Source organism: Calypte anna, chromosome 18 (genome assembly GCF_003957555.1).
Source record: "Calypte anna isolate BGI_N300 chromosome 18, bCalAnn1_v1.p, whole genome shotgun sequence".
NCBI lineage: Eukaryota > Metazoa > Chordata > Aves > Apodiformes > Trochilidae > Calypte > Calypte anna.
The window spans coordinates 6,085,231-6,350,458 of record NC_044263.1 but is presented as its reverse complement, the minus strand read 5'-3'; the positions used below and the strand labels follow the sequence as shown (position 1 = coordinate 6,350,458).

Sequence of the window (265,228 nt, the reverse complement as noted above, 5' to 3'; positions counted from 1 at the left end):
GGATATCTTCAGGTGGCTCCTGAAAGGTAATCTCCCTGTTTGTGGAGTCATCTGGTTGAGGAAGAGAGGCCAAGAGGTAGAAATTGTTCTGCAAGTTAGGTTTGGTCACTTTTCAGGGGGTCTGTCTAGAGCTGAAGGTTCCTGTAACAGAGCTGGGATGTTAAAAGCCAGGTCTTGAAGATTTGTTTCTTAACCTGTATTACAGAGGAGCCAGAAAGGTGGAAACCTCAAGTGGGATGGGAATGAAGAGAAGGAAAAAGAAAGATTTATCCTGCCACCTCTCCTGCAGGTCACATGTGCTCCTGCCCTTAGTCTTATTTTTCACTGACCCAAAGTATCCAGTTCCTCAGGGCTGCTCCTTGTTTTCACACCCCTGCATCTCTGTGTTTGTGTCTTGTTTCAGCAGGGATGAGGAGCAGCTCAGCTGAAGAATGCAATTGCAACAGCCAAATCTGCCAGATCTTCAAGAACGGCTACTTCTGGCTGTACCCCTTTAACATTGAGTACAGCCTCTTTGCCTCTGCCATGGTCTATGTCATGTGGAAGAACGTTGGGCGCTTCATAGACCACCACTCCCACCACATCCACCGCCTCAAGTTCAGGCTCTTCCGCAGGACCTTCTTTGTAGGCATCATGTTGGGCCTCATCATCCTGGTGAGTGGCCTGGGAGTCCTCGTTCTTTATGAGGTGCAGGTAAATTCCAGCACCGAATCCAGCAAGAAGAGCCAAGCACTCACCATGTACTACATCTTCAACATCGTGTGCTTGGGCCTCATGTCCCTTGTCTGCATTGGGGGCTCCGTCATCTACCGGTTCGACAAGAGAGACATGGACCGGCACAAGAACCCAACCAGGACCCTGGACGTGGCCCTGCTGATGGGTGCAGCCTTGGGGCAATATGCTATTTCTTACTACTCCATCGTGGCCATCGTAGCCAGCACGCCAAGGGACGCTATCAGTGCTCTCAACCTCACCTATGCCCTCCTCATGATTGCCCAGCACACCTTCCAGAACATCTTCATCATCGAGGGTCTTCACCGCCAGCCCCCCAAGGAAGACCACAAGCATGATTCCCACCAGAAGGATCTCTATGGCCTCACCTTTGTCAACATCAATGCCGTGTCCCTCCGTGTGCCCGACAGTGCCAGTACCTTGGCCCCCAGCACTGCCCCTGGAGCTGAAGGCATCTGTCCTGCTGAGCTGGGCAGGTCCCTCACAGCTCCCAGGAAGATGAACTGGAGGAGGAAGTTCTTGAGGGAGATCTCCATGTTCCTCCTGCTGAGCAACATCATAGTGAGTAAATGCAGAGAGGAGAGTTTGGCAGGGTGGGAGGGTAGGGGAGCAAGGACATGGGTGAAGAGTCTGGGGTGGAAAGGACTGGGGTGTCTGGGGACTAGTCCAGGGCCAGGGCAAAACCAGCCCTTTCTGTGCCTGCTCTGAGCAGAGAGCACACTGACTGACTGACACGTGTACATGCAGAGAGCTGCAAGTCCCTGTCACTTAAAAACAAGAGAAACTGCCCTAGAGTTGAGACATTTTAAGCTAGGTCAATAGACTCATCACCTCTCACCAGAATATCAGGCAACAAAATCAGTGGGCACAAGAATCAGTTCAGTACTTTTGATGGGTACTAGCAGACAGAATAGCTTGTTGAAAGCAATAAACTGCATTAAACCCTTCTCTTACACCCCCAAAGAAAGGATGAAATGTGACAAACACCTGGGGTGAAGTCTGGGTTTTCTTGTAAAATGCCAGCATGGCTTCTCACAACCCATAGCCCAGGAGCCCAAACCCTGACCCCAGTGGCTGTGAGGAGAAACTGGTCACTGCCAGCTTCACTTTCATGAGCAGCCAGGGGACTGCAGCTCCCTGTAAAAAAATAAAATAAAATGTAGGATTACAGCTGTACCTCCAAAGCAGCCACCTTGAGAGCCTTCAAGTCTCCAGATAGTCAGTCACACCACATCCAGAAACTCACTCCATATATAAGCTCACGAATCATGGGCTGATAACCTCCATGCAACCCAATACACATTCTGGCTGAGCTTTGGAGCTCAATACACACAACCAAGCTGGGGCAGACCAAGCTGCTGCCAGCTCAGCCCTACCAAGTTTGCTCAACCCAGGGAGTTTGACCAGAGCAGGTTCATGCTAACTGGCAAGGTACTCAAGTTCTTCCCCACGTGGAGTGCTTCAGCCCTTGGTTCAAGCCTCTCTTCAACCCGAAATCCAAACTGCGCTTAAGGTCCAGCACCACATCACACCTGATCCTCATGCAGACACAGGGCCATGCTCAGAAGGTTGCTCGTGTCCCACCTCTCAGCAGCTGGGTTTGCAGGTGCTTGCTGTGCCATGCACCTTTCTCACTGCAGTGTTGTTTTCCTGTTTTCCCAAACAGCTCTGGATCATGCCAGCGTTTGGGGCCCGGCCTCAGTTTGACAATGACACAGAACTGAACTTTTATGGTGACTCCATGTGGCCAGCCATCGTGGACATCTGCCTGCCCTTTGGGATCTTCTACCGAATGCACGCAGTGGCCAGTTTGCTGGAGGTCTACATCATGTCCTAAAGAACTCCTTTCCAAGGAAGAGGAGATTCTCCTCAACCTGCTTCCTACTCCAGGGCTAGGAGACTGCCCAGATGTCCCCAGGGGTCCCCAGCACTGCCTGAATCACATTGCCTTGCAGTGTTGGGGCATTTATGAACTGTCAGTGAAGATCACTCAAACATAGTCCAGATTTTATTTTTGCTACTTGTGTGTGGATGTGCATGTGTGTTTCTGAAGTTCTTAGAACTTAAAGGAAAAAAGGGGAAAAAAAAAAAAAAGAAAAGAGAGATACAAAAAAGGAAGGTGCCCAGAGTAGGATGATGGTACTTACCCTTGCTTCATGCAGAGACTCACCCTTCCTTCTGAAAGGTCTGTTCACTCCATGCCACTGATGTGCTCTCCAGTGGTTGCTCAGCACCCTTGAACAGGCAGAGCCCTGCTGGGTACCAGGGCCTGACACAGGCGTGGAAGGAAAAGAAAGAGAAACCTCTTCAAACCTCTGGTATGGCCAGTTGGAAAACCACTCCCCTGCAGAGATGTGAAAAACAAACCAGTGACCACCAAAGGCTTTGGGAAGCATTTTACTCTTTCTTCTCTGTACTGCTGATTTATATTGGCCTTCTTGGACCTTTCCCTTCCTCTCCAGGGGGGCATCACTGCAGCCTCCTCTTCCCAAGGGTCAGGTTGTGTCTCCAGGACAGCTCTGCACGTGGTCCTGAGCTGGCTCTGACATAGGATTGCTCTAAGCATACTTTTTTCCCCAATCTTCCTGAATCAGGGCTCAAAACCCATAAAGACCATATGTGCAATGCAGTCTGGGGAATGATAAAGAGTTGTGGGTTTTGTTGTGGTTTTTTGTTTTTTTTTTAAATAGATAATGGATTTTTTAATATATAAACATTTTTGTACAGTTATTTATTGATTTTCACTGTAATGCTGAGCGCCCAAAGGGACCTTCTGCACCCTAGGACACAGAAATCAACCCAGTGCCCTGGCCAATTTGACCTCCAGTGCCCTGAAAGGATGCTGGCACAGCACCCCATGCCTGTGCAGGAGCACCCAGGCAGCCCCAGGGCACAGAGCATTGGGGTCCTGACACAGCTTTCTGGGTGCCTGCAGCTCTCCATGAACCACAATATGATTGAGGGGGCTTTTAGAGCAGGACTTCTGGGCTGCAGGAGGTAGAAAATGAGCCCCTGTGCTGTGCCCAGCATCCCAGCAGAATCTTGGTCTGCACCCTGAGGGATCAGGGTTTGTGGTTCCAATAAAGGACACAGCAAGGGTGGCAGAAAGCATCAAGCCTTCCTCTAGGGATGAGTGTGCCCCCAGCAGAGGAATAAATAAATAAATACATGGAAATTGTGATACTTGAACTGGAGTGATGCCATTTCCCACCTCATGGCCCATCCTGGGCTCATGGGTTTTAAACAACCCCTCTCCCACCAAGCCTAAAGCACCAAAGCAGAGGGGGGCAGTGCCTCTGGATGCCCTGACACTGGCCTGGCTGCCAGCAGCTGGTTTCCAAGGTGGGTAGGAGATGGGGCAAACCTCAGTTTCACAGAATCATAGAACTGTCATGGTTGGAAAAGACCTCTAAGATCACTGAGTCCCACCCCAAAACCCCCACCATGCCCACTAGAGCAGGGCTGGTATGGGGTGGATGGAGGTGGATGAGCCCCCCTCCCTGGGCAGCCAGTGCCTGGCTACTGTTTCATTAAAGAAACTCTTCCCTTAGGAACACCAAATCTAAACCTCCCCTGGCACAACTTCCCTTGGCCCAGAGGACTGTCCTGATCCAGCACCTCTGGGATGGGTCAATCCTTCCCTCCCCAAGCCTCCCCCAGCCCCACCACCTTGGCAAAGGCCTGGCTTTTTTTTCCCATTGACTCAGTACTTTTTTCCCATTGATCTGGCAAAGATACAATCTCTGTATAAGCTTTACCTTTCATAAAACAAAAGCCTTATTAATTTGAACTGCAGAAGCCACAGATTAAGTCAGAAAAGGGACGTGACGGCTGCACAGACGTCAGCCTTGTGTACACCCTTGGACTTTGTTTTAGTCAAAGCTGCTGAGCTCAGATGGGAGCAGAAAACACTTGGAATCACCTGCTCTGTTCCTGGGGACACACTGGTTTTTCCTCCTATGCACTCTTGCTGCTGCTTGGTCCCAGGTTCCCAGGGCTGGGCACACCAAGTCAGGCAGGGAAGAGTTTGAACTGCTCTGTCCTAGACAGAGACCCTAAGGAGAACCCCACAAAAGCCCACGCAGCCCTGATAGAGGCAATAACATCATATCAACTCTTCCAGGATGTTGGGCCAGCAGGAATCACAGCATCCAACCACAAGCCATCACGTTGGGATGCACCAAAATGGTCTGGGGACAACAGATGATCAGGGAGGGCACTGGGGACAGCAGCTGATCAGGGAGGGCACTTTGCTGACCTGAGGCATCTCCAGGCTGCAGGTGCAGGACTGCAGGGGCTTCCAGCTGACTGCATTCTTCTTTTGCCCTCCAGCCACATACATCCCTCTTAGAAGGGGCAGCAGATAAGGAACAGCCATCAGTGTACCCTGTCTATATACCTGAGAAAGGGGACAGAAGGAAAGAGAGCACCCTGAAGTCCAGAAAGAAAAAAAAAACCAACACAAAAACCCACCCCAAAACCAAGCCACTAAGAACCCTGTAAACACAGGTCCTGCTGGGTGCTCAGGGACTGTTTGCTGGAAGGTGCCAGCTCATGGTCAGTTAATGTGCAAAGGGATGATCTCCCAGGCAGATGGAAGTCGGCCAAATGTCCCTGTGTAATTCCTCAGTGCACCCAGTGTCCCAGCTGTGCCACCCAAACCCAGGAGCACCCCTGGAGCAGCTGCTTCCTTGTCCTTATCACATGGATCCCTGTCCTTCCCTGGGAAACCCCCCCCCCCCAGCCTGGTGATGCAGCCAACTGCTGCTGGCTGCTCCATCCATCACCATCCCTTCCCACCAGACCCAGGACCCTCCTCCTCACAGCCCCATTAACAAGGGGGACATCTCTCCCTGGTGAAGTTTTATGGGAGGAGAGAACACCCCAAACACAGAGTACCTGGGTTATATGAAGGGGTCCTGCCAGTCAGAATACCCTTGGTGTTTTGTAGACAGATCCTTGTAACAGATCCCTGCAGTTAGCTCCTTCTTCCATGCCTGGAAGGAGGGAAACTGAGTCACGGGAGCTGGGTGAACAGAAAGCCTGTGTCAGAGTAGAGAATGAGGCTGGGCCCCGAGGCCACCAGCAGCATCCATCCAGCTGACTGCTCCTGCCATTGCATCAATCATGGAGCAGAGATCAGATCTGTGTTAGGGGATAGGGAACAGGGACAACCACATGCCTCAGGGTGACTGTTTAAATGGCAGCTGTTGCAGATGAAGAGTTAGAGGAAAGCAAAGGGCTGTCCTGAGGCTCCTACATCTGTCAAGGGCTCCCAGACTTGCTGGTTTTGGTATAAAAGGCAAAACCAAAACTTGGTTGGCCAGGGAGCTGAGGAAGTCCATTGAATCCCACCTATAAAATTCACTCACCAAGGGATGCAGGGTTAAGAACCCAGCTCTGGCTGAGCTCAAGGATCCCAAGATCCAGCCCCAGAACTTGAGCCAACTGCACAAGTTCCAAAAAGGTCCTGATCCAGACCCTGGCCTGAGGCAAACCATGGCAGAGCCAGCAATGGAGAGCAGCAAAAAGGGGAAGAGGCAAAGAGCAAGAGCCCAGAAATCACTGCTCAGAAAGTAGGGAAGGCCAAGGCCAGGACTGAGTCATCATCCCACCACTACCTGGGTTTTGTATCCCCTCCTCTGCTTCTTAATCATCTGTTATTTGAGGGCGAGTTTTGTTTTATTAGGAAAAAAAAACAAACCATCAAAAAACAAAGCCTTTTATCTGGGTGACTTGCTCTGAGGTGTGTCAGGGACAGGGGAGGAATCCAAGTTAATTATTACCTTCCAAAGCAGCAGCTGGAAAGAGGATGGATTGAGGAGGAGGTCACAGGCTGGAGATGAGGGATGGGTTTGCAGCAAGGAGCAGGATGGGCTCTGGGGTGCTGAGGCCAGGGCTGGAGCTGATGGTGGAGCTGTCACCTTCCAGCAACCAAAGCAGTGGTGGTGTCCAGCAGGGAGCAACCCAACACCAGCTGGAGGTCCAACCAACCTGCGGGGAAAAGGCAAAGCCACCTGGGGGACAGAGGGGGACAGGCACAGCCTCCCTCCTTTGTGTTGATGGGGCTGCTGTCTGTGGTCATCCCCCCAAAAAGTACCCACTCCCCAAAGAGCATCCACTCCCCAGCCCCACTGGAGAGGTCCCCGTGGTGGTTATCAGGAGAGGAGAAGGAAGGGTGTGGGCTGGCAGGGAGTCACAGAGCCCACAGAGTTCCTCAGGTGGCCTTTGGGCAAACACAGCACAAAGCTCCTTCCTCCCCGGGTTCTGTTTACAGATCCGTTTGGCCCAGCCCGGGTGTTATTGCTGCTGGGTGCACAGTTGACAATCTGGCTGCTGATAGCAGAGGAGCAAACATCATTCCCAGCTCCCAGTGAAGGCAGCTGCTCCGGGGCACTGTTCCCTGATGGATCCACTCAGCTCAACTCATCCTCTCCTGCTCACTTAATGACTTGGGTTAAATTTGTGTCAATATGCTCACATTAAACAGATGTTGCCCTTCAACAGAAAGGCCAGATTAGGAGGGTTAACCACTCTCCCAAGGTTTTATAGTTCCTCTGGGTTCAATTTCAGCTCCAAAGCCAGAAGAGAGCTGGTCAGGCTGGAAAGAATGGCTCAGCTCTGCAGCCCAGATGCATGGTCCCATTGACAAAACCACTGGGGCACAGCAGACCCCAGGAGTTTGTTTCAGGCCCATCTTGAAAGGCAAAACCTCCACTTTCACGCAAATTTATCCACCCTGGGATATATTCAGACTCCCATCTCTGCAGTCACCCCAACTTAGGACCACGTGCACTAAAGCCCAATCAGGTTTGTTAATGTCTTATATGTAAATCATGGACTTTGTTCAGCAAAAGGCCACCAAATAGCTTTTGGGAGATCCCAGTTCCCTGCTAAGCTCTAGAAGGGGTCTGGAGAAGCAGCAGGCCTCCAAGGTGACTGCACTCAGGGTTCCCAGAGGAGCAAGGACGTGGCCTCTAAGCAGGCTGGAGATGCTGATGCTTTGAGGGAAGGCAGAACAAACCTAGCCATGGGTATTCATAAAAACCTGCCCAGATCAAGGTGTTGGGGCTCCCCCCAGCAGTGCAGGGGTTTGGTCAGACATCAGACACGACCACTTTGCCATTGACCATTTGGGTGCTCCTGTCCAGAAGCAAGGGGCCCCTTTCACGCTTGCTTTCCATCCCTTCCATCACATCCCCATGCATGATAACTTGTGCCCCCCCACCCACTCCCACCCCTAATCAACTTCTTAGGAAGTGTTTTATGTGACTCTGAGCTCTCAGTTCACCTGTTTGACAGCTGGAAGAACCCCAGGTCTTGGCAGTTCACCCCAGGACATACAAAGAGCTCCTATCCTTCCAGGGAGAGGTCCATCCTTCACTGACAGACCCTCTGGGCTCACCAGTTCAAGCAGAAATGGCCTCTTTTCCTGCCACAAAACTAGGGGGATCAGCTCCTCACAAAGCCCCAAGACAGACCCCAGTTTGCTCTGCAACAGGAGAGGGAATTGGGACACCACAGCTTGGACCTAAAGCATCCCTGACCCCAAGGGGCTGAGCAGTGGTGTTTGCACCTGAGAGGCTGGCTCTGAACCCAGAGTTAACAGGTCAAAGCCACCTCCCCTAAAAGCCTTTTCTGCCAGAGGAGCATCAGATTGGACTGGTACCTGCAGCTAGGATGGGCTGAGAGTTTTTCCTTTTGGGCCAGCTTGGGTATCTGTAACAGCACAAAGCAATGGCACAATTGAGAAAAAAAATAATCATCATCTTAGGATCTACCTAAAAGTGAGGGGGTGGGGAACTCAAATGGGTTTTAGGGAAAGTAGTGTGGCTGAGCACTCCCAGCACAAGCCTGTGCCAGGAGATTAGCTCCACATTCTCCTGAGCCATGGCACAAATTAGTCACCCAGCCTGTGGTTGGACCAGTTGGCACATCCTGTGGAGAGCCCGCTGGCACGGGGCAACCAGGCAGGTGCATAAAGGCGCTGATCCCCATTGGCTGCCCCGGGCAAAGCCCAGAGCTTCTCACTGAGTAATTAATGTAATGACCATAACAGACCCAAAGTAAACAAGGTGGGAGAAAAAAAAAAAAAATATTAATCAAATCAATGCGCTGGGAGCAGAGGCCACATTCAGCGGAGAGCAGCTCTGACAGCTTCTGCCTGCACTTCATTGGAAAGGACTCACCTGCATCCTGGTGGCATTCCAGAGGGGGGGTTGGACACCAACTGCAAACCAGGCAGCAGCACAGGAGGCTGCAGGAGGTAAGGGTTGGGCTGGGCTGCTCCCAGCAGCACCCGGCTACGGGGGGTCAAGGGGTTGGGTCCCCAGCAGCAGATGCCATGTGCAGGCACTTGGGTACCTCCTGACACAGCACAGATGCATTTCCATTGGGTCCTTCTGGTTTTAGGGCTTCTCTTCTCCCTCTCCTCACCCTGAAGCAGAATAGTGATGGTCCTAGGAGAATGGAGAGCATTTGGTTCTGCATTACTAAGCTGGGAGAGTTTTGGAGCCAAATAGGGAAGAGCTGAGGATGAATCTCCACTGACTGAAGTGCACTGGAGCCCCAGAGAGCAAAGGGAGACCCAGGACCTCTATGTATGTGCAAGGGAAGAGAGAAGCACTGAGATTTCAATCCTTTCTCAGACAACTTCTCTCCTAAAGCCCCAAGACCTCTATAAGTGACTCCCCCCACCCTCAAACACATCTCAGGGAGTGCTTTCATCCAGCCCCCACACCATGCAGCCAGAGCCACTCCCTGGAGAGAGAGCACCTCTCCATCCACAGAAACTATGGAGACACTGACCTTGCCCAATTGCTGTACATCAGTGAGGAGATTTCCCTTTCATGGACAATATGGTCTTACCAAGATTTTTCCAAAAGCTAGACAGGCTCTGGAAGTCCCATTCTCAGTCCTCTTCTCGGTGATGGATCTTTTTCCCACAGCTTGGATCAAAGCTTGCAGACCTTCTCTGATTCTCTGCCACAACTGGTGTGTCTGTAAGAGGAGTGCAGTGTAATTCCCACAGCCCAAAACACAAGGAGAAGGTTGGACTTGTCAACCAAAATCAAACAGCTCTGAATTTCAGAGCAGGTGTTGCTCTGTATTTTCACTTAATCCTTACATGAAAAAAGGGAAAGGAGGAAACCTGAATCCAGGGCTGTGCAGAGAGGAGGTGTGAAAGGTGAGGACAGGAAAGATTTAGTCACCTTTGGTCCCCACAGCTCCAAGTATTGGTGGGGCAGGGCAGAGACATCAAACAACCAGTTTAATGAAGGTGTCTCTGGGCAGCTTTTGGCAGAAAGGATTTTTCCCAGCACCCCAGAACAACTCTCTCCAGCAGGGAAATTTAATGCCTAACCTGGACTAAACACCCATCTCTTTTTCCCTTTCACCCAGCTTCTGGAGAGGGAAGCAAGCAAGGAAGGTCAGCACACGAGCGGGTGTTACAACAGAGCAGATCTCTGCGTGCTCCTCACCATCCTTTTTACTTTTAACCTTTGTTCAGCACTGGCAGGTGACCCCCAGGCAGATGAGCCATGTCGGGTGACAAAGCCTCAAGGCAGAAGCCCTGCCATCGCTGCAAGAGCAGCTCAGCCTCAGCCACCTCTGACACCTCCACCATCCACTACGAGAAGTTCTGGCTGTACCGTCACTGCTCCTCCCTGCAGCAGAGGGACAGGCAAGCTCAGAAAGCTGGGCAGCTCTTCTCAGGCCTGCTGGCCATGAACGTGGTGTTCCTGGGCAGTGCCTTCATCAGCAGCATGATTTTCAACCACGTGGCCATCACGCTGGCAGATGTCTGGATCCTGCTCTCCATCCTCAAGGTGCTGAGCCTCTGCTGGATCACCTACTACCTGCTGGGCACCAGTCGGCAGCCCCACGCGGTGCTGTACAGGGACCCCCACGCTGGGCCCATCTGGATTAGGGGTGAGTTCTGCTTTTATTTATCATCCTGTGCCTTCCCCCTGCTTGGAAAGTGAAGGAATTTTTCTCCTGCTACCAAAAGAAGGCACAGGAGGTATATTTAGCTTGTGGTGAGAATCTGGGGGGTGACGAGGGCATAGTGGGTGCCATAAAGAACCAGAGCACCAGGAAAGTCTTGAACTTGGCTTCCCTGCAGCCTCCAGCCTGACCTTGCCCTGTGGTCCCTTCTCCAAGCACAAACCAGGCATCTCCCACCCAACTGAGCACAGCTGGAGAGACACAGGAAAGGCTTTAGGCATGGCCACAGTGCCAAGTGAGAGGAAAAGCACCACTTTTATCTTCCAAGCGCATCAGCAGCCCCATGCCACCCTAGTCCTTGTTTAACATCACTGCAGACATGTTTCCACTGGAAGATTCCTGGCCAGTGAGTCACATCCCAGTGACACCCAGGTTTCCTAGGAGATTTCCCATAAATAATTGCTCCACTTTGTGAAATGACACTTCCCCAGCCAGCCCTGCCCCTGGTTTATTATCGAGTTTCTAGTTAGCACGTGGTCTGGTTAACTAAGCATGAGAATTAAAGTACCTAAAGCTGCAGAGAGGTGTCCAAGGCAAAAAGGGGGAAACAAAGGGCCCCAACTTCTGCAGACTGGTGCTGGAAAGGCCTCAGCAGACCTGCAGTCATCCTAGGTTTTCTCCACAAAGCAGAAATCCATCACCTGCCATCAGCTTACCTCCCTCACCCCAGATTGTATGGAAAAGGCCAAAATCTGTTTCCACTTTGTATCCGAGCACAGGAAAATACCTTGCATTGCCTCAACACCTTCAGCCAGCTGAGGCACACAGCCAAGATCAGAATCAGGCTCCTCTTTGTCCCCATCCCCTAAATTAGCAAACTTCCAACCAGGATGAGCTCCAGCTCCAACCAAATCCAAGAAGCATGAGGTCTGCATCCCCAGCCAGGCTCAGGTGCTCCACATATGTTTATTTATCTTTGCTTTTGCTGTTTGCCCAGGTTCAGTGCTGCTGTTTGGCAGCTTCAGCATCCTCCTGAACGTGTTTCAGATTGGCTACAGTGCAATTCTCATCCACTGCAAATCTAGGGTGGAAATTGTGTTCCCCAGCATTGAAATCATTTTTATCTGCACCCAGGTACTGCACATGATCCCTCTGGAAGCTCACTTGTTCTCTATGTCCCATTTCTGGGAGCCCAAGGGGTGGGGGGAAGTGGGGAGATGGGGGAAAGGGGCTGAACATGAGGCATTTTCAGGACCACTGCAGGCATTAAAGTATCACAAAGCATTTCAAATACCACTCATCCACATCTGACAAGTCGGACCAAGAAACAAAGCAGTGAGATTTAGAAAGAAACCCCTCCAGCAACACCTGACACACTGAAAGATCCACAAGAGTTTGTTCTGAAGAGTGAAATTAGGGAGAGAGAAGACAAAAATTTCAGATTTTGCCAGCAGGGTGTCCCAGACCCAGCCTCTCTCTCTGCCAACACATCCCTCCAACAAAACCCTTGGCACGCAGCAGTCTCTCTCACCATTTGCAACCTCTTACTCTGACACCAACCCTCTTTTTCCCAGACCCAAACCCACATGTGAAAAGCAAACTAGTTCCCATCTCAGCAGCAAATACCCACACAGGAGGCAGGGGAAAGCAGCCCTGCCAGAGCTCCTTTGGCACTAAGGGCAGGCACACAGACACTGCTGTCACCCAGGGATGCCACCTGCACTGAGCTGCAGGTACACACATGTCCCTGAGCCACCCCAGGGGCAGCTTTGCTCCCACGTGGACATGTCCCTTCCTGCCTGCCTGTCCCTTTCCACCACGCATGTGTCAGGCTGCCAGCTTCACGCCACTCATGTCAGTTTTGTTATTGATTTGCAGGCTTTTTTTCTGTGCCACCACTCTAAGGATTGCATTCAAGTCCAGCACAACTTCACCAGGTACAAAAAAGGAGGGAAAAAACTCCCACCTTGAACTCCTCCAAAGAAACTTTTGCCTTCTGTCTGCTCACAATCTCCCTTATTCCTGCTTTAGCTGATCATAGACAGAGTCCCTGTATTCTGCACCAAGCTATGACTTGCCCAGGTCCATCGTCTTTCCACTGACCCTTCAGTTTGCATTTCTGCCTTCAACCACTGCAAAAGTAATTGCTTCCATCTACCAGGCTATAAACAGTCTTCAGAGGCCTTTGTCTTCTCCCAGGTGTGGGCTGATGCTGAACATAGCCACCAACCTCCTCCTCTGGCTCTTGGCTGTGACCAATGACACCATCCACATGGAGATTGAGTCTCAGCTGCGTGAGGTGGAGCAGAGATTTGCAGGCAAGGCTCCTTTTCCACATCCCTACTTGTGTTAGGTTGATGTAGACAACCTCCAGGGAGACAACAGTTCTTGATCTCAGGGATTCAGATCAGATCTTCCAAGTACTGCAAATTCCCTATTATTTGAGGTTGCCGAAAGATGGGATGCAAGGGAAGGACCTCTTCATGGGGAGGAGACAGGAACCGATCTGAAACCCTAGAGCTGAGAACTAGGAAAAGCAAAAATTAGTGGTTTTTTTCTCACATCCAGCTGTCAACTGCAAGCAAAGGATTGCCAGGCTAGAACAGACTCACATGGTTGCTCTACTTTTCTTTCTGATAACATGGGGGGAAAAAATGGAAATTAATATTCCAAGGTTAGAGACAAAATAAAGGAGGGAGAGGAGGGAGAGGAGGGAGAGGAGGGAGAGGAGGGAGAGGAGGGAGAGGAGGGAGAGGAGGGAGAGGAGGGAGAGGAGGGAGAGGAGGGAGAGGAGGGAGAGGAGGGAGAGGAGGGAGAGGAGGGAGAGGAGGGAGAGGAGGGAGAGGAGGGAGAGGGAGGGACCTTGAAGACCAAGTGGTAACTACTTAAATTCCTACTGATCAGTCTCCAAGATACAGAGAGAGATGTTGTGCCTGCACCTGAGAAACTCCCAGAGGCAGCCATGAAATCCAGGCCATCTCCCTCTTAATTGTTGCCTTTCTCTTCTCACGCTCCAGGCAACGAGACTACCTCATGCACATGCCCAAACACAACCATCTGCAAAGTCTTCCAGAAGGGCTACATCCTGCTCTACCCCTTCAACACTGAGTACTGCCTCATCTGCTGCTCCATGCTCTATGTCATGTGGAAGAACGTGGGGCGACGCATCAGCCACCACCATGTCCCTCGTGTCAAGCCCAGGTTCAAGCTCCACGGGGTGGTCTTTGGGCCACTGCTGGGAGCCATTGCTGTAATCATTGGGATCTGTGTCTTCATGTTGTACCAGATCCAGGCCACTGGCTCAGCCCCCAGCCGTGAGGTCTTTGTGATGTTCTATTCCTACTACATTGTGCTCCTGCCCCTGATGAGCGTGGCTGCAGTGGTTGGGACAATCATCCACGCCTTGGAAAAGAGGGAGCTGGACACACTGAAGAACCCAACCCGCAGTCTGGATGCAATCCTGTTGATGGGGGCAGCCCTGGGCCAAATGGCCATGTGCTACTTCTCCATTGTTGCCATCGTGGCCACTGATCCCAGGGACCTACTGAACAGTCTCATCCTGTCCTATGCTGTCCTCCTCATCTTTCAGAACATCACCCAAAACGTCTTCATCATCGATGGGCTCCACCGACAGCCCTTTGTAGCAGTAGCTGAGGTTGGTCCCACAGACCAGGCTGGGCAGCATGCAGTGACTTCAGAGCTACCTGGTGAAAAGGAAAGCACGCCAAACATCAAACAGGAGCACACACAGATCCCTCCTGACAAAGAGGAAGAAAGAAAAGAAGAGCAGAACCATGAAGCCTACGACCAGAGACGAATGAGCGTGCTGGAGCTGGGACTGGAGATCCGCAAAGTTTCCCGGTCCTACATGCACAGCTACTCCCACTTGAACTGGAAGAGAAGAGCATTAAAAGAGATCTCATTCTTCTTGGTTTTGTGCAACATCATAGTAAGTATTGCTCTCTCTGCCACATCACAGCTTAACTGAGCTAAGATAATCTGGGATACAGTCATGCTCTTTATCTTGGGCCTCTAATCCAGCTGGGAAAACTTTGCCCACCCAGTTCCATCTGACTGGTAAAGCAAGTCAAGACTGTTCTTCCTTTTAATACCCCACTGCCATAATTATTATGTCTGTCTTTTAACCTGAGAGGCAAAAATGGCCAGGTTTCCTGGCTGCAGGAAGGAGACAGCTGATAAATCCTTCTGTGTCAAATTTTTAGCCTCTGAAAAAGTTATCAAATTCATCCAGGGTGTTTCATGAGACAGGTGGAGAAACACAAGGCACCAGCAGTGAGACTTTGTAAACACGAGTGGCCAGGACTGAAACTCACTCAAAGCACACTGTGCTCTGGGTGTGAACACAGCTCTTCACTACAGCCTTAACCCAGTGAAAATAAATTGGTGAAGGAAACAACAAACTTCTGTAGAAAGATGAAGCTGGCTGGGGCAAAATGAGGCCCATTAATTGTTTTCCAAGAATTCAACAGGATTTGAATTATAGCAAGAAGTCAGCAGTGTAACTGGGAGGGTTTTCCTTCTCTTCCCTGGCAGGGAAACTCCTCTTAATACTCTTGAAATATTCCTACAATCCCTTGAGTCAGAGCTGAAGATTAAAGTACAGGTAGGAGACAGTTTGTCATCCTCTGACTTCTACTCTTCTTTCTTTACACCTCTCTAGCTGTGGATCATGCCCACCTTTGGGGCTCACCCCGTCTTTGAGAATGGACTGGAAAAGTCATTTTATGGCTACTCCACCTGGTTTGCAATCGTGAATTTTGGCCTCCCACTGAGTGTGTTCTACAGAATGCACTCTGTGGGGGGGCTCCTGGAGGTCTACATCACAGCCTGACCCGAGGTGACTGCCCCCCCCCCAGAGGCTGCCACTGGACAATGACACTGAACAAAGATGCAGCAGGCAGCAGAGACACACGTGGAAGCTTTGAACCTTTTTCCCCTCCAGCTTCTTGCACGTCTCCATCAGTTTCAGAAGACAGAGACGTTGGCTTATGATTTTGTTTTCTCCATAAAGAACAGTTTCAAAGCCCATAAACTGATCTATGGAAGGATGCATGCTGGTGCTTTTCAGCCAGTGGATGTCGTATGGCAGCAAGTGAGACTTTACCAGCACCTACTGAAACATTCTAGATAAAAGAATGCAAGAGGAGACAGTCACAAAGATTAACCTACAATCCACAGAACTTCAAAAACCCACAAAGACCACAAGCCTGATGGCTGCTCACCAATCCCCCATCCTGCAGCACAGAAGAGACCTCTCAGAAGCAGCCACACTGGAAGCACAAACACTCACAGTCATTCAGGACCAAGCCAAGCACACACTTTTTACTTGTGATTTCCAGGAAGATGCTGGTAGTTGTCCCAACCATCATCACAGTTTGTTCCTGGTTATGACACCTGGCACATCAACTTGGGAGGCCTGTAGGACCCATCCCCACCACAAGCTCACTGCTGAAGAGCAGCACAGACATCAGCCTTGCAGCAGTGCAGTGCACCTTTCCCTTTATCCAAAGGAGCCAAGGTTTGCCTCACCTCACTGAGAATAAACTCTATTTCTCTTTGCAGGAACCCCCAGAGCCTCAAGTACTGTGGCTGATTTCCACTTGGTGCCTCTCATGCACAATGTTCCCCCAGTTTGTATGAGCAAAGATCCTCCCCTTGCAGGCAGAAGTAGCTCAAGGAAGAGCAAGTGCCACATCCATTGCGAACCCCTCCCTACCCCAACACACCTGGAGCCTCACTGCTGCTCTGCACATCCACAAACATCTCTCAGGGTGCTCTGTGCCCAGGGCAGCCCAGGTGCACAGAGACTGCCAAGTGCTTGTTCCAGAGGAGGTGCTTGCTTAGAAAGCAGCTGGGAGAGCAAGGGGACTTGCAACTCTGGGTCCCAAATCCAGAGCCTGATGAATGGAAATAAAGAGACTGAATTTCTGTGTCTTGTGAAGTCTCTGGCTTTGCTCTGTACTCAAAGATCAGACTCAAACCCAACTGACACTGACTTACTCCACTCTTACGATCAGAGGTTACATGAGATTTAGGGGCAGGCCTTGTTATGCAGTCAGTCCATTTCTTTGCTATCAAAATCTCTCATGACTTTTAACCAAGGCCAAAGCAGCATGGTACAAAAGGCATCTGCTCTTCTTTTATCAATCAATCCCAGAAGCAGTGTGCAAAACCAATTTATGGGTTTTTTTGTGGTCCCCAGGAAAATTAATCTCCCCCAAGACAGTAACAGTGATGAGAGAGAGAAACTCCTGGCACACACATCCCACTCTCCTCAGGATTCAGCATTAGGGCGATGATTCCTGTGGAATTAAAAGTGAGAATAACTGTACCAGCACGAACTTTGCCCACTGGTGTTTTTGCTTTGGCCTGTGTCAACAGAAATGTCATGAGAAATAATGGTGGGATAAATGAGGCTCCAGTAAAGTTAATTATTATTCTCATTTCATTGTTTGTACCGAGGGATCTACAGGAGATGCATGCCAAGATCTGGCCCTTCCAAATGATGAACAGGACCTCAAACCTCAGAGTTACTGTCAGCCAAGGGACAAGCAATGCTTGTGCTTCCTGGGCAAACCCAAAACCTGGATTTTATCTGTGGTGTAACAGACAAAACACTGGTTAAGTTACTGAGATTCCACAGAGCAGGTGACTTAGGAGGTCTTCCACTTAGCTAAAAATATGAAGTCACATGCATGTTAAACACAAGTAGGGACTGAGAGAAGCCTGCTTATGATTTCCTGCTGGGAAACAGGACTGGCTGCCTGAATACATGATGAGCATGAGAAGGAATGAAGCCCACCAGCTCCAACTCTGACACAGCCACTGTAGATAAGGTAAATGGTGAAGGCCCTCAGTGTTCTTTCCTAACAACACCCTGTTCCAACACTGCAGATGAGGGTAAGAAATCCCACAACAGACACACACTTTCAGGCCAAAGAAAAGTGTGGGCTCCAAAGTTTCAGCCCTTTCACTTCAGAGGATTCTAGTCCCACATGCCTTGAGCTCTGGACTGATTTCCATTTATCTCTGGGAGTGGTAAAATCATCAGTGAAGTCTGGATAACATTAAAACTGCTTTCAGCTCCTTAATGAGACAGACAGCAGGGCTGGGCATGGTAATCTGTCATAAGCAGAGAAAGGACCAAAAATGTGCATGGTTCAGGCTCATTTTCCAGAGTTCAGTCTTCATTTCTGGTTACAAATAGAGAAAAAAAATCCACACACTGAAGAGGAAGCCAGCACATGGTATTCTAGTAGCACAAATCACTCAAGCACAAGACAAACAAGATTATAAACCTCTCCACAGAAAAAAATAAGCAACCAACTGCATGTTTCAGATAATCTTTATCTTTCTCTCTGTAAATAAGCAAATAGTTTACAGTGCAAGTTGATTTCCACAGAACAAGGATCAGACTCCAAACACCAAGAAACAAACAAAAAAAAGCTTCCAGAGAAACTCACAAAGAAACAAAGCAGAAAAGAGAGGATGGAAGAGATCATGAGAACCAGCAGATCCATTGGAGGGAAGAGGCAAGCGTGTGGGGCACAAGATGCCCCATTCCAGCTGTGAGGTGCAAGAGCCATACAATCAGAGGCTGCCCCCACCAAATCACATTCTTATACAGGAGAGAGATCCCAAGTGCAACAGAAACCTCCCCCTGCTGACATCTGAACAGACAGGGTCAGGATTGGAGCAGGGCTGGATAGCAAAGTGGGCTGGAGGTGGGGCTGGAATGGGGATTAACCTCTCTACTTCACACCTTTCTTATCCTTCAGAAAACCACTCAGGTTTTATTTCAGCTTTCAACTGGCCTGGGGTGCCAGTCCCCTTTCAGTCCTCAGTGGAGGAAACCACCTGATTAGAAGGCAGAAGAGCCAGCAGGGGACTAGAGCAGCACTGTCTCTAGAAGAGGATGGTCCTGTCCTGTTTCTTTCTGTCTGAAGTGATCTCCCCCAAGCTTCAAAACCTAGAGAAGTGTTACAAGACACAATAGTGTTTGCCACATGTTCCCTTTACTTGAACATGAGACCAGTTTCCATAGAGTGACCTCACTGGTTCTGAACTACAACAAGCAGCTCACAATCCTCTCAAGAGCCTGAATACCAGAGCACCAAGGACTAAACTTTGGTGGAGAGGTAAAAGGTCTCAGTTAATGACAGGAACCCCTCACCTTTCATTGTCTAAAGACCATGCAGGTGTAAGACAGCAGTCCTTCCCAGCAGAACAAAAAAAACCTGATTCAAACCCCAGGGTGTCTTCACCTATTGATGTGCAACCCCATTCATCTAAACCAAGCCTGCAACAGCAGCTCTGCCACCAATTCTGACTCTGGCTTCCCAGATGTCACATGCTTGGGACCCGATACATTCAAGATCTGGTAACTTGGTCACTCACAAAATGCCCTGAAGAACTGAACTTTGCCTCAGTACTCTCCACGCCAGTGACATGGAGAAGCTTTTCTTCCAACAATTTCCAAATTCCTCCCACAACTTCCCTGAGTGCCTCCCTCAATCCCTTGCCTTAGACAGTAATGTGCAAAGACCCTTCCACTCCCCTCACTGCATCAGCCTGCCAGGCAAAGATGGAAGGAGATGGTTCCTTTCAAACCCAGGTGACATTGTCCTTTCAGTCAACAGAAGGCTAAGAGACTTTAACAGTCACATCTCTTCTTGCTCTCAGTGAGCCAGTCCCTTCCTGTCTGCTCCCAGGGATCAAACAGGACTTTTTGAAGGGAAACACTCTCCACTGCCACAACCCACCACAAAGGACAGGCCTGGGAGCCAAGGAAAGACTCCTCATGCCACACTGAAGCACTGGCTACTCCAAACCTTCTTAAGCAGCTTTCTAGGAAAGGAGTAGAGAGATTCAGAACTGAGACACAAAGTTTTCCTTCAACAACTTTCTCCTTTCATTTGGATGGGAAAGACTTCCCTACCAAGACTTCCCCTGAGACACCCAGGAGACACCTGCAGCCAGAAGGGATGGCCCAGAAACTTTATGAAGCCACATGAAAGTAACTGCAGTTTCCAAACCCCATCTCCTGCAGGAATAGCAGCTTCTCCCTTGCACCCCATTTACAGCTAATCCTTTTCAATAAATGCTGATTCTGACCAGGGCAAGAACAGGGTCAGATTGGTTTCCAAACCACATCCAGGAGCAAAAGAGTAATAGAAGAGCTAAGAACAGTCTGATTTCTAGTGCAACCACAACAATGGACAATCCCTTAAGACATTTTTCACTCAAGGTTCATGGTGAAGGGTGAGGGAAGAAAAGTGAGCTTGGGGGAGGGATGTCCAAGCAGGTCCCAATTAAAGCTTTAAATGACAGGGAGGTAAATGAAGTGATTGTCCTTTTGGTCTCTCAGCTGGATGTGAAACGCAGGAATAGCTGTGATGAAGCAGCACACAGCAGTCCTTAGGTCCAGTGTATTTCTCTTAGTGGAGGTAAGTGCTCTCTTAGACCCGTTGAATTTCAAACAGCTTCACATCTGTGTCATACCAGATGGGGGGATCCACATTCCTGGGAGAGAAAGACAAGGGCCACTTTACTCTCTGCAGCCAGGTACATGGAATTCAAATCTCACAGCCAATGTTACAGGAGCTGGCTGCACATAACACCTTCAGCTTTGCAGAAAAGGAAATCACTGGTTGAGAGACAATGGGCCTTAAAGGGATGACAGGATCTCCAGCATCTCACAAAGCCAGAGCTTTGCATGAAATCTGCACCATCCCCTCCAAGCTGCAGTGGGGAACAGAAAGGCTGCCAGCTCCCAAACAAGCAGTACTCCCAGAACAACTCCTTCCATGTCACCTGCTCAAAGTTCTGGAGCAGCTGATTCACTCTTGTCTCTTCCAAGGGAACAACACCTTTCTGTCCTATAAATACCAGACAGTCTAGAGCTGACCAAGTGCATGCAGTTCTCTCTAAAAGTCCCCAAAATGTTTGCAAAAGACCAAGTTACTCTGCACCCAGGTGGTTTACCTCAAATAAATAACTCCCCACATGTAGGTCCGGAACCACATGGCAGTGCCCGAGTTGGCCTGGTACTTGCGGATGAGGATGGGGTGAGGGACAGGCAGCAGCCCCACCAGAGTGCCATGCTGCAAGAACTTGAGGATCTCTGATTCATCAGTGAGACCCCTGCAAGGAGACAGATCAGGAACATTCTTAGCATGTCCCACAGACACCCCCCAAAGCTGCTGCAGCACAAAGTATCAGGCTAAACAAACACAGAGCGGGGCAACCACGGCCACCAGTAGCACACGTTCTCTTCAGTTTAAAAAGTTGAGAGGAGATCAGACAAACAAGAAGTCTGGCAAGCAAAATAACATCAGCTCTGCTGACATCAGGATACCTTCAAGTGTATTTTACAAGGTTTCCCCTAGAGGCCCTCCAAATTCACAGAATCATAGAATCATCCAGGTTGGAAAGGACCTCTGAGATCATCAAGTCCAATTCTTAATCCAAGGAGCAAAATTCATTCATTCAAACTCTGCCAACCTCTCTACACACTGCAGAGCCCTTTCTCTCCCAAAAATCCTTACTTGTCAATGCAGATCTTCTCCACCTGAGGGACCAGCACCTGTAAGAGCCGCATGATTGTCTGCAGGGGAAGCTTTGACTTCCAAGACATCACCTGGAAGTAGGAAAGCCCACAGGGCAATCAGTGCATTGCATTTGTAGTTTCTCTGCAGTTATCTCCACTATCTCTGACATTGATGAGTTTTACAAAGGTGGTGGCTGACCTGAGTGCACAACAACACTGTAAATCCTGGAGCACTAGAATTATGAGCCCCTCAGTGAAGCCAGCAGGGCTTGGGTTCACAACATAAACCAAAATATTTCTTTGCAGGTGTCAAGAAACTTTGGCAGCTTTGACCACAAATCAAAGACATTGCCTTGGGGAGACGCTGCTCTGGAGATGTCTCTGCTTTGGGGTGGGGGTGAAGGAAGGCATTTTTGCCACAATTATTTTGCTCGGTATTTATTTCCTCTGTTCAGATTCCCTTACCCAGTCAGGAGTTGGAGTCCACTGCCCACTGGAGGATGCACTCGAGAGACGCCTCCGATCTCGTCGGGGATGTGCTGCCTCCTACCAATAAATAGTATTTAAAAACCAACAGAACCAAACCAAAATGAAAAGCAAGACACACAAGAGCAATAAACACATTTTCTGTTGACTCAAACAGATGCAATGTTCTCACTGCAATGAAAGGGTCCAGCCAACAGCAAAGGCTCAGGCAGAGCAGAGGGAGCAGGAGGTGTGTAACTGTGCTGAAGGAAGAGCAGACAGGACAGCACCTGAGTACAGTGGCTGAAGGCAGCCTGGGGGTCTTTGATACTGGGCAGGAAATGACATGGACTGAGGAGATTAATAAGAAGCTGCTGCTCCACTAAATTTGAAATATAAATCTTTTATAGCTCTCAATGGGGAAAACTAGCAAATGGCAGAAGGCTGGCATTGCCACCAGAGCCTAGGAGGCCAGTGCAGCTTTGATTCACAGACTGCAATGCCTCTGTCTCCTCTACATGGCCAAGCAACAGATACTCTGAGCACAGCACCTCATCCAAGCCCTCCTGGGAACACATTTTTTACAAGTTCAGCTAACCAGAAGGTTCTGGTAGAGCTCTTCATCCCAGAGAGGAAGGAGAGGAAAAAGAAGCAGCAGTCAGAATCAGTCAGTAGCCTTCAAGGGGGAGAAAACTTACTCCTCTAGTGTCCCAGCTCTTGTGTCACTAATACAAACATGAAACTCCCAAGACAATGCAACAGTACTTCTGAACCATGGTATTTTCCAGCATGGTTTGTGTGTACATATTGCCTTTTGTATGACATTTTTCTTCAGTGGGCCAACCAGACCTCTCCTTCCAAGTCCCCCATTTTAGGTCATTTCACATCCTAGGCCTCCCCTGCACCCCAGTGTCCATCCTTACCCCACTCCAGGCCTCCCCATCGCTGACAGCTGAGGGGAAGTTACCCTCTGGTGGAGGCTGTGAAGACTCAGGTTCCAGGGAACGCATGGTCCCATCCTCTGACACCTGTGACTTCTCTGTGAGCTTGTCAATTCCTGTGTTCAAAAGAGAAAAAGCCCAGACACAAGTGAATACCTTCAAGAGCAGAGGGTTGTTCTCTGCCCTACCACGCACCCTATGCATCTGCTGACATCTGGAACCTTCTCCTTTCAACAGGAGATCTAGCCTTGATTTCACCACTCTAAAGGAGTTCATTTGTTTCTAGGAAAATGCTCCCTGATGCAAGAGGAAGAGAGGGTCACAGGGATGCTGTTAACCTAAGGCAAAAGGTCAAGATTAGGGCAAATGGCCACCAAGTCTGAGAGGAGAGAACCTCAAGGCAAGTTTACTCAACTCAAGTTTACTTTGACTTGTCTGCTATCAGCTTGAGCAAACTGATCTGAAACTGAGACTGAGAGGCAGCACCTTATTCACAGATGTAAACTCTTAATCTCTCCCACACCCAGGGAAAGGGTGAGTCCACCCCATATCTCACCGAGAAAACAAACCTCTCTCCTGTTACAAAGATAAACCAAAGCTGACCTGGAGTAGCTACCAAGCTTGTCTTCAACGTCCCTGGTTCTGCAGGGGCTGCAGGACGTGAGCCTTCCATGGAGACCCCATCCTGGGAGTTGGTCCGGGAAATAGGCTCAGGAGTTTTCTTCTTGCGCTGCAGCCCCTTCTGGATGGCCTGGGAGTCAGTGGGGAGGTTGGCCAGCTGGTGAAACACGTTCCGCTTCCGGATAACGGCATAGACCAAGTTGGAATTCCCTGGGAATCACAGCAACAAAATGAGGAGAGAAAGAAGACTCCAAGAGTTTTGCTGTGCAGCTCAGTGGGTGCAGGATGTGTGACTGGGGAGACCTCGGGAGCTCAGAGAACGGCGACTCCACACCCCAAGGGCCAAGGCACAGGGAAGAGCAAACAGAGTTCAGCAGCCTCTTAGCCCTCACAAAACAGTGCAGGAAATCCAGTTTAATCCTTCCTAGGCCAGAAGGCCGAGAAGAAATGGTTTGGAGACTGACATTCAAACAACTGAGAAAAAAAAAAAGGGCAGTTTAAACCACATCCGAGCACCTGTTTTGGAGGAAAAGGTTGTTAAGTCAAGACTCAACATTCCTCCATCTTCAAAGACATCACAAAACAATCGTGGGCATTCCACTGGAGGAGAAAAAGGCTTGAAATAGGGAAGCCGAAAGGTCAGAATTCTTACTGTCTGCAAGGTGGCAGAGAATAGAATGAAACCATCCCCTAAAATAAGACAAAAATGACAGCTACAAGAGCTGTTCTAGGATTTGGCAACCACCACTGGCTAGATTTCCTCTAGGGAAGCAGAATGACCACTCTGGATTTGCAGTTTTAAAGCATTACATTAAATTTTGAGTAGGGAGAAATAAGAGCTCCAAACAGGTTAAGGGACCTCACTCTATTGTTTTCTTGAGGTAAAAGACTGTCATGTTTCTAAGAAGGAAAGGATAAGGTACTTTGTGGAAAGGCAGAATGTGTTAGAACTTTGCTTGGATGGGGCTGTGTGGTCTCCAGCTCCAGAGACCTGCCAGAGCAGAACTGAGAAGCACTTTAAACATTTAAGAAGATGGAAGTTGCTCTGCCCCCTCAATTGCATTGCTGAGCAACATGAGCAGTTTCCCAGCAGCATCCAACCAGTCACAGCTTAAGTGTTACACATGCTTTCTCTTCTTGCCCTCTACCCATCTCACCTTCTGGTCTGCAGGAGCCAGAGGTTATGCTGATAATTAGTTGCCATCTCATTTTGCTCCAAACCAGCCTGTCTGGGTCAGGGCCTACTGGGTCATTACCTAGTAACCTAACTTCTCACTCCTGTGTGGGCAAGTCTCCACACAACTGGTTTCTACACTTCTCCCCTTCTCACATTTGTTTACACTTTATCTGAACTTCCATCTCCTGTTCTCTTGGACTAAACTGGTACAACCCCACTAAAAAAAAAAAGAAGCAGCAGTTTCTTACCATCAAATTGGTACTGAATTATGTTGTTGAAAACTTCCAGGAGGAAGAAAACAAGATGATGGTTCTGGACAGCTGAGAATAGGAACCAGGTTGTGGAAAAAGCCTCCAGGAGATGCAGCAGCTTATTAGCAGCCACCATGGAGAGAGACTTCAGGTATGGAGACACTGTGCAAGGCAAACAAATGAAAACTGGAGAAAGAACTCAGATGTATTTATTCCATAAACACGCCACTGAAAAATGTTCTTACCACCTTCACACCCTACACTTCTGGGAAAGCCTCATGGAATAGCTGAGCCCAACAGGGTTTCAGAGAGACATTTCCAAATGGAAAAGAAGTTAAACAGAGATTTTGCCAAGTAAAAGCAGACATTTCTGCTTTTAGAGGGTTTTGTGTAGCTTCACACTAGTAACATCTCTGGTGTGCCTTCAGGAAAGCTTACACAGCTGGAGCCACCTGGATATTCACTGCACCAAGGGCATCCACTGCCACCGTGGGGAGGTGGCACTCCCTGCTGGAGAAGGACAGCACTGACAGGAGCACTGACACCTCACTGATAAACGCCCTTCTGTCACGCCAGAGGGAGCTCCAGGGACCCTGCTGTCCCTCCCTCTGCCCCCCCTACCTGAGCCCAGGCAATAACCCCACAGACAGGGCTGACCCGCAGCTGGCACCTCCCACATGGACCAGAATGGTTCCCTTCCCAGCAGGAGCTGCTGACACTGGTCAGTGTTAGGGGGCACAAGTAAAATGTCAGGGAGAGGGGAGCTGGAGCTGTCCCAGCTGGGGGCTGTGGTTTCACACCAGGCACAGTGCTTACCGTTCACAACGATGGTGAGCAGGCAGTCAAAGAGAGGCTGCAGCCGCTGGTGCCCGCTGGTTATGATCTTGTGAAAGACCTGTGGCAGGGAAGGAGCTCTTGAGCAAGGCAGGGCCCTCCTGAGAGCACCCTCCCAACCAAAACCAGTACCACCCCCACACTAATCTTTTCCTGACACCATTCCTTCCTAGGCAGGGCCCTGCACCCTCCACAATTACACAGGTGGGGAAGCTGCTCTCACTCCAGGCTTGTGCTCCATGAGTAGAAGCTTTCATTTACCAGGAATCTTTTGGGGACACAATTAGGGCTCTACAAGACTGCAAACAGAAACTGACTGCGAGCTGTTCCACAGTGCACAGGCAGCCTGAGACAAAAATAAATGACCAGGAAGGAAGAAGGAACATCTTCACCTCCATGGATTTTGACCCAGAATCCCAATGATACCTCCTTGAAAAGCCAAAGAATCAATCATTTCATGTTTGATTTTAGTGCAAACTTGTAACTCAAATGTTCATCCTGTTTTTCTTAGCTATTCCCCTCAGACAGGGAAAGATTCAACTGCCTTGCAACCAGTTCAAACATTCCAGTCTTGGCCTGCCCACTTCTAGCTGGCATGCCTGTAGAGAAGACCTGAAGAGTAATGAGAATAGAGATAATCTAGAGACAATCTAAAATGAATGGAACATAACAGCCAAAACACATAGCATCAAGAACAGTTCTGATGGGTACATTTCTTCCTACTCCTTCTAATGAGAATCTTCTTCTGAAGGTTCATCAGAAGCTGCTGAGAGATTCTGTCAAACAAGCACAAACATGCCAGCAGGTTGGCACTGCAAAACACACAGCTGCTCATAGGCAGTTCTCTGGCCTTCAGCACTACAGACTGAATGATGAATGAAACCTTGCAGCAACCCAAAGCTGTAGGCTTGAACCTAGTGTTCTCTTTATGATAAACATGCTCCACACAACTCAGGTTACTTGGGTTGCAATTGGCCAGCAATGCAGTCAGATCTCCTGCCTTCCCCACCTGCAGACAAGTCTGTTACAGACCATGCACCCATTCCACTCCTGCCAGTCCCAGAGTCCTTTAGACACCAGTGCAGTGCCATCAGGATCCTGTTCTCTGGGGTCATCTCATGCAGATGACATTGCATCTCATGCATATGCACCCTGCCAGGCACATCACCTCAAGGTAACAGCATGCAGAGATCCCACCAGTGCCTGGATGCATCCATGCAAAGATCCCACCAGTGCCTGGATGCATCCCTCATACTCTCTAGCTACTCAATGGGCTGGCAATCTAGGAAAGATGAATATACTGAAGAAGAAATGAGGAAAATTATTTGTGGAGGCACAAAACAGGAGTTAGGAGGGACAGAAAAGAACTGCTGGAGGTGTACTCACTATGATGAGCAGGTCTGCATGTGTCCCTGTGAAGACAGGGATGTCCATAGGCACTCGTACAGAGTAGGGCTTGTTCAGGCGAACCCCAAAGTTCCGCTCCCCGCTGAGCAGCAGGAGGATAAAGACCCCAATGTGCATCAAGCCCACTCGTGCTGCAAGGAAAACAAAAATACACCAAAAAACCCCACACATCACAGTGAGGCCAGGGGAATTCTGAAAACAAAAGGGCAGTGAGGAGGGAGGAGAAACACTATGGGATTGAAAGCAAAACTGCACGGAACAGACCACCCTAACAAGGGACACCCCCCACAGAACTCCTCCTGTTGCCATTACTAAGAGGACTCAAAAGCTGAAACGTGCTAAAGATCTTCTTTCCCTGTGTTGTGGTATAAACTATGTCCTGCTTCTAGTCCATTGCAAACATTAACACCCAGGTCACTGAATCACTCCACTCCATTCCTGCAGAAGGCCAGAAGCATGCACTCAAGATACTATTGCAGCTCAACAGTGGGGAGGAAGCATCTCAAAAACATTCCAGCTCAACTGTCAAGCACAGATTATCCCAAATGCCAAAAATAACCAACTTACACTGGTCTGCTCTGGCATCATTGAGAAAATACAAGATTGGGACAAGAATATCCAGAACATCGCTGCTCTTCAGCACAAAGAAGAGGAATTTCTGGAAGAAAGGGGAGAATTTCAGACAATCACAAGCATAATTGGTTTTCTGCACCACTCACAGGACTCAGGCCACAATCTCAAGCTAAGAGATTCATCAGAAAGGCTGGTGTATGCACCAGCTCCTCAGCTCCAGTGTTGTTTGTAGAGTTATTATAACACCAGCTCCTGGGTTTACTCCAGGCACTGACCTTCAGGAGCTGCACCCCCTCTCACAAGCTCTCCCTGGAGCCAGACTCCCCCAACCCACCCAGCAGGGAGTAACATTGCAGAGCAGAGTACCCCAGAGTCACTGAAGAAGGAAGGAGGAGGCTCCTGCCCACAGCTCTTCACCAGGCTCTGGGCAACAGTCAAGGTGTGGCAAAACTCATCAAGAAACAGATCCACACCTTGTTGAAGTCACAGAGTTTCCAGAAGAGGACAAGGAGTTCCTGATGGAATTGGATCTTCTTGGCAGAGTTTGGCAGGTAGGTCTGGACCAGTGGGTTTGATAACAAGCGTGCCACTCCTTTCAGGATGAACTGGAAGTCCTGCCAACAGAGCAGGAAAGAGACTGTGGTGGGCCCAGGGCTCATGAAACCAGGATGAAGTCAGCCAGGAAATAGTTCAGGATCAGAGCACATTACCTCCTCTCGGTGTATTCTTGAGAGATAATTCACAAACAAATTGTCTGGGCCAGGAGGCTGCATTCAAAGACAAGGAGTGAAAATGGTTACTGGCAGCAAGGTTTACTCAGGAGGTCAAAGTGCAACTACTGGCTCTGGGGGCTGATGTCTCTCCTGTCAGCTTTCCCCTCTGAATGACCTGGCTTTAAAGGCCAGGAGACAGAGCACCTCAGGGAACAGCCAATTCAGAGGTTTTTCACTTACATGTTCCTGATTCAAGTCAGTGACCAAAACCTAGTGGTCTGGTCATCCACCAGAGGTTCAATGACATACAGGAAAGAAGTAGGACTGGGCCAGAGACAGTAGACTGCAAGGAGCAGTTCTGGGCCCTACAGGTCAGCATTCAGGGCAAGCTGGTGTTAAGGGAACACAGAGAAGTCAGGAAAGCAGCAGATACAGCTCCCAGTGTCACTCACATCCACATCATCCATGGCTGTGCCAGTGGTCGTGCCATCCACAGTGGGACTTGAACTAGTGGAGCTGTCATAGTCCAAAGTGACAATCAGCACCTGGGCTGCCTCCTCCACCAGGGGCTCACGGTAATCAGAGAACAGGAGATGATTGTAAGGAATCCCATAACCCACGGGGTCGTAGGCACAGACAACGTTCAGGAGTGAGGTGAAGAGTGGGAGAGCATGTCTGGGGAGGAGAAAACAAACAGCCTCAGAAAGCAGAAGCAGGCAGCAAAATATCCTGCTATGGACAAGCAACTCTCTCCCCAAAAGTCTGGTGTCATGACAAACAACAGCATCTTCTCGAGCCTAAAACAGGGGCCTGTGACTGAGACAAGAGCTGACACTTCACCTCCCAGCTGGTCTCCCAGCCTAGAGCTGAGAGGGAAGGGGAGGTGGAAAAGGCCATGTGGCCTCCCCGGGGAATCCTGCCCAGCATTGTGAGAAAAGGGACATGGCCTCCATGCTTTCTAGATTCTGAAAAGGGCAGAACCATTCAGCCAGGACTGTGCTCCCTCAGATGCACAACTGTCACCCGAGGAGCTGAGAGTGCCAGTGACACAATGTCACCAGAGGGCACCATTCACCCACTACCAATACCACAAACCCCACTGCAGTGCCACACCACCATCCACCAGGGAACAGGGTCTACAGCAGGGAACAAGACCTGCCCTTTCCCAAGGACAGGAATCAGTCCTGCATCAGACTCCTGGGAGCACCATCCTTGGTCTCTCCTTTTGCTACTGAGGAACAGTTCTCACTAGGCAGAGATGCTAATGGAGCATATGTGAGACAGTGACAAACTAAAAGGACAACAGTCTCTAGATGTTGGAGGAAGCAAGCCCTATGGTCTCCCATTAGGAATACACTCCATGGAAGAGATCTGAAGGTATTTCCCCCCACCCAGTTCCCCACCCTTCACCCTCACCTGTTCTCTGTGGAGCAGAAGAACTGCACCCAGGGGTTGGCATTGCTGCTGTCTGAGGAGGGAGGCAGATACATGGCCTCAGAGAAACAGGTCAGCAGCAGCTTCAGCAGCTCTGTCCTGAAAGAAGGGAAGAAGAAACCAAGGCCTGGAGCCATCCAGGAGCAGGGACTGGTCATAAGAGGCACAATCACACACCACACCACCATGTAAGTCCCATCTAAGAAGTCCTCCCCACAGACAGCTAAGTCCACATCATTTCATAAGCAACATTGCTGTCACTGGCACAGAGCTCAGCACAACTGCTGCCTTATGAGAAAGAAATTCAGTACAGAGCTCCTGGGCATTTTCAAAACAGCCATGTTTTGCCAGGCACTCCATCTTCCATATAGTACTACAAAAAGCTGTTCAAAAGGACAGCTGGGGGGTTATTTCCTGTGCTGCCAATCCTGTTAGCTCAGAAAGAAGCAAGGAGAGAACCCCTTGGGAATCACAGACACCCAAGGAGAGCCCCTCTCCCTCAGACCCTGTGGTGCCAATTTCTTTCCATTCTGCCTCTTACCTATTCAAGTCATGGATGTAGTTAGGCTGTGGAGAATGAGCAAAGCCCACTCCTGCCTCCCAGATGTACTCACAGCTGTCAATGGAGTGGATATCTTCTGCTGTGTCCTATGGAAGAAAGAAGAGGCTGGAGCACAGAAGGCAAGAGGCAGAGCTGACAGAGCTAGAGGGGCAGACAGTCCCCCTCTCCCAAAGAAAGCAGCAGAGAAACATCCAGACACTCAGGCTCTGCACACCAGCCCACCGAGGGAGCACCCCTCACAGAGGACCTCTCAGCTTCAACAGCCACTTAGTGCCATGCAGATCAAAAGCCCTTCCTCTAGCATCCTTAAGTGCCATGCTGGACACCTCCACTGGGAAGGGTCACCCAGTGCCCAAGGATCCAAAACATTCTGCTCTCATTACTGTGTACTTCATCTCCTCCCTGTTCCTTCTTCCCCATGAATCAGCCCAGGTCAGGGCTGCTGCTTTGCAGATCAAGAGCACCACACAGGGGTTCAGTCCTGCTCAACTCCATCTCAAAGCCTCTCCTGGGGAGTTCACCCCCAAAATGATTTGTGGTGGCTGTGCCCCAAAGGCAGGAGGAGCAGCAAACTGACCCTCAGTGACAATGAAAGCTGATCTGTGACTTGCTTTTGAGAGGGTAAAGCAAGAGGGTGACTGCAAAAGAACGTTCCCAGTCCCTTGACAGCTGCTGGCACAATTCCTAAACTCTTGCTTTGCAGCCTGAGGACTTGACCCACAGCAGTTTGCCCCTCTTCTTTGCCATGGTCAGTCAGGTCAGGGTTGAAGCAGCTTTGTGGAGACAAGGAGCTATTGAAAACCACCTGCAGAGCCTCCAGGAATGACCAGGAGCAAGGGGCCTTTTACACCAACTGCACTTGGCTGCCTCTTTACTGGGGTTGTTTAATCAAATTCTACCATCTGCCTTTTTTCCTCCCTGCACGTGGGGAAAGCAGATCAGAGGACTGCTTGATTGCTCTGGGTTCCTATTGCAGAACCTCCCTCCCAGAAAGGCACTGATCTCAGGACAGCAGGGCTTGAAGATGCAGTTACCACCCTAGCCACAACTCCCAAAAAAACAACAGGCTGACAGCAGCTACTGCATCTCCCACAGCCTGGGCCTCACCTGCCTTGCTGCTCACTTCCTTCAGAGCTCACCTGCTGTCAGGTTTCTCAGCAAGCTCCTCAGATCAACTCTTGATGAAACTGGGGAACCCAGGACCTCCCTCTACAACCAAATCTTAAATATCTCCTGCCAGGCACAGGATTCAATGAAAGAAACTCAAACCCACAAACCTGCCTCTACTGTGTGTGACTAAGGAGGAACACTGGGCAGAGACAGCACATTACCAACCATTATTATAACAGTTCCTCAGGCCTAAAAAAGCAGGCGCTGATGTTAAAGGGCTCAGATTTTGCAAGTAAGCTGCCTCAGAACATGTGTTTTAGCAGGCAGAAACACCACACAGTAGACCCAAAATGTTGATCATTGGTCACTATGGGTTGAAGCTCAATGACTCAATATTCTCCTGCCTGCTGGGGTCTGCCAGGGTGCTCGCCACCATGCAACCAATCCACCTCTCTGCAGATAACCTCATGATGCAGCTCACCACTGTACTCCTCCTGTGGCTCTGCACAGTGAAATCGGGGCAGAAGAGGAGATCTGCAACAGCAAGGAGCAAGGACTCAGCCAGTGGGCGGGCATTCTCATCATCTTCATCTCCCTGAAAGTGAGAAATGTGGCAGAGCACTGTCAGCCCAGGGTTAGCACACAGTATAGCACATCAAGAGAAGATAAACTCCTCAAGAATACACAAGGGGTCAAGAAATTATAAAGGAACAAGGGAGAGAAACACACAAAACCCAACCAGTAAAGAAATTACCCCCCTGGAAGGTGATGACTAAATAGCAACAAGCTTTTTAATGTCACCAAACCAAGTAGACAAAGGCCTAGAGATATCAGGGAAACAGAAGAGAAGCACTGGAGCTTGCCATGAAGAGATGCCTGATTTGCTGAAGACAAAAGAAAAGGGAACCATTTACAGAGAAGAGGGTGATTTGGGTGATGCACAGACACAGCAATAGGAAGAAGCCAGCCAGCATCAATAAGGTGTAAAACCTCTCAAAGTCCTGCATGGGCCTCTCAGAACTGGAGGTGACAGAACCAGGAGAGGCCACATACACCATTCTCAGAAGGGGCTTCCTCAGCCTGCCATTGCAGAGCAAGCATGACAGCAGAGGGGATTTTGGTCTCCAGATTCAAAGCAATCACTCAAATCATGCATGGCTGCTCCTCTGCAGCCGTTGTCATGGAAAACCTCACCAGATCCTGTCTGTCAAAGAGCATCCTGGATGGGAGGCCTTCCCCACCACACACTGCTGCTGGAGGGAAAGGCAGGGAGCAGGAATTGCAGGAGCTTATCTCCCTCAGCCAGGCCTCTGTCAGCCTGGGCAGGACACAGACTCCTCAGTCACAACAGGCAACTAAGGGAGATAATTGTCTGTGTGGCTCTGAGGGCTGTCTCAGTGAAAGCAGAAAGGCTGTGACAGAGCCTGGATGTGAGGAGAGGCCCAGAGAGGATGGATGGAGCCAGCACAGCGAAGATGCTTTTACTTGGGCTCACAGTCAAAAAAGAAATGACAAGCAGTAGTGTCCAAGGAGATTTCCTTTCCAAGGATGAGCTTTTCTAACACCACCTGGGCTGCCAGAAGGTTCCTGCAGGCTCTGGGTACTGAAATGGGTGACACACAACACACCACAAACAAACAAATCTGTACACTCCCTTTGAGAAGGAAACCACCCAGGGGCTCTGCCATCCTTCACTGCATCATGAAGCAGGCAAAAGATAACTGCAGAAATATTTACTAATGATCCAAGCATAACATCACCTTCCCCTTCAGTTTCCAGGGAGAAATCAGCCTTCAGACAGCAAAGCTGTTGCCCCTAGATTAAACGTGACCCCAATTTCCCTAACATCTCAGTGCTCTATTTATTATTCCCCACCAGGCAGCTCAGCCAGCCCTACAGCTGCTTCTGCACATGGTTAAATGGTGGAGCTCCCTGGACCAAACAGCTCCAGTGGCATTCAGCAGGACAGCCCAGCACATGTGCACTGATTTGTATCACCTTCAGGTGACCTCACCACTGAAAAGGGCTGAGAAACTCTCTGAACAAGATAGTAAAACAGTAGTAACAGCATCCTGGCTGGATCAGAGCACCAGCCACCCCACATGTTCCTTCCCAAAACAAGCTTCTCCATTATTAAGCCCTCTTCAGCACTCCCTAGTCCCTGCAGGGATGAAAACATGGACAACCACCACCCTCCCAATGACCCAGAGCACTAACAAAGCAGGGCTAGCAAAGACTTTCCCTTTCCACCACCCAGAACTTCCCCTTGAGGTGGCCTCAGGCAAAACAGATTAGAGGTGACAGGCAGAGACAGCACAAGGTTTGCACTGTATCAACCACTGCTGATCCTTTATCATCTTCCCCAAAAGCACTGCAGCACACTTAATGTTCAGGGGAAAACACACTCTTGAGCACAGCCACACTGACCTGCAGACTCAAAGACCTCCCTGAAGTTACACACATGGCTGACAGAGCTAGAAACAGAACTTAATTCTTAAACCACTCTTGCTCAGTTGTGAGCTTCACCTGTCAAGTTGGGCTCCTGGTTAAAACTCTGCCCCTCAGCTCACAAGCAGGGAGGTTACTGGGTCATAATGCTGAGAGCTTCTCTGGCACTGTGTGACCTTGTAAAACCAGTGGAAATGACACCTTATTTCAGTTTAATTTGGATCTTTAATCAACTTTAGTTAATACAATAGTTTCAGTTTAAGAGAGTCACACAGCCTTTAGGACTGCTCTCACGTTCAAGTCACACCTTCCCTCTCATACCAGCAACCTCCTACAGCTACACACCCATGGGAAATATTCAGATGATGCTGCAACCTGTGCTAAACAAAGCAGCTGAGAGTGAGAGGAGGAGCAGCAAGGATCACAGGAAGGAAAAGAACTTAGAAAGTATCATCCAACTTCTGACCAAATAGAAATAACCAAATAAAGTTGTCCCCCAAAGTACACAGGGTCTCCTCACTGCAGTTCCACCCTCCAGAAAGAAGAAAAAGTGCCAAGAGACAGACCCCTCCTCTGCCAGCCCCAGGAACAGTTGACCAGAAGAAACCTCTCCAGTCTGGGTCCTCAAAGATGTAAGGCAGGATACGGGTGAGGAGCCGGCAGCAGTTCAAGACAATTTGCCTTTCCTTCTCTGTGTGGCAGCCACTCTCTGCTCCCTGCACCAGCTTCTCCACAGCCTGAAGGAACCAAAAACAAGGCACAGAGGGTTAGCCTGGATGCAAGTTAACAAGAGCTGGGCAGGTCTGTCCTGCTGGTGATGCCCCCATGTAGAGTTATAAAGCAGTTCTCGAATCCCCTTTTCTCCAGGTTCAGGTAGAGGCATCGGTGCTGCTTGAAACATAGAAAAAAAAAATAGGGTTAATGATCTTAAAGAGACAGCTTGAAATTCTACTGTCCCACTGAAGAAGACCTCACATGCCAGAGCTAATCCATGCAGCACACGTGTCACTCCATGTGAGACAGAAGCACAGCACCAGAAGGATCCTTCCAGCACTGCTCTGTGACACCACACTCTGGAGAGAACAGATCAGGTTCATCAGCTGCATCAGGCAGGGGAGAAGCAGCAGCACTGTGCTGCACAGAGTGAGGCAGAGGGAGGTGGCACAGAAACACAACGTCTGACAGATCCATGTGTGCTCTTATGATTACAGCAAGGATCTCTCCTGACTCAGGAGGTGGGAGCTTAGAGGCTGCCTGTGACTGTTCAGTGTGTGGATCCTGTCTCCAGCAGAGTCTGTTGAGGTACTGCCACAGAGCAGGGTGGGAGCCCAGGGTTCCCCAGCTGTGAACACAACTGGAAAGAGTTTCTGGGCTGAGTCTCTGCAGTCCAGCAAATCCCTACTGAAACAGCAGTGGGTTTTCAGAAAGGGATGAGGGTCCTTCCAGGCAGCAACCACAACCCTGGGAGGCAGCAGCAGGAAGACTGGCCCACAGACAGAAAGGGGCAGCTCCTTCCCCCAGCAGCTGAACCCACTTGCTCTTCCTCCTTGATCCCAAGAAGAAACAGAGGAGGAATGAAAGCCATAACATTTATGGAGGATTCACCTTGCTGCTATTTAATTCATGAGGTCATGTGCCCCTGATTATTTTCATAGCAGACTGTCTGGGTCACAACTCTGCCAACCTGCATCACTGCCTTAATGGTATTTAAATGCTGTTTGTGTACTCTGAGTCTGTCCACACACTACTCTGTGACTGAGCTTAACTATTTTTTCAGGCACATTTATGACTCTGTACAGCCTGAGCCTCCAGCCATGACTGCACATGACATTTCAGCCATGTTGTTGTGCTCTCCATGAACATGCAGCAGTGCTCAGTGCAATGGCAGCTCAGGGTCCTCAGCCTGGCAAAAGCACTGCAGGAGTCTGCAGGCTCCTCTGACCCTGCCATCCCAAGATCTAGGGCTCCTGGATAGGCAGTCCTGCAATCAACAGGTCTCCCAAAACATCTGTTTACAGCAGGGAGAACAGCCCATATTTTAGCAGGAATGAAAAGCAGGAGAGCAACAACCATTTACAACTGTGAAAATGCCATTCCTAATGTTTCCAATACTACAAATTCAAGGGCACTCTTTGCAAGGCTCAAATCAGGAGCATTTTTAACACCTACACGTTCACAGGCAGAATAAATTTCAGGCTGTTGGTCACCAGCTTGATGATTTGCCAAACCTGGCTGGGTAGGAAATGTTAATTAACATTCCCTGTGCTCCACACAAGGACACAGCAACACCAGAACCAGCATCAGGGATGTTCTGATGTCAAAGCAGAAGAAAAAAAAGTCTTAAGATCTCTCTCAAACTCCACCCAGACACTTGTACAGTGACAATCTCCACATTCCTCTGGGATCTATCAGCTTGAAGCCAGACTGATGGATGGATGGGGAGGAGAAATTAGATGCAGACAAGTAACCAGATGTACCAGCCTCACCACAGATATGCAGCTGTGGTACAAAGTCCCCTAAGCAGGGAAGAGTTTATACAACAGGCAAGACCCAAGAGGGCAGAGTGAAACACAGGAAGGGAACAAGAGGAAAAAGGCTCCAAAGTGAGCAAATGCCAACTGTGGCCTGAGCTACACCAAGAGAGGTAAAGCTGACAGCTACCAGCAGGAGATAGGACAAGCAAACACATCCTGTGGTACAAGGAAATAACGTGGTACAAGGGAACAACCTGGTACCTGTCTCCCCTGGGGAGCCTTAGGGCTATTGATCCAGGGACACCCTCTACTAGCACAGCACCAAGGAGTAAGACAGAACCATCCTTACCTTATAACACAAAGTTGCCAAGTTTGAAGGTGATTCCTCTCTCACTGCTCGAATCTCTGCAGCGGGCACGAGGGCAAAGACATCCTGCACTGAAGTGGCTGTGTCTGCCCAAAACTGGTCCCAAAAGGCATCATCTGTTGCCTCCACGGGCTGCAGAGAGACAAACATGGTTACAGATAGAGATGTCTGTGTGGTCCAGACATCAGAGAACAAGCCTGGCTTGAGGATGGGACCAGGTATTAGCTCTGTACCTCAGCCTCTTTTTCACCACTGCTTGAGCTGATTTGATCTCCCAGAGCATTCCATAAGCAGGGGGGTGAGCAGCAGTGTGATATTTATGTGACAGCCTGCAGCAGACTGGGACTCCTCAAGTCTTTCATGGAGTCACAACATACAGAGAGCTCTGCTCTTCTGCAGCCTAGGAAGTGTATTACAAAATCTTTACCAACTCACACCAGCCAGGCTGCTCTCACACTCCATCACCTTCAGAGCAAGCCAAGGGTGCTCTGAGCATGCATGGAATTACCTTGTAACCAAAGTCTTGAGGAAGCAATCAAGAACATCTGGAATTAAGGCACAAACAGACCCACAGAAGACCCACCTCAAAGCACTTAAGAATGCAACAGAATTGATCTTTCTGAATCAAATATTCATAGGAAAGTGGACTTTGTGCAGCTGGTTGCTGCCAAGGCTTCGTTCTTAAAAAGCACTCAGTATGGAATTCAAAGAGGAAGATGGAAGGAGGAAACTGATACACCAAAAAAGCAATCCACTTCAGACCTGTGTTCTGAGCAGACAACACCCCTCTGACACCCCTGGGAATTTCCCATTACCTTTTCTGACTCTTCCAGAGAAAAAAACAAAAAAAAAAGAAAAACAAACCCACCCAACTCTTTTCCCAGCACTATTGTCCCCTTTCCACAGTGAGAAAACAAATGGTCTCCTGAAGCCCACCCTGAGACCCCACTGCTCAGGACACTGCTCACCAGCACTGCCTGCTCAGCAGACAGCTCAGCACTGCTGGCTGCAGACTCCTTGTGCTGTTTCTCTCAGCTTCCTCCTGACAGCGCGGCACCTACCTAGAAATCACAACAATGCTGATGACAACCTTGGTGTCAGGTTATACCTGGCTGAACAAAGCAAACTAGACCCTACTTTGCCCTTGATGGCTTTGCAGAGCCAGAAAGCAGTGCTGGCCATTCCAGGGGATGGACATAGGGCCAGTGGTGCCTCCCATCCTGACCTGGCACTACCCCCCAGGGGTGAAAATGCCAGCACTGGTTATTGAACAAGAAGTCATCACTTTACCCCATATCTCAGGCAAACAAAACCCAGGACCTCTGGGGAACCAGGAGACTCTTACCCTTTTCAGCACACCCCATCCCATCTAAATGCAAGCACTTGGGTGTGCATCACCCAAACAAGGCTGGGAGGGCTCATCCAGCCCAAGGGTCCATCTCTGGGATGTAGTGGGACAAATGGTTTGTTTATGCCAAGCAGTGAGAAAGATGGAGCCACAGTTTCACTCAGAAGAGGAGAAAAGATTTTTCCAGAGAAGTTTCCCCAGCCAAGCCAAGGCATGGGGGCACACTCAGCAGGTCAGAGCAGCAGTCTGCAGCCCCAGCCCTCAGCTTAGGGTGACGGGCAGCCCCCTGCATCCTGCTCTAAAGCAAACAGCAGCTCTCACTGGGATAACCAGAGCCATGGGCGAGTCTACCATGTCAGATGGGAAAGGAGCAAAAATATGATGTGTGTTCAACAGTTCCTGCTCACTCCCAGCTCTGCTGTAGTAGGCAGAAAACTTGTCCAGGTCTGTGCTGTTACTAAATGTAGGGAAGATGTGACTCTGGGGAGGACAGCTCATTCACAGCTCCCAGGGAGAAGTGCTGCCTTTCCCCTCTGCTATCACCTCCTGAATGAACAGCCACAGTCTGTGAGCAGGTGACGTGTCACCACTTCCCAAAGGCCATACAGGGACAGAGTTTGCCTCCCCCAAACTGGTACAGCAGGTTAGTGCCCTGCAGCCTCTGCCTTAATGCTCCAGTGCCTTAGAGGCCACTTACTGCTTGTCCTGGTCCTTCCAGCCATGCAATGAATCAGCACAAGCAACCCTCCAGCCTTTAAAAACAAAACCATAAAATTAGGGATCTTTTTATGGTCTGCTCTAGTGCTCAAACACCCTTCATTTTATCAACTGGCCACCAAAGCAAGCTCCTACCAAAGCTCTTCCCAAACTTCCAGCTTCCTGAGCATGTGAAGGAGCTGTGCTCTTTGTCAGCTGGGTGTGAAATGGAAGCAAAGCTATTTTGCAAATCTCATCTCTAATTACACTCCTCAAAAAGAGCCGAGTACTTGGAAACCCAATCTAGGTACGGCACGAACTACCCTACACTTCCTACCATCCCCTTTCAAGCCCTGTACCACAATTCCACCACTAATTGCCACAGGTACCTGCTGGCTGGCAGCCACAGCCACTCCCACCGGCAACCTCGGGCAGCAATTGCTGCTAATTGGGGATCATGCATAAGTAATGGCTTCACTCTCATCTAAAGAAGGAAAAAAAAAACCAAACCATTTCCCTCCAGTAGCTACAGATCCCTGTTCCTCCTGTTAGCCGGAGGCCTCCTCAGAGGTTGGACACAGCCTGTGTGTGCAGATGGGAACCCAGCAGCTCAGGGGGGCTGAAGAACACTTAAAATGTCATGGAGCTGGAGAGCAGCAAACAGCCAAGCCGCAACCTCAGATGCTGCAGCCACGTAAATGTCACAGCTGCCATCTTAGCAAGCAGATTACACTAAAACACCATTTCTTTCATTTTTAATACCTGCAGCAAGTCAGCTCCTCATCCAACAGATGGTATCCCATGGACAACCCTGGGACACAGATTCAGGCCTGAGTCACTCCCATCCCTGCAGCCCCCTGGTTTAATTAGCAGTCTGGTAGCATGAAGCTACTCTATCCACATAATATTCATCTCCTTGATTGAATGCTACTGGCTGGTTTTAAGCTGTCTGTATCCTGAACACAGCATCTCTGGGGATCTAAATATCCATTTCCTCATTATGAGCTCACCCATTAACCTGTACCCAGCTCACAGAGACCCAGAACAGCCTCGTTGGACTGATATCATTATTTGGAAATGTCAAGGTTTAGTTACAAGCACTGGTACTGCCCATGCTGCAGTAACAAACCCCACAGCTTGCCCTGACAGTGCTTTAACCAGAAAAGCTCATGAGGAGCTGAGTCCTCACCAGCAGTGCTGTGAGCTGGGACCAGTTCAGACCTTCCAGATAGCACAGATGTGACCTCTCTTGGCCAGGGAGCTGCAGCACAGATCAGAGCCTGATGGATCAACACGGCACAGCCAGCTCTGCACCACTGGAACAATGAGAACTTCACCACTGCTGCCAAAACCAAGGGATTGGTAGCTCAAGTCTACTCTGGAAACATGATGAGCACATCTGGAGAGCAAAGGAAGCTCCTGACCTGCCACACACACCCTGACAGAGGCTGCTGAAGTTACAGAGCTAACTGGCAGAGAAATGCTGCTGCCTGGACTAAGCTCTCCACACCAAAGGGAAGAGCTGATTGTAGCTCAGGGTGGTGCTGAGAACACAGTGGGCAGAGCTGAGGTGATGTGACATCTCAGAGTGGGCAAGGAGGGAGACTTTTGCCTCCAGTTCACCCTGGCAAGGTGCAAAGCCCCCACACACACCTGCATGCTGGCCACACAAAGGCAGAACTCGTCCTACCAGACACCTTCAGTCTTTGTTTCCCAAAGGTTACAAATGTTGAGTTTCAGGTTCCTCAAAGCACACCAAGGACACACATGCTGCAGGAGCCAGGAGACACTCAGTTTGCAAGCATCTTGCCAGTTACTGAACAGAGGATCAGAGGCACTCCCCAGGCAAACAGGATACGTCAGAGGAAACAGGAAAATGGAGTGGAGCTGCCCATGCCCTGCAAACAGGAAAGGTCCCAAGGCACAGCTTCTCCCTGTGCATTACTGTCCTCAGCCTGACACTGGTACCACCTGCACTTTCTCTTTCAGGTACAAACCCTCACAAACTCAGGCAGGGTGAGTGTTCACACCTTCCTCCCAACCAAGAGCTCTCTGCACTCACACCCTTACATCAAATGCCTGTTTCCAACAACTCCTCCAATTCCTACCAGAGAACTGTCCTTAAACCAATGAATCTTGCTACAACTCCTCAGCAGAGAACCCAGGGGACAAGCAGCCACAAGTCTTGCTCCATGTATTCTCCTTTTGCTTCTTGCCAACACACCAGCTGAGCATCCCATCCGTGAGGCATCTGGGCTGCTCCTTTCTCTGGGACTCCACAGCAGAGCAGGCCCCTGGCCCCTCACCAGGGCATCCAGGCAGTGTAGAAGCTCAGGGAGAGGTAACATTCTCCTTTCCACCCCAAATGAGGCAGAACTGTGAAGTTAATGACTACAATGCCATTCATGTAGCACTTGGTTGAGCTCAGCAGATAAGTCTGAGGCCATTCAGACACCTCTGTACCCCCTTTGGAGAGACAATCTGAAAGAGGAAAAGCTGAGGACAGATTTTTCAAAACATTAATAACTAACAAGATTTTATCCCTGCTGCCAAGGACAGCAGCTCCACACAGATTTCAGAGCAGAAGTAAATTTTTCTACAGGATCTTTGCAGTTAGAAATGCAGAATCAAGGAGAGGATCCACATGAGTCTGTTGCCAGTTCTCTGCTCCCACAGCAGTGATGCAAAGGGAACTGGAAAATGGGATTTGTGGAAGTCTGGCAGGGAAAGCTGAAGACAAAAGTCAGCTGGGTGAAGTGTTACAGCTTTGCTTTTAAAACATTGCTTTGGATCAACCTGAAAGACTTGGACACTTGACTCATGCTTGAATACTACCAGAAATAGACTACCAGAAACCAACCTCTCTCTAAGCACAAGATGTACTTTTATCAGGCTCAAATTAACAGCCTGTTGTACTGCTGCATTTCCACTTCAAGGAAAAAGAAAAGACTGGAGTTTATCCCTTGTGTTTGATCCTTCCTGTTTCTTTAAAAGCAGAGACACAGCTAACATGGAAATCTAACAAGCTGGTTCACAAGATCAAAATTCCTTATCTTTGGTTGCTTGCAGAAACTGTTTAGCTGCCAGCTGGCTGAGAAAAGAAAAAGATTGTTTCCCCAGCAGTTAAGACTCCCAGTTTTCTGCTCTGCCACTGCCCAGCCACCATACAGGCAAATCTGTGTTTCCCTCCACCTGTTAAGTAAATGGCATTTTTATGGTCAGTTTGGGAGAGTTCTCACATTCTCTATGATAAAGCACACCTGGTTTATTATAAAAAGGGTGGGTTCTATTAATTTAAAGGTGTACAGTGTGATGTAGTATGTATATATTATATAAAAATCCTAAAGCCTGTTTTTCCATGCAAAATTATAAACACACATCTGTAGCATAAGTCAGTTCCTTCTCTCTGGTAATACTGCTCTTTTTTAATCACTCAAATCATTCTGAAGTGATTCTTCTTTTTTAATACTCTTACACCTTTTGAGTTTCTCTTTGGCAACTAATAAAAAAAACTAAGTCAACATCATTATCTCCAGACTTGGTTTGACTTCCCAGTTCTGGACTCCAAGTGTGCTGAAAGCACACAAAGTGTTAGGTTCCTCACTACTGTATTTAATTTTTTTGTTTTAACCCTCAGATGAGAATCTCTTAATTTATTAAAGCCTGAAGATGACACAAAGTTATTTTAAACAAAATAATTAACTTCAGTGCCAACTCTGAACCTCCACTAGTGAGTGAACAGTGCTTTCTGCTCAACCACTTCCATCAGAGCCTTAGGAAACACTGCACAAGGCATTACTAAGTTCATGGTTTCATGTTCCTGATGGTTTGATAAAAATCTATTCATGCAGCTAACTAATGTCAGAGGAGAAGTATAAAAAAAAATAAAAAGAGACACATTGGTTAGAAAGCAAAGCATATTTTCAGCCAATAGCTTTGAAGGAAGTGACTCTACCCACTACTGCAGTTTGGTTTGGAGTCCAGGGCCTCATGGACTAGGATGTTACATGAAGGTTGCTGCTGGTACAAGCTCAGAAGGCTCCAGGAGAGTCCAGTCACACATCCTGCACAAGCAAACACCAGTGCCCTTCTATGATATGTAAATATGGGAGTGCCAACACCCCACCCTCCTTCCACATGGCAGTTAGTCTCACCTAGAGCACAAAGAAGGGACATGGAGCCAGCCTAGAATGAAGCCTTTTCTCCTTCCTTCATTTGGTACACCAGAGAACCTTCTTTCTTTTCATAAACCCATAAACTGAGGGAAGGGAGCACTCTCTGCTTGGCTGGCAGTCTGAAGGATTGCCTCATACAGGATTTTCTTTGTGAAGAGCAGCCTAAGATCCCTCCAGGCTTGATTTCCCTCACTTCACTCTCACTTTACAAACATGTTTCCCAGTGGAGGAAGGGCAATCCAAAGCTGAAGGCATTCTGAACTGTTTTCCACCCAGAAGAGACACAATTGCAGGTTCTAATGCAGATAGGAAGTGATACTGAAAGTACAAACATGATTTCTCAAAGGGTTTTCCAGCCTTACTTTTCAGGATTCATTTCTCATTCTTTGTCTCTGGAGTTTTCACAGATTTTCTCCTACTGCACCTTCACATCCAAACACTTTCCTTATGATTTCCCTATCCCAGTTAAATATCCTCCTGCTATCACGCTCAGCTTTTCTCAGCAGCTGTTTTTCCCTCATCCCCACAGCCAGCTCAGAGCAGCAATTCTCCATTGTAGCTCAGAACCCAAGATGCAGTTTCTCAGCAGAGCAGAACCCCTCCACCCCTCAGGCACAAACACAGCACCCATTTTCTGCCTGGGTGCTGCTGCTTGAGCTCCCAACGTGACAAGAACCCAACCAGCTCCTAGGACCTGAGCAACATCTGTGAGACCTCCAGGCAAGCACCTCCCTATGCACAGCCCTGACTTCAATACCTCCTCCTCTTCACCCCGCAGAAACCGAGCATTATTTCACAGGTCACAGATGGAAGCTGCTTCTCCCTGCAGCAGCCATGCTTGGCCATCAGCCCTTTCAATCTGCTACGGGCCCAGAACACGGCAAAATTTCCCACGAATGATTTGGAAGAGGGGGAGGGCATTGCCAAACCTTACGGTGATGTCAGCCCCAGCTGAACACATCGTGGTCCCGGCACATCCCTGCCCGGTAACGCCGGATGCTGCTCGGCAAAGCTGAGGATGTCAGAGGAGGCAAAGGCCCCGGTACGGGCACAGCTCCAGCCCGAAGCTGCCCCGGAGAAGAACCCGGAGCCCCGAGGCTGAGCACGGCCTCACCTCCCCGAACTCCGGCTGCCCCTCCACAGCCGCACGACAGCTCTGCAGACCGGCGGCACGGCAAATGGGCCCAGATGGGACCGGCTGGCTCGGATCCGGCCCGGATCCCCCCTTCATCAGCTCCTCAGCCTCAGGGCAAGGCCTCACCGCAAGCGCCTGGCGCGGCGCCAGCCATGGCCGAAGCCCCCCCGGCAGCGCTGTCACCTCCACCCCGAGCCCGGCGGGTCCCCAGCAGCCCTGTCCTGTGCCCGCACGGCTCCCGCTCACCGGGGTCGGGATGCGGAATTAGCGGGTCCGCTACCCGCTTCCCTCGACGCCGGGGGTGTCTCGGGGCCAGACCAGGGGAGAGTGACCCGGCCGCCTCCGAGCATCCCCGGTCACCTCACAGCGAGGGGAAGACGCGTCTGGGGGCCAGCGACATGGCGCCCCCTCCCCGCACCTCGCCCACCCCCGACATGGCGGCCCTCACCTGTGTCTTGGTGGTGAGCTGGATCACCGCCTTCCTGAAGTTGAGCTTGGAGTCGGCGCTGCCCATGGTGCGGCCCGGTTCGGCGGGGCTGCGGCCTTCCAGCCGCCGCGGGCAGGGCCGGGCCGGTCCGGGCAGGGCCGTCCCCTCACGCCGCCGCCGCCGATCCCGCCTCCCCCCCTCGGGCCGCCGCTGCCGCCATCCCCTTCCCCGCGCCGGCAGCTTTCCCTCTCTGCCTCCTGTCAAACCCGGCCTCGCAGCTCCCGGCCCTCCCTCCTCTCCTCCCGCATCTCTTCCTCCGCCCACAGCCGCGGCTCCTCCTCCTCCTCCTCCCTATGGCCGCGGATCCCTCCCGCACCCTCCCTTCCCTCCGCTCCCCGGGAGCGCATGGCTGCCCTCGTTTCACCATCGTCCTCCAGCTCTTCCTCGCTCTCTCCTGAACATGGTTCTTCTGTCTGCCCTTCACCTTCCCCAGCCCTTTCTCATCCTCTTCCCCAAAAGCCCTTTTTTCATCTTCTTCCCCTACCTTCGCCTTCAGCTCCCTCTCCCCCACCTCCTTCCCTCCTGCCCCACCTTGCCCCCTTCTCTCCCCACCTTGCCCCCTTTATCTCCTTCTCTACCCGCAGCCTTTCCCCCGTGAAGCTCCCGTTTTTCGGCTGCTCTCAGGCCCAAACCCCAACAAACAGCTCTGTCCAACCACCATCAGAGAACGCGGTCACTTTCCTGATCCTGGACCCCGATGGTTCAGAGATCCAGCAGGATGCCAGAGAAACGCCCTTCTCCAGCCTCTCCCCAGCCCTGGGTTAAAACAGGAGCAAGCAGGCTTCTAATAACACCCCTGTGCCAACACTCCTTGCATGTGCTGGCCCGTTAACCCTGATTAAATATTCTACCCACCTGTAAGGAGAGGATGTTTTACAACCCTGGGGACTGGGAATTCAGGATTTGGCCCTCATCGAGCACCTGAAAGCAGCTGTTAGAGGCAATTCAGTGTTACCTTTGAAGAGATTGTCACCTTTCCCTGTGCTGAGTGGCTCTGTGAACTCTCAAGCAGGTCTTTTTTGTGTCACTGAGTTACATTTCATATGCTCAGCTCAGCAAACCTCCTTTCTTTAGAGAAAATGAGGTAAATCTAATCATTTTGCAAAAGAAAGCAGAATGTGCTGACTCCCTGGCTTGGGCAGGCTGTGGGAAATCTCATTTATTGGCATACAACCTGTGCAGAAATCACTAATGTTTAATTTTTTTAGAGTGACAGGCCAGACCTGAGATATTCTTGTAAAACCTACAGGAAAAAAAAAAATATTTTCAACAAAAACATGTCACCTGGCTTTTGCTGCCAGACAGCCCAGGGCTTTGCATCTAATTGCTCGTTCACTCAGTGCAGCTATGCTATATAGATACATTACAGTAATTTATTGTTAGGAACAGAATTAACAGACAATTATTTTTCACAATTAATAGAATAGTTCAGTTGGAAGAAATATACAACAATTACCTGCTCCAACTGCCTGACCACTTCAGGGCTGACCAAAAGTTAAAGCATTTCATTAAGGGCATTGCCCAAACGCCTCTTCAGCAGTGACAGGCAGGAGAAAATTAAAAGTTTCCCATTTCTATATTTAAATTGCTTAGAAAAAGAGACAGAGGTGGCTTTCTCCCAGACACACCACAAGTGCTTGATTCTCTTTGCTGAGTTACAAATGCCAGGATGAAAGGGACTCAGCAGTTCTGGTTTCCTATTGCATCAAGGCAGAAGAGTTTCCAGCCAGTCACTGAATTTTGGGAGTATGTAGAGAGGTCTGTGAGTGGAGAGGGGGTGAGGAATAGTCTACAGTTTCTCTCTTATTCCCTGATTTATTTCCCCCTTTTCTGCTGTACATGAGAGCCTGTGTACTTGCCATCATTTGAATCACCCAGGGCCTCTCAGCTGTCACTGCTGGGCTGGACAGAGTTTCCTGACACAGATCCCATCTTTTCTGGATGCACAGTCTGCTGCTCTTGTGTAAATATCTTATATTGCCTTTTCTGTAGGCATCACTGAAAGGTAATGCAATCAAATATAAATCCAGGGAGTTCCATTACACAGAAGAGGAAAAAAAAAAATCATTTAAACCCTCTGCACATGAGTTAATTTGGACCTTAAAGTCTCTGGTGGATTCCAGCACAAAAAAATCCTTGGACCTAACTCCACCCTAGCAAGCAGGAGAAACACTGTCTGCTCCAACCTTTATTCCCTTAGACTGAAAAGCAAGTACCAAAATCCCAAGTCTTTCCTAAGCTTACTTGTATGAAACAGACACGATTCCTCCTCAGAACTCCACAAATCATAATTTCCCTCAATATTAAGCTCCTTTCACCCATCAGAAAGACACAAAGAGTTTTGTCCTCAAAAATAAGAGAGGAGCCTGTGTCAGAAGCACTGGCTTCTCGAGGTGCAAACCAGGGAGAACGCAGAGGACCAGTTGGGAAGACACAGCACTGAGGTGATGCTGTGAAACCTCCCGGAGGCAGAGAAGAGGCTGACACCCACACTGAAGAGTCCCAACACCGAGAAGCCCTCGGACACCCCCCCGCATCCCAACCAACCCTGCTCCCCAGGGGTGAGCTGACCTCCCCGGGGGTTCAGGGACACCCCCCACCCCCCCCACCCCCCATAGCAGGGGGGCCGGGGGGCATCTCCCTCCTCCCTGCGGCTCGGGTCACCCCCACCCCGAACCCCGCTCCCTGCAGCCCCACGGCCGGGCTGGGCGGAGAGAAGGAGGAGGAAAAGGAGGAGGAAAAGGAGGAGGAGGAGGCCGGTCTCGCCTCGCCCCCCCTTCCCTCTCGCCGGGTTTCCTTGCAGCATTTCCATCCTAGAGGTCCCCACCGAGCTGCGGAGCGAGGATCTGCCGGGCTGCGCCGGGCCCTCTTCCTTCCTTTGTGCATCCCCCAGCCCCGGGCAAGCCGTGTCCCCCGCCCGGCCGCCACCTCTCTGCTTCCTCCCCTTCCCGGAGCCTCCCCCGGCTCGGGAGGCAGGAGGAAGCCGTTCCCCCGGGGCAGGACGAGCCGAAGCAGCGGCGAGACGCCGGGTGCCACGTCGTGCCACCCCCTCCCTTCCCGGCTGGGGCACCGAGGCCGCATCCCCGCCTTCATCCCGGGCCGCATCCCTCTACCCAGCCCCACATCCCTCCATCCGGCCCCGCTTCGCATTTTCCGCGGCGGCGGGATCCCCTTTGGCGGATGCTGCGCGTCTCCCCGGGCCGCTGGTGCTAAATGCTGAGCGCCGACAGGATGGAGGAGTTTCAGAGCGAGGAAGAGGAGCCCTGGTACGACCAGCAGGACCTGGAGCAGGGTAAGGATGGAGACCCCCCGCCAGCTGCCAGGGATGGAGGCCCGGGGGGATGCAAGGGCAGAAAAAAAGAGGGCAAATCTCAGTTACAAATAGGGGGGGTACCTTCTGTCGAGACTCGTATTTGCTGGGCAAAGCCAGCGCCTCATCCTGCAGCAGCATCTCTGTGGAAATCTGGGCTCCACTGCTCCACGCCAGTGTCCTGGGCATGGAAAGTTTAAACGAGGTGGAGAGGGGCAGGGAGCCCAAATCCATCCTGAGCACCAGCAGGGTAAAATTCAGCTGTGTTACAGCCACAAGGAAGGTGGTTCCCCAGAAAACTTGCTGCGGGCAGCATCAAACATGGGTAGTGATGACATTGCTTTCATCTCAGGGCAGCTGCAGGTAGAGTTAGCAGGCAGGAGTTAGAAATTCATACATCAGAAATCATGAGTTAAGCTGAGAATTCTGAAAGTCTTTCTCAAAAGCTCTTGCTGTCCAAGCCTAAATCCTAAAGGATCTTCAGCTTCTAAGTCCCCTAATTGCTTCTGGAGATTTTTCCAATCAGTCATAAATGCAGGAGAAATTGGGAAGGAGGGGAAAAAAAAATCAAGGCCAAGCTTCAGACAGCAGAAACAGCCTTGTTAGAGGATAAGCCTTCACTCGTGTAGTTTGTTTTGAAGTAACTGTTCCTACATTTGTGTTAGTCCTATATAATGTTTATCCTATGGCGGGACAGTTGGTGACTGTGGGTATCTGGGGCTTCCTTGTGGTTTGGTTGGTTTTTTTCTTATCTTAATATTTTGAGTCAACACGCAGTAAGTAAATAACTGGAAGAAATTCCACTTCAGGCCAGTGGCTCAGGAATGACTGAACTGATTGTCAAATCATTCCTCCCTAACTCCAGCCCCTCTCTGACCCGCTGCACTATAGGTACAGTAGTTATATATGTTTTATCCAGCTGACTGTCAGCAGGAATGTATGGTCCAGCTGCAGTGCCTCTGCCCACCATCATTCCAGGACATTATGTCATGATTTAAAGTTTACACAACTTCAGCTGCAGGGCAGAGGCCCAGCAAAGAATAATAACCAGACCCCCAGGGATTTTTCCAGCTGGTTTTTAAACCCCGTTTCTCAGATAACAGGAAGTGTCATTAGCTGGATACTGGGCCCTGGGCTTTGCAACACAACACTCAAATGAAGCCAGGGCAGAGCATGGAGATGGAGCTATCAGCTGAACAAACAGTGCAGCCTTTGAATGCTCAGAAATTCACATTTCTGGGTGACGTCTTCATGTGGCTCACAAGGGAGCTGGGCACTGGTCCAGGGGCCAGATGCAGGCTGAGGAACAGCAGAACTACAGATGAATACAGGGAGTGTTGAACAACACAGGACCAATTGGCTTTTTTAGCCTGACACTGGTCCTGGTGTCAGGTTCATGAGTCAGCACTGACACCCTACCACTAACTCATAACAGTAAAATAAACACCTGCCTGCTGCAGGCAGGTGCCCTGTTCTGTCCCAGCACTCCAAATGCAGAACAACGGCCTCCAGGTGGTGGATAGGCTGGGGACAGGCTCCACTTTTGAGCACACACAGGACTGGAGGACAACACAGACCCAAACCAAAGCCCAGCTGAGGGGTTTGCAGCCTCCTGTACAAATGGGCGCTGCACAGGCATGCACAAACTCAGAGGGAGAGATGGGGAAGGCTTTAACTGAAATCAGCCAACTGGAAAGGTCCTACGGGGTAATTACATCCGTAATTAATTTGCATGGCACACAAAGCATCACGAAGGACAGTGCTAGACTCTGTCTGCACACATTGTGCCTCTGCATTACAGCCAGAGCAGCATCCAGAGGTCTTTGGTGACAGGACAGCTGTGAAGCTGAAAAGGGAGGGGTGGAAGTAGGGTGGAAGACATCCAGTGTAGCACGATGAGGAGGAGGTGGAGGGCCAGCCTTACAAAAAGGATCTGCATGCCAACAGCCCAGGGTCACACAGAAACCCACACCTGGCAGCAGCACCAGGAAGGCAGAGGACAAAAGCAAAGGTGGGAGAAATGAGGAGCAACCTAAGCTAGGACAGCAGAAAAGGTTCTCCTGTGCACCAGTTGGTTCTGGGCCTTAAACGTCATTTCACAGGATCATAAAATATTTATTACACTTACATCCAAATCTGTTTGCTAAGCACTGGCTGGCTTAACTGGGAGCTCTATGAGGACTGTGTTAATTAACCAGTTTAGCACCACAGAGGAAATCATGCCTCCAGCTACACCTTGTGCACCTCTTACTTTCCTCCCCATCCTCCACAGAGCTTTGGCTTGCTGAAGTAACTCTTTTTCAAGAAAACAAACCCCAAATGCTCTTTTTTTTTCCCCCCTCAAGTGCCCACAGCAACTGCCTACATCCACCACGTGCCTTGGAGGCAGTAAGGTCTGGTTGCCAGCCCCAAGGTCCTTCCAGGATTGCCAAAATGAAGCTGGTGCCTTTCGGATTCCTTTGCCTGATATGCTGAAACCTGTGTGTCCAAAACCTGGTACCCAGACACCTTAGCACATAGAAGCAGAGGCTCAAATCCCATCCAGAAGACTTAATGACAAGGAAACAGTAGCGTTGTCCTCTGAGGTGTTTCATTCTCAGGATATTCCCTCTGGGGAGGTTTTCTGATTTGAAGGAATTGGTAAAAATGGAGTTTCGATTACTTGGTAGCAGAGCTTTGCTTACTGAGAGGACAAGAACAGATAGCAGGGCTGCTTTGGTTCAGCCACAGCCTCACTTCCCATGGGCAGGGGAATCTGTGCCTCTAAGTGTTAACCCCAGAATCCAGTGGTGGGGAACCTTTTCCAAGCCATTGGGAAGTGATGATGTGGCTCCGGTTGCATCATCCCCTGTGCAGCACAGGGTGTACGTGCAGCCAGACCCCAAGAGAATGAATGAGCTAAAATTAGAGTGTCTGAGCTGGGGATAAGTGGGGGCAACTTTTCAGCTCATCAGAAGCATTTGTGTTTGGAACAGCTGAGTGCCAACTCAATCTGGATTCAACCCCAACAGAGACCAAACCCAGCAGCTCTTTGCCAGCCACTTCCAGCCACTTTCACCTCCCCTGCAGCAATCTCCTAAGATGAGTCCTCCTCACAGACATCCCCTTGCCTTCCCTGCTCTTCCAGACTCCCTGTCCCCCAGCCAGCACTCAGGTCTAAGCCAAAGGGAAGAGTGCAGCCCAAGAGGAGGGCTCTCCAAGCCACCCTTGTGGTCCTTGGAGCTGGAATACAGCCCAAATGCTGGGGCAATTCCTTCTGTGTACATAAAGGGGTCTCACACAGCTCTGGGCCAGCCAGCAGGGCCAGAAGTAGCACAAGGACCAGCATATCACCTCATTGCCACCATGAGACCAACAGTCCTCTCCTCCTGGGCAGCCACAGAAACTTTTGGGGCAAACCATCCGCAGTGCAGGCTTAGGACTTCACAGCTGTAACCTCTAAAGGTCTCCAGATTTAAGTATCTTATTTTAATTCCTCCTCCTGCTGCCAAGCATTCGATTTCTTGCATGCTAAGAAGGAAAATGACACAAGGTGCTGAGCTTGCACCACTCCCAACTCATCCCCATAAAGACACAGGGTCACCAGCACTCCAGTGACACCTTGGCATGGGGATGAACCCAGGGATCAGTGCTAAGCACCCACTGCCTGATTCCTGCATCACCCATGGGGTGCTGGTCCACAGGGCCACAACCCAGCACCAGCTTGTCCAAGGGATTCACTGCACTGAGCAGCAGGTACCACTCCAGATTCTCTTCCTCCTGATGCACTTTCCCAACAATCCAGCTCAGGGGACAAGGCATGCAGCTTGCCTGTCCTCCAGGAGTTCAGTGGTGAACTCGCTGTCCTTCCTCCCCAGCAGGAAGCCAGAAGGATGGAGTTTTGCCCGCAGTAGCTGAGCCACTGATTTATTCAGCAGTGCAGTACAGCAGGTAGCTGGTGGAAGTGGAAAGTTTTCAGTGACTAATTGCTGAGCTGCTCAGGAATGACAAGAGGGACTAGAGAAGTCACAGGAGACAAGGAAATAAGAGGACAGCCAGGCTAATCTGAGGAAGGGATGAGAGCCTCCAAATCAGGGGAGGAAAAAAAAAAAGAATATATATATATATAGATGTATTTTCCTAGAATAAAAATTCCCCTGTTACTGTGTAGGTAGCAAGAAAATGGGGCATAAGAGACCCACACCACAGCTTCCAGAATCTCCTCCCCTCCTGATTCTCACAGAAATTCCTTTCTGCATCTGCTGAGCCCCAGGCACATGGGACCAGCTGTGGAAACTGGTAGTAGAAGAGCTGCTGGAAAGGAAAGAAGGAGGCAAAGGGGAAAAAAAAAATCAGTTTTCCATATCTCCCATCCTAAACCAGTCAGCTCCCAGTGGCACTTCTCTTTGGCAAGGCTGTCTGTGAAGGATTTATGGTCCAAGTCTAGAAGAACATTTCCCCCAGCAGCCCTGAGCCCCAGGGACTGGGAGCCACCAGCACCCTGCACAGGGAGCTTGTCCCCAACCCAATGCTGCTCCTTCCCTCCTGTGCCAGGCAGTGCTGGCTGGTGACAGGGCACTTGCACTGACTCAGTGTGACAGTCAGGGGCCACTTAGAGTTGTGACAGCACCCGGGACTGATCCTGTTCCTGCTGAGAGCAGTGCCAGTGCTCAGGACAGAGCACTCACTCCAGCTCCTCTGCTAAAAAGTCTTTCCCTGAGCAGCAGAGTGCCACGTCCCCACCTCACATCACACACAGCATTAGGGCTTCCACAGCTTCTGCTTAATGCATTTGAAAACATGGATGTAGGCCAAGAATTTAGGAAGATATCTCCAATTAAAAAAAAAACAAAACCAAAAACAACAAGGCAGAACTGGAGGAATGAGACCAGATGTTACACAACTGCCAGGCTGTGCACAGCTGGGAATTCTAAACTGATCTTATGTTAAGGCTTGTTGGGTTGTTTTGGGTTTTTTTGTCTATGCATATCTACAAAACAGTTATAAACCTTCTCTCCAAAAGGTGACAGCTCTTTTAATGGTTTAAACATCCTGTTTCTCTGATGTCTTCTGGGAAGTCATTATCCTGAGTTTAGTTTATCCTGAGTGCAGTGCAGCTGCCCTGGCACTGCCTCCTCCCTGAAACTTTCAGTCCTTTGGGTGAGCAGTATCCAGGTCCATGCTGACCCCATCCAATTCTGCAGCTGCAGTGATGGCAATTGGAGCCAGAATGTTATCATGTCACCTTCCAGCTTTTCTTGTTCTGCAAGCAATCCCTGAGTCCCTGGAAGGCTGGGAGGCAATGGCCGAGCTCTGGTCCCTGCAGGAGGAGGCAGAGCAAGGAACAGCACAAGATCATCCCCTTGAGCATCAAGCCTCACAGCAGAGCTGCTCTGGGGACACTGAATTTGGTGCTGAGCTCCTGAAAGAGGCATTGTCCTGCATCCTGCTCAGGACCAGTGATGGGCATGGGTAACATCATCTGGTGTTGGTGATGCAGCCTGCAAGTACCCATGGCCAAGCAGGAGGCAGCTGAGCTGTGTGTGAGCTCAGCACCTGGGGGAACAGAGCTTCAGGGCATCCCCCAGAGATGGGAAGGGAGCAGTGATGGGACACAGCAGGATGCATTGTGACACACTGCAGCCAAAGAGAGAGAGAAAAGGTGGACAGGTTCCTGCTGCTGCTGCTGCAGAGGGTCAGGATGTTTTCTGCATTTAGCTGTCACTCATGGCTGTGGAAGAAGGATCTTCTCTCCACTGGCACATGAGAAGTAGCAGGCAGGAGTCAGCAGGAGCTGGCAGGGATCTTAGGGACTGCTGCAGCTCCAAGGGGCTCTTGTGCTGGAACTTGGTTGCTCCCCAAGACACCAAACCGTGCAGGTCAGTGGCCCCTCCTGTCTCCCAAGCAGATGGGAACTGGCTGGCAATGGCTCAGAGCAGGGGAATACCTTGTGTGAGCATGAGCAGGGCTGGAGAGCTGAGGTGGCTGTGGGACACTGACCTGTCCCTTGTGGGCTGCCTCGGCTTGGGGCTCTGCACCTGCACAGCACATCACCTGAAGTCTCCCTGGAGTTAATCCTCCTTGTCCTTCCTGGGTCAATTACAATCTCCTGCCCCTAAAACACACTGGGAGATGAGATTCCCACATGGCACCAATCCACGTGTCTGTGTCTTTAGCTGCAGAAGAGTAAAAGCTTCTATTCGTGGCTCTCTGCATCCCAACATAATTAGTTGGAGCTTTGCTGCCCAGAGGAGAGCTGCAAGCAGGAGAACACAGCCTTTCTCCCTTCTCATTCCTTGCTTTTTCTCCCCAACAGCTCCACTTCCAAGTATTTATTTAGGACACTTTCTGATCCAGGTGCTCTATCAGAGCCTCTGAGTCCCTCATCACTGAGCTCTTTGAAACCATTTTAGCCTACAAGGCAAACACAGGCACCGAGGCTGTTGAGATAAGAGAACAGCAGGGAAAGACACAGATGGGGCCCCAACCATGGTCCAATAACATGCTCCGTGTTATCATGCTCTAACAACTTGGCAAAACACACCCTGATTGCTGCAGGCACAGGGATGGGACTGCCCTGTGCCTGTTTGTACAGACACATACAGTTTATAAGCAGAGGGAACCATCCTCAGTCTCAAACTTACTGTTTAGGAGAGGCTTTGGGGCACAGAATGATAGAGGGCAGGAAAAAAAAAAAAAAAGATGAGTATCAATTCAACCATCAAAAATGCTGATAATCATTAATCATAAAAGATGCTGAGGAGCATCTGGGAAGAATAAAAAAAGGAAGAGCTGACAGAAAGGAAACACTGAATGTAGGACTGAAAAATCCAGCAGGCAAGGAAAGGAGCAGCAGGGGCTGAGAAGGCTGGGGGGCTTCCCTGCAGCACAGTGCAGGGCACACAGTTCACCCTGAGCCCTTTGTTGCGTTTTTCCAGATCTTAGTGGTGCCACTTTTGCTCAGGGGACTGCACAGAGGGACCTGTTCCTATTGTGCTGTGCTTGCCTCTAACCCCCTACAAACCACATCCCTCTGCCACCACCCAAGCTCCCCCCTACCTGGGAAGCCAAAGGCAGCCCAAGGGTATGTCACACAAAAGAAAGAAAAGGGAAAGGAAAAAAGCAAGCAAGCAGGAAATCCAACAAATCTCATGAGGCCAACAGAAACACCCGTGTGCCCAACATCAGCTCAACCCAGCCAGGGTCTGCAACAAGGAAGAGAAGAGGGAAGAGATGGCTGTGCCCTTGCCTGCTCCCAGCCAGCCCTGCCAGAGTCCTCTCTCCCCTTTGCTGCATTGGGCTGCTCTGCAAAGCAAACCCTGCCTTTGCAGTACACCCAGTTACACCAATATGCAAGTTCCCACAAAAAGCACACAGAACATCAAGTGATTTGGGTAGGAATTTCCAAGTTATGCCCGTGTAAAAGGGATGGAGAATCCACATACCCCCTCCAGCAGTAACGGGGTAGGGGGCTCTCTAAAAGCTCTGCTTGACCATTGCAAACACTTCCAGCTGTGGAATGGATGTGTTAAAAAGGCTTTCTGCTCACCCAGACATGCCTCAGGATGTTTTCATGATGCTGTCACTTGCTCCTCTGCACCTCAACATGTTCCATTGCAAATAAAATACTTATAAAGGCCAAACACCCAGATTGCCTCCATCATCCCTGTCATGGAGCAGCAGTACGAGATACACAAAAGCAGCTGATCTTTATTGTAATAGACTCAGACAGCACAATCCCTCGCAACAAAAAAGAAAAATAAATGAGTAGCAAGTACACCCTACCCTGGGGTAAACCAACACAGCATCATTTATTTAGATTTTGAAAGGAATGATTGCACTTACCCTTGACTCTAAGTACCCATGTGTAATGGAGCAGATAGCAAATGCAATTAAACTAAACGTCAACAGCATTAAACATCAGTTCTTAACTCCCAACCTACCCCATCCATCAACTAACAAGCACCCCTCAACTTTCTTCAGAGACCTCCATGCCAGAGCTCTGCTCCCTGCTCTGTACCAGGTGAATCCAACACCTGCAGCAGGAGGGAAGCAGCCCTGCCCACAGCCCCAGCTCTTTAGGAAAGGACAAGAAAGGGACATAGAGGCTTAGCTGAAAAGAGCCTGCAAAAACATGCTCCATAAACCCCTGCTTTTTAGCTTTATGAGCCAAAGGATTTCTAACAGCCCTTTGGCAAGGCTGCCTCACCAGGATGGGGAGAGGGATGGGATACTGAGGGGTGAGGAACAAAGCAGCCCCTGCGGGCACGTTCTCTCACAGCCTAAACACATGAATCCCTTGATGTGAGACAGATGATGGGGGAGAGCCCAAAGCAGCTGCTCCAGATGGTGGCTTCCTCCAGAAAGCTGTATTTACTGGGACCATCTGAACCTGACTGGATCATCCTCCCGCCCAGAGCCAGACTTATACTCCCCCAAAGCCAAAACCAAGAGATGCTGGAGGAGGGAGGAGGCTGTAGCAAAGACTGCTCTGCTCCAGCAGCTGCAGGGCAGCACTGGGAGGGCAGACCCCAATTTTGGTGCCTGATTGCAGGCTGAGGCTGGAGAGATGCTCGGCTGGGCAGTGCACATCCCAGCATTGCCACGGGATGCTGCAGTGAGGAGAACACCCTGCAGTTTGTTCCTCGGCCTCTTTCAGTCAAAGAAAACCTGCTGCAGGTCTTGGGTCAGCATTTTGTCAAGTTTTTAGCAGAATTGTTCCTGGGCTGGTGATAATCTCTCCAGCTGCCTCCTGGCTGCACCGCCCGCCCGTGCTCCCCTGTACCGCCCTCCGCTTGGCTGCAGCTCCCGCTCCTTTCCCACCATATGGTCCCTTCTCTTCCCCCCCCCTCCTTGCTCAGGCTCCTTTCCCATGGAAGCTCGTCGGGAAATGCAGCTTCCCTCCCTCTGCTTTGCTCTGTAGGCGCAGCTCTTTGTTTGGGGACACCGGGTGTCTCCTTGCCTGGTGTTAATTAGCCGGGTCACAGGGCTAATGAGAGCCCCCGGGCCCCGAGCTGGGGCTGCCTGGGGCTGTTTGCGTTCCGGGTTCTCTCCCAAATAGGATTTGGGCAACGCTGGGTTTGCGTGTTGGGTGTTTCCCTGTGGTGCTGTCAGGCACACGGAGCTGACACCCGGCACACCCCCTGCCCATCACTTCTGCATCGGGAGGGAAAGGGGGGGAAAGGGGGAAGGGAAAGGGAAAGGGAAGAGGAAAGGGGAAGGGGAAAGGAGGGAAGGGGGAAAAGGGGGAAAGGAGGCATCAGCAGATCTGATAAATGAGAACAACCTGCACAGCACTGGCTGGCAGTGGAGGAGCAAAGGGGAATAGAAAAGTTGTGTAGAAACCACAGCATGTGGTAGAGAGAATCCCCAAACTCCTAAAGGGATCTTTCCACCCACCCCAAACAACCTGCTGAGAAATTCACAATCTGGTTTCCAAGGTCTTGATGGAGAGGAGCAGTGTGCTCTGCCAGCCCATGCAGAACCACAATTAGTGCAGAGACCAAAAGAGTCTGCACAGTTTAAAGATGACAGGAAAGCACCTTAAAGATGACAGGAAAGCACCTCCCTGCAGCATCCCCTCCTACCCCATGGTCCCACAGCCCGGGGAGACCCAGTGTGAGGAGACAGATGAGACAGGATTACAGGGGATGCTTTGGCTGACAGGCAGAGGGTGAGCGTGAGTGTATATGACAAGGACTGAGGCAGTTATAAGACTGGAAAAAAAACCCAAGTATTCCCCTATGTCCTTCAAGCCTGGAGTCTCACAGGCCCTGAAGCTCAAAATGGAAATGAAGAATCAATTTCCTCCGCAGAGCTCAGCCCTGTTCATTCCTCTTTCCCACTTGTCCCCAAACACTGCCCGTTTCCCCCATTAAATTATTGCTGACAGAGCCCTTTAAATTACAAAGCAGGATCTTACACTGCCTAATCCACTTAACTCAACCCCAGCTGATTAAATTGAATGCCATATGGTGGGAGAGCACTGGTGTAATCCACAGGGACAGGGACACACTTGACTCATTACCTGGAGCACAGCATGGACCCTTCTAGCTACTCACCTCTGGGCTGGGGTCCTGCATGGTGCAGAGGGATGGGATCTGCAAGGTGCCCATCTGCAGCCATGGCACCAGCTCTGGCAAGGTGGCTGGGCCATTAAAAACAGCCCCAAGCAGCTTAGAGGTACAAATTGCCCTCCATCTCTGCTGGCATCTGGCTGTTCCCTCGTCCCCAGCTGGTGTAGCAAACACTCAGTCTCCCAAGGGCACTTTGGAAAGTAGAAAAATTGGTGCTTGGGGAGTGAAAAAAAAAAATTAAGTGGAGGAAGGTCTGTCCGTGGGAAAAATTGGAAATATCTTGATTGGGCTGATAGGTGGGAATGCAGCCCTCAAACCAGGTCACTGTGCAACAATGGGGATTTTAATTAAAAAGGTCAGAGTCCAGAATCTGGAATAACACCCTGCAAGGGAGGCTATGGCTGGAGAGCACATTCCAAAGGTAAAGGGGAGGTTGGAGGAGACATGGAGCAGCTGCTGGCTGGGCCACACCTGTGCAGGCAGCCCTCCAGCACCACTCAAGCTGCTTGGAAAGAAACATCCACACCAATAACACACCAGCACTTCCCACAGGGCAGTGCTACCCACCAGGAATAGCCCATCCCAAGCCCTGGCAGCACTCCTCCCAGCCAGCCCCGTGTCCCAGAGTTTGGTGTCAGTCTCATTTTGTGATGTGCCATTGCAAATGCCAGAGATCAGTAATTTTCCCAGGCTCAAAATACATCCTAAGTATCCTGGTTCTCCCTCCTCTTGTCCTGGGTGACCAAGTATCCCCCTTTCCCCATCAACTGCACAGCTGAAATAAATCCTGGAGGAAATTACAGATGCTCTCAGCCCTGGCAGAGCCTTTGGCAAATGCATCATTAGCTGCAGACCAGAGGAGCCTTGTGATGAGCTGAGAAAATGCCAGGGCAGGAGTCCCAGGTCCCCTCACACACTCCAGAACTGCCTGTCCTTAATTATCTGAAACTGCAGGATAACCACATGGGAAAGAGCACTAAGACACATCAGGACCTGTTTCCTTACTTTTTTGAAGATGTGAGGTCATATTTTCAGTCTAACACTGTAAGAGACAGAATCTGCCCTCTAAAAGCCCCAGCAAAGCCAGGAACTCCCATGATCACAAGTCAGGCTTCAAGGGGACAACCAATTTCTGTGAAAGCAAAGGGACATTACCAGAGCCAGCTGGGCCATCCCAGGATCCCAAACAGAATCACCTGAGGTTCTCAAGCCTTGGCCAATGCAGGACTCGCAGGATTCTGGAGTTTTTTCTTTACCCAGGAGGCACCAAACCCCTTATTTTAAGCTGACCACATTATCAACATCTATTTTTCCTGCACTTCTCCCCAAATCCAACTATTTCAGTAGCTTCCTAGGGGCATTTAGAGGTGGCAGAGAGTGAACACAAAGCAGTTTGTCCTCATCCTGGAGCTGCCCCAAGGAAAGAGCCACAGACCTGGGCAGCAGATGCAGGAGGTGTTTCAGTGACCCCAGGGCCAGGCGTGGGTTTATTACTCCTGTCAGTCTGTTAGGAGGTGATGGATGGGGGCTGACAGGGAAGACAAGGCACTCCCTTCATTAGGGATAATAATATAATTTACAGCACATCCTCAAGGCCCCCAGGGCTTTACCAGCTCTCATTCTGTGGGATGCTGAGCCTGAGAAGCTGCAGACATCCTGAGTTGACCCTCCCCTTGCTCCTGCAGCCCAGTAAGACAAAAAGAGGTCGGATCCTGGATGTCCCATAAGCACACATCAAACCCTGCCAACAGAACCAGCGCCGTGTAAAATGTCACTGTGTTTGGTGGGGTGGCACTTGGGGACCCCCACATCCCCCCCACCCCATGGAGTCATCAGAACCACAGCAGCTTTGTCCCCTCTGCTTTTCAGACTTGCATTTGGCTGCAGAGCTGGGGAAGACCCTGCTGGAACGCAACAAGGAGCTGGAGGACTCCCTGCAGCAGATGTATGCAACCAACGAGGAGCAAGTGCAGGAGATTGAGGTAGGGACAACAGCAGGGACAGGAGGTGCTGGGCCACCACTGCCACCCAAGGGTGGTGGTGGGAAGGGGCACTCCCACCAAAGCCAAGAGCTCAGACAGCAGGAGAAAGAAAGGGATGCACCACGGGGATGGGAGTTAGAGGCCATCCCACCTCTGGAGAGGATTTCCTTTCCCTCTCTTTTCCTTTCCCTTTCTTTTCCTTTCCCTTTCCCCATGAACTGGGATTTTCCCCCTTTCTCACATCCCCACCCACTGCCCAGATGTGCACACCAGATTTTAGCATCTCGAGCATATTTAGCCTTTCCCTGCCCATCCTCCAGCCTTCACAGTCACTTCTCTTTGCTCTGCTGCTGCTTTCCCTTGATTCCAGTTATTCATAATCACATTTGTTCCTAGCTGGCCCCTTGGCACCCCATAACACAGCTCCCTTTGTTAGAGGCATAAAATAGCTCTTTCTCCAAGAGCTGCAATCTAAACCACCATTTCAACCATCCTTTGGGGTCAGGGCAGTATTTCCAAGTGCCAGCAGAACTGAGATTAGAGGCTTAAACCTGCTGTGCTGGGAAGTTTTTCATCCACTGGAAAACTTCTAGGAATCTGTGAATTAAAAAAGACTGGAACCCCCCTGATTAAAAAGACACAGGGCAGAGGAGGGCTGCGAGGTCGCAAGAGCAGCACATGATGGCTGCAGGGATCTGACAGGCTGACATCCAAGGAAACTGGTGGATAAATTTAGCCATCCCTCTCAGCAGCCCTTCAGGAGAGCATCCACCATGGATTTGGGATCTGGTCCCAGGTCAGGGTGAGAGCTGGGATAGATGCCCCTCTCCAAGGCTTTGCAGGGTAAAGTCTTGTACTTCTCACAGGGCTGGGTCTGGGAACACACAGAAGCCATGAGACTCCTCATATTTCACTGTCTCAGAGTTTTAGCTGAATTCCCAAGGAAATGCAGCTTCTGCAATTGATCTTCCTGGCAATCCAGTAACCAACACACCAATTTCAGTCAACGTTGGTGAAGGGGTCACAGTCCCAGGGATATCAGCTTTCCCTGGGTATTGGGAATAAAAATAGCAATTGAATGGAGAGAGAATGATGTTGGTGTCCTTCACAGAGGGCAGGGGCAGCTCAACCTTAGTTTGGACACAAAAGTATTTACAGTGGGCAGGGATGCAAATATTTCACCTGTGCAAGAGGCTTCAGCCAGCTAAAGGATAAATCAGCCACAAAACATTATCAGAGGAAGAAAAGGCTGTAGGAATTTCTGCCAGTGAAGCAACTTGGATTTTGGATGTGGGGTGTTCCTGTTTTGCTTTTTTTTTTCCTGCAGTACCTGACCAAGCAACTGGAGATGCTGCGGCAGATGAACGAGCAGCACGCCAAAGTCTATGAGCAGCTGGACCTGACAGCACGGGACCTGGAGCTGGCTAACCAGAAGCTTGTGCTGGAAAGCAAGACATCCCAGCAGAAGATACAGTGGTATGGCCTCCCCTCCTCCCACCACAGTGATGCTGGGACCCAGAGACCTTCATCCCACCTTGCCCCTGCCCCAGAGCACAGCCTGTCCTTGCTGTTTTACCCACGACCAGGCAGGTTTTACAGCTGTTTGCAGCACATGCTCGTGGCACTGCTGCCTCTTGGCAGAGATCAGCCACAGCACAGACACCCCTGGGACAGGGGCTGGATAAAGGAGAGTCTGTAGCTGCCAGGAGAGGGGCACAGCAGCCTCTCCTCCTCCTCCTCTTTGCTTGTGTTTCCTTGAGGAAGAGGCACATAACAAGACCAGGGAGGTCCCCAGCACCCAGCCCAGCAGAAACACAGATCCAGCATTTAGCAAACCCCTGGCTAGTCCGTGTTTAAAAAACCAGTTTGTCAATAACTTTTTCTTTCCTAAACAGGCCTGTGATCAAGGTCATTTCTGGGAGCAACAGACTGAGCCGTGTCCTTGCAGCTCAGCATCTTCTGCAAATGCCTCTGCAGGGAGGGAGTTTCAGAGCAGAGTTTTACAAACTGCCTTCACAGCCAGAGCAAAACTAAATCTCTGCCTGGTATTGCTGTTTTTATCTACAATGAGAAACAAATGGAGGAGTAAATTGCTCACCTCCTTGCTTGAGCCTTTTAGTGCAGAGATACTCCAGGATAGCACTTGTGTCCCAGGGGTGACTGCCTGAGCCAAGTGATTTGAGAATGAGAGCCTCAAATCATTGGGATCCCTGCTTCAATCCCCTGCCCTTTTCTGCAAACATCTCTTCAAAAGTGACCACACAGAGAAAGAACAACCACAGCCATGACAAGCCCTGTCACACTCTCAGGGCACACACTAGAAACTGGAAGCACCTCCCGTAGCCTGGCTGTCTCTGTAGGGAAAAACCACCTTTTGAGGACTGGCAGTGCCTGACTCCTCACCTCTGCTCCATCCTCTCTCCACAGCTTGACAGAAACAATCGAGGGGCTGCAGAACCAAGTGGAGGAGCTGCAGAAACAGGTGGAGGAAATGAGGAGCTTGGAGCAGCTCCGAATTCGTCGGGAGAAGAGAGAGCGGCGCCGAACCATCCACACCTTCCCCTGCCTTAAGGAGCTGTGCTCCAGCCCCAGGTACTGAGCTCTAGCAACCCCTCCAGCCTTCTCCCCCAACTCCTCTGCCCATGAAGAGGGGATGCAGTGGGTTAGCCCAAAACCCCACCTACATCCCCACAGAGATCTCAACTTCACATCAGAGCCCACACCTCAGTGCTGGAGGTGAAGCTCCCCTCCTCCTACCTCAGCAGGTAGTGTTGGTAAAGCAAAGCCTGCATGATCCCAGCATCAGCAGTGCCTCAAATGGGGAGACACAAGTTCTTTTCAGAGGGTGAGAACGTGAGAACAGCCACCCAGGAGCATCTGGATGCCTCATGCAGCTGCACTGGGCTAGGCTGCTGGGGACAGGAACTGTCTGGGCATCTGGGACCCTCTTGGAACACGGGCAGGAGCTGGGAAGGAACACTCACTGGGCAAGACACATTGCTCAAGCCCTAGACAGCTCAAACCACCCAGTAGCACATTGTGTTCCAGCCAGTTCCAACCCTGCTGACAGGGACTAGGACCTGAATTACACTAGACCAGGTTGCTCAAAGTGTCCCCAGGGAGGTTTTGAGCAAACTGACCTAGTGGGAGGTGTCCCAGGGAAGTTGGAACTAGATGATCTTTAATGTCCCTGCTGACCCAAACCATTCTAGAATTCTATATGAAGAAGACCCTTACCTCAAGCTGCCCATGAAGCTTCCCTGCCCACACAGCCCATTTTCCTTTTGCAGTTGTCTTTCAGCACAGGACCAGCACCTCCAGCTCACAGAAAGCAGCTGAGATGGTGCCTTTTGTCCTCCAGCACCCCTCGGGAGCACCAATCACACATCAAGGTGCTCCAGGTGCTGCCAAACACCTGCAGCACTATTGCACACTTAATCCTCCTTAAAACCCATCCATTGTGTTAATTTGCTGACCTTGTCAGGGCATTTCTTGCTCAGCTTTGTCCATAACTGAGGTTTCTTTAAAAAGAGAAGCAATCAATAAACTTTGTTAGAGAAAGCATCTCCTGCCAGAGGGTATCAGCAGAAGACACTGCAGTGGCAATGGGGATGTTATGAGGCCATGACCTGACCCCCAGCCAAATCCACTTAATGTCTCCATGGTTCCATTCCCCCAGTCCCACTCTCACCCCCCAGTGCCTCGGGATCTCAGTTCAGCATCAGCCCCATGGCTGGCTCTGAAGGTCACACTGCCCTTCAGCAACTTGGGAATCTGCTCAATCCCCCTGCCACCAGCCATGCCTCCCAGGGGAGGCCACACTGCTCACTCTGTTCCAATCTGTTCTAACCAGGCAGGAGGCCATGGGCACTTCACTGAGGAGGAAAATCCAATATTCCAACAGCAAAGCAGGGGAAGGGGGGAGTGTGTGTCATCATTTCCCAGGCAGTCAAGAAAGGGCAAAGCTGTCAGAAGCCCCTGTCTGCCTCCCTTGCTGTATAAACCCTCTCCCATTCTCTGGAGCATGTCCCAGACATGGGACAGCAGAGCCTCTGCTTCTGGTTTTTAGCTGGGTGGGGTTTGGGGTTGTTGGCAGATGCAGTGAGCAGTTGGTGAACACCATGATGTAGTGAACAGCTGATGAACTCCAGCAGGAAAAGCTCAAAGCCTCCCATTTTCAGCTCTTTACCATTCATCCTCACTTCATGGCACCGTAGTGACTTGTTCATCAACCACACGAGTCCTTTACCTTTAGGGCTTCATCTCCCTCTTGTCTTTCATCACTGCCATCAAACGAGACTGCAGGATCTCTGAGACAGATTTGGCTGTGTCCAGAAGAGGCCCAGACACACCTTGTGGTCTCCTGGCACATCTGAGGAGGAATATCCAACTCCATGAGCCCAGATACTGACTTGGTCACCCCCTGTCTGGGCACCAGCACACTTACTTATGTGACTGTCACTTGGTCAGACTCTCCCAAGGGTTTTTCTTCTCTTTCAGGTATGAGGACGCATTCCAAGTCCACAGCCCTTCCACAGAGTTCAACCAGAAGCCACTGGAGAGGGAGAACGAGCGTCTCCAAGCCATGGTGAACTCCCTGAGGTCCCAGGTCAACCAGGAGAAGCAGCGGAAGGAGAGGGTTGAGCGTGAGTACAGCTCAGTTATCCAGGAGTACTCGGACCTGGAGCAACGGGTGTGCGAGATGGAGAACTGCAAACTGCGCATCAAGGAGCTGGAAGCAGAGCTCCTGGAGCTGCAGCAGATGAAACAAGTCAAGAAATATCTGCTGAGCAGAGAGGACAACCTGTCTGAGGCCCTCCTCGAGCCTCTCAACAACGCCCCAGAAGCAGATTACATTGACCTCTCCGAGGAGGAGGGAGGGAAAAGCCAGGGGCCATCAATGACTCCTTCCCCCAACCACCCCGTTCGGAAAAGCTGCAGCGACACCGCCCTCAACGCCATCGTCACCAAGGATGCCGTCAGCAGGCACGAGGGCAACTACACCCTGCATGCCAACAACGTGAGGAAGAGGGGGATGTCCATCCTGAGGGAGGTGGATGAGCAGTACCATGCCCTGCTGGAGAAGTACGAGGAGCTCCTGAGCAAATGCCGGCAACACAAGGACAGCGTGCGCCACACGGGCGTCCAGACGTCCCGGCCCATCTCCCGTGACAGCTCCTTCAGAGACTTCCGAGGAGAGGGGCACGAGCTGGAAGAGAGGAAAACCATGGAGAAGACCATCAGCAAACACGTGGACGCGGTGGACAAGAGGCTGGAGCAGAGCCAGCCCGAGTACAAGGCTCTTTTTAAGGAGATCTTCTCCCGCATCCAGAAAACAAAAGCAGACATCAACGCCACAAAGGTGAAAAACAAGAGCAGCAAATGAGTCTCCTGCCTCTCTGCGACCCCCACCTGCAATCACAGCAAACGAGTCTTCTCTTCAGCCCCAGGAAATGCCTCGTGGCCCCACTGCTTTGAAGGTTTGAGAGGTCTACAAGCAAGAAAACATCACGGAGACTCGACTCACTTTTTTTTTATTCTTAAGCTTAAGCTCTGGACAACTCCTTGGGACAATTGTACATTGTAGTTAGAGGATGCCAGAATGACAGATCTCTGCATGAGTTGCTGCCGCTGCCAGACACCACAACAGCAACGTAAAACACACGACAAAAAAAGAAAACCAATCACCTCCCTTCCCCCTTTTCCCAGTTATCTGCAAGCAGAAGCCTGGATGTCCTCCAGCACCCAGCAGGAGGGCAGTGCTGCAAAGTAAAACAAAAGCCATCAGGACTTCAGGGGCTGTCCCAGCACACCAGCCCAACCCTCCACTTTGGTTTTATGGCTAAGAACCTCTGCTTGCACTCGAGAGACTTCTCTCTACCCCTTCCCCACAGGGCAGTATGTTCCTGCTATTTAAGTAGTTCTCTTTATCAGCCAGGTTTTTCAGCTATTTACAATGCAAGCTCCTTGCAACTGGAAAAACTTGAAGAGAATCATAAAACTGATAGTTCTGTCTTCATCAGCATCATGTAGTATTTCAGTCCATACTCTCCAGACTTCGTAGGCAAATGGGATTTCCTCACTTGAAATCTGCCCCAGTATTTCCACCCAGGTGGAGCACTGTGCTTGATAGGAACTTGATGACCAGGGCTTTCCCATGAGCTAGACAAGAAGTGCTATTACAGGACCAGAGACATCTTCCACCCCACGGGCTGGGTCCCAGCCCTCTGGCTGTCACTGCCCCATTGTAGCAAACTCCCCCAGTACAGCTCCCATGGGCTTGCAAAACTGGCTACCAGGGGCTTGCAGAGAAGGACAAAGCCTCTCAAGGGCGTGGGGAGCTCTGGCCCTGGTGGCTCTGGCACTGATCACACAGTGTCCCACACTGCTGCTCCCAACCCCTCCCCAGCCAAGGGGACAGATTTCCATTTTCTGCTGATAAGAATCTTCTCTTGGCCAAGCTACTGTCTCCCAAGCTGCCATCTCTCATGTTCCTGTTCACTTTCCAGCACTGAAATCTCCTCACTTTGGCTTCCACAGACATGCAAACACAGCCAAAAGGCCACTGCAGTCTCAGGAATCACCAGTTCCCATTTTTTCATGGATTTGATGTTGACCCCGTGTGGTCAGACGTGCGTTTTAGGCAGAGGAGCAGAAGTTCCATCACACCTTAGGCAACACCCCGAGCACTGAGCCACAGGAAAGAAGCAATTCAGTGTAAGCTTCCTACTCTGTACCTGCCTGGAGACAAACTTCAGGCCAGATTTGGATTTTATTTTCACTGGCTTACACCCCAAAACCTTAGGGTAACAGTTGGGATTTTTGCGATTGCCATAAATAAATGAGAAGTTGACTTTGGAGTAGGACAAGGGTTAAAACATAATTATCCTCCAAGCCTTGATTTTCTGAAGGAGATACCTCTCTCCCATGGAATTAATGCAAAAATATCCCCAAAAATACCCTCTTGGGTTATGCTGAGTACCATGGAGGTACTGGCAGGAGTGTGATGCCCAAACACCCACTCCAGGGGTCTCCTCCTCAAGCACCCAACCCCTCCACACTTCCATGCTCTGCATTTTCAGGTGCCCTACGGCCCCAAACTCAAAACCCTTTAGGAGCCAAATGCACGACTGTGGCTACCAGCTCTGTAACAGTATGGAGAACCTTCATGCCTTATTTATTTATAATGGAAAGCAGTTGTCTAATAAAATAAATAAAACCGAACAACAGCAACAAAAGCAGTGCTGTGATTTTTCTCACCACCCAGTTAATTCAACATTTGCAGCAGGGGACAGCAGAAGCAGTGTTGGTTTAAGTCAGGCAGTGTTTACTCTGCACTCCTCTGGCTGCCTCAGAGGTGGGGGTAAGGATCACCTTCACTTTCCATTTTTAACAACCCTGTGTGCATCAGCGTCACAGCTCAGTGTACAACAGAATAAACACGTTTTCAAATGCTTTCTTCTCTTCACAAATAAGAAGAAACACCACTATCCTCACAACTGAGACCTTCTTTACAGCTCTTTTTATTTTTAAGAACAGCAGAAGAATTATTTCTTTCATTTTTCACATACGATTTGGGTCAAGAAAATGCTTCAGGCTCCTTTGCAGCAAGCAGAGTGACTGTGCCAAACCATCCTGCTGCATTATTTATATAACATACACTTTATACACTTGGACACTAACATTTGCCACATGATAAAACCCCTTCTTTTGTCAACTCAGAAGTCTCTGTAAAACCACACAGTTTCTAAGCTTGTAATTAGAATTCTATTATTGTTCTGCTCTGCATCTTGAAAGCCACACACCCCAAAATGTAACTCCCTATTAGTGTTTGGCTTCCCAAAGGCACAGCTGCCATCTAGCAGCACTTCGTTCAGCATTTTTTCTGAAGCCAAAAAATGTTAGTGGCCATACACATATATATATATACATACACATCCTGATGACTGTGAGTCAGAGTCACTTGAGTTTTTTATTAAGTGTGGCTTTCAGCAATCAAGAGGAGGAAAAAATAAGCATCTTCTGGCCTTCTGTCCCACCTTCTATCCAAACTTTTCAAGTTGCTTTGAAAATACCAAGGAAAACAGCACAGCTCCATTATGAGGTAAGAGGAGGGTATTAAACAACCACACTGCTCAGCAGAGAAATGGGTCTAATAGGGAGCAGCAGGTACTTAATAGCTCACCCCAATGACTCAGGACAGAAAGAAAAATAGTACATGTCATTAAAAGGGATGAGGAGAAGTATGCTCTAATAGGAAATTATGATTAATTTCAGAAGCAGGAAAAACCAATGACCCTATTCAGCTCACATCATTAAGATCAGGAAGGTCACAGCTTATCAAGAATTCTGTTTTAAGCTGAATTTGACAGATGACATTTACACAAATGCATTTCCATCAGATCTTGTCTGGCTTCTCACTTCACCACCACTTTGAGTAACCCTTCAGAAAAGCAACCACCATTTCAGAGATGGAAGCACAAATTCTGGGGTTTTACAGCACTCAAACTCTCAAGGGGAAAGAGAATTCCTGATTCTGCAGTCTTCCCTTTTACAGGAGCTGAAACCTTCTGGCAGATCCCTCAAAGTCCTGATTTGCCCCTGCTTTAATGGTTTGTGCCCCCACTCACACCAGGAGCAATCCCCTCCTCATCAGCTTTTGCATCACGTTTCAGGGATGGCTCCTTACAGCTCCTGCACCAACAAAGCCATGTGGGAACTGAGCAAAAACAGAGATTTCTCCTTCTAGAGGGGTTTGGCTTCAACTGAGTGACCTCCAAGCTCCTTCCCCAGCCCCTCTGTGCACTGTACCAGGACACTGACCTTGGCACGTGTCCCCTGTACAAAAACACCACTGATCCCTTTAACACCAGTTGGTGAAATGATTCATCCTGCTTTAGATATTTTACCCATCCCTCTGGCTACAAATCACAAAAGTTTACCTGTCCCTCATTAGAAATTAAGGTCACCAGATGGTATGGTTTGTCTCTGATAGGTCTGTCGGGTGTTTTTTATTCCTGAAAGCATTCTGTTTTCACCTGACTTTGGACAGGGGAAGCAGAGCAGAAGAACCCCAGGACACAGAGATTCAATTACAGTGATGTAAGGAACCCTCCTTGGCCCTGAGCACTGTTCAGCCTTGCTCAGGGCACACAGACCATCAACATTCAGGATGTGCTCCCTTCCTGAAGATTGTTTTCCTGATTTTGTGCTGATTATCAAGATGAGACCCAGCTCAGATCCCCAGCCATGCTGCCTTTTATCAGCTTTGAAACCCCCCCTTTGCCTTCACCTTCAGTTTTAAACAGAAGATCATCAGCTCCTGGCACACCACCAGAGCAGCCCCCTCCCTGCCTGTGCCTTTTCCTGCTGCCAGAAATAGCAACCCCTGCCCCTCCTGAACGTGCTTCTTGTCCAGCAAACCCAACAGCTCCAACCAGAGCCAGAACTGGAGGATTTCCATAAGTTCTTCACTCCCTGCTTCCACCTCAGCATCGATTTTACAGACCTAGAAATATGTACGTGCTGCTGGGTCAGCAGTCATAAGAGATACATACACAGATACAAAACTTTTAAGCACTCTTGAGCTGGTAAAAATCTGAAAGCTGAAGCATCCCAGGTGCAAAACCCAGACACCTGGGAAAAAACCCCAAAAGGCTGCACGAGTTTTCACTTTTATACCCAGGGGTCACCATCACCTTGCCAAGGTGCAGGCAGGACCATGCTGTCCTGCACCCCAAGGAGCTGATGGTACCCCCGGTCACCCCCTAGCCACCGGCATCCTCATCCCCAGCATCCCCCCCCCCCAGACCCCACGCAGACCCAGAACCCCCACAGACCCCCCAGGCCTCCCACATCCCCTCACACCTCACTCATCCACCACACACTTACCCAAAGAGCTCCCACCCCACAAACACACCCCTGCAGACCTCACAGACCCCATGCATTCCCATCCTATTCCTCCCCCCAGAGCCCACGCACTTCCCACAGAAACCCCACAGCCCCCCCCCCCCCGGCCCCCCCCCCGGAACGCAAGGTTCAGCCGCCGTTTCCGAGGGGACAGCGGGCAGGAAGCGCGGGGCGGAAACCAAGATGGCGGCGCACAGGCTGCGGGGTTTGTGTCAGGCGCGGGTGGGGCTTCTCGCCGCCCGGTTCTCGCAGTGGGACAGCGGGACCGAGTACCGCAGCGCACACAGCCTGGACAAGCTGTACCCGCCGCGGCGGGACGGAGCCGGTGGCGGCGGCACGGTGAGGGGCGGCGGGGGCAGGGCTTAGCGGGGAGAGGCGAATACGGTGGGCGTGGTCTGTGGGTTATGGGCGTGGTTTGTATCAGGGGGCGTGGTCTCTGCAGACGGAGATTGATGCGGCGGAGCATATGGGGGCGTGGCCTGATGTAAGGGGGCGTGGTTTGTGTCGGTGGGCGGGGCCAAGGCGCTCCGGGCCGGAGCTGTCCCCTCTCCCCGGACCGATGGGTTTCCCCCCCCCGGCCTCGCCCATCTCCTCACACGGCCCCACGCGTGTTTTGCAGGAGCAGGAGCAGAAGCCGCCATCCGCGCTCGACATCCCCCTGGGTGAGTCCCTCCCATCCCACCCCCCGAAGCAGAGCTGTGTCCCACCCCTGGGCTGGGTCGCCCTGGGTTGGGTTCGGGTGGTGGGTGCGGTTCTGGATTGCAGGGTCGGCGCAGAGCTAAACCCAGAGTGAAAGCAGCACCGGGTCACAGGTGTCCCCTCCCTGCTGCAGCCCAATCGTCCCCATTCCCTGAGCAGAACCAGCTGGGGATGTGTCCCCTGCTCAGTGCTGCTCCCGCTGCTCTTTTCCAGCTCGTCTGACCGTGTCCTACAGCCGGAGCAGTGGCCCAGGAGGGCAGAATGTTAATAAAGGTGAGGAGGAGACTTAGAAGGAAAAATCCCAATATTTAAATTGCTTCTTCCTACTTTGTGGTGAAATATTGTGCTGAGCAGTGCTGCGTTTTCACTGTCATTACCCTGTGTGCTAACAGAGCTTCACGGGGCTCCTGACCTGTGGTGCCACCTTGGATTCTCCTAGAAAGATTCTAACTGGGATTGCTGCTCTGCAGGCATCACACAAAGCACCACTTCTGTCTAATCAGTTTTCTTTACTTGACTCCAAAAAAAAGTGCAGCAAATTCTCAGCTCAAATAAACTGAAAATCCTTCCTGTTCTGCTGTTGCCATTAGTTAGTGACTGCTAATAGCAAAAAACCACTTAGGATGTTTTGGGAGTCAAACACCATGATAGAACCTCCATAAAAATTTAGTGTTTGTCTCATAAAGCAGTTTGGAAAAATATAGCAAACACAAAAAAAGTGTTTTTTCAGGGAATTAACACTGGAATCATCCCATGATCAAAGGTAGCAGCAAACAGACTGAATTCTCATAAAATTTAGGAAAGTGAGCAGTTACCTTGTGAAAAAATCTCCTGTTTCTCCTCCCAGTGAATACCAAGGCTGAGGTTCGGTTCCACCTGGCATCAGCAGAGTGGATCCCAGAAGCTACAAGACAGAAAATGGCACTGATGGTAACTGCCCTCCCCTTCCCACCATGGCTCAAATGTCACCAGAACCTGACAAGTCTAAGGGGGCTTTCAGGACTCACGTTGTGTTTTCCCCTCTTTAGCACAGGAATAAGATAAACAGAGCTGGGGAGCTGATTGTGAACTCTGAGGAGAGCCGGTACCAAATGAGGAACCTGGCAATTTGTCTGGAAAAAATCAGAACCATGGTGACAGAGGCCACTGAGAAGCCCAAGGTGGTGTCCAAGGAGACTTCACAGAAACTCATAGAGAGGTAGAGCCTTTGTTTGAGATGGGTTCAGATTATCACATTCCACAGTTAAGTTTGCAGCCTCCTCCTGCAGTTCTTGCTACTTACAAACATCCATTTCCATTTTTATAAAATAAAACTTAATAATCAGTAGTCTATAAATCTTAACTGCACTCCTGGGTAGCATCCCAAGAACAAGGACAGGTTTTTTTTCTGTCTGTGGCCATTTATCAGCTTCTCAATTCTACATTATAACTGTGCTCAAAGTTGGATATTTAAATGTATTTTTTCTATACTAAAGGATCTTTTCATTCTGTTCTAGGGTGGAAAAAATGAACCGTGAACGACTACGACAGAAAAAGATACACTCAAGTATAAAGCAGAGCAGGAAGGCAGACTTTGACTGAGAACAGCAGAGATCAAAGTCTCTCAAACCATCTTTATAAAGAAATGGCCTTGGCAGCTGTAGATGATGCTAAACTCGGAAACTATATTGAGTAAAAATGGACTAAAAGTGTAAATAAAAATATTTAACATCTCCTTTTGAACCTAATGATGCACTGCCAGTCATTTTGCAGAAAAATGATTATGCATGCTTGGAAGAAACTAAAAAAATTCTGATATTTTTCAGCTCCTTGTTTTTCTTCTTTGTGCCTTTCACCCAGCCCTCTGCTCCATGGGAGCACCCACTGCTGCTTAGCACATACACAGCTGCAGATCTGGGAGGAGTATTCATCACTTCAAGCAAATTAATTCCTAATTTTGGTGTGGTTGCTTCCTAACCAAAGAAAGTCCATGTTGGTTTGGTAGATTAACCTAAAGCCCTGGCAGGAGGTAGTTGCCCTCTAGGTGTTCAGAACCACCCCTTGTAAGTACAGGAGGCTTCTGGTCCTTGAGGTGAAACTCCAAAAAACCCTCAGGCTGAGTCTTGGGCTTCCAGAATCACTCATGGGTCCTGCTCAAATGGTGCATTTTGATGGCTTCCACCACTATCAGATCAATTCACTGATGGGAGGTGTGGGGAAGGCGGGGAGGGGGTGTCTCAGAATTACCAAAATTGAACATTTTTTACTATTTTATGGGGCCCCAGTGGCCTAATGGACAAGGCACTGGCCTTCTAAGTCAGGGATTGTGGGTTCGAGTCCCACCTGGGGTGAGGAGAAGTGATTGTGTTTTAGGGAAAAAAACAAGTAAGATGATAAAAGTCTTCTCTGGAATTCATGTGGGGTGCAGTAAGGTGTCCCTCCCTTTAGAAGAGGGATTTCTGAGCTCTCCCTTCACACAGATCATCACATCAGTGTTAACATTGCAAAAATCCCATGTCCTCCCCAAAATGGGCTGCAGGAGCACACGGGTGCATCCTGACAGGACAGCTCTGCCCAACCCGGGGAGCAAAGCCGAGAAACTTTTCTTCTGAAACTCATCACTGACTGGGTCAGATCCAACCCCAGCTGAGCCCTCCCGTGACCAGGAGCCCCCCGGGGCACCTCCCGCCTGCCCCTCACCTCTCCCTCCGCAGATTTTGAGTCAGGTTTGTAAAACTCGGCTGCAATCCGGCACATCCCGGGATCCGGCAGGAGATGGGGACTGCAAATGTGAAAAACCTCCCCCAGGCATTGCCAAGGACCCTCCTTGCTTCCAGCACTGGGATGGGTGCAGGGAGTGACCCGAGACGGGATGCTCCGCTCCCTCCCGGCCCAACCGGGACCAACTCACCCGGAACCAGTCCGGAGCAGAAAAGAGTCACCCCAGATGGGACTCGAACCCACAATCCCTGGCTTAGGAGGCCAGTGCCTTATCCATTAGGCCACTGGGGCTGCGTCAGTGCTCCGTCTGGTGCCTTCTCTTAACTCTCTGCTGGCCGGAGGGGATCGTGCCCGCGGTGTGTGGGGAGGGGGCGGTGTCCCACACCCCCGGGGCACAACCCCTGCAATGCCGGACTGTCCCCTCTAAGCCGCTCTCCTCCCTCCCTCCCTCCCTCCACCACTCGGTAAAGGCGCCCGGCGCAGCCCCAGCTCCGTGCACAGCCCAGAAACACCGGGACGGGGCGGGGATGGGTGTTGCGGGGAAGGGCTGGAGACCCCCGCCACGGGCCCGGCTACGCCCGCCCGGCCCCACCCTGCGCGCTGGAGGCGGCGGGGCGGGAGGTGCCGGTGCCCATCGCTGGTTTTCGACAGTAACAGAGATTAATAAAATTCCCCCCACACCCCCAACCCCTTCGCCCCCCGTGGCTCCGGACCCCCCGGAACCGGCTCTTGCGGGGGGAGAGAAGGGGAGGGGGGCAGCTCTCGTGAGGTCTCTGTGGCCGAAAGGAGAAAGCCGTGACCTCCTGAGGGTTCCAGTCCCATCTCGGGGGCAGGTACATCACCGCCTGCAATATCGCCCCTCTCGAGGGAGGTGGGTGACAATATCAGGACCTCACCTACCCATACGCAACCCCCCCTACGCCCCCAGCCTCTCCGTACCTCCCCCGACGCTCTCTGCAGCGCTGCCAAACCCCTCCCCAGGCCGCCCCTTTTATCTCCCGCCCCTGGTAACCGGACACACCTGGGACTGAGCATCGCGGGCACCAACCCATGCGGTCCAGGAGAATAGACAGGGCAGATCCCACCCCAATTCTACCCCCAAAACTGCCCCTATTTCCCCGAGCTTTGCCCCATTGAGACTTCACGGCGTATCGAACGCCCCTCGCCAATTTAATTACTTGATGATCTCTTGTGGCTTTAAAACAACCACGAAGGGACTCGAACCCTCAGTCTTCTGATCCGAAGTCAGACGCCTTTTCCATTAGGCCACGTGGTCCCCCATAACCGCACTTCGGGGATGGTGACACACACCGAGGGGTCCCTGGGGGTCCCAGAGGGTGTCCCCACCCTGCAGACACTCCCATCCCTCCCGGAATCGCAGCTGTCCCTCCCGACTCGATGCTGTTCACAGGGGGGAGCTGGTGGGGGTGTCCATCTCCCCCATGGAACCCCCCCTGCCAACAGGTCATTGCAGAGCCCCCCCAGCCTCAGTTTACCCCCTGTGTGCTGATGGGGACTGTGCCGGGCAGGAATCCTGCGGGCTGGTGCAGGGGCAATCCCCTCCTGCCCCCAGCTTTGCTGCAAGCTGCTCAAGCAGGATGCCATCATCTCAGAACAGAAACGGGGACAGCACCCAGGAGGCACCAACACCCCCTGGCACAGAGCTGCTGGGTCACCCTGCCCCTCCCTGAGCCACATCCCCACGGAAAGGCAAAGCTGAGGTGGCCGTGTCCAGCCGAGGCTGCGGGAGGGAAGGGAGTGCCTGAGGGGAAATGCTGGTGAAGGAAGGATGGGGACAGCCGAGATCCTGCAGGCAACTCGTCCTTCTCTGTGACAGTGTTCAGTGTGAGGGTCACAGTGGCACTGGGAATTGCAGCCCTGAGAAACCCACGGATCACTGCACCACTTCCCCCGGGGCTGTTTCTCCCCTCTCTGCACCCTGGAGCTCACCCACCAGGCAGCAGAGAGACTCCCAGTGACTAGAAGCAGCACGGGTTGAGCCTCTGATGCCCGCAGATGAGTGCTCCAGCAGCAGGAGAGGAGAGAAACAGCAGGAACAAAACTCGGTGCCTCCTGAATGAGGCCTTCAGTGATGGAAATCCCTCAGACCACTCAGTGAACTAGCCCAGGTTTCCCATGATGCTGCCACCAGGACATCCCAGAAGGGCTGTGGGTACAGCAGCTCCAGGAGATGTAAAGAAAACATTGCACATAGGAAGCCAAGTGATCAAACACCCCCCAAAAGCCACCTGATGCCATTCAGATTATAAGAAGGATGTAAAAAAAACTATTCTCTGGGCACGCTTTCAATCACAGCCCTGAGGCTGGGCAACCAGAGGTGGATGGCAACTGATCTCAGGCAAAAGCAGCCCGGAGACACCCCCTTAGTGCCTTCTCTTGCCCCCAAAACAGGCAGGGTTTGCCGAGTGGTGCAGGAACCTGACACTTGGTTGCCTGGGGATGCTGGTGGTCCAGGACAGGTTTGCTATTTTCCAGGCATCGGAGTCATTTCTTCCCACACCTAAGAGAGAAAAATTACTTAGAAAGAATCTTCATTTCAATTTTACAAGTATGCTCTCACCCTGACCACAGCTACCTTTTAAAAATCCATTAACTCCATAGGAAAAGTACCTCAGAGCAGCTTTTCCTGCAACAGAACCTGAGAGGTCATCCCGAAGACACGTAGGTGGGGGACTCTGGACCCAAGGCAGCATGACCAAGCTGCACAGCCCCAACCACCATCCCCTCGTGGAGGTCCAGTTTCTGGCAGAGGAGCAAAGCTTTCTTCCCATCATAGCTTTTCCGGCTCTGGGAAGAGGTTTGCATGACACCTGCAAGGTAGCCATCCCCCAGCATCAATTGGCTTTTTTTGGGGGGTCAGACACAGCTGATAACATGCAGAGCAGCCGAAATGGGGTGAAAATGCAGCTGAAATAAAAAGCAGACCCAACTCTGCTCAAAGTTTGAAAGAAACAGCTTTAAATGCTCTGCTTTCGCACCTTTTGGGACACCTGGAAAAAGGCCCATGTTCACCTCTCCAAACCTCTTCATTAGCCCTTCTCCAAAATTCATCCCTTCACCAACAGGTCCCAGGACAGTAGCTGGTCCTTGCCTGAGTGCTCAGCACAAGGGACCACACGACTGGCCAGGTGAATTTGGGACCACAGGCTGTGACACCATCCCTACAGCATCCTGTACAGCACCACATACAGCACCCTGTACAACACCCTGTACAGCATCCTGTACAGCTCATGTGCAGTGGTTGCTGGCACAGTGAGTGAGCCTGGAGCTGCCGTGGGTACCTTGTCCCAAAATTCACATCCTGGCCCATCCCAGCCTGCCTGTTCAGTCTGCCCTCCTGAAGCTCTCCCTGCAGCTCAGCTCAGACACCCACACTCCCCAGAGCTGTTTCATTCGCACCTCGGGGCTCTCCCAGTGCATTCATCTCCCTGCCAAGCAACCAAAGCCACCGCCCGGCTGACAGGAGTGGAAGGAAGAGGCCGGGCTGGTGGCACCGAAACGGGGACAAGGAGCACGGAAAAAGAGGGATTGAGGGGCCAGCAAAAAGTAGCGGTGGGGGGCTCACCCCAGATGGGACTCGAACCCACAATCCCTGGCTTAGGAGGCCAGTGCCTTATCCATTAGGCCACTGGGGCTGCGCACGGCGCGCCGCCCGGCCGGCGGGAAGGGCCCCGAACCCGGGGGGGACCCGGCGGGACCCGGCCCGGAGGGGAGATGGATCCAGGAGAGGTCCGGGGAGCATCCGGAGGAGCGGGGCTCAAAGCCGGACTGCACCCGGAGCGGGAAAAGGGCAGAGGGTGGCGGGGGTGCCACGGAGCGATCCCCGGTGCGCTTTGTCCCTCCGCCCCGTAAGGGGAAGGGGTGGGAAGGGGACGGAGAGAAAAACCGGAGCGGCTTTGAAAAGTGGGGAGGAAAAGAACAGGGAAGACGACCACGAAGGGACTCGAACCCTCAATCTTCTGATCCGAAGTCAGACGCCTTATCCATTAGGCCACGCGGTCGCTGCTGCAGAGCCCCCCGGCCCTGCTCCCAACCCCCAGCATCGCTCCCACCCCCCCTTGGACCTCCCCGGACCCTCCCGGATCCCCCCCGGGAGTCAGGGGACTCCAGAGTTCCCGGCCGGGGTCGGGGTATTTGCTGCCGCAGGCGGAGGGGTCTGGGGGGGGATTCGCTGCTTCACTGGAGCTGGGGGGTCGGTCCTGGGCGCTTTGCCGGGGGGGGTGGGGGGCTGGCTGAGCGTCCCAGTCACCCATCACCTCATCCAGCCTCGCAAGAACCACAGGGATCCCACTTCCCTCCCCCCCTTCCCGGGGAGCTGCCGCAGGAGGGAGCATGAGCCCGGCCGGAGGTGCAGCCCAGGACATGGCCGCGACAGGACCCGGTGGGTACCAAAAGTTTTCAGAGGGACAGGACAGCTGGCAGCTCACAGCCCCCCAGCTGCTGGTAGGGACTGCTGGAAGCCAAGGCACCTCTAGCACCACGCTGGGGGCTCAGCATCGTCCCACCTCCAGTGACACTGCCACCCACCAGCATAAGCTCCAACAACCAACACAGCCCCCAAATCCCAACACAAGGGTCACCCCCACTTCTCCTCGTGCTCCTCGTGTCCAGTTCAAACCCTGGTTTATAGCCCAAACACTTCCCACCTCCAATGTTGGACACAACCAGAGGCCATGGTAAGAAGGTGCCATCCACAGTGTCCCAGCTCCCAAGAACTCACAAACTGGAGCTGCTCCCTCACAAGAGAACCATCACTGCCAGCTCCTGAAGGCATCACTGGAATCACAGCAGACAAAAAAATCCAGTGATGGAAAGGAGCGTGGCTGAGAGATGAAGACAGAAGGAGATGCAAAAAAAAGTTCCCAAGTCTTTTATCTTAACCATAAAGACTCAGAGAAGCACCTTGAGACCAGCAAGAAGACAGAAAGTCAATGGATGCATGAAAAGCTCAGTACTCTGGGACAGGGGACACACTGACACCCCACAGCCTGGGCTGCTGTGGAGCTGCTGCCTCCCCAGGACTCCTCATCTTGCATGAGCACCAGTTCCTGGTGGGGCTGTGGCTGACTCTCAGCCCTGTTAATGAGACAAAGTTTACTTTTGAGTGGCTGTGGTTCATGGTGTTTTCTTTGTGGAGATGAGACCTTCCTTTCCTTCAAGTTGCTGGATTTCTTTTTTTTAATGAACTTACTTTGCCTTTACCACAACTAAAAGCTGCTCCCAAGAGCCAGCTGAGTGCATCAAACCATTAGCAAATTCTTCCTTCCAGTGCTACTAAATACATTAAAGTCTAGATTCTGTTTACAAAACAACTGTCCCTCATTAATAAATATTAAATCAACTTCTACGTAACAACTGACGTGGCCTGGAACTGTTCATAAGACACACAGCACCACTTGCCTCTTTATTTGGAAGCAGGAGATGATGCAGAGAGCTTTTATAGCCATCCTCACCTTCTCCCTGGGGACAGGTAAGCTTCAAAGGGACCTAAAAGCTTTGAGGAATTTTGTTCTCATCTACATGAGAGGATTCACCTGAATTAATGATGATTTTGATATTCACAGCTCTATACCCTTCCTCCCACAGCTTGGGATCTTGTCTGATCCTTTTCTGATTCAAGTGGATTTATTTCTTTTTTTTCCTAGCAGGGGCTGCTCCAAGGTACCTCTGCACCTACTACGATGTCATTGAGCACCTGAACATCTCCTCTCACAGCAAGCTGCATGCACACATCCTGCCCAAGGCAAACATGAAGGAGCCTGTGGAGGTGACAGTGGATTTTATGCTGGTGGCAATTCTGTCTGTGGTAAGGACCCAAAACTCCTGTCCTGTCTCCCTAGCAGAAAACTGGGGGACTGAGTTGGGGACTGAGTCTCCTGCCAGGTAGGGCTGGGCCAGCAAGGCCACAGAATCAGCCCCTTCCACTTCTTCAGCTTTCTGCTCTTGGAAAGCATTTCTGGAAGATTTGGGGTATTTTCTCCCACCTGCTTCCAGGAAAAAGTTCAGAGGCAGGTTCAGACAAACAGCCCACTTCAGAGCAGGCTCTAGAGACAGAGTTGTTGCAGTTGCAGGGCACTGCCATGAAAAAATAATTATTCTACTTTTTACTTTTTTTCTAAGCCACTGGACCCTGTGTTCCCACTCTTCAGCCACAGGACCCGTGATCCGTGAGCTCTCCTGAGCTGTTTCTGCAGCTTGTGCTGCCCACGGCAAGAGCATCAGGGGGGAGCTTCTGAGCTCTGCATTGGATCTACCTCAGGAAAATCAGCCAAGTATCTTCCCTTTTGTTTCTCCAGGTCGAAAAGCTCCAGACAGTCACCATTTACTTCGTCTTGAACCTGGTGAGTCCCTCAGAGCCTTCCTCTCCTCCTGATGCACAGGGTCAGTGCTGAGCCTGGTGCTCATTTCTCTCCTGCAACTTCTTCCCCCAGGAATGGGAAAACACTTTTGCAACCTGGAACCCACGGGACTTCTGTAACATTTCCAAAATCATTCTGCCCACGAACACATATTGGTCTCCCCCAATCTTCATCTTAGAGCAGTAGGTGACCACAGCTTATACCAAACACTTCGTAATTCTGTTACTCCTCCAGAAATGTCCCACCCAGGCTGCAGGAGAGACCAGGAATGTCACGGGAGGAATTGCCCCTTAGCAGTTTGTGGGGAGATGGAGGACAGAGCTATAGGTCTGTTGGAGGGATGGGCATGGCAGCCAGATCTGCCTGTGGGGGACTGGGGAGGAAGGAAGCTCCACAGCCCAGCAGAGCCAGCAAGGAGCCCCTGCCAGTGGAAAGCAGAGGGGAGAGGAAGGAGGCTCCTGAGGAGGTGCAGAGCTACCACAAACCTTCATCCAGAAGCACCTGCCAGCCCTTCTTCAAGCCCCAGGTTTCCTCTCCTCACTGTTACAGCCTGTGGCTGGGTGAGGGTGCAGAGCCTGCCCTGAGGGATGCTCCCAGCCCAGGCTTTTTGGGTCTGAGGAGCACTGCAGAGCTTGGAGCTTGGTCACTCTCCACTTTTGTTTCTTCCAGAGTGGACGGAGAAAACTCAAACTTGGAGTACATGTCCCTGACCCACGACGGTGGCTTCAATGCCACCCAGCCCTTCCAGGTCACCTTAACGTGTGGCTTGATGATCCTCATGTTTCCCTTTGACACCCAGATGTGCAACTTGACCGTGGCTTCGTTCCTCTACCCAGGTACAGCAGCAAGGGGCTGCCACAGCTGGGAGGAATTTCAGCAGGGAGGAAGAGGTGAGCTGGACCCTGGCTCAGCCCCAGGTTCCCTTAGCACCAGCACCTGCTCACACTGGGCTGTAGCAGGGCTGAGGCCATGGAACAGCAGGGAAAATGAGGTAAAACACTGTCATTCTGTTCTGGCATGTTTCCCAGCAACATTTCGGGAAGCAGCTGGATGTTCTGTGGCAGTTGTCCCCCAGGACTGGTCTCCATAAACCAAGTCTGGGAGGCTTCCTGCAACAAGGAGACTTGCTTTGCAGTACTGACCTTTAAACATTACCTGAAAGCCATGGAAATGAGGGAAATAAGGACAGTTTCTGGGATCTAAACTGCAGGCAGAGTTTATCCCGACAGGAAGGGCTGAAAAGTAAGCAGAGGTGACACAAAACCCTCTGGCTCCCATCCACAGGACAGCTATCCTGAGTCATCAGAGATTTTCCCTCTGATCCACATTCCCAGAGGTCCAGCCAAGTCCCTCCACTGGAATCCTTTTTAACTTCTCCCTAAGAAGCCCCAACAGTTCCAGAGACACTGCCTGTCCCCATCTGCACACACCTTTGGTTGGGAGGGAAAGGGAAACACCTGACCACTAAGAAATCCCTGAACTCCCCAACTTCTCTCCTCCTCTCCCTCCTGCCCAAGCAGTTTCAGACCTGATCATAAAGACCAGACGGACATCAGCTGAGATGATGGCTCAAAGCAAAAGTTTCTTCCTAACTGATGGGGAGTGGAGATTCACCAACCTCAGCATCATAGAGTACCTGGAAGAGATTGAAAATGAACGCTTCTCTGCGATCACCTACGTGGTATGGCACTGCTTGCATATTATATTGTCCTGATTTGCCACCAAAAGACAAAACCAAAATTAAGTAAGATCATTTTCAACATTGGGGAACAAGCATTTGACCCAACCCTTTGACTTCTCTCCTGCTCACCTAAATCGTGTCCATCTTCTTCAACAGATTTCCATGAAGAGAAGACCCACTCTGTATATTCTGAACCTGATCCTCCCAACGTGTGCCCTGTACCTGCTGGACCTGGCTGTGCTGTTTGGACCCAGCTCTTTCGAGGAGAAAATCAATTTCCAGATTGCCATCATCCTCGGCAGCTCCATGTTAGCTGTGATTCTCAACAACATCCTCCCAACCTCCTCCAACAAACCACCCATAATAGGTACCCATCTTTTCTGGCTAAAAACTGATTTTTACACAGGTACCAACCCTGAGGAAGGTTTTTGGGTGTCCACAGACACCTTCATCAACACTGAAGTCCTGAACAGCTTTATCAGTTCCCCCCTTCCCCACCAGGCAGCTGGACAGGATTACATTCAAGAAAACAATGCCAATTATCAAGGGCTTTCTTTGTGCTTTCTTTGTTTTCCTATCCTCCTGTAGTGGTCTTCTTCTTAGGCACCTTCCTGCTCATGATCATAGCTGTGCTGGACACCTTCTTCCTCTTGCACCAGCAGCACAAATTCCTGCGTTTAGAAAAGGTTCTCACAAGTTTCCAACAAGGTAAAACAACCCAGAACCTCTCAAACAAGGAGGTTGGGTACATTTTTCAGCAGGTCCCTCTCAGGAAGGGTGGGTAACCTCAGGGCAACCAGTGCCCCAAATCAGCTGTGGCAGTCACCCACCAATTAATTCCCCTGTTTGCTCTCTGCAGAGGCACACACCAAGCTGGCAGTGGGAAACATGAACAACCAGACCACAAAACCCCTCACCAAGGAAGGTGTCCAACTGCTGAACCTTCCCCAGGAGAGCCCAGAGGAAGGGCAGACAGCCTCACCCCACCAGACACCACAGCAGGACCCAGCCTCACCCCACCAGACACCACAGCTGCACCCATTTCTGCCCATTCTGGAGAAGGTGCTTCTCTACAGTCACTTTGTCCTCTCCCTGCTTTTTTTTGCTGTTATTTTTGTAAAATGGAGCAGCTAGAGACCAGCTCTGCACTTGTTCTCCACTGTGATGCTTCTAACCCCTCCACTGTTATTTTTTCCTGCTTGATTCATCCAGCTGCAGTTGTTCCAGTTGCCTTAATAAATAAAAGTTAACACTAAAAAAACCAATCCCCCAGGGCATGAGATCTGCATGCTTAAGTGCTTTGTACTCTAGTTCAGTAGAACTGTGTATGTTCTTCCTCTGTGGGCTAGAAAGGTATTTGAATAAAACAGTTGTGAAATCTGGGAATAAAACTTTCATTCTCTCTGCCTGTAATTGTTACCACAAAAACAACCAACAGAAAAGTGAGGGAGTTAATGCCCTTCTCCTCACAGAGATGTTTCCATCTGGGGAAAGGTGTTTAAGAATTAAATAACAAACAATGCCAATCAGAAGTGTTTGTATGAGTGTTCTTGTGAGTTTGGGTGAGACCCCTGTCAGTCACAAACCCAGGACAGAGAACACCAGGATCACCAGGATTAACAGGGTGATACTTGAAATGCTTTTAAAAATGTAAAGAATAACTTCATTACTATTTTTCTAAATATATCTCAACATATCCACACTCTTTCAACTCCTTTTGCAACTGCACCTAAACAGTCACAACCAACCTAGAGAAGTCCTAGAGCTCTGCCTGTAGTACTGAGATATTCTCTCCCCCTGCATCACAGATCACTGCTAAACACATCACAGATCACTGCTAAACACACCCCAGCATCTCCAGAGGCTTCATACATCAGCTTCTGAGAAACCATTCCCTGCACCAGGTGGTTACAGAGGGAACAAGTGGCTTATTTAGGTTACAGAAGATGCAACAGGTCTAGCTGGGATCTTAGTTCTTGCATAAAAAACTGTCTCACGGGTAAAAAAACCCAAAAACTTCAGGAAAACTGGGCTGCTTGCAAGTCAGTGCACTGCTCTAGGTCTCTCAATACCCTGTCAGCTGCTGGCTAAGATCTGAGCCCCAGACAGGAGGGAAAGCACTTTATTTGAACAACCAGAGAGCCTGGCAGCTGTTGGGCAAAGCCCTGCAGAGAGGTTTACAGATCAGCAATGGGTTTGTGGGGCCAGTATGGGTACTTCTCCTTGTCCAGTCTGGTCTCGGGGAAGGCATCGTGATAGTCCTCAAGTGTCATCTGGTCGAAGGGAATCATGTTTTTGAACTTCTGCAGCTGAAGGTGGGAGCAGAGACAAACATGTTACACACCCCCTGTCAGCAGGGAGGGAGGAGCAGAGGGGAGAAGCAGCTGTGGCCCAGGCTGGGCTGGAGCAGTCTCCAGACTCACCTGCTGCTCGTACTGCGCCACGCGCGCTTGGGAAGCCTGCACGTACTCGGCCGCACTCTTGGCCTGCAGGGGACAGAGAGGGTGACACCAAAACCCTGAGCTGCAGCATCCCTGCACACACCCCAGGCTTCCAGCTGGCATCCCAATTCATCCTTGTTACACCAGGGAAATGGGGGAATCATCACCACATCCCACTTAGCCAAACCCTGCCTGGTGCAGAGAGCGATTCCAGGGAAGGGTCAGGAAAAAACTCTGTATGGAGAGGGAGAGGAGGCACTGGGATGAGCTGCCCAGGGAGGGGTGGATGCTCCATCCAGGGGGTGGATTCTCCATCCCTGGAGGTTTTTAAGGAGAGCCTGGATGGAGAGGATGGTCTGGGAACCATAGTGGGAGTGGATCAAGGGCTGGAGTTGATGATCTCAGAGGTTCCTTCCCAACCCGGACGGTTCTGTGGTTCTGTGCTGAGCCCAGAGGCAGAGATGCAGATGAAGGGCAGAGCCCTGTCCCATCCCACCCAAGGCCCCTCCCCAGGCAGGGACAACCCTGGCACTTACAGCTTCCTTCTCCTGGGCATCAATTTTGGCACTCTGTGTATCCACGGGCTCAGGAACCTTCAGTGCACTGAACTGGGAATTGAAAGAGAAAATATTTTATATTAAAGGTTTGTTTGACTGAAATCATTAAAAGGTCCCATTGCCCAGCAGCAATTCCCTCTCTCCTTGGACATCCTCACAGCTATCTCAGCTAATGAGCTTTCTCAGACTGATCACTGCAGCTTTTCCATGTCCTCCACTGCTCCCCAGGGAGCTGGAAGCATCAGTTCTGCAGCCCCCCCACACCCCCAGCACTGCAGGGGCAAAGCACAGAGCAGGAAAGCCCAACACCAAACCCTGAGCAGATCCCAGATTTACTTCCCCCAAGGCAAAGCTCCAGGATCCTCCTGAGGTCAGTGTGTCCTTCCCAAGCCTTCAGGCTGATTTTCCTCTCCTGCCCTTCAGCAGCAGCCTGGCTGGGGAATCTCAATCCCTGCTCAGGAAAAGGGCAGCAGCCCCTGCAGACACCCCCCAGCTGCTTCCCTGAGAGCCACAGACCACCTCCTGCCTCCAGGTTGTGAAGGGAAGCACCATAAAAGGGACCTCAGGAGAGGCACTGCTACACTCCTGCAGCCACAGCAACTTTAGAAGTTTTTATGAGGTTTTTCTCTTTCTCAGCACACAGCACCAGAGCTCCTGAGAGCTGGCACTGGAGTGACCTCCAGGTGTGACACTGCCCTGCACCCCCCAGCCCAAACCAACCTCCTCAGCCAGTCCTGGTGGTTTCCTCTGACATTTAAACCTCCCCAAAGCCATCCCCAGCTGAGGAGGAGACTGACCTTCTTCTGAAACTCATCCACCATGCCAGCTTTAGCAACAACAGCCTTGTAGTGAGCCCAGTCAATCTCAGGGGGCTTCTCTGGCAGGGCAGCCAACCTAGAGAGACAAAGGAGAGGAGTCACAGCCAGTGCTGGAGGGAGCCTTGGGCAGTCCTTGCCTCAGTTTCTCTCCAGAGCCTGCTAAGTGCTTTTAAAATCTTTTCATAGTTGTTAACAAGCAGAGCTGAACCATTCCCCCAACCCCCTCTGTAACCAGACAAGAGCTGAGCCCTGCAGCTCTGCTCCGCTTCAAACCTCTACAGGGGGTCTCTGGGTGCACTCAGAAAGGACTGGGCAGTTTTCCAGTCAGCAGAACCAACTGTGACAGCATTCACACCAGCCAGGAGGTGCTGAAGGATTTGGGGAGAATTTGTACAGTGCTTCACAGAGTTTCACAGCTGGAAAGAGGTTCTGACTGTGCCCAAGCAAACTTGTTTCACAGATAAGCTTTTTTTTTTTTTTCCCCCACGTGGCAGCCATTATTTTACTCTCAGGAGGATTAAGTAAAGACGATTTGCCAAAAAAAGCCACCAACTGCCTTGAAGGTGACCTCCTTTACCTCCCTCCAGGGCATTTCTGCGGGACCACAGCCACCCAGAGCAGCTCAGCCCCACACGCTGAGGGGTTCAGCCGAGGGGCTGCGGGCCCAGGAGGGGGCAGGGCAGGGGGGGCCGGGACTCACCGAGCCGACAGCGCATCGCTGCGGGTCTTCAGGGCGTTGAACATCGCCTTCTGGTTGGCGGGCACCCTCTCGCCGAAAGCCACCCAGTCAATGGCCTTGATGGCAGCTCTGCGGCCCGCCATGGCGCCGGGCTGAGGGGACACCAGGTGGGTTAGCGGAGAGGGGGGGGAACGGCTCTAAACCCGGGAATGAGCGCGGAGCAGAGGACTGGGACACGGGGGGGGGCAGCGGGACGGGACGGGAGGGGACGGGACGGGACAGCGCCTCAGGGCCGCGGTGGGGGGGTCACAGGGACCCCGCGCCTCAGCCCAGCCCCGCCACCCAAACCCTCCCCGGCCTCTCCCTCCCTCTCCCGTCTCCCGGGAAGCCCGCATCCCCCCTTCCGGGTCCCTGTCCCGGATCCCCCTCCCCAGGTCTCCCCGGTTCCCCCGGGCCCTTCCCCGCCCTCACCTTCAGTGACCGCCACCGCCGGGCTCAGGGCGCACACCGGAAGTCCCGCCCCCTCGCCCAATCAGAACGCAGCCCCACCGGAAGTTGTCACCCCCCTCCCGGTGACCGCCGCCGCTGACCCGGAAGTGGCGGCGGGGCGGGCGGTGATGGTGGCGCCGGGGCCGTGGTGAGCGGCAGCGCCATGGCCGAGCTGGCGGCTGCAGCCGAGGGGCCGCCGAGGGGCCGCACGCCCAGTCCGGGCCCCGGGGGAACGCCGGGACCTCCAAGCCCCCGTGCGGCCGGAGCGGCGGCGGGGTCCGGCGGGGCCCTGTCCCCTCCCGGTGCGGCCCGGCCGCCTCCCGCCGCTTCCAAGTGGGTGCGGCTGAACGTGGGCGGCACGTACTTCGTCAGCACCCGGCAGACGCTGTGCCGGGAACCCAAGTCCTTCCTGTGCCGCCTCTGCTGCCAGGACGGGCCCGAACTCGGTTCCGACAAGGTGAGGCCGCGGCGGGGATCCGGACCCCATCCCGGGACGGCGAGGGGACCGGGCCCGATCCGTGACCGCCCCTCCCCGGGCCTCCCCAGCCCCCGTGGCAGCCGCTGTCACCGGGGCTCAGTGCCCTGATGGTTCCCGGTGTCCCCAGGGCCCGCACCCCCGGTGCTGCTCGGTGGCCCCCGGGGTGGCCGGGCCCGTGTCCCCATCAGCCCCCCGGGCACACCTCGTGTGACAGATGCCACCTCTGTCCCCAGGTTCAGCTGCACCCCAGGAACGGAGCTCAGAGTTTGTCCCTGTGCTGGGGACCCCCCGGGGCTGCAGCCCCCAGCCCTGAGGGGACCCCTCAGGGAGCAGCCCTGGGGTTGTAGCAGAGAGGGGAGGAGGAGGAAATGTTCCTAGAAACGGGAATTTTAATGGTTTCTCCCCCAGCATGGGTGGATTCCTTTGTCTCCCTTTGCTCTCAGAGGGCAGGCAGAGCACAGGCAGGGTCAGGAGTTCTGAAGTGGTTCCAGTTCCTTGGAAGGATCTCTGGGTTATTCCTGGAGCTGGAGGTTTCCTGAGGGAGCTGCACGAGGCTTTGTGAATACTCCATGGGTCAGAGTCAGGTCCCATCCCTCCCTGCAAAGCTTCATCAAAAGATGAATCCTGGTTGTAATCAAACCAGGAGCAGGGAAGAGAGGAGGTGACATTTCAGGATGGTTTTGCTGATGGCTTCAGGGCAGGCTGAGTGACAGCACAAACCTTCCTGCCCAGGGATTTGAGGGGTGACACAGAAAGAGTTCAGCAGAGGTTTGGTCAGAGCTTCCCAGCTGGCTCAGGAGATGATTTTGGTTGGCAGGAGCTCCAGGGACACAGCTGGGGTGCTGCAATGGGCACCTTCAGGAGCAGAAAAGGAGAAATAAATAAATACATAAATAAATAAAAAAGGAGCTCCTTAAATCAGCACACACTTTGAGAACTGGAGATGCAGCTTTGTGTCCGAGGCTCCGGGTGTGGAAAACAAATGGAGGCAGCAAAGCAACAGCCAGCTCTTGGGTTTTGTTACTGCAGTCTCAGCTCAGCCCTGCTTTTCTCTCCAGGTGACAAATGCTGCTCATGGAAGAGCTGCCACGTTGCTGAGCTGCAGCTTTGTGCAGTTGGGTTCAGACACTGGGAAAAAAAACCCATAATGTCAGTTCAGATGTGGCCTCATTAGTCACCTTGCCCAGGCAAATGAGTCCAGGTTCTCAGAGAGAAGCTGCTCAGTTTATTTTTGTTTTGTTTCCTGTGCCTCTTGCCCATCCCCACTCCCCAGGATGAGACAGGGGCATATCTCATCGACAGAGACCCCACCTACTTTGGTCCAATCCTGAACTACCTCCGACATGGGAAGCTCATCATCAACAAGGAGCTTGCAGAAGAAGGTGAGAGAAAAATCCAGGGTGAGAACTGCCCACCCTGTGGGGTGACATGATCCAGGAGCCCTTGGGAAACCTGCCTGAGCACAGAGGGCTCCTGAGGGGGTGATGTGTGAAGGCACGAGCAGGCTGGGCTTCTCAGCAAGTGCTGCTCTTCACTTTCTTAAGGATTTTTCTTTAATTCTTTAAGGATTAAGTCATGAGATTCTGTCTCTTCCTGAGAGCAGAGCCCTGCAGCTTCCAGCACACCCTTTGCTGCTCTGCTTCCCTCAGACCTGGCTCAGAGGGTCAGAGGCTCAGACCTGGCAGCTCAGCAGCTCTCCACGAGCAGGTGGCTTTGGTGACAGTCCCCAAAATGGGGCTGTGCAAACAAAACAGAGATTGTACCATGAGGCTTCCAATAATTCAGGGAAAGGGGAATAATTTTCCTTACAGATCCTGTGAGCCACACGAGGAGGTGGCAGCTGATTGGTCACCAGGAGCAGGGGCTCGGGGGGGACTTTGAGGGATTTTCTCACCTCTGGGATAGATTTGGGGTCAGGAGTAGGTGTTGCATCCTTGTAGCAGAATCATCTTCACTCTTGGCTGCAGGAAGTAACAGAATTTCTCTGTGTTTGGGTCCTTTCCCAGGGGTTCTGGAAGAAGCTGAGTTTTACAACATCGCGTCCCTGGTGCGGTTGGTGAAGGAGCGGATACGGGACAACGAGAACAGAACCTCCCAAGTAATGCACAGCAACAGCTCTGGGGTGAAGTTACCTATTTTCTGTAGCACAGCAGCAGGACATCTGTGGCTGCAGACACTTTCTGTAGCAGGTGTTGGTGCAGTGCTCAGTTTTAAGGAGGAAAGAAGTGCTTTCAGGTAGATGCAGGGCACGGCAAGGCAGGAATTTCCCTTATGTTTTGTAAGCCCTGAGTCACCTCCTTAGCACTGCAGGGAAAGACAAGCAACAGTTGTTATACAAGAGGGGCCAGGAGCAAAGGTAGGTAGTTATAAACCAAAACATACTGCTCTGGTAGGTGAGGAATAGCTCAAATTCTTCCTTCTCTTTATATTTGTCTCTGTGGTGATTTTTCCCACTGCTGCTCAGCTGATATGAGCACACACAGTAGATTCAATTGCAGAAGAAAAGTGTTTGCAAAACCAGTAAATGGCTTGAAGAGCCAAAGAAGTTTTGCTTTCAGTGGCACTTAGAGGCCTCAAAGACTTTTAAGAGAATTGTGCCAAGTGTCTGTACCAGGCTTAGCATCAGTTGGACAGTCAGAAGGATGAAACATCAGCGAGCCTGTGAGGCTCAGACTGCCTCAAACCACAGAGCAGGAGAGGCTCATTTATTTCCTAGCTTGCTGTAATTACTGAACTCCTGCTCATTGTTACTCTCTGTGCTTTAGGGACCTGTGAAGCACGTGTACAGAGTCCTGCAGTGCCAAGAGGAGGAGCTCACCCAGATGGTGTCCACCATGTCCGACGGGTGGAAGTTTGAGCAGGTACCAAAGAACAGCAGGATCCCTTTGAGAGCTGGGTGGGGAACAGGCAGAGTTTGATACTGAGTTGCTTTGCTCTTCTGAACCAAGCAGCAGTAAGATTACATGAAATAACTGACAGGGTAAGGCAGAATTCACTCATGATGCCATGAGATATTTCATTTTATCTCAGGGCTTCCTTTATCCTTGTCAAATAACAGCAATTCTTCCCTTCTCCTGCATTTTATCACATATACTGTGCTCCAGTACAACAGTTTTATCCAGGAAAAATAATAGAACCCTTTAAACTTCTCTGGAAGCACAAAGCTATCCCTCCTGCCTTCAGTAAAGAGGCACTGAATGATGTGAGAAATACCCTTCCTGCAGATGCCTTTGTCACGCAGCTGGGAGTCACCAAAGCTGCACATGGCCTTAGCTCCAGATTTGGTTTCTGGAATCAAATCCAGTCCTCTTATTTAGGAGGCTGGAGAGCAGGAAAGCAGCTGGCCTGCCTGTTGGTGCTAAATTAAGAAACTGCAGAATCGGCTCTGTGGATTAGAGCTCTGCTCTCTGCCCTGTTCCCTCAGCTCCAGTAGAAGTGGATGTTGTGGGAAATGTGCTGACACGAAGTGAGGCAGAGGATTAGCAGCAGCACTTTGCATCTCTTGTTCATGGGGATCTGCTCTGCCTCTTGCACTGTGGAAAGGCAGCCAAACACTCTTGGCCCTGTGAGCCAGCAGTGAAGGGAAACCTTGTGACCCAGAGCCACTGCCTGCTTTCTGGAAATGAAGCAAAACCAACACCCAGGTTTTGCTGTTCAGAAATTTACTAAAGAGTTTAACCTCTGTAGATGCACACCCCAAACCCAGAAGGCTGTGGGCAGTGCCCTGACACCTTTCCTAGTCTGGCTTTTCAAATCTGTAACAGTAGCATCAAGGTGTCACTTAAAGCAAATGCTCCCTGTTCCTTTCCAGTTCCCTCACTGCCTTTGCACAAACCAGCAAGATCCTATTGCCAAGACCTCCCCCCAGATGTGCAGCCCAGCAGGGCTTCTGCCCTCCCCCAAATCACACCTCTTGGCATGCTGGGACCCCTTGGGAAAGAGGCAGATCTACAAACTGGGCAGCAGACATTCCCTTCATGGGCTCTCCGGATCCTGTCATCTCTTAGCACCAAAAAAATCTGGTTTAGAAACCTGCAGAAAAGCCAGAAGTGGTAAAAGCTGTTGCAAAAAGCCCGATTGTCAGGCTTGGGTTCTCAGAGGAGCATCTGGCCTTGCAGGTTTTCTGCCTTGGACTGAGAACATGAAGGACAGAACAGACATTTACTATTTTAAGCAGAAATCCATTCTCATATCCACCCAGTAGTCTGGAAAATTGCTGTCTTATAAACACATACTTTGTTGAATCAGCAGTGGTGTAAGGTACTGAAATACCCCAAGAGCTTAAACAATCACTACAGGGAGCAGGAAAGGAAAAAAAAAAAATTCTTAATCCTGTGCCTGCCTTCTGCCCTCAGCACAAACTCCATTTAGAGCAGTTCTGGGGGTCAGTCAGTCCAACAGCTGTAACCACACCAAGGGCATCTCTCCGGGGAGTCTCTGTTGGCTGCATCCACCTCAAATGCAGCTATGGAGCTGCCTCTCCTAAAATCCATGAGGACATGGAAGTTCAGGTGCACGTTAGAGTTCCCTGGATACACAGTTGGTGAGATTCACATTGCTTTCCTCAGATTTATTAAATGGAAAGAAGAACTGAGTTGAAAATGACAAATTAGCTCCGTACTCCAGGCTGTCCTTTTAATGTAATAATGAGAAATGAGGCAGATGGCATTGCTTGGACCAAGTCCAAGCCTCACATCACAACAGTAACAGAATATAATCCCATTTATATAGATATCAAGATCCATCCTGACAGCATCTCTGTGAAGAATGGCACCAGTTTGCCACATGTCACTCACCTCATCCAACATCTGTCTCTGCTAAGGAGCTGCACATCAAAGTCAAAAGACAAGTTGAGAGCTGGGTTCAGCACAATCGAGGGCTCCATTACCAGACCCATATCTGAATCAGGTGCAGATCATACTTGGCAAAAAGCCAGATGTGGTTTTCCCTTTTCTGCCCTCAATAACTGGAGAAGGTTCTGTTGTGTTCAGCAGTACCGTTTTGGGCTGGAATTCTTCCCGGGGTCCAGGTGCCACTAGAGGGCTCTGGAGTTTGGTTGTTGTCCCTGCCTTACACACCCAGCAAAGCCTCTGGCACTGGGGACAAGGCAGGTCCAGAACGTCCCTCTCGGGGCAGTCACAGCTCACAGAACAGTTGTAGGAGCAAAGCAGAAGTGGCGACTCACTGAGTGTTACCTTGGCTGTCTCCTGTCTCACAGCTGATCAGCATTGGATCTTCCTATAACTATGGAAATGAAGACCAGGCAGAATTCCTCTGTGTTGTATCCAGGGAGCTCAACAACTCTACCAATGGCATTGTCAAGGAGCCCAGTGAGAAGGCAAAGGTAAGGCCTCTGCTCAGGATTGGCTTGACTTCCCTGGCCCAAAGAAAAAGCTTCTCACACCAGCAGGTCCATAGTTTGCAGAAGTGCCAGCTTTCCTGCCTCCTGTATACATCATCTTCCCCTCTTGGAAATTTTTTTACTGCAGGACAAAAGCTCAGGCTCTTTGTACATTTCAAATTATGACCAAAAAGTTGGAATAGAGAGAGATTTGAGAAAGGAGGACAGGATAGCAAGGAGAGTGGTCACATTTTGTGATTAAAGGATGTTGCAGTGAGAAATGGTTGGGTTTTTTCCCCCTCTTTGTCAGTTTTGGGTTTTTTTTTCCCCTAAGGATAGCAACAAAAGGCAACATTCTAAACTCCCAGCAGTCAGCTAAGAAGGATTTCCAGAGGAGGGCTCAGTCAGCTTTAACCAACCACTCACTTGTTACACTCACCTGGGTCCTTCTTTCCTTTCTCTGCAAAACCAGAAAGACTCTGAACATCAACTTTCACATTCAAACTTACCCAAGGTGTTTCTCACCTCTCTCTTCTTTTTCAGATTCTCCAGGAGCGAGGATCCCGGATGTAATTCCCTGTCCACTCCTTTCCAGCTCCCAGATGTCCACAGGGCAGCCTGGCTGGGCAGAGCATCTCTCCACAGCATCCTGGCCCTTGTACAGTAACCAAGCTAATGCAAAGCAAAGCCAAGCCTGTCCTGCCAATGGTGAATAATTCTGGTCATAACCAAAGGCTTCCCTCTTACCTTGGAAACCAAGGAAGGAAAAGACCCTTCCAGTTGAATATTCCTTTCCACAAGTGTTCATTTGATCTCCTTGGCCAGCACTATATTGAATTTTTCCAACAATGCCTGGGCCAGGTTCCCAGTCAGAGCCTTTGCAAAGGTTGCTCAGGCCCTGGTGATCAATCCCAGCTTCCACAGGCTGGCAGAGGTGGGAAGATGTGGATTTGAGCTGTGCCATTTCTCACACCCAGGGCTCCCACCAGAATAGTGCAGTGGTCTCGCACTGCTCCCCTCCTGACCAGCCAGCCCCCTAAATCAGATCAAAAGGGAGGAACAAAGCAACCAAACAAAACAAAAACAAAAAACCCACACCAACTTTTTCCATTCTTGCTTTGTGTTTGTTCCTCGTTCAGTTCCTAAGAGCTGAGTTCAGATACTGAGGGGAGGGGAGCTGTGTGTGCATCCAGCACAGGTCTTGCTGTTGACACAATTATATGAGGGCTCCTGGCACTTCACAAAGCCCAGTACTTTGCATGCATGAACAGAGAGCCCTGCATCCACCCAGAATAGCTATAGAGTGATAGTTTTGTCCTTTACACTTCTCTGCTGAGGATGCGTGGTGACATCTTCCCCTCCAGTACCTTGCCACAGCCACCTCTTACCCTGGTGCAGAGTCACCAGGTGAGGGAGTTGTTGCTGCCAAGTTCAGCTTTGCCTTGTTTGTCTCCAGCAGCACGGGCTCTCTGTCTCCTTCCTTCTCACCAAGGGAGGGCTTGGGGCAGAGTTGCAGAGTTTCTTTTGTACTGTAGCAGCAGGCAGGTTTGTTTCCACCCCTGAGATTCTTTGCAGAGGAAAACCCCTATTTACACACAGTGATTTATCTGCAGCCCCCTGACATCCCCACCTTTAAGAGATCACCTCAGATTGGGGGGGCATCACAGAGCTGGGGTGGGGGGGGTTGGTGAAAAGTTGCCAAACTGTTGTAATGATGTTTCTTGTCCAAAGTGATGTGTTGACTTCTGTGACTTTTTTTTTTCTTTTTTTTTTTGGAATGCCTTGGATGGATGTGCAAAATGTTCCTTTGTGCCTCTCTTGAATTCTAATCCTAGCCAAACTGCATCACTGCTTCCCCTCTGCTAATCTGTGCCATCCCTAACCAAGGGCATGTCCCTCTTAGTCTGATAAATGGAATTTCTTAGGAATTTGCTGCATGTTTTTTCTCTTTCATCCTGCCATTGTTCTTTGTAGCCCAAGTGTCCAGGCACTTGGTTGAATCTTTTCAAGTCTCAAACTGACATTAAACCCAAAGCTTCAGAACTCACAGACATTGATGAGCTCAGAGTAGATGTTTCTCAATAAGGTATCAGAAAATTCCTCACCTGAACTGAGGAGTTGGGCTCCTTTCTGAAGGCATTCAGCTACCTGTGGTCTCCTTAAAGTTTTGAGGTAGAATTAGGCAGGTTTCCCATTTTATCACTTGCTGCTGGCAGGGCCTTGCAGCAGCAGAACATTACCAGTGGTCCATCAACCAGTTCAGCACAGAAGATGTGCAGCAAAGACACCACTGCATGCTCTGCCTCTTTTCACTCCTGTCTATCCTCTTGCCTGTCTTCTCCCATCCTGCTTTGCCAACGAACCTCCTCTGGTGGAGACTCATTTTCAAGACAGACTGGTTAATTATCTGTGCTAGTTTAATCCTGGTAAAAACAGACAGTGCCAAATGTCTTCAAATTCATGTTGCACCAGTTGCAGCTGGTTGCCATCACACTGAAGATCTTAACCCTTCTTCTCCCCTCCATCTTCCCTTCTTACAACATGGTGAGATGGTCCTGGTGTGACGAGACTGCATGCCTTGGGCTGGGCCTGAATAACACTGTGATGTGTACAGATCTCTCTCCTCTGTCAGTATCTTGTAGCCTCAGTCATCACTTGTCTGTGCTTACAGCTAAGAAATCCATGCATGTATGCCAGTTTGCTGCCTAAAAAACCCTTAAACACCCTCATCAGTCTTCTTCCCCTTCCTCAGAGGAGGGAGTTTCTGGGAACTGGTCATAAATACCAAACTAAAGGCAACAGGAACTGGTCGAGCTGCTTTTGTCACCTTGATGCCAGCCAAGCACCTTGCTGTCCCAGCTGGGGCACTCACAGCACGATTGGTTGCAAAGGGAGATCTTCCCTGCACAGCTCAAGTAGACAAAAATGATACCTCGTTGCTTTCTTATCACCAAAAATGCCATAGGTGGGTTGCCTGATGTGGGAGTGATGCCATCACTCTTCCCCTGAACCACAGAGAGCCTAAAAATCACCATTATCAGCTGAGGGGAACAGCTCTTTAACTCACATGCACAAGGATGATGGTCAGAGTTGCACCTTGGCTTCCCCTGTGCACTGAGGATGTGCTGGGGACTGAGGAGTCCTTGGGTTTGGTTGCAGAGTCCTTTAAGTTCAACAGAAGAAACTGATGGTAGGAAACCACTCGTGGAACTGGACACTGAAGTTCTTGGGCAATATTTAGGACCAGGTGTGCAGTCCATCCAGAGCAGGTACATTCCCAGTGGAGGATTTCTCCTTTCCTGACCATGCTGGCTCATCCTCACCCTGAGGCCAAGGCTGCCCTCAGCATGACAAACCAGTTGCATCCCTTCTGTGCCCAAGACAGGGCTTTTTCCTTTTCCTTCCATTGCCTTTCACTCAGTCACAAGTACATCAAAACTAGCACTGAATTAGCCTGAAATTTGTCCCATTCACTCTAAAAAAGGTAGCAGTAGAGTAGGTGAGCAGGGGTAGATCTAGATATCCAAGGGTGCTTGTTCCTCTTGGGAAGGTTCACTTTAAAAGTATTATTCCTGGGAATGGAGAATAACACACTTTGGGTTTTTTAACCTTTCCCAGTGGCCTAAATTGTTCCATTATGGCAAGACTGGAAATAACCTCTTAAAGTGTCTTTGTTTCTGCACATTTTTAGAAATCAATTTTTCTCAGGGGTGACTGAGTGGGCTGAGACAAAGGGGACAAGGTTTGCTGCCAGGCAGTGGGATGGAGCAGCTCCCCAGTCCTGCAGCTGGGCTGTGGGCTCCTCCCTTTGGGTTTGCCTGCAAACCTGGAGGTTTTGTACAGTTTGTCAGGTGTCAGTGCCCTTTGCTACTGTTTCTCTTTGTTTATTAAATGTGTTTGAATAACAGTTGAGATGCTGTGATTATGATTTTTTTTTTCAATAAAGATTCTGAAATGGGTTTGAAAAGTTTGAACAAAGTCTGCAGCCTGCTGCTTCCTCTGCATCCATTTGCCTCCTCACCACACTGCATTATGGGGAAATAAATGTGAAAATCTGGTACCTGCTTCTGACTCCATTTATAACAATGGTTTGCCAAAGAAGAGATATATAATTAGAAGTATAATTAGATTTTTGAGTGCTTGGTTTCAGACAAAAAAGGCAAACTGAAGCATGGTTCTGATTTTCTGTTTTCCAAAAGAAGCTAAATTTTGCATTTATCTTCACCCTTTCCAGGACACCCACAAACAAGTAGAACATGGATACAAACATTAAACATCAGTAGCTAAGGAAGAAAGAGGATATTTTTTTGGTCAACTTTCATTTCCTGAATGTACTTAATGCTGGCCCATCAGAAGGCAGAAAGCTCTGAGCAGTTCAGACAGCTTTGCCCCTTCCTCTAGCACAAAAGGAACATCTGCAGCTTGCAAACAGCTCTCTGCTTCCTACACGAGACCAAAGAGACAGAGTTCTTGGCATCACCAGGATAAATGGAACCACCACGAGAAAAATAAGGAGTTTCCTAAACCCAGCTTCCTCCCTGCAGCTGATGGAGGCAGAGGCTGCCCTGGCCATGCAGCATTAATGCAGGAACTCTGGACAGTGTTTAAACAGTTGCTCCATTGTCTCCACCCCTAAAAGCCACCCATGCTCCTGGGAGAGCAGTGGATTAGCTAAGGTTGAGTTTCTTTCCTATTTACAGAGCACTCCACCTCAGAAATGCTTGGAATGCAGAGGTACCAACAGATGGAGGCAGTGGGGCAGTGGGAAGGCAAACAGGGGAATCAGATCTCAAAGCTTTGGTGATGCTGGAAGCTGAATAACATTGACAGTTCAGGGCCACCACAGAGGGAAAATGAGGAGGAGCAAAGACCTAAGTGAAGAATGGGAAAAAATTGATTAATTCAGTCTTATTTTACACTATAAGTGGCTGCTGACCACTGTAGCTGCCCTGCAGACATCCTCCTCCTCCTCCCCACCACGATGGGAGCCTTCAAGCAACTGAGCAAGGAGGGGGTGGGCACATCCCCAAACCAGGAGGACAAGACTCATCCCTGCATGGAGCAGTGCCAAGTCAGCAGGCAGCATGGGTTAGTGTAGGAGAGTTCCCTTCAAAGATCCCTGACCTGTGCCAGACCTGACTGCAAGTCTGGACTGCCAGGGAACGTGCCCAGAGCTGTGCTCAAGTGCCAGCAGCATCTTCAGCAGGGAAGGAAAACTGCAGGGCTGACACTGCAGACTCACTCACACTCACAGGGTAGGACTTGTCAGCAGAAATTCAAATTACAGGCAGCATTTCAGCTCTGGGGCCATAACTTCCCTGCCCTCCCAGTTTAGGCCCATCCTATAAAGCCCTGCAGGCTGGAAAAGCCTTTGTGCAGAACCTTCATCCACCTCCAGCTCTGCTGGGCAGGCTGTTCCTCTCACACACGGCTGCATCACCATGCAAAAGGCACACGTGTGACTCTGGTTTCAGTACAAACCACCAGCTGGAGCTCCCAGGCCTTTGTACTATCCCTCATTCCCTCACTTGAGTCTGAGCAACCCACTTATCCCCTCTGAAAAATCATTTCTTCTTGCTGCAGAAAGCCCAGGTGATGTGCCAGCAGTCCCACACAGTGGGAGGTTGTGCTGGTGGGGCAGCCCTGAGTGTACCTTACCCAGGATAAAGAATGAACCCTGTGCATCACCCCAATAAGCAGATCCTCCTATTGCCAGGGGATGGGCCAAAGCTCAGCTCTCCCTGTTGCCAAAACCCAGGCTGCTCTGGACCTGTTGCAACAGGAAAAAGGAAACAGGGGCATGGATTTGCAGCAGAACTGGCCTCAGCAGAAGGTTAGGGTCTTGGCTTTCAGCTGTGTTTGTCAGAGCACCCCAGGCTGCCTCCAAACTCAGCTTCCTCAAGGTGTGGGGTGCTCAGGACAGGCATCTTCCCCAAACAAGCAGCTCCTGTGGACCCAAGGCTGTGCCTGGGGCTGTGCCACTGCCAAGGCAGGAGGTGGACAGCAGCACAAAAAATACTCAAGGAACTTGGTATTTGTCCATGGCAGGATTTAGTCCCTCCTGCTCCCCAGAGGCAAATAGGGGAAATAAATTCCCCAGGTGGCTCTTCCAGGTGCTTGGGAGGAAGATGAGGAACAAAAGATCCCTGGGGTTTTCCAATAGCTACAGGGTAATGTCAGTAGCACACACACTTCTGAGCTGCAGAGAGACTTTAAACCCCTTAACCAGCCTTTTCTACATTGGAAAGGGTACGAAGGGATCAATCCCACATCCCTCCTCTGGAAGAAAAGACTCAGGCTCCCACCAGGGCTGAGCCCACTCTGGGTACTCTGTTGTGCCCAGTGATCACCCAGCTCCCTGGTTGGTCTCCCCCCAAACCTCAAAGCTCCCATCAGTCACAGCTTGTCCCTGCCAGCTTTGCCTGGAGCACAATTCATTTGTTTTTTCTGGCCTGCCCTCTCACATCTGTGAACAAAGAAGAAACCCAAATTGACTTTAAATACATGAAAGGGATTTAGCAGCATCAAGGCACCCATCAGCATCCAACTGCTTGGCCTGGGGCTCCAGCAAAGAGCAGTGGAAACTGCTGCTGCATTTCCCCTCCCCGCACACATCTTGGGGGGGTGAGACCTGGCCAGAGCAAACAAATGCATCTTGCACAACCTGTACACTGCTCTGCTCTGCCTCAGGCTCTCGTGTGAAGAGGAAGGTCAGTTTGACACTCACCCACCCACCTGCTCCCAGAAGAAGGTAATCAAGCCAGATCTATTTGCAGACAGAAAGCCTGAAGATATTTTCACCCCAGCTTAGTGAGTTGTTTGGGAAACAAGGGCCTCAGCCATGTCCTTCCACCTAGATCTGGTTTTGAAGCAGTCACTGAAGGTTTAACTCAACTTTCACACGGACAAATAAACCTCCATGCATTCACTCTTCCATGGCTGGAGAACCAGGATGGTTTCTCCAAACCACAGGGAAGGAGGAGCTGCAATCTCCCAGCAATTGCCTCCAGGTGGTGGTGATGAGCAAAGGCATCAATATTCCACCTTCCAGCAATATTTCCTACTGGAGGCCTCCACCCTTCTAGGGTTTCCCCAGACTGCAGCAGATGGGAATCTGAGACAATTTGATCTTCAGTCTGAAGTGCAAAGAGCCCTCAACCTTCACAGGTGGCAGACAGACCCTGTGTGAGCTGAGAGCTCAGCTGGGCTCCACCTCACCAAGAAAACCCTTGGGAAAAGAGAGAACCTTTCCACCCATGAAGTTCACAGAGCAGTCTGGGCAGCAGGTCCCTCAGCACAGCCAGAAAAACATGCACCAGTGATCCCGATTAATTCAAATGACAGTGGCTAAAAATGAGGAGAAGTGTTTGGGCAACCAAGCAAAGAGCCAGGACTTTAACCCAGGCACTGAATTCAAGATGGCTCAAAAAGCAGTCAGCTCAGTCACCAGAGGACTAGAAAATAATGAATGCTCATCCTAATGGCTCAGGGGGTTTTCACCTAAAATTTGAACCTGGCTGGGATAGCAGAGCATCTGCTGAGAACTGCACAGCCAAAGCTCTTGGCTAGCTGCACCCAAAAACCTGCTGGCTTCCTAAAAACCATGTTCCACAGGTTCTGGCTGCACACTTTCACCTGCAGCACTGCTTTGGGAAGGAACGGACAAGATAGATGCCAGAATTGACCAAACAGAGTATTCCAACACATACACATCACACTCAGTATAAACGTGAGGCATCACGAGGGCCAAGCCAGATTTCCTGCTTCCAGCTTCCAGCTGCCTGCCTTTCCTGCTTCCCTTCCTTCACCCGGCATCCTGGAAGGATTCCATCTGTTCCTCTGCCTGTGGTCCTGATCCGTGCCAGCCCATATCTGTGTGTTCCTGCCTCCAGTTCCCGACTGCTGCCGACTCCAGGAGTCCAGCCTGGACTTTCCCAGGGCTGCCCTGCAGCCTCGGTGGTGACGTGAGAGTTATTGGGGAAAAGGGGGAGAAATGTGGTTTCCATTTTCCTGTATATCTGTATATATTTAGTAATTTTTCCTATTTATCATTACTGTTTCATTAAAGTTGTGTAGTTTAGTTTCCAACCCATCAGTCTCTCTCCTTTATTCTCTCTCCTTTCTTTATCAGGCAGGAGAGAGAGATTGATAGAGAGTGTCTGTTACTCAGTTTAATTGCCAGACCAGTGTTAAACCCTGACATCAGTAAAAGCCAAGCTGAACAACAACTCAGGGCACTACATCTGGCAGACAGATGTTCACCCTTGCCGAGGCTCAGGGTCCCCAGACATCAATCCATGGGAGAGATAAGGAGCAGCAGGGTTAGACTGACACAGCCCCCTGTCCCCTCCTCATTGACTCAGAGTTTTCATACAGGTGATGAAAAGTTAACTCCATTTCTTCAAAAGTTCCACTCCTCAGGGAACACAACACCCTCCTCACTTTCGCAAATGCAGGAAAAGAATGTAAGAAAACCACCAGCAGCTTCCAGATATCCTCAGATCCTCAGCCAGATCCCTAGCAGAGACCTCTGCCCATTTGGGTGGCTCCGTGCCAGCATCAGTGCCCAGCTCTGCCTTGCTCCTGGGGCAGAATCAACCCAAGCACAGGGTAATGGGTGAGGTCAGGATGTCACACACACAATTCCAAAGCCACCTCCAGGTTGAATTTACACAACCACATCTTTCTCAGGGACATCTCCAGTACCATCCCCATCATCTTGGGAAGAGGTCTCACTCCTGGCACCAACCTGCCCAGGCTCTGGGAAAGGCAGTGACCAGAGGGGACAGAGGAAACTGGGAGGCCAAGGGGCAGCTCAAATGGTTCTCCCACCAGCCAGAGATTTGCCACCCAGGTAAAAAACAGGGACAAGCCACATCTTGCTGGATTCCTGGGAGCTGCTGGGATCTGCCAGTGCATGCTCTGGTGTCAGCTGCTTCCTCATCCCCCATTTCCCATCTCCCTGCCACGCAGCATTATCCCTGGTACTGTCTAATGCTCATGAAACCTAGTCCCAAAAGTACAATTTCTTACCCAGTGTTACACTTTATTGCTGATTGGTGAGTGTAAAGCAGCCAGGCAGATCCCAAAGCAGCCCAGGACAGCAGAAACCAGCAGTAAGACAGAGAGAGGAGCCAGCTAGGTAAGGAGCTGGGATTAAATACAGCTGAGAAACAAATGGGGTGGAGGGTGCATGGGAGGAGCCCCCAGATGAGGCTGCTTGGGCTAATTAAGTCCTATTAATGCAGCAGGACCCTGACACCCTTTGCTGGGGGAGAATGTGGGATCAATGCTAAAGGCAGTGCTTGGGAAACTCCTGATAAACCAGCACTTTCCCCATCCTCAGCACAGTCCTGTTTTCTCAGCTGCTCCATAGGTGTTTTGCCTGGGCTGTTCAGATCCTGTCCTTGTCTCAGTCTCAGGCCAGGAATCTGCTTTCAGGTGCTTGGAGAGTGAAGTTTCTGCTGGGTCTGTCTGGGTTTAAGGGAAGGATCAGAGAAGGTGTTACATTTGGGCCTGGCACAGGAATAGCTCTCTGCAGTCCCACAGCTGAAATGTCTATTATTTTCCCTTGCCTTAAAAAAAAAAAAAACAAAACCAAAACCAAACCACCACACACACACTTCCTCTGCAAGGCTGAATCTGTCAGGGGATTTGCTAATCTGGATCTCTAGAACCATTTCAGGCAGTCTCTCTCAAAAACAATTTGTAAGCTTTGAGGCATTTGCACTTTGGCTTCCAGGCACAGGATCTGCCTCAAGATCAGGACTGGCTCACAGAGCCACAAAATGCCAGGAAGGACATGGACAGAGCAGGGGACTTGCAGCCACCTCCACTGAGCCCCAGGCATCCACCTCTCTCTTCAGGGCTCTCAGCAATTGCTGACAAGTGGCATCCTGCAGCTTCCAGCCCTCAGCACTGCTTGGAATCCAAGGGAGATCTGGATTCTCTGCTGTTAGCTTACTGGGTGACCTTGGAAAAGCCAGCTGGGATGGAGTGTAGCTCACCTGGGTGAGGACAGCAGAAGAAGTCAAGACCTCAGGATTAAAAGGTACTTAAAAAGTCACTCATAAAAGTATTCATCTATGAAGTGCTTGGCTTTCCTACCCCCAACAGACACTGAGTGACCCCAAAAAACAGTTTACCCCCCCACTCAGTTGACAGTAAACATCTCACTCTGTGCACACAGCCTGTTTTATACACATTCATAAACCCCATGCCCAGCACTCATTGGGGCTGAGCTGGGGTGGCAGGAGGAGGATGCTGCAAGCTACAAATCAAACACCTAACACACCCCAAACAAGAAACTTCCTCCTCCCATTTCCAGCCCCATCCCAATCTGCAGGCATTGCCTGGGCTCTGAATGCCCCTCCAAGCCCCATCGCTGGGGGCAGCAGTTCTGTCCCCCCAGACACTTGTGACTGTCCCACCAGACCCTGCAGCTGAGTGTCCCTCCCGTGTGGCTCCAGGGGACAACTGGGCTCCTCGGCTGCCATGGAGGAACCCACTGGCCACAAAGTGACTGAGGTAGGGAGGTGGACAGACAGACAGACCATTGTCATTTGCAGGTGAAATATAAACCTCTTCCTAGGAGCTGAGCTGCAAATTTCCTTCTGTTTCTCAGCAGAAAGGGCTGTCTGACCTTGCAGGGTGCCCTCATCCCAGCAACTGCTTCTCCCCTATCACAGCTGAGGGAAACTGAGGCATGGAAGAAGCAGGGAGAATCACTGTGTGAGCACTCCTGTTCTGTTGTCATAAACAACAGCTACAAAGGAAAGCCAAGAAGGTTTGAATCCTGCTGTTTTGGGGTTCACTGGAAGAAGAAGAAACACTCAGACCTAAATGAAAGAGAATCAGCTCCTCAGGGCAGGCTGCCAGAGTGTCCAGAAAGGAAGGATGAAGCCAGCAGTGTGCTGTCCCCTGTCCCATCCAGGGCATCTGTCCCTCTGCAGGCATGGCACAGGCTGGAAAAGGGAAGAACCTTTGTACCACTTCATCTGCTCCCAACAAAAGCTCAGTGTTTGCAGTAGGCACCCAGGTGTGGCAATTACTGTGAACTTCAATCCTCTTCCCAACACTATTAGCACAAGTACACGTGTGAACAACCTGCCTGTGCTCCACAAATGTCCCTGGTGTCTCCTGTTCACATCCCAGCACCAGGAGCAGGTTGGGTGAGAACACCAAGCCCACAGGAGCACACACTACCCCTCCACCTTTGCACTGCCCACCCTCTCTACTTGTCCTGGGAAGGGTTAAACCAAGGGTTTGCACTGGTGGGTGTGGAACAAACTCCTTCCTTGACCTTTCTGCAGGGAGGAGGCAGTGAGGAGGCCTTGAGGTTCTTGCCAGCGAATCTCCAGGGTCTTCCAGGCTGGGCTGTCCAGGGCCAGAGGTGGATGCAAGGCATGGGGTCTGCAGGTGAGCAGGTACCCAGGGAGATGTGAGGAGAGCCAGGAATCTTCTGCTGGACAAACTGAGGAGTTGGAGAGGGCAGCTGGGAACAGAGAGGAGCTGTGCCTCTGCCTTTTTTTGCAGGTTTGCTGTTGCCGGGGTGAGGTTTTTAGGCTGCCATCCAGCTAATTCACACCAGAGAGACAAGCACTTGAATTAGTTGCATTATCTGTGCCCAGCTAAAGTGGACAAAGGATTAAAGTGTGCTGAGCACCACCACCGTGATTTGCATCTCAGAGCCCCTTCCCACGGGCCCCCTCTGCTGCCGGCCTGTTTTTTTCTTTTTTTTTTTCTTTTCCCTTGGCTGTGAGCCAGTCAGCATGAGAGCCCTGTTTACAGAAGTGATGCTTAGGTTAATGTTGCAAAAGACTTCATCAAAGCTTTTAGTTGCTACTGAAGCAGAAGTATCTAACAGTGGGCCATGAGCTGAGGGGGCTGCACAGCCAGGGGATGAGTCGTCTGACCAATTCTGGTCTCAGCCTGAGGTATGAAATTAACTTTCTGAGTGTGCTGCCATGGTGAATTTGAAATTATGGGTGAGATCAAACTACTGTTGTTTTTTAAAGCTTCACGTGAAACTCAAAGGTAGCTATTGTTGTAGGGGAAAACCACTGGCTGAGTGTTAAAGAAATATTGCACTGTGCAGTGACCTTACAGGCACTTTTTTTAGCTCATCTAGCTGCCAAAGATATTTTTTTAATGCATGTTTATTCATGTGGAGAGGATGGGGAATGTTATTGCTGTATGTTCTGTCCTGCCAGCCTCAAAGAAACCAAGCCTGGAATCTCTCAGAAGAAGCTCTCGACCTGCAGAGAGGTAAAGCAAAACTCTATCTGTGATTAACAGACCCTGTTTAATTAACAGCTTCAAAAATTATTTTTCACCTCTAGCACTTTGTAAGCAGGTAGTTTTCCTGCAAGGTTCACACGGAGAACTGCTGTGACACACGAGCTTTATATGTTTCTATTTTTGCTGGCTTTTGCAGAGTTTTCCCTTCTTTACTGAGCAGGACAGAGTGACCTTAGTGGCTGCCAGCAAGGGGACTCCGTGTGATGAAAACAGGTGAAAGGGAAATAAGGGCGGGCTCAAGGTAAGGCCAGTTCATACCTCAGAGGAGGTGTGGTCCTGCTCTCTACCTGGCTGTGGTCATGGTCTTGTGAAATATAAAAGAGGAAGGCAGTTGTTTCTCAAGCAATCTTTTGCCAGGATCTCATAGTGAGAAGGAAGGGAGGTGCTAGAAGAAATGCAGAGCAAGAAGTCTAAAGTGTCAGCTGCTAAAGGTGTGAGATGTGCCAGAGCCTCTGAGCCTCGGGAATACCACCAGCCCTTCTCTGGAGGTCCCTTTGCTGGGCTGAGGGCTGTGTGGTAGCTGCACAGCCCCCCTCAGCAGTCCAGCTTGGGAGGAGAAAGAAACCACCATAAGGGATCCTTCAAGAGCCCTTCAGGGCTTCGGATCATGTCCCAAGGAAGAGCAGCAGCACGTGAAGCTGCCATACCCCAGGACCAGGGATGGGCATGGATGGTCCTGCTTGCTGCAGTGCTGCTGCAGGGGCTGACATTGGGCTTCCCCTCCTGCATTGGTGTCTTCTTCAAGGACCTGCAGCATGAGTTCCAGGCCAGCAACAGCGAGACGTCGTGGTTCCCATCCATCATGGTGGCCGTGCTGCATGGAGGTGGTGAGTGACAGCCACAGGGAGGGCTCTGCTCTGCTTCCCATGGCTGGGGAGCTGGTCAGGGGCCAGCATGAGGGCATTTTCTACATTTCACTAAGGCAGGCAGTGGAAGGGACTGGGGAGGTCTGAGCAGAGTGGCTGCTTGGCAGCGCACAGCATCTCACTTTGATCACACACTCCAAAGATAAGTGTTCACAGGGACCAAGCTGCCTTTTGCCACTTTAAGACACAACCAACACCCTTGGTCAAAGAAGGTTAATCCCTTTCTCAGCCCAGCTTCTCCAGACCCCTGAGAACTAACCCACTAATCCATAGCAGCTCTTTGAATCAGCTGGCAAGTTGCACTGGAATTTGGGTGCTTCCTTGATTCATCCTCTGTCCAGGAGAGCACAGCACCTTCCCTGTGCCACATGGCAGCTGTGTTCCTTAGGGATGAAAAGATGCCAAAAACCAAATTCCCCCAGGCCACTTGCTGAGGCAGTGTTAAAAACAACACCTTGGGCAGTGGCATCAAGTGCACACCCAAGCAGGCGTCAGGGTGGACCGAGCTTGGCTGGATTAATGAAGAAAGTGGGTCAGGCAGTACCCTCCAGGGGAAGGAGGATGGAAGGAGGGTTGTGCTTTGCAGGCAGGGGAGTGAATCACTGGGTTTTTTCCCCTCACAGACAATCTGGGAGCTGCACAGAACAGGGTCCCAAGATCCTTCCCCCAGACAGATATTTTTGCATAGAAAAAAAATGCCCAGCAGCACGAGGGCTTCCCAACGAGTGATCCATGTTGCTGCTGACCCCTCCAGGTGCAAGTGCTGTGTCTGTTTGATAAACAGACTCCACCAAGAAAAAGCAGAAGAGTATCCAATGGTAGCCAGAAGCCCAGGCAGCTGAGCTGCTCCCTGAGCTCATACCTGCCCCCTTCTAAAGCTGGTGAAAGGTGACACTATAGTATGAAGGGGAAAAAAAAAAAAAAAAAAAAAAAAAGGCAGAGCCCTGAGTCGTGGTGCTATGAAGGTTGTGTTCACTCTCTCCCGTGCAGGACCTGGCTGACAGCCATCTGATATGGAAGAGAGAGTTTGCACCTTGGCAGAAGCAGTTGGGTCCAGAATTGCAAAGTGGAAAGGGAAATAGACCTCAGAGGAAGCAAATTAGAGGAGGAACTATCCCTGGAGGTCAGCAGAAATAGAGCTGAGTCCTTGAGGCTTTGAATTTGGAACCTGCTGGGTGTTCCCTGTGCTGCCCTCCACCTCCACAGGTCCTGCTGTGGTTAGTGGGAAGGAGCCAAATGGAACCTCTGCTGGCTCTGGGAAATAGTCTAAGCATCAGCTCAGTCTCAACATGTCCAGGAAGGAAAGTCTGGCAGTATCCATAAAAAAATATCAGTTATCTTCTTTAATGTTTTGCAGGAGGCTGGAACCACAGTAAAAGGTAATACAACGACAGCCAAAAAATAGATCTGAAACATATAAATTAGGCAAGGCAAGAACTACTTCGTGTTAATTATACTCACTAACAGATTTTATCAAGGCTTAGCCAGTGAATTACAAGAGAGTTGTTAACTTTGTTTGCCAGCTGTGTCTCCTGTTGCAGCCTGTTACAGCAGAGCAGTGCTTCTTGTTTCCCAGTAGCATAATCCAGGAGTAACACAACCATGAACCAGGAAGAAAAAACCCAACCAAACAAATAACACAGAGATAAAAGCCTCCTGACTCAGGCCAGGCATGTGTGACTTGTGCTGCAACTTCTGAGCTCCTTTGTGGTGGACCAGGCTCTGTTTGATTCCAGTTCTCCAGCTACATCCATCATCTTGGCACTTAAACCTTTCCCAGAATTTCATTCTGCCATGCTGCCAGTGTCCCTCAAAGCTGCTTCTCTCCCTTCTACTCCTTTATTGCTTTTAATTCAGAGCAGCTGATGGGGTAGGGTGTAAAAATTTATAAAATTGATAAAGAGGAAAGGGACTGGAGAGAGCAGCCCCTGCTCAGAGTGGTCAGTGCAGTGTGAGAGTGCAGAGTTAACCTGGGGCAGGCAGAGCTGTGGAAGGAAACAGGGAAGGGCAGGGTGCAAACAATAGCTCATAACTTCTTAAGCCAAACATATTGCATTACCCATGCTGTGCTCCTAGGCAAAAGCTATTCCTGATTATTTTGTTAAAAGAATTATTTGAGAGCCCTGAGAATCATATGGCCTGCTCTGAAAGGACTTCAGACCCTTGTAGGTTCCTATTTCCAGGTACTCATTCACCCATTGCCCTCTGGACTTGCACTCATACAAGTGCAGCACTTTTGTTGGCATTATTTTTGCAAAGGAAAGCAGACTATCCCCAGGCAAGTGAGAAATAGTGTCTGAAACCTAGAAAGCAAGGTAACAGGAGCAAATAATGAAAAACCCATATGATTTTGAGAGCCAATCTCATTATTTTGGAGTTCTGTTTAAGATTCCTGGCTACTTGGCTTGTCTAAACAGCAGTAATGTCCTAATGTGTTCAGCAGGAGGAAAAATAATAGTCACCAGTTTGCTGAGTACTTTTTCAAAGGCCAGTCGAAGTCTGAGGTGAAAATCTCCCAAGCAGATCAAAATACAGGCAGCTGCACTCCTAATTTCAATAATGTTCCACTGTTCACTTGACTATGTGGATTTTATTTCAAGCCAGACATTGATTTATGTCACAAATATGTCACAGGTTATTTTCCCTACACTGATTAACTCCTAATTCTGAACCTTACAGTTATTTTGCAGACCCTAAAATGAAGGCTGATAAATTACATCAGTGAACTAATTTACTATGATCTCATTGAATTCACCATAATTCTATAAAAATTAAAGAATTCTTTGACCTTAAACATATACCTCCCTGCCTACTTGTTCATTGCTTTTTCTAATGAAATAACTCTGCCCCAGAGCAGCCTGCCAGCAATGTGTGTGCATGATAAACCCCAGGGTTCTGTCCATCAGCACAGGGTCTCACTGCTGCCTTGGCTTGTGCCAGAGGTGGAAGTGGGAGCTGGGATATGCACACTCTGTTCCTAGGCTTGTGTCCTCTGGGAAGTGGACACAAACCTACCCACCCCTGCCAGGTATGCCAGGACAGGTATGTGCAAAGAGCTGTGCTGACAAGAACATCATATTATTTTCCTGGGGAAGTTGATTTGCAGGACAGCTGCAAGACTCCACAAGCTTCAGCTTGGATGCTGCTCCCTGAAGCTTAGCTTGATTCCATGCAGACACGAACATACCTCTCCAGCCAGTTTCAAATAATCGTCTTCAATGATGTTTTCTGCCATTCCTGAGTTAGTTCAGACTCAATCTGTCTTCTCTTGGAAGGAGTTTTACCTAGGTAGTGGGACAACAAGGGCAATTTTGTGACAGAATGTTTGACAAACACAGTGAAATGAGAGTGAAACAGAAACATCACCCTGCTTAGAACCTTGTATTCAGAGGCACAGAAATCCAAGTCCTCTCCTTTTTCAAATCATTCCCAGAATTATATCACGTGAGAACAAAATTACACTTGAAAGTCCTTCTTCCATTTCATTTCCAAGAGTTCTAACTAAAATCCATCACAAGGAACCTTGGAAATCCTCCTCAGTGGCCAAAACCCAAGCAGATCAGAGAAGCCTTCCCCTCAGCTAACAAGCTGCCCATGCATTGGGGAGGATCAGGGAATCTCTTTTCTCTTCCTGGCTCCTGTGTGCCATGCTGCTGCTGGGACAACACTCGAGGTTTGTCTTTAGGCTAAAACATTAAGTGCAGCAGGTATGAAACATTTCCTTGCTCCTTAACTGCTCCCCTTCTGCTCCTTTGCTCCCAGGGCCCCTCTGCAGCATCCTGGTGAAGCGGTTTGGCTGCAGGTTTGTAGTGATGCTCGGTGGCCTCCTCAGTGGGGTGGGCATGGTGTCCAGCTCCTTCTGCAAGTCCATCAGCCAGCTCTACCTGACAGCTGGCCTCATCACTGGTAAGTACCAAAGAACAGGAGAACCCAGCTGCTTGTGCCTGACTTGAGAGGTGGGGGATGGGGAAGAGTCCTGAGTGCTCAGGTTTTTTCCATTCATCTGTGAACCAGGGTAAAACACAAGCCCCACAGCACAGCAGGAATCACAGAGCAGCCAAACTCATCCTTCAACACACACCTCAGGCAGCCAAGCTGACTGGAAAGTGCTGCTTCTCTCTGGGAAAAGGTGCAGGTCTCCAGAGGGCAAAACAGAGAGCAAAGATGTCTGTTCCCTTTAGTAGCTTATCAGCCTTTTGTCCTTGAAGAAGGGAGGGTTTTCTCCAGTCTTGGAACATAATGTTTCAGAACAAGGTCCTTCCCAGGTTCCCTGGGCTTGTATTTCACCACTCCCAGCCTGAGGAAACGTGGAGATATCTTTTTCTAACAAAAGAAAGTGCTGGTTTTGAACAGAAGTAACATATGGGAACTTTTCCTTTCCAAATAGTTCTCCTATGTGACTGATGTTCAACCCTTGTTTTGTTTTAACACAGAGAAATTCATTTCTTCAGCCAGGTTACATTGGGACCAGTCCAGTTTGATCTTACAAGCTAAGCTGTGTCCACTGCATAGACAGGAAAACGAGTAACTCCCTGAGCCCCAGTGACAGTGTCAGGAAAGCAGCCCCTGCTTGTTTCATGTGGTATAAAAAAAATGAATTTTAAATTAACTATTCCATAACAATTGTGGGAATGGCAGCATGCCCCAGCCAAATGCCAGCTCAGATCAGGATATTTATTATATCCAAGAACACAGGTACTTTAATTTATGCAGAACAAACTTCTTTATCCCTTGTGTGGGATTTCTGAGCTTAAATCACTGGAGGTTATACAGCCTGACAGGTAAGGAAACACTTCTACAGATTAAGTCATCCATGGGTAGACCCTGGGCTTGGGCTCTTTTCATCCTTTAAGATGAGGCAGAGTGCTCATTCCCTCTTTCATTCCTACCTTTAGGTCTGGGATCATGCTTCTGTTTCCAGGCAGGAGTGACTGTGCTGGGCTTCTACTTTGTGCGCTGGCGAACCCTGGCCAATGCCATGGCATCCACTGGGGTCTCTCTTGGCTTCACACTGTGGCCACTACTTTCTCAATACTTGCTGGATGAGATGGGCTGGAGAAACACCTTTCTTATCTTTGGAGGAATACTATTGAACTGTTGTGTTTGTGGAGCCATCATGAGACCTGTTCAGCTTGCATCAGCATCACCACTGCACTCACCCAAGCCTGCAGAGGAGCCAGGGAGAAGAGCAGACGGGGCACAGCTGTCCAATGGGCCATCTTCTTCCCATCCCAAGTTCCAGCAGCAAACCAGAAGGACTGCATGCTTCCAGCTGCTGCAGAAGTACCTGGCTTTTGACATCTTCTGTCAAAACAAAGGTTACCAGATTTACACAATTGGAGTGACCTGGATGATGATGGGCTTTGCATTACCACATATCTACCTTGTGCCTTATGCTGTCCAGAATGGGGTGGAGGAACGTAGGGCAGCCCTCCTCATCTCCGTTATTGGGTTCATCAACATCTTCATACGGCCTTTGACAGGGCTGCTCTCAGGACACAGACTCTTCACAGGGAGACGAATCTACCTGTTCAGCCTGGCTGTGTTCCTCTGCGGGCTGAGCAACTTCATTTGTGTCATTTCAGCTGAGTTCAGGGTGCTCATCATCTACTGTGTCATCCTCAGTGTAGCCATGAGTGGTGTTGGGGCACTCACCTTCCAGGTGCTGATGGATGTGGTGGAGATGGACAGGTTCTCAAGTGCTCTGGGGCTCTTCACTATCCTGGAGAGCATCACGCTCCTCATTGGACCCCCTCTCACAGGTGAGAGAAGGTTTTAAGCCAGGCTGGGGGAAAAGCCATGGTTTAGACACTGGTGAAAAGTGTTTGGAGGGAAAGAAGATAAATGAAGGAATTTCCAAAGCAGGGTGAGTTACACAAAGGGAGCCAGTTACAAAGGAGAGTCAGACAGGACTGATCAGCCCCTTGTCACAGCTGAAGGAGGGTCTGCAGCTGCAACAGCAGATGCTGGAAAAATTACAGACAGTTTTATAGGCATGGGAGTGAGGAGAGCTTTTTTTCCAGCCAATGTCAAGGCACAGAGAGGAGTTTCTGTGGTAGGGTCTTGCTGTCTATGAACCATGTCATTGCTAGTTTGCATTGGTTTATCTATGAAGTCTCAAGGAACTGCAAACATCCCATTAACAAATTGTGATCAGAATTATTACCAGGCCCACATTGTTCAAAAGCCTTGTAGCTCAAGCTGCTGTTCACCTTCCTTTCTGAGTTCCAGAGTTTTCAATTTTTTTCTCTGGAGACAGGAAAGGAGTTATGACCCCCCATGCAATAAATTATTCACAATTCAGTCCAAAAGCCACTGAGTTACCTGCTCAGTACAGCAGCAAATTCAAAAGCATAACAAACAAGAAATGTGAACCTGAGCAAGAATCCCCAATTTAGGCTTTAGTTCTCTTCTCCAGACAATAATTTGTAGGCCATTCAGCACACAATGTCTGCTTTAAGAATGGGATGATAACATATTTCATGGTACATGACATGGAGATCTCTGATAGGATGGGCAGAACAAAGTACAGTAAAAGCAGCTGCATTGCTATTTGTAGTTCTAAAATCTACTAAAGAAAAGAAAAGTGCTCTGTGAAAACAATCATTGCAAATCCTGAAGAATACAAGCAAACAAACATTATTCCAGTATTTCCATATAAATATATAATGCTCATAGAGAAGGCATCATATTTTTGACCTGTGTATCACCTTTCCATCTTTTACATTGCTGTTAAATTACTCACTTGATATATCATGCTTCTAAGTGTTTTATATTGAGGCATAATGCTTGCTGAGCTATGAATTTTCCTCTCCCTGATTATACACCATTAGCGTTTGGTTTAGTTTTTGGTTTAGAAACCCAAACATGTCAATTTTTGAGAGATTTCTCTATTGATTTGTTCTGTTTTCTGACCTGGGATGTAACAGGGCCACATATTACTAAATCCAATCAATGGCAGTGGCACAGGGGTCCTCTGCAGAGCAAACAAAATGAATCAGCAAGTTGGGAAAAAGTTATTTTTGCCTTCCTTTCCTGATTTTTCGTGTATTGGGAAAGATTTTCTACAGAAACATCACCTAAGAAGCAACCACAAAAAATCCAAACAAACTTTAGTCTCTTGAGAAGAGAATTCATCTGTGAATGCTTATCTTTTGTCAGTCTGATGAATGATTTAGGTTTAACATTTATGTAAATGTCACCTAGTTGCCTTTAATATGCACTTTCTCTTCAACTAAGCTGTGGCTTCTATTCCAGGTCTCCTGGTGGACATAACTAGTGATTTCCACTATGTCTTCTACAACTCCAGTTTCTTCCTGATATCAGCTGCATTATTCATGGGGCTCAGTTTCTGCACTCTGGAAAAAAAAACCAAATTGAAAGAGGCTTCAAAAGTACCTTTAGATAATTCCTCCAGGTATCAATACAATGAAATGCCATCTGAACCACAGCCTGAGAGCCAACCCCCCCCAGCAGTCATGTACATCACCAGCATCTGAAAAGAAAGAGAAGGAAAAAAAGAGAGGAACACAAACAATTAGGAGACCTGCACAGGGGCCAGCACTGATGGCAGATAAGGAAACAAGTGTCTGCTTTCCACAACTGGCAGCATCCTTCTGCCCTGCACTTCCACCCCGTGGGGCTGTGTCAGGCTCCATGTGAGTGATCAGAACCATGGGCTGAGCCCAGAACCCAGAGCCAGCCAAAGAGCCAAAGGACAAAGGGAACTCTGCTTTCCCAAAGCAAACCAGGGAATGACAGCCATGGTAACCAGCTCTGAGAGACAAAAGCTGGGGCAGTTCCATTGGTCTTAGTCAGGGCCTTTAAGAAATCACTGGAATTTCACATTCAGCAGAGTTGGTAGCACTGGACCATAGGTATTAGTGGCTCTGTACAGTGTAACTCTTTCACAAAGAAGTATTATTGCCTTGAACATGGAATTTTGGTGCAGATTTATATGAAGTTTCCTGTTTGCTACCCCACACTGGGGGTGGCAAGACAAGCACTTTCCACAGGAAGTGTGTTATTCTTTTCCACATCTTTAAATATTACATAGAGGCTGCTGCATGGGTTGCAGAACTCAAGTCTCTAGTAAGTTAAAATATTTTCTTCTATGAGGTATGAGTTCTTCATGCCAAGGACATTTTCAGAGCTTCAAAGATTCAACTCCAGAGCATCAAAAATAAAAAAATAACCAAACTTTAGAGCACCTGCTTTGTATAACTAATGATATCTCAAGTGCTTCTTGATATATCATAAAACAGGGCTCATGACTCATGTAGATACACTTCTTTCCAGCACCAATGGGGACCCATGTGGGGGGATGGAGAAACTCAGGGGTGTTACTAGACTATAGAAAAAGTGTATTAATCCTTATACAGTGCCAAATTCACAGCCACTGTAGACCCTTTCTTGTGTAAATTAATGTAACACCTTAGAGATAGATGCTCAGACTTAATCACACCAGCATTCTCATTATACAGGTTTGCACAAGCATAACTTACATCTCTTATAAGCACAAGCATAACATAAAAAAAAAAAATAAAATCTGTGGGGTAAATATTCTGAGAAGAATCAGTGTTACTGATTTTCATACCCAAACAGCCTTGACTGTAAATGGTTTTTCGTGCTACACTCCTGAGAGTTACCCTTGTAAGTACTTGGATTAGAGCTGTATCAACCTCCAGCCTCCTTCAGCATCACTCAGCATTTGCTTGAGTTGCAAACTGTTTATATTCTGTATCATTCTTGATCTGACAGAAGCCAAGCAGATCTGACAAAGCACTGCAGATGAAAATCACTCAACATTTAGAACCATCAGAAAGAGAGAAGCATAAAATGGGAGTGAAATGGAAGGAACAGCTTTCAACTCAACTCAAGTGCTTATCTTGAGAACTGTTATATCAAATTCCTAGCAGCAAAACCACAGTTTTCATTAAAGACAAAACAAACAAACCAACCAAAAAAAATTACACTTGATGAAACCAGTGAAAACTGACTCCCAGGTCTTCCAGGACTACAATGGCTTCACAAATGGCTTTCACAGTTGAAGAGGACCCTTCAGAAAGGTTCCTGCTCCCACCACTTGATAGTATCTGTATTTCAGTACTGCTCAAGGATTACCAAACCTGTAGGCTTTGCATTTCCTGATCAAACTTATGAAATATATTCTTATACTTAAGAAAGATGATGAGTGGCAGACATATATCTAATCTAGCCACATGTTAATTCACCTGTGTAATGCTTACATGGTCCACAATTACAAAGCAAACAGGCACTGCTGCTTCTCAGCTTACTGAAACAGGACTGCTCTAGGTTCCTAGGAAAAAGGTGGGACTTTTCTTCTCTCAAATAAACCAACGAAGAGGGATCAAGCCCCAAAGCTGTTCTAGCTATTGCAAATAAAACAGCTAAGAAGCTGAACAAATTGCCATTTGTTCTGCATGTAATCCTTGAATTTAAAATTCTGTTTACCTTTCTACATTCCCTTTCTGTTTTCTCCCATAAATACGGGGTCATGTTGTCCCAGATCCTCCCACTGCAAAGGGGACATGCTATAGATGCCCGAAGGAAAACAGGCAAGACATGGTGTTGGCTACAACCCATCAAAATTTATCACAGGAAAAAAAAGTTAGTTAAAAGAGCCATAGAATGCACCTCCTTTGTGGACCCAGCTGCTCCGTCTGCAATGATTTCTGCTCATCATTTAGACTTCTGCTTGCAAAACAAAGGAAGCAAAAAAAAGGCTACTCACCCACTGACACTGACACAGAGATCACCTCCTCCTACACATGGCCAAGAAATCCTTGTTTTGACTGTTTCTTACCTGGACACAGCAGTGCAAGATAGTTTAGGATGGAGAGTTAGAAGAGTGCTGTATAGAACTGCTTTTTGTTTTTTCCAGACTCAGCACCAGCCATCATACAGGAGCAGTAATACTTCATCTTTAAGAATCTTGAGGCTCAGAAGAAATAATAACCGATAAAAGTTCTTTTAATTATTTTAAGGTTGTCCCACTGCAGAATGCAACCACAGTTCAATTGCCACCACCCACCCTCTGAAGCAGTGTCTTTAACACCTACATACAGTAAAATAAACCTGGCTTTAATTATGGACAAACATTGATACGAGGTTACAGAACTCCGAGAATCAGCAGAACAAGAAAAAATGATCAGAAACAAATGTCCCTCACTCCCCATGTCCCCTCTTACCTCTTCCTGCTCCCTTTACAATTTCAAGTATCATTAGCCTTGCAAGGTATGCACTTTGGAAACAAGCACCTTCCTTTCCTTACTGCAATGAAACATTCACCAGGAAGTTCACACTGAAATATTGCATAAATACTCTGCAAGTATAATTCTTGAAAAAAAAGTTTAATTAAAAAAACCCCAAACAACAGGTAAACTTACACATTCTCACGGTAAATGTGCACATTATAAAACACCTCAGAAGTGTGAAATCACTTAAATGAGGAGCTTGGCATGCTGTTTGTAGACCTGGCCAGCAACTACAAGAAAAGACACAGCTACTAGAGACAAAACCACTGAATTCCAACTTCAGTGTCCTATCAGTGTCACAGGACTGACTCCTGGAGCTGCCAATCCCCCAGCTACACGAGCCCATTCTGTGCTGACTGTTGTGGCAAACAACAAGTGCTTGGAGCCTTCAGACTCCCCAACAACAGAGCCAATATTGTCTGGATAAGGAGCCTGAGTAGGAGGGTTACATACCCCAGCCAACCCTGCTCACTGCCAGGTGATCTTTCTGGACGATCAGGACAAACTCCCCAGAGTCAGCACAAGGACAACAAACACTGGGATGGTAACAGAGTGGTGTAAGCAGAGTGTCTCTGAGGATTACAAAACCAGGAGATGATGTTATCAAAGTCTCCTCCAGGAGGCAGCTCCAATGGAAAATGTTTCTCCTCTCTCTTGACCACCTTTGTGTAAACCCAGTGAGGACAAAAAGGCTGGAATGAGCACTGCCTGCAGTTCCCAGGAAGAGAAGTACAGGTGTTCCCATCCTCCTGGTGATATCTCACCTGGAGATGCATCACCTGAAACCCAGGAAGCAGAAACACTGTCCTGAACACTGTTCCCTGTGAAACCACTCCAGGGGACAAACTCCTGCTGCTTCTGTGCATGAAAAATTCAATGGACTGAGCACAGATCTAGTACGCACAAACACAAGTCCTTGCATTTTTCCTCTATAAATACTGTTTTTCACTCCCTAGTCAACTGCAGCATCCTGAATCACTTCTTTGTGCTGACTAGCTCCTCTGCCTTTGCTTTCTCTCCTATTTTCTCACATTAGTCATTTGCTGTCTGTGTAATGACAGATGTGGCTTTAAAGTATGTCAACACTTACCACTTACAAAGGCATATATTAAGAGATTTGTTAATACAATAGCAAAGCCTTCCAATAGAGGAGTCTCTAGCATCTTTGCTGATAATTTTCATATATTTATACATACACACACCTATAAACACACACATACACATAGCAGCTTCAACTGGTAATTATGATAAGAGTTGAAATTTCTAGCACATGGCTAGGTTAAACTTTTATAAACTTTCATACATTCCAGGTGGAAATAAATGCCTTTATTTAAAATTCTCTTTCTTCCCACACCACTGCAATCTTAAAAGATTTATCATTACTGCATTCAGTGCAGCTTCTTCCCTCATTTTTGTCTTTAATACGGCCATGGGCAGATATTTTAGTGTACCCAGATGTGTATGGCAGGAAAACAGCCCACCATGCTTCTCATTGATGCCATACACTTCGTGGGTCAGTCCATGTTAAAATTACTCTATATGAAAATCAACTGTATTTGAGGTAATACAAAAGACAACATTGGCTCACAGCCTGCTTCCTACCTTTTCTACTGAAGAACCTCCGTGCATTTAATTGGTTCAATAAAAGCAACACAACTTTCTGCAGAGTACATGCACACAGTTTTCAACGTTTATGCACCTTTACCTTATATATTTTACCTGACACAGCCACAGATGAATCCACTTGCAGGGCTTACAGCCACTGTGGTTTCATTGGAACTGTGCCAGTGCAGAACCAGGAAAGAGCACTGCATAACCAAGGTGCAATTACCTGGGCTGGTTTAATTAATTACTTCTTTATTTCACTTTGTTCCCCCCCCCCCCTCCAAGTAATTTACATTACCATAATGCATGTATTGTGCCCTCTTTTTACCTTTTTCCTCAGCTTGTCCCTTACCCACAACACAACCATGCTGAAGGTGAAGCTGACCAAAATCTTTACTCCCTCCAGCATCTCTCCCTCCCTGCTGTCCCAGCCATCACTTTACCACCTGCGTGTCCCGTATTGTACCATGGTGAACACCCGCAGAAAACCCCAGACCCAATGAGCAGCTCGGCCCAGAACCGCTTCACCCCAAACCCTTTATCCTGGGCAGCATCTTGGGGTTTACCCCCCCCCTCTCCCCAGTTCACTCCACAGAGAACCTGGAAGGGCAGCGAGATGGGAACCGAGCAGGAATTAAGAAAAAAAAAGACACGTGAAAAAAATTTTTTGAGTGAATAACTCTCTCGCTTCTAGAACCAAGTGTTTAAAGTTTGGCCACACACAAGGACGCCCCTCATTTATTTACAGCGAATGGCCCTGAGAAAAGCGAGCACCCCCTGCGCCTGTCTGCCGCCCCCCGCACGTCCCGGGTAACCGCAGCGGGCACCGGGTTCCCTCCCCGCCTGCAGCCGCCTCCCAGCAGCCGAACCGGGGACTCACACGGTGCCGAGAGGTGCCGGCAGAGGAGAAGCCACTCCCCTCCCCTGAGGCGACAAGGGATCTGCCGCCACACCCCCACAAAATGGCGGACGGCACGCCCACAAAATGGCGGCTGACAGAGGGCTCGGTACCGCACGGGTTGCTCTGCGAGTCAGCAGCGATCGCGTCCAGGCCTGCGGAAGGGCTGCCGGGCGAAGGGAGAGCCTGGGCGAGTGTCTGACAGGCACTGGCTGTCCGTAGCCGCTGAGCTTGGGGCATCTTGTCCCCGGTGTGTCCGGGATGGAGCTGGGTCGGCTGGAGTACCTGCAGGCCCTGGTCACCGAGTTCCAGGTGACGGACAGCCCAGGTAACCCCCGGGCACTGCTGCTCACTGGTAGTCCTCGCGTTTAAGTTGCGTTTCCTCACGTCCCTGATGCTTCTTCATTGCAGAGGCCAAGGAGCAGGTCCTGGCCAACCTGGCCAACTTCGCCTACGATCCCAAAAACTACGAATACCTCCGTCAGCTCCAGGTCCTGGATCTGTTCCTTGACGCGCTCACCGAAGACAACGAATCCCTGGTGGAATTTGCCATTGGTAAGGACTGCCCTGGACACCCTGGTGAGGGGCTGACAGGCGGGGGACACTCGGGGGGGGTGGTTCAGCTCCTCCCTGCAGTCCCATGGTGGGATGCTGAGGCTGCGTTTAGGGGAGAAAATGTGGAAGGGGGTGAGAGGGAGGAGGGAGGTGTCTCCCCTTCATCCTGATACAGCTGTCATGCTTAGAAAAGATCCTTCCTGCAAAGAAACTTTCTTTTAGAAAGACTGTACATAAGGACTAGATAAATGGCTCACAAAATGTCTCCTATAGGGAAGCAGGCATTAATACAGTTGTCCTGTATGATGTACAGGTCCACTATTATCATTCTACTATGAAAAAACCGTCTTGGAGAATACTTCATTTAAACTTTTTAATAAGTACTCTGAAGAACCACCTTACAATGATTTATTATGCTCTGAACATAAGCCAAGAGGACAGATCCTTATTTTGAGTGATTCCATGAGATTATAATAAATATATTTGATTTTTGAGGCTTATGGGTCAGCTGCAGCAAGGTATGGCTGCATCTTAAGCTTCAAGTACATTCTATGCCTCTTGGCTAAATACTGTTATTGCTGTTCTCTATTTTTTCTACAACATTTGTAATAAATGCTGGCTTGTAACCTCACTTAGGGTTAAATAATGAAGGAATTCTTCATTCTGTGAAAGATGTAAGTTAAGTCCAGCAGTACAGTGCCCTCTAATGACATAGAGGAGGAACATTCATATGGAAAATCTATGGAAAGAATCAAGAAAATATTGCCCAGGAAGCCTTTAAGATTATTTTCCATCCTAATCACACAGAAAATCTGGATGCTCATTAATGTATTATAAAAAACGGATCAGCAGTGAATTTGCTGAAGAAGATGAGGTTGTGGAAAGAAGAGTTGGTCTTGCATGTGCTGGACCATTTTCTTCTGTTGTTTCAGGAGGTCTTTGCAACCTGTGCCTGGATAAAACCAACAAAGACTACATCCTGGAGGCAAACGGGGTGGAGCCCATCATCAACTGCCTCTCCAGCTCCAACGAGGAGACAGTCATGTCAGCTGTCACCACCCTGATGTACCTGACCACCACACAGTCGCGCCAGCAGACGACAGCTCTCCCTGTGGTGGAGTGCATGCTTCGCTTCTCTCTCTCAGCCAGCAGGAGACTAAGCAACCTGGCAACCATCTTTCTGGAGGATTACTGCACTCCACTGCAAGTGGAAGAGGCCAAGAATCTAAGCAAACACACAGCGGTGGGGATTCCCCTCCCCAAGGACTGAAGCTGTCAGAGCAGCGTGGAGCTGTTTTCCCAGGCCTCTGCTTTCTGCTCAGCAGGGCAAGACTGTGTCAAAAACAACACTGAAAAGAGAAATTGGTCATGCCAGCACTGGTTTTAGTTAATAAAGAGGCTGGTATGGCACTACCATGTCAGGCCAAGCACACAGCTAAAACTGCAAGCAAGTATTTAAAACAAAACAGATCGTGACAGGTTGCCAAGTACAGCCTAGCACCCAGCTTTGACAAATAACCCTTCCCAGAAACTGGAGGTTTTTCTGCTTAGGTTATTGGGCAGCTTATATCCAGCTCCAGTTCCTGGCTGGTCTTGCTGCAGCTCTCCTCTTCAGTGTCAACTCAAATGACTTTGCAATATCACATAAACTGTTCTTCCTGCTCAAGAAAGAAGGTGCTTCCCTGCCATGGCAGTTTGCAATCTCACTGTGCCCCTCTGGTACTAAATACTCCATCCTATCATCATGGCATAGGCATCTAGCTATTAAATCACCACACAGGGCAGGTGTAGCCATCCCATAAATTGGAAGTAGGAAGCTGTTTTTATTTCATTACCAGTGGTGAAAAAGGTGAAGATTTTTAAAAAAAGGCTCATGGTATTCTGGCTCCTAAGAACCACTGTCTTGTAAAACCTTCCCTTAATAAAACATTAACTTAAGTGCTGTGTAAACAGTTTTGTTTAATCCCATACATTTTCTCCACAGCACTTGCAGCCCAGCCTTTGCCCACACTGTGCATGCACATGGGCCAGAAACTGAAGCCAGCTCACTCTTTGTTTCATTATCAGCCAGCGATACAGAAGGCAACCCAAAACCCAGGGTGGCTAAATACATAAAATCTAAAAGGGTTTGGCTGCTGAGCACAGTGCTCCCTGACAGGCACCCATGCTGTGTCTGCTCAAGTTTCAGAGCTTTATTTCTTCCTCTTTTTTTTCTCCCCTCCTCCCTCAGTCAGCCCAAAACGAACAGGAGTAAGGCTAAAAGCACAAGCACACAAGAAAGCAACAAGTGAGAAACAACCCACAACTGCTTGTACTTTATAGTTTCTCTTCACCAACAGCAAACATCCAAACTCTATGGTAATAAACTCAATGCAGCCTTCCAGAAACCTGGGGAGGAGTCAGCTCTGCAGCACATCCAATGGGCAGCTCATTTCTTATCGTGATGGATCCCCTGCCTGCATGAGGGTGCTCAGGGTAAGGGTACTGGCTGCCTCCTGGGGACAGATTTCCCTGCCAGTGGGTGGGTGGGTTGTTGCCTGGGCAGTGGGAAGAGCACAGCATCCCATTTCTGTGTCACTGCCTACGCTTGCTTTCCAAGATGGCCTTCCAGTCATCCTCCCAGGAGAGCAGGCGCCGGCGCGGTGCCTGCAGCTGGAGGTGCCGGTTGTGGCAGCAGGTGAACAGGATGTGCTCCCAGCTCGGGTTCAGCTCAGCACCTGGGGAGGCCAAGGAAGGAAAGCTGGAGTCAACTGGTACTCTTCCTCCCCTCAGCTAACAGCAAGTGATAAAAATGCCTTTCAAACCTCTAATGGTATCCTTGTCATCAAACAGCAAGTCAGCCGAGACGACGGTCTTGTCTCGGGTTAGAATAATCCGCTCCACAAACTCAGGTCCCAGATGTTTTTCTACCCACTTGTACTGCAGAGGTGAGAAATGAGAAAATTCTGCTGTACTTTCAGATTGCATATTTCCCTGGTCAGACCAGCCCTCGTTCAGCAAACTTCTCGCCCAGAAACCTGCATCTATGCCTGTGAATCCCTGCCACGGAGCCTGGCTATGGCCCAAGACACTGACTTCACCTGTACCTGTAACAGCCTTCACTCAGCACACTGCTTCCTGTGCCTAATTGTAGTCCAGCAGCATTGGCTGCTTGCCCAGAACATGTCGATTGTACCCATCTAGATCATTTCAATTATTAAGATTCCCCCCTCTGTTCCTGTGCCAGTGTCAAATAAGGCTAATTCCAACACTACAGCCTCCTCTTAACTCAGCATGGCCTCTCACAGGAGAGCCAGATATCTCAGGCTCTGGATTTAGACAGAATAAGGTTTTGTGGGTTGAGGAGCCTCCAGTATGGAATCCCACAGGAATGTCCCATCCCTATGGGCCATACTGACAGCCAAGCTTATCTTACCCAGCCATGCTTCAACAGTTCTGTGCTATCAGGTGCTGACAGAGCTGGAGCAGCAGTGTCACACGCCAGCTCCAGCAGCACAGGGCTCACCTGCCCCACAGCAAGGCTGGCACCATAGGGCATGACAAGCTTCCCCATCCTAACTATTCCTCTGTGCCTGGGCAGCTGCCCCTTGGACAGATCTCAGGGAAGCCTGGCAGCCTGCAACAGCTGCAGGCTTTGCTAGTGAGTGACTCTGATTTGGGTGGTAGGAAATTGCAAGGCTGTGAAAAAGCAGCATTAAAAACTGAGCAAAACCAGGAAAAAAAATTCTCTCCCACCTTTTCCACGATGCAGTGTTCGTATTTCCGGAGAGGACTTGTGCAAATAAACACTTCAGTGCTGAAAAGAAACAGCCTCCATTAGCAGTCAGGGAAAAGCACATAAGATAATAGGAGTGGGTTGCAGCATGCAAAGTGTCCTTACTCCTGCATGTGGATCATCTCCTGCATAGCTTCAAGGGCTCCTGGAATTGGATCCAACTCTAGAAAGAAGCCAGGTGATTCATAGACACTGGCTACCTTTGCCTGCAAGAGACAGGAGGAGCATTACCGATGCTTGTGCTTTTATTCAGGCTCTGTGCAAAACAGTTGCCCAGTTACCCCATGTGTAACAGCCATCAAAGGGGCAGTGCTCTAGAGTGAGGTGATGCTTCACCAAGAGTTGATTATGAAGTTTCTCACCTTTTAGGGTTCCAAGAAAAATCCAGCTCAGGCACACAAGAATGAGAAGTTAACTCTCTGGTGGTTTGTTAGGAGTGAGGAGGCAGAGCTGCTCCATGAGTAAGCACCAGGAATACAGCACTCACCTGCAGCTCAATCTGCTGATGCCCAAGAGAGGGAGAGCTCACACCTCACCCCTTTCCAGCAGGCCTCTCTCCTAACTCTTGTGAAAATCAAAGAGATGAGTCTGAGGCACCTGCTCCTCAGTCACATCTGCCTGAAATTTGTTTATGGCTCAGGAATGAGTAAGCAGACACATGTCTTGTCTAGCAGCTCTCCTCCTTCAGAACAAAAAGGGCAGGGTGATGGCCACACTAATTACTGTCCTCAGCAGAGGGGCCAGGACAGCACACACTGTTCAGTGGCCTGTGTTAACTCCGTACAGGTCACAGCAGACAGCTCCTTTTAGCATCCAACCCACCATGACAAAGCACACACAGCAGCAGCAGTGTCCCAGGAGCATTAAGGGCTGAGTCCACTTCCAGGTCTAAGTATCATTCTGAGAGCAGTTAAGCTTCCACTATCTCTCCTACCCTAACAGACATGAATCTTACCTTTGCTGGGGTCATATAGTGAACTCCAGAGGTCCTGAGCCAGCATTTTTTGACAACCATTAAAATTTTATATTCCCATGGCACTGAACAATCTGGAAAACTTTGTTCTGGGTAAGTATTCTCCAAAGGCAGGCTGGCAGCCTTTGCTTAGAAATTGTACAAGACTGCTTTGTAGTCCAGCTGATGGTCTCCTTGCTCTATATCAGCAGAACATCAACATAAAAAACATTTCAATTAAGCAGCAATGAGGAGTCAGAATTAAGCAAGTCTCCCAGATGATGGTGATCACTCAGCTATCATCATTTACACATACTCATAAATCAGCAGCCATAAATTTGGAGGCACTGCCTGGTTTCACATGCAAATCAGCAGAGGTTAAGGAGTCTGGGTGAAGATGTAGCAATCAGATCTACCCAGACCTCTGTTTCCATGAAAAGCTTCACTGATCCCAGCAACAATTCCCTGGAGCTCTTCCCAAGGAGATTGAATTGCAGAATCAGGTCTTGTGTCTGAAAGTTCTTTCATCCTACAGCAAGACACCAGAAACTGGCAGGTTTCCATACAACACAAAAAAAGTCTGGCTTTGCTGGAAAGAGAAATCTGATTTCATGACTTGAAACCAAAAGCCATTTGTCAAAAGTTACTGGAAAAAAAAAGCAAAATTATTTTCTTCCTCATTCTCTTTCTTGTTCAACATTTGTTTTTAACTTCCATGAGCAAGGTAATAAATTCAAAACTGGGGAAATTACACCTACCCCTAAGCTTTCCCATTTGCAGTACTGAAAATAATTCTAGAAATTCTTGCCACCACTGGAGGTGTTAAACCCTTTTTTTAAACTCTCTGGGACAGGGTAATACATCCTAAATGCTTGGGAGATAAATCCCCATCAATAAATTGCTACACACACAGGAGACCAGATAGGCAAGAATGGTAAAGAAAGTCTTGAGCAAAGCACTTTGAGAGTGAAATAGATTTACAGTGCGAAACTGTTGATCAACAGGATTAAAGAAAAAGAAAAAAAAACAACCTGTGTCTGGGCTGGAGGTTCCTACCAAAGCTTCTGCAGCTGGGGGCAAGGAGAGCTGGCACTCCTGCACCACAGGCAGAACTAACAAGGCCTCTCTTTTTAACCAGATGTGATATTTGCATAAAACTTAGAGATGCTTCAAATATTTAAACCCTTATTTCTCTGCCAAATGTACCTAAATCATCCCAGAGATCCAGAGGTTGCTGAAGGAGACAGACACACAATACAACCAGATAAACCTCATTTCCTTAGGAAGCCAGGCTAATCAGGAGCAGTAAGATAAGTGCTTTCTACCACTGTTGAGCTCCGTGGGATTCAAAGCAGTTATCTGGTTATTCCATTGACACACCTAAGGGTCTGGGAAGAAACAGGATGAGCATGAACCAAATTAGGGAATGGGAATGCCAGGAACAGAACATAACTTTCAGGACAGATCACATTGTAGACCTTCTGAACAAAAACAAATAAAAAGCCACAATCTCTTAAAATTACTTGCAGCTTTTTTATCAGTGTGTGTAAGTGGGATTTACTTAAGAAATACTCACTTAAGCAATAAATCCTATTTGTTTATATAAAATTATAAACAAATCATGTCTACTCCCTATATTTACAAGTTACTAGCCCTGGGAAGTTTCAAGCATCAATTCAAGCTTGGTGCTGTCACAGTGGTGCAGGATCCTGTACCTCACTATGGGACAGGAGGGAAATGAATGAGTTGTCATTTCTTAGCAGTGAAAAAATACAGGCTCCATCCAGGACCTTAAAGTTAGCAATGAACATCTCAGAGAAAAGCATACAGCACAGCCTGGATCAGCACCCATTCTGGTTTCTTAGAGAGTCCCTGACTGCCCTGTGGCAACCAGAAGGAACCACTAAGTCTGGATTAATGGTATTTTTTATTTTACCTTGCAAATATCTCTGATATTCAGCCATTAGCAAACACTAAAAAGAGCAACAATTTGCACGGATATAGGGTGTACAACAAGCTTTTTACATACTGCTCCAGATCACTTACCTACTGTGCACTTAGCTTGTCAGAGCATGCAGAATGATATAAATGATCTACATATGGGGCTTTATTAGCTGTATAAAACCCATATATAAAATTTATGTTTCCTGTCCTGCTATGGAGCTACATTAACACCTGCAGAGTACTCAGAGGTGAGTTACCACCACTGCTGAGTAGCAAGAGCAACTCACCAGTAAGTAAAGAAAGAGCTGAAGACAAGTTCAGCAAACAGTTTCATCCAGTTAATTTTTATGAGAGAATCACTCATTGCTAATACCCACACACATACCTCTTTGTAAAGGGCTGGCAGTCCTCCTGGAAGAAGTCACTAATTATTGCTATACAAATTAAGGCTGCAAGCATGAAACAAGCCTTTGTAGCACCCCTTAAAAAGAGAGAGAGAGAGACCACCACCCTCCCCTCGGCTTTGCATACCCAGAAGGGGAGATTTCCCCTGCTCACAGCAGGGTGCAAGGGGGTGAAGAGAGGGAGGGGAAGCTTTCGGAAGAGGCTGCAGCCCGCCCATTTCCCGGCCCCGCTCTCACCCCCAGGTCCTCCCGCACGCTGCGGTATTGCTCCCGCACCGAGAAGCCCCTCCGTGCCTCCAGCTCCACCCGCGGCTCTCCGGGGAACCGGGCGTGGAAGCCCCGCAGCACCGCGCCCTCGAAGTCGGCCAGGACGCCGTCCATGTCCACCAGAACCCGCACCGCACCGGCCCCGCCGCCCATGCCGCCGCCTGCCCCGGGCTCCGCAACCCCCGCGAGAGCGGGGCGGGACCGTGGGTATGAGTATGAATATGCATGAGATGGGGCGGGGACCCCCGGGCCCGCACCCACGAGGAGCGCGGGTGGGCTCCGGCAGCACCCGGTAGCGCTGGACAGAGGTAGGGAGCATCTCGATGCCTCTGGGCACCTTTGTGGCTTGTCCTGCTCCCAGAGAAGGGTGGTCAAAGCCTCGGCAAGCAGCATGGAGCAACCAAGTTGCACTGATGGGAGAGCTTGCAAAAAGTAAATAGAACTAAACAGAAATAAATTAAATAGAATTTCATTATTCTCCTCCTCCTCCCAGGTCCAGGATACAGACAGACATGATCAGACACATGATCATACTGTGTGTCAGCTGTAAGGAACTCCACACCCCCAGGGGCAGGAGAGAAGCCTGGCAGAGCAAATCAGCTTTATAAAGCCTGGGATTTTTCTAAAAATGAGTTGGAAAACCAGGGTATTTTTTAGGCAGGAGCAGGGTGGATGTGACACACTCACTCCAACAGACACAACAGCTCAGTACAAATCCACTGCTTCAACTTATTCTGCAGCAGATCCCTCCCAGGACACAGAACTTCGGTTTCCTCTCCTTTCCTCCCTTCTCACCTCTTAGGGTCTAATTTCTTTTTAATTTTTATTTTTTGAGAACAAACCTCCCTCTATGTTCTGGAAAATATATTTTAAATATAAACTTATATAAAACATTCTCTATATCAAGCCTTTTTCCGTGTTCCTCTGCTCTAGAAAATTAACATTTCATAAAAATGAAGAGGTAAGCCAGACACTTTCTGATGAAGATGGCACATGAGGGTGCCCCTCAAGCCAGGTGTAAAACCCTCCTCTTTGCTGCATTCCACCTGTTAGAGCAGGGCAGGTTGGCAGAGACAAGGGCAGCTGAGAGCAAAGCAAAAGCAAACCCATGAAATAAAACCCACACAGGAAACACTGCTTCAAAATTTCTATATTATTTACTTTTAAGCAACAGTCCAGCTTTGTGAAATTACAACACACACTTTGAAGGATGAGATTTTCACCTCATGGTCAAGCACCAGCATAATCATGCACAGCATTGAGTCAGTTGTAAAAAAAATGCCCTGTAGTTTTTATTTATTCATAAGATCCACTCCACCTTTACTTAATAAAATCCGAACAAATCCCCTCCTAGCATTAGGCCAGGTGGCTCTGGTCATCAGCCCTCTATTTGGCACATACCCTGCACTTCACAGTAGTCCAGTGTCAAGATTTTTAAATTTGTCAAGGCAGCATGGTGTACATTAACCACTTCACAATTTACATGGCACAGCAGGGCTGAAGGCATTTACCACATGTAGTCAATGAAGCCTTTGACACCCCCAAATCCCACATGTGGAGGAAGGGACTGCTCTTGCTGATTGTTTGCTGGCCTGTTTAATTCTAGAACCTTGTAAAGCTAAGGGGTTCTAAAAAAAAAAATAAAAAAAAAATCTCAGTACAAAAACCCTCTAAGCACACTTAGAACCAAGCTACTCTCCTTTGAATGACGTTACTATACTTCATAAAGCTTTCCCTCAAGTCTATCACTAGAAAACACTCATGTCACTTCCAGTAGATCTGGGGGAAACACAGGACAGAAGTGGAAAAAACCCTTGAAACCCTTGATCTCAAAAAAAAAAAAAAAAAAAAAAAAAAGATGGAGTACATAAAGTGCTTCTTTTTAATGAAAGAAATTCGAGATGAACAGTCAGGCTCAAGTTGTGCAGTTCACAAGCATGGGGGAAAGAAACAGACACGAGTTCAAAACAGTCAGGAAGGGAAAGTTTTAACCAAGGACTAGGCTGGACTTGCCACCGGGTGGATTTCTCCTGGATGGTGCTGGTGCTACTGGGCTAGGAACAGGTGCAGCAGGCAGGGATTTTTCTTCATTCTGACCTGGGGCAGCTTCTACATCAGCCTCAGTGTTTTCTAGAAGAAAAGAAGCTTTTAAAGTGTCTGATGTGAATGATGCAATCCAGATGTTTCACTGGATTAGACAGAAGCTCAGCTCCTGTAAGTTTTCTCCAGGCTTACAGACACACTCAGAGTGCTGTAAGGACAGACTTGCTGTCAGGACAGACTTCAGCCTTCTGAAGTGTTTGTCAGATGAACTCTGAGGCCTTATAATTCACTTTCAGGCATTCAAGAGCCACATTCACTCAGCTGCTGCTAGAGGACCTCAGCATGGTTGTTTCTTTTAATGACAAGCAGCTTCAGTCTTAAATCTTGTACACATTAGTCAGTGTTTGACTATGACAATCATAACCCAAGTCTGAGCAGGTGCAGGAAACCAAGTCACAGAAGCACCAGTACTCAAAGCAAGGGCTCAAACCACATTCCAGCCTTAATAGCTGGAGGGAAGAGTATCTGACAGACACTCCTGAGGCTTCACACAGGACAGACTAGGGAACAGCCATGCATGGGTAGGCTCCAATTGCACATGAAAGCACATGATTGTTGCATCTATTTTAAATATTTTTCAACAACCACAAGTGAAGACAGAATACAGGAGGAATTCTTCACTGGAAGCACTTTAGATACTGTAGCAAATCATTAATGTATCTGCTTCAGTGACAACGCATGAGCACAGTGAGCACCTTAGGAACTCGAGTTCTATAAAAATATAAGATGTATATCCTATAAAATATTAAAAAATTAACAAATAATTATGAGCCAAAGGCCCAAATCAGTAACTTGCTGATACTTGGTGGGGCAAGGGGAGTGGAGCTTCTCCACCAGCTCAATGAAGATGTATTTTGTCTTTTTTTCACAGGGATCTTAATTCCATTTCCATTCCAATTCTTAATGGTCACCAGTTCCTGCTTTGGAGAAAGTGGGGAACAGCTGCACATCCACCTGAATCTGCACATTTATGATTCAGCAAATCTTGATCCATCTCCCCCCAACCATCTCAAACTGGAGATTTTTGTCCCACCTCATAATGCAGCTGCTTTCCCATTACCTTCCTCTGCCCCTTGTCACACCCTTCTGGCCTTTACAACCTCAAGGACTGCATATACAATTCAAGATGTGGGCAGTTAATTTTGTACAGAGGCAAACCACTGTCATTTCCCAGTCTCTCCCTGACAATATTCAACATTTTGCTGGCACTTCCAAACATTTCAGAGAGGTTTCAGTAATAACACTCAGAAGTGACGTGACAGAGCTGACACAAGAATGACATGGATTAGGTGTTATAAACATTATTCTGCCACATTTTACTGCCTGTGTTGTTTAAACTGAGTGCTTCTGATAAACTTTCTTAACATCAGCACATTTGGCTACCTGAACGAGCCAATATCACCAAGAAAATTGGAGACACTTCACTGTTCATTACCTTTTCCAGGATGAATAAAACTAGTCCCAGCATCACTTCCAGGCTCATTTTTCCAACCTGAAAAGCAATCACTAAGCTCTACCCTTAGCTTCCTATTCTTTAGCTACCACCCTACCCACAGGAGTGGCTTTCCTCCAGTCCTGTGGAAACTCACCTTTTTGTGGGTTTGTTTTTTTTTTATTTTTTTTTTTTTAGCAATCTTTGCATCAGAATTTGATCAGATACATTAAAAACCCACTTGTGCCCCTGGCCCCCTTGTCTCTAGCACTTCTAACAACAGCAAAGGACTCCAGCAACTTCATACAGTCTCTATGCAAAATCTACAGTCTAAATTCTCTGCTGTACCCATTAACCCACAGACACATCAGAACAAAACACTTAACATGAAGTTTTTGAGCTTGATGCTTCTGTGGCTCGTGTACCACTGCCTGCTTACTCAGCAAGCTGGGAACAACCAGGGCCATGCCCACTGCTCATGCAGTGCTGAATGCTCCTTTGTCCCTGCTCTCAGCAGACAGTCCCAGCACTGTGCAGTGCTCATGATGATCATCTGTTCACCAAATGCCAGAGTTCACCTTCCTGTGTATCACTGGTGACAGTCAATTGGGTGCTGTCTAGTTCTCCTTAGCTTGTCACACTCAGTAAGTACACAGTGCTAACTGAACTGTGAAAGAACCAGAACTGCTGTCACAGGGGAAGGGGAACTTTGTGCAGCCATCAGTAATCCCCACGTGGAGATAAGGTGGAGATAAGTTTGCTAACCTGAAAACTAAATTGGTAAACTCAATAGGATCAGATCAAATGTTAAAGTTCTTCCCTTATTAGAAAGGGTATGAACTCTAAAATAGCTGAGTATACTGCAAACCACTGGAAACAGGAAACCAGCTTCCAAACAGGAAACTGGAACACTGCTGCAAGAGGAAGATGTTTTCTTTCCCTAGACAGACATGAGAAAAAAGATATGCATGCCCCACCTGACACCTACTTGGGGTTTTATAATCAGTAACATACAGAAAATAGTTTCCAAACTCAAAAAAAAAGCATTCTTTTATGATGGAAACCTATTAAGAATCTAGTGATACTGTGAGCTGGTATGCAGAGAGCTACTGCTTGGAGGTGAATTCATTCAGCCCCTTTCAGCTGGTGCAGACAGCTCTGCAACACCAAGCACAGAATCAGGTGTGACAGGTGGGACATTCACCACCTCACACAGCAGGAATATCAAAGTGTGGGGTGACACAGATAGCTCAACATAATTGTGCTCCATTAATATACGAAGTGATCAATGGTAGGAATTTATTTAACAATCTATCAAGATTCTCAAATATTTGCCACAGGCACCATGTCCAGAAAACATTAACTTTCTACTCCTTTCCTAATCAATCTCTCCATTAATCAGTGGAAGTTTAAAATTCAAATGTTTGGCTATCATTTTTTATTTCATATTGACCATCCTCAAAAATTTATTTTTGAATGTCATGGTCACAATAGTAAACAACTCCAGTCACTTTCCAGCCACAATTTTTTTTTAAAACCTCCCAGCATGCACTTACTTGGTATCTGACAAGAATTTCCTTGACTGTCCCCTATCAGAAACAAACCAAAAGCCAACAAACATGACATCTGTGAAAATGGGAACTTGTTCTAAGAGTCAGGAATATAATTTTGTACTCAAAGTTTCAGTCAGCTGTTGCTCACACAGGCAGTCCTGTTTCTGCTTCCTCCTACCCCATCCCTTTTTGCCTCACCACTGCCTGCAGGCTCTCACCTGACCCTGGGAGCTGGTTTAAACAAGCACCAGGAGAAGCAGCAGCAGAGCCCTTCTACTTATCAGACCACATCCTCTTACTTGAGGCATAAACTCTAAATGCCTGCAGTGCTAATTAAGATCAGACACATATGGAAAATACTTCAGAAGTCTGTATGGTTTACTTAGAAGCAGCTGGCTAAAGAGGTGAGACTTATTTGGGGAACAGGTATCACTTAAAGGTAGTTAAAATATTCTGGAAAGACTCCCACCCTCCTAGCAGAAATCTTTTCAGGACATGGAACTGCTAATGGCTTTAGTAATGTCCCACAGCTCTTAGGTGTTGAAAGTAGCACTTATAAAGTACCAGTCAACACACATTCCTCTCACCAGGAAGTAAGCTATTCTTTAGGTGAATCTTGCAAAGGAGAGATTTCCAGCCTCAGAGCCAGGAGAAACACTTTTAAGATTAACATGCAAGCTGCTAGGGCTTCCCTTGGCAAAAAAAAATCAGCATTTGAAAAGCAACAGGAACTTTAAAGCTAGTTGATGCAGACACTTTCAGATGCAGTAGCTGGGTTTGATTATTTCTGTGAATGTCCTGTTTGCTATGTGAGAATGGGAAAGTAGTAAATTGCTAAACTAAAATCCTGTAGGTTGACTGCACTACTTAATTATAAGCTGCTCTATCAGTGATTTAGTCTTTCAACTACTGAAGATTTTGCAAGCTGGCATCCACCTTGCCTTCTAGTACTTGAACAAATCTTGACTCCAACTGCTGCTGGCACAATCACTGAACAGGACTGTTCTCTTTTTTAACCTGACTGCTATCTGGCATTCCATTTCATCCCATATCCACACTTCCACTGAATATGTCAGGTCAATTTATTGATTTGAGAGAATCAAGGAACAATCCCAAGCTGCTTCTCCTAATCCATGACCATTTATATATCCCCTTTCAAAAGCACCTAACTGGAAAAAGCTTTTACTAAAACAGTCCAAAGGAGTTACTCACCAGAAGTTTCACCACCACCATCTCTTCCCTAGAAGAGAGAGAAACACATTAGTTCCCACACCTGAGGATGTGTTTTCCCCCTCCATCAGGAGGGCACTCAACTCTCAGTGTTCTGATCATGGTGGCAGGCACAGGTCTATCTGTGGGGCAACTCCTTCTGAGGGCCAGGTCTGCTGAAGCACTTCCAGACCACCAGCAGGCTCTTAGGGCCAGGTATCAGTGGCATGGTGAGTCCTGCATACACACTTGTACAGATAAATATTATGGGTTTGTAAGCAGCATTTCTTACAGTGACTAACACAACTTCATCAGCTCTTTAACTACCTAACATACTTCTAAAAATATCAAGAGACAGATGTCACTGAAGCAATCCTACTGACATGTGGCATAGCTGTTATTCCAGGCTGAAGGATAAAGGTGGTGCTTTATTATATAAATATAAAGCTGCTTCATTATATACAGCATCCTGCATCAGGCAGCAAAGCATTGTAACTGCCACAGAGAAGTGACAGGGAAGTGACACCCTAAGCAATCAGCAATCGTTCAGTGTTTTCTCCTTTACCCTAAAGCAACTCCTTCCAACACCAAACATTAATCTGTTATCAAGGCCAAGGGCATGTGTTGTATCCAGGATGTTAGCTTCATTTGTGAAATACAGACCAGCTTTTTTGCAATGTTACTGATAAAGTTTCCCTCACTGTCAGTCAACAGCTCAGCATTCTTTAGATACTGAATCTGCTCACAGGCTGCAACTCGACACAAAGAAACTGATAGTGTTCCAGCAGCCAAGGCTCAATTGCACCACATTATATCAACTTCCACAGATTTAACAATGTTAATTACAAAGCAAAACTGCAGTCATCGAGATACAAATGTACAGGAACTCACCCAAAGGTATTGCATTAAATCTCAAGAGAAGCTGCAGGACATTAGGTCCAAGCTTCTGCTGTCTACAGCTATAACTACTGCATAAAATTAAAGTATTCCACATTTAAAGCATTTGTTTCCTAAGCTAAGAGCCACACTATTTAATACAATTAAGTAGAAAATAGAATTAGACTAATCAGTTTACTTTTGTTTTCTGCACTAGCAGCTATAAATGTAATCTCACTTATATTTGCTGTTAGAAAAATCCAGCCCTTCATCACTATACTGTAAGACTTTCACAATTAAGAGGGGATTCAAACCCTACAACCTTCCAACTGTGTGAACACTGAGGACAAATCACAGAGTTTGAACTGTTCTATTATCAGGCTCTTCATAGTTACTGTACTGACCTTGGGATCTACCAAATCTCCACAGTTTACTTCAGTTGAGTCACTCCTTTGTGGTCCAGATGATTCACAGTCTTCTCTGATTTCACCTGGCTTAGTCCCTATAAGCAGAGATTGATTCTAATCAGGTTGCAAGATAAATTTACTGGAAAAGCAGATCATAAGTACTCTGGGTTTTGTTTGTTTGATTTTTAATACAAGCTTTACCACCCTAAGATGTTCTGGTCTTTTAACTTGTGTCTCACACATTCCTATTTTACAACAGCATCTCATGCAGCAGAGTCCCAATGCCACCCATACTGGAAGTGCTCTGCAAAATGAGAGCTTAATCCCAGCTGCAAGTACAACACAAAGCTGAACTTCCTCTAATTAATCAAGATCAATCAGACACAAGTTTGACTTACTCTGGCTTGATTAACTTGGACAAATCACATTCAAAATGCAATTCTCTCAGCTATTTGCTTGCAACATCTATATCCAAGACTTGTATTAAAAAAACAAACCAAAACAAAACCAAATCACAAACAAAAACCCACCAACCCAAACAAAACAAAAACCAAACCCTTCTGGAATTAATTCAAAATGAGAAATAAAAAATCCCATTCAAGTTGACATCATTTATAGCCCTGGGCCACCAAGTAGAGCAAATTTTGGTTTCCACACTGAGCTACCAGGAGCTGCAGGCTCATAAAAAAAACTGAATTTCTGCACATGAGGAATCTGGAAACAAAGCATTATGCTTTTACCCGAGGATTTAGCCCAGGAAGGTGGGTTTTCTTCTGGAGTTCCAAAGATGCTGGATGCCATCTTGTTCCTTCGCACAGGTTGTTCTTTTGGTTCATCAAAACCAAAGGAAAAGTTGGATCCACCACCAGGAGGACGCAGCACTCTGGAGTGAGAAAGAGAGAGAAAGAGTCAGCTTTACAGCCTTGCATGCATCAGTACCAATATATAAAACCAGAGTAATAAGCCAAGAGATCACTGTAGGCTTTTGAGTTTCACACAGGGTAAAAACGCTGTCCCAACAAACCACACAACATGAATGCATCACATGTTGGCTGTAAAATACCTGATGTAGACCAGCACGTCTTCAGCACATAATTTGAGCTGTAACTGCAAGCTGCCTGCCAGCATTCACTCCAGGCAGGCACTGTATCTCCACTACTCTTCTCTTTAGTGACACTTACAAAAATAAAACACTCCAGTACTCTGCTTGTGCCCTTGACTTGGTGTCAACAAGAGCTGCTGCTACCAATCTTCAGTCTGAGACAACAGAAAAAGTCTGTGGGCATGTCACATTCCAGCTTTTTTAAGAGAACCCTGTGAAGGCAAGCATTAATCTTCAAACTGGCAGCACAGCAAGACTAAAGTTTGGCATATGAGGCGAAATTGATGATGACTGAGGGCTGCAGCCTGCTACTGGACTGGACTGTTGTAAGTCAGACTATATTTAGGAGAGACACGTGTACAAAGATCCAGATATATAACCTAAATCTAACAATTTTCTATTAGACAGAAAATAAACTTGCCCAGTACTCCCTGAGCTGTATTGTGGTCTGTTTTCCAACTCACAGGAATCAACCAAAATGAACAGCAGCAGCAGCAAAATAAATCCTGACATGTCAATTCATTCATATCTTATTTTCTTAAGCATGAGATCTTTTCAAGGGTGATGTCTTGGCTGGAGAAGACAGACAAAAGTCTGGAGAGTAAAAATGTATAAGGCCACATAAGAACTGAGAACTGTCACAACCCCCAGAGATGTGAGTACACCAAAATGGCTTGTAAGACATCCAGTGCTCTGAAATGAAGACCAGAACAATCAAGAGACAGTGCACACTTCCACATCTTTACAAATAATTTAATAAAAAGTTAGAACTTTGCAACAGAAAACAGTACACTGCTTGTTAGTGCACCAAACCTCAGAATTCCACACAAAGGACAATTCTGTTTTTACATGTCATCACCACTGGCAAAAGATTTCAGATCTTTAGAGACTTTTTGCCAGTTGCATTCCAGATGCAACACAAAACACTTCTCCAGTCCATAAAACTCACCAGCAAGAAAAATTCACAAACATGTTTGGCATGGATAGTTTTCCTTAACTAGCACACTAGTTTTCCTTACAAAAATCTCCAGAGTTCTAATTACTAATGCCCTGCTGCTAACTGGAAGATCCCAGTAGATCGAATGTTTTATAAATCCAAGGACATGCTTGTGATTTTGTCTCCTTTCTGACTTAAGAGATACAGTATTATGGTCCTGACTCATTCCATTATCTTCCCCCTTATCTCCCAGAGGACATGTCCTGGTACAGAAGGTTTATTTTCTTAGTTACATCTGCTGCACTTACGGGTTTGAAGAACTGTTTGTTCACATAAGGACTTGTTCCCACATCTTAGATCACCTTTATTTTGCTGGAGCAATGAAACCAGTACTCTCTGAACAGAATGGAACAGTTTCCACTAACAGTCTTAACGAAATTAATAACAGAGGCAACTGAAAGGAAAATAAAGGCATCACCCAAACTGTTAAAAAGCACAGTCTCTCTTGCCAACCTCAGCTAGAGGTTGACATTTTATTAGAAGCCTCTCACAGCCCTGAGATGTAACATGCTTCATCAAAGCTACATTTTTAATACTTCAAGCAATGAACTGCTCTTAAAAGGGCACGATACCCAGTGATGTATACTGAAAATTCACACGAAGCTCCCTCCAGGAACCAATCCTTTTAAAGGGGTTGCGTGGGGGTTTTTTTTGGGGGGGGCTTTGTTTTGTTTTTTTGCTTTGTTCCAAAGTGCACTCCGAAAAGCAAAGCAAACAGGAAGCATCTGCTTTGTCAGGCCAATACCTTACCGAAGTTAAAAAAAAAAAAAAAAGACGTGATGGTTTGAAAAATCGACATGATCCTCGCCTAGGCCGGCTGTTACTTAAGCAAAACGTGAATGCCCGGCAAAGTGCCGTGCACCTTTTCCACACCTACCTGCCAAGTTTTCTTTGTTTCGAGACAAGCTTCGGCTTCCTCCCCCTCCCCACCCTTCGTTTGCTCCCGGGAGCCCGACCGAGGCCCCGCCGCGGGGTTGGAGCAGGGGGAAGGGGCTCTTCCCCCCCCCCAGCCCGTTTCTCTGCCAGACGGCGGGCAAAGCAGCTCAAGGAAGCGGCCAGCCCGGACAGGGCGAGGTGCTGGGCGGCCACAAGAGCCAAGGGGTGCGGGGAGCGACCCCCTGGCTCCTGCCGGGGCGAGCAGGGGGGGGAGGCCGGGGAGAGCAGACAATGGAGCCCGCTCGGCCCCACCCAGAACGCGGCAGCCTCCGGGGCTGCTCCGCCAGACAGGGGGTACGGACGGGCTCAGCAGGGGCAGTGAGAAGGCGGCGGGGTGAGGAGGGGAGCAGGGGCACAGTGGGTGCCATACACCTCCCACTCGCCCCCCTCCCCGATGTGGCTGCGCGGCCGCGCAGCGAGGCAGCGAGTCGCCTCCCTTCTTTGTTCGGAAGAGGCAGGGACGCACAGGCACACCCCGGCAGCTCCCACCCCCGCAGCTCCCACACCCCCTCCCTCGGGCAGCTGCGGCAGGGCACGGCCAAGGCCTGCCACCCCTCACCCTCGCCCCCTCACCACCCCCCCCAGCAGCGCAGCTGACTCGCCGAGCTCACAGCCACCCACTGCCCCCGCCTGGGCGCGGCCGCTGCCTCCCGCTGACCCGCCCGAGAAACGGTGAAGAGGAACCGCACACGCCGAATACAGACACGGCCGGAGCCTGCGGCCCCCCCGGCTCAGCACAACGCCGAACTGAGTCCCACCACCCCTCCGCAGAGCTGCTCCGGCCAAGCCCCGCCGGGCTCCCTGGCACTGAGGCGAGGGGAGTGGCGGGCCCAGCCGTGAACGCCCTTAGCCCCGCCGCCCGAACGGTCCCAACGGCCCCCGAGCCCCCGCCGGACCTGGAGCTGTTCCTGCCACTGGGGTCCATGCCCGAAAAGGTGGTGGTAGTGGTCATGGCAGCGGGGATGGAAGAGACGGAGGACGAAGAAAGGGCTCAGTTGAGGCCAGGCGGGGAGTGACGGTCCCGGGATCGCAGACCCTCCCACTCCTTCCCGGCACGGCTGCTGCCGGTGACAACTGCAGCCGCCGCCCGCGCCAGACGCTTCTTTTATCCTCAGCTTAAGACCCGCCCCTCTGCCGTCTCCTCATTGGATGGTTCAAATTCAATTCCGCGCTTCTATTGGACCGTGCTCTGCCACTCTGCCTGCTGGCCCGCCTCACCGCCCATTCTGAGGCGCCTTGCCTCATCCGTAACAGCTGATTGGTGAAGCAATACGTCTGCTCGCCGATGATTGGCTGTGCCCGTGCGGCGGAGCCTTTTGTTGATGATTGGCGGGAGGCCCGTCGCTCGCACCAGGTGAGCTGTGATTGGCTGAGCCACACACACACAGAGACAAAAGTCTCGCTGCCGTTTCCCTCGTGAGGGGACCGAGGGCCGCGGAGTCCCCGGTGTGAGGGGAGCGCAGCTGAAGGGAGCTGCCCCCTCTTTCAACAAACGCCCCTTCATGTCCCAACTGTCCCCAGGACACCCCTATGGACATCACTTCAAGTGCCACCAACACCCCCCACTGAGCCATCCCCATGGAGGCCCTGCTCCTTCACACTATGGGATGCCATGTTGGGAGGCAGCTTGGCCCATACCTGCCTTCGAGTTGCCTCAGAGCACGTCATGGCGCAGCTCCAGAAATAAATAACAGGGATGAACAATATGGAGGCCCCGAGGTGTGTGAGGCGTTGACACAAGGCTGCTGCAGTGTTAGAGGTTGGCTCACGTGAGCATGGGGACGCTCCAATGGCTCACGCAGGGACACCAGGGCTGGTGGGAAACGCCTCAAAATATAGAGTGGAATAAACCTGTTTGTACTGTCAGACGATTCTGCAAACATCTACGATAAAGTGCTCAGCACTCTGCTCACCTGTGCCCTGACAGCACAAGGCTGCCTTTTGTGCTGTGGAGCAGCCACAAAACTCATCTAGCACATAAATTACACAGGTTGGCTGCTGACCTCTGTCTAATCCACCTTTGATTTGGTGATGGGAAGCTTCCCAAATTCCACAGATGACACACAGATACTGCCTTGACCACAACTTCAACTCCAAAATTAACACATTGGGACCTCCCACTGCAAATGTTCCTGTAGTTTGTCCTACAGTACAAACAGAAGGAAGAAAGAGGAAGCAAACTTCTTGTCTACTCTATCCATCACTCCCAGTTCGCACTAATCACAGCCCTCAATACCCCCAGAACACTTCAATCTAGAAAACAGGCTTTTGGTCTAGAAAATGCAAGGTTTGTGCTACTTCACTCTGTGTCATCACATCAAGTGTCAACTGTCCAAACTCACACCAGCCCTAGTATTAACACAACTCAGAAAAGAGATGAACTGCTAAAACTACACAACCAGGATTACAGTATTCTATTTTTTTCCTAATCTATGATCTAAGAAAAAAAAGAAAGAAAAAAAGACTTATGCCCCAACCACTATTTAGGTCCCCAGGGAATTCTCTGTAGCATTCACATCTTTCTAGAGGAAGATGAAAGGGAAATTTTTAAGTAACATGACACAGTTGTTTAAATTCTATTATCCCTTAGGCTTGGGCATTAGGAAGTCAAATGATATCTACTTGCATACAGGTAAGCAACTGCTTTCTTGGGAGCTTTCCAAAGCATTTTGTCATCTAAATGCTTTTCACTCAAACCCACAGGATTTGACTCTTAGATTTGTACCCCTGAGACACAAGGAGCCATTTTTTTAAAGCCAAGATGAGGAAAAACCCGTTCCACTCAAAGCTAGTTTTGACATGCAGCTTTAAAACTCGGAATCTTCAGTATTTCCAAGGAACCCCATTGATCTCCAAGACAGTCCTGACTGTAGGATTGTCTTTAAATAAAAGCTGCTTTGCTGATTATTTACCCATAACAAGATGAAGGTGTTTATGAAGACTGCCACAAAAACAGGACCTAGAATCCTTCCCAGGATGATGACATTTGACCAGAACAATTCTCAGCAGCTGTTTGAAAGACTCAAGACACCAAACAATTCCACCTGTTGTTGAAATTCACCGCAATTAATGCAAAAACCATCTGGAATTCTGAACAAGACTCCAGGAAATGCAAGGAGGAATACCATTGGTTTGAGAAAAGTCTCAGCTCCTGTGACCATGGGTTCCTTTTCTTCACACCACTCTCTGCTACTTACAGCACAGTGGCACAAGACATTCTTTCTTTGTTTCAGACACATCGGTTTTGGCTCAGTCTTGTCTTCTTTTCTTACCCCAGTTTGTTCACAGTCGAAGGTAAAGAGTAAGATCAGCAAATAAATAATCCTTGCTACAGCTGGATTTGTAGCTGTCAAAGACTTCTGCATCTGAAGCTCTGAATGGTGGAAAGTCAGTGGAAGTCTGGTATCCAGATTCAGTGGTTCAGCCTACTGGGCAGATGCTGCATGTTGCAGGAGCTGTGAGTTGCTTTGGTGCCTTTCCAGATCTTCAGGTGAAGGTCATAACAGGAAGTTACCATTGGGGACACAGGCTGAAATCAGTCTGCCCAGACTTCTCTCAAAGTTGCAGATGTAGCTCTTAACAACAACAAAAAATCCAAGAGTGACCAATTCATGCTGCCCATGTCTGGGCATCCAGCAGGACCAAGTCTGTCACTGTCCTCCAAAGCACTGATCCTTAGTGAGAAAAAGGGCAAGCATCACTGGAGGGGAGGAGTCCTCAAAGAGCTCCTTTCATTCCACTTTTGTCTTGTCCAAGTTTGCTTAAACTGTGAAGTTCTTAATCAAGGGATACTAAAAGAACCCTTCAGGGCATCAGATTTGCTTTAATAAGATCTATGGACTGGATATTGAAACCTAAACCCCCAAATACAGCTTTAATCACAAAGGGTGTCCTTTGCATCCATGTGCCTCTAGAGAATATCCCTTTCCTAAGGAGCAACAACCTATGTACTATTTATTTGGGCTTCCACAACCTTTCCCCATCTCTCAAAAGTCATTGTCATCTCAGCATTAATTAACTGTAAAAAAAGACAGCTCTTCCTGTAGTCCCCATTCCCACTGCAGCTCCTCACCAACCCATAAACTTGTCTTTCAGCAGCACCCTCATCAGTTCTGGGATCCCTGACAGCTACCCACCTCTTTGACAGCACCACCAACACTACTGGATCCCTCTCATGCAAACTGAAAATCCTCTCAAGGAAAACTCTTCCCCTCAAACGGAATAAAACAATTTCATTAATATCAACTGGGCCTCCCAGCACCTCCATGCTGGAGAGACCATTAGTCCCACACTACAGGAGAAGAAACCAGGAAACCTCTGTGATTCAGCAGCTAAAAGACCAACCAAAAACTCAACAGGGATCAAAATCCAGCCTTCCATCTCCTACTGATCCTGACACTCCAAACCACCAGGGAGAAGTGTGTAGGTACAGTGCTGCACTACCAATTCACTCTGACGCAAGTACAAAAAAAGCAAGATAAAGTAGAGGATTGTTCACTATTCACAGTCAGTTTGGGAACCAGTTAACAGCCAGAGTGAACAAACCTCAATAATCCAGAGAATGAACTGTATTAGATTACAATGCTAATATAATTAAGAAAAATTCAAGTTATTTAAATGCTTTTAGATTGTAATTTATTGCTCTGCAACACTCCATCACACCAGCTGATTTAAGCATTCTGAGAAGTGGCCACAGTCTCAAATTCTAATAAAACCCCTTCAATTTATTGCTCACTTTTAATAGATGCTGATCAAGGACACATCTACTTTTTTATTTTTAGCTTTGAAAACAAATTGCAATTCCTTAGAAATTCAATTCTTTCCAACTGGCTGAAGCATAGAAAGTATTATTTCTCCAAGCCAGTCACATTATACCTTTTCCATTAAAGTTGCAGTAACAGCCACAATAGAACCAGCACCCAACAGACAAAAAGGCAGCACTTACATTACATTGTCTGCTTTGGAAGTAATGAAATAAAAGTACTAGAAAGAAACATTCTCCAAAGAAAATAATCACTTTGACCATAACCTTTGCAGAAATGCTGCAAATGTTTTGATATTGCTACCTTGAGGCAGCAATTATCTCAGTACTACTTCAGGAATTTTTCTTTTGCTGAGAATACCTCCAATACTCAGTACAAGAATCCCTCTCACATTACCACGTGAAGTGTTTCCTTACACCCCTGGCAGTTCAGCATCTTCTTTTTCAGCACAGCCTTACACTCCCAGAACCCCTTCTGAACCAGCATCTTGAGCCACTTAATACTGATCCTCACAAGAGCCCTTTTAAGCAAGTGTTATGCCCATTGTGCACTAAACTGAAGGCACTGATTTTCAGGTGTTAACCCAGCTCTTCTTCCAATCTGGCATTGTCTCCACTGCACATGAATTTAAAAATGTCTTGCTTTGGGTGCCTGAAACAATCAATTTTGGTTACATCTTTTAAAATAACTGAAAAGTTTAAAAATGTTGAAGGTTATGTCCTTTCCACAACTGAAACTAACAGCCTAATGTCTACTAAAGGAAGAGACTTGTCAGCCACAAGAACTTGCTAGAATACTGTATACAATCATGCCTTACTCTATTATTTTTAATTTTAAAACCATGAGATTAATATTAACTAAATTGCATGGCAATCCCTTTAGAATACATTATTTGAAAGTTGTGGGTAGTAAAATAATTTGCCTGGGCACCTGGAAGACCCCAGCTGCTTAGTAAAGATTGAAAACTTCACCTCCCAACAAGCAAAACAAGAATTCTCTGCCCAGTTTGCCTCTATCTTTCAGCATCTGGACTTCTGGTAGCCCATGAGGCTACCAGCATAAACCACAAGAACTGCTACAAATCAAGCCAGGCCAAACAGCTCAAGTGAACTGCAAATAATTTGAGACAGATTGTTTATACCTCATTTAATTCCACTTCTGAATCATCACCCCTAGCAGCAGCTTAGTGAAGATGAAGTCACAGTGAAACAGGATTCAACACATAAACTATTTTAGCAGAATATTTGCATGATGCAAAAAGAGTTTTAAAAAAGGTTTTAGAAAAATGGGTAAGATTGCTGCATTGCTGTGTACACAAAATATGTACCAGGATATGCCAGCCCACTAAATGTTTTGCTAGACTTCTGTAAATTAAGTGTTTGAGGTTCTTAAGGAACTGAGACCTTTGAGTTTCTTGATTTCTACCTAACCAAGGCAGTTACATCTTACACAAACACCATTCAGCACTTTTAGAACTATTATTTCAGAAATATGAGGAGGAAACTCAGGTGAGTAGCAAAAAGATGTGAGAAATGGAGAAATTCAGGTGATCAATGTTTCTCCATTTTCTATTAGCCTGTTCCTAAATACTAGAGAAAATTCAATTTATGCTGAACTAAGGAGTATTTCCAAAGGTGCCTCATCAATCCAAAAGTACAAAAGACTGTGTTTGCAATTATTTTGCACAGTGAAATTTAGGTAAGCTTATCAAAATTCATGTTAAACAGTCTTGTTTTAGTAACAGGACATTATGTCACAATAATCCTGCTCATCAGTTAATGACAGATGAAGCATCACTCCACTAATCCAGGAAATTAAGACATTGTTTTTGAAAGCATGCTGTTCAGTACCTGTCACTTGACTTTTATTGCCTCAGGAAAGAAAAAACAGTAGGCAAGATACAACAGGGAGTTCTGAGCTTCAGTCTTAAACTGGGTTGCAAAAAAAAATTTAAACAAAAAGTTAAATTAAAAAATCTGTATTTAAGGAGACCTCACACTTTCTTCAGAAACTAAAGCAAGTCCAAACATCTTTTTTGGCCAAACAAGATAGACATGGCTTTTTCCTGGGAAAAGTCTTGGCATAACATCAAGTTGAAAGCATTTTATACACTGTTATCAGAAGTCTAGCCAGGTTCAAATCCAGGGATTCTAAAGCCAATGAAAGGAACACAGTCCATTTCTAAGCTACAAAAGCTGCTGAAACACAATCCCCTCACCACACTTGCTTTTTAAAGTTTTTCCTGGGACTTTGTGTGTTTGGATATGACTTCTCTTCACAAGACACAATTCCAACCTTGCAATATACCACAGAAGACTACAAGAGCCATCCCAGAATAAGAAGTAATCCCTTTAACAGCAGAACTTCCTAAACTTAAACCAATGGCATAGAGATTACATCCTTCAGCTACACAGTTAAAAGCAATTGTGAGATTCTACCTCTCCTGTTATCTCTGTTAGATGCAATAATGTCATATCAAATTGGGTAAAATTGCAACAGAAGTCAAATAGATCACTGTCCATCAGGTAAAGGCACAGCACCATCATTCTGCCATAAAGTTAGAGAATTTCCAGCCAATCTCTTCTGATTGGTTTTACCAATGAATTAACCATTATGAAAACTACCAGCAAAAAGTGAGCTCTGCTAACAAGTTAATACCTAAAAGAGCATTAACTTGCTGCAAACACTATGAAATATTACAACACTCCCAGGACACCAGAGAATGCTTTGGGGCTGCTGAGCAGACAGGTGTATCATCTTTCATGAACATCCACAGATTTCACAGCAACCTCTAAACTTCCCCCAGAGAAAACTCAAGAACAGCAGCTTTGTGGAAAAGACTCATGAAAAACATTATTGTCACCACCTCCCTTCAAGCCTCTTCCCCTTTCCAGCAGGAACACCACAACAGAGCTTGGAATCTACACCACCATAGCTAAATACACCCAAAAAACATAACTCAATTTTTTATTTTTTGATTTACATTTCCAAGCATCTCCCATTTCATACCATGGTAAACTGAATGATTAATGGAATTATCCGCTCATTTTAAGTTAATGGTTACATCAAAAAGCATTCAAATACAGAATTTTAAATAAGGTACTGTAGCAACAGATTGATGTTTCTATTAAAGACTGACAAATGGAGCTCAGCTCAAAGGCATAAACAGTCCAGTATTTTGCAGTTGGCCTAATCAAACATTTTTTGCACAGCAGAACATTACACCCCCCCAAAAAATAGATCAAAAGACAAAACTGACCAAGATGTCTCAGGGAAAACTCTCATTTTCCAACAGTCTCCTGACTGTGAAAGGGGGATCATGCTTACTTACCGCATGGAAAGCTGAGAACTGAGAAGCATAAAGCACTGCAGAGAAAGAAATACAAGGGCTGAGTACTACTATTCCACAGAAAAATAAAGAAAACTGGTTATTTTAAACAAGAAGTTTATTTAAACAACAAGACGCTTTACTTGAAGGGAAAACTATCTAGGATTTTTTTTTTTCTTTTTTTAAGAGTAATTTTACCCTACTTAAACAGAGATTGCTCTACATGTAACAGCTACGTACAAAAAAGTTATAAAATTGTCCTTGGTTTTACAATGATAAAAGAAAAACATTGAAATTATCCAATCAAACAAGGTATGCAAGGTTTTTGTTTTTAAACAGTGAGAGCAAAATAACTTACTGGAATATAAAGATAAAAGTAGAAGGAGCATGCCACTAACGGAGAAAGGGGCATTTTCACAGAACCAGTTTGTTTTCCCACCCCATCTCCATTAAATGTTGATCAAAACATACCATTGGCCATTTAGTTAAAAAAAATATGCATTATGTCTGTGCACATACACCAGTTACTTTATGTACAATAGAAGGAATAGGAAAAAAATCAGAGAGAGAAGAGAGAAAACTATACTGCAGTAGTCAGGATGTGGCTGAACCAAGTCTCATTTTTCTAATTGTGAATGTGTTGCCTGTGGGAGCACAGTTCTGGAGCGGAAAGTAGCAGGTTCCTTTTTTGTGTGTTTGTTTGTTTTTAGTACACTCCTCCTGTCTGCTGCTGGAACACATCAATTGTATCTTCATCCTCCATTTCCAACTATAGCAGAAAAGAAAAAAAAAAGGCTTTCAACACTTCTCAGGTATCTATTATAGGCTCAGTTGTTCTTTCATTTCCTACCTTCATGCTTCTTTTGATGCAACTCAACCAGCCCAGCCCTGCTCCTCTCCATCACTTTGTACATTTAACCTACTTCACCATAACTTAAAAGCAAAGAAATTGCATGGAAAAAAAATGACAGCTCATAACTATCATCCTAGGATGATTCCTAGTATGTAACTTCAGGGTGCATTGTGTGACCCCTATGAAAAAGATCAGCATTCAAATTAATTATAATTTTTGTTGCCTACTTGGCCATTGCCTTTTTCTTCTCTTTACTTCCTCAGTTTATCTCAGAATATTGCCACAACTCCAGTTTGCTGCTGCTGACTTCAGATACAGCACTAAAGAAATCAGACTATAATTCAGGTCCCTACCCAACCAGGCAGTAAGAGAGCATAAGAAAGCACACAAAAAAATTTAAAACCACTTTATACAGTCAGAGATGTTATAAACTGCCAGTGAGAAACAGCAATACTCTATTAATATAATTCTCTTTCACCATAAATTTAACAGTTGATATTCCTGGGATGTTATTACCTACAGGCAAAATTTGTACAAAGAATGAAGGAGTTGCTATAACTAATGTAAGGTATATTTTGAAACAGTCTCAATTTCTGCTCCAGGAAATCAAACTGATCTGTGGCATTTGCTGCAGCTATAAATAGACTGATCCTTAGCTTCAGTGTAACACGGATGGAGAGAAAAGCACGCTGGTTGCCTCAATTTTAAGTTTTCCAAATTAAAAAGTTGCACAGATTATGGTCATAAAGGACAGATCCTCTGGAGCAACTGTTTAGAAAATACAGATCTATTCAAACCTTCTAAAAACAAGAGTCCCTTATTTTGTAACAAGTGTTACTGGAAAGTATATAAAACTATCACTTAAAAAGGCTGATTAAGCACAGCTATGTGGAGCTGTAAAGAAAAAAACTCTCAAGAGTCACTGAGAGCCATTCTGTTCTTAGAACAGTATTTGTTTTAACAAAATACAAACAGACAACCCCAGCTTCAGTTTCATTAATTTTATGCCACCAAAACAGGTCTTCAAGTTACAGAAAATTACTTTCATATTGCAAATGCATGTTTGGAGACACTATCCCTGATAACCACCTGGCAAGCTTTTATTAAAAAAAAAAAACAAAAACAAAACCAAAAAAACCACCCCAAAAAACAAAGCTATTGCTTCAGGAAAACCTCAATTCTTAACTTACCAATTCTTCTCAGAGCTGTGACTCAATAAAGTAAAGAGTTTTACAAGACTTATCACCTGCACGTTATACTTAATTTTCTTAATTTACTAATACATCAATATACTCATTATAAAAAATACTAATGAAGTCTTAGATTCTGTTTTCTCTAATTCTAAACCACTTACATCAAAGCAATGGTAAAAGAGATCACGTTATATCGTTAATACATACAAATATACAAATAATTCATATCAAACAGATGCATCAACACCTGCAGCAAATTTCAAGTAAGAGCTTTTGAGTCTTGCCTCTGCTGTTTACCTGTGCAGGTGTGTCTGTTTCATTAATTGGCTGCCCATCGAACCGGAATCTGATTTGCCTCATTGACAACCCCTGCACAAAGAGAGGTAACACAGGGCAAAGTAAGCCTGCTGTAAAAGTACTCCCTAGTTTTTACTTTAAGTCATTAAAAACTGCAGCATGATCATTAAAAACACCCATCCCTAGTGCATGATACACTTATCACACTCCCTTCATGCACTTGAAGGCATTTCACTAGAAATCCCTGCAATCTGTTTTGTATTAAAAATTGCATTGTGACCAACAAGTAAGAGAAACAACAGTGCCCCCACTGACTGTAAACTAAAATCAAGCAATTTCTAGTACCCAAGTCTTAACCCCAAAGGCTGAGATTTTTATAATGCTTTTAAATAATAAATCACTTGAAAATCAGATGCAACACTTAGGGTAACAAATGTCAAACAGTAATATTCAATACTTCTTTTTGATATTCCCCCAAAGCAAAGGCATTTTAAAATGCTATTTTCCAGAAATGCAACCACCATCTATTAGTCTGAAGCAGCAAAGTGCAGCCAAGGTAACTTTTTGACCTTAAATTCCTATTAAATGAAATCGAAAGAAAAAAGTTGTTCCGTGTACACCTGGAACTTTCCAGAAACTAGTGAACAAGTACTTTGAACTAGCATTTCTACCACACAGCAGTCATTTTGCTGACCTCTTCTACCCCTAGAAGACTGCTCCTCATTCTTGCTCAAGCCAACAGATTCACAAACCTAACTGAAGGACAACAATCCCTTCTACTAACGACACAACCTTCACATTCACAAGTTATTTTTCAAAGGTATTCTACAGCTCACTACATCCTGCAAAGAAAGTGGAAAGAGGTTTGCAGAGAGCGCCAGAACCAAGAAAGAACCTTAATGTCTACTTCTTTCCCAGTTCTTTCTACACTCTGTGCAGACCACTTCTAAATACCAGAAGCTCAACTGGTTTTGAAGTAAATCCTAGGTATTGTGTGGTGCTGCTTTGGCACCTCTGAATTAGTAAGGAAGCCTTCATTTTGCCACAGAAGAGCAGATGTACCACACAGAGGACTTAAATACAGTAATTGTTTTTGAGAAGTTAATTTGTTTATTCTAATAAAGAACATGAGCAAAGTTTTTTGGTAAGACTTTATAGTTCAGAGCAAAATGCTTTTTCTAGCCCACTCCTAACACCATCTTGTTCAAAAAAACCCACGTGGCTCAGTGTCATGGCAGCAACACATTTCTGCACAGCAACATTTGGTTTGAGCCACACTGTGTTTCTTAAAATATGTATTACCTGTTCCAAAAGTGTTGGTTTTTTTTGCAGGTTCCTGACAACTCTGAGCTGAATAAATGTTATCTGACACCCTACGAAAAAACCTGCACCTTGGTGAGATTTGTATCCACAAAAAAATAAGGATATTCCTTGGATTATTTTTTCCCCACATACAATAACCATAAGTCCTTCTAAACCTATCATTCAAGGGTTAGCTGCCTCCATTTTAGGTCTTACTATACACAACACATGATTTTCATTCTTTAAAGCTGGTAAATTATGTACTATATGCATCTTCCACCTCCAAAATTAAACCTGAAGTCCACAGCTTAAGGATTTTAATATTGTGTATGCCTAATAAGGAGCACAAATAAAATCTAACTTTAAAAATAACATGCAGTACAAATGCTTTTAAACAAAGTTTCAGAAGCACCTAAAAAATTTAAAGATAAATCCACTTCCAGACAAAATTTTTCCACTCAAGAAGAGTTAAATAGCACTATTCTTATGCAGATGTTTTTAAAACTTGCAATAGCTTTCTGCCACCTAGTAGGCTGGCTGCAGTTGTGACTAGCAAAATATTTTTTGTCCCTAAGAGAACCAATCTGACATCTAGGCCACAAGAAAAAAGAAGTCCATCATTAAACACACAAGCTCATTCTCAAATTAGACACTAAACACCTTTAAACCCAAAAATATTCACTGATATTCTCTTTTCTCAACACAATAATAAGCTAATAAGTCAGAATTCTATGACCAGACCAAGAGGTTACTCAGAGCTATAAAAATACCAGTGATTATCACTCAACTCTGTCCTAGGTTTTTACTGCAAGTTAATACCCCCTCTTTCCATACTGATATTTTTGAACAGAAGAGTAACAGTTGCCCTCTCAAAAGCCTACATCTATAACAAAAATGCCACAAAGATAACAACATTATCTTTATTTTACCCATTTCCTAACACAACCCTGTCAGTCCACTCTATATCAGACCCTGAGAACAATACACTTTCCATAAAACAATTACTTTGGTAAAACTGTTATCATTTTGCATATTTACATAGTTTAAAATTTTACTGTCATCTATCTCCACGGAGATCACCTCTCCCCCAGACACAGGTTCTCCTGATGATCATACAAGATCCATACCTGTCGTTCACAATAGGCTTTCATTAGTTTACTAAGTGGTGTATGCCTCTTAATCTTAAACTGCACCACAGACCCATCTTGCCCTGCCACCTTGAGATTAATGTGGTCATTGTTTTCAGTCTTCACTCCTTCCTGTTGAGGAAATAAAAGAAGAAGAAGAAAAAAAAGTACTTTTTAAAAAGATATGAAACAAGAAGTTAACATTTTATTGAAGTGCAACAGGTCATAAGAAAAGAAGGAAATAAAGGTGTTATAGCTGTTTACCAACGTGAAACTCTGATTTAGGAAACAAAGGTCAGTACTTTTTCTTTTTTTTTTAAGCCATACATACACACAAAATCCCAAACCTTACTCAAGAGTAGCTGTCATTCTTGAGATTGGTTGACATGCAAATTAGCAATGAGGAGTTACCAGGCCTGTTGTTTACAATAAAAGTTTAAAAATATCAAAGTTATTTCTACCAAGGGCAAGCTAATATGCCACAACACTGTCTCAAATCAATGGAATAAAGTTATTTATGTTATAACTATGATCTCAACCACTAACAAGCCTCTTTCTTACTATCTCCTAAACTTTTTCATATCAGTTGAGGTACTTCTGAAGAAAGCTTCAAGGCACTTTAAAGGACTCTATTTAAGAAAGGTGACAAAATCTAAAAAAAAAAACCACCAAACAAGCTTTCTCCTTCAGAAAGCACCGAAGAAAAAATCCTTCTTAAGCAGTCCGGTCTTCTTGCTTCCATTAGAAACCACGCGCCGCAATTGCAGAGAACCAACTTTCAACTCCACTGCTCGGATTCTGATCCAGAGTATCACGGGAGAGGCAAAGAGAGGATTAAACACTACCCAGACCCCGGGCAGTGCCCTCTCCAGAGGTGCCCGACAGCGTTTTCACCTTTGTTTTCTTGAGGAGGAGCTGGGCGGGTGAGGGGATGGCCCGGGCCAGGTGCGGGTCCCCGCCATGTGACAGATCCCCACTCCACGCCACACCGCCCCGCCACCCCTGGGGATCTCCTGGCTCCTTCAAACTCAGTTTAAAAATTAGGGATAAAATAATTAAAAAAAAAAAAAATTAAAAAAATTTTTACTATTTTAAATTTCTTTTTAAACGGCAGTAGAGTGGTGTTGCCTGGTTGGGGTTGTTTTGTTGTTTATTTTTTCTGTTGGTTGCTTTTTTTTTTTTTTTCTGCTGTGTGTTGGTTGTTTTTCGGTTTTTTGTTTTTTTTTTTTTTTTTCCTGCTGTGGAAGAACTCAGCTCCACGCGGTTCCCCCCGCCCGCAGGAGCCCCCCCGGCGGCCCCTCCCGCGGCCCGGGGCGAGAGGCAGCACAAAAGGGGGCAGGGAGCGAAACCCGCCCGCCCCTCCCGCGGCCCAAAGGCCCCGGCGCGCTCCGCCAGCACCGTATGGGAAGGGGCTGGCAAGTGCCCCGGCCAAAGGCTGCTGGCGAGCGGGGATGCTGCGCCCCAACCTCCGCTAGCCGCCCAGGGGAGACCGGATCCGGCCCTGCGAGGAGGAGGAGGAGGAGGAGGAAGGCAAAGGCAGCAACCGCCTCCGGACCTGCCTGTCTCCCTGAGGAGGGCGGGAAGGGAGCCCGGATTCGCCCCCCTCAGCCCCCCCCACCCCCCTTTCCTCGCCACCCTCCCCGGGGATCCTCCGCCCGCCCCGGGAGGCTGCGGCCCCGGCCCCCCTCCCCCGGCGGGGCGGGAAGGCGGCCGCGGCCTGGGTGCGCAGGAAAATGGCGCGCAAAGCCGGCGCGGCGGAGCCCAGGCCGTTGGCTGGACGGGCCGGGGCCGGGCCAGCGGCCGTGGCCTGGCCTCTCGCCGCCGCCTGAGGGGCGAAGTGAGGCGGCGGGGCCGAAGGAGGGAAGCGGAGGGGGGGGGGGGGGGCCGGCGGGAGGGCGCCTGCCTCACCTTGGGCTTCTCGTCGGCCATGGCGAGTCAGCGATGTCCGGGCCACTCCGAGCGCCTCACAAAGGGGGGGAAGAAACGAGCGAGCGCGGCGGAGAAGAGAGGAGAGAGAGGGAGGGAGAGAGAGTGGGGAAGGCGGGGGGGGAAAGGGAGCGCGCACGCACTGCCGCGGGGCCGCGCCTTGCCCCGTGCGTGCGCGCGCCCGCCCCGTCCGCCGGGCTCTCCCCCCGCCTCCCCCCTCCCGGCGCGGCCCCGCCGCCCATTGGGTCCCGGCGGGCGGGGAGGGGGCGGGGAAGGAGGGAGCGCGCGCGCGCGGCCCCCACGGCCGTTACATAACGCGGCGGCGGGGGGCGGAGCGTGCGCGCGCCCCGGCCGCTGCCCGCGCTGCGTGCGCGCGCCCCGCCCCGCCCGCCCGCCGGGCGCAGCGGCTGAGCCGTGCGGCGGGTATTGTCCTCCTCAAAATGGCCGCCGGCCCTCAGCCTCCCGACCCGGCCCGGCGGGTTCATTCCCCACCCCAACCCCTTCTCGGCCTCCTCAGGGCTCCCTCTCCGGGCTGCCGCCCCTTCAGCACCTCACCCGGGGGCCCTGCGGGCTGCCCTCGCTCTCAGGTCTGCTGTGCCGGGGGCACCGACACCTTCCCCTGGTGATCCCTCACAGGTGACCCCTCCATGTCATCTTCCTCTTGTGCGTCCGCAAACCTGACGCGCTTTTCCCCCCGTGGCCCTCGGTGTTTTATGGATAACACACGGGCTGTGAGGTCTGACAGGCATCCGCTGCTTCCAGAATCCCCAGCCCTCTCCCCAAGGAAAGTGAGGAGTGAGTTAACTTTGAAATATGTGTAGTTTCTGCAGAGAGAACGAAGCCTTCACCGTGCCTCTGCTCCAAAAAGTATATTAACAATGCACCTTGAATACAATCAAAACAATTGCAGTCCAGGTTTACTTATATTTTTCAACAGGCTAAGGACATGATGCATCACCTCCAAAATTATAAATTAGGAGATATACTACACTACTAATGATGCCATCTATTCAAGTAAATTCAGCGATTTCACCAAACAGGTTTCCACAAAACAATTTGAGTCTTTTTTTCATCAGCCTTATACCCACTGCTATCATTTATCAGCAGATTCTCTATAGTAATTAGGTGGAAAAGAAGCACCACAAAAATGACCTTCGAGAATACTTCAGGGACAGGTTTACCAGGTGGGCATTAGTCTGTGCCAGTGCCACTCCGTGTGGTGAATATTCCCTGGGCCATGATGCAGAGGTGTCCTTGTGGTCACACAAACCCTCTGCTCCTGGCATGACAGAACCCAACCTTCCACATCAAGCACCGACAGCACCATTTTGGAGAAGTTACAAGACAGGATTTATCCAGAAGATCCTACTCGAGTGGTGAAAGATATACACAAGAGAATTTTAATTTACAGGTGAATACAGACTGCTTCTCTCTGTAGATTCCTATCCCCCTCCTCTGCCTTTTGTCGCATCAGTTCACATTCCAGGACCTCCCTTCTGGAAGCTGATAAACGGGGAGGGGTTTTGTTTTAATGCAATTGTCTGGAAACTGAAGAAGACAGGAAGCTGAAGACTTGCCTTTACCCATGGCAGAGAAGGTACCAGACTCACAGCCTACCTGGGGCAGTGAGGATGCCCATGCAGCCAGCTCAGCTCCCACAAAACACAGGAGGTAGTCTTTTACCTTCTCCTTCTAGCATAGGCTCCCATATATTGTAAAAATTTCCCTCTGCTTCAGTACTCTGAAAGATCAAATCTCAGATGAAATTTCATAGAACCCTTTAGTTTTTATATTTTACTCCTCAAGAGTCTCTGAGAGTCACTTCTAGAAAAGAAGAGCTCAAGTCTGACCCCAGAACTGGTTCATGCTGAACCTTACTCAAACTGATAGTTGTTTGAGTTACAGCTTCCACTCCTACCTGTGTAATTTTCCTGCATTTATAATCAAAAGACTATTCCAATCAGCCTATCCTGTTTGCATTTAATCACTTGTGTTTTTATTTTTTTCTGTTTAAGTTACTGGGAGGCAGGAAGGGAACCTAGCACCTGTAGCTAGAGAAAACAACATGGTTCTGTGCAAATCCCCTCCCCAGGTCTGAAGGTGTTATCAGTCTCCTGCATTTTCTTTTCACCTTTTATTTTCACTTTCAATAGCAATTTGGACCTTCTGCAGTCCATTATCACCACAGAGAAGGACTATACATGAGAACAAGGAGATAAAGGATCTTAAAAGCCACTCTATCCTTCTGCTTTGTACATGCCTTTTTAATGTGAGACTCAAAATGCACGGGGCACTTCACAGAACAAAATAGAAATGCAATTTCCCCGAGGACCTGAAGTTCTATTTTTAGAAATGATGCAACATCACAGAGAAGCCACTGCTGTGAGGAAGGGCTGTGAGGAAGGGCGTCACAAGACCCATGTTGCTCTGCAGCCCTGCTTTATTTTGCTCCTGCCAATTCTTCCCCCTCCCTCTTTGAAGATCTCTGTGCTGCAGGTCCAGGAGGAGGTTTTCATCAGGAGCTGGGATGAAACTTGTCAAGGCCCAAGAGTGACATGAAAGAACTGAATGTTGGACTGTCTTTAAGTGAGGCATCATGAAGGCCAATGTAACAAACAGACCAAGTGTGCTTAAAATGAGACTGGAACATACACTGGGTTTTTTTTTAGAACATACGGGCTTTCCCTTCCACTGCAGAAGTTACATGAGCTCAAAAAAGCTGAGAACTGTTTCAGATGTACCACCATTGGTCTCACCACCAATTACAGTGATCTCCAATCCCAGAGCAGGTTTGTATGAACCTCATTTTCATAGGGCTTTTCCGATTTAGCAACAGAGGAAATTCACAGGAGATTCAGTGGAGCTAACAATAAACAGAGTGCTAAAACCTGCAAAGATAACTGGCTAGACAGCAGCACTCAGAGTGAGCAGCAGGGGAGAAGCCACACTGAGAACTACAAAGAACCCAGTCCTGCAGGGTCCAGGCTGCAGCAGAGGGGGGCAAAGGCAAAGCTTTTTGTCTCTCTGAGCTCCTCCTCTTCAATGCATGGAGTTGGAGGGCAGTGAATGGGGAAGCATCAAAGTGGGGATTCCAGAGAAATTCCATCTCTGGGAAAAAAAATTCCATGTGTTGTTTTCTAAAATGCTTCCATGCTTTCATTCTTGTACAGCAGTTTTATAAGGAAGAAATATGATGTCTCTAGGTCTTGCAGAGCTCTTGGGCTTAATAGTCCACCTTCTTCTGATGAGCACAAGGAATATGGGCATTCAACATACATTCAGTTCTCACAGATTTCAAAACATTAAGATTTTAAAGACTTTAAAACAGCTGCAAGCAGAAGTGTGGTCCTGCAAGCAAAAGCCTACAAAAGCAACACCAGCTTCTTCCAAACTGTGTATTACATTGCAATTAGTTCAATGCAAGTATAGAAAGCTTATTTGAAGGTGCAAGATAGCAGGACAGAAGCTGCTGTCTCAGCCAGGACCTTGAAGGTCTGAGTGACTTACTCAGGCTTTGCTCCTTGTTAATACTAGCTTACCATCAGGAAAACACACTTTGCCTGGGGCACTGCATGTTCTGTGCCTTCCCTGTTGGCAATGCTGGTCATTCCCTCCCTTCCCCAAGCCATGAAATGGCTTTCAAACCTTGTATTTTGCAACTGAGTAATTCTCCTCATTATCAGGACTTGATTTTTTTTCTTTTTCTTTTGCACAACCTCCCACCGCCCTTCTCTTTTTTTGGCCTGACTGTAAAACAATAACACATTTTCTCTTTGCCTTTCTCCCTGGGCTGAGAACCTCTCCTTCAAAGGCTTTTTAAGAAAGATGAAGTTCCATGCTGACACAGTTCCCAGTTCTGCTCAATGACATAGACTGAACATGCACAGAAGCCTTTTTGCAAGGTGTGCAGGAAGGTCTCCCTTCTAGATAAGTACAGACCTCCAGCCAGTGTTCAGAGGAGGACTAAAAAATGTCAAGATTTCATACTAGAACTCACCTGCCCAAGATGACTTCCCCAGGAACCAGCCACCCTCCTTACCAGTTTTGGAGCATCAGATGCTGCAGACATAAAAAGCATTAGAGAGAATAATGTGGACAGCTCATGCCAAGAGACAGCAGGAGGGGACCAAAATATTCCTGCTCCACCTTTGAATGTTTTTCTTTACAAAGGGTGGATCCTGGAGCAGAAGAGGACACTGTCCCACTATTAGATCCACCATCTCAGTCATCAACACTTCTGTCTCCATGTTGATAAAGAGAAAATAAGACCAGTGAGAGCAATGGGCACTCTCCTGGCCTTGCAATGCAGTTGGTAAAGGCTGCTGACCTGCATTCTGGCTGCCTCTCCCTGCACACAGGGCTGCAGCTCCCTACAGAGTGGCCCAGAGACACCAGTGTTCCCCGTGGAAAAGAATAAAAGGAAAGCAAGAAAAACACAAAGAAGAGGGATGCTCTAAGCATTCCCTGCAGGAAAGCCTCAGGTGGCAATTCTGTGGAAAACAGTGACTCCCATCCTTTTAACAGGAAACTTGTTTGCTAGGCAAGTCTCAGATTTCCATTAAGAAAGTTAGCCAGCTCTATAGTAATTATGCATTTTAGTTCATTAGTAGCTTTTGATTACTCTGCCCACACAAGCAGTGAGCTCTCTTTTACTCCAAGGCACTGTGTGGTATCAGAAGCCTTCAGAAGTTTCCTTCTATCAGTCACAAGAAACTGATGTAGTTAAAGAAATAGCACCTCAACCTTGAAGAATGGTTGTAGAAGACCTCTTACTGCTGAGTTTTCAGACATCCAGTTTTGATTTGTATCTAGAGCCATTTCAGTAGTGTGTGAGAGGATATTTTAGATCTAGATAACCAACATCCTCACAAGTCTGCAGTAAGAGCAGCAGCATTTCCTAAGTAGATGAATTTGACTCTGTAAGTTGCACATCCCAGAACTCCCAGAAAATACAGGACTCTTGCTCACAATAAGGATGAACTTTCTTAAAACTGTTCAATCTTAGTTTCTCAAGCAGGTTTCTGAAGATTTAAGTTCTTTTACCCTACAAGCCATTCCTCATGACTGAACTGCCACTTCTCAGCACAGTAAGTCACAACGTGCTCTTAGCAAAGAAAACTGCTTTATTTTTATTGAAAATGAAGGGTGCAGTAGCCAATAAAGTAAAAGACCCAAACAAACCACAATTTAGCAGTGAAGTTTTCCAGCATTTTTTTGTACGAGGACACCAAATGACTTAAGCTATCTTTAAGAATTAATTCTTTGTGAGGCTCTTCAAAAAGCACCAGCCTGAGAGGGATCAGGTTATTCTAGCTGTGAGTTCAACAAGACAGCACTGTTAATATTTTCCTTAAAAGAGTTATCACTGAACAAGTTTGTTAATTAGAGAAACAGGTAAAAAGTGAGGAGTATGAGGAGACAGGGAAGGAGAGTGGAATGGAAGGAAAGGAGCAGCATGTGGTGTTCTATCACACCAAGTTATTCATGGACTCAGGTTCAATTCATCACTACGTGAGCTCCCAGAGTCAGCAGAGGTGAGGAGGCATTTTACAGCAGTTTCATCAGGCAGACTCTGCCTGCTCTTTAGGGGGTCTCAGCTCCCACCCTGGCCCCTGCCAGCCAGAGCAGGAAAATATCTCCTGACCAGAGTTAGTGACCAAGGCACTAGTGCAGAGTGGGCTTCCCAACACCTGCCAGCACTGCTCCCGACCTGCTGTGATCCATCACCAGCTCCAAGCCCATCTCCAACCTGCGAGCAACCCCCGGAGTCATCACACACCATTAGCTACCAAGGTGTTTGCCAGAAAGCTCCAACAACTCTGTCTCAGAGTCACCTTCAGCAATCTGGAGGCTCCTCTGCCTGCAGGTGCTCCCAGTGCGTGAAGAAGGAAGAGAAACTGGTGAGGACAAGGGCAAGCAGGGAACACAAACACAGGGCTGACACCAACCAGACCAGCGCACAGCCGGGGACAGCACCGCGTCCACACACCACTTCGGAACAAGAAAATGAAGTGGATCGTGAGGGAGCGGGCTTCGTCCTTCCCCTCCTCCCGGGCACTGCGAGCCGGGAACCGAGGAGCGGCGTACGGCAACCCCGGCGGCAGCGGCCTCGGAGGGGGACTCGTCCCGCCGTGCCCTGGCCAGGGCTCCGGACGCCCAACCCGGCTCCTTACCCGCGCTCAGCCTCGGCAAAGCGCCGGGGACAGCTCCGGGCGGGAGCGAACCGGGACCAGCCCGGCCCTGCACGTCCCGCCCCAGCGGGGCCTTCGGAGCTGGCGACGCTTCCGGGGCGAGCAGCCGGCGCCTGTCCCGAACCCGGGGAGAATCACGGGGCTCCTTCCGCCGGGCCTGGGCCGCTGCTTCAGCTCGGGGCGGCGGGGGGACAGGGGCGGGGGACAGGGGCAGCGGAACGGGCAGCGGAAGCGGAACGGGCAGCGGAACGGGCAGCGCAGGCAGTGGAGCGGGCAGCCCCGCGGGGCCTCCCGGAGCTCCGGCGGGCGGGAGGCGGGAGGGGAGCGCGGGCGCAGCCATGGAGGAGCTGGATGCGGAGCCGCCGCTGATGGTGCGGGCCGGGGAGGGCAGGGCCGGGAGGGTCCGGGCAGGGGTTGCGGCAGCTGCGGGGGTTTCTGATGAGCCGCCTTTCCCCCTCCCAGGTGGTGCCGGGTGCGGACCCCTCCGCCAGACAGCTGTGCTTCGCCTGGGGCCCCGCCGAGGTCCTGGTGTGCGAGACCCTGTATGGCCGCAGAGGTGAGAGCCGGTCCGGGGAGCGGGCAGGGCGGGCCGGGAGCTTCTGCCCGTGGAGCTGACGGGATGTGTTGCAGGCAGCGGGGAGGCAGGGCCGGGCTCCTCCCGACTCTTCGTGGTCCGCAGGGATCAGGACATCTACATCCAGACCCTGCGGAAACTCTTCAACGAGTCCCACGGGATCTTCATCGGGCTCCAGCGGAGCGAGGAGGAGCTGGCGGGGAAGTCGCGCAAGGCGCAGTGAGTGGATGGAGGGGGGGAAGCGGGGAAAACTTGGAATCCTGGGTTCAGTTTTGAGGTCCTTATTTTAAGGACATTGGAGCATCCCCAGAAGAGGACTAGGGAAGGGTTTGGAGCACAAGTCTTATGAAGGGTGGCTGGGGACCCGGGGGAGTTCAGTCTGCAGAATAGGAGGCTGTAGCAAGGTGTCAGTCTCTTCTCCCAAGGAACAAGTGAGACATTAAGAGGAAATATCCTCAAGTTATGCCAAGGGAGGTTTGGGTATTAGGGAAGATTGACTCACTGAGAGGGAGTAATTTTACAAAGCAAGGCCCTGATCCTTCCAGTAACAGTGCTGGGCAGTGCTGTAGCTGGGAATGTCTGCCCTGTGCAGAAACTGTTGAGGCTTTAGTGGGCAGTTGGCATGAGACTAAAAGCAGCTCCCTAATCAAAGCCTTTGTGTTTGACAGATTGGTTCAAGTGAGTAAAAACTACAGATCAGTGATAAGAGCCTGTATGGAGGACATGCATCAGGCAGCAAGTAAGTTTATTCTCTTACTGCAGTAAAAGAAAAACTCTAGTTGTGACTATAAAAGAAGGATTTCAGTTATAAATTACCACAGCTACTGTAAAAACAGCATGCAGAGATTTCAGTAACTGTCAAGACTCCTTTTCCATCAGGGAGATTTTCAAGATGGTTTGTAAATGTGGTCAGAGATATTTTACCCCCCCACCATGTTTTCACTGGTTTTCTGGGGACTTGAAAGTCTTTTCCTGTTTTGGGTTGCATTTTTTTTTGGAAACTGAGTCCAAATTAACAGCTTGCTTCCCCCCCCAAAGTGGGAGATTTTACTCTTCCTTTCCATCCTTGCCTTGTAGCCATACCCAGATTTGCAGAGGATTCATTAAAAAAAAATTACAAAGTTTATATAAAGTTAGCTTAGCCTTCTGTGTACTCAGCTAGGTCTGTGCTTAATAAGTGATCTGGTGCTGTCTTTATTTGTGAGGCCAAAAAGAGCTGTAAAAGGCAAATATGTTGCTCTTTGACTTTCCTTTTTCTTCCCTCAGTTTCAACCCAGGATGCTGCCCTGCAGACCCAGTACAGCACTCAGGTAATCTGCAGCCCTGGCAGGTAGTCACAACTGAAGGCACCTCACCAGCTGGTAAAGTCATCAAGGCCAGCACTGTGGCAGGGGGCACTTTAGATTTAACTCTGGCTTAGTATATTGGGTACAGTTTGTAACCAAGAGGAAATGGGAATAAACAGTTGGCTCCTGTATTTCTAAAACAATAAAAAGACACCAAACATCAGGATTCACTGCCATTTCTTAAACAAATATCCAGTGTTATAGGTGTGATGTTTTTTTGTCATCTTAAAGTCAGCTCTGGACCAGTGTTCACCTGTCTGAAATTTCACCAAGCTCAAGCACTCAGGTTCCAGTCAGAGCCTTGTAGCAACCTTTAGGTGTTCATCAGGAATTGTCAAGACACCAGAAGAGGGTTATGTGAGCAGAGTGCTCACAGTAGTTTTGTCCTATTAGCTGCAGTGATGGTGCTTAATTTGCCTCCCTTTTTCCTTGATGTTCTTTTTGTTAAATATTAAGAGTGCAAAAAGGCTGAAAGTAGCACTGTTCAGTGTAGCCCACTGATGACAGATTTATTATTGCATTTAAATACTCAAACAGCTTCAGTGTTTTCCAAGCTGAATGTGTGTAGAGAAGTTGTGGCCTGTTTCTGTCTTAGTTTTTATCTCTGAAATGTCAGTATGACATCTTGTCTGTAGGAACAGAGCTTAACTGATTGCTCCTGACAGCAGATATCTTTGTGTGATTAAAAGAAACATAACTGGAATTATTACTAAATCTGAAGCATGGTCATGCTTTTCTTCAGGTTTCTATTCTGTCTGCAATGGAGCTGATCTGGAACCTGTGTGAGATTCTGTTCATTGAAGCAGCTGCAGGTGAGCAGGGAACTATCCTGATGTTAAAGCTGAAGGGCTTTTTGTTTGCATATTTATTTGTTTAAAATGCCTGTAGCAGCCATTGTACCATATTTGAATATGTTTTAGAGATATGACGAGTGTCAGTGAGCCTTTTAATACCTCTTCTGCCTCAGTAAATTGCCTTTTTCATACTGAATTATGCCAAGCTATTAGATTTGCCTTGTACTTTTCCTCCTTATATATAGATCACTGCAATTTGAATCATATTTTTGACAGAAGGGTAGTGAAGAAGAGGAATATCAAAGGTTGTTGCCAATTTATTTAACTTTTAAGCATAAACACATCTTTAAGCATCAAATAGGTTGATGCCAGCTGACATTTACACAATGTCTGATGCAACTCCTTGACTTCAGGATGCTGTTTTTGAAGTCAGCTTGTTTACACTTGGTTTTTAAGTCATAAATATTGTTTTAAGGAAATCAGATTATGCAAACAAATCCACACTACTTGCACAGTCCTAGAATTCAGAAGAGAGATTCATAAATTGTGGATTGCTTAATTTGAAGAAAGGTTGATCACCTAGTGCCAGATTTCTGGTTCAAGTGTTGGACTCGATGATCTCTGAGGTCCCTTCCAACCCAGCCAATTCTATGATTCTATGATTCTTCCTCATATTCAGCTAATAATAACAAATTGATGCAAAATTAAACAGAACCATTCCATATGTCTTTTGGCATTGCAAGAGTTATGATCTGAGTCACTCACCTCTAATTTCTTCAGGTAAGCTGGTTAGGGTTTGGGGTTTTCTGCTGGGCTGTGCTGCTCTTCTGTCTAGAATTTTCCACACTGAAATCTGCCAGCAGCCTGGTGCTTAAGGAACTGTGTTCCTTTGTAATTTGAGCGTAGCAGGTAGAAATCCAATCAGTGAACCTCATCTAATGAGCATGGCAAACAGCAGTTTGGGAACTAACAGGATGAAATCTTCTCTGCCTGAAGCTGGGCCCCTCCTGCTTCGCCTCCTTGACTGGGTTCGACTTCACGTCTGTGATGTGGACAACATGGTCCGTGAGGTCCTGAGCAGTGAGAATCCATCAAAACATGAGCTCTTCTGGAACGTGGTGAGTGGAGTCACCTACAAGGTTCTTGAACAAAGGAAATTCATGCTTGTGTGTTCTGCCCTCCTCTTCCCCACCCAATGCTAGATGATATCTCAGACTGATACCAGCAACACTCTGCTGCCTGCCTGTATAGGTTTTAAGATGAAGCCACCCTGAAGATCTTCCTCTACCTCATTCCCATCCCAATCCTTTCATTTTCATGACCCATAGAGGGCAAGACTTACACTGTGTATTTGAATTATCAGGGCCTACAGCACTTTAACTCCACTGAAGTTGCTAGCTCACCAGTTGGAATTCCCCTCTGAGGTTCCTCCTGGGTGTTTGGTGTCCCTGCCCAGTGCTGACAGTCAGGTGGTGTTTTCAGGTGGATGTCTTTGTGCTGCAAGGCCGAATGGATGAAGCAAGGCACCTGCTCTCCAAGGAAGCCAGTGCCAATCCCACATCAGCAAACATGTGCAGAATCTTGGATGACTTGATGAAGAAGATGCCTGTGCCCAGTGTATGTATAAAGTGGATTGTTTTCATTCAGTTCCATTGGGAAGAGAGAGCCATCTGTAACACCACAATTTGTTCATCATTAGAACACCTCAGTCTTAATCTTTTACAGTAATAATATTTGTCCTTGAATTGCCCAAAAACCCCAACTATTCAGATAAAAAAGGCAGCAGATTTACACAGTTAGACCACTTTCACAGCAGGATACATTCTCTAGTTGTCTGAAGCAATTCCTGTTGAGAACTGTTCTCATGTACAGAATATTTTCAGACTACTTTACCAGTAGAGTTTCCCTCACTTGGAGTCATTTCCTTGTGGAGGAGAAATGGCTGCTGCATCACAGGAATCTCTGATGGGCTCAGCTTTGATTCAGATGAGTCAAGTCAGACATTTCGCATGCAGCTGTAGGACAAGGAACAATTTCTTGGCAGTCCTCTAATTAGCTTTTTATCATTAAGAACTGAGTTCAGCCCAAGCAACTGTTGCAATTTGCCATTATTTTATGGATTTTACCCTCTTCAGCTTGGCAACACCCAGACACTGACTGAGATGGAGCTGAAATGGCAGCACTGGCATGAGGAATGTCAGCGGTACCTACAGGATGGAACTTTTGCTTCCAATTCCCACATGGAATCCATCTGCAAGGTATGTTTTTTGCTGGGAAGGAAGGAAAGTGGACAAGTATTGGATCCATCCTTGTGTATTTCAGGAGCCCTGTATAGCTGTAAGTAACATTAATATGCTGGATAATCTGTTCATTAAAGCAGGAGATTTCTGTACACTGCTCTTTGTTTTGCAGCAATCTTTGCAAGGACAGGCAGATGATTTTCTTTTTGTGTCCAAGGCCATGAGGCTGATTAGGAAACTGGGCTCTGAGAAGGATCTTTGTGCTTTGTTATTTGATTAAATCCTGAGCTTTGCAGAATGGAAGCAGTGCCTCCGAAGGGTTACCATGCTGCTGTGTAGGTTGCTGAATTTGCAGAATTCCTCCTGGTTTTCTCCATTAGATCCTGCTGGGAGATGAGGATGCCATCCTGGAGAAGAAAGAGCTCATGACCACTTGGTACCACTTCCTGGTGACCCGCCTGCTCTATTCCCACCCAACTGTGAAGCCAATGGACCTGAGGTTTTATGCACAGGCATGACATTGAATTCTTTATATATTTTCCACCTTCCCATGCACACAAGGGTTACTGCACTTAACGAAAAACTTCAGGAGGGTTGACATCTTACCACAGCTACATACCTGTAAGATATTTTCTAGAATTTGTAAGTGGAGTGGGAGACTCAAAGAATGGACCAATAATTGTTGAAGACCCAGTCCCTCTTCAGTGTCTGATGTTACCAGTTGTGCTCCTGCAAATTGTTTTCCCAGTTTCCTTATGCTAAAATAAGGAAAAATATTTTTGTTAATATCTTCAGTCTCTGTGGCATATTATTTCCCACAAAGTAACCTAAATGAGGGTGCTACATCCAAACAAATGGCTTCCTTTTACCATCTCACAACCTCTGCATTTATCATGCCTTGTAATCTCATTCCACAGTCTAGTATGGACCTGTTCCTGGGTGGGGAAAGCAGCCCTGAGCCTCTGGACACGATTTTAATGGCAGCCTTTGAATTTGAAATGCATCAAGTGATCAAGGAATGCAGGTCGAGTATTAAGTTTCTTACTTCTATGTGCATTCACTCCAGCAGTGTTTGGGGTACAGGACATGGGTACTACCCACCTGATCAACCTTTCCAAGAATTAAGCAAGAAGCTGTGAAGCAGGCAGCAATTAAGTATTCCATGAAGTCTGGGACATTGCAACCAGACATTAATACAGCTCAGTATTGGCAAGAAATCCCTGTGGAAAACCTGACACATTCCTTGGCAGTGACTAGGCTTAAGTTTTGTTTTCCTTTTGCTTGCTCCCTATACAGCATTGCCCTGAGCAACTGGTGGTTTGTGGCTCATCTGACTGACTTACTGGATCATTGTAAACTCCTGCAATCTCACAATCTCTAGTGAGTATTTATTTGCACTGATTGTTCAGACACCAAGAAGCAAGGATGGCTGAAATGGCACTGTGGGGTTTGCCTGAAAAGGACCATCAGGATTCTGCATTTCCAGAAGATGCAGAATAAAGATGCTGCATCCTCCTCTGCAGTTATGGGCAGTGCAGGAGCTCTGAGGAGCAGAAGCAGTTGCTGACCTGATGCATCTGATATGATACTTAACAGTGCCTCAGTACAGTGTTAGGATTTTCAAGAAATATAATTTTATCTGAGATATAATCAAGGGCCCAAATGTTTCTGAGTATTTGGGATGGTGGGGAACTCCTCTTTAGAATTTCCATGCTTATGCTTTGAATAAATTTAAGTTTGAATAATTGAATTTTGCCAACTGAATTTCCTTGAAGTTTGTTTCTTAAACCACTTTCCCTAAGTTATATTTGCTAAGTGCTGTAAATACTTGGCATGTTTCCTCAAGAAGAAAGCTGACCAGCATGCTTAGGCTTGGGATACAAAGCTAGTTAAGAGCCTGTGAGAAAAGCATGCTGCAGAAATGAAAAATACTTGTGAAATAAAATCATCAGGTTTTTACAATGAGGTGCAAACAATAGTGCCTGTTTCTTTTCTCTTTCCCCTCCTCAGTTTTGGTTCCAATATGCGGGAATTCCTTCTGCTCGAGTATGCCTCAGGACTCTTCTCCCATCACAGGTAGTAACTTTTTTTTTCCTTTGTATTTTTTTTTTTTTTCTTTTCTTTTTTTTTTTTTCCTCAGAGGCAAGACAAATATCAAAGCAGACAAAACAAATAACTACATGCTAGTGAAGTAAAAAGGCAAAAACTTACAGGAGCCACTGTCCCTAAGGATCACCAGAGCATTTCCTTTCTTGACTTAAAGATCTGTTAGAACCCACCAAGTGTGTTGACCAGGACAAAATGGCTCCTGATACTGTGGCTCTTTTGGTACCAAGCAAAAAAGCAAAGCACTGGTGAGCTGCAGGTATTCCAGATCTGGATAATAGGAGGCTGGTATTTGGTAGCAAGTAAAAATCATTTTAGCTCTGAGTACTAAATTAATGAGCTAACTGTTATTAGTGCAGCTTCAGATTCTCCTTGTAGCTTTACTATTGTCCTTATTTATGTGACTGGAAACCTTGATGATTTGTTTCCCCTCTCCCAGCCTGTGGCAGCTGGGGGTTGATTACTTTGACCACTGCCCAGAGTATGGCAGAGTCTATCTGGAGCTCCACATCGAGCGGATCCCCCTCAACACAGAACAGAAAGCTCTCAAAGTGCTGAGGATCTGTGAGCAGAGGCAGATGAATGAACAAGGTGGGTGACTCATAAATCTCATTGTTTTATAGCCATACAAGTGAACCTCCTGAAACTAATTCTTTCCCTCTTCTCCTCTGTTTTCTCCTCAGTTCGTAGCATCTGTAAAATCATGGCCATGAAAGCTCTGCGGAACAATCGCTTGGGCTCTGCCCTGTCCTGGAGCATCAGAGCTAAGGATGCAGCTTTTGCTACACTGATCTCTGATCGGTGAGTCAGTCAGAAGCTGTCAGATGCTGCAGGGGGGTGGGAGAACTGGAAAGGAAGCTACTGTCCTGCTATGGACCAGAGAAGCTCCTGCTGCAGGCAGATTGGGATTGTCTTTCCCTCAGAGCAGGAACCTGCAGACTGGAGAACATCTCTGGTGCTCTCACCTGCAGTACCCCAGCTGTTTCTGTTCTACACTGGTTTACTACATAAAATCTAGAGGTGAAACAGATTTGCTTTAGTCCAACCCTCTTAGACCTTGCTTTGATAAACATTTATTTTGTCAAATATCTCTATTTTCTGCACTGTCCTTTCACTTGCTCTGGTACAGCTGAACCAGGGAACTGATGTGGGTGGAGGAAAATCCCCTTTTGTGCTTCATTCAGCAGATTATTTTTAACCAGTCTAATTCACCCTGCAGTCTCCAAACAAGTCAGTGGGAGCCACTTAACTCACCATTTCTGCAAAAAATGGCAAGCCACAATTATCTCTAACAAAAGAGCAGAATTTTGTTCTACTGGTTTTTCACAAGCTTGTCACAGTATCTGACCTTTCAGAGGTGGGAAGGTTGTTACCAATTGAACCGAGTGCCAACACTTAGCCTAAAGTGAGTGCCAACCTTAGACAAAAGATAAAACAACTCTCTGTGGTTTTTAATCTCTACCAATCCATGTAATGGATTTTTTTGCTAATTGGAAATAGGCAGGTACCAATCTCTTTGCATAGTTAAGAGTATAATTTTGAAATTATCACCCTGGGTAGGTGGCCAGGCAATACTTCCATCCTTCAGCAGTAAAAAAGGGAATACAATAAGAGATTGCTGGGTTGTTGTTTTTTTACATTTGTTGTTTGAGGGAGTGGGAATCATTGTGTTTCTTTCAACAGAAGGTGAAAGAAAACCATCACAGGAAGCAGTTCTGAAAAAAAAACCAACCCATAATGAAGGCTGTGACAAAACAGATGAAAAGCTTTTAGAATTGTTTTTGTTCCTGCTGCTTATCAGCTTTTTTTTTTTTTTACAAGGCAGAAAAATAGAGCTTTTGTTATGATCTGGGAGTGTTCTTTTTGTATCCACCAACCTCAGCTTCCTGTGCTCCTTCCTTCCCTTACTCCTGTTGAAGAATAGATCTCAGATACCACAAAATCCAAAGAATAAATCCTGTCTGTTAAAGGCACATTACACCAGTTCATTGGCCACTCCCTGGGAATATTTTGGTGTCTTCTGAAACCTCCATGGGAGGTTGATTAGGATGGAACTCAGTGGTATGGCAAAGTTTTCTGAGAAGGGATTAGCAGATACAAAATTATGTGGATTATGTTCTCCCCTTGAAGCTTTTGTGTTATTTTCACTCTAGATTCCTGAAGGACTACTGTGAAAGGGGCTGCTTCTCAGACTTAGACCTCATTGATAATTTGGGACCATCCATGCTGCTGAGTGACAGGCTAACATTTCTTGGTAAGAAGCACCTCCAGTTTTCATTCTGGTCTGTTGTTTAGAACATAGCTAACTCCATGGAATTATTTGGATTTTTTCCTTCCTCCATCCTGGTTTGGTGATGAGGGGAAACCAAATGACTGAATGTGATGTGGGATGCAGCCTGCTTGCTACCAGGAGGCTGCATTTCCAATTGCACTCACAGTAGGCATCTGTTCTGCACTGCTTTGAGCAGGATCATCTCAAATTGTGACATGTGTATCTTGCCTCTTTTCTAATCTCTTTCCAGACTGTGTCACTACCTAGAGAGTCTTAGAATTATTAGCAAACACAATCTGGAAGACCTTACGGGGCTTCCCTAGAAGACTAAACCACTGGTTTAAGATATTTTGACAATATGATCATTCTACTAACTTTATAAGAAGTTCTTCAAAATCTCAACATCTTTGATTGGTTCAGGGTGCCAGTTTCAGGCTCACTCAAACAGCAGAGCTCTCAGACCCTTTCACTTTAGCAGCTGAGCCAAATAACAGCAGAGGGGCCTCCAGCTCTTTTCCTTTACACACCACAGCTTCCTCCTCCTGGCAGGGTCAAATGCAGGCTGTGGTAATGCCCATCAAGCTGCAGTTGCTCTGTGGCTTCTGATTAATGGACCAAGACAGGAAATGGAGCTAAAATGCATCTTTCTCTGGAGCTGTGGCAGTTAGCAAGCCCAGTTACTGCAGCCAAAATCTAATAGCAATCTGGAGCAGCTGTTGGCAATTGGACTGACTCCCCTCTGGCTGACACCAGCATTACAGTGAGGTTGATGCTGAATTTGATCTGTTCCCATGTGGTCCAAAGGTTGCAAAACTGCAACTGTGTTTTCTTCATTTAAACCTTATCCAAAATTAAGCCTAGAAGCTGTGATTTACCTAACAGGTAACCCCTCATTCCTCTGTATGCCCAGTGTCTCCCAGTGCATCACTCCCAAAGATTTGTAGTTGGTGCAACTGTGCTTGTAGAGAAATCACCTCCCTTCCTGTTTTTTACGAAAAATCCTGAAAGGCCTGAGCATATTTCATGTTTTTCTTCTGGAGATTTTAGGAATATCAGCTCTACTTTTGCTAGACAAGCTTCACAGGTCTCTATCTTGAGCTCAGTCAAAGGTGAATGGGAATCATCACATCCAGTACCCTGACAGCTCAGTGGGTACAAACAAAGGTGCAGAATAAAACTCACTTTCATCCTCTGCCAGTTCTCTTGTGCTGGGAATTGATCTAAGTAGTTCTTAACAAAAGCAGAACTTTCCACATGAACAAAAATCTCAGTTTCCATTTGAACAGTCAGGAAGACAACAAAACCTTTCAGAGTTCCTGATATTCTGCAGTATCAAAAGAACATTCAGCCCCCTGCCTCTCCCCTCCCATGCCTGGTTTCTGCAGACACCACCAGCCTCTCTGAGCCACTCCTGCTGTTGATCACCCTGCAAACACTCAGCACTCACACACAAGAACAGCAGCAGGTTTCTAGCTGCCACTTCAGCCTCAGTTTCCACCTTCCTTCATGCCTGAGCTTCCCATTCCCTCAGACACAGCTGTGGGAGACATTTCAGGTGGAGATAGTTCTACCACAGGTTTCACAGGAGCAAACAGACCCATCCCAGGGACAGACATCCTCCCAGGATCACAGACATCCTCCCAGGATGCTGGGCCTGAGCAGGTCTGACAGACACTGACACCTTTCTACCCCCTCCCAACACCCCTGTGCAGGGAAGTACCGGGAGTTCCACCGGCTGTATGGGGAGAAGAGGTTCTCTGAAGCTGCCAAGTTGCTGTTGATGCTGATGACTGCTCACATTGCTCCTTGCTCCTTCTGGATGACACTGCTGACAGATGCCCTTCCCCTGCTGGAGCAGAAAGAGGTGAGCAGGCTGGTCACATGTGTCAGAGCCACCCACATCCTTTCTTTACTTCCCAAAAGGATACCCCAGGCTGGTGACCCCTCCTTTCTGTCCCCAAGCAAGGACTTGCATTTCCAGTGCAAAAAAAAAAAAATCAACTTTTGGCAGTTTCAGAGCTGCACATTTTAAGTGCCCTGCCAGTGGGAGCACAGGACCCAGGGCAGGATAATGTAACTTTGTTCTTTGCTTTTAGAAAACAGCAGTGGAAAACATTCCTGCTGATAATTTAAGTACTCACTGCATCCAGTTCCTTCTGGTTCTTGGCTTGAAGATTGTTCTAGTGTGCTTCCCTCTTCTAAGCTGTTTTTTGCTCCAAGATCCATCAAGAACATGGCAGTTCAGCAGTTTCAGACCCATGGACTGGATGAAGCCCAGAGCCCCTTCCTTGCTGACTCTGCTTTGTGCAGGAGGTGGCACCAGAGACCTCCCAATGTCACTTACAGCCTGAATTGGCCTCTGATCCTGTAACTTAAAGAGTTAGAATGGATCTCAGGGAGTGTGAAAGCCTTAGTTTGCTCTCAGTTATATTCTCAGACTGTGTGAGGCCCTTAAACTTGATTGTTTTCACTAAATATGTCTGTTCCCACAGGTGATATTTTCAGCAGAGCAGACGTACGAGTTGATGCGATGCCTGGAAGACCTGACAGCAGGGAAGCTGGATAAGCAGAAATTCCAGGTAGTTTCTGTTTTGAGAACAACTGGATAATGAATGAGTGGAGCTATGGGGAGGGTCAGGGGAAATGCTTTACATTTATATTCCTGCTTGGGGGCAGAAAAGAGGGAGAGCCTGGGTTACCAAGGCTGGTGTGTGGTGGTACTGGACAGCCAGATGGGGGGTATCATACAGTCCCATACTGGCTGGGGTTGGAGGGGACCTCAGAGCTCATCCAGTCCCCGCCCCCATCATGGTCAGGGACACCTCCCACAGCCCAGGGTGCTCCAAGCCCCATCCAGCCTGGGCTGAGACACTGCCAGGGATGGGGCAGCCACAACTTCCCTGGGAAACCTGGGCCAGTGTCATCAAGAGATCCTAAGTCTAGGCAGAAACCAGTACAGGAGCACTGCCCCTCCTCACTGTTCTGCTGCTTTGGACTGTGATGCTTTCCCAAGGTTAATGATTGGAAATTACACAGGCAATGAAAAGCTGAGATGCTGCCATTGTAACAGCTCAAGCTGTGAAACTTTCCAGGCACAGAACAGGGAGCCATTTGCTCCACATGCAAACCTCCATAGCTGCCAGAAAGGGGAAAGGCTTGGCAATGCTGTCTTGTGTTGATCTAAAAAAATAGGAAATGTGGCTTTTATTCTTCTCAGGAGGTCCCTCTGACAGGTAAATACACCTCTACTCTTCCTTTTAATCACCTGCATCCTGACTTTCCAAAACTCAGTTAAAAGAACCCACCAGCTCATTCCTGTGTGTAGCAGCAGCCTGACCCAAACTCTGCTCACTTTTAGGATGATGATGATGAGACAATGAAAGTGGAAATGCTGAGGCTTGCTCTTGCTCGGAATCTTGCACGAGTCATTGTCAAAGAGGGCACGTTGGAAGGATCCTGAATACAGTAATGTGGGATTTTATTCAGCCTTTGTGGCTCACTGTACATAAACCTGACTGCTTTTCTAAGAATAAATGTCTTGTTTTGCATACTGTGTGGGGATTTGTTCTCCTCTCCCATAAACATAACTTGAAAAAAAAAAAAAATGTTAACTTGTAAGAAGCAGCCACATCAAGACTTTAAAGCTGCTTGTTCCAAAAGGCTCTGCAACCCTCCCCTGGTGAAGTAACCTCCTTATCTATGGCACCGTGACCTTGGCTTTTTCAGCTGCTTTACCTTTAACACCCAGGAGTGAAACTGCACCCACCTTTTAAACCACCAGGGCTTTTTTTGAACAGCAGCTTCTCCATTTTCAGCTTTCTCCATTTCAACCCAGTCTTGAGACAATGAGTGGAGTTTTAGGATTTCCAGACCCAGCTGTGTAGGCCATGAGCAGTGGTCAGTAATGGGTGTCCACAGAGCAAAGTAGGGAAAATGATTTATTTAACATGCAGCAGAACAAATGCATTTGAGATGTACAGTTAGGGCTGTTGGTATGAAGCAGGAACCTCACCCTGCAGACAAAGAACATTCATAGTTTAATTTCCAAAGCTTTTAACAACTCATTTCCAGGCAGCAAGACCACAGCACCTTCCCATCTGGCTGCACAGCTTGGGCAGAGCACAAAGCCACACTGCAGAGAGCTCCTGTGCTCTGCTGACCTCCTGCAAGTCACAGTGAAATTCACATTGTAGGCATCTAAAGCAGTGAAACCCATGTCCACTGCCATGACCTGGGGAGCACCCCTATGCCTACGTGTCTATAAAGTGCTGGCAAAAAACCATGTCTGAGGCAGAAAGAATTCTCTCCTTGTCCCTTTACCCAGGCCATCCATTTAAAACTGCTTTTCATAACAATCAAACCACGTACCCATCCTTCTCACCTGCCTTCTGTGTCAGGGAGATGACAAGGCTGGAGCCTTCATCAGCTTCTGACCAGGAGTTCACAGCAAGCTCCTTGGCCAAGCTTTGATTCCGCCTTCAGGGGCTTCTACAGCTGCCTGGAGCCTCTGCTTGGGAGCTCAAGCCTTGGAATCTGTGGAGTGTTTCACCTCATAAAGAGTTTTACTTTGCAACACAGTAAAGAAATTTCAACTAATAACTTGAAGCTGCATTTGCAGTAATGGGTTTTACAGCTGCCATCAATTCCAGCAGCACGTTCTTTTCTGGAGTTTTCTTCCTACAGCAGGCAGGAGTCTCCTCCTGATGTTCTCAGCACTTGAGCTGACTGCTCCCACTCACAGCAGTGCTGGGAATGCTGAGCTTGGTGTCCACAGACCCACCTGTGGCTGTGCTTTTGTCAAGGGGTGTTAAAAAACCTCATTAATTTCTAACAGTCTGTTGCAAAGCCATCTGAGGCACTGCTTGAGATTGGAAATCAAAGGGGAGAAGGCAGGGATTGCTGGAATAAAGTTTTGGTGATTTAAACCTAGTTTCTGTGAGACTGTAACAAGAGGGGTCAGCTCTTCTGCCCCGTTAGCACAGACACACATGTCCAGCAAAACTACTTTGCCCTCAAGGAGACAATTGCACTTTTCTACTTCATACAGGGAACAAATAAACCAGGGCATTAACCCCAGCACATGCATGGTCACAGCCCAGTGGAGCCTTCTTTCCTTTCACTGTCTGCTTGTTTCTATTTAGATATCCTATAGTAAATAATTTACATCTTGTATTTCATCTCAATAAAACACAGTATTCAACTACAATAATAATACTGCCTGCATGAGGGGACACAGGAGGCACCTCTCCTTATCCCTGGATTCAGCCACTGCACCTGATTAATGATTGTAAAGACATCTCTGCACTCCTGGTGCTGTCCTCCACCAATACTGACTGCTCCTTTCCAGCCCTATTTACCTCCTCACTGATCATTTCCTCTTTTCCCCACACTATGGAATGCAATGAAGGCAGAAAAACAACCATGGGCAGACAAAACTCAGCCCCAGCTGCCCAAAGTGGATACAACAGGGAGGCAGCGAGCAGTAGAAAATAAATATAACAACTAAAGGTCCAGCAGTGTCACACAGCACAGGGCAAGGGGCTGCTTACAGTGGCCCTTGGGAAGGGGGCAGTGGAAGGGAAGGGAGCTGAGTGCCATTTCAGTGTAAAAAAAACCAAAACAAACCATTCCCTCATGGAGCCAACATTATTGCTCAACATGCGTAGCGGGTCCAGCCTGGCACTGAGGGGAACGAGTCCAGGGGAGGGCTCAGCACTGAGGAAGCTCATGGTGGCATCATCACCCCACCAGCCCGCAGGTATCTCTGGACAGCAGAACAGGAACAAAACCAACTCAATCCTTTCCTGCTGACAGGTCTCCCCTCAAAATACAATAACTTCAAGTTTAATAGTGTGGAAGATAGAACCAGATTCCCCCAGAGGTCAAGATAGAAGCAGCCAGCACCGCCTGTACCTGGCTGCCACTCAGTTCATGCTTGGCATAAATGTCCCAGGACCCCTTAAACATGGGGCAAAAACATTCTGGACTAAAGCTACAAGCAGAGTGGCCAGGACATGTAAACAAAGCTGAACATCACCAGTGGATAGCATGTGTGTCCCTCCCCAGGTCACATTCATTCCAGTCCTGTGGGATCCTTCCCTGGTCCTGTCACAGAGTCTCTGGCAGTGTCCTAAGGTCATAGATTCCCCCACTGCTCTACTGGGGGAAACTGATCCACTTCGCCAACCTCTGTGCTGGGCTGATCTCCCAGGGTGAAGGTCAGTCTGTACCTCAGCCTCACTTTCTCCTGCAGGAAAGACAAAACCCAAGAGCAAGGTGAGAACAGCTCCTGAACAAAACACCTCACTCAACAGCTCTACACAGAGCACAGAACTTCTGTTGCAGGGAGAAGAGGGCCAAGGTAAACTTCATGGAGCAGTACAGCTATTTTGCAAACTTGAGTTATTCACCTTACAGTTTTTATACCACCAAAGCTTTATTGCTTAGCACAGAACAGTGGGAGAAAAGCACAAAGGACCTGTGGTAACAGTGCTGGTGTGGGCCAGCAGCCAGTGCTCAGCTGCTCTCCAGTGAACCTGAAGAATGTTGCTGGAATAGGTCAGAATTTTCAGAACTAAATTCCTCATCATGTGGAGGAAGATAGAACAGTTCCTGCTCTGCAAATTTCCTAGTAAAAGTCAGCAGAAGATGGGATCAGTCCTTCAATGAGGGGATCTCCACATACCTCACAAAGTTTTTCAACCATCCACCAAACCACTCTGACATTTATTCTTTTGGATCTCAAAGCTTTCAACTGATACTTTAAGGACCCTTTTGCTGTAATTCTCAAGTAGTAACATCTAGATTTGTCAATTAGGAACTACTTCAGCATACACCTTTGAACTTTGAGGAGCAGGCTACTTAAATGAGTAACTACAGCAAGGAAAAACAGCTACCTGGAAAGCAAAGTGTTAACCACATTGTTTCACTGGTCACAGGTACATCCTCAAAAAATAATGGAACAGACACAATCAGACACTGGTCTACTGGTTGAGGGGTGCCAGGCTATAGTCTCAACACAGCAGAAGTATTCCTACAGCACCAGCTAATTTCATGTCAATCTAATTATCATCAAAGCCAGGCACTTCCAGTGCACAGGGGAGTTGGACAAGCTCCTGATACAGCTCTGTTCCCTTTAAAGCTGAGCCTTGGGTGACTCTTGTCCTTTTGCTGAGAGAAACATACAGGTTCCTCCCAAACCTTACCCTGCAGACCCCTTAGCCCTGAACTGAAACACCAATGTTCTGCAGTAACCACCTCCACAGGGCAAGTTAGAACAAGCAGCTCTGGCTGTGTCCTCCCTCCATCCTCCATTTGGAATTCATCTTACATCAAATCTGTCAGACAAGGAGAGGATAAACCCAGGTACCCCACTCACCTTGGCAGGATTTGCCAGCAGCATCACCTGGGTGATGGCAGTAGGTGGCTGGATGGGGTTGAATGGAGACAACTCAGTGCCAGAGGGTGGCTGTAACTTCACTTTCATGGACTGTAAATGAAAAAGAAAATGGAACTTCAGGGATTATCTCCTACTTTGGAGACAATGACAAATGCACACAGAGGCTGGGGAGACAGCAGCACACAGCCCAGCTGAAGAGAATCAATCCATGTGCAAGGATGAGGGAACAAGAGCCAGCCCAGCTTGTGCAACCTGACAGGAACAGCCAGACTGACATGTCAGAGTCTGCACAGCTCAGGTGAACAGACAGCACCTTGTTATCTGAGTGCTCTTGTGTCAGAAGGTTTAATGCCAACACCTTCAGGACAGTCAGCAGATTGTAGCTGAGACTGGGACAGCTTTCAAAATAAAAGATGGCCATTCAAAATTATCCAGGTGTTGAAAGACCAGAATGGAACACATGGTCAGATTTAGGATGTCTGCTAGAAATGCTGCTTCTAAAGACCTCAAGGGTGGTTCTGTTCATGTGCTATGGTACCACCTTCATGAACAAACACAGCTGCATTGGTCTTGGCAAGAAAACCAGAACACTGACAGAATCACAGGATCAGCCAGGTTGGAAAGGACCTCTGAGATCATTGAGTCCAACCCTTGATCCACTACCACTCACTACCAAGTGAGTTCTTGAGTCTAATTCCCTGTAGTTCTTGAGTTATCCTATTCAGTGTTCTCTGCCTCTGACAAACACCTCTGTTTTGGAAGCAGGCAGAGCACAGCCTATAGAAAGGTAGCACCAGGCTGTTCCATGCCCCTGAGTTCACACACCCAGGCCTTCCCAAACCCACAGCTTCATGCTGCCACGGGTCTGGGCTGCACATCCCTACCTTGGGCACAGCAGCCTGCAGCACAATGTTCTTCACTGGAAGTGGGGCTGTGTTCAGCATTGAGACCACCACCACCAGCACGTCCGACCTGCCCGGCGGGCACTCCCGGGCAAAGTGCAGGAGGATCCTGAAGCCATTCTTGTCATAGGCTGTCACTGGGAGGGCACTGCCTGCCACAGGGAGAGGAATGCAGGTTTGTGCTGCAGAAGATGATCTGCAGCACCACCAGGCAATCTGACTGCTTGCCTGGGACATCTCATCCTCTCTAACTTCATAACCTTTGTCAAGAAGCTTTGCTTTTAAAAAATGTTCAGAGAAAGGTGAAAAGCCTGAGATACTCACTGGGTTTAATGGTTTCCAAGGGAACGTGGACATTGGCCAAAGAAATTTCAGGAGCCTTCATGGGACTGCCTTGCTGCTGGAATGATGCTGGCTGGAAGAGAGGACTTCCTGAGCCTGCAGTGCAGCTGCTTGGGAAAGGAACTGGAGGGGCTCCAGGGGCAGTGGCTGGTGGCCCAGTAGGTGCTATTAATGGAGCAGAGGTGACAGTGGTTGGCAAAGTAACCCCAGGGAACACTGAGGTTGTCACCATGCCTTGGGTGGCAGTCCTGCAAGAGACAGAAAAAACATGGGGAAATTGAGTGGGAAGTGAAGCATTTCACCCCAGACCTGGAGATAACAAATCACAAGGACAAAGCAGTGGCCTGGAGCCAGATTAGAGTCCACAGCTCATGATGGGCTCATGTAAAGAAGGACAGTGGTGGTGGTATGGTTTGGCATCACTTCTCTCAGTCATGAAGCAAGCAGAATCCCATCCTGGCAAAGGCCTCTGTGCCTTTGCAACCTGTTCAACTTCACAGCACACATTTGTTTCAGGCAACAGCAATGCTGCTCTGCACTACTACTATTGCTGCCTTTCCTTCCTGGAGGTGAGACTCTCATATTTGTTTGCAAACTGAAACCCTCAGAGAAGAAAAATCCCAATCAGGCACTTCTGCCAAAGCAGAGCATTGAAAGTGCTTCTGAACCTGACCCTGCAGCAAGTTTGGCTTTCTAACTGCAGAGACAATGCAAAGCCCAGGATTTTGTTGTTACCCTTTGGCTTCTTCAAGGAGTTGTCCCAGTGCATCCATCTTATGTGACATATTGCTCCCCCCAGATGAGCTGAAGTACCCAGGAGCAGCTGGAATAGTCTTAGGAGGCCCCACAGGGGCAGCTGGTCCAGCAGAGAATGCAAATGGTGCTGAGTTTGGTGCTGGGATGCTGGAAGCTGTCTGAGAGGCAGTGAAAGCAGAGGGCAGCGTCACTGACGTCCCACACGTGGTCTGTGGTGTGTGATGGAGAAGAGGGTTCCCTGCAGGGTTGCAAGCAACAGTCACCATCTTCGGATTAAAGAAATCCAGGTCCAACTGGTCGTTCTGAAAGAGAGGACAAGTAGATGGTCTGGCTCACTGCTCCTCCCTGTGCAGAGCTGGCACTGTTACAGAGGGAGAGAGATTTACCGCAAAAACAGGTGCTGGGTGGACAGCAGCAAAGTCTGTGGCCTATGTCAGGACTACATCTGATCTGTAATCAAGCAAAGGAAGTGCTAACGTCATGGGGAATGGATGGGAAACTAAGAAAGCCAGGTTCAGGGATATCTCCTCTCTTTAGACACAGCTATCCCAGATTTTAGGGCTAAGTCAAACTTCCCCTCCGGAACAGCAGCCCCTCTGCTTGTATATGTGACCACACACTCCTCCAAGGTGACAGAGTGTGTCTTAACTTCCACAATGATAACCCCTCCCTCCTCTACCCCAAGAGCCTCCAATGTACCTCAAACATGCTCCACTGGTTGTTTTCTGAGGTCTCTTTCACTGCTGCAGGGGCTGGGTCATTCAGGCCTGAAAGGAAAAAGAAGGAGTAAGTAACTGGAGGAGAAAAGGAGTTGGGGATCACCCCTTGGCAACTGTTTCAGTATCATCAAATTTCATTCACTTCTGCCAAAGCCAAAGAACCTGATGAAAGACTGAAATGGGCTGCAAGACTATGATTAGGAAAAGAGACTGACTGAATCTTCTGCTGTTCATAACTGGTTTCTACAGGTGGGCCCTCTACAGGCTTCTATCCTCAGCCCCTCTAAGGCACCTTCCTCACTGGCACACCACAGTCAGGGGTACCAAACTGCAGCCTGCATGTCCAAGCACCCACAGAGATCAGAACACAATACCACTCAACTGTTATTTCAGTTGCAGCCTATTTGGGGAAGATCAGAGCTTTTAATACTGACTCACTGACCAAGTCTTACATCCCCCATGGTGCAAGGGAGCATCCCCTGGACTTCTCTAGAAACCAAAGGTATCTCATGCTCATTTTAGGTATGCTACGTGCCCAGCCATCCCTCACGCTGACACTGAAGGAAGAAATCATCTTTGTTAGGCAGGAGCAGCCCTTTTCTGGGCCTCTCAGAGTCTCACCTAAGCACAGAAGCTCTTCATCCAGCAAGGAGAGGGAGTTGGCTGTGCTGCTCTGCTGAGCGGATGCGGCTTCTGCTTGGCTGGAGGAGCTGCTCCTTGACTGCACGAAGGTCTGGGGAGGAGGTGGGAGGATGGGAATTTCTGCTGGGGCTGGGGCTGCTGTGGGGGCTGGTGTCAGGGTGCTGGGTGGCATTGGAGGTGGTGGGGTGCTGGTGACATCCAATCCAGCAAGGTCAATGAGGGTGTTGAGGTTACTTGTGGAGTTACTCCCTGCAGCGGACAGGAGAAGAGCACAACTAGGAGAGAAGGCAAAAAGCTCAGAGCAAACCCAGTGTACAGAACAAATTATCAGAGATAGTTTCATTAACAGATCCTTTTTCTACCCTGGCTTATGGCTCTTTATAACAAAGAAAGCCCACAAGCTTTCCACACAACCATTTGCTGTCCACAGGCTACTTAAAATCAACTCAAGACAGTTAGGAAATTTCTATCTGAAGAGCAACATCTGCTCCAACCAGCACTGCTCTGTCCCCAGTGCTTCTTCTAGCATAACTCACAGTCTTCCCAAAAGTCTTCTGAGCTTAGAGGAGGCTTTGGGAGATTCTACAGAAGTACAGTGAAAAAATGCTACCAGAGACCTAGAGAGCTGAGGAAAACACATACTGTCTGCATGTAAAATTCCCATTCTTATATAGGTTTGTCTTGTCCCACTAAGAACTGCCTAATGGTAATCCTGCCACACACCTGTGCAATGGGGAAACTGCAGTATAAAGTGGGCAACTGGCCTAAATTCACAACTAGAATTGCTGGCAAAGCACACAAAGTGCTCAGATGCAAGTTTGCTACTGATGTTATTAAGGGCTTCAGTAACATGGAACAAGTAATGGAAAACACAAAGCTGCAGCACTGTTGCTCATGTCCAGCTCTGTCTATCCAGCTTAGGAGCTGCTTTGTGCTGCTCTGACTCACCAACTCTGGGCCACAAGAACTGCCATACTTCCCCACAATTAATAGGGAACCCCATCCAAAAGACTTAGAATTGCAGGATTCAAAATTAAACAGCTGGCTTCCCAGGAACTCACCTTCAGACATCACGGGGAGATCCACTTCACCATTGATCATTTGCCCCTCTATTATTTTTTTATAGGAATTTATCACACGGGATAAATTGTCACTGGCCTGCAGAATATCCCCTATGTGCAAAAGAGAGAAAAACAACCTCCAAGACTTTAGTAACTCTTCTCCCACGAGTGCTGAGAATATTCTATTACCAATCAACTAATAATGAGCAAGAAAAACCATCGTTATCTGGCTATGAGTTGCATTACTGTCTTTGCCAGCCTTCTCCAAGCAATACCCTAACCTTTCTGGGTCCTTGCACATCACAGTTACAAAAATATGCCTGAGGCTTTGTTCCCCACAACTTCCTTCCCCTTCCATAGCAGCAGCTGTCCCCATCATCACCCCCAGACCCCTACCACCAAATCTACTGTCAGTCCTTGCCTGAATTTAAATGATAAGCATGAAGTGGCAAGGATCTTGTCATTTATCTCCTTGCTCAAAGTGAAGTGCATTCACAGTGAAGAGGCATCTGTAGAGCAGCCATTCCCTTGCTGAACCCTTGCACTGTCACAGGTCACAAGAGCAATTAAAGAAGAGGAAATGTAACTTCATTTACCCAGACTGCTGTCATTATCTTCTGTCTCACTGGCCAGCTTGAATAACGTCCGTCTTTTGGTTTCACACCTTTCATAGAGCTCCTAGGAAAGAGGACAAAAGGTTTCATCAGCCAGGAGCCACTATCAGCAACACCAGCCAGCACAGAATGACTCCCCAGGCAGGAGAGTCCGGGATGGAGACAGGAATCTGCCCATGGGACACGAGGCTGGACAACTCAGATCCCCTGTGCCTGCCCTGCTAACAGAGGTGGGAGGCATGGCATGAGCCTGGGAGTATAAATACAACCTGAATTTTCACACAACATCTCTCAGTTCTCCCTCACATCCCTTAGAGCCAGCTCCAGCCCAAAAGAGATGTTTGTTCCTTGTATTACAGGAGTCCGTAAAAGCCAAAGGAAGAGCAGAACTCTGCTTCAAAGGTTATGCTCCAATTGCACTGCAGCCACTACTCAGTCTGCAGCCACATAGAAGGTGATGAGAAGGAAATGTTTCACAGAAACAGAACAGATTCTTAAGCCTCTTGCCACCATTTCAGGAGCTTTTTGTTAAAAGACTAGTTTTAGCTCTTTAAATTAGTTAATGTGCAAGCCTTTGAGGCCCTTGTCCTATTCAACCATTCCTGGTACCTGATTTTTTGTCTTTAAACCACAACACTATCTAAACTCTTCCTTTGAAGAGGAGGACATATCTTCTGTCCTGTTAAGCCTTTATTTTATCCATCCACAGTGCTGCAAGGGGCAGTTATGGTTTAAAATCATTGGTCATAAGAGGAGCAAGAATTACAAACTGCAGCTTCTTGATTCTGCCACTCTGCATCTTTGGAGAACAGCTGCACCTCACTTCAAGCCTGTGTAAAACCAAGTTATTACCCACGAAGTCCTTTGGTGAAAGGCATTAAAAATGTGATTATTTTCTTTCCTGTTATTTCCAGCACCTGCTCTTGTTTCTCCCCAGTGCTCTCCATTTTCCTGCACTGTTTCTAACTCTCAAATCTGGGAGAAGAAAGGAATAATTCTAGGGAGCAGCTCAGACCCACCTTCATGAGCTCCCTATCAGCCTCTGATGACTCCTCTTTGCTGTAATGAACCAGCATCTCATTCAGCAGCTTCACATTGTTGTTCACTTCCTCCAGTGTGTGCATGCGTTTTGTCACCTTCTGAATCCGAGCCTCATCCTGCAGGGTGCAGAACACAAACATAGAAAGTGAGTTTCCCCTGTAAAGGTCCACACTATCACAGGTGTTATCTGTAAATCAGTCCAAGTAGTATCTACTTAAGGTTAAGTTGGAAAAAATAACAACCCACAAGAAAACCTCTTCAATTTGTGTGAAGATTTGCTTGTTTTATTGTCTTTTCACCATCATTTTTAAGTGATACAAAACCCTTTATTTCCAAAAAGTCTCATTAAGTAGAATTTAACATGTAATTGTACCACTAAAAATAGAAAACTTTCCAGAAGTTCCTTTCTGACCTTTTGAGATTATTTTTTTTGGTAACTTAATGCCATTTTATGACAAAAATATGTTTAAACAAAACATTCACTAGGAAGAACAAGCACTCTCTGGCAGAAAATGTTCACCCATTTCTGATTTCAGATTCCAACTAAAGATGTAGGAGAGTCTGCTATGGGCACAGAAGAAGCCTGAATGGAAACACTGCAGTAAACTATACATCCTCTTCAGTCTAGAAGCCACCCTTTTCTCTTTTTCCAGAATCACATTGAGTCATTTCCTGGACTCCAGTCTCTGGTGACTGCCTTGGGTGGATGCATCACAGCTCCACAAACAGGAAGATGTTTCCATGAAGCCTCCATGTGAGAAGACCCAGTCCAATGACTCAGCCCCCTCAGTAGTTTGGGGTGAAACTCCAATGCCCCCTCCCAAACCCTGACATGAAATCTTGAGTTATGAGAATGTGGTTCATCACAACAAGGGGCATTCAATCCTTGCCCCTTCTTGCCCTGTCCAGCACCTGAGACACCAACTGTAGACATTTCTGTAATACAAACAACTCCCATCTGGAGATAGTGTCAAAATTACATCATCAGTCTCCACAACTTAACTAAAGAATGTGCTAACACGATACTAACAGAGCCTGAAAAGTGTAGATTCTGCTACTCACATGATCCTAAAGCTTTCCACCATTTTTAAGTCAAATTGCTTAAAAACTGGAAAGCAGACTGCTGACTGGAACCAATCCTGCAGGAATTTCTTACCTCTTTTACCATGGATTTTATAAGCTTGTTGGCCTCTTGTAAATCATCTGGGTTCTTGCTTTTCAGCAGTTTGGCTAGAAGCTGTAAGATGAGAAGAGGATATACAGGAAACAAATAAAGATCACTTCCAAAAGAAACAAGCAAGAGGAACCTAAGTGAATTATGGGGAAAAGAGCCACATCCCACTATTACAACACTTACACTGCTTTCAGAGACCCCAGAAGGGGGAATTTATGATTTGTTTATTTTATGTGAGGTGCTGCAATCTTGCTTCTACACACATTATATACTCTGAAATCTCAGAGACTTCTGGCATTAGATTAATTATTCCTCCCACACATAATTTTTGGTTCTGTGGGCAAAACATTCTCTGCCTTCTAGTACTACAGCAGGATGGCACTTTAACCAGGAATCATCTCTTAACAGTAACAAAGACAAAGCCTCAGCTGGAACTTCAAATTAGGCAGGTGGATAAATCAATGAGTTCTGTGGAAGTACACACCACCACCTGAAAATGAAAGCCTGAAAATAAAATAAAGTCAGTAAACTTCTTTTTCTTGTTCTGCATGTCCATTAAGTAATCACTTTTCATTAGCAATTACAATTTAAGTCTTCACTATACCTTGGATTTTTCCTCATCATCAAACACAGGGTTTTTGGGACGAGGTGGTGGAGAAGGAATCAGGGTTCTGTCTGCAGGAATCACAGGATCAAACATAACAATCCCTAGAAGCAGAAAGGGAACTCACATGGGTTTGCACAAGCAGTCCCACCAGGCAGTGCATGCAGTTACTCACAGGCTGTTATCAAAACAAACATGCAGCCAATCTCTCCACTGCTACTACCCCACTGTCCTAATGAAGAAACAAAGGCCAAAACTCCAGCAACCGTGTTGCCACATCCATACTGCTCCTCCAGTAGCTTAGCATAATCAATAGCTCTTCACAATCTGCCTTTTCCCCTCTCACATTAGCTGTTGCACCACTAAGTGAAGTCCCAGACATCTCAGCTTTTTGCAAACTCAAGGGCCTGACATTTGTTGGTATAAATGAGCTGAGCAGGAAAGCAGAGAGCAGTGCAAAAAAGGGTGATAAGCAGACTCCTAACCACAAGCAGGGAAAGAGCCAAGCCTCCTGCTTGTTGCACTGACAAAGCCCTAGACTTGTGCTCCACCTCAAGAACCAATTTTTCTTGTGTTGAAGCTGCAAGTTCTCAGCAAAGCTTCTTTCACTGTGCCTACACAAGAATTTTCTGTCAGTTGAACTACAGGTACAATTGTGATGGAGCTAAAAGAAAACAGCTACACGGAGGCTCTTATTTCACTTTAAATTAGACTTGTTCAAATTATTTAATAACTAGTTCCAGAAAAACTCATAAAAGGCACTGCAAACCTAAACAAAATTATCTGCAAGGTGCTTAACTAATCCAGTTAAAAAAAGCCAACCCGACCCATTCCAAGGCATTTAAATATAATGAGAAACTTTTCAAGGAATTTCTCCTCTCAGAGCTTGCCTTGACCCCATGTCATTAGAACATTTGGTGACACTCCTGCTTGGAGCACTGGAGAGAATGCACAAACACAGGGCTCCCCACCTTGTCGCTTCAGCATGTAGTAGGCATCCTTGATTTTGGATTCTTCTGGCAATGCCACTGTCCAGCTATACAGCAGTTCAATGACTTTGGTCTTCACCTTCTCTGAAACTCGGTCTCCTAGGTACTAAGAGTGGAAAAAAGGATGTATATTCTCCACATTCTTCACCTCTTGAAAAATAAAGCCCAAACCCAGAGAATGGGAGCCCAGTGATACACATTAAAAGATGTCCAATTCAAGTTCCAAGATGACCTAAGATACACATTAAAAAGAGGAAAAAAAGCTCCTCTAATATAGTTGAAATCAGTGGAGAAGCTTTGTGATTACCTTCAGCAAAAGAAAAAGCAACCCTCCTCTTGGTTTCAGGATTTCACAATTTAAAAACTACAATAGTACTGATAACCACCCCTCCCCTGTCTTATGAAGAAGAATCTAGGAATATTGTGCTGCATCAGTCATGCCAGGAGGTGCCTGTCTATTTTTTGCCATGTTAAACGTGTTGAGGGGCTTGGCCAGGCACTCTTAACCCAGTGAGTGGGCAGCAGAGTGAGGACTCAAGCTCCATGATGTGTTGCCAAGTCTCTCCTTGTAACCTTTGCATCCACTGATGCTGGGGTTTTGTTTGACTTTTTGGAAAAGACAGACCAAGCTTTAAACAGTACAGAGAATGATGGTAAAAAACTACAACTCACAGAGAAAAACGGTAAGCAAAGCACACAAACAAAACCTTAACTAACAAATGCTCTTGAATTTAGGCTAATAAATGCAATGAACCAACTGCAAACATTTTAGATACTGACTATTGCTTAGAGAGCCTGAACAAAAAGTAAATACAGCCATCAGGCTCTGGGACTGACCTTTGGAGACACAACTTTTATTAACTCGTTTAGAAAGCGAAACTTCCCTACTTCATTATGAAATCTTCTCCCACAGTTCTTCATACAAGCTTCCAGCACCTGCATTCAAGTAACAAAAACAGAGCACTGAAATGAACACCAAAGCCCCCCAGTCAGAGCACAGCAGTGTTCTGCTTTTCAGGGAACTGATGGATCCATGATACAGGCCTGAGTCTCCCATCTGTAGGGGTGACACAGCAGGACAAGGACTCCCACCCTCAGCTTGAGGTACCTGGGTCACTCATCTCACCATTAGGTCTCACAACAACAAACAGAAATCTTAACAAACAAAAGCAGCTGAAACTAAACCAGACTTCTGTCTAACTGCTCTGTTGCTAAGGAGAACTCCTCAGTTACACAGCTCCGCACCCTCTCCCTGTCCACTCTCTCCCAGCAGAGGAATGGGAACAATCAGCTGCAGAGCAAGCCCCAGCTAACCCCCCTGACACCCCTTACCCCCTTGTGCTCTGCAGAGGGGATGTCAAATGACAGATAACTGGATGTAAGAGGAGGGGCAAGGACTACCTACTGTCAAGGCTTGGACTGCCTCCCATTCCTGTGGTGACTGGATTTTATGAGCCAGGAGTCTCACAGCTATCTGTGGCCTGAAACAAAGCAGATCCCATTACAAACAAAGCAGGAAAACATGTTGAAGGACGTTCAGACTTCTACAAATCCTGTTTCAACAAGATACCTTTCACATAATTAAAAATAAATGCCATTTGGTACTTTTCATCCTTCCATCAGTGTACAAAGACTAACAAGAAATGCTCAGGGCATCTCTGTAAGTATATATGAATAGAAGAAGCAAAGGGTGGTAGTTTGAGCCATCAGTTCCAGATTCCTTCTTGGGAGGGGCCAGTAAACTCCCAGTAAAGTCCCCAGCCCAGGAAATCACTTCATTTCTCTAGCATTAGTTTCCTTTTCCAGAAGAAAACACCTCTTCCTTAGCTCACAGGAATGCTGTGACCCAGGAGGTTTCCTCATTTAAGCCCTATGAAGGTTTTAAAGACATGAAGCCCCATCAGACACTGAGTTATAACCCCATTTTACGCACTGGCAAACAGAGAAATATGGGCTGGTTGAGAGCCCTGCAGCTGCAGAAGCTGACGTTAGAGGCAGATCCAGAATTCCTTTTTTCCCAGTGCTCAGCCTGGCTACAAGCCACACTGCCTGTCACAGAAGAGAAATCCCACTTTGTAGCATCTTTTGTAGCCAGATCTTCCTTGCAATATCAATATATATACAAGAAAACATGAAAGTTTGTGATTTAATGATACATTTCAAACTACAAATATTTATTAAGTTTAGAACACCCACCCTTCGAGTTCTTTGTTGATCTGGTCACAGAATCCAATGATATATTCCCAATCTTCTTGCCTGTTAGATGGGTTTGTGGCTTTATCTTTGGTAAGGGAAAGAGAAGGTATTACCAGCCAAGCAAAAGAAGCAGTATAAAAGGTCACGCATTTCCTAGAGAAAACCATTTGACATCCATTGCCAACTATAAAAAAGGAAAAAGAAGTTCACACACAGTATGTCTGTTCAGGGAAAAGGGTGTGTCCAAGTTGAGACATCCAAATATGCAGCAAGAACCTCTGCTTTCCAAAAAAACCCCAATAAAACAAAACAACCCAACCAAAAAACAGGTGCCAAATCTCAAGTACTTAAAATTGGACTATTTCCATCCTCTAAATGAGACTGTAAGATAAAATATTTGAGCTCTCTGTTTCCCTCTGCCTGAGATGCTCTCTCTTTCTATTTGGCTATAACATTAAACTCCTTAAAGGATAAATATCCTCATGCTTTCTACACAGGAAATTATTTCTGTATTCCCTGTGAGTTCTGTAGAAGTAAAAGCTGGAACATCAGATGTTTAATATAAATCATTTAGCATTAACACTTGCTTTTAGAGTGCCAGCTGATTTGTTAGATGCCTTAGCATTCCCTCTGGGAATCAGGAACTGAAATTTATTATTATCCACCGAGTTGATCTTGCAACTAATAAACACCACAGCCTGTACCTGATCAGGAATTCAGTTCCTATAAGCTCAAACTGAGAGCATGATGCTCTGCTGCCTGGGCTATTTCAAGCTCCTGAAGAATCCTCCCTTGGGTACCAGAACCTCACTTACTGTACTGATTGCAGACTAGTGAGGCTATTAGCATCTTTTCTATTATGAATGCATCTTGCCCATGTATTCTACTTAACTCTGATAAAGCAATGAATTTAGAGGAGACAAGATTCCTGCTTTAACCTAATTTTCCAGCCAAGATGACCAGACACAGTAATTTTTCTTTCTTGTAAGGGAAGAAACAGAATGCTGTGGCTATGTACATAAGGGCTGGCACTTAAGAAGCCTTCCTCAAAATTTTAATATGATGGAAATAGATAAAAAGAAAATACTGCTTAGCCAGACAGTATCGAGCAGGGGATGAAGGACAAGAAAAAAACCAGCACACATCCCTGTACCTTCATCATAAAGGAGAAAGCATAATGGAACAAACACATGCTGCTTTACAAAGTGTAATTTTTATCATCATTAAAGCATACACCTTTTCACAGGCAGATAAAACCAGCTGTCAAATATCTATCCAGAAAGCTCACTTGCACAGTGCACCTTACTCCTCCTACAGCAGCAGTCCTAGAAGCTTTGCTCATCATTTACTCCTCACAGAAGGACAGCTGTAAAGTGATTTTCTAAATTGTTCCATGGATTGCATCTATAAAATACTCCACAGAGAAGCTCTGTGTCCACTGCTGACTTTCCTGGGACCCCAGGAATAAGCAAAAGGTGGCAGCCAGGGAAGACTAACATTAGGCTCTCTTCTTGTTGTACTAGCTAGGCTACCAAGCTATTTTTTTTAAGATTCAAGGGAGTCTTAGCTTAAAATGTAGCTGCTACAGAGTCAAGCAACTGTTCAAAACATATGTGGCACTTAAACCCTATTACCACACTCACAACTGCTGAATACCCTGGAAGCATCATGAAACCACAGACTTACAGCCACACTGAGTCTTTTCATGCAAGTCAAATGGCATCGTGCATGGTTCAGTGCTCCAAAGCACCTCTGCTGCTCTGCAGGCTGGGAGGAAATAAATACAGTTCTTGGCTGGAGTTAATGGAATTTACTTACTAAATAAAGGAAGAGAACAAACAAGTAAGGACAACCAACTAAATGAACTCTTTGTTGGTTGCACATCCTGAAACTAGGAAAGAGAGCTGGTGCAAACAGGAAAAAGTAACCAGTGTTTCCTAGGCAAATGTTATTTTTAAAGCTGTTCCAAATATCTACAAAATCTTCTTGGAACAACACTGGATTATTTCATACTCTCAGACTGGATTCAGATTCATCTAATTTTTTGAACCAAAAGCTCTCACAGAAAGATAGTAAAGTCTCAGAAGGAGAGAGGGAAGTCTTGTTCCATGTGAAGAAACTCCCTATTTCTAATAGTCATAAAACCTCCCTCAGAAACCCCAGTTCACAGAAGTTGGTAACCTTGATCATAAGTTCTGCTCTGGCTCTGGAGATTGATGTTTTCATGACACAACACAATGATGTGTCTGGATGCTTATTACCAATCTCAGTACAGCCACATGAGCCAGGTGACCTTGCTTAACCTTTTCAGGACATACCTGAAGAAGCTGCATCCCATCTATGAAGACGTAACCTAAAATCCTTCCTTTTTATGCAGAAAACTTAAAGTATGGGCAGAGAGCTCCTCTGCACTGACTCACAAATATGCTTCAACCCTTACATGAAAGGATTTGTTTCAGGAAGAAGAGTTTGGTGCTCTAGAGTATCAAATCCCTGGCTTCTCAGTTGAAACCTGCCAGCTGGTACTGGTTATAAAGTTTGCTTTCAGAGACACTTGTCCACCAGGCCTCATCCTGGCAACTTATTTCATACTGGCAATCAAAGAAATCTCAATTAGCAACCTGGGACAAAGGTTTTAGCACTCTCCCTGTCTGCCCACCATCTCTCCCTGAGATTTCAAACACTGTTGCACTTGGGACCTATCAAGTTGCTTCATACTTGACCCAAACATCAGAGCCATTTGGCCCTCTGTGGCTCTGCTAAACCCTCAGACACTAATGAATCAACATTCAGATGCATCATTAGATATGAAACAAAGGTGCTTATTTCTTCTGTAGAAAAACAACATTGGAACGCAGAGAGCCACAGACCCATTAATTAACTGGTGATTCATGCTCAGATTTTCCTGGGTTTACTATTCCAGTGAAGTGATAGAAAAGCCCAAAAAAGGGTTTTCCTCAGGTCAGGCTTAGCATATGAACTGGGAATCCCCAGCCCAAGCATGTCAAAACTAAGCTCAAATCTCCAGCAGGAGGAGAACGCTGACCCATGACAACACAAGGAAAAAAAAATTAAGACAATCATAATATTTTATCCACCTGCATCTGTTACACAGGTGGGCACTGCCTAAGCCTGATGTGTGATACAATGAGCTCCCTGCTGGATACAGTCAAAAAGGTAGCACTAAAGTCAAAGGATCCAGCTGTGTTTGTACAACTGAGATCGCTTCATAACCTCATCTTCTATTTCAGCTAAGTGCAGAAGAAAAGCCTGTGGGCAGGGAGGGATCAGATCACCTCTCATTCCAGCTGCCTGAAATGAGGCAGGAGACATGAGGATGCTTGATCATCACTGGCTGAAGAGCAGATCTTGCTGCAGTGCTAGGACAGGAGGATGATGTTACTTCATGAGTCTCTGACTCCACCTGATGACAGACAGGGCAGTGTGGAAGGCTGCATAGCACCAGTACAGAAATAAAAAAACCCCAAAACTAAAAATAACACTGGCAAGAAGAAATTCTCTGTTTTCCCCTGACTGGGAAGTTGGCTGTGCTGCTGAGCAAGCCTAGCCCTTCCCTTCTGTAAGGGCACAGCAGGTACACACCTCAAGGTTAGCATCAGGCACAGCACAGCTCTGTGATGGTTACAAGAAAAAAAAAACCTGAGAAGGGCTGGTGACAGCCTGGGGTGTACCAGCCTTCTCACCTTGCCCTCCTGGGCTCCACAACTCCTCTGGTGATTTATGTACAGGAAATGCTTTGCTCCCCTGCCATGGGAGGAGCAACACCAGCACACAGCAGCACAAATACAACCTCTTAAATGAGAGAGCACCACTCAGGCCTTGAAAATGTGAACACCTCTGCAATCAGGAGCACCAAAATATTTCTTAGGCTGAGTAAAGCCTTTGCAACTTCAGTGTTAACTTCTCCATCCTACTGCTTGGCCAAGGGAAAGAACTTTTAACTTCCACAACTGAAAAATAACCCCAGAAACCAAACAGTCAGGAAGTTTTCCAGGCTATACAACCGAAAATATCCTTCCTACTAGAGATATTTTCACATACAAACAGAACTTGGTGAGTCAGTTCTCCTCAGAGGAAGATGAAAAGGAAGGGATGTGGGTGTTTCTTCATGCATCTCCCTGACTCCAATAAAACATATTGACAAACTGTGGGAGTTCAGAGGAGGAGCAAAAAATGGTAAAGGGACAGAAGGGATAAAATAAAAAGAAGAGCTGAAAACATTATTTATCCAGTAACAACAATAGCAGATAATGATGTCTGAATTTCATATTTGTATATCTTTGAATTTTATACAAAAATACCAGGAAAGTAAAACATTTATTCATTCTTGCTTATGAAAGTATAATTCCAAAAGGGTAACAGATTTTATACCCTCAGGTATTTAGGATAATGACCATCTTTTGCTGTATGCCTAGTATCAGACTGCTTAGAAACTTCACTCAGTGCTGTAACCAAACAAATAACTATTAAAAGAAAATCTAGGCACCAAGCTAACGTTATGTAGGACAGCTTCCCAGGTACAGCCTCCCAGCTCCTGCACATGGAACACACAAAAAACAATCACTGTTATGATTGATTCATTCAAGAATCCCCTCCCAGTCCACTGGCACTGGGTCAGGATCCCCCAGCACCAGGTTTTCAGAACCAGCAGCCCAAAGGCCAGGAGACACAGAGGCAGCAGGGACAGACACACAGCAAGGACGTACTGAGCAAGGGCTGTGGATGAACAGCCCCTGGTTTTTTTCTTTCTTCTAAGATTCTGTGATAAACAATAACTCATCCTGATAAAGGGCTCCTGACTATTCCAGTCTGTATGGAATGGACATCCCTAACTGCAACCCTGAAACTGCAGCCCGGCATAAAGCAGAATTTGTGTTTTTGTTGTGTAACAGACAAACGCAATTCAGCTGGGGAGTGCCCACAGTTCTCAGCCTCCCCGGCAGCCCCGAGCCCGTACAGAGAGGGAAGGAGACAAAGCAGGGACAGGGGACAGGCACCTACCATGGGGTCAAAACCAAGCAACAGCCTCGCAGGTGCTGAGCAAGGGGAGCTCCAAACCTGCCCCCTGCTCCTCACCAACAAACCGATGATTAACGGCCCCGAACCGCTGCTCTGCCCCTACCCCCGGCCCTGCCCCTTCTCCCTCACCCTCGGGGGTGCCGGACACCGCAGCGGACGAGTCCGTACCCACCGGGAAGGGGAAGGGGGGGAAGCCTCAGCCTTTTCCCTCCCACTCCCGGAGGAGAATGCGGAGGTCTCCGCTCCGCAGGGCCCACACCCACCCCACCCCTCACCCTCCCCTGGACGGCACCGCCACAGCCCCGGCTGCCGCCCGACTGAGGCGAGCGGCGGGGCAGGGGCGGGAAGGGCTGAGCTGAGAGGAGCCCCGGAGGCTGCGGGACCCCAGCCGGGGTGGGGAGTGGAGCGGGGCCCGGGGGTTACTCACTCAGCCAGGACTCCAGGCTCTCCCCCTCCGCCTCCGCCATGTTGCCGGCCCGGCCCGAGGCCCCGCCCCCTCTGTGCTCTCGCGCGGGCAGGGCGGGGCCTCTCCCGGGACCGCCCCCTCCGCCCCGCCCCTGGCGCGGGGAAGATGGCGGCGCCCAGCGCGGCGGGGCTGAGCGGGCGGCTGCGGGCCTGGCTGCCCCGGTGAGCGGGGCCGGGAGAGGGGGAGGGCTGGGCGCTTCACCCGGGAACCCCCGCACAAGTGTTTGCGTGTGTATGGGGGGTGGGGTGGGAGGGCGCTGTTTGAGGGCTCGGGGAGCCCGGGCTGTGCAGGCGGGGCCCGTCAGGGTGCGTGTGCTCACCCGCTGGGTCGGAGGGGCCTCGGTGTCCGCATTGCTCCACTCCAAAACAGAGCGGAATGCCACCTCCTGCGCCGAAAGTAAATAAAAAAATACATTTAAAAATACTTTGCCTCTTCCCACCGGGAAATTTATCCAGCTCACCCACTACCCCGGACCTGCCAGTGTCCGGGCTGGGGGCCCCTCGGCAGGGCCTGGCAGGGAGGGAGCTCAGCACCGGCAGTGCCTGGAGCTGCAGCCTGGGACTCCCCTCCCATCGCTGTGCAGCACAACTGTGGGGCTTGTTGGTTTGTGCCTCTGGCTCTGCTGCAGCAGAGAAGCAGCGGTGGAGAGGGAGGTGGGGATGCCTCTCAAACGTATCCTGTTCTTCTGAGACATGTCCGTGTCCCTGTCACGACATATCACGTGCACCAGTTTGCAGTCCTCCCTCTCTCCTCGTGTTCTTTGCAGGATGATGCAGGTGAGATGGAGTCGCTACAGCCCCGATTTCTCAGAGCCAGAAGTGAACAAGGAATTGTATCAAAAACCTTTGGAGGAGCTGTCCGAGGAGGAAAAGGAAAAACTGGAGCTCAAGGCTCTTCGACCCATAAAAGCTGCTCCTCTCAGTCTTTGCAGCTCTGTGTTCAGTGATCCCATGATCAGGTCAGAGAAAGCATCATCTCTCTTACAGCCAGGTCCCACTGAGCCATAGTGCCTGGGAGCTGCACTGTTCTACTCAGCCTCCCCTTCCTGCACATACCCTTCTGCTACAGCACAATCCTTTTATTCAGGTTAATCTTTTCCCACAAAGCCAGTCCATTGACTCAGAATGATTAGAGATCATTACAGCAGATCTAGCAGCAGCCAGGCTTAACCACTGGAACAACATAAGGAGAGGGGACATTTCTATGGGTGATAAAACCAGAATTTAAATCAGATTGCATTTGGCTTTGTGTTCACAGTAAATTCACCAATATGATGATGAAGGATGGAAATAAAGTGCTGGCCAGAAGCCTCATGTCTCAGGTGAGAACTCACATTTCTTCTCACTAGCTTGTTGAAAAACTACAAAATGGAAGGCTGGGATGTCGAGCCCACTGGAGTTAGGAATTACCAGAACTCAGGTCATCTCTGTGGTCCCACTGCATTTCCCTCTGCACGCACAACTCTCACACTCTTACTGCTCAGAAGTGCATCTCATACAAAGTCCCAGCCTCATGCAGTTCACAGACCAGGTGGTGTTGGCTTAATGAAGAACATTCTCCTTCAACCCTTCAGTCTCTCTTGACCTTATGTAGAATCATAGAATCATTTTGGTTGGAAAAGTTTAAGATCATTGAGTCCAACATTTAACCTCCTAGCAAGCCCACCACAGAACTACAAGCTCAGAATATATTGTAAAAGCATAATTTTCTCAAAAATCTTCCTTCCAGCTCCCTCTCATGCTGTATCTTCTGTGTAACTTGCCAGTGAAGTCCACAAATGTGTTATCTGTCTGACACAGCCTTGACTCCTCTCTGACCTGCAGAGCTGGTGCTCCCAGCTGGTGTGTTCCAACCCTTGAAACAGAGACACGTGTTGCTCAAATGTTCCCCAAGTAACTGCTGATTCCTTGTGATAGAAAACCAGGCAGACTCTGGGCTCTTGAGGGGGAGGATGCTTAGTGCACACCTCTGTGTTCCTGCCTCTGCTTTGTCCCTGCCCTCTTTTGGCTCCTGGTCCAGGTCTGTGCTTCTTGGCCTCTTCACCTCAAATGCAATGTCCAATGAAGAGCCTGAAGAGCTGAGAGAGGTTAAAGTAAAATTTCAGAGTTTTCAGCTGGCCTGTTGCCTACAGGGCTGGAAAACCAGCTGCAGAATCAAGTGACAATGGGGTGTTGCAAAAGTGATGTAACTTCATGGAGTGGAATAATCTACTCTGTATGTCTCCTTTTTTGTCTTTGTCCCAAGACTCTGGAGACCATTAAGAGGAAGCAGCTGGAGAAGTACCACAAAGCTCCAGAAGATGAGAAGGAGACAATTGAATGCAACCCTTATGTCATTTTCCACCAGGCTCTGAAAAACTGCCAGCCCATCATTGGGCTCTGCAGCATCACAAGAGGAGGCAAAACCTACCAGGTGAGAGGTGGTGGGCTGGGAGCTGGCCTTCCTGCAGAAAGCACCATGCTGCCACTGGAGTCAACCTGCAGAGCTGTACCTGCTGGAGAACAGCTGCACAGAGTGGTAACTGTTAGGGTTTGAACCTTTCCCAGGTCCCTGTCCCTCTGAAGGACAATCGGAAGCGTTTCCTGGCCATGAAGTGGTTAATCACTGAGTGCAGGGAGAACAAGCACCGTAGGACCATGATGCCTGAGAAGCTCTCCCAGGAGCTGCTCCAGGCCTTCAACAACGAAGGGCCCATCATCAAGAAGAAGCATGCACTGCACAAGATGGCAGAGGCCAACCGGGCGTACGCACACTTCCGCTGGTGGTAGGGACACAGTGCCACCAGTCCCACCCCCTGGTCAGCAGAACTCCAGGGCCACCTGCCTGGGAGAAGCTCAGGAGAAGAGTGAAAGGTGGAAGATCTCTTTCAGACAGACATCTCTTCCAGATGAGCCAAGGAGAGCTCATCCAGTCCCCACAAAGTTAATTTCCTTTGTGCTTGTTTGGGTAGGGCCTACATGGATGTTGTAGTTATTTCATAATCACTTGCCTGTGGAGAGAAGCTTTAGATGTTTTTTGTTAGAGCAATGCTGTACAAAATAATTTTCCTTCCACTTACCTGTTTCCTGGGGACTTACAAGTCTCTGCCCCTGTAATCACCAAAGGTTTTGGCTTCACAGCTCCAACAAATGGATTTTTTCCTCACACCATAACCAGCCTTAGTGTGACTGGTACAAAAGGCAATAAAAGGCTTTGTTGATTTTTGGTTTTGGTCATCAGCAGCATTGTCTGTACAGATTTGATGGGAATGTTAACAGAAAACAATAAAACCAGTTTTATGAGGAAGATTTCTTGATTCCATACCTTTGGGGTTTTTTTATTTAATCTCACACTGCTCATCCCAACCAGACTGGTTTTGTAAAGCCACACTGACACCCTGCATCAGAGGAGAAAATGATTCTCACAGCCCTAAGCTGCCATTTTCCCGTATCGCTGAATGGGGTCCCAAAAGTCCAAACATTTGGGACTGGCAAACAAATGCAAAGAGTGACCACTGAAAACTTTGGCTGGCCCTAACCCTCACATGGAACCCTACCCACAGCACCACCAACAGTCGGCCTACGGGTTTGCGTTTTACCACAAACCTTGAATCTCCCAGCCCGAAGGCTTCAATCAGGAACAACTTCTAAGTGTTGTTCATAGCTCAACAGCTGTGTAACAAAAAAGCAGGGTACATGTTAGTGGAAAACTTTTATTAGGAAAAAAATCCTTTAATAGTCTATTTTGTTTCTTCCTCTCCCTTTCTTACAAGAAACATACCATAGTTGAAACCTGCTACATTCTGGAAAAAAAAAAAAGAACAGTTATTGTATAAAACTTATAAAACCTGTTCCTAACTGCATGAGCTCAGGGACCTGTCCTGCTGCAGGCTGTCCTGGGGCAGGTGTTGGTGGCTTGTGACACATGGGCAAGGCTGTGTCGCATGGAGTTGCAGCCAGCGTGCTGGAGAGAGTCTGGGAAAAAGAGCACTTGGTTGAGGTTTTGTGAGGCCATTGTTGTGTTTGCTGTGACTTCTCCTGGAGAACCAGGTGCAACGTGAGCTGTGAAACATTTCCCCTCTGTCTCCTGCAGCACCGCCATCTCTCAGGTGAAACAGAAATGCTCTCAGCCTAAATTGTGCTTTCCTTAATACACATAAAAACTGCTGGTTTGACATAGAAGCCTTCCTTGCCATTTGCTGACATCAGCCCAGTATTAGACAAAATCAGTGGAAGAACTTGCTGGGTTAAACATGCCCTGTGCTTTCCACCTCTCCAAGCCTCCCAAGTCAGGCCAGCAGCAGTTGCAGCCCAACAGTTCCATGCCCAGAAGCTCTAGCCAGGATAAATCCTATTCACAGGAAGTGCTAGAAAAAACATTAATGCGAAAAGAAATTAGAACTTGGAATTGAAGCCTGCTGGTGAAAGTGCTGGAGACATCTCTCCCCCCCTGCTGTAGAGAGGTTAATCTGTCACTTCACTGTAATAATATTTCTGGGCAGCGTCCGTCATCTTCCACTCGGCAGCACGAAACTCGATGATCTCCAGCAGCAGAAGCTGGGACAGGGAGGAAAGCCCCTCCTGCAGGAGGAAACCATCTCGGAGAAGGGTGAAGAGCTCATCCATCCGCTGGGAGTTCATCTTCTCCAGCTGCTCACCAATGCGGTGGAGCTGTAGGACCAGGCAGTCCACCTTCAGAAGGAAGAGAAGAAGAAGGAATGAAGAGGTTCAGCACATCTCAGGGGAGGTCCTCATCAGTCACTTGTGGACCAGCATGTCTTGTTCCCTCTGCTCTAGATTTCCAAAAGGCAACGGTTCTGCTTCTCCCAAGTTGTAATGATCCCAGAGGCAGGAGAAGCTGAATGTCACTTCTGCCAAAAGAGCTGAAAAAGCACATCCTGAACTCTCCTGTCTCAGACAAAATTGCCAAAGAAATGCAGTGACATTTGCTAATGACAACAAGTGACAAAGTGCTAATTTTCTGCAGGATGTCCAGGAAGAAATGGTAAGGCTGAAGACAATGCTGGAGGCAAGGAGATGCCTCTAAGAACAGAGGGAACTGGTTAGAACATACACTAAGGCTCTTAGAAAGTCTGATGATCTGCAAGAATTGGGCACTAACTGTGTCTCTGGAAATGAGGGGAAAGTCAATGGGCTGCAGGGGTGGAAGGAATGTGCCAAGATGTAAAAACACCCAAAAGACCCACCCAAGGGCCCTTCCATTTTACAGGAGCCCTTTGCCTGTGGCTCAGCCATGCCCTACACAGGTTGCTGCATACCCAGACCCTAGAAGAGCCTTCTCCATCCCACTGGGGCTGTCACAGTGTCAAACCCACAGGCCTGGGCAGTTGGGTGGCAGCCACATAAGGCATTGCACAGCATGTCTTGGGACCTGTGGGGACAGAGCTGCTCTGCACACCTACAGTCCCTGCAGCTGCCTGCTGCCACCTCCCACGGCTGCAGTGCCTCAGCAGGTGAGTGTCACAGCTGCTTTTCCCAGCTCTCTGGCCACCAGGGCCCCTTCCAGCACACACTGAAGAGGCACCAGGATGTGTAAGACAACATCTCCCCTAGGTTGTGGTTTTGCTGGTCTTTGGCAGGACGAGAGGAACATGAGCAGCCCTCTTCCCTACACTCACCTCTTCCTCCTTCCGCAGGCTGTCAGGCTGTGCCAGCCGGAACAGGCAGTCGTAAACAGGGTTCACCAGAGCCATCATGGGCATGTTGTTCACCTGTAAGGAGGAAGGAGCCATCATCAGCTTGGGGCTGGAAAGGGAGGAGCTTGCATCTATTTTAAATATTTGCTCTCTTGCTGCTCTTTAAAGAAGGGAACAGAATTTAGCTGTGCTGCCAAATGCCATATGGGTGAGATTTACCTAGGAAACCAGACATTCATGTCTTGAGGAGCCAGAGAAGCTGAATAAATCATGTAAAAAACATCTTTTTTTAAATGTAAGCAGGTAGTCATGGGAAAGACACTTATTGCAACAGCATTTTTCCTGCCTGCAGCTCTCCTTGCATAATTCTTACGTATACTCCAAGCAAGTGTCAAGTACACACACTGCAACAGAAGCTTGCAGGCAAACTTCATCAGTAGGTGGGCTAGAAATTCCCTGTAGGACCTCACAGCAACTAAACTAGTTCAACCTGGGACAGGATTTCAAACACCAAGTACAGAATAAGGAAGCTCAGACTTTGTGACTTTTCCCAGAGGCAGCCCTGCCTCTCCAAGCCTGTTCACCTGCCTGTAGGTAGCACCAACCCCAGCAACACCCTCACGCTGAGAACTGGCTCTGTCCCCTGCCTCAGGGCTCTGTACAACACCCATCCCACATCCCTGCCCTGGTGTCTTTGGATGCTCAGACTCTTCTGGCCCCCTCTAAACAGCAGTAGCTGGGTGCTCCTGCTCCAGCTCCTTACCCTCAGGTAGTCAAAGATGTTGCAGATGAAGGTGACGTAGCAGATCCAGGCCTGGAGCGAGCGGGTGCGCAGCTCCTCCCTGTCCTTGTACTCCTGCTGCAGCCGGTTCAGCAGGCTCCTCCGGAAGATGCTCTGGCCAACTTGTTTGCTCTCTGCCTATGAGCCCACAAAATCAGGATGGAGAAATGAAATGGGAGTGTGAGACTAGTGGGAGGGGGATGCTGCTTCATACCCCCTCCCTCCTGTGATTGCCCAGAGAGGTGGGAAGCTGCAAATAACTGCCTGTGCTCACCAGCTGCTCGTCTGAATGCTGCCCCCGCACAGGGCAAGGGGCAGAAGACAAAAACTGGCTGAGAGGTAAGAGCACAGGGCTGGGGTGTAGCCTCTCCTGGCCCAGCCTAGGGACAACCCACAAAGCTTAAAGGTTTTGCTGTCCAGACATGAGCTCTCACCTGGATGATGGTGTAGCAGATGCGCCCCGCTTCCTTGCTGAACACAGAGTCTTTGAGGGACTGGTCCACTATAATATTGGCTACTTTATCCAGGTCCACGTTGCTGGGCTCTGCAGAGAGGACAAACACTGCCAGGACTCAGCACCTTTTGGGCCCTGCTTGCTCTAGGGTAACTGGAAAGCAACAAAAGTAGGACAGGGCCTGGTACAGCTATGCTGTATGGTATGAAACCTCAAGCTCTATCCCACACCAAGAGTCACAGCCCCTCTTGCACTCCATTTGCTCTGGAGATACCAGCTCAAGTTGTGTCAGGGTCTGGAGATACAGACATCACAATGGGAAAATGATGGAGGAAAGCAAGTACTAAGGGAAAACACATTGAGCTGAATCTGAAATCCCACAACTGCTTTAACACTGGGTTAGAAGCAGCTAGGTGTGCAAACTCACTGTGCTGAGGCTTCAGAAGAGTGGAAGGTACCCCAAAATCAAGGAAAAGCATAAGGAGAACCAGGAGCTGCATTTGAACAGCTGGACCATTAAATATTGGAGAGAAGGAGAGAAGGTGAGAGGGAACAAGAAGAGGCAGGTAGCAAAGAGCATCCTGGAGAAGATTCACCAAACAGCACCCTGTCACCTAAACAGCATTTAAGAAACAGCTTTTCTACACTTAGCAATTTGTGTTCTTTAAAGGGGTCCAAGCACCCAGCCTCATCTGCCAGCCAGGCTGCACATGACAGAGGAGCTATGAAAAGCCTGCTGACCTTTGAGGGCTGTTTTGAGCAGCTTCTGAGTCTCACTGTCGAATGACTGTATTTTGTACTCTTCTTTGCCCGTTTCCCCCATGACTGGCTTCCTCCCAGGGCAAGAGTCTGGGCAATAGATGGGTTAATGACAGTCCCTGGGGAAAGAGCAAACAGAGCTTAGCTGGACAGAGAGGCAGAACTTCACCTCCCCACTTGGAAAATCCCACCTAGTGCTGGAGCAGGGGCTGTTACCTTGACAGCTCCTCACCCCAAGGAAATGTCTCTGTTACTTGGGCACCCAGCTCTGGCCCTAGATTTGAGCAAAGCCTCACTCCCACATCTTTTTAAGCCTTACTTCCTACCAGCCTATGACAGGATGTAATCTTCAGAGCCTTTACATTTTTCTGAAATTAAAAATATGTCTAGGCCTATTGATCTGCAGGTTCAAACTGGACAGCACACCAACGCAGCCCCAAAATGCACCTGTCTTCCCTCAGAAGGCTTCCCTGTGGCTGTATCACAGAGAATCACACACGGAGCACCCTGTGCAGCAGCTTCCTTGTGCCTTTAAAACATCAATTCAGCTGATTTCACACAAGAGCCCGGGAAGAATCAAACAGGCACATAAATATCAAGAGCACACTGGCCAGAGCACACTGCCACCCCCCCAACAGCAATAGCTCCTGTCTCATCCTTCTGCAATCAAGCAGAGCTCTCTGCAGTACCAACAGTGCTCCTATTTAGCCTCTAGATTAATTTTCTTATGCTTCATGATACAGCAAAGACAGCATGAGGGCATACAGGACACAGAGAGGATGGGCTTTCTTTGACAGGCACATGAGATGATCTGCTGAATACAAAACACCCACAGCACAAGCAGGAGAAGGCAATCGGCCAAATGAGTTTTGCCAGCTTGTTGAAATTCCTGGCTTGTTATTCACCCCTCTCTGCAAACGTGTCCCTGCTCAGATTAAAGCAGAAGAGTCCATTGCCCTTTAGAGGCATGGGATACATCTCACATGCAGCCCAGCCCCTCAGACACACCACCTGCCACGAAGCCATGGCACAACATGCAATTACTGAGAGCAGAGACCAGAGCTCACTGGTGTCCAGCTCTGCCCTCCCTGAGAGGTCCAGGACAGACACTGCCCCATGGGGGTGACAATCTGCTCACACTGCTCTCACAGTCACAACTCTCATCTGCACAGGTTACCCGACCTGAGATCGGTTTCTTTCCCAGATGGATTCACAAGCAGCTGGATGCTCTCTGTTCTGCATCTGGTTAGCTAACACCTTCCCATCCAACCTCTCAACCTCTCCTCTTTCTGCACCGTCTTTCTCCCTCTGTACCTGCGCTGCCAGCAGAGCAGCTCCAGCTCACCAGCTGCCCCGTGTCCCACCTGCACCATCGCCGTGTGGAAGGAACCTGGGGAGAGCTCAGCTCTGCACGCACTGAAACTGGAAGTGCCCGAGCTCGTCTGGCAGCGTCTCTGCCGTCACCACCCAGCACCTCTCACGGAGCATCCTTCCCCACGGCTGCTTTCAAGTGCTGTGCCAAGCAACCCTGCCCAGAGCCAACCACAGCACCGAGCATAGAATCAGCCTGGCCTCATTTGCACTGGAGACCCTGTTGCTGGGATCACCTTGCCTGAAGTGGCAGTGGGTGACACGGGGCAAAGCATCACCTGTGGGTACCAACTACTCCTATGTGACTGGACCCCACCAGACCAACTGTCCCGGGGCGTGTCGGGGTTAAAGTCCATCTGCTGGTGATCATCCGGCCCTTGTGCCAGAGTTTTGCCTGACGGGATTACACCTGGTGGGACGAGCTGGACGTGTCCCGCACATCGCAAGAGGAGGGAAAAAGAGGAGCTACGAGTCTCCCCTGCTGCCCTGAGCACCCACCCGTGTCTGCCCGAGAAGCACTGCCAGGTGCCTGCGACCCCCACCCCAAACCCACCGAGCCGCAGGTGGAAGCCCCAGCACCAAGCCGCCTCCTGCCCGGGACACCCGGCACACCGGAGCCCCCGGGAGCCCCCGCTGCTGCCTCGCTTCGCCCCAGCCCCGCCGGGCGGCACAACCCGAAGGGCCCCCGGGACGCAGGGAGCGGCAGAACCCGGAGAAACCAGCTCCCCCCTGAAGTCCTCCTGGTCCCCTCCCAGTACCCCCGGGGCAGGGCAGAGGGAGCCGAACCCAGCCGCACCGACCTGCCGGCCACCCCCGCTGGGTCCTCTGTCCGCCTAGGCATCGCCGGAGCGTCCAGGACCCCTCGGGCCCGGCCCCGGTCAGGTTTCCTCTTAGGTCATTTCCTCGCCCGAGCCGGGGGAGGGCCGGGCCGGGCCGGGCCGGGAGAGCAGCGGCCGCCGCAGCGCCACCGCCTGCGAGCCACGGGCAACGGCGGGGCTGGGCACGGCTGCTGCCCCCCCTCCCGGGCATCCCCCGGGCACAACCGGCTGCTCCACCGGCCATCCTGGGAATCCCCGGGCACGGCTTTTGACGCCGCCGTCCCGGGCATCCCCTGGTTGCCTCCCGACTGCTCCCTCGGGCATCCCCACCTGCAACCCGGGCACACCCGGCTGCTGCTCGGTGGTTCTCTCCCTCCCCCGGTTCTCCCCCGCTGGTGGTTTCTGGGGCTGCGTTTACCCGGGTGAAAACCGCGGCTAAACCGCTGTCCCCTCCGGGTCTGGGCCGGCTGGTGCTGAGCGGGATGAAAAATGGGTAAGGGGAAAAAAATAAATTCAAGAATGGGAAATGCACTAAACCACTGCAACAAAAGCTGAGTGAGGTATAAATTCACCTTTTTTTCCAAAACTCGCAAACATTTTACAGGGGAAGGCACCTCGGGGGTTTAAGCCTTCAGAGCATTTAGAGCAGCACTGTCTTGCTGCTGAAACCACAAACAGCCTCAGGAAACACAGAACAAGTAGCTTGAGGACATTTTCTGCCACGCTGTGTGGCCTGGCTAGATACAAACAAGGCCTGAACTCATCCACCACGGGTTTCTGGCTCGGAACCAGCTGCCAGTCCCTCTCAGGCACAGCAGTGGGACTAGGCTGCACAAACCTCAGAGCTGGTAATACCCCAACTGCTGCCCCATATCACAGTGGGGATGGCAGGGCCGTGCCTGCTGCCAGCCAGCACCAAGGAGCCAGTGATGGGAAAACCAGATGGCACCCCAACACTCCGGACTCAGATTATCCTGTTTTTAGGGCAGTGGGAGGGCCAGGGCACCCCTGTGGGGTCCAGCTAAGTGTAAAGACCAGGAGGAAAGGAATAAACCAACTGCAGCCAGACATGAGCATAACAAAATATTTAATGTACCTTTCCTCAAAGGTAGGCACATGTGCACTCTGTGCTCAGATGCTTTCAAACAGCAGCTGCAAGTCCCACTCAGGCAATGCAGCAGAGAATGACAGTTCGACATCACAGGAGAAACTTAAACCAAATCTAGTCTGTATCTGACTGTAAAACATTAATTTTGTTTCAAAACTGATGCTAGGCAGCTCTGGATGGGCATCCTGAGGACTGTCCTAGGAACACAGGGTGCCTGCCAGCGCTGAAGAAACCACTGTGTTCATCATGGAACTTGTGAGACAATGTTCTCCCCTCCAAGGCCAGCCAGGAGTGATGGGGGATCCCCTAACAACCACAATGCCACTCATCTTCAACACTTTGCCTGCTAAAGTGCTTTTGGGTGTTCTGATGATAAAAGGCACTGGAAGAAAACAAACACAATTGCTGAGCAGCTTGTGAGGTGAAATTCGGGCAAGGCAAATCCCTGCTGACAGGATTACATGGGAGTGAAATCCCAGCCACCCCAAGAGGCAAACTCTGGTGCAGGCTCTGAGCCTTGAGTCACCTGAAACTCGTCTGGTACACGTGGTTTCCAAGAGCAAATCTGTCCCAGCATATGGAAGAACAAGCTGAGTGCAAACCTCTCCTATTTTCTGCTCCTCTAAGGCTGGGAAATTCAGCTGCAGACTGATGCCAGAGCAGCATCAGAAGTAAGATCTGTCCTCCTAGTGCTCTGCACTAGAGCAGTCTCATTCCCAAAGAGAAAAAATATTCCTATTACAGCCTCTTCTCCAGCAGTGACTCCCAATTAGCAAAAAGCATGGAAATTTCTGAGACTCAGATGCTGCTGGGTAGAGGGGAGGGATGAAGTGACTGTTAGATGCAACCTCTAATATTGTATAATGTTGTCACTTTTTCTCCTTCCCTCATCAGAAGACCAAGTGCCTTTATGGGCCTGTAACATTTATGACTAGTGGCCCAAAGGGATCTATCAGCCACCCAGTATGCCAGAGCTCTCCAACAGAGAGTGCCTCTTCCATAGCCTGGGCCAGCCAGGCACAACTGAAACCCTGACTTTGCCATCTGTTGGGTGGAGGCAAACCTATCTAATGCAGAGTGAAGGAAAAAAAATATCGCAGAGAAGACAAGCTGCCCTATACTCCCCATTGCTGCCCTCTCTGCCCAGCAGCTGTTTGCCTGAAGCACTTCAAACTCCATAGAATACTGGAGGAACATCCTCTTAGCAGAACCCAGTTTTCTCTTCTTTATTCTTTTAACCTGTGACCACCAAAGCACCTATTCCAAGGTTCCCACTGTCAAGTTCTTAACCAGTTTTCCCCTATTTTGTGCAGTTTAACAGAAGCTCTTTGGCATAAAGTGGGAAACGAGTCTTGTGATATTTAGATAGGTTAGATGAGTCCCAGTTTCCTATGGGAAGCCAAGGTTGGCACAGAATATTTTTTTCTGTGGCCAGTCCTGTCCCTGATAACCATGACAGAATTCCTCTGCCAGCAGCCCAAAGACAGTAACAGTCCCAACCTATTTGTTTTTGGAAATGAGACTTCTCTGCCTCAGCAGGCTGTCATGAGGGATGTCCTAGGTTCATTATCAGTTATGATATCTTTCCAACAACAACAAAAGAACAATAAACAAAGGCAAAACATTGTTAAGATTATTTGGGGGAATCTGAAAAGAGCCTGAATAACACAGGAAAACACCAGCAGAACTGAGGCACTTTGAGAAACTTAGCTCCCTACTCTTTGCATTTTCTTCTCTAAGCAAAACTACCCATATTCAGGGTACATGAAGATAACATTCCCTCTTTGAGGCTCACATATTAGCCTGGCACTGCTCAGTGGATTTAATTTTATGTAGCTCTCAAAATGCACCTGCAGTGAACCAGTCACTGCACTCCAAGATTTCAAACCACGCTGAGCAAAAAGTTACTTGGCCTGGGCTTGCAAGGAATCTCTCCAGATATGTTACCTACCAGTGAAACAGCTGCTCTTTAAAAACAGCTTCTCACAATAGCTCAGGATAAGTGAGCAGAGCTGATATGCTCAAAATCACCAGAAGTTGCATCAACAGAATGGAATTGGTCACACTGGATTTCTGCCAGGCTGTTTGGAATTAACACCCTGAATATTGCAAAAGAGCCACAAAAAGCTCTGCTTTAAGAGAAGAACCATCAAACTGCAGTGCTCTGCCCTATCCACCACTTGCCAGATGACTAACATGCTGTTGTATCACAGCAGTTCTTCCTCAGAAACCTCACATTTCTGGTGCAGCCACACCCTGCTCAGCTTGAAAAAACAGAGAATAACTGAAGGTGAAGAAAGCAATTTTCTTCTTTTTCCCTGTTACATAAACCAGTTGTTGTTTGGCTTTGTTTTTTTTTTAACCCTTTCATGAAACCTTTGAAACTCCAGAAAAACACTTCACCAGCTCAAATTCATCAACCTTTTCTTGTCAAACACTACACCTACACCAACCAATTTGGATTAGATGTTCACCTCTCCCACTTCAGCTAATCTTGTCAAAACATTTTCATCTGTTAGCATCACTGTAGGACTGAGGTTCAGAAATGTTTTGTGACTACTATAGAAATATTTGCTAGAAACATACAAAGGCAGTATTAAAAACCAAACCAAAACAAGACATTTACTAGTTTACACAGGACTTTTCCTTCATTATTCCATCTTAAGCTAAGTATTTCTAAAACTCTGTACAGCATTTGTTTACTCACTGCATTGATGCAAAAAACCCTGAAGTAAGAACTGGGCTTGTGCGTTGAATCCCCTCAGAACAGGGGTCTTAACCAGCAGGTCTACTTGTAAAAAGTGTGACTGAGGCAGTGCAAAAATCTAAGAGCTGTATGGCAAGACACGCAGAAGAGAAATGTGCTCTTAGGATACAATCAAACTCTCCAGAGTTAAAGAAAGAGTAAATTTGAGTCAGCACGAGCTACTAGAAGATTCTGTCTAAGGTGGCTAAGAGTGTGCAGCCAGCAAGTGGTAATCAAGATGCATCAGCTGGCATAAAAGGAAAGGAAAACCAAGAGTCCATGCATACTGAAGAGGTTTCAACAGACTTCACATCAGCAGGGCAGAGCTACCTGTGCAACACAGAGAAAAGCAAACAGCTGGGCAAACATCAGGCCAGAGAGCATGGAAATAAAGCTGTGCGTCTGCAGCGACAGAAGGGATGTGTGCTGGTTCAGCAGCACTGTGCCAGGATCCCTCAGTAGGATCCAGGGCAAGCACAAGAATTCACCCACTTTTTCAGTGCCTTTGCAGAGCACAGTCTCTGCTAGGTAGCTGTCTGCTTGATTCCTCACTGCCCCCCCACTCAATGTGTACTGATATTAGAGGAGACAGAAAAAAAAGGTGCCCAGCAGAACAACTTCCAGCAAAGCAGCTCAGTGTCTTCAGAACTGCAGTTGCCTTCTCCTTCTGTATGATCCCAGGAGGTGATTTCTCAGAGGCTGGTGGAACCTGGGGAGTTCTGACATTTCCAACATGCTCCTGACAGAGCAAAGCCATCAGTTTCCTCCCCTCCAGGAGAGCTCCAGGTAGCCATACAAATGCCCCTCTCAGCCTTCCCTCCTCGCAGTGCTATCAGTGTTCTTCAGGGTACACAAGAAGCTGCAGAACAGTTCATACCAAAAGAAGACAAGGCCAGTAGAGGCTGCAGCCTTCAGCACGCTGGGAGAGAGGCCCTTAAAGAATCCACCTGGGCCCTCCTCTCGCATGATCTGCCTTATGCAGTCCAGGAGACCCCTATACACCCGTACCTGGGAGAGAAACAGCAAGAAACAGCTTCTCATATCCAAACAATTTGAAGGAAAAGAGAACATTTCCACATTTCATGGGGGGAAAAAAAAGTATTTCCTGGAAAGATCTGTATTTTTCTGACAGTGTACTTCAAGGTGGTAAGGATGATGCTAAAAAACACAAGTATTTAATGTGCTTTGAATTTCAGGATGTTCTGCACAGAAGACACATGCTGAACACGTGATGCCCATTCCTTATATCAAATTTTAATTGCAGAAAAGGATCCTGACAGACAGGTGATCCCAGCATAAAGCTATTGCCATCCTCTGCTAGGAACTTGGTCCTGAATCACAAACACCAAACTGCATCTAGAAAAGGAGAGTAAACCAAAACCCCTTTGCTTGCCTAAGTGATCCCCAGCTCTGACAGAGCCAAGCTGATGCAGATGGATGAGAAGTCAGAGGACAGGTACATGTTGGACAATGTCATAAAATGAACCCAGTTTATTCATGCAGCTATTCCCATTATTAAGCAGGGCAAATGCTCAGCTTCCAGAAGTTCCCCAATATGAACACAAAGGTACTACTGGTGAATCACCACTGCATTACTGTGATGATTTGCTCTCCATTGTTGTGATGCAAATCCATACTCATGAAAACCTCCAATTCTAAAATTTCTCACCTGACCAAAGGCTGCTCGGGCCTGCTCAAAGCCACCCACTTGCAGTCGTTTTTTGAAGACATCAAAGGGGTAGGTGAGGGTTTTGCTGATGATTCCAGCACAGCTGCCACAAACAAGGTTTTTAACATTGCCTGAGAAGTAGAAAGGAGAGAGGAGAGCAGGAAGAGAAAACAGAGGATTAGCAGTGAGTTAAAAGATCATGAGAGCTAAGTTAAAAATCCCTTTTCACAAGAAGTAAGGCCAAAAGGCCCTTTGAAGTTACAAACTGCCAGACTAGTATTCATCCCTCTCTCTCCAGATCACAGACAATACTGAAATGCCTACCTCCCTTCTTTCCTTCAGCTGGAATCACCCATTCAGAAAACTGCTGCAGGATGTTGTAGAAGTAGAACTGGAGACCAGCATATGGAAAGATGGCAATGATTGTGGGGGTCAAACCTCTATAGAAAGTCTGAGGCCCTTCTGTCCGGTACATGGTCAGCACTGCCTGGCGGAGGTTGGGATATACCTGGGCAATAAAGAAGAGGCTGACTCTCTAGTGAAGCAGCTTCCCAGCAGCAAACCAAAAGTCAGATTATTTCTCAGTAATGAGGACAGGAATTTCCCACTGTCCAAAATACAACTGACTGGTTTTCAGCACAAAGCAATGAACAAAGTGATTTTGCACATCTTCACACTGTGGTCTCAGCTAAGCCCAGTAACCAAGCTGGCAACCTAGACCTATCTCTGAGCCACAAGTGATTAACTGAGCCAACAATCATTAGCTCTACACCCAAAGGCCTGGGCTGACTCTGTATTCTACATCCAAACCACACTTCTAAGGGGAAGAAACAGGGCACAGAGCTGAGAGCTGTGGCATGAGACCATTTGCACCACAGATTATTTTTTTTTCTCTTAACAGCTCTGCTTACTACTGCAATGGAATTCATGTAATAAATCCTGCAATTCTACTGCAGGCTAAGTCAAAAACCAGAAATGGCTCTGATACAAACATATATGAGTCTGGTTACTACAGACCTAATTAGCATGGAGACAATTCTCACACAAACAAGAGCATGAAACACAGGTGAAAGGTGACTGGGTGACTGGTTTCAAGTATTGCCTCCAGCCTCCAGCACTATCTAAACATGACGCTGTTCAAGTGGAAAATGTCAAACAAACAATGTTTGACAGTGCAGGGAGTGCATTCTATAAATGGCCAACATCTGAAATGAGAATTGAGTTATCCTGTTAAGGACAGTTTCACCTCTCTGGATCACCTGTCAGGAGTCAAACACAATCAGGAACAGCAAAATATCATTAAGAAAGTTGTGTCAATAGCACGGAGTATCCATGGCAACAACAGTGCAAACATAACCCACGAACAGCCCCTCTTCCCTTATGCTAACCCGCAGACTTTCGTACTTTTCAAACCTCCCGTTATTTCTACACGTGAAATGATGACACTGCTGGGGAGGGGAATTCCAAACATTAATCCTGAACCATACCTTGGGCTCACCCTGAGCAGCAAAGCGGGTGCGCAGGGTGTCCACAGGCTGGACAGCAACCGTGGCTGTACAGGCAGCCAGCCCGCCGCAGACGAAGTGCACAAAGGAATCGCGGGCATCGTAGGAGGTGACGTGGTGCACCAGCTTTGTCAGGCTTTCAAACGCCATGAACTTACAGAAACAAACACACACACAGGTCAGGAACCAGCCCTTATCACCCACACGGATCTCCCCCTCCTCTTTTCCTTTCACCAAAAGAGCTCCGCCCACCGCCCGGGATCACCTCTCTCTCTCTCTCACTCTGTCCTTGAAATGTCCTTCCCAAGCTGCAACAGGTAAGAGCATGTGCTCACTGTGCTCAAATCCCCTGTACACAGCAGAGCAGCTTGGGGAATGCTTGGGGTATTCTGATTGCTTGAAACTTCTTGCATTCAGAATTGCGAAAAAACTCATTTTAATGCTCTGTGTGTCCTGGATAGTAGTTGCTATATTACAGATACACTGCCCATTTATCTTTCAACCACTGCTCATAAAACATATTGCTAATGTTTACAAACCAGGCATAACAATGCTGTATAAAACACCATCATCAGCTTCACTGTTATTTTCAGCCATTGGGGTGACAACACGAACAAAAGCAAAAAAAACTAGAGAGGGCACAAACAAGAACAGGTAAGCCAAGCAGCAGGAACAAACAGGGCCTGTCTATGGCACCAGACACAGACAGAATTCAGCTTGCTATAGCTGTGCTCCAGGCTGGCCAGGCAGGTGTTCAGCTAGCTCAGGAATATTAACTTAGGAATTGTACATCAGCATCCTACAGCTAAACATCTTTGAAACTGGAGCTGGCTTGGATCAGTAGTTTAAACCTGGACCTTTCTGAACCTGCCCATGCAGACATTGTGAAGAAGAGCAGAGCAGAGTCCTGTCTAGGTAAGCTGGGCTCAGCTGATGTGTGGTCACCTTACCTGAACAGCTCCGTAGCCAACAGAAAGGAACTGAGCAGGAACATGGCCCTTCCAGAAAGCCACCAACCCCTCTTCCTGGAAGATGCGCTGCACAGCTTGCAGGATGCCGTGGTACTTAGCTGCTGGGTTTCTGGAGGAGAGCTGCTCAATTTGAAGCTAGAGGAGAACAGGAAATATCTGCTATTCCACATCACATTTCAACAAGGTTCACATGCCAAACTCAGGAATTACCCCAACAGACAGTCAATGCTAGAGGATTCTGTCTTCCCACAGACATCTAGAACTGACTGGGATGTTTTTTTTAGGTAGGGTTCTAAAAGAATAAAAACATGTATGCACCACAAAGGGAATCAGTAGGGATGATGGTGAAATTCAGAGAGTAGAGATCATCCAGAAAAACAGAGAAAGACAGCACACTGGGAAAAACACAAGATCCCATTCAAACACTCAAGTTAAGCTATACAAACGTAAGCAGTGGACACAAGATAGGGCCTTGCATAACCTGTACACGTTGTAGGTGAGAGCTGATGAGCAGATTTAGTGCTCTTCAGTTACACAAGTGACCTGTTCCTCCAGGCCACTTCTGCTCTGTAAGAGGCTCCTTCACCCCATCCCCAAGCACGCCACGAGGAAGGTACCTGAAAGCGGATCTTGAGGACATCCAAGGGGCTGACAAGGACCCGAGTGACGAAGCCGGACGCTGATCCTGCTGCAGCCGCTTCCACCGTGGAGACGCACTGGGCCTCCGGGTCATAACCGACCATGCCGGCCCGGTGTCCTCACAGCCTGGGCAGGGGGACAGGGTGCTCCTGTGAGCCCTCCCCAGGCAAACAGCTCTCCTCGCTCCTTACCACACCAATGCTTTACGCCTCACCCCGCAGCCGCCTCCATCCCACCCCGAGCCTCCCCCTCACCCCCTGAGGCCCTCAGCTCCCCCCTTCATCACCCCAAACCCCTTCGTTACCCCAAGGGCCACGCAGCTCCCCCCTCACCCCAGCTCCTAACCCCACCGCCACCTCCCCTCTTCCCACAGCAACCACCAGAGGAGGATAGGGAGCCAAACCCCGGTCGTGCCCTCTGCCGGGGGGCTGTTGGCGGCCCAGGGCCCGCTCTCTGCCGCGGGACCCACCGGGACACCTCCCCCGCCCGCCCGCCGCCGCCGCCGTCTCCGGCAGCACTGCGCCTGCGCGCCGCGGGGGCCGCTGGGAAATGTAGTCCCGGGGGCCACCTCCCCGCGGCAGCGGTACCGAAATGGAGGGGTCCCGGCCCACAGCCGCTGGTGCTGCTGCAAACGACTCCTGCACAGGGGATCCTGCATTCCGGCAGCTCCCGGGCTGCTGCTTTTCTGGATCTGCTGGCGGAGAGTAAAGTGCGGCGGGATTTAAGGTTTTCTGCAGCCCAGCACCGGCTTTGCTGACCCAGGCACCGGAGACACGAGTTGGTACTGCGGTTCTTCCACTGTGGCCTTGGCTATGACAGTTGCAATAGCAACAAGCATTTTTCTTCCCTCTATAAAGCACAAAGGAAGATTTTCTAAGTTTTTCATAGATACTGAAAGTACAAATAGCACAAGATTTTGAAGAACATGTTCTGCTACAGCATTACAATGGAGCCCAGAGCTCCCAAACCACACTGCAAATCACTTCTATACTGACTTTGCTGGCAGAAATGGAAAATAAAAAAATGAATCCAACAATTTCAGAGCAATCACAAACTCCTTGACTACATCTGCATTTGAGCATAACTCAAAACAGCTGTTAAAAAACAACTCAAACACTTATGTGAGTATTGTATATGAAAATGTACTACAGAATTCACAGGCACCTTGTGAATGCAAGCAAAGGCTGGAGAGAAGCTGCAGAGCCGAGGGAATATGCAGAGCTGTGCTGATCCAGCAGAGCAAAAGCTCCCATGACAGTCCAAATCCACAGCTGCTGTGCTTACCCAAGTTAGGCACCCATCTTCCCCTCTGTCCTTCAGCAAGACACTCCAGAAATACCTGGTGCACAGTCTGTTCTCCATTACTGGCTCCTTACATTTTCTGCCCAGAGAGATCGTGGTGTCTGCCTCTCCAGAGGCTTTCAAAACCTCTCTGCTTGTCTTCCTGCCCCAGGATATCCTGCTTTGCCAGGGGGGTTGGACTAGATGATCTCTAGAGGTCCCTTCCAACCCCTGACATTCTATGACTTCAGTCTGTACCACAGAGGCATCTGACCTTTTAAAAACCCAGCAACTGCCACATTCCCATTGATCTGACAGAGAGATGGTCTTCAAACTGGAAATAACACACTCATTCCTTTCCCTGTCCTCATTATCCATGCAGCCACACGTGCCAGGTGACATGGCTCCCCACTGACAGCTTGGAAAAGGAAAGAACTCACCAAGCATGCAGAGATCAAACTATGATGAAGAATCTGAGCACTTCAGGCCAGAGCACACCTCCAGCTGTGCCAGAGCAATTTAATATCTTTATAAATTAGCTCAGTCAGTCATATTTTGGTCACTTAACTGAAATAACAGACAGATGCTCAAGTGAAGAATTCAATGTATATTTATTATTCACAGTTAATTACTATCTACCAAATGCTGCTGCAGAGTTAAAGGATTAAGTACATAGGCCTTTTTTATTTAAACACTGATTTTTTTTTTTTAAGATATATACACACACAAGACATATGTCTGCAAGGCTGCATGATATACACCAATTCCAAAATAAGGAAACAATCAAATGGTCCAGGTGTAGAATGCCATAGATTCCTTTTCCAATCACTTTACAAAGGAGGAAGAAAGTGAGTGACAGCTAGCAAGGATAGGGGGAGAAAGAAATACTCTACAGGATAGCTCTCTCTTTCATCTGCTGGAAAATTAAAGTGTAAGGCAGAGTCCATCTCAGGAATAAAACATTTGTAACACAGTACAAAACAAGGCACCCTCCAACAAAAGATTGCCTGTGCTGAGGCAGGGCAGGAGGAGATCTCCACTGCAGTTTTGGATTCGTTGGTGGGGTGAAGGGACCCAGCCAAACGGCCATCAAAAGGAAAAATAATGCAACTGAAGATTGGCACAGAGAGCGGTGAGGCTTTGATTGCTTTCCTTTCCATCCAACCTAACATCACTCTGCTCTGGTGGAGCAGCAAACGGCCACAACAAATGCCATTATGGTGTGGGGAGGGGATTACAGTCATCACACAGCCTGCTGTGAATGGGGAGTAGGGTCGGGGAATCTACTTCAACAGTAACACTGACCTGAGGAGGGAGGAGAAACTGGAGAACAGTGATGCCAACCCCACTTTTCAAGAGCAACACGACTGCAAATATTTCCTATCAGGACAGGCTGATTACATGCATCACGTAGAAACATTCACTAACAGCATAAAGTTTTTTTTTCAAGCACTATTTCTTGAGGTTTCTCTGCATTATAAAGATTTCCATCAAAGGAATGTACATTTTATAGGACATCTCAGGGCTATTATTTATCAAATTGCCCCCTTAACCCTCCCCTCCCCAAATAGTCTTCCCTATTTTCCCTGGTCATAACTTCCCCCTTTCTCTTACTTCTTTTGAGGCTCCTGGTTGCAGCTCCTCACCTCTGAGCAGCCTAAGCTGCTACGTGAATGCCTTGATTTTATTTTCCTTGGAATAAGGAAAGTTGAACAGTAAGACAAATCTTAAAGCTCCATCTCTGTTTGTAGATTTTTCTCAAATGTCCATTAATAAAACCACCCTCCTTTACACCCTTCCCCCGAAAGTATTTATTTACACGTAAGCAGAAAAAAAACTTCTGAAAAGCTCTGGACTGTCCTTTTAACTTAAAAAAAAATAAAAAAGAAAATAAGGGAAAGGCACTATGGAAAAAATTACAGAATGTGCTCAACCGTACACCTTTAAGAAAAAAAACAAAAAAGCTGTCAGCACAGCATAAACAGACTTCAGTTGTAGGTTGGAGTTTCTCAAAGCAGCTCTGTGACTCAAAAGAAAAAACAAAACAAAACAAAAAGCCACACAACTCTTCTCCCTTCCCCTGCTTGGAATCTGTTAAGCTTCACAAGAAAGTGACAAAGGAGAAGAGACAATAGAAATTAGATTAACACCTCATCTTTCCCAGGCAAGAAGAGCTGAATGTTGAAGGCAATAGCAGAGACTGATGATTTTTGTTTTTTTTTTAAAGGCAGGACTGTGGATTTGGTTCTTCTCTCATGTCCCTTCATATCAAATGAAGACCGTTTGCAGAGAGAGAAAATACCAGCAGAGTTTCTCCCTTTTCCTTTAACTGCATGACTAGGACTTTATATGGCATTAAAACTTCATGCACTGATGGACAGAAGAGGGGGCATGGGGAGGGGAGGAAAACAAGAAGAGTGAACGAAAGGGGGTAACCCAGGAGCAGCTGAGGAAATTTGTTATTTTCTTTTTTTTTTTCTCTCTCTCTTTTTTTTTTCTTTTTCTTTTTTAAAGATAAGTTTTGGTGTGTAAGTTCAACTCTTCCCCCACCCCCCCCCAACCCCTGAAGTTCCGTACTGAGTGAGGGAGGGTCACCTCACGGGGACAGGTGACTCCGCTTTTATCGCCGTGTGATTTTAGGTCACTGGCTGCAGTTAGGCTCTGTATGTGTATTTACTGTTTCTCTGGTTTCTTTAAATAATCTCTAATATTTATCTCTAGATGTTCCGGTTCACTGGGGTTACATAGTTGCGTGGAAACATGCCCGTCTGTCCGTGGCAGGCTCCCTTCCACCAGTTGGGGTCAGAATTGTCAAGGACTTGGATAAAGTCTCCCCGACGGAAGCCCAGCTCTCCTTCCTCCTGGGGATCAAAATCAAACAGGGCCTGAACGTACGTTGGTTGCTGGAAGAGGAAAGAAAAGAGACACACAAAGTGAGAATCATCCACTCGAGAACTCTGCTCCCTCGGGCAGGGGATTAACTTCCACAGAAGTTAAAACAATTCACATTTGGGCTGTTCTGTTTCCAGTCTCAGTAGCAAGATACCTGACCTCTATAAAAGACCTTAGAAAAAAGTCAGGTTTCTTGGAAGAACCAAAGCAAAGATAGCAGATGACTCAGACATTTTCCTAGTAGTTTCCAGACCTGCTGGAAATCTGTAATGCACTGCACTGCAATACAATTGTCTTTTTGCTTATTCATCCTGTTTTCACCAACCAGCAACAAGAATATTACTGATCCACCTGACACTGATAAGCAATGTTTCCCCTAAAAACTGGACACTAGCACTTTACAACTTTTCCTTCAAATTCTCCAATACCAAGAAGTTCTGTCACAGACCCTTTTGCCTTGTCAGCAAATGTTTCATTCTTATGGGAAAGCATTTAAAGGGTTAATTTAAAACGTGTTTGCATTTTTGTGAGGCTGGGAAGGTATCTTGAGAAAACAGCTGGTTTGATAAGCATCATCTCTCTTTATCCCTGACCCAAAAGTGCAGAGACAGATGTTAATTCAGACAAACTGTGGCAAAGGGTGCTCTATGGCACCTCGAGAGCACTGCAAGGTCCACATTCCTTGTCTTCAACCTAGCAGCAGAACACTGCAGACAGAGGCAAAAGTATGAAAAAAACCCAAAAATACATCAACAAAAGATCCAGTTACAATCCAGCATAACATTTTGATTGCCCTGGGAAATGGAACAAAACTAAGAGCTAGATATACTCAAGCTGCTCTGCTGGCACTTAGCAGTAGCTTTTGGTTTCTCTTAATTCTGACTAAATCCAAACCAACAGGCAAGAGATGTCCCATATGCTACAACTACCTGTAACCACCTCGTCAGGACAGACCAGCATCAAAGCTGCACTGGCTACAGAGGGGTACAGCTCTGGCAATGAACCAGAACAAATAGAACTATCCCTTCCTATTATGTTCTAAAATAGAAGTAAACCCATTTTAAAACTCAGGAATAAGATGACCTTCTTCCAACAGTATCCATAAACGTTAGTAATGAGCCTAATACTCAGTTCTGGCAAAGTGTGGTTCTGCCTGAAGGAGAGACTAGGAGTTAGCAGGCAGGAACTGCAAAAAGATCCACCTTATTCCCCGGTATAATTCTGTCAGCAGGAGCTAAATCTGCACTTCCACAGACAAGAAAAATGTAAGTCAGCTTCTGCCTAGCTTTCCTCATTTACTCTAAGATGCAATGACATTTCAGACCATGTTTTCAGCAGTCTGAAAACCACACTCTGTCAGGACATTTCTCTTACCTGTGGCACCTGTTCAATGTCCCGGAGAAATATTTGCTGGTTCCTGGAGACAGATGTGGATCTGTGATAATCTACCAGCTCGTTCAAAGAATTGAACTTCACCACCCAGAGGAAATACTTGCCAGCCCCATCTCTAAGCACCTTGAAGTGCTGCACATCATTTCCAAACCTGTGCAGAAAGAACGATGAACATTAAAAAAAAAGAACATTGGGATCATCAGCTCATAGTCTGGAACAAAACTACCCTTCAGACCACACTGAAAACTGTCAGTGACACTGATAATATAGATACAAATTGGATGCTGTAAAAAAAAATTGTCTGAAAACCACTTGTCAATTTTATTTTACAGAAATCAATGTTCAGAGATATAGAATCAAAAATTTATTTTGAAAAAAAATCATGCCAAACTTCACATGTGTTTTTCTTATAATAGGACTTCAGTTTAGAGCCAGCTTTTCAAGCCACTCAGAACTTGGAGAAGTTTGAGGTCTTTTAAAAAATAGTTTCTGGTATCCCAACACTCTATCTTGCAAGAAGAGCACTATTTCAGCATTTTATTTTACACTACATTTGCCACAAAGCTGGCACTCAGTACATGTATTTTTTGATGTGTTGCTGAAGACAGAGCACAGAACACCTCAGACACATGCCATGGGCTTTGCAAGGTCACAATAAACTAGAAGTCGAACAGTACAAGTGCCTTGGTTTAGATCTTCACACACAGCAACTTCACAGGTTAGGTTTGTGCTCCTCTTGCTGCAGTGCTGTACTTCTCAGTGTCTCAGTCCCTCCCTCACAGCACTGGCTTCCTGGGACAATGCAGTACACAAGCCTCAGCCCCATTACAGGTAAATTGCTGGGGTAACACTGCCACAGGGAGCTTGGGATTGTCTCCTTTGACAGCCAGTCTGGATTTATGCAAATGACTGCTTTGCAAAACAAAAGGATCTCTCTGGTCCTTCAAAAACAAAGAACAGAAAATGGTGGAAAGGTGATGCTGCCCAGGGAACACACAGTTCCACTTCTGTGTTAACAATTTCTGACAAATAATGGCATTCAGTTAAAACTACTTTTCCAATAATTTTACTCTGAATAAAGGGGAGCTCTAAAGAACCCACTGGGATTTTCCAGACAAAAAGCACATCAGCATTTTTTCTTCAGTCTAAATCACTGAAAACAGGAGACAATTATTCCCCACTTGAGATGTACAGCTTCTATACATTAGCTGAAAACATAAACACTATCTTGACTACAAAGCTAACATTCAACAAGTCATGTGTATTGCCTCTGCCCTCCTTTACTCAACCTGAGAGCTTCTCACCACTTCAAATCCTACAGATCACTGTTAAGGAAAAGGACTTTTCTAAATTAAATGAACAGAAAAAATATCAGTGGAGACATTCCCACAAGATGGCAACACTAAACTAACAGAAAGACAGAGCAAAGCTATTGTAACTTCATATTTCTTAAGGGATGCACTTTCTGGAATGTATCTTCCATTCATATTTAGTATTCTAGCTCAGATAACTGTATCCAACATGGAAATATAAACATCTCTTAAAATCAGTGCCTTTTATCCAGATCATGGGCACGACTCAGGGCTGCTATACAGAAGGACAGGTTATTGACCAGATAAATAAAAATCCTGCTGAAACAGATCCCTGAGAGTCACAGAACATAAAGCAAACTAATAATTGAGCATGAATAATCAAAACCTACTGTTAGGATCCTGAAGAAAATCCTGTTTATTTCAGGTGGGAAAGGGGGAGATGATAACAGTCAAAATTCAGCTGCTGAGGACAGGATCCTCCCCAGCTCCAGCCCACATTAAATTACATCACATTCCCTTTCAAGTTTTTCATACTTCTGTTTTACAGTGAATCCAGATTGGCAAGTATGGCAGTTGTAGGCTATGGTGAACTAGCAGGAACTCCTGCTGGTTTACAGCCACTACTGAGAACTGCTCCTCCTCACTCCACTGGTATTAGACTGAGCTTCTCTACCAACATGGAATGCACTTGTGAGACAGGGAAGAGGACTCTGTTTTCACACCTCCCTGTCCCAGTGCCAGATAACATGAATATTCCCAAAGCATGTGCCAAGCAGACACAAAAAAACATATTTGGAAGTGTACTACACAAGGAGAGAAGATGAAGCAGTCAACTGCACTGCAAAAGAGAAATGAAGGAGAACACACTGGGCACTTTGTGGCTGTAAGGAGTAAAAATGGAACCTACAGTCAAACCAGAAGACAGTGCTTGTGACTACACAAGCCTGAAAGCAACATGCCATCAGGTCTCATTACAAACCTGAGCATATATATTTTTCTCTGCTAAAGAGGGAAAAATAAGTATCACTATAAGAATAGGAATGCTATTGGGCATCTGGAAGATTAATCCAGCTCCTCAGCACTGACAATCACCTGTCCTTTATACATGAGTCCAAATGAGCAGCAGATGGCCTGATTACCACTCAGGATTGCTCCTGGGTATTACTTACTTGACTGAGAGGGAGAAGTCCCCAGGAGCACTCTCACTCTCCCTGATGAGGAAGGCACCATCGTGTCGCTGTTTGCCTAACATCTCTTCAGCCTTTGCCCGGGGAATCTTTCCAAAAAACCACCTGTGGAGCAACGAAAACAATAATGAAAGTTAAGAATTTTAATCCTGTAATGGAAGAACCAGATGTAGATATTCACACAGAGATGAAATTTTTCCTAACACACATAACTACACTGCCACTCCAATACAGGAACCATGGAAGCCACATCTGAAATCCTTGGCAGCTGCACAAAAGTCAAAGCCCCAGGCTGACCACCTCCATGACATGAAGGGTGAACTCACCTCAGGAAACCAGATCACCAGCACTGACCAACAGCCCCTGGTCACAGGATTCTTACCCACATTTACATTTGTATTTCCAGACCAGTCCAAGATTAAAGGCAAACAAGAGCTGAGTGGTAGGTCACATGGCTGGGGAAAGCAGAACCATCTTCACAACCAAAAAGTACATCTTTCAGTTCTGAATACCAACAGATCACACAGGATAGAAGCACTTATGACAGCCTATAGCCATGCAGATGATTGACCTTCGAGGAGAGCATTTAAGAAGAGCTCCACTCAATAAGTTTACTTCCTACAGAAATAGTTCTGGTGCAACAAAGACAGAAGCTGCAGGAACCTCTAGGAAACAGACTTTTCTGAAGAGAAATTGAAGCTTTCATGAAGTCAAAGTCACCAGATTTTCCTCTACAAGAGGAAGGAGAAAGACTGATTACTTGATTACCAGACTCCAGTTACTAGCAGCCCTCACTTCTCTGTCTTCAGTATTTGATTACCAGAGGAGTCTACACAAAAACACATCCCTACATTATACCAAGGTTGATGAGTCCACAGATGTATTTCTGCTCCATGCAACATATTAAAGAAACCCCACAACTCTAGGATGCCCCACTCATAAAAGAAATATTCACTCCATTTAGAAGTGCAGCTCTACCATGGAAAGTGTTTTGGCATTGGAAATGCCAAGTCTTGTTTATAAACTCCACTTTCCACCATCACTTAGACATGTTTTACTTGCTTTCAAGTCTTGTTGTGTACTTTTTATCCCCTGAAAGAAAAAGGAAAAGCTTAGTCCTACCATCTTTTTTCTGTGATAAAGAACATTTACTACTTCCCTGGTGGTTTAGCACCTGTGCTGCTTCTGGGTACCCAGGATGGTGGCAGAGACAGCAGAGGAAGCATCTACCTGTCTCTCTCTGCACTCTGCTGCCTTCAAAAACCAACCAAGACTATGTGAAACCAAACCACTATGTGAAACTCCTTCAAAATTCAAAGGTAGTGTTTTGTTTCCTGGGCTTTTGGCACAATTCTCAGAAAGATAAGGAAGTCCTGAATTTTGCCTTTGCCAAATGTTACATAACATAAGCTTTGTATTATGATTTTAGATACCTTGCCATAGTTTTTGCTTACCAAGTGTTGCAATTCTGTTTAGTTCTCAAAGAATTCTCAATTACGTGTGATTTGGAAACAAAAGTTAAATCTTAAAAAAACCAAAACACCTCTGTAAAATAGAAGGAAAGCCTGAAAGAGCTCAAGAGAACTTCAATAACCCCCCCTGAAGCCTCAGAAATATACCTTATTTTCCCCCTGAATTTCACTGAATCACTACAAAGTAGAAGTGTACAATTCAATAAAAGGAAGTTTTTATGGAAAAAATGTCCAAAGTAACAATATCAAATTCTAGATTTTATGCCAACAGTTTCTATTACATTTTAAATAGAAAGACTGAAAAACTTCCAACTCTTTAACTTCTTTGCAGTTTTATGACTTCACTACCACTTTCGCCAGCATAACAAGTAACATGAATTCTAAATATGATAGAAATAAAAAATAAAACCCTATAAGTGAAGAAAAAAAGTTATTTTGAAGGACTACTGTCTATTTAAGAACACACTTGCAAAGCACCAGAAGTGTTGTGCCCAAATCAATCTTTGCTATAGAAGGACTGAAAAACCCAACAAAAATCACAGCGTGTCCAAGAGAATTAGGCCAAAGAATTGACCACAACATTCCCACGGCTGCCCTGCTGACCAGCTGAGCTTGATAACACTTGTCTCCAACCAGCTTTGCAATGTAGGTGAAACTCACCCAGTCAGCACTGCAAAACCAAATCCAAGCATTACTGCTGATGCTGCACAGCTAGAGGGAGATGCACTGATTGGTACAACACAAAGTTCACATCACGTTCAGGCTCATTTCAGTCGGCACTTTGGCAATTCATTTGGCTTTACTTGGCACAACCATTTAGCTTGGCTGATTTCCTCCACATAAGCTACAATACTACAAAGTGAGACATCAGCAATATCTTCCAGAAAAGCTGATTATGACACAAACACTTGAGATACACCATGAGTCTGATTCAGGCTGTTTCACAAACGGCAGATTCTTCCCCTGCCTACTCAAAGAGAGAGAGGTAGTCCTGCCTCAGAGCTGCATTGTTGTGCCTTCACAGGAAGGTTCCCAGCCCAGAGTTTCCTGCAGCTCTTTGAGTATCAAGCATATGTCTACTTACAACTTTGCTTTGTTAATTGATGTGGCAATTCAGATTAACCCTTCAGAACCCAACTGGTGACTGAGAGACACCACATTTTCCTTTCTGCTTCATTTGCTGGTAGATACCAAGCAAGCTGTAAGATTTGTAAGAAACACTGCATTTGAGACTAGCTGAGGGCTGGAGGAATTAAACCTCAGGTCCTAGGACAAGATTTAAAGCCACTGTCAGTTGCTTTCCTTCCAAATCATCTTGAAAAGCTTTTGTACTACCTTTCCACAACACGATTTGATACCAGCTTAAGCAAAGGAACATTTTTTTTGATCTCTCTGTCTCTCTCACACCTGGTCAGCTGCCTGCAATTTGCTTTTGTATGACCTGTATGACTACTTAGAGAGCTCTGCCTTACAGCTAAGCAAACATTATACTATAAAAACTTTTGCATAATTTCCCAGGGTTGTTAATGCATCAGTTAAGACTCCCAGCATTGCTGACACATGGAGCTAACTCCATTCAGCTGCCATCAGCAATTTAGACATCTTCAGAAAGAGTCAAATTAACTATGCTTAAAAACCACTATGAAACTCATCCACTTGCAGGCTCAGATATTGTTCAGTCCCTCTTTGATATTAAAAAGTGAAAAACTGACTACAACTGAAACAAAATACCATGGATGACTACAGAACAAACTGATCACATCATCACAGGAGACATCATTGCAGTTTAATTCAAATGCTTGCAAAACTTGTGAACTGGAGATCCAAATCAAGAAGAGAAACTGCTGTGAACATCTGTGATCTCCAGTGGACCAGCACAATGAGGGTAAACCAGACATATTACCACAGCAGGCAAAGCTTTAAACAATTTCAGAATTTCCTTGTGCATCCTTTCTTCACTTCCTACTTGGAAGTACACTCTAGCTCCTTGTAAAAACCCTGGTAACAGGTTTGCTGTTCCTTCCTAAACCTTTTCTCCCCTTGGGATCTGTCACCCAGAGCTTGCTGTTTTCTTGTTTAAATGTTGAAAAAAAAACCCAAAACAACCTAAAGTTCTACTTACGGATGTGGTTTCATTTCTATATAGTTCTTGGGAATGAAGCCATCTTTTCCATTGAGTTCTGCCTTGTACCAATTCTGATCGCATTCTTCATTCAAAACCTGAAGGAAGCAAACAAAAAATAAGTTTGCCACATTCCAGGACAGCAAAGTGATGAAATTACTAGCTTATTCCTTACATTCTTGCTCCAAAGATTGCTTTTGTAAGATGAACCTATGGAAAAGTGGTGCAAGCCATCCTTCTCCACTGCATCTCATGAGCATTCAGAAGTGTGCTGAACAAGAAGCTGGATGTGTAATTTAAGTGACACAGGATTTTAGTGCCAAAATCCCACGCTTCTGTAAGAAAGTCACTGTAAACCCACAGGTACTTAAAGTTCACAACATAACCAGACTGATTAAATTTAAGCTGGCTGTCATCAGCAAAAAACTGTCCAAAATCTGCAAGCCAAGGAATTCTGATTCCTTATAATTCCTAATTATCGCTTTTTCCTGAATTATGGTGACAAACCTGATACTTTCAGCATAAATGTGGTTTCACACACCTTTTCTACATTTCCACTGGCTGCACGCGGGAAATGTTCAAGATTCTAGGCAACATCTGTATTATAGAGAATTTCAGAAGAAAAACTCCCTTGTTATAACACTAGCACAGGCCCAGCTGCAGATGCAACTGGCAGCTTCAGCTGGTTTGGGTGATGCAAGTTAAAACCAGGTTAATCAGATGGCAGAAACAGTGACCTCCCTGCTGAGCATTTTTTTGTTTGTTAGTTGTTTTGTTTCTTGAAAGACATACTTTTCTTACTATAACTTATTCTAAAATTAAAGATCAGGAGTCACAAGAACTTTGCTTTGTTTTTCACTGAATTTGTGTCACCTGGCACAGTGCAATGGACAGGCCTGGTAACCGAGTGTCTCCAAGAAAGTAGCATAGCTTAATTTCCAGAACATAATGCTATAGTTTGAAACTACTCCTCAGAAAGATTTTATTTGGTGTTGGAAAAGAGCATCTTACAGATCTTGTGCCCCATGCTTTTTCCCCAGCACTTCCACTTCACCTCAGCTTTCTGAGGTTCTTCTAACTTTGTGACAATGGCCAATAAAAAGTTAGATCCGAGTTAAAAAAAAATAGATATACTTAAAAGCCTGAAGTCACAGAAATATCACATGATTAGAATTGCCTCAATGTGAGAACATGAGGAAATGCAAAGAGAAAGACAACATGAATGGAGATCCAGAGATCACATACTACACACACACAGTTAAGAAAAAAGCAAAATCTTTTTCAGTTATTATTGTAATTTTCAGTTTTGTTTTTTTTTTTTTAATCTCACTATATTTCTTTTTTTATAGGGTGATGAGAGGAAATTAAAAATGGGGAAAGCAAACAAGAATTTGCAAGTATAGGCCTCAAAATTCTTATAGCTGATGGGAGTGTTTCAGAAAATTAAACTCAAAAGATGAGGTTTTGTTTCTTCTCAAGAATAGGTGACATATCAACACCCTGATCTGCCTCATTGCTGACTGCTACATAGAAGAGCAGAAAACCTCAACACCTACTGAGATGAAATCCAGTGAAGCCAAAAGAGCACAGAATCTGAATCTGCAGTGAATTACAGTGGGTAATAGGTTGTTCCTTAACTCCCATCCGAAGAGGCTGACACTACATGTACATCACCCCAGCACCATCACTTCCATCATGAAACCAGAGCAGTAGCAGGGCCACATCTACAGATCTTTAGGGGATTCAATCTATGCACCTTTATGTTCCAGCTAAGGATATCCCCACCTGAGGAGACTTCAGTACCTACAAGATTCTAAATACTTTCATATGGATAAAAATACTCAAGCTCTATTTTGTGAAGCTACGCCTGTGGCCTTCAGTATTTGTTTACAAGCACTGTTACAGCCTGCATTACAGTTCAGCCCTTTAGCAAAGATAATCCAGCCACAGGTCATGAGCAGTTCAAGTGTGGCCCTGCTACAGGCTCTGAGCTGGCAGCTTGCAGATGGAGACTTGTTGCAGATCAGCTGATGTCTACTGAGCTGTCCTCAAGCATGAAAACAGAGCACAGATCTCCCAACCACTGTACTGACTGCAAGGCAGCACTCTGCAGAAAGAAATTCAACTCCAGAAGATAAACCACAAGTAGATCACAGCAGCCGGCAGCTCTGAGACACTGAGCAGGGAAGATGGAGATTAAAAACAGAAAGGCAAAGCAGAGAATTGCATCGGGACTATAGGGAGACCGAGAGCACAGGTTGAAGCACAGATCTGCAACTCAGTCATGCAAAGATTCTGGCACCTTGCTTGAGTGACCAGGAAATTTGGTTGTTATAAACCTCAGCAGCCATCACTAGAGTCATTTGCAATACAATAGAACACAAACATGATGCATTTCAATGAGATATCTAACAAGCCAAATCTTATGCAAGTGTGCATTCCTTTATCACTGATAGCAGAGATGAAACCTGTGATAAGATTGTGCACCATAAAACCATTTCATTACCATCAGAGACACTTAAGGGATATGGCAATCTGTTCTTTTTTCAAGAAAAATTTTAAAAATTGGTAATTTGTAGCTTCACGTGAAGGACACCACCACGTATTTGTGCTTTTGGCAGGAGGCATTAAAAATTATCAGAAATTTTAATGCTCAAATGTAAATTATTTTAATGAGTTTTATCTTGCTCTGAAGATATGCTAATAGATTTGGAGGAGCCAAATCACATCGGGCTTGGGGTACTCATTAATGTTTGGCCTTCTGCCAAACGCCAGTGAGGGAGCATTGCTGAGGAAGGCATTAAGCTTTGTGACTGAAAAAAAAAAAAAAAAGAGCTGGATAAAAGGCACAGTAAGATGAACTGCCTACACCTAGACATGTACAGCCTCTTCAGGGGTACTGCTGTAATAATGACTCCTTCACAGCTCCCCTCGAGTGGCTTTGTTTGCTCCAAGGACATTTTCCTGCTTCACACTCAGACTGACATTATCTTCATAGCCAGTTGTCCTTTTTAGGATCATTTTAACTGGCTGTCACAGCTCCATTCACAGTCTGGCAAAGAGCCAAGCTATCCGTGCCCTATATTATATACCAGAGAGCTTACACACACACAGTCACCCTGTAAACACCACTGGTTTACCCTTTCTGGGTCTTTCAGCATGCACTCTTTCAGAAGCAATAGAACACCCTGTTTTCCTTACAAAGCTCTACGTTGTCTTATCATTTCAAGAGGAGTCACCTCCACAAAACAGACACCTACAAAATTCATTTTTTCTGGCAATGTCTCAATCAGACATCCCTGGAGCTGCCCCTACTGCTTAGAGTCAAGGAAAAATCACCTGTGCTGAAAGCACCTTACACTGAAACCTTTGCAGCCATGAGCACAAGGCTGGAACCCTGCTGGCTGCCAGGAAGATCCGTGGCTATTATTGTGACAACTGCAGAACAGTAACCCAAAATTTCAACTTTCAAAAGAAGTTTATGCCACTAACATATATTTGGAAAACACAACTAAAGTTGGGAATGCACAGAAGAACTCTGTGAATCGGTGCATCTGGCTTAGACATTTACATGTGAAGTTGTTCTCTCCTTGTAAACAGTAAACCCACTGAAATGAACTGACTTAAAGTAATTAAACCATTTTGCTACAAAACATTTAAAGAAAAGCATCCAGTAAATCCACCTACCACCCTACTTCCATATGGCCTCCAAGTGATTTCCAGGTAATAATGTCTATCACCTGGATACCTAAAAACCAGTACTATGCCTGTAAGAAAAATAAAGATTATTAAGTGAACTACGGCAACATTTTCCCAGGCTTATCAAAGCTACAAAATTTAGTCTAAGTGCTGCATATATTACTGGATTTTGCTTTGAAAATTTATTCAAGTACAAATAAATACAGATAAATTAAGCAAGGAAATAAAAATTACGTTGATTTACTGCTCTGAACTGAGACAGACTTTAGAGTCCACAAAAAAAATTTAAAGCACAAACATTTATCTCAACAGCTGTTAAAAGCTGCTGCTCTTTCTGGAGAACAAAAGATAAAGCATTCCTCTACAGCCAATCCCCTTGTCTGCTGTAGATCTAATCAAGTCTAGGCCAGAGTGACTCTTCCTTTCACACTGGGGCATCTGTGCCTGAGAGGAGGAGGAAGGAAGGATATTTTTAGCCACTACATTTGAACACAGACTGCCATGTGATGTCCTCAGCCTGTAGTCAGCCCCGTCCTACAGCAAGAGTGGCTCAACTGCTGCCTGTCAGTTTCCGAGTTTGATAATGGATCTCTTATCAACAAAAGCCCATCTGTTCCCATGGCAACGGAGAAGAGGCACTGCTGAGGAGCCACACGAGGCAGTCACCAAGTTTGAACTGGAACAGCTCACACACAGCATGTGTTCCAGGCTATTTGCAACCCCATACCTGGCAAACATTTCTGAGCACAGCTTTACCACCCTTGTGAGTTCTTGCACACAAAAAGCAAACAATTTTCAGAAACATGCAAGCACATAACAAGCAGGTCTGGCATCTCAGCTCTCAAGCTGACTCCCACATGCAAACGGGAAACTAAATCTAAGGCGTAAAATCTACTCACATGCTTGCAAATTTAGCCAAATTCATCAAATTGCTTGGGTTTGGGAGAGGCAAAACCCGAGAAACTTGTTCAGAGAGGGTTCTGAGTGTTGGCTGAGAACTCTCTTTTCACTGAACTGTAAGATTTGAGCTTCTTGATGTCTTAACTGAAACAAAAGGTAACAGCTACTCAAGTAGTTTGCTCCTGAAAAAAAGCTGCACTAACACTGCCACAAAGAAAACAATGTAGTGTATTAAAACCACTCATGAATCCCAGTGTTCGGGACACTCAAACTAGGCCAGGGGATTAAATTTTTTTAAATGAACAACTGATTCAAAGGGAGCAATGCTGCAACTGAATTTAAGCCCAGAAATTACTTGTCCCGGAGTGGAATGGTGGTTGGGAGGATGGGTTTCACCTTTAGCAAAGGTGTGCTTTAATGTAGCTTTTCATTTCAGAGAAAAATAGCTCCTTTTCTGCTCCAAGAAGAGAGGTAATAACTGGCTACAAAACCAGAAAGCACACACTGCTTCGTAAGGGGAGCTACACCTGGATTCAACAAAGCAAGTTCAACACAGTCCATCATAGAGTCCTCCTTCCCCACAAACTCACTGCAAATGACACCACAGGACATTCAAAATTAATCTCCTCATGGTTTTGTAGAAGATAACCCAAGACCCTGCCTGGTAACCTGCAGCTCCCTCCCTCATCCTCATCTTGCATTAAATCCTTCAAACAAAGAACCCTCCTCACTCTGGCTGCCTACCACCATCAACAAGGTGGCTGAGAGGAGGAAATGGCATCTTAAGGAAACCTGGGGTAAAAGGCAGAGCCAGGTGGCATTGCAGCTGAGGTCAAGCCAAATTGGAGTTTTTCTCTTCTTCGTTTACTCATCATGACAGTAGTTAAAATGACAGTAACACAACACAGTTATTTATTATAACTTTGTTCAGTGGAAAAGGATACACCAGACAATTAAGGTGACTAGCTCAAGAACACCCAACTGCTAAAGTATTTTAGGCTTTTCCTTAAATTCAGTTTATCAGAATTACCCACAGGAAGTGCAAAATACCCACATTCTTCAGATTAAAGCTAAAGCATCATATTTAGACATACTTCAATACTGTGAATACTTGCTCTGTAGGTGGATATAAAGAGCTGTGAAAACACAACCACTGAGCAAGTGTTACTGGAAACACTGAATGATACAGGTTTTAATTTTCACTCTCACCCCAATTCTCATCATCACTATAGAAACACTTCTTCAACCTTTGTGTTTTTAAAAGCACAAACCAGCAAAAAACCCAAACAAACAAACAACAAAACAAAATAATTCATAAAGTCTTCCCACCACACCAAATATGTAGTACAGGGGCCCTTCTTCCCCATTCCTCAAGCAGTGCCTTATCTGAAGTGACAAGTTAATACTTGTAATCATCAAGATGTAATCATCAGCACAGCACACACACTGACTTTTCACAGCTACAGCATTTTTCCAAGCAATTGAAAGCAAGAATCAGGGACAGCAAATTCTGAAGATGTGCAAATCAAAACGTTAGTGTCTGGGTTACATAGTACTGTCTTAGATATTTTCTTCTTAAAGAAACTAAGTTTTTTCCACTGATCTTGAAGGAACCTGGAAATCTACTCTGGAGTAAAATATAAGATGAAACTGAAAAGACAACAACCCAAAGACCACAAAGTCACAGGATACAGCCACTCTAGGATCTTAGCTTCTCCTTCCAAACTCTAAGTAATATTGTCCTCAAAATCTACTCATCCTTAGAAGTTTATTCCATGTAAGAGTTTGTAAGTAAATGCAGTGTTCTCCTAATCTTCAGAAAGGGTTAACAGGGAGAAGTTGATCTCTTAGATTACAGAAAGGGATGTTACTTTTAACTACACGAAATAAAGTCAAGTTGTGATTATAATTCCATGCAGTATTTCACCATGCCAAACTCCATATATATAGAGAAATACAGCTGTCAAGAAGGCCATGGTAGCACTGGCTGGAAAGTACAGTGAAGTATGTTGAAACAGCGCTAAGTCAAAAGAGAGGAAGGTAGTCAGGAATTAGCATTAAGCTTTCACTTCAAAATCACCTTGATTTTTTTCCTATGTAACACAAGAATACTTGAGGCAACTAAGTTAGCTGAGGTACAGTCAAGTCTAACTACAAGAACAGAACTCAGCACAAACCAACTTACCTTGCCTCTCAGGCCTTTTCAAGTCTTGTACTACTCCTCCTCCTCTGGCAAAAGCCTTAAATTATAAAGATGTGTTTATTTATAATAATGGGTGAAGGAGATAAGTGAAAAAAAAAAGAACAACCTAGACAACAACTCTCTTTCCAGGTTTACGTAGCACAAGGGGATGTGAAGAAAAAGCAGTATTTTAAAGTACATTGTAGTCACCTCCAAAATGTCTAATGGGAATCCTTAGAAAGAATCAATAGAGCTCAAGGAACTTTGCCACAAGTCTCATCTTCAATGAAGTTTCTGTGTAGGAAGCTTCCAGCAACACAAAAACAGAGGTAAGATGGTGACAGATTCACCAGTTCTGCCTACATGGCTTGTGAAGGATAGTGAAATGTCAGCCTCAGTCATGACAGAATTTTCTTCAAATTAGTCCTCCCACTGTTACCACTTGCATAAAGGTTAAGCTTTAGATACCACAAATTACATACCTGGAAGAAGGCTGATGCAAAATCTCCAGTATAGAAAGAATGGTAGCTGGCACTAAATAGCAGTATTGATGATTTTACAACCCAAACAAAAATAACTTTACAGTGCTAGAAGTACCTGCAGTGTTTTCCAATTAGAAACACACCCTCATTTAAAAGACCCCCAAGTGTTTCTGTAACAGCAGGAACTCTCAGAAGTGAGACTCGTTTTATGTTGAGTTCTTTCAATTAAATGAACATTAATGCTGATGAGCTTTATAACATGAGGATGAGTCCTCAACATTTGGATGTTGCAGTGAGTGCAGTGTCTCACTTCAGTGCTTGACCAACGTGGAGAGCAAAAAAAGGAAAAGATTGTTATCACAGCCTGAACTCCACAGCTTGGCTTGCACATGTAGAGAGCAGAATGCTCTGGGATTCACAAGAACAGTTTCTTAAAAAGAGGAAGGGCAGCATTGGGTTAACTAAGGGTTAGTTTACAGTGACTAAAGACCAGGACTAGCAGAGCTGTAGCACTCGGGATGTTATCACGGAAACAGAAGACAAAACATCCTTCCTTAATCTCAAACCCAATCCACACTGAATTTGGAAGCACTGAAGGGCACAGCGTTTTGTCAGTTTTCTGTTCTGCAGTGTAGAACAGTTTACTGGGTTACTAATAGAGATGGTCTTTTTGTTTGCAACTAAATGTCATTCCTCATTAAGCTTTTATTTAAAAAATAAACAGATTAGCACTGTTAAATTTAGGGTCCCAAAAGAAGAACCATTGGTGAAACACACGAACTGAGGAACAGGTCAAGCTCTGAAGCCTAGAGAACTCTATGCCATCCTCCCCTCTTCTTTACTAAGGAAAGAAAACAGCCTTGAATTATGAGTAAAAACCTACTCTGTTTGGGAAAGATTCAAAATTCAAACCCACACCCAAAATAAGCCAAATGTATACATGCACATGCATAAAGCACAGAGTATATATTGCCTTAAGCACCAAAACAAACCCTCAATTTTGAGAAGAAAAATTTTGAAAGAGCTACTTTTATGTAGCAGTCAAGAGTAAGGTCCTCCTGGTTTCTATTTCTGTTGCTAATGCAAACGCTATAAATTCCAAGCCCTTTTAAAAGAGGGGCTGTTTCTAGCTATCCCTTCATGTTTAGCAGCATGGACACCAAGCATAAAATGCATCTGTTATCATATGCTCTAGATTATTTATCCAAGTACAACCAACTACAACTTTTCAGGCCTTGAATGAAATCATAAGGGCTTTTGTAAGAGCCCTTGGCACAAGCTCTGAGGGATGAAGGTCGAAAGTCACTCTACCAGAAAATGATAATAAAAAAAAGCTACTAAGCATTCCAGTGAGAGTGTTTTAGAGTTGCTTTCAAGTTTAACAGAGAAACAGTGCAGAAATACCAGCAGTGGTCTTGAGGCAGTTTATAAGCATACCAAATTAACACATTTTCTCATGCAACTTCTCTCTTCATGTGGTGGTGTGTATCAAACAGAAAAACTGAAAAAAGGTAATGAAAACTGAGGGGCAACCATAACATAGGCTTGTCATCCCAGCTGTGGTTGCCCTTTCCGAGCTTTACAATACAAAAGAAGCTATCACATACAGTAAAGGTGAAAAATACCCTGGCAGTCCAAAGCTCAGACTAGATTTAAAGCTTGTGAAATTTATTATTAATCTGCTTTGCATAACAATTTTGGTTGAATACCATGTTCCTATTTCTATTTGCATGGGGACTATTTTGTCCTAATATCTCTTACTAAAATGCACTGCAAGATAACGTGTATATGTTCCTCACTGTCTCTGAGGAAGTAGATATACCAGCCCCTCAGAGACAGAGACAATTCCCCTGTCATTATACAGCAGAGCCAGGACCAGAGAGCAGAATTCCTTGCTGGTTGTCCCACGTGTTGCCTTTAAATACACTACAAGAGTCACACAATTAAAACATCCACCAGAAGACAAAGAAATGGTTGCATTTCATTGAAGAACAGGGTATCACAACAGTTACAACCAGCCCTTAATCATCTCCTCCTTGGCATCCCAAACCTCTGCAGATATAAGACTCCCCAAAAATCCTAAACTAAGACTGAGAGATAAGAAATGCTGAAATTAAGACTGTCATGTCTGGAGGATGTGTACCATCATCTCTGCGACCCTGCATTGCCCAAGAAACCAGTGTCCAACGCTCCACTGCTGCAACTGCATTCTTAATTACTGCTTTTCCTAGCACACAATTTCCCAATCACTTTTAACCACAGAGGAACAGTTATTTGTGGAGTGACATCAAGCAACTGTGCCATGTAAGCTTCCCTATTACATCCACTCTAATGCTTGAACACCATAAAGTTGCTCTGATGTACATAAGCAATAGCAAGTGAAAGTCTAAAGGTTTTACAGGTGTTTTGTAGACTTCAAACTCCACTGCTCCACAGCCAAGCCCGGCATGCACTGAGTGGCAGAACTTCTTTGTGTTGTGTAGGTCTACACAGGGCTTTTTGCTTGTTTTAAGGAGCTTACCACCACCTTGATTTCTACCAGTTTTCCACTGTAATGTTTGGGGTATTTTCAGAGGAACTGATACTAGCCAGTCATTCCTCCACCTGCACTGGTGCAATTGATTAGATCTGCCTGTGAGTATGACAGTACATCAGTCCTGGTTGAACATCTTCCTCATTTTATAATGTATTTTTTCAAATCAACTTAGTTTTAAATTGTAGTCTTAAGCCCAACTCAATTATCACCACAAATATTATAAGCAGACTCCATTTCATTACTCAGTTCATTATAATACCCAAGATAATATTGGGAAAAGCCAGTCAGAGCCTTCAAGTGCAACAGTGAGCCACCACTACCTAAGCTTGGTTGTGGTTTTCTAACTAACTTAGTAAATCCTTTGATAGGTCTCCTTGGTTGCTTATAAAACAGGCTGTCACTAAGTATTAGTGGACTATCAGGCTTGTTACCTCAGAATGCACTGGCAAGTTTAAGCAGCTAAAAACAAATCTAAAGATATCATGAAATCAGTCTTGATGTAATGTATTGAAAACCTGGAAAATGTTAAGAGAAAAAATCCACATGCCTAACACTGACATCCAGACTGTTTGTCAAAAAGCGAGGAAGATACCAACACTGACTGCCCACTAAAAACTCAAGCCAGAATGAAAAAAAATTCAACCCAACTAAATTTCAGCAGGAAATACAATTGCAACAGTTACTGCTACATTTTCAAGCACACTAAGAAAAGAAACAGCCTGGAATGGCCTTAAAGAAAAATTTTAAAAGCATTCAAAACACAGACTTTCATTTTTTGTTTTTAAAGGAAGCAAGTTCACTTGATCTGCAGCTGTTCTAGATGGTTTTTCCAGAGAAAAGGTTATTGCTACAACATGAGACAAAGGTTCACCATGGTTCTAACCATGTAGACAGGAGGCAGATTCCTGGTATTAAGAACATTATGGTGGGAAAAAAAAGGCTTTCAGTGCAATTGATGCATATTTACAGGGCAGATGATCTTCAGAAGTTTTTTTCTTTAAATGCATGGTTTTGTTTAAACTGTTTTATTACAGTATTTATTACACATTAATTTTACAGTGTGGTCAGGTTAACAGCAATAAAAACTTTAACCTTGCTTCATTGGGTTTTAAAATTTAATGGCTTTAGTATTCTACTAGCATAGATACTTGCATTTAATATCAATGCTTAATATTTTATAGCCTTGTAAATTTTACAGAATGTGAAAGTTTTATTCAGCTCTTTGCCAGAGAGATACTAAGAATAACATCTGACAACTAATTATCCATAGAACAAAGTTCCCTAGGTCAATTCCAGCTGATATGCCATATCAAAAGCCAGTATATTTCAGAAGTTTTGCAACAGCTTGATTATTCTGATATTACTGAACTTTTGTACAAAGTCTCTCATTGATGGTCCTCAAAACCCACAGCTGTTAAGCTATGTCTTATTCAACCAAACACAGAGCTGTTAACCAAAATCCAGATGACTTCAGACTGCATCCAGGAATGAGGATGCTCGCAAGCATCTCTCAAAACAGTCAGCAATGAAACTGTTAATACTGATATCTCACACACTTCTTGACCCCAGAATTAGCAGTCTTACTAGTTAATTCATACTCCTGAGCATGAATTCCTATCCAGCTGCAAACTCAAGAGGCTACACTATCAGTTTATTGGTAGATGTTTGGCAGCAGGGCTGTCTGAGTTGGTTTCTGCAGTCACAGGTGTGTGGCTGCACCCTCCCACACACACTGGGTGCAGCTCTGACAGGCACTTGGGTAGTTCCACAGACTGGGGAACTCATCTGACTGCTAAACAGTTTAGGGAGGTCGTGTGTTTTCCACTTGTTTCAGCTGAATGGTTGCCTACACTGACCCTTACACCAGCAAGTGCAGGGTACTACACTGGAACTGAAGCAAAAGACTGAGACGGGAAGGAAAGGAATAGGGCAGGACTACTGGAGCAGGCACTGCCATGAAGGAAACACCCTTAGTTACAGTTTCAAAAGACACAAAAAAGGCTTGCTCTACAATTTTTGAAACAAACCAACCCAAAGCTTACATATTCCAGAATCAAGTTTCACTTGCTTAGAGTTTTATCTAGGCAAAGTTAAACAGAACTGCCTGGCAAGAGGTGGAGAGTTCAAGAAGGAGCAGATGTGTAGTCCTGCAAAGGGGCAGCAAAAACCCAGACTCAGCTGCCTGGGAGTGGGAGGAGGGGAGACAGGGAAGCAGGAGCAAGGACCTCAGCTGAGCCTTACAGAGGTATTTGTGTCTTCTGATGATTGGCCTAATTTGGATAAGGTTGTTTTTTTTTTCAAGCTGTATACAAATTGAAGCTGGGCCCTTTAATGGATGAGATGGAAGTAAAAGTTACCTTCAGGTCAGCCAGCTGGGTTAAGCTCAGCCTCATAGTGATCCTGACAAAAGACATCTAAAGATTTATGCAGCACAGACAGAAAAAACACAGACTTCATGCATGAAATAGCTATCAAGGTCAGAGATGCTTATAAGAAATACTGGTGGACTGATCAAACCTTTTTTCTGCTCTGCACTTTCACCAATGACAGCTGTTGATGCTTCTGACAAGTTTAATTCTTTACAGGTTACATCACTGACGTGCATGGCAGGAGTCATCCCTTCCACCTACACACTGCAAAACTGCACACGTGGGAAAGAGCAGGGCTTGATGGTTAAAAATTACACATTCATACCAGCACACAAACCTTTTAGACAAAGGAAGTCGAGTAGCTGCAATATCCTTCTGCAGCAACCGAACAACCATTATTTACTGATTCCTTACACATCTAAACCACACATTTCTTACACATCTAAACCACCCATGTACAGTCCCCTGGGCATAATCTGCAATTTGCATCTGAAAGTACAGAAGAAGGGAAAGCCCAAGTTCTACTACCTTGAGACAGCTGCCCCAAATGTCATCACTATTCAGAGTTCAGACCCAGCTGCCAAGGCTGATCACTCGGGGCAGTGAAGCTGAAATCTGCCATTTTCTCCTACCACCCAAAAGGTTTTACAGCCTTAGTGATATTGGTATTACTGTTATCACTATTTGAACTGCATTTTCCCAAAGTTGGGGAATGCATCAATAACTCTCCATCCATGTATTCCAAACCCTATCCTGCTCAAAAAGTTAAATAAACAGTGCTGAAATCTTATTTTGAGATGAAAAATGAGAATTTTTATGACCAATTGCTGCAAAGCACCATCAGTGCTCTGGAGAGGATCTCAGTCAATCCCTCTACAAACAACTGTCAGTCCATGCAGATGAGCTGTACTTCCTACTGTTGTTAGGATAGGCAACAGCAATTGCATCTGCACCTTTGCATTTGTTACAGGAAGAGTTCACTGTGCTGGTTTGAACTATCTTCCTCTTACAACAGAGAATATACAACTCAACACCAAGTGTCAAATTCAATAAATCCTCAACATCTTTGAAGAAAAAATAACCTTTTACAGCTCCTCACAGAAGTTGTTGCTGGGGGAGTGTCTCAGCAACAGCCCTTACATCACCATCTATTCCTCTTTCTTCCTCCACTACCCCAAATGGAACAGACATGCTATCACTAAGCCAGCTCATGCAATTCTTTATTCTTTGCAATTTCCTACCTCTCATTTGGAAAACAAATACTTCACTGTTATCTAAAAATATATTAAAACATTGCCAGCAACTCAGCACTCAAAGCAAAATAACCATCACCACCCAGTGTGAATGCACAATAGAAGCAGAATTTTTGGTAAGGCAAATTTTTAAGAACTTGAGAACAGCAAGAAAAATAATTCGAGTTACAAAAAGAAAGGGCTGCTCTGTAATCTCCAAGGGAAAGCTGCTCTACCATCATGAGACTCAGCCAAATGTATAGCCTGAGGGCAGGAACCAAGCCTGCATTCTGACAGGAGCAAAAGCACTCAGCAGCAATGCCAGCTTAGGGTGCTCTGATCCAACCCCCATGCCTAAGTCCTCTCTCCCAGGTGCAGCCAGCACAACTGCTTTGAACCAAATCAAAGACAACCTTAGCTAAAAAAAAACCACACACACAAAAAAACCAACAGACCACAACTCACCAAAAGAAAAAAAAACAACAAACCCCTTTCCACTGCTGGTTTTATTCCCTGATCAGTTCACAGTGCAACTCTACAAATGTCTGCACTAGTAATGCAGTAGTAACAGTGACACACAAAACAGAACATCCTGTTTGTAAAGAAAAACATGTCCCCAAGGCAGTGATTCCAAGTTTGTGACAGAACCAAGTTAAGCTTCTCCCAGTACTTACCTCCCTCCAGTCATTCAATGTCACCTCTGCACTTTCTCCCCCTACCCTGTGATGGCCCAAGCCTTTGAGAGATTAGTCAAGGTTGAACAGGGTGAAGAAAAATCCCTCATAGTTTGCAAGGGCTCAATTTTTGCCCAACTTGCTCAGTCCCAATGGAGCTCAGTCCATTATGTGAATTTTATAAGAACAGGGCACAGGAATTAGTAACTAGAGGAAAAGCTCAAGTGGTCCCTGTACTGCAAAACAATGAAGCCTAATTAAGAATTATACATTCATTGTACCCTAGGCAATTGGAGCAGCAACTTCAGTGACACTCCTGCCCTGCATGCTTCTCTCTAAGCAAATCCAGGTCTAACAGAATATACCATCCTACACCAAAAAAAAAAAAAAAAGAGAAAAAACAATAAAACATAAACCCCTTAAAAACAGAGAATCAGATTTGCTTTTTTAACTCCCACAATCAGCAGCTCTCATTTTGTATCTGCAGGCCTGAAGCAGCAGTAACAATTCATAATTGGTGCCTGAAAGTGTGCAGAAGGGACACAGCTTCCTCCACAAGTGTAAGACAAAGACCTCTTGTAATGTTCAAAGTCCACCTGACAAAGTTTGCATTCGTATTCTCAGTAAAATGTATGAGTCCAGTGCAGAAGAGTCCCTTTCTTCACCACAGACTAAAAAGTTAACCCTTTGGAAATGATTAAAGTTGACTTCCCTGTAACAGAAGCCACATCCTGCTGTAAATGCTGAAAAGCTGGGGAATTCAGGGCTCCAGTTCAGTTGTCCCTTCTTATAAAGCACTCACCTACACATTTTCCAGCATTTGCACTAACTTCTCTGTAATGAGATGGATAAAGACTCTAAGGTTTAGATTTTTGTGTACCAGCCCCATGACAAAACCCTGGAAGATCCCATTTATTTTCAGAAAAGCTAGTAGAAAATAATAATTCTGATTTAGCATGAACTAAGGATCTCCAGAAAGTCCTCTTATTTTAGATTTCACAGAGTAAAAGTATTAAACTGGAAAATGAATTCTTAACAACCAATTTTTTTTCATATATAAGGGAATTTCATCCTTTATAACATAAATGAGTTGATTTACTTATAACTTTCTAAATGTTTAGGAAAAAAATAATCTTCAGTGTATTACTCTGACTAGGAAAGTCTTCGAGAACTTGATTATTTCAGGATGATCTAAACATTTCAATCCAAAGTTTGCAGAACACACCCCAACCACCTTCTCACTATTCTTTTTCTAGCTGGTGAAGAAAGGGTTAAACCCAGGACATTTTCAAATCTAGAGGCTAACTGTAATGAGATCAAAATAATAAGATTACCATAATCTGCCTCACACACATAGCTAGGATCAGCCTTAATCTCTTCATTTTGAGACAGATGGAAAAAGCATGAAATCAGAGATAACAGGAGGCCAATTTCCTAGAATAGGAAGCTTTTCAAGGTTCACCATAGCTGTAAGTCAATATTTTGCTACAATTGTGCCTATATAACCAATTCTAACATAACATATTGCAAGGGAGAATCAGGCCATCTCCAAATCCATACTACATAAACAGTATGAAAAAGTAATATATCAATGTGATTTTAAAATGTTATAGAATATTAAAGACCAGGAGACAAATTTACTGAGACTCGAGCCAACACCATTCCCAGGTGCTTTAGTTGGAAACAGAGTGAGTTTAGAGCCAATTGTTTGAAAAACAAAGATCTCAAAATTGCACACAGCCAGAGATTGTTTATTGATTTTTACTTTAAGGTGGATAAAGACTGTTAAGACAGCAATTGGGAATCCTGACCAGTCTGACACAAGGTAGCTGCAAAGCGACAGTTCTGGTTGAAATCAGCATATTAAAGAGATGCAGCAGGGAATGGTCCCTTAACTCTTCTGTTCTGCAGGATACAAATTCTGGCTGGGGAGCAAGGAGAAGTGTGAAATAGCCTCAGACAGAGATGAGAGTTGACAGTGGTTATGGTGGTCACTATCCAGCTACCTCAGTGGAACCTGGCCAAGAGTCAATAACAGAGAAACACAAAGAAAGGAAAAAAAACCCATGCTATATTTTAGTACTAAATAGGATCAAGAAGATATTGTGAGATTAAATAATACTGTTAAGGAAAAAAGAGGTAAACAAGAAATCACCCAAGAATTAAAACCAGATTGGTAAGCCAGAAGAGAAATTGAAAATTATTTTTCAAGCAGCTAACAGCTCCCAACTTTTTCCAGAAAAATAAGTCCTACCCTGCAGGTCAGCAAAAGCCTCAGGCTCCCTAAATTAAAGTTTGTAATACGAGACTTGTGAGGTTCCTTGTGAAGTTTAGCAGTATTGTAAGCTAGTTATGCAAAGACCTGAGAAAGGGATAAAAAAGAAAACAAAACACCACAAGATCCAATCTCTTACCAAGCAGGTTGACCTGTCAGTTCAAAATAATTACTCACATACCTCTCAGAGCACATTAGCAGTTTGCATGCATCTGCTCTTAGCCAATAATTTACAGCATGTCTTAATTCAGCCCACAAAAAGCCTGTTCACACTCTCACAGCCCTCATGATTTTGCAACATACAGCCACAATTAATATTTGGGTTGGTATCCACACAGAGCTCTTTTCCACTGCCTTAGTCCTGTGTGTACACAACCATAGCTTCTGCCTCACCTCTTATCTGTGCTTTTAAAACGTTCAAACCAGCTCTCCATTGTGGGGAAGACATGCAGATCTGCAACAAGCACTTATAAACCATTTCATTTTGGCATGGCTCACTGAGGAAAGCTAGAAAAGACCTGTTCACATCAGTTCTGCAGGGCTGCTCAGACATGAACAGAACAGCACAACCAATAACAATGTTAACTTCAGTGTCCTGACAGGAATTCTTTTTTTTTTTTTCTTCTTATCAGAACTTCAATTCAACTGCATGTAACCCCATTCACACTTAAAACAAGACACCTTCATAACTAGGTTAGAAATTCAGTTATCAATTAGCAATGACTAAAATAAAGAGAAATCAATTAAGCTCACTTTTGCCTGTGCAAACCAAGACAATCTCAGTGCCTACAACTAACAACATTTTGGCTCAACACAACACAAAAGCTCAGTTTTCCACAGCATAAAACACACCATTGAAGACATTTAAACCACTAATTTACCACCAAGGAAATGCAACTGTATTCATCAGAGTTTTTTCAGCTACAGAGTGCCAATTTTAACCTAGCTTCTAGTTTTAATCTACTTCTGATTGATACAGTTTATTTAATCTGGTTTTACTGATTTATGTCTAGCAACATCTCAAACTAGAAAGGGAATGTAGAGGTACTTGGTCTGGCTGATCTTCAGAGAGTGAGAATCTTTAAGAGAAATGGGAACTCTTCTTGTTTTCCAGTAACTGTAAAGCTGCTCACACTTCCTCTCTAGTGGGACACAAACAGGCAAGAGGAAGACACTTGCAAATGGTTTCTGATCAGAATGCTGAATTTCATCTGACTCATTCCTGTCATATTTGCATAATGCAAAGCACACCGAGAGAACTCACAAATCTTTGTGGGAGCAGAAACGTACACACCAAGCTAAGGAGACTGGAGGCAGTTTGCACAATTGGCTCTAGAACATTATACCCACTTGAAAACATTTCAGTGTTTCCAATCTCATAAAACAGAACCAAGCAGGAAGAAACGAGATGCAGTGTTACTGTACATTTCAGTAACACTAGGGATTGTCCTGCCCACACAACCCTGAATGAGGGGGAGAGAGAAGATAACAAAGAGGTCCTTTAATAATAAGTTTTTTAGGGACTTGCATGTAAAGATGTGAGAAATTTTCTTATGCCCATGTTTCAGTGGAAGGGCACACCTCCCAGCAGGTCATCAATAACATTAAAAAGAAAACAACAAACAAATGAACAAAAACACACACAAAAAAAAAACAAAACCCAGCAAACATAAACAGCTGAGATGGCACATTGCCATTTTTAATGCCCATGTCTCAATGGAAGGGCACAGCTCCCAGCAAGCCATGAGCCACATTTAGAAAAATAAAACAACTACACAAAAAACACCACACAAAACCTTGCCAAGACTGTGCTGGTGTTGCACCAATAACTTGAAGTTCAAAGACACTTCAAACACTGCAGACTGTTCAGGCCACCACTGGAGTTGTTATGAAATACAACAGAGCTTTCACTTCACAGCTTGGGTCATTTCCACCTGCTCAGGTTCTGCTAAGAGATTTCAAGTAGCAGCTGTTCTGAAGGACCCTTGTTAGCCAAAGACATCCGGTGCACTCCACATCCAAACTTCTGCAGGAAGCAAACTTAAGTTTTGAAAATCAGGCAACAATGCAAAGATGTTAGATTAAAAAAAAAAAAAAAAAAAAAAAGCAGGAAATAGGTAGTTTTCAGTGGATTTTGCAGCTAAATAGCCATTGTAAAAATGTATCTAATCACAACTCTGCCTTACAGCTTGTAATGTTTCTAACAATTTCAGACACCAGTAAAAACAAACTACACTGACTGTGGTTATCCTCAGTTATCTCTCAAAATCTACAGAATGACCAAAACAAGTTGTTTCAGATAGAAACCCTTCATTTTGTTTCCAGGTTTCCTTAGCTCTTTGATCAGAAGGGATACAACTTGTATGTCAATATACTCAACATGTATCCTCAGTCATTTTATTAGGAAGACTTGTGCAATACACTTAACAATCAACCCCAGTTTTTACACAACTACCAAAAAAGCCAGCCCTTCCCCCCAAAGCTTCTGCAGTGTTTTCAGAACTTGTGCCAAAAGAGATTCTTTTAAAAATTTCCCTTATGTTGTAAAGTTCCTCTTTCACTTAAGAGCTAATAAAATAATATTTATGTCCATTTCTCTCCATGAAAGGAAAATAAAACATTGAAATGGAATTTACTGACACCAAGTTAGGATTACTAACTAATTGTTAGGAAGAAAACCACCATACTAACATAAGAATAATTTCTCTATTTTAAAAAGAGGTACCACCTATGATATTTCAGAGGACCGGATAAATACAAAACTGATAGAAAAAAACATGCATCAGTACTTTTAAAAATTATTTTATTTATTTTTTATTTTTATTTTAACATACTACTAGAAACATCAGCCATCTCTACAAGAAGAGGCTATTGCTGCTTTCTTAGCTTATGGGAAAAAGAAAAATCAAAGTGTCCTTACATGAATAATGCAGAAATGGAGATACTGAATGCCAAAAGCAGTAAATCGTTCCAGAATCTTAATCAACACAGCAGAGGCACCAAATTCTTCACAGAAAAGATCAGAGATAACTAAAACCATCTCCTAATTAGTATCTCAAATCAGAAGAACTGTTCCGGGTCAAGAACAAAACAGGAATGGAACTTGTCTTGGCTCCTCTGCACTGACCTGGAAGGGATACCCTAGCGCAGGTCACTGACACCCCAGGGTATATAATTTGACCACAGACTAATTTTAATCTCCCAAGTACATTACAGCTGCACAATATCTCCATTGTAAACCTCAGTAAATGCTAAGGCATTAAACCTCTCCCTTTACTGGGAGATTCCAATCAGGAGATCAATGCCTTGCCCACAGAAAACTCCCCCCAGGGCCCTAAAAAGGGCTCAATCATTCCTACACAACAAAACTGGGTTTTTGGAACATGCTTTGGTTTGGATGCATCCAAAAATTACCCAAAAGTGGGGTTCTGGGAAGATCTCAACATGTTGAAGCCATTTTTCTTACATACTCCAAACCCAGGATCAGGCCTTATCTACAGATATTAAAGACATTCTGCATGATGACAGACACCAGTTGGTCCCTGCTGGTTTGCAGCAATATTGCTAGCATGCAGCCATAAAACCTCCCTGGAAATACAGCTATTCAATTAAGTTGACTTGCAAGCAGCTGTTTGGAAGCTGGGCTCTTCTGGCAAAGCTATAAAAGCAAAAAGCAATCTTCACCTCAGACCTCCTTTTAATCAGTTGCAAGAGTGAACAAAAACATAACTCCATACAGGAGACAGATGAATCACTAATTGAGATAAACTGGAATAGTTGCAAGACCATATTTGCTTTGTGAGGACTTTGAACTAGGGAGCCCAAAAGGGTGTTGGTGGGGTAGCTCAGATATTTCCATAGCATGCAACTCCCCTATGTCACCCACGTGTGGATTTCAGGATCTGCCCAGACTGCAGAATGGCTCTTTTATCAACATACTGCCCTATGTTGAAGGCCTTCAGCTTTTCTGAAGGTTAAAAAATAATTTTCCTTCAACAAATAAGCTTTACTGATTACTCACGAAGCAAATACATCAACAGTGTCTCTTAATCTGACTGCAGCATCATGCACATGTTTGTAATCCAAACACAGACAGGTGAAATGAAACACAAGCAATTCAAAGAAAAGAAAGCTCAAGAAAGTTTACAGAAACATCGGAACCTCTTTTTTACCTATGCTCTTCCTTTTTACATCACCTAAATAAACTAAGTGAAGGTAACAGCTTGCAAGATTTCCAGTCATAACAAGCTGTAAAAGGAAGAGGTGGAAGCCAGGAAAAGCTGGGTCAACAACAGTCACTTTGGTTATCTCAAAGTTTTTTTTTTTGTGTAAAGAGAGTTGTTAGTTTCAATAGATAGAGTCAAAAAACAGTCTTCATCTATCCATCCATCCCACAGAGAGCAAGGGACCCTCTCAACCTCAAAAGCAATTTTCTGGGGGAAAAAGCCCTGAGGAATGTATGGAGTTAAGGAGTTAAGGAGTTACTCACGTTAAGGAGTAACAAGTGTCACCACAGCTTCATTCTGGGAAAAGTTTAAGCACCCTGGTAACAATCAGTCAAAGAAGCAAAATCCCCACAGCAGCTTTTGACAACCCAGAGTTTCATCAGTGGTATGACAGAGGCCTCAGTGCAGAATACATTTTAAGAAACAAGGACAGAAGTGAAGGGAAGAAGGAAGTAGAAGCAACTTCTGCTTCCTCCACTCCAGCATTAAGTAGAGAGACCAAATTGCCAGTCCATTCCATCTCCTCCTGGGCTAAGGATACATCTTGACAAAGTATTCTTCAAGAACATGCAAAACACTACAGAAACACAAGATTTAGCTGTGAAATACATACACAAGAGGTCTTCCTGATGTTGCCACAACAAGGCAGTGTATCAAACTGATGTTCAACTCACCCAAACTCAAGCACTGTTTGACAGCAAAGTTGCAAAAAATAACATTTTAAATGCCAAATTCCACCTTCTAAACTTTTCATTACATTTTAAATGCCAAATTCCACCTTCTAAACTTTTCATTGTACTTGTCTCTATTTCAGCTCCCACTTCCCTCTCATTTTCTTCCTTGAATTTGTCTCTTCCCCTCCTCTGCAACTGTAGGACACACTTTGAGCACTTGCTTGCCTTCCCCCCAAAGAATTTGAGTCTTCCCTGGTTAGTAGTAAAGATTAAAGCACAAGACCTGAACTACACAGAAGCCCAGGGAAATCTCTTAAATAAAAGATAGCTCCTTCCAAGTAGGCCATAAACTACTGTTAACAGTACAAAGTAAAAAACAGATCAAATGGTTAAAATATCACTTTCATATTTATGCTAAAGAAGTGTGGATAACAAAAGATGACTCAAAATTTGACTGCACATAAGGATTTACGATGGAAAAACATATTCAAGCTCAGCAAAAGTTGTATGGTTTAAACTTTTATGCCAATTTCTCACAAACCAGAGGGCTGACTAGCTCAGACCACAAGTCTCCTGCACTAGCAGAGCTGCTATGATTAGTGGAACCTGCTGGCTCATACATAACTCATGAAGAATTCCCCTCTTCCCTCCCAAGGGAAACAATTTTGCATAACAGCAGCAACTTTTTTTTCCCCTCCACATGTAAACCTGTAGAGTTTTAGTACAAGTTAGAGCAAGAAGTAAGTTGGCTCAATGCAGAAAGCATGAATTCCAGAGACAAATTATTTAAATAAGAGGTTTTGGAGACTAACAGTATAATTACAGTTCAGCTGAACTGAAAAAAAAAAAAAAAATTAATGCTTCCTGCTCTGTGCATGAGGTCCAAGCTGCAGTGGAGCCAACATGCAGTTCACAACATGCTGACATGAATGCATGCAAAGAAGCTAAATTCAGCAGGTTCAGACAGAATAAGCCTACTCTGTTAAGTATTCTCTTTCTGTATTTTATTTATAAAGGTCAATAACATTTGAACAGCATAATTATAAATTAATTACTCTATAGAGGCTGAAATCCTACTTCCTAGACAAAAATAGCTGCTCTAACTTTTGCCTTACTCCAGTCATCATCCTGACCTGCCCCCACAGGATCAAAAAAACCCAACTGATTTGATCAATCTTCAACAGAACTGTCTCTGTTTTCAAAAGACAAAAGTATTCAAGATCAGGTAGAGAAACAAAACTGAGCAACCATTCCCTGTGGGGGAAAAAAGCCTCCTGGGCTCTTCAAAACATCTAAGACATTTTTAAAATGGGCTTTTATGTAGTATCTACAAGAAAACACCATTATTTCAGTAAGGAGAGGAATACAGGCTGAGCAAAATTATGAACACAACCATTTAAAATGCAAATTTCAGATGTATTTAGAAACTAACCAGGAAGCACTGCAGACTAGCATCTGGGTTTCAGGAATATAATTAATACCCTAAAAAATAATTATCATGAGCAATTTGGGAGACTGTCAGTTCACTTTTTGCTCTATTAGAGCTCAGCTGCGTAACCCCTTGTGTTTAGCACATGTCACCATGAAAAAACCCCATATTCTTGAGTTTGTTAAACCAATTCTCACTTCAGTTGTCAGATGGTGGCACCAATCATGCATATAAGACATGGGAACAAGCTCAGGCTCCACTGCAGACAGTCTGCTTCACAACCATTTTTCTATTCCACTTGAACACCTACTGTTAGGAGGTGTCACAAGATGACTTCAAAGTTGAAGGCATGTGCCACTCAGGAGCAGGGCCTGAAATACTCAGTAACAGGGCATGAGCCCAGAACCTGAGAAAGTGCAGCTTGAAACTTGACAGATTGAGATCAACAACACTGCTGTTCCATCTAAAAAGATTCAGATATTTGAGGGAAAGGAACAACTTTAGACAGTGCTCCCCACGCCCTAAATAACACACACACACACACACAAAATCCAACCAAAATAATTGAGTGTTCTCCTGTCCTATTTTCTCTCCAAGGTATCTAAAAATCACATTTTTATTTCATGTTTATTCCAGTCACTTGCCCAGTTTAGGAGCTAACATTTTCTGCCACTGCAGGGCTAGCAAGGGAAATGAAAGGGATAAAGCTGCAGATAAGAACTTGTGTATTAAACTACTGTGTTATCAGCTTGCTGATCTGAACAGAAAGGTATGCAGAATGCATACAAGTCACCTACCATTTGCATTTTGAATTTAACAGATTTTTCAGAGAAACTGGAAATCATAAGAGATCAAAGACAGCTTTCCTATCAGTTCATGTTCCCATTATGTGAATGGCTTTGCAGCTGGGGTGTTTTGGGTGTGTGTGTTTGGATTAGTTGAAGTTAATTAATTAATTAATGCTAGAACTAACTTTGATTTTTCAAACATTCCAAGACCTACATAAATAAAATTAACAACTTAGCAAAGGTTTTAATGCAGAGGTAACCAGCAATTTAAGCATGGAAATCTGATATCACTGGTATATTAACCTTAATGCAACAGTTCACAATGTGTTTTCACAACATTAGTGAAAATACCCCAATGTTACCTTCAGCAGTTCTTCTGGTTTACATCTATATTGTAAAATTCATAACTTTCTGTAAATTATATTCATTTTTTGCTCAATATGAGATTAAAAACACTGGAACAAAAAATATTCAGAAGAACTAATGCTTAATTTACTTTCATTTTCAAAAGAACAGAATTAGTTTAGCCCAGTGCGTTTTTTCTTGAGGTCTGGGCTTCATTTATTCATTTCTGCTATACAGCCACTGGCAACTTTAAAGCAAAAGGGATTTTATCAAGGGGTCATATAGTTCACTGCTTATGTTAGACTGAGCTGTATGCAGACAAATTGGATTCCTTATCTCTCCTTGCTTAGTTGGATTCTTATTGATTATGGTGAGAAATCAGAAAAGCCTGAATTTCACTACAAACACCATCCCTCCTCCCCCTACTAGGAGGGCTCTGCACAAAACCTGGAAAACTACAAATACTACATTTACAACACTCAATCCTTTACACATAGCATTAAAAGTAATAATCCCTCTTCTCACAACTGTGATCAAGCAATTACTATTTTCATTTAAAATAAAAAAAGCCTAGATCAGTTAATCCATTAACACCTGGAACGTGCCTCAGAGGAACAGATTTTATTGATGGGAATTTTTCAGAGATTTCCTCACCAGATAATTATCACAAGACAAATGTCACAGGAGACAAAGCATTTTTGTGCTCCCAGTAAATAAAAACAAAAATGCATCACTCTGGTTTAACAGTTTAACACACATGTTCAGCAAACCAGATCAATAATCCAGCAAGTAAAAACTTGATTTACTGATATGTCTCTGCTAACACCTTTCAGAGCTCTGTCATACCAGTCATACCAAAAGTTAGACCTTCCAGAGAAGCTGTAACAATGACACTTCCATTAAATTGTCAAAAGGTGGCTGGAGCTTCGTATTAGCATCATTTCTCCTGGTTATAACTTAATGCAATACATGTCAAGTCAACAATAAAATAAGCAGAGCTGACTACTAGTTTTAATTGGTGTCTCATTTAACATTTAAAACACTACTAGGCTTCAGGTAGCACACAGTTCACAGGAGCTCATTTTTCTCTGCTTTCAGTGGCAAGTTTAAATAAACAACACAGCTACTAAATAAAACCAAAGATGTAATTTTTAAGGAGGAAAATGTTTACTCCTTGCTTGCAAAAACCACTCTAGACCTTCAGTCTGGAATACTCCATTTTTGTGTCTCCTGCACAGAGACAACTTCAGCAAAGAAATCTTGCTCTAAGTAGGTCCAAGCTCTTTTATAAATACAGAGCATGAGCATTTTTTTTTTCAGCACATGCACTTTTTTGAAGTTTAGGTGGCTCCTCTCCACAACCCTTCCCCCCAATGCCTTTGTAATTTGGCTAATAAATCACATCCCACCTTCATATTGCTATCATGCATAAGAGGAACAATATTTGAGAAGTTTCTACTAAAAAACATAGGCCCTGAATACTTGAGTGGACCAGACGAATGCAAACTCTGGTAGTAGCATCATTTTGTAACTCAGATCTCCAGCTGTCAGGATGCCAAATCAACTACTTTTAAGGTAACTGTATATGCCTTTATGAGCCTCTGTAATTTTCTGACAGTTTTATCTTCTCAGACTGAAATATTGATCACTTATTAGTGACAAACACCACCTTCCTTCAAGGCTGTCAGCCAAGGAATGTGACCCAAGTGCACCTTTAAAAATCAACCATTGAGCTGCCACTCTCAGCTAAGTCACAGAATAACATTGGGCCTCTGGAAATCACCCAATCCATTCTGCTACTCAAAATAAGTTCAATTAGATCAGACTGCTCAGGGGCTTGTCTGGGTATCTCTAAGGACTGGGATTCCACAACTTCTCTGAGCAACCTGTGCTAACAATGGACCTATTTCACTATAAAGCACACAGTCCTTGCCATTTACCCAAACCATTAATTCAGAAAACTGGTTTTCACATATTAAAGTCATCAAGACCCCAATGAGTCACTTGCCTTAAAAAAGGGGTAAAGATTCTCTTCAGCAAGTCATTAATTTCTCTTACCTAACACAGACACCATGACATAACAGCCAATAATGATGAGCTCAGAGACAAGGGATAAGGAAGGAGAGAGGGGGACCTCTTGTTTATCATATTGCTCCCTCTATTCAAAACTGCTTCAGTGTATCCAGACACACAGAAATGGTTTACATGCAGGAACTGAAAATGCCACCTCAGCATCAACTGCTTGCTAACACTCAATCCTCCTAAAGGCTGACAAAGAAAATAAGTCTGGAGACAAACAACTCATGTGAACCTGCAGGGACTGTCCAGTGTATGTTTAGAGTAGGAAAAAAAAATTACATTGCTGAATGAAACTGGCAAGTGATCAAAATCCTGTCAGGAATTCCTTCTTTTAGCATAGAGGGAAGCTAGTCTATGTGTCACACAAAAAATGAAAACTCCAAAATTAAAGGTGATGCCCCTCTATTTAACATTCCACCTGAATAATTTTACTCATTAAAAAAAAAGATTTCTAAGTGCCCCGGAATTAATTATGCTGACAGTTACTTGAAACAGGAACTTATTCAATTATTCCAAAGATTGCCTTCCAGCTATGGCCCAACCCAATGACAGAAGGAGAAAGAGGAAGTGGAGCAGTGGTCTATATTAAAAACAAAAAACAAAACCCCAAAAAAATAACCTAAAAAGAACCAACCCCCCTCACAATTCTAACATTCAGGATGTTCATAAATATGATTAGTGCTTCTGTATTAACCATGCAAAATGGTTACCAGAGCACCATGGTACAGACTGTGCATTTCAGTTTAAGTAGAAGGAATAAAAAAAATAATGATGAGAGAAATAATTAAGATTATTTTCTTACCTCCTCTCCCCCAGCTCCTGCCAAACTACCAGCAAGTATTATCACACTTTAGGTCTGGATACTTGCCAGGTAGCACAAAGGCCAACAAAACCAGAAGCTGCATGAAATACAATAGTTTTTGGGGACATAAAATCTGAGCAACAAATACAGACAGAGACTGAACTTAACTACTCCCAACTTCAATAAATACAGCAGCTGAAAGGGTGAAAGACTGAAAAAGAACGACTCCAAGTGAAAAAACAGTAAATCAAAGTTTCAAATAGGAATCCCTCAGTTTCATTGTCACTTTTTTACATAACAGAACAGGTCATCCCAATAGGGTGTCAGTCACCATGTTTTTGTAGAGCAACCACCAGTACCTGAAAAGAACAGTGATCTTGGGAGCTGTAGCACTGTACTGTTTGTAGTCAGAAGATCCAGAAGGAAGCAGCAATCTTTCCCTCCCCTGGCTCCAAGAGTAGTATTTAGGGTATTTAAGAAGCTTAAAGAAAGCTGAAGTACACATCTCCTGAATGGCAACACCAAACACTGCTACAGAGCCACCAGACAAGAGGGTGAAGGGATCCAGTGTACTTCCAGGGTTACAAAAACCATAGAAACAGCTCTTACCATAGAGTGCCCACAAAAGAAAAGGCCAAGCACTTTTCCTCTTCTCTCAGCTGTTTTACAACTACAAGCCAAAGGTCAACTATCTTCACTCACTTTTGGAAACCAGCCACAAGATTACTAACAACCAGCTTAATGGCTACAGTTCAAATGCTATTCAATCAAGTCCCAAATATGTGGGCATGCAGCAGTAATGGCACCATGACATCATAGCCAAGTTATCTGCTGAAATCAGAGGGAGTCAGTGTGCATCTTTGCTTTCTCTCCCCACAGAGAAACATGAACTTTTAAGGAGTGGGAATTAAAGTGTTATAGATTTTGTTCCCTCCTTAGTCTGCCCAAGATGTAAAACATTTCTCTGCAAAATAATTTTTTGCCACCATCAGACATAACTCAACCTTCCAGAGGTGCAACAAGACAGATGCCTAATAACTAGATTTGAAGAAGTCTTAACTACACATCAAGTTATATTTGCTCCTCAGCAAGAGATACCTGAAGAGCAAAGTGTGCAGGTGCATTGCACATGTTACATGTTTATTTCTCTTCCACGTTCACTGGAGGGCTGCAGGATAGACTGGATTAATAAGACAGATCACAAGAGGGAAACGAATGGGATACTCTGAGATTTCTCAGTCATGAGCAAAGTACCAACAAACTCATCTGGAACACCTGATGGAAATTAATTTCCTCAATCTGAAACATATTTGAAGTGAACCTGACTTCCACAATGACAATGTGCCACGGAGTTTATCAGTCTTAATAAAGTGACAATTGAACTGTTGTTGGCTTATTTGCCTGAAATTTGCCAGCCTGAAATTTGCCTGAAATTTGCATGGTAAACTTTACCATGCAATCAATTTGCTATATATGTGCTGAAGGATGAGCCCTAAAACTTTTTGTTTCCACAAACTACAGTGACACTTTTGAGCAATTTACCATTTCTGTGACCCAGTTTACTCATCTATGAAGTAAACACCTACAACTTGTAAACATTTTTAGAATATGAGCTGTAATGAAATACAGTTTAAAGAACTGTTCTGCAAGGCTTTGAGGAAGTGTTGTGCCTAGGTTTTGTGTAGAGTAGTAAAATCCCTCTCTGTATTCTAGGAAAAATACAATTAATACTGTAGTGTAACAGCTTAAATACCACTATGTTTCTATTACTGTGACAAAATCTGTTTCTGTGGGATGACATTAAGTGGCCAGGACTCAAGAACATCTGATTATCAGCTTCTGTACAATTGTACACAGTTTCAAGTTTTAGCACAGGCTTAACTTTCATTTCCTTTAATTCCTATGAGCAGAAAATATTTTTAAATTAGTGTATTTTTCATGTACTTCAGCAAATTTCTACACCAAACTCAATGAAAATTATGAATACAATTTCAAATAAACTATATTTCATTGTACCTCAATTTTTCCTTCCTGTTCAGCATTTTCTACAAGCTTACTTTGGATGTGCTCTAATTCAAATACTATAAAAGCTCGGGGAAGCTGGTAGCTAACCAAAAATCAAAGAATACAGCTCAGGTTAGGAAAAATAAATGCAAGGTTATCACAAAGGACTTTAAAAATTCTGACAGTCTTGAATGTTTGGAAGCAGCAAAAAGAAATATTCAGTAACTTACATAAACACTGTAATTGAGGTGTACAAGTTGAACAGGCATTTTCAGGCCAGTTATGGGCCAGGGACTGGTAGGGTATCTACAGATCAAATTATTTTAAAACTTAACAATCTCAAAGCAGGACACATTTTAGCAATCTTTATCTCCTGATTGATACATAATATTACTGCACTGTTAAAAACCAACAGTTATGTTGCTGAAATATCAGCTATAAAAGATGCATGTTAAGTTTAAATGTAAAAGTTATTTTTTCCAGCTTATCTTAAAATAGTAGTTAAAAATCAAGCCCTTCCCTGGCAAGAATTTTGAGCAGATGAGTAATCCCAGTGAGGTCTGCAGGACTTGATTTGTCAGCATACACAAAGTTACAGCCTTGCATCTGCAGCACAGGCACCTCACGAGAAACAGTTTCTACTCAAAGCATTTCAGAAAGAAGCAGCTTAAAATACTTTAATACTAACTACATCACTCTAGGAAGATAAAGCCCATCTTACACGTTTACGGAGAAATACTGACTTTGAATGAAACTCCATTAAAACATTCCACAATACGGTTCCTATTACTTGGAAGCAACAAAGCTTCTCAGAGCTCTATGTCACTGTGGCCAAATCACTATGGACTTTCATACTTTACACACACACACAAATAAAACTTTGGGCTTGTTCTGTGTGTCCAGGTTTTTTAAATAATGTTTCAGAAAGTAAAATATTTTTCAAATTTCTCTAATATGACCAAGATGAAGCCTAAAAAGCCTTTGATATATTGTAAGAACTATAGACCAAAATTCCTCTAATGCACTCCAACATCCACTTACATCTGCACAGATCCATTAAATATTCAGCCACAAGTTTATCACTCCAGTTCATCAGAACTGAAGATAAAACTCAGCATCAATATTTGACAGCCTGATGCTAAAAGATTATCTACTGAGAAATAATCTAATCACTGTTCTTTGATATTGGAATCCTTGGCAGAAGGCAGAGGAATACAAAATAGATCTTGATTACTTTAAGGGGTTCCCTCTTACAGAGGGGAACTCGGTGTAGAGATTATCTTGTAGTTCTGCTTATTTGCTACCACATTTACAACTAGATTTTCAAATATTTCAATCTCAGGAGAGGGAAATAAGAGATTTGGGATGCATACTTAGCTCAGAAATGAAACAGCCCCTCCTGCTATTAGAGAGGTCAGACTGGGACTTAGGAAACAGAGGTAGTCTATTAGAAATAGAAAAAGGAGATGGCGTTGGTTGAGGAGGCAAGAGAGGGTCAGATCTGATGGACAGGAAGAGACTCCAGAAAGAAGCTGAAAAAACGAGGGCTAAAGAGGGAACTCCCGAGCCCTTGCCCCTCACTTACCTTAAGGATATCGCCCCGTTTGAAGCTCAGCTCGTCATCGGCGGTGGCTTTGAAGTCGTACTTGGCGATGGCTTCCATGCTGGGGCTGCCGCGCAGGGCGGTGGGCAGGAAGCGCTCCCCGAAGCCTCCGCTCCTCCCGCGGCGGCTCCCGGCTCAGCCCTCCCGCGGCCCGGTTCCGTCCGAGGCTCCGGCCCCGTCTCTCACATACAGGGTGGCCGGGGGACGATCCGCCCTAGGGGAGGGGGAGGAGGAAGAGGAGGAAGAGACGGGCCATTAGGGGAAGTGGCACGGATCGATGGCCGGGGCCGCGCCCAGAGCCGCTCCCTCCGCCCGGCGCGGCGCGGCCGCCGCTTCCTCCCGCCGCCGCTCGCCCAGGCCCGGCTCGCCCGAGTGACACGTCCCCCGGCCAATGGCCGCCCCGACGGGCCCCGGGGGCGGGAGGCGGCACCGAGACCGGCACCGGCCCGCCGGGAGGAGTTGCCTGCCCCCGGGGCAGCCGGGCAGGCAGGGCCCGCCGCCCATTCACCGCTCCCGGGGGGGCTGCTTGGCCCCGGGGGGCAGCTCCGCCGCTCTGCAGCCCCACATCGGGACCGCCTCTCCCAGCAAGACCCCCGGTCCCCGCTGGGTTAATGACAGCGGGAAGACACGGGGAGACGGCCTCACGGAGGGGTGCGGGTGGGGAGCAGCATGCCGGGGCTGGACACTGCCCTGCCGGGACACAGCCCGACCCCACCGGCTCCAGCCCCCGATGGAGACCGGCGGCTAGTGGAGGGAGATGCGCTCCTCTCCTCCCCACACGGAAAGACCTGTCTGGAGACACAGCTTACATATGGGTCTTTTTTCCACTCATACAGCTTCTATTAAATTAAATACAGCAAGATAAACAAAGTCAAGAATACTTCTGTGAGTCCCCGACACCAGGACCTTCCTAGAACTGAAGTGCTTAGCAAAAAGCATCCTGAAATAATAATGCAGAGAAACAAAAGGTTGGGCTGGTTCTAACATAAAAAGCAGCCATTCTGAAATTCCCGAGTCTTAAGCAGAAAGTATTAAAAAAAAAAAAAAAAAATCTTGGTAAGCAAAAAACCCCCAACAAATCAGCAACTTTAAGTGTCTCTTAAGGGCCCAAAGAAGAAATTACATCAAACCTGGCAAGGTGTATACAGACACTGTGAAAACACTGAAAAGGCTCAAATCTTAATCAATCTCAGATTAGAATAGGAAGGATTTAATCTAACTCCGGCTACACTTGATAGCAGAGAAGATTCAAGGCAGAAGAGATCTGACAAACACGAGTGAGCCCACGCACCTGCTAATTCAGTCTCTGTGGTTGTGGCCCAGAAAGAGCCCTGCTAGATGCAAAGGCAGCAGATGGCAATAGTCTTCTCATTTCAGAGAAAAACCTGCCTTACATAAATGCAGTTCAGCAATTAATATGCTTGTATTCCATGAGCCCCATGTTTGCCCAACCTTCAGCTCCCCACAAAGACTGATGAAGCTGAAAGCAAACACCAGAACTGCGATTGTTTTTCACAGGAAACTGGCAGAGTGAGAAGATGTGTTGACATCTTTACCTTGAGCAAAAAGAAGGGCAGCTTGGTGAAGGCCTCATGTGGACTTGGGGTTTTCTTTGGGACGCCTACACAGCGTTACTGACACGCCAGTGAGACTGACAAAGCTGTCAGCAGCCACGAAAATCACAACTCAACAACCTGCCTGTGCTCCTGCAACTACTGGAAACGAACATGCTGGATGGAAGCTTTGACCCACATAATTAAGATCAAAAAGTTTATCATATTAGCTACATTTTAATTATTCTAAAATCCTTAATTTTAATTTCAGTGCTGATTAAAAACGCACCTATCCTTCTGATGCCAGTCTTCCACACTGTCCTAGGATACTCATACAAAGAGCAACAACAGCTTTGCTTTGCCACGAATATTTTGCCTTTGCCATTTCTGATGTGTTTTGTTCATCTCATAGAAGAGAATCATAGAACCAGCAAGGTTGGAAAAGATCTCCAAGATCATCAAGTCCAACCATCCACCCTACAACCCCTAACCACTAAAGCATACCCTGTAGCACCTCACCTACCTGTCTTGTTGAACACCTCCACAGATTGTGGCTCCCAACCACTCCCTGGGCAGCCTGCTCCAGTGTTTAACTACTCTTTCTGTGAATAACTTTTTGCTAAATTTCATCTTCCTAAATGTCACAATTTCTGTTTTTTCCATCTTCTTAACCTGTCCTCTTTCCTTTTTTAAATTTATGGTATAATTTTCTGCTATTACAGAAATATTAAGGAGTAACACGGACGTTTGCACATGAAACTGTGGAAAATGCAAACATTTGTTCGGGCACACTGTCTACACATCCTGAACTTTTCATGGTAAATATCACCAGTTTCTATGCCTTCTTAAAGAATAAATACTGCTGGCAGCAACACTTTGGTGTTTCAAACAGCTCAGTGCTACATCTGAAGATGTGGATCACTGTGTGGGCATGCAAACACCATCAGCTAAGTGAACACTGCTTGAAAGAGGCCCTGAGTTCCAAACCTAAGAATATAACTGCAAGTTGCATAACTTGAAGAAGGCTCAGGACACATTTAAACAAAGAAATTACTGTCAGCTGGCAATGTTCCTTTCTTTGGGGTGTATTGTTATGTAGTACTTCACTAGCATCTAAGACTTTTTTTTTTTTAAACTGAAGGAGTTAATAGACAACTTTCTTAGAGAAACTGATGCAGCATTTCCCTGAGCTTAGCAATAGTACAACGTTGGGAAATTTTCCAGCACAATTCAAGATGAAAGAGATTCATCACACAATTTTTTTAAGCATTCATTCATATAACTACCACCATCATATATATATATATATATATTGTGAACATATAAAGGAGTGACGTTTCCAGGGAATGTTACTAACAACAGCTGCAGTGTAGAAACAAAACTTTACCAACATGCCTTTAGGCAAAAGTGGAGCTGAAATTTAGACACAGAAGTTACATGCAAATTAGGAAAAAGCTTTGAAAACATTAAACCAAGATACTTACACAGCAAATGTCAGAGAAGATGAACTCAGAACATCAATTCCCTTAAAGTCACTTAGAAAGCATGAGCTGTTCACTTATTTATTAAGTTCCAGTACACAATCAGTCACAATTATTAAAAACCAAATAAACCAACTACACAACAAGGGAAAAAATAAGCTTACTGGGGAAGCAGCTTGTGTCAGGGCCCTGCCCACTGAGAACACAGCTGTGGTTATTTGCTTTAGGCAGACAGCACTGAAACAGGACATGCTGCAAAAACTACAGTGTACCCAGCTCCACAGCCTTCAAATGGAGTAAGATGGATATAAATAACAGTAAATATGAATATAATGAAGACACACTGTGAGAATTACCAGATGATCTTACTTAGAGAAATGACTAAGATTCCTCAGAATAATATTTTTCACCTCTCACTTTAACTGTGATTTGAGCCAAGATACTTCTCTTGCTCTTAAAAAATCTGAGAGGGGAAAAAGGATGAAAAGGCAGCAGATTCAAATAACCTTAAATTCTTATTAACCATATAGTGCTGCAGCTCAGGATGGAACATAAATTATTATAAATCCAGACCTCCATATTGTAACCAATGGAAAACAATCCTCATGTTCTTTTCAACAGATATCTCAAAAGCCACAGAGGCAAAGGTAGGCTTTTTATACTCTGCTTACAAACAGCATTTTTTCTAACAACTGAGAGCTTTCTCATTGTTGTCTTTCATTGTTTTACTGTTCTGGAAAGTGATATGGGCAGGGATAGAAGAACAGACAGTTTAGAGAAGCCAAAGTGAGGGAAGAAAAGATACATTCAGAAGATCTTTGCGAATAATCAGATCCTAAGCTTCATCAGCTGTTATAGGACAAAACATTACTGAGGGTGGTGGAGAGAAAAATGTGGGGATACATCATCTGGAAGACATGCAGAGATGTTGAGTGTCAGCCTCTAGACAAAAGAATAGAAAGAAAAAAAAATCAGAAGGGCAGAGCACTAATTCCAATTAGCCAAATAAGGAAGTATAACAAACGAATGAGGTAAAATATAAACTAAGTTATCAACATATAAAAGCAAAAACATTTAGGGCCATAAATGACACTCACAATCTACTAGCTTAATGCATTTTAACTTCCTTAGGCACATCACGTCACTTACAAAACTAAGCTACAGCACAAAGCAGAGATAACATTTATCAGATCAAATATTTTCCCAGGTAATAGAAAACTTCACCTCTGCCAAAATTTATTTGTTGATATTTTCTATTATTATTATTAATTATTATTTTAAACTCCATAAAGCAGCTTGAAATGTTTACAAGCTTGCCTGGTGTTATGAAATAGTTAAAACACTGTATGACTTAATCATCATAAGAGATTACAATAATTGAAAGGCCTTTTTTTGGCACAGATTCTCAATATCCCAAGTTGGCTGAGAAATGGACTATAGACAACAATATTTGAAGACTAACAATCTGTGAGCCTTCAGATTTTGGCCACGACCACAGGCACTTACTAATTTTTTAAAAAAGCCATGAACTTCCCTAAACACTATTTATCTATGAATTGCTCTCCCAGTTATTTACTGTGCTACAGAGTATTTTTCTCTGTAGGTTATAAAAGAGATGTCTGAGTCAGATGTTGTAGGAGTTTACAAGACTGCATCCTTGTCTTCTACCGATTATTTTAAACTATATTGTCAAGTTAAGCCCTACCCCACAAAACCAAAACTGAATCTCAAGCAGGAAGCTCAAAAGAGAAAGAGGAGGCTAAAAGAAAAATGTCTCAATCATAGCAGCTCACATTTGAAGCATGACCTGTAACGTCTTCGGGAAAAGAAAGATAATGGATGTTAATCTGCCTATAGGGTATTCACAACCTTTTAACCCTTGAAAGCGGCTTGAAGTTACGGAACCCTTCCAGATAATATGAAAAACAAACCTCAAGAACTACCACAAGCCAACACTCCACGGACATACGGCACAGAGGAAAGCGACCCAAGACTTAAACCCATCTGGGGGACTGGAACACGGCGGGCAGCCCGAGGGAATCTCGACCGGCAGATAGCGCCTCTACAGCCCGGGACCTTTTTTCCCACCGTTCTCCCCCACCCCAACGCCCCGCACCCAGCCCCGCTTCCCCGATCCCGCACCCCCGAGCAGCGCCCAGGAAGGTCGGAGCCCGCCGGGGCGCATGCCCGCAGCCCCGGGACGAGGGACAGCGCTGAGGCGACACCGTCGGAGCACAGGGAGGAGAAGAGGGACACCCCAGGGGCCCAGGCCGCGGCACCGCGGGACGCCCGCCGACGGCCCTCGGCGTATCCCCCCGCTCCGACAAGGCCCGCGGTGAGGCCCGGGAGAGGGGGGGCAGAGCCGGGCCCCGCCGGGAAGGGCCTTCCCCGCGCCGCAGCGGGGCGGGGGCTGAAGGGGTCGACGGCCCCGCCGCCCGCCCTCCGCACACACCCCCTTGACTCACCGCGCAGCCCTGAGGGGCGCCGCCCCGTCCGAGGGTCCTCGCCGCCTGCCCGGCCCCGCGCGGCCCGGCCCGGCCGCCCCCCCAGCGCCGCCTCGGCTGCCGCTACGGCCCCGTCCCGCGGCGCCCCCCCCGCCCGCCGCCTGCTCCGCCGCCGCCGCCGCCGTTCCCGCAGCAGTTCTCGCGAGAGCGGCCCTGTCAGCCGCCCGCCGCGGGAGAAGCGCCTGCGCGGGGCTGAGGGGGCCGGCGGGCACGCCCCGCGCATGCGCAGAGAGACCCAGGGGAAGGTGCAGCCCCGGGGCATCCACGGGAAGTGAGGGGTGAGGCGGCGGGAGCGGAACCGAACCCCCCCGAACATCACGGGCCGTGGAGTGTTGGACTGAATACCCCGGGGAAGAGACCGTGAACAGAGGTTCCTGAGTGGAAACCACACCGGGGGTGTGCGAAGTATTTGTCTGATTTCTGTGTGCCCCCGCTGGTCTGCAGCGCTCCGCATCGCGGGGCCGGCATGGAGTAATTTAGGAACTCCCTGGAACTACTGAGGGAGCTCCACGCCAGCCTTAAAGCCCAGCTTGTCCACAGAGTGTTTGAGCAGGCACTGAACCCCGAGAGCCAGGAACGCACCTGCTGGAGCCATTACTCGACACCCACCCGTGCTGTGGGAAAATAAACCGCAGCAGGGTGATCACACATTGCAATTAAAATACACATGGAAGGCAAAATTCGGGTTGCAGAGGCGACTAATTCCAGGGTTTAACTATATGGCCCTCCTAACATTCTTGTAGCTTGAAAAGACTTAATTACAACATGCAGTGGAATGGTTGTTTGGGTAAACATCGAGGCTTGATAAAGGCACTGAATAAAAGAAGCTTTCCTCTGGCTCTGAAGAAGAAAGTTACCTTCTCAGCTGGAGGCTGCCCACAACTGCACTCCTGCTTCCCCAAAAGGATTTTTTTAATATTGTATTTTATGTTACTCCTTACTCCCTGCCCGCCAAAAAACCACCAAGGTTGGGAACATGTGAACTAAGCACAGCACACACCACATTGCTGAGATACAAGCTTTAGAGTTCACACCTGGACTCATGTAAATTTAGTCTTATTCTGGACCAGGGTTCAAGACTACACCTACTTTAGGCATATATAATGGATATTTAGTTTTATGAGATGTGTATTTTTAGCCTGCGATTAAATCCACTTTCTCTTCAGCAAACCACCACATTGACTGATCCCTGGCTGCATGGGATGTCATGGTTTCATATCAAAATTAAGAGTAATATGAGAACATACACTGGTATCTCATACAATTTCATTTACAAACCACATTCTGCAAACATTGTCTGCTGACATTCTAAATGCTTAAGCAGCCTGATAAAGATTCCTGAGAGGTTATTTTTTTATTAAATTTATGGTTTAAACCTTTAGCAAGATCATTTTCTCCTCCTGATAGCATTGTACTTAAGGTGATTTAACTTATTCCCAGCTTGGGGTATTGGGGGAAGGTGTGAGTTTTCCCAGCACTTCATTCAAAAATTGGAAAGGTTGGAAAAAAGAGCCATAGGAGTTGAGTATCCTACAAATGTTTCAGATGTTTTTTTCTGAGGATGCAGAAGTGATTAATGTAGGATGACACAAAGTTTGATGAAATTGGAGCTAGGTTTCAAAATCCCTCAAGTCCCCAGTACTTGTGCCTAAAGGACTTAAAAGAATCTCTAGTTTCATGCATGACTTCAAAACAAGGATTTAGAAGTTCTCAGTAAACCTATAAGTTAACTAACATCATCTCAGAAAAGTTACAGCAGCTACTTTTAGCTGAACTTTAACAGCCAAGATATGGCCAACAGCTGCCAGTTGAATGATAGCTACTCTAAGAGGCTGCAGCTGCCTGACTTTAAAAGGGCAGTCCTAAAAAATCAAACAAGCAACAAATTTTAGAAATAGCAGAGATCAAAGTGTTATAGAAAGATACTCCTGATAAAGGAGTTGCTAAGAGATACTTGCTTCCAAACCACTTAGAATGTTCCCCCAGCTTGCAAACAAGTTAATGCTTTAGAAAATCCTACAGCTTGCTGTGCAAATACAGTGCAGTGGCAACTCCAGCAAAAGCTGAAATCCTGGCATAGCTCTAAGCAAGGGTGAAAAAGGCAGAGACATTGTTTTGCTAGAGGATCAATTTCAAATGTTTTTTGGAGTCTAGGAATAGCTTGAATTTTATATGAGAGTTTGTGGTGATAAAATACAACCTAAGATTAGCACTGGGTATTTTAAGAAGTATTAGGGGTAAAAAAGATCTTGCTGTCTGACATTCCTTTTGGGTACCCTTTTAAATGTCTCAGAACAGTCTGGGAAAATAAATGTATGATTTTTTGCTATGAATAGAGCAGAGTAATATTAGTTTAAAAACTGTATATTTACATAAGCAACCAAAGTTCAGAATTGCTGCTTAGAACACTGTGTTACTGAATAAAGACAATCATTACTGATGACATGAAGTTTAACATTAGGAACAGCAGTTATGTTAATGCAGATGTTATAGAAGATAAACCATGGTAATAATATGTACCTTATCTTGACACAGTCTTTATGCTCCATTAATGTGTGTCCTTGCAATGGAATTTGTGGAAACTTTTAGATTATTAGGACTCACAACTCCTGCTGTATGTCACCTAAGATTAACTTTTTCTGGTGCTATCAGAGAAAATGCATGAACTTAGTCTATGTTGCCATAACATACTGCTCCAGACAAGCAACTCTGGTATGTATGTAGAGATACAATGTACATATTCTTAATTTTTATTACCATCTTAGTGCTGGTGTATGCAGTAAAGGTATTTCCTTATAGGCCAGATGTAAGAAACTGAGTGAGAACCAGGAAGATGTTCTAGACCATTTCTTTTAATTCAAATGAATAAAGTGACCTCTCACTCCCACTTGCTGAGAGCATCAACACATGCAGCTTCAAAAGTGGTTTTGAGAAGCATGTATCAATTTAGCGCCCAGGGGCCTCTGCCTCAAATAAAAGAGCAACTGGGAACTATTGGGAGAGCTATTCAACTTCGAGAGGGTTCACAGTCAGAAAATATTTGCTCTAGGTTTGATCCATATCTGTTCTCTCTATTGGCAAACACAAGTTAAAAGCTTGTGAACTGACACAGTAATGAAAGAATGAGCTAGTGTGGTCTCTGTGTTCTGTGGTACATTGTGAGCAAATTTACCTACACCAGAATCTTTCTGGTGATAGTGCAAGACACAAAGAGCCCAGAAAGTGATTGTATCAAATGGAGCACAGGCAATAACAAGAAAAATCCAAGCCTGAGTGGAGAATAAAAGTGATCCTTAAATTGTTGTTCCTTAATTTGTTGCATAAGGCAAATTTCTTTAAGGCTTCTAACCAATCAAGAGGAAAAAACTATCATCTGAGTACTTTAAATGCTGTCAATATCAAACATATAAGGGGGTGAGTATAATCCCCTTGAGCATGACTAGGAACCACTGTTGCTGGAATCTGACATCACAGCCCAGCTCTAACAGGGAGCCTCTGGCCTTGATTAAGTCACTAGCACTGGTGTTTCACCGGCTGACCACCTTCTTGACAAACTTCTAAAACACAAAACATTTCTTTACAGCTATATGGCTTAATCTTACATTTCAGATGCTTCAGCCTCTTGGGTCTTCTGAACCACAGCCAGAGGAAACTTTCCTGATGGAGCTCTCCAAGATGTCTTACTTCACCCTTTCTGCAGTCTTCACACTTGTTCCTAAGCCTGTTCACCTCAAACATGAGCATCTGCAAACATCATGAACTACAACACACAATTGCCAATTTAAGGAACTTTGTGTGTCTGTTGTAATGATTTTTTTTTTTTTTTTTTTAATGGCATCTGGCATAATAATTGTGATAAAATACATTGCTAACAAACAGGTGTTTTTTTCTTTCCCTCCTGACGCATTTCCTGATTTCAAAGAATTGTAGCAATTGTTTCTTTTAAGCAAATTCCTGACTGGCTCAACACACCTGAAGGTGCTCAAATTTTCACATTGTCCTGCATTACACTGCTGCAGTTCAACAACACCACATGTTATCATCGTTGTATGTAAGCTGCCTAATGTATGAACCATGACAGAAAGCATCCTGTAGGCAACAATTCAGACGATCTGCTACAGGGAATGTAGAATAGATGTAGACAACTCAAGATAGCCCTGATCACAGGCTGAAAATTTAATGCCATAAGACTGCTCTGACAGCTGTAGGGGAGCTGACCTGCTATATGCCTCTGTCTGAGATGAGCAGGAATAAAGTGGGTGCGGCAAATAGGGGAATGCCAGGAATGTAGGCACAGCAATGAGGGAATGTTGGGAATGGGGGTGTTGATATTTGTTGCATGAACAACATCTTGCCTTTTTCTTCTCACATCAACCCATGTTGGCCTCAGTCTAATAATCAAGCCAGGGATACAAGCCATGAATTTGAAAAACTATTCCATTTACTAGATGTTTGAGTCTGTCTTGGAGTGGAAATAATTTCACCAAACATGCCTGATGTAACAACAGAGCAACAAGTGTGAGCTGCTTTTGAAGGATGCTAAAAATGTGGAGGAAACCCAGCATCTGGGTGCTACTCTTACAGTCAGGCCACATACAACAGATACTACCTACAGATGAAAAAGGCAACACATCCCTTTCATTTGTAATTATTAAAAGTTTAGGCCATTGATGGGTGTCTACAAGACTTAATTAGGATTACCAGAGTTTCTTTAAAGCCTTAATTCAATATCTAGGTTTCCAGTCTAGACAGAGGATTTTCCCACATGCCTGTATCTGGAACATTGTGTGACTATACTAATCAAAGAATCAGACAGCAAAACCAAGGGCAAAACCAGTTCAAATTTGTTTTCTGTGTCTGTTACTTACAGAGCAGGACAGTGACTGGATTGGTTAACTACTTTGCTGTGTATGGACAACTTATTTTCATTGCAGCTTTGTGTTAGTACCAAAGGGATATAAAAAGAGCACATACACAGCATTCTGCATAAGAGGAAAGAGAGGCATAGAGGGCTTGCCCAAAGCCACAAAATAAACTAACATCACAATATTCAACAGGATTAGGAACAGAATTTATAGCTCTTGACTTCTGAGCCTTGCGGTATCCACCAGCCAGCTCTCCCTGTTCAGAAACCACCCTTCTGCTCTGCTCTGGCTTTCTCATACACATTGGGAAATATCACCACAACTGTTTCTGTGAATCTGTCCAAGTGCAGAAAAACAAGTGTTGGTGCTTGTGACCCAGACAGAACAGCTGATTTGCCCAAACGGCTTCACAATTTTACACATTACAGATCTCAATAGCACTTGCGAAGCATCTTAATCACCCTGAGACAGAACTGTTCTGACTTTGTTCTTGACTTCTGTCAAGGAGACAAGTAAGCTTAGCCTCAAAACCAGCAGAAAAAAAGGTTCAAAACAAAACTACCCATGTGTCTTGCAGTAAAGCTCAGAGAACTAGGAAGAAAGTAACATGAACAGATTCTTGTTCATACCACACGTTTCTATGGTCACAACAAGAAGAAAGGACAGGACTGGTATAAAAATGACTCTGTAGGAAATGTTGCTCTACCTGTGAACTGGCCAATGCTGATCATTAAGAAATTAAACAACAAAATTAGTCACTTGAGGTCACCCAGAGCTGCTCAGAGCAATCTGTAAAAGAGAACCAGATCCAAAACAATGTGCCATCTCCCTTTCTTTAGTACAGAAGGGCTTCTGCTTTTTTCCTACTCCCAATTTAGTCATCTGTCATTTTCAGGACAGCTTGGAATTGTCAGCTCAATTACCTCTCACTTCAGAGAAAAACAAAGCAAAGGCTGTTTATTACTAAAAGGCAGAATCTCTCTTTTGAGGAATATATAATTCACTTGTTTTTATAATTAGACATTGAACAATGTGCATCTCATTTATGAAACAATACACAGGGGCTGGGAGGCAATATCACTCAACTAAAATGAAATACTATCTTACCTTCAGATTTAGAAGGTGTTGCCCAACTCATCTACTGCTTTTAAGACACAGCTTTTGTATCAATCTTACCCTTTTAATTCCTCTTATCACTACACACTAGAAATATGGTTAGTTCCCAGCATCTGTCAGGAAATGTGCAAAAGGGTGGGGGAATCAGACATACAGCAATTGCCTTTTCAAAACAATACAAAATTTTCTCAGAAATTTAATTAATTTTAAAATTATTTTCCACTACTGTTCAGAAATGCTACTAATCAACTATTGATTAAATTGCAACTTCAACATCTTTCCAGAGAGTTAAAAAAAAATAAAAAATAAATAAATAAATATATATTTTTTAAATACAATACCTGCTTTAAAGTGGTCCTGCTCAAATTTTCATCTCTGCTCTACCCACAACAGCACACTGATGAGGACTGACTGAAAGGCACATGTAGGGAGGTCAAATAGTTCCCTTGGAGCTGTCAGGCACTGCAAGCCATCCCGAGGTGGAGGATCACTGCAAACTGAGCCATGTGTCTGCCCATATGTTGTGGTCCCAAGAGAAGACAAAGTATCCCTGTGCTGAAACCATGGTGAGCACGAAATTAAGCTTTCTCCAAAAGTACACAGAGACTTGCAGTAGCTGTTTAATTTCTGCAAGCTCACTTCCTACCAAAATGATACAGGAGTTCTTTCTACAGTGCAACAATTCCAACGAATACATGGATGTGGAAAAAAACCCCAACATCCAAGGGATAGTTTTAAGGGCTGCTTTGAAGGAAGTCTGGGAAGTAATCTTAATTTGCAGGCAAAATTGAATGATCTGAGCATTCCATATCAGAATATTACATTACTATAAGCATCCAGAAGCAATACTGTCTTGTTTACTTTTAGACTATTCATCTACAATTCTGTGATATTAACAGAGGGGATGATTTAATGCAAAACAAGAGTGCTTTCTTGTAAAACAGGTCTTTACATCAAAGCTCACAGACCAAAAAAAAATATCACACCAGTGCAGTACTTCTTGAGTACTTCACAGCATTTGACATTTGAGTTTTCCCTTTGTCATCTAATACTAAATACAAGGAGAAAATGCCCTCTGTATACTCGTCCTTTTTATGAATCTATAGCAATATTGTGCAAGTCAAGGGTGCTTCTGCTTTTCCAACCATCCTTATAATACTGCATTTTGGTAATGTTTTTCACTTAATCCCAACACACTCTCCAAACACAAAGCCTTATATCACTCTGAAGTGAACAGCTTGATCTGATTTACAAAGAAGGAAATAAAGGCACAAATAGGTTAAAGGTCCAGTCTATCAGCCCCTATAACTAACTGCATGTCTCACTGACAGAAATTCTATATATAGAAAATTCTTGACTGAAAATAGGTTTTATCAGTGACTTAAGACCCAAGGGAATCAGACTCAGAAGTAAAACAATCAAGACTCCAGATCTCTGTTCAAGATGTACCTTTACTCTGACCTTTTCTTTAAAGCCATATACTAATTAAGTAGATTGTACTTAATCGAAATAGGACAATCCAAACAGGAACTAATGAGTTGCTCATGCAGCACTAAGCAAAACTCATGATCCCATGTTACTGCAATTCCAGTAAAACATTTATCCTTTCTCCCTTCCTGGTACTGTCTCTAAACTGCACCATAAAATTGCCCAGCCCTTCTATTTTATTTCTAAGTCACTAAAAACACTTCCACTGTCACTCAAGTGTATTAGAGTTGTTTTTTTAAACTGATTCTAGGGCATCGTTTGGGGTAACAAGCAGCTCAAGAAAACCAGTTTTGTGTCCTTCATTCTCCTCACAATTGCATTTAAACCAGCCAAAATAACACTGCAGAACCCCTGCACTCAGGATTTATATTCAATTCAGACATTGTGAAAGTGGACTGTCTTGGAGGAGTATTGAGTACACTCCCAAAATACAAAAATTCTTGGCCAAAACAGCATCTGCAGATCTTGAGTTCTTTGTACAATTTATTGCCACAATATTGCAAACAACTGCACCAGGCTTTGGCACCTGTAGTTTAGCACATTAAGGAACATCAGTTTTATACAGAAAAATCTCACATGGGAACTGTCACATCACAGCCTGAGACAACACAAGGTCTGCAGCCAGTTACAGGAATGAGACCTCAGGGACATTCATCCTTTCAATGTACTCAGTGCACTATGAATTCAGAAGACAAACCTCAAATGCCTGTACACAAGGGCACACAGATGTGGGCCATCTTTGCCTCACACCTCTGACTTCCTCTCCAGATTCTGCAGTGGTTTAGATTTCTCGTTAGATTACCGGCTCGGTTCTTTTGTGTGCTCGTTCCTGCATGTGCACGGCTTCCTGTGCCGGCCCGGGCATTCACCTCCGGCTCCTTCGAGACTTCCAGTCACTCGGTTACCCTACGGCAAGAGCGGCTTTTCAGAGGGAGATCTGCAGGTGTCACCCTCCTCCTGCAGAGCCACCGTCCTGGCAAAGGGAGGCCCCTTCTCCCTCATGTCCCCCCACCTGGGGCACCCACCTTGGCCGCCTTTGCCAAGGGGCTGGACCCTTTGGGCTCTCCTGGGCTCTCTCCATCGCCTCACACATTCCCCTCACCCC

General features: G+C 46.7%; 18 protein-coding genes, 1 long non-coding RNA gene and 5 other non-coding genes across 31 annotated transcripts in view; 10 read left to right on the top strand and 14 right to left on the bottom strand.

The window, feature by feature from the left end:
- OTOP2 (otopetrin 2) overlaps positions 1 to 2,745 on the top strand; it is a 5,144-nt gene extending 2,399 nt beyond the window's left edge. Inside the window, exons 4-6 of the mRNA XM_008494486.2 lie at positions 1 to 26; positions 404 to 1,293; positions 2,399 to 2,745. The exon at positions 1 to 26 is cut by the window's left edge and continues 108 nt beyond it. Coding sequence (XP_008492708.1) covers positions 1 to 26; positions 404 to 1,293; positions 2,399 to 2,569 — 1,087 coding nt within the window. The 3' untranslated portion in view covers positions 2,570 to 2,745. The remainder of the gene's footprint in view (positions 27 to 403; positions 1,294 to 2,398) is intronic.
- Positions 2,746 to 10,274: 7,529 nt separating this feature from the next.
- OTOP3 (otopetrin 3) lies at positions 10,275 to 15,532 on the top strand. Its single transcript, XM_008494487.2, has 6 exons — positions 10,275 to 10,665; positions 11,678 to 11,814; positions 12,559 to 12,617; positions 12,880 to 12,998; positions 13,698 to 14,629; positions 15,362 to 15,532. Exons 1-6 carry the CDS (start codon positions 10,275 to 10,277, stop codon positions 15,530 to 15,532), a joined length of 1,809 nt encoding a protein of 602 aa, XP_008492709.1.
- Positions 15,533 to 18,030: 2,498 nt separating this feature from the next.
- HID1 (HID1 domain containing) lies at positions 18,031 to 44,669 on the bottom strand. The gene is made up of 19 exons (XM_030461566.1): positions 44,430 to 44,669; positions 36,610 to 36,759; positions 34,353 to 34,523; positions 31,820 to 31,933; positions 30,208 to 30,314; positions 29,649 to 29,765; positions 28,685 to 28,907; positions 28,230 to 28,286; positions 27,993 to 28,133; positions 27,514 to 27,604; positions 26,926 to 27,077; positions 25,522 to 25,600; positions 24,703 to 24,867; positions 23,260 to 23,487; positions 22,639 to 22,772; positions 21,716 to 21,796; positions 21,249 to 21,340; positions 20,686 to 20,844; positions 18,031 to 20,223 (listed from the first exon to the last, which is right to left on the bottom strand). The coding sequence occupies exons 1-19, from the start codon at positions 44,493 to 44,495 to the stop codon at positions 20,160 to 20,162; spliced, it is 2,391 nt and encodes a 796-aa protein (XP_030317426.1). The 5' UTR covers positions 44,496 to 44,669; the 3' UTR covers positions 18,031 to 20,159.
- Positions 44,670 to 47,289: 2,620 nt separating this feature from the next.
- On the top strand, positions 47,290 to 67,043 carry CDR2L (cerebellar degeneration related protein 2 like). Of its 2 annotated transcripts, XM_008494488.2 has the most exons (5): positions 47,290 to 47,760; positions 59,703 to 59,815; positions 61,143 to 61,291; positions 62,243 to 62,407; positions 64,316 to 67,043. In XM_008494488.2, the coding sequence occupies exons 1-5, from the start codon at positions 47,682 to 47,684 to the stop codon at positions 65,199 to 65,201; spliced, it is 1,392 nt and encodes a 463-aa protein (XP_008492710.1). In that variant the 5' UTR covers positions 47,290 to 47,681; the 3' UTR covers positions 65,202 to 67,043. The 2 variants fall into 2 exon arrangements, with proteins under 2 accessions (XP_008492710.1, XP_030317442.1); XM_030461582.1 differs by lacking the exon at positions 59,703 to 59,815 and having other exon boundaries at positions 47,680 to 47,760; positions 64,316 to 67,034.
- A 2,840-nt stretch (positions 67,044 to 69,883) lies between these two features.
- On the top strand, positions 69,884 to 72,135 carry MRPL58 (mitochondrial ribosomal protein L58). Of its 2 annotated transcripts, none has more exons than XM_030461597.1 (6): positions 69,884 to 70,063; positions 70,344 to 70,386; positions 70,637 to 70,696; positions 71,271 to 71,353; positions 71,452 to 71,621; positions 71,920 to 72,135. In XM_030461597.1, the coding sequence occupies exons 1-6, from the start codon at positions 69,908 to 69,910 to the stop codon at positions 72,002 to 72,004; spliced, it is 597 nt and encodes a 198-aa protein (XP_030317457.1). In that variant the 5' UTR covers positions 69,884 to 69,907; the 3' UTR covers positions 72,005 to 72,135. The 2 variants fall into 2 exon arrangements, with proteins under 2 accessions (XP_030317457.1, XP_030317458.1); XM_030461598.1 differs by having other exon boundaries at positions 69,890 to 70,063; positions 70,350 to 70,386.
- Positions 72,136 to 72,680: 545 nt separating this feature from the next.
- On the top strand, positions 72,681 to 72,753 carry TRNAR-UCU. Its single transcript has one exon. It is a non-coding gene; the product is annotated as a tRNA-Arg (tRNA).
- Positions 72,754 to 73,341: 588 nt separating this feature from the next.
- On the bottom strand, positions 73,342 to 73,414 carry TRNAR-CCU. The gene has a single exon. It is a non-coding gene; the product is annotated as a tRNA-Arg (tRNA).
- A 912-nt stretch (positions 73,415 to 74,326) lies between these two features.
- Positions 74,327 to 74,399, bottom strand: TRNAR-UCG. The gene has a single exon. It is a non-coding gene; the product is annotated as a tRNA-Arg (tRNA).
- A 2,307-nt stretch (positions 74,400 to 76,706) lies between these two features.
- On the bottom strand, positions 76,707 to 76,779 carry TRNAR-CCU. The gene has a single exon. It is a non-coding gene; the product is annotated as a tRNA-Arg (tRNA).
- A 293-nt stretch (positions 76,780 to 77,072) lies between these two features.
- Positions 77,073 to 77,145, bottom strand: TRNAR-UCG. Its single transcript has one exon. It is a non-coding gene; the product is annotated as a tRNA-Arg (tRNA).
- Positions 77,146 to 83,289: 6,144 nt separating this feature from the next.
- Positions 83,290 to 86,215, bottom strand: ATP5PD (ATP synthase peripheral stalk subunit d). Its single transcript, XM_030461601.1, has 6 exons — positions 86,151 to 86,215; positions 85,701 to 85,830; positions 84,980 to 85,076; positions 84,162 to 84,233; positions 83,608 to 83,670; positions 83,290 to 83,493 (listed from the first exon to the last, which is right to left on the bottom strand). Exons 2-6 carry the CDS (start codon positions 85,820 to 85,822, stop codon positions 83,362 to 83,364), a joined length of 486 nt encoding a protein of 161 aa, XP_030317461.1. The 5' UTR covers positions 85,823 to 85,830; positions 86,151 to 86,215; the 3' UTR covers positions 83,290 to 83,361.
- A 101-nt stretch (positions 86,216 to 86,316) lies between these two features.
- On the top strand, positions 86,317 to 95,899 carry KCTD2 (potassium channel tetramerization domain containing 2). The gene is made up of 6 exons (XM_030461590.1): positions 86,317 to 86,625; positions 87,920 to 88,028; positions 88,653 to 88,744; positions 89,412 to 89,507; positions 91,865 to 91,990; positions 92,531 to 95,899. Exons 1-6 carry the CDS (start codon positions 86,332 to 86,334, stop codon positions 92,558 to 92,560), a joined length of 747 nt encoding a protein of 248 aa, XP_030317450.1. The 5' UTR covers positions 86,317 to 86,331; the 3' UTR covers positions 92,561 to 95,899.
- A 7,940-nt stretch (positions 95,900 to 103,839) lies between these two features.
- On the top strand, positions 103,840 to 112,762 carry SLC16A5 (solute carrier family 16 member 5). Of its 3 annotated transcripts, none has more exons than XM_008494489.2 (6): positions 103,840 to 103,923; positions 104,445 to 104,528; positions 104,645 to 105,114; positions 108,916 to 109,059; positions 110,049 to 110,915; positions 112,411 to 112,762. In XM_008494489.2, exons 3-6 carry the CDS (start codon positions 104,895 to 104,897, stop codon positions 112,650 to 112,652), a joined length of 1,473 nt encoding a protein of 490 aa, XP_008492711.1. In that variant the 5' UTR covers positions 103,840 to 103,923; positions 104,445 to 104,528; positions 104,645 to 104,894; the 3' UTR covers positions 112,653 to 112,762. The 3 variants fall into 3 exon arrangements, with proteins under 3 accessions (XP_008492711.1, XP_030317437.1, XP_030317436.1); XM_030461577.1 differs by having other exon boundaries at positions 103,874 to 103,923; positions 104,448 to 104,528; XM_030461576.1 differs by lacking the exon at positions 103,840 to 103,923 and adding an exon at positions 104,234 to 104,254.
- Positions 112,763 to 118,111: 5,349 nt separating this feature from the next.
- ARMC7 (armadillo repeat containing 7) lies at positions 118,112 to 120,438 on the top strand. The gene is made up of 3 exons (XM_030461600.1): positions 118,112 to 118,261; positions 118,345 to 118,488; positions 119,421 to 120,438. Exons 1-3 carry the CDS (start codon positions 118,195 to 118,197, stop codon positions 119,756 to 119,758), a joined length of 549 nt encoding a protein of 182 aa, XP_030317460.1. The 5' UTR covers positions 118,112 to 118,194; the 3' UTR covers positions 119,759 to 120,438.
- NT5C (5', 3'-nucleotidase, cytosolic) lies at positions 120,435 to 126,223 on the bottom strand. Its single transcript, XM_008494611.2, has 5 exons — positions 125,801 to 126,223; positions 122,369 to 122,469; positions 122,224 to 122,284; positions 121,293 to 121,407; positions 120,435 to 121,205 (listed from the first exon to the last, which is right to left on the bottom strand). Exons 1-5 carry the CDS (start codon positions 126,221 to 126,223, stop codon positions 121,063 to 121,065), a joined length of 843 nt encoding a protein of 280 aa, XP_008492833.2. The 3' UTR covers positions 120,435 to 121,062.
- A 740-nt stretch (positions 126,224 to 126,963) lies between these two features.
- Positions 126,964 to 137,523, bottom strand: JPT1 (Jupiter microtubule associated homolog 1). The gene is made up of 5 exons (XM_030461602.1): positions 137,342 to 137,523; positions 134,151 to 134,293; positions 133,408 to 133,505; positions 132,131 to 132,158; positions 126,964 to 127,960 (listed from the first exon to the last, which is right to left on the bottom strand). Exons 1-5 carry the CDS (start codon positions 137,395 to 137,397, stop codon positions 127,818 to 127,820), a joined length of 468 nt encoding a protein of 155 aa, XP_030317462.1. The 5' UTR covers positions 137,398 to 137,523; the 3' UTR covers positions 126,964 to 127,817.
- Positions 137,524 to 144,636: 7,113 nt separating this feature from the next.
- Positions 144,637 to 151,441, bottom strand: SUMO2 (small ubiquitin like modifier 2). Its single transcript, XM_030461603.1, has 4 exons — positions 151,217 to 151,441; positions 149,309 to 149,440; positions 146,880 to 146,951; positions 144,637 to 145,305 (listed from the first exon to the last, which is right to left on the bottom strand). Exons 1-4 carry the CDS (start codon positions 151,235 to 151,237, stop codon positions 145,243 to 145,245), a joined length of 288 nt encoding a protein of 95 aa, XP_030317463.1. The 5' UTR covers positions 151,238 to 151,441; the 3' UTR covers positions 144,637 to 145,242.
- A 2,082-nt stretch (positions 151,442 to 153,523) lies between these two features.
- Positions 153,524 to 157,519, bottom strand: LOC115599293. Its single transcript, XR_003988283.1, has 3 exons — positions 157,408 to 157,519; positions 155,232 to 155,293; positions 153,524 to 154,475 (listed from the first exon to the last, which is right to left on the bottom strand). It is a non-coding gene; the product is annotated as an uncharacterized LOC115599293 (long non-coding RNA).
- A 166-nt stretch (positions 157,520 to 157,685) lies between these two features.
- On the top strand, positions 157,686 to 170,305 carry NUP85 (nucleoporin 85). Its single transcript, XM_030461569.1, has 19 exons — positions 157,686 to 157,796; positions 157,888 to 157,981; positions 158,056 to 158,218; positions 158,668 to 158,738; positions 159,266 to 159,309; positions 160,088 to 160,157; positions 161,136 to 161,257; positions 161,622 to 161,756; positions 162,275 to 162,397; positions 162,760 to 162,891; positions 163,297 to 163,403; positions 163,676 to 163,759; positions 164,390 to 164,455; positions 164,925 to 165,076; positions 165,169 to 165,286; positions 166,639 to 166,739; positions 168,470 to 168,621; positions 169,250 to 169,336; positions 170,116 to 170,305. Exons 1-19 carry the CDS (start codon positions 157,764 to 157,766, stop codon positions 170,215 to 170,217), a joined length of 1,956 nt encoding a protein of 651 aa, XP_030317429.1. The 5' UTR covers positions 157,686 to 157,763; the 3' UTR covers positions 170,218 to 170,305.
- A 374-nt stretch (positions 170,306 to 170,679) lies between these two features.
- GGA3 (golgi associated, gamma adaptin ear containing, ARF binding protein 3) lies at positions 170,680 to 190,732 on the bottom strand. Of its 2 annotated transcripts, XM_030461567.1 has the most exons (17): positions 190,664 to 190,732; positions 185,197 to 185,281; positions 184,406 to 184,481; positions 183,838 to 183,936; positions 182,983 to 183,106; positions 182,012 to 182,115; positions 181,390 to 181,470; positions 180,212 to 180,349; positions 179,175 to 179,256; positions 178,579 to 178,689; positions 177,497 to 177,766; positions 176,856 to 176,923; positions 176,136 to 176,458; positions 175,383 to 175,648; positions 175,041 to 175,210; positions 174,136 to 174,246; positions 170,680 to 173,004 (listed from the first exon to the last, which is right to left on the bottom strand). In XM_030461567.1, exons 1-17 carry the CDS (start codon positions 190,701 to 190,703, stop codon positions 172,894 to 172,896), a joined length of 2,259 nt encoding a protein of 752 aa, XP_030317427.1. In that variant the 5' UTR covers positions 190,704 to 190,732; the 3' UTR covers positions 170,680 to 172,893. The 2 variants fall into 2 exon arrangements, with proteins under 2 accessions (XP_030317427.1, XP_030317428.1); XM_030461568.1 differs by lacking the exons at positions 185,197 to 185,281; positions 190,664 to 190,732 and having other exon boundaries at positions 184,402 to 184,471.
- Positions 190,733 to 190,781: 49 nt separating this feature from the next.
- MRPS7 (mitochondrial ribosomal protein S7) lies at positions 190,782 to 194,002 on the top strand. The gene is made up of 5 exons (XM_030461592.1): positions 190,782 to 190,863; positions 191,469 to 191,660; positions 191,960 to 192,023; positions 192,947 to 193,114; positions 193,249 to 194,002. The coding sequence occupies exons 1-5, from the start codon at positions 190,808 to 190,810 to the stop codon at positions 193,468 to 193,470; spliced, it is 702 nt and encodes a 233-aa protein (XP_030317452.1). The 5' UTR covers positions 190,782 to 190,807; the 3' UTR covers positions 193,471 to 194,002.
- Positions 194,003 to 194,379: 377 nt separating this feature from the next.
- MIF4GD (MIF4G domain containing) lies at positions 194,380 to 200,564 on the bottom strand. The gene is made up of 6 exons (XM_030461593.1): positions 200,503 to 200,564; positions 198,314 to 198,450; positions 197,553 to 197,662; positions 197,101 to 197,256; positions 196,320 to 196,412; positions 194,380 to 195,372 (listed from the first exon to the last, which is right to left on the bottom strand). The coding sequence occupies exons 2-6, from the start codon at positions 198,393 to 198,395 to the stop codon at positions 195,145 to 195,147; spliced, it is 669 nt and encodes a 222-aa protein (XP_030317453.1). The 5' UTR covers positions 198,396 to 198,450; positions 200,503 to 200,564; the 3' UTR covers positions 194,380 to 195,144.
- A 1,026-nt stretch (positions 200,565 to 201,590) lies between these two features.
- SLC25A19 (solute carrier family 25 member 19) lies at positions 201,591 to 209,648 on the bottom strand. 3 transcript variants are annotated; one of them, XM_030461586.1, is made up of 8 exons: positions 209,562 to 209,648; positions 209,137 to 209,284; positions 208,499 to 208,654; positions 207,531 to 207,701; positions 206,368 to 206,551; positions 206,044 to 206,174; positions 205,252 to 205,382; positions 201,591 to 202,010 (listed from the first exon to the last, which is right to left on the bottom strand). In XM_030461586.1, exons 2-8 carry the CDS (start codon positions 209,260 to 209,262, stop codon positions 201,935 to 201,937), a joined length of 975 nt encoding a protein of 324 aa, XP_030317446.1. In that variant the 5' UTR covers positions 209,263 to 209,284; positions 209,562 to 209,648; the 3' UTR covers positions 201,591 to 201,934. The 3 variants fall into 3 exon arrangements, with proteins under 3 accessions (XP_030317446.1, XP_030317447.1, XP_030317449.1); XM_030461587.1 differs by having other exon boundaries at positions 201,591 to 205,382; XM_030461589.1 differs by lacking the exon at positions 205,252 to 205,382.
- Positions 209,649 to 211,033: 1,385 nt separating this feature from the next.
- GRB2 (growth factor receptor bound protein 2) lies at positions 211,034 to 256,754 on the bottom strand. Its single transcript, XM_030461594.1, has 6 exons — positions 256,616 to 256,754; positions 251,099 to 251,330; positions 220,818 to 220,915; positions 217,206 to 217,328; positions 214,706 to 214,874; positions 211,034 to 213,342 (listed from the first exon to the last, which is right to left on the bottom strand). The coding sequence occupies exons 2-6, from the start codon at positions 251,174 to 251,176 to the stop codon at positions 213,157 to 213,159; spliced, it is 654 nt and encodes a 217-aa protein (XP_030317454.1). The 5' UTR covers positions 251,177 to 251,330; positions 256,616 to 256,754; the 3' UTR covers positions 211,034 to 213,156.
- Positions 256,755 to 265,228: the final 8,474 nt, after the last annotated feature.

Bases quoted from the DNA above. Each gene is read 5' to 3' on its own strand.
- SLC16A5 (XM_008494489.2), top strand. From the start codon at position 104,895: ATGTCCCAAGGAAGAGCAGCAGCACGTGAAGCTGCCATACCCCAGGAC. The intron at 105,115-108,915 runs GTGAGTGACAGC...CTTTGCTCCCAG, and splicing joins GGCCGTGCTGCATGGAGGTG to GGCCCCTCTGCAGCATCCTG. The intron at 109,060-110,048 runs GTAAGTACCAAA...TCCTACCTTTAG, and splicing joins GACAGCTGGCCTCATCACTG to GTCTGGGATCATGCTTCTGT.
- CDR2L (XM_008494488.2), top strand. From the start codon at position 47,682: ATGCTGAGCGCCGACAGGATGGAGGAGTTTCAGAGCGAGGAAGAGGAG. The intron at 59,816-61,142 runs GTAGGGACAACA...TTTTTCCTGCAG, and splicing joins AGCAAGTGCAGGAGATTGAG to TACCTGACCAAGCAACTGGA. The intron at 62,408-64,315 runs GTACTGAGCTCT...CTTCTCTTTCAG, and splicing joins GAGCTGTGCTCCAGCCCCAG to GTATGAGGACGCATTCCAAG.
- NUP85 (XM_030461569.1), top strand. From the start codon at position 157,764: ATGGAGGAGCTGGATGCGGAGCCGCCGCTGATG. The intron at 159,310-160,087 runs GTAATCTGCAGC...GCTTTTCTTCAG, and splicing joins AGACCCAGTACAGCACTCAG to GTTTCTATTCTGTCTGCAAT. The intron at 163,760-164,389 runs GTGAGTATTTAT...TCCCCTCCTCAG, and splicing joins CTGCAATCTCACAATCTCTA to TTTTGGTTCCAATATGCGGG.
- JPT1 (XM_030461602.1), bottom strand. From the start codon at position 137,397: ATGACCACTACCACCACCTTTTCGGGCATGGACCCCAGTGGCAGGAAC. The intron at 134,294-137,341 runs GTCCGGCGGGGG...TTCTCACTCCAG, and splicing joins AGTGGCAGGAACAGCTCCAG to AGTGCTGCGTCCTCCTGGTG. The intron at 133,506-134,150 runs GTAAAAGCATAA...CTCTGCTTATAG, and splicing joins TTCCTGGGCTAAATCCTCGG to GGACTAAGCCAGGTGAAATC.
- MRPL58 (XM_030461597.1), top strand. From the start codon at position 69,908: ATGGCGGCGCACAGGCTGCGGGGTTTGTGTCAGGCGCGGGTGGGGCTT. The intron at 70,387-70,636 runs GTGAGTCCCTCC...GCTCTTTTCCAG, and splicing joins CGCGCTCGACATCCCCCTGG to CTCGTCTGACCGTGTCCTAC. The intron at 71,354-71,451 runs GTAACTGCCCTC...TCCCCTCTTTAG, and splicing joins GACAGAAAATGGCACTGATG to CACAGGAATAAGATAAACAG.
- OTOP3 (XM_008494487.2), top strand. From the start codon at position 10,275: ATGTCGGGTGACAAAGCCTCAAGGCAGAAGCCCTGCCATCGCTGCAAG. The intron at 12,618-12,879 runs GTACAAAAAAGG...GTCTTCTCCCAG, and splicing joins GTCCAGCACAACTTCACCAG to GTGTGGGCTGATGCTGAACA. The intron at 14,630-15,361 runs GTAAGTATTGCT...ACACCTCTCTAG, and splicing joins TGGTTTTGTGCAACATCATA to CTGTGGATCATGCCCACCTT.
- KCTD2 (XM_030461590.1), top strand. From the start codon at position 86,332: ATGGCCGAGCTGGCGGCTGCAGCCGAGGGGCCGCCGAGGGGCCGCACG. The intron at 88,745-89,411 runs GTAATGCACAGC...TCTGTGCTTTAG, and splicing joins ACGAGAACAGAACCTCCCAA to GGACCTGTGAAGCACGTGTA. The intron at 91,991-92,530 runs GTAAGGCCTCTG...CTTCTTTTTCAG, and splicing joins AGCCCAGTGAGAAGGCAAAG to ATTCTCCAGGAGCGAGGATC.
- MRPS7 (XM_030461592.1), top strand. From the start codon at position 190,808: ATGGCGGCGCCCAGCGCGGCGGGGCTGAGCGGGCGGCTGCGGGCCTGG. The intron at 192,024-192,946 runs GTGAGAACTCAC...CTTTGTCCCAAG, and splicing joins CCAGAAGCCTCATGTCTCAG to ACTCTGGAGACCATTAAGAG. The intron at 193,115-193,248 runs GTGAGAGGTGGT...AACCTTTCCCAG, and splicing joins GAGGAGGCAAAACCTACCAG to GTCCCTGTCCCTCTGAAGGA.
- GGA3 (XM_030461567.1), bottom strand. From the start codon at position 190,703: ATGGCGGAGGCGGAGGGGGAGAGCCTGGAGTCCTGGCTGA. The intron at 181,471-182,011 runs GTATAGTGAAGA...CTCATCTTACAG, and splicing joins ATGATGAGGAAAAATCCAAG to CTTCTAGCCAAACTGCTGAA. The intron at 173,005-174,135 runs GTGAGTGGGGTA...TCTTTCCTGCAG, and splicing joins TGCTGGCAAATCCTGCCAAG to GAGAAAGTGAGGCTGAGGTA.
- MIF4GD (XM_030461593.1), bottom strand. From the start codon at position 198,395: ATGGGGGAAACGGGCAAAGAAGAGTACAAAATACAGTCATTCGACAGT. The intron at 197,663-198,313 runs GTCAGCAGGCTT...TCCTCTCTGCAG, and splicing joins GCTCAAAACAGCCCTCAAAG to AGCCCAGCAACGTGGACCTG. The intron at 195,373-196,319 runs GTGAGTGTAGGG...TTCCTTCTGAAG, and splicing joins GCCTGCGGAAGGAGGAAGAG to GTGGACTGCCTGGTCCTACA.
- HID1 (XM_030461566.1), bottom strand. From the start codon at position 44,495: ATGGGCAGCGCCGACTCCAAGCTCAACTTCAGGAAGGCGGTGATCCAG. The intron at 27,078-27,513 runs GTAAGTTGGTTA...TTTTCCTTGCAG, and splicing joins TGATGCCAGAGCAGACCAGT to CACGAGTGGGCTTGATGCAC. The intron at 20,845-21,248 runs GTAAGGATTTTT...GTCTCCTTGCAG, and splicing joins GAGAAGATCTGCATTGACAA to GGGTCTCACTGATGAATCAG.
- ARMC7 (XM_030461600.1), top strand. From the start codon at position 118,195: ATGGAGCTGGGTCGGCTGGAGTACCTGCAGGCCCTGGTCACCGAGTTC. The intron at 118,262-118,344 runs GTAACCCCCGGG...TCTTCATTGCAG, and splicing joins CCAGGTGACGGACAGCCCAG to AGGCCAAGGAGCAGGTCCTG. The intron at 118,489-119,420 runs GTAAGGACTGCC...CTGTTGTTTCAG, and splicing joins CCTGGTGGAATTTGCCATTG to GAGGTCTTTGCAACCTGTGC.
- SLC25A19 (XM_030461586.1), bottom strand. From the start codon at position 209,262: ATGGTCGGTTATGACCCGGAGGCCCAGTGCGTCTCCACGGTGGAAGCG. The intron at 208,655-209,136 runs GTACCTTCCTCG...GTTCTCCTCTAG, and splicing joins TCCTCAAGATCCGCTTTCAG to CTTCAAATTGAGCAGCTCTC. The intron at 206,175-206,367 runs GTAGGCATTTCA...TCTACTTCTCAG, and splicing joins AGCTGAAGGAAAGAAGGGAG to GCAATGTTAAAAACCTTGTT.
- NT5C (XM_008494611.2), bottom strand. From the start codon at position 126,223: ATGCTGCTTGCCGAGGCTTTGACCACCCTTCTCTGGGAGCAGGACAAG. The intron at 121,408-122,223 runs GTGGGAGAGAAT...TCACCTCTGCAG, and splicing joins AACACTGCATCGTGGAAAAG to TACAAGTGGGTAGAAAAACA. The intron at 121,206-121,292 runs GTTTGAAAGGCA...TGGCCTCCCCAG, and splicing joins TGACAAGGATACCATTAGAG to GTGCTGAGCTGAACCCGAGC.
- SUMO2 (XM_030461603.1), bottom strand. From the start codon at position 151,237: ATGGCCGACGAGAAGCCCAAG. The intron at 149,441-151,216 runs GTGAGGCAGGCG...TTTCCTCAACAG, and splicing joins TGGCCGACGAGAAGCCCAAG to GAAGGAGTGAAGACTGAAAA. The intron at 145,306-146,879 runs GTAAACAGCAGA...TTTCTGCTATAG, and splicing joins AAACAGACACACCTGCACAG to TTGGAAATGGAGGATGAAGA.
- GRB2 (XM_030461594.1), bottom strand. From the start codon at position 251,176: ATGGAAGCCATCGCCAAGTACGACTTCAAAGCCACCGCCGATGACGAG. The intron at 220,916-251,098 runs GTAAGTGAGGGG...TGCTTCCTTCAG, and splicing joins AACGGGGCGATATCCTTAAG to GTTTTGAATGAAGAATGCGA. The intron at 213,343-214,705 runs GTAAGAGAAATG...TTCCTCTTCCAG, and splicing joins ACATTGAACAGGTGCCACAG to CAACCAACGTACGTTCAGGC.
- ATP5PD (XM_030461601.1), bottom strand. From the start codon at position 85,822: ATGGCGGGCCGCAGAGCTGCCATCAAGGCCATTGACTGGGTGGCTTTC. The intron at 85,077-85,700 runs GTGAGTCCCGGC...TTGTCTCTCTAG, and splicing joins AGCGATGCGCTGTCGGCTCG to GTTGGCTGCCCTGCCAGAGA. The intron at 84,234-84,979 runs GTCAGTCTCCTC...TTCAATTCCCAG, and splicing joins TGGATGAGTTTCAGAAGAAG to TTCAGTGCACTGAAGGTTCC.